The sequence below is a fragment of the Heptranchias perlo genome, chromosome 3 (genome assembly GCF_035084215.1).
Source record: "Heptranchias perlo isolate sHepPer1 chromosome 3, sHepPer1.hap1, whole genome shotgun sequence".
In the NCBI taxonomy this organism is placed as follows: Eukaryota; Metazoa; Chordata; class Chondrichthyes; order Hexanchiformes; family Hexanchidae; genus Heptranchias; species Heptranchias perlo.
Genome location: NC_090327.1, coordinates 63,616,873 through 63,905,230, shown reverse-complemented (window position 1 = coordinate 63,905,230; position 288,358 = coordinate 63,616,873). Strand labels below are relative to the sequence as shown.

Sequence of the window (288,358 nt, the reverse complement as noted above, 5' to 3'; positions counted from 1 at the left end):
TTGGTGAGAAGATTCAATCAGATTCGACCAGAAAGGGGTCATTATCCTGCTTGAAATCTATAAACTATGTTTTTACTGTTTGGAAATTGTCCGTCACATTTGGTTGTTAATAAGGAAAAGTAAGACAGGTTTTTTTTTAAATTGTTTTATTTTTAAATGATGAAATCACGCAGCGTGTATTTTCTGCACCAACTGTGTAAATATATCTAAATTTAGATTTCCTAAGGCAACTCTTGCATTAAAAGAATTCTGCTCAAATAGAGCTCTGTTCTTTTTTTGTTGTTTAGTTTAAGAAGTTGGAAGAGGTGAAACTTCGGAAAGTTTCTTTATTCTCCTCCCTGCGGTAGATTGCAGATACTGTTCACCAGGTGACTGGTTGTTAGTTCAGTTTTGTTTCCTCTCTTGTGTACAAAACTTTCCTCCAGTCACTGCCACCCTCAGCTTGTTCAGAACTGGACTGAGGCAGGATCTGGCTGCTCTCGATTAGCTGCATTTTAGACAGACAGGTTGGGAAATTTTGTAAACTCACTGCGAACTTAAAATAGCCCCTTTCCTCTCCCCCAAAACCAAGCGAGAGCAAGTTAAGAGATCATTTAGTAGAGGTTGTGCCTAAGCCGCGTAACCACAGGAGGGCGTGGTGTAGACAAGTTAGGTCTCAAAGCAGCAAGTAGACGACAATTCTAGTCATAAATCTGAAGAAACTTTAAAAAGCGTGGGTGAAGAAACTTTGTTTTGTTTTTGTATGTTTAAATGTTGGTTCCAAACGCTACATATGATCTATATTAAGCTGCCATCCACCGCTTCTGTTGAAGAGTAATACTACCAGATTATTCCAGTCTTCAGCAAAAAATAATGCCCTGGGCAAAAACATCACTGAAACTAGGATTTCGCTCTGCTTTGATGAAAAAAATATTGGTTGCTTATCGAGGTAAACATTTGTTTGGGATTTTAAATGGATGTACGGGTTAGAAGTAATAGATGCAATTTTTAAAGGAGGAAGTTAAAACTCTGTCAATCGGGGAAAGTTTGAAGAAAGGAAAATCCAAGAGTAGTGAAAAGATGCCACAGCCAATTTTTTTTTGTTGTGGGAAAATTAACATTTCATGGATTTTCCTTGCAAAGCTGTTAGTCAATGGCCATAAAATGAAGTTGCGTTCTTACACTGTCCCTTTAGTTTTCCAAAGGTTTTTTAAAGTCAGATATTAGGAAGTTCCACAGTGGGCTGCATTTTATATATTTAGCATTGACACAAACAAAGCATTTGTGCAAATTTTATGGTTTTCAATTAAAATTGATTTTTCATTAGGTGAAAAATGATGATTTCAATATTGATTCTGTCTTTCTGTCTTCACAAAGGAGGACACAAATAACCTGCCAGAAATGTTAAGGAACCAAGGGTCTAGTGAGGGGGAGGAACTGCAGGAAATCAGTATTAGTAAAAAAAAGTGCGAGAGAAATTAATGGGGCAGGGGGATGGGATACAGAGTGGAGCTACAATAGGGGGTGATGTGCAGCCAAATATCGAGAAAAAAACAAGTCAGCTTGGAAGACAAGGCAAATATGTAAGGGCAAGGCTGGATGGCATCTATTTTAATGCAAGGAGTCTTGTGAATAAGGTGGATGAACTGAAGGTGTTGATAAACACATGGGAGTATGATATTGTTGCTGTCACAGAGACATGGTTGAGGGAGGGGCAAGACTGGCAGCTCAATATTCCGGGGTACAGAATCTTCAGGCGAGACAGAGGGGGAGGTATAAGAGGAGGGGGGGTCACAATATTAATTAAAGAAGCAATTACTGCCATAAGGAGGGATGATATATTAGCAGGTTCCTCTAATGAGGCCATATGGGTGGAGCTTAAAAACAAAAAGGGGGCAAGCACTTTGATGGGAGTGTACTATAGGCCCCCAAACAGTCAGGGGGAGATAGAGGAACAGATATGTAGGCAAATCTCAGAAAATAGTGCAAATAATAGGGTAATAATAGTGGGGGATTTCAACTTCCCCAATATTAACTGGGATACTCAGAGTGTAAAAGGCTTAGAGGGTACAAAATTCTTAACGTGCATCCAGGAGAGCTTTTTGAGCCAGCATGTAGAAAGTCCTACAAGAGAGGGGGCGGTATTGGACCTAATTCTAGGGAATGTGGCCGGCCAAGTGGAAGAAGTGCTAGTAGGTGAGCACTTTGGTGACAGTGACCATAATTCGGTGAGATTTAAGTTGGTCATGGAAAAGGACAGGGAGGGGCCGGAAATAAAGGTTCTAAATTGAGGGAAGGCCGATTTTAATAGGATAAGGCAGGATCTGGCCAAAATGGACTGGGATCAGCTGCTTGTAGGAAAATCCGCATCGGAGCAATGGGAGTCTTTCAGAAGGGAGATTGAGACCATACAATGGCAACATGTTCCCGTAAAGGTCAAGGATGGTTCCAAGAACTCCAGGGAACCTTGGATGTCAGGGGATATACGAGAATGGATTAGGAAAAAAAGGAGGGCTTTTGGCAGATACAAAAGGCTAAAGACGGAGGAAGCCCAAGAGGAGTACAAAAAGTGCAGGGGGATACTTAAAAAAGAAATTAGGAGATCAAGGAGGGGCCATGAAATAACACTGGCGAGCAGAATAAAGGAAAATCCTAAGATGTTTTATAAGTATATTAAGGGTAAGAGGATGACTAGGGAAAAAATAGGGCCCATTAGGGACAAAAATGGCGATCTGTGTGTGGAGCCGGCAGATGTAGGAGGGGTTCTAAATGAATTTTTTGCAACTATTTTCACTATGGAGAAGGACGATGTAGACATAGAAATACGGCAGGGGGACTGTGATATACTCGAACATATTAACATCGAGCGGGAGGAGGTATTGGCGGTTTTAGCAGGCCTAAAAATGGATAAATCCCCAGGCCCGGACGAAATGTATCCCAGGCTACTGTGTGAGGCAAAGGAGGAGATTGCGGGGGCTCTGACACATATATTCAGAACCTCTCTGGCCACAGGGGATGCGCCAGAGGACTGGAGAACCGCTAATGTAGTACCATTATTCAAGAAGGGGAGTAGGGAAAAACCGGGGAACTACAGGCCAGTGAGCCTAACATCAGTGGTAGGAAAATTATTGGAAAAAATTCTGAAGGACAAAATTAGTCTCCACTTGGAGAAGCAAGGATTAATCAGGGATAGTCAACATGGCTTTGTCAAGGGAAGATCATGTCTGACTAATTTGATTGAATTTTTTGAGGGGGTGACTAGGCGTGTGGATGAGGGTAACGCAGTGGATGTGGTATACATGGATTTCAGTAAGGCCTTCGATAAAGTCCCGCACAGGAGACTGGTCAAGAAGGTACGAGCCCATGGAATCCAGGGTGCCTTGGCACTTTGGATACAAAACTGGCTTAGTGGCAGAAGGCAGAGGGTGATGGTCGAAGGTTGTTTTTGTGACTGGAAGCCTGTGGCCAGTGGGGTACCACAGGGATCGGTGCTGGGTCCCTTGCTGTTTGTGGTCTACATTAACGACTTGAATATGAATGTAAAAGGTATGATCAGTAAATTCGCTGATGATACAAAAATTGGTAGGGTGGTAAATAGCGAGGAGGATAGCCTCAGTCTGCAGGACGATATAGATGGGTTGGTCAGATGGGCGGAACAGTGGCAAATGGAATTTAACCCGGAAAAGTGCGAGGTGATGCACTTTGGAGGGACTAACAAGGCAAGGGAATACACAATGAATGGGAGGACCCTAGGCAAGACAGAGGGTCAGAGGGATCTTGGTGTGCAAGTTCACAGATCCCTGAAGGCGGCGGAACAGGTAGATAAGGTGGTAAAGAAGGCATATGGGATACTTGCCTTTATTAGCCGAGGCATAGAATATAAGAGCAAGGAGGTTATGATGGAGCTGTATAAAACACTGGTTAGGCCACAGCTGGAGTACTGTGTGCAGTTCTGGTCGCCACACTACAGGAAGGATGTGATCGCTTTGGAGAGGGTGCAGAGGAGATTCACCAGGATGTTACCAGGGCTGGAGCGCTTCAGCTATGATGAGAGACTGGGAAGATTGGGTTTGTTTTCCTTGGAGCAGAGGAGGCTGAGGGGGGACATGATTGAGGTGTACAAAATTATGAGGGGCACAGATAGGATGGATACTAAGGAGCTTTTTCCCTTCATTGAGGGTTGTATAACAAGGGGGCATAGATTCAAGGTAAAAGGCGGGAGGTTTAGAGGGGATTTGAGAAAGAACTTTTTCACCCAGAGGGTGGTTGGAGTCTGGAACTCACTGCCTGAAAGGGTTGTGGAGGCAGGAACCCTCACAACATTCAAGAAGCATTTGGATGAGCACTTGAAATGCCATAGCATACAAGGCTACGGACCAAATGCTGGAATATGGGATTAGATTAGACAGGGCTTGATGGCCGGCGCGGACACGATGGGCCGAAGGGCCTCTCTCCGTGCTGTATAACTCTATGACTCTATGACTAAAGGCTGAAAAATCCATAGGGCCTGATAATCTCCATCCCAGAGTACTAAAGGAAGTGGCCCTGGAAATAGTGGATGCATTGGTGATCATTTTCAAAAATTCTATAGACTCTGGAACAGTTCCTACAGATTGGAGGGTGGCAAATGTAACCCCACTATTTAAGAAAAGAGGGAGAGAAAAAACGGAATTACAGACCAGTTAGCATAACATCAGTAGTGGGGAAAATACTACAGTCTATTATAAAAGATGCGATAACAGAACACTTGGAGGGCATTAATAGGATTGGACAAAGTCAGCATGGGTTTATGAAAGAGAAATCATGCTTAACAAATGGAGTTTTTTGAGGATGTAACTCGTAGACTAGATGGGGGAGAACCAGTGGATGTGGTATACTTGGATTTTCAGAAGGCTTTTGATAAGGTCCCACGCAAGAGGTTAGTGTACAAAATTAAAGCACATGGGATTGGGGGGAATATACTGGCATGGATTGAGATTTGGTTGACAGACAGGAAACAGAGAGTAGGAATAAACGGGTCTTTTTCCGGGTGGCAGGCAGTGACTAGTGGGGTACCACAGGGATCAGTTCTTGGGCTCCAGCTATTCACAATATCTATCAATGATTTGGATGAGGGAACTAAATGTAACATTTCCAAGTTTGCAGACAACACAAAGCTGGGGTGGAATGTGAGCTGTGAGGAGGATGCAAAGAGGCTCCAATGTGATTTAGACAAGTTAGCTGAGAGGGCAAGAACATGGCAGATCCAGTATAACATGGATAAATGTGAGGTTATCCACTTTGGTTGTAAAAACAGTAAGGCAGATTATTATCTGAATGGTGATAGATTGGGAAAAGGGGAGGTGCAACGAGACCTGGGTGTCCTTGTACACCAGTCGCTGAAAGCGAGCATTCAGGTGCAGCAAGCAGTTAGGAAGCCGAATGGTATGTTGGCCTTCATTGCAAGAGGATTTGAGTACAGGAGCAGGGATGTCTTACTGAAGTTATACAGGGCCTTGGTGAGACCACATCTGGAATATTGTGTGCAGTTTTGGTCTCCTTATCTGAGGAAGGATGTCCTTGCCATGGAGGGAGTGCATTGAAGGTTTACGAGACTGATTCCTGGGATGGCAGGACTGACGTATGAGGGGAGGTTGGGTCGACTAGGCCTATACTCACTCGAGTTTAGAAGAATGAGAGGTGATCTCATCGAAACATATAAAATTCTAACAGGACTAGACAGACTGGATGCAGGGAGGATGTTCCTGATGGCTGGGGAGTCTCGAACTAGGGATCACGGTCTCAGGATACGGGGTATGCCATTTAGAACCGAGATGAGGAGAAATTTCTTCACTCAGAGGGTGGTGAACCTGTGGAATTCTGTGGAAGGCAGTGGAGGGCAATTCATTAGATGTATTCAAGAAGGAGATACATATATTTCTTAGTGCTAAAGGGATCAAGGGATATGGGGAAAAAGCTGGAACAGGGTACTGAGTTAGACGATTAGCCATGATCATTTTGAATGGCGGAGCAGGCCCGAAGGGCCGAATGGCCTATTCTTGCTCCTATTTTCTATGTTTCTATTTTTCTATGATTCTGAGCCAGGGTAAATATAATTAATGTTGGAAGATTGTTCCTGAATTTCTGATATGTGCAGCCAGTGGGCGAGGCGCCCGGCTGAGAGCACAAAATAAGAAAATGACTCTTATACAGAGGATAGTCATGGATAGCAGTGGAACATGATTTATATCCTGGAGTCAGATAACCTGACAAATTACAGAAGTAGCAATACAAGGGAAATATAAGTTGTATCCCTCTATTATTTATATATATATATATATATATATATATAGTATAAAAACTATGGCTCTTTTAGCCTTGAAAGAAGCCAACTGAGGTGAGACCTATTAGAAGTATATAAAACATTAAACAGTAAAGAAAAGATAAACTTAGAACTTCAACGTAAACCATGATAGTAAGACAAGGCGGGTAGATGGAGTTAAGATACAGATCAGTCATGATCTAATTAAATGGCATAACAGGCTTGAGGGGCTGAATGGCCTACTCCTGTTCTTAGGACAAAGGAGATAGGTTCAAAATGGTGATGGGCAAATTTAGGATCTTTGTGTGATTTGAGCCTGAGTTGGGGAAATGTAAGTTTGTCTTTTTGGATGAAGGAGTTAAGATGGACCAAATGGCCCCGTCATCCTCATTCATCTGGTGATCAAAATTAATTACATAAATATAATGAGTTAAAGACAATAAGAGATGTTGTGCGATATTCTCCTGCTGAATAGTTTCGGTGCACCTGCATGCCATGTCAGTACTACTGAGTCTGCTGCTGGGAGTGTGGGTTTATACTTTGAATATTCTCTTCAAACAACATTCCAAGGGAAAACCAGTTCCATGTTTAGCATATGAAAATCATTTCAAGGATAATATAATTGCATGCACACACCCATATAAGTTTGGCAATTCATATAATCAAGGGTACGGTAGCATAGTGGTTATATTACTGGGCTAGTAATCCAGAGGCCTGGACTAAAATCCAGAGTCATGAGTTCAAATCCCGCCACGGCAGCTGGTGAATTTAAATTCAATTAATTAAATAAAAATCTGGAATTAAAATACTAGTATCAGTAATGATGGCCATGAGACTACTGGATTGTCGTAAAAACCCATCTGGTTCACTAATGCCCTTTAGGGAAGGAAACCTGCCGTCCTTACCCGGTCTGGCCTACATGTGACTCCAGACCCACAGCAATGTGGTTGATTCTTAATTGCCCTCTGAAATGGCTCAGCAAGCCACTTAGTTCTAAAATCTCGTGACGAAAAGTCAGAATAAGAATAAAACCGGACGGACCACTAGGCACCGGACATGACAATGGCAAAACACCAAGCCCAGTCGACCCTGCAAGGCCCTCCTGACTAACATCTGGGGACTTGTGTCAAAATTGGGAGAGCTGTCCCACAGACTAGTCAAGCAACAGCCTGACATAGCCATACTTACAGAATCACATCTTTCAGCCAACGTCCCAGACTCTTCCATCACCATCCCTGGGTATGTCCTGTCCCACCGGCAGGACAGACCCACCAGAGGTGGCGTTACAGTGATATACAGTCAGGAGGGAGTGGCCCTGGGAATCCTCAACATTGACTCTGGACCCCATGAAATCTCATGGCATCAGGTCAAACATGGGCAAGGAAACCTCCTGCTGATTACCACCTACCGTCCTCCTCCATGTTGAGCACCACTTGGAGGAAGCACTGATGGTAGCAAGGGCACAGAATGTACTCTGGGTGGGGGACTTCAATGTCCATCACTAAGAGTGGCTCGGTAGCACCACTACTGACCGAGCTGGCCGAGTCCTGAAGGACATAGCTGCTAGACTGGGCCTGCGGCAGGTAAGCGAACCAACACGAGGGAAAAACTTACTTGACCTCGTCCTCACCAATCTACCTGTCGCAAATGCATCTGTCCATGAAAGTATTGGTAGGAGTGACTGCCGCACAGTGCTCATGGAGACGAAGTCCCATCTTCGCACCGAGGACACCATCCAACGTGTTGTGTGGCACTACCACTGTGCTAAATGGGATAAATTCAGAACGGATCTAGCAGCTCAAAATTGGGCATCCATGAGGCGCTGTGGGCCATCAGCAGCAGCAGAATTGTATTCCAGCACAATCTGTAACCTCATGGCCCGGCATATTCCTCACTCTACCATTACCAACAAGCCAGGGGATCAACCCTGGTTCAATGAGGAGTGTAGAAGAGCATGCCAGGAGCAGCACCAGGCGTACCTAAAAATGAGGTACCAACCTGGTGAAGCTACAACTCAGGACTACATGCATGCTAAACAGCGGAAGCAACATGCTTATAGACAGAGCTAAGCGATTCCACAACCAACGGATCAGATCAAGCTCTGCAGTCCTGCCACATCCAGTCGTGAATGGTGGTGGACAATTAAACAACTAACGGGAGGAGGAGGCTCTGCAAACATCCCCATTCTCAATGATGGCGGAGTCCAGCACGTGAGTGCAAAAGACAAGGCTGAAGCGTTTGCAACCATCTTCAGCCAGAAGTGCCGAGTGGATGATCCATCTCAGCCTCCTCCCGATATCCCCACCATCACGGAAGCCAGTCTTCGGCCAATTCGATTCACTCCACGTGATATCAAGAAACGGCTGAGTGCACTGGATACAGCAAAGGCTATGGGCCCCGACAACATCCCAGCTGTAGTGCTGAAGACTTGTGCTCCAGAAATAGCTGCGCCTCTAGCCAAGCTGTTCCAGTACAGCTACAACACTGGCATCTACCCGACAATGTGGAAAATTGCCCAGGTATGTCCTGTCCACAAAAAGCAGGACAAATCCAATCCGGCCAATTACCGCCCCATCAGTCTACTCTCAATCATCAGCAAAGTGATGGAAGGTGTCGTCGACAGTGCTATCAAGCGGCACTTACTCACCAATAACCTGCTCACCAATGCTCAGTTTGGGTTCCGCCAGGACCGCTCGGCTCCAGACCTCATTACAGCCTTGGTCCAAACATCGACAAAAGAGCTGAATTCCAGAGGTGAGGTGAGAGTGACTGCCCTTGACATCAAGGCAGCATTTGACCGAGTGTGGCACCAAGGAGCCCTAGTAAAATTGAAGTCCATGGGAATCAGGGGGAAAACTCTCCAGTGGCTGGAGTCATACCTAGCACAAAGGAAGATGGTAGTGGTTGTTGGAGGCCAATCATCTCAGCCCCAGGGCATTGCTGCAGGAGTTCCTCAGGGCAGTGTCCTAGGCCCAACCATCTTCAGCTGCTTCATCAATGACCTTCCCTCCATCATAAGGTCAGAAATGGGGATGTTCGCTGATGACTGCACAGTGTTCAGTTCCATTCGCAACCCCTCAGATATTGAAGCAGTCCGAGCCTGCATGCAGCAAGACCTGGACAACATCCAGGCTTGGGCTGATAAGTGGCAAGTAACATTTGCGCCAGACGAGTGTCACGCAATGACCATCTCCAACAAGAGAGAGTCTAACCACCTCCCCTTGACATTCAACGACATTACCATCGCCGAATCCCCCACCATCAACATCCTGGGGGTCACCATTGACCAGAAACTGAACTGGACCAGCCATATAAATACTGTGGCTGCAAGAGCAGGTCAGAGGCTGGGTATTCTGCGGCGAGTGACTCACCTCCTGACTCCCCAAAGCCTTTCCACCATCTACAAGGCACAAGTCAGGAGTGTGATGGAATACTCTCCACTTGCCTGGATGAGTGCAGCTCCAACAACACTCAAGAAGCTTGACACCATCCAAGATAAAGCAGCCCGCTTGATTGGCACCCCATCCACCACCCTAAACATTCACTCCCTTCACCACCGGCGCACTGTGGCTGCAGTGTGTACCCATCCACAAGATGTATACCCATATATACCCATTATTAAGCTGGATGTTTGTACAGTATGTTGGTTCTTCGACATGCAGTTCCACTGAATGGTGAGAGATGGGTTTCACAACCGCAATTCCCTATACCATCAAGTTTCTAAGTTTGGCTATTGTGTTAAGAAGAAATACAGAATGGAGGCTTGATATAGAGTAGGGTTAACAGAGGATCGGAGGAAGGTGCTTGCCATCTCTTCTAGCCAGAGAGTGATCCAGACTGCTAAGTGCTGAGAAACCTAAAAAGAAAGATAGAACAACTTCTTAATAGTGAAACATAAAGAAAAAGATTCAGGAACTTTCCAGAATCCTCCTACAATGGTCTTTTGAATTGAATTTTCTTTCTCTGAGGAAGTGCCTGACCCGATCACTTTACCAAGACTTGGAACTTGCAATATGAGGAATTATAGAAGTAACCCTATTGTGACAAATAGGGGAATTTCTGTTTTTACATTATATGTTGGATTAAAAAAAAGCTAAGGTCAAAATAGAGGCAGTTGTCTCTGCATTATATTTAAAAATGGAGGAAGGTAGACAAGCTGTCTGCAGAAACCAAGCAAGGTTAATTGATGTGGGAATAAGTCAAGGTGAAGGGGTTTTGTTCCAGGAGCAAATTCAATTTTATGCTGTTAGGGCATTAGTCAATGCCCAGAATCCATAAAATATGTGATTAATTTCTCATTAGCATTCCATACAATAATTCCTATGTATTGTGTCCTTAAATCACAACTGACTTCAGATGCCCTTGAATTGTATTTGACTATGGGATCCTCCAATAGGGCCCAAAATTGTTGGCTCCCTGCTCTGTCACTAGAAGCGCAGCTTCCGTCTGCTGCTTGCAAAAGCCCTTGTCCCAACTGAGGTCATTTTAATATTTGAGGTGAGCAGCATGTGTCTGGAGAAGCGCTAGAGAGGCACTCACCCTGAAGAGGTGCCGGAAAATCCATTGTGACTTTGATGGGGGGGAGGCCGAAGCCCTTATCAGGCTGAATATTAGGACAAATAATAACATACGTCCGTGTAGGGAATCCAGGGCCTCCATTCAGAAGATAGTTGATCTCTCCTCATTTTCTTTGGGACCTTCAAATTTATATAGTGGCTGGGTGCAGGGTGGGGGTATTGGGTTAAAAGAACATTATTGCCATTTTTGCAGATGGAGCCTTATTCTCCTCTGAACTGTGTCATACTTGTCCTGTGGGACTTAACTATGACCCTGGATGCCAGAGATAAAAAAATGGTCAATTCCCCAGCATTGACATTTCATCTTGATAAACATAACGGCCTGGAGCTTTGGCAAGTTTTCCGCCCAGATATCAGCGCAATCTGGGCAGAATCTGGGTGAAATAGCGCAAAAGAGTGCAGAAATTAAAACATAAGTGAGTTACACCTATAACCACTTACGCTCGAGTTTCCACTATCTTTTACGCTGGTTCAAAAGTTAGTTTGCCCGAAGCAATCCCTGCCCACAAAATTGACCATGTCCCTAGGTCGGCATGGTGAGTTTCCAACAATTGCACCCGTCCGAGGCTATTCATCACATCATGCCCAGAATTTCGGGCGCACAGGAATCCATGGTCACATTAATCCATTGTTAATGACCTGCAGCCGCAGTGACCAACATTCAACTGAAGCCTCTCAGGTCTGTTTATCATACTGATGCTACAATTACTTCAAATTGCTTTAAATTCAGTTTAAATTAGTTCAAATTCAGTCAATTGATCTGCTCTCGGTACATACGACCTGTGACCAGCAGTCAATTGAAACTACTGATTGGCCTGTTTCTTTAGCCGCAGCAAATATTTAAACAAATTTTCAGTTTAAATTAATTTAATTCAGTAATCTTGAGGCCCCATTGGCCATGTTCCAGTCAGTGATCGATTACGCTGCTTGATTGCGCTGATTCATGGGAGATTTTACGTTCGGGCTTATGCAAATGAGTTTGAGCAGAAACTTGGGTGTAAATTCATCTCTGCAAAACTGGTGCCGTGTCCAGTGCATCCTGGGCGCATTTTACTGATTGCGCCTCTAGCAGAAACTTTAGGCCAATAAATTTATTCCCAAAATAGAGTCAGATTGCTGAAGGGTATTGGGACTGATTTTCATCTTACTACTGGCAGGAACGGGGTGGTAGCGAGACAAATATCGACAAAAAAACCCATCCCTCCTATATCCTGCAACCTTCGCGCCTGCTGCAATTTTGGAGGGGGCCCGAAATGGGCAGGAGCCTCATCAATATATCAGCTGGCATAGACCATTTGGGCTGAATGGCCTGTTTCTGTGCTGTAGTTTCGATGTAACTCGATGTAAATCGGGGTCTCATGCTATATTTAGGACCTTGGTGCAATTCTGCTCTTCCACTGGGCGGAGCACATGCTGCTTAAGCCCCGTCTACTGGAACAGTAAATACAGTGGCCTAACCAACAGGCCTTCAATGGACTGCTGAAGGCCATTCCGAAAAGGGTAAGATTTTTGAATTATTTTTGTGGGGCCAGGAGGAGCGTGCTTCTCCTCATCCCACAAAAACCATCCCGCCAGCTGCCGGCTTAGCTCCTCAAAAGAACCATTGGATTTCATGGCTCCCCCCTTCCCTGATTGGCAAACTGCCTGTCAACATAGTACGTTGATTGATAGATTTTCGTTAGGCAAGGGTATTAAGAGATATGGAACCAAGGCAGGTAAATGGAGTTAAGGTACAGATCAGTCATGATCTAATTGAATGGTGTATCTGGCTCGAGGGGCTGCATGGCCTACTCCTGTCCTATGTTCCTAATGCTCATTTAGCACTGGCAGCTTGCCGATCTTATTATAATGAGGCCCGATCACCAAAATTGGTGAGGTTTCCTGGTGGTGCAATCGTGCCACCCACTGTCTGCTCAAATTGAAATTCACCCTCATTGTGTTGCTGAGTTATTAATTTATTATTTGTTATTGCAGGAAAAATGAGAAAGAGGAATTCTAAAAGGTTTGGATGTAAGGTCTCAAGGATGTTTAGAGGGACCAATCAGCCAGAGATCAAGACAGACATGACTTTTGTGGAACCTGAAAATGAGACTACCTGCAAGGTAAACTAATGTTTTTCAAATCCTGACTGTGTTCACATTTGAAATATGAATATTTATATTACTCTGTAGCCGAGCAAAATGAGAGGTTTAATAATACAAATACATGACTGAGTTGTCAGATGATACCATTTTGCTAAAACCATTATGAAATAAACGTTAACAGTGATAATGGCCTGGATTATCCTCAGATCCTGCTCTGCCGCCAGAAATGCAATACACTGGTACTTCCAACTGCTTGTCAGTTGGACCTGTGACCCAGGTCCATTTCCTGGGGTCAGGGTCACTAGCAAATTGAGGTGGGCACCAAGTTTGGGTTGCCTGTCTCAGGCTGGGGGGTGGGGGGGTGCACATGGGGGAGACATGCTTCAGTGACTTGCAAGTAGCATGGCTGGCAGTGTCAGCTGAAGAGGATAAAATTTCCAGACAATTTTAAAGATTTGCCCTTTAGTCAAAGTGGCACTTTAAATTTTAATTCCATGTTTCTTAGCAACACAGGATTCCAGGAATGTATCTAAGATGTAAATGATGGGAAACATGTTGTATGTTGTCATCCCATCACTTGTGACCTATTATAATAACACTGCCCACATTTGAGTAGACATATTACATGCTTGACATCAATTCTGCTGGAAAATCCCAGAAGTGGCATTGAAGGCAAGGAGCCAGCGGAATAGCTCCCCAACTGATTTTCCTTCCTCATCCATTTACCAGAATAACTTGAGAGAAAATTCAGGACTTGTAGAAGTAATTTGGGTGGTTTCCTGAATTTCCGTTCTAGATGGAAACCCCCCCTGTTGAGAGCAAATATCAGAAATTCGGCCACACACTGTGAATATTTATTCAATGGCTGGGACAATTTTAACTTTGGACGATGGAGTAAAACGGGTGATAATGGATCAGCCGACTGTTATACATCTCTCCTGATTTTCCTCTCCGTTGAAGTTGATGGAAATGAAAATTGAGAGAGATGTATAATGGGAGGCTGATCAGATATTGTCCATTTTACAATGTTACCCAAAGTCAAAATGAACCCCCAGTGATTTAAATAGTTAGAAAATCGTATGCAGGGCACACCATAATTTTCAATATAAGCTCCTGGTTGGCAAGATTCCTGGCTGGAAGTGCAAAGCTAGAAAATTACCCTAAATACTTTGCCTGACTTGAAGCACACCAAGTAAGGTAAACATTGTCATCCACACGTGTGTTTATTCAACAAAAGGGATGAATGTTCATAGTGTCAACAATAACTTGCATTTCTGTAGCAGTCCGAATGTGCAGGAAAACAAAGTCCTTTATCTTAAGGAGAAAAAACACAGTGGATGCAAGCAGGAGGGGAAAAAAGGAAACAGAGAAGATGGGGGTGGGGACAAAGTCATGGTAGAGTAGAAGGCTTTTAAGCATATTATTGCATGCATGGAGGGATGTGGCTAGGCAAGAACATAAGAACATAAGAAATGGGAGCAGGAGTAGGCCATACGGCTCCTCGAGCCTGCTCTGCCATTCAATAAGATCATGGTTGATCTTTAACCTCAACTCCACTTTCCTGCCCGATCCCCATATTCCTTGATTCCCTTAGAGTCCAAAAACCTATTGATCTCAGTCTTGAATATACTCAATGACTGAGCATCCACAGCCCTCTGGGTTAGAGAATTCCAAATATTCATGACCCTCCGAGTGAAGAAATTCCTCCTCATCTCGGTCCTAAATGTCCGACCCCTTATCCTGAGACTATGCCCCCTCGTTCAAGACTCTCCAGCCAGGGAAAACATCCTCTCAGCATCTACCCTGTCAAGCTCTCTTAGAATCTTATATGTTTCAATGAGATCACCTCTTATTCTTCTAAATTCCAGAGAATATAGGCCCAATCTACTCAATCTCTCCTCAAAGGACAACCCTCTCATCCCAGGAATCAATCTAGTGAATCTTCGTTGCACCGCCTCTAAGGCAAATCTATCCTTCCTTGGGTAAGGAGACCAAAACTGTACCCAGTACTCCAGGTATGATCTCACCAAAGCCCTGTACAATTGCAGCAAGACTTCCTCACTCGTGTACTCCAATCCCCTTGCAATAAAGTCCAACCATACCATTTGCCTTCCTAATTGTTTGCTGCACCTGTATGTTAACTTTCAGTGTTTCATGTAAATGGACATCTAAATCCCTCTGAACACCAACATTTAATAATATCTCACCATTTAAAAAATATTCTGTTTTTCTATTTTTCCTACCAAAGTGAATAACCTCACATTCCCCCACTTTATACTCCATCTGCCACCTTCTTGCCCACTCACTTAACCTGTCTATATCCCTTTGCATAATCTTTGTGTCCTCCTCACAGCTTACTTTCCAACCTAGCTTTGTATCGTCAGCAAACTTTGATACATTACACTCGGTCCGTTCATCTAGGTCATTAATATAGATCATAAATAGCTGAGGCCCAAGCACCGATCCCTGCGGCTCCCCAGTAGTTACAACCTGCTTACCGGAAAATGACCCGTTTTTCCCACGCTCTGTTTTCTGTCCGTTAACCAATCCTCAATCCATGCTAATATATTGCTCCCAATCCCATGAGCCCTAATCTTGTGTAACAACCTCTTATGTGGTACCTTATCGAATGTCTTTTGAAAATCCAAATATACTCATCCACTGGTTCTCCCTTATCTACCCTACAAGTTACACCCTTAAAAAAACTCTAATAGATTTGTCAAACATGATTTCCCTTTCATGAAACAGTGTTGAATCTGCCTAATCATATTATGATTTTCTATCTGCCCTGTTACTACGTCCTTAATAATAGATTGTAGCATTTTCCCTACCACTGATGTCAGGTTAACTGGCCTACAGTTCCCTGTTTTCTCTCTCCCTCCTTTCTTGAATAGCGGGGTTACATTTGCTGCGTTCCAATCCACTGGGACCATTCTAGAATCTAGGGAATTCTGGAAGATCCAAACCAATGCATCCACTATCACTGCAGCCACCTCTTTTAAAACCCTAGGATGTAGGCCATCAGCTTTTAGTCCCATTAATTTTTCTAAAACTTTTTCTTTAGTAATCTTAATTACTTTAAGTTCCTCGGTCTCATTAGACCCTTGCTTCCTCACTATTTCTGGTATGTTTTTTGTGTCTTCTACTATAATTGTTTAACATCTCTGCCATATCCTTATTCCCTATTATAATTTCTCCTGTCTCTGCCTCTAAGGGACCCATGTTTACTTTCACTAATCTCTTCCTTTTTATGTACTTGTAGAAGCTCTTACAATCTCTTTATTTCTTGCCTGTTTAATCTCGTATTCAATTTTTCCCTCTTTATCAATTTCTTGGTTATCCTTTGCTTATTTCTAAAACTCTCCCAATCCCCAGGCTTGCTACTCTTCTTGGCAACATTGTAAGCCTCTTCTTTTAATCTAATACTATCCTTAACTTTTCTAGTTAGCCACGGTTGGATCACATTTCCTGTGGAGATTTTATTGCTCAAGGTTATATATATTCGTTGGGAATTATGAATTATTTCTTTAAATGTTCGCCATCAAAACTAACCAAAGAGTTCCAGAGGATAGGAGCATAGTGCATCCACCACTGGTAGAGTAGAGGGAGCAGGGGACAAGCAGTTTTAAAGGAAGGGGGAGTGCATACAGGGATGTAAACCTGGAGGCGATCAGAAATGTATGGTGAGGCAACGATACGGAGGGATTTGAAAGCAAAGATAACAATTTTGAAATGAACTTCCTGGGAAACAGAAAGCCAGTGAGGTTTGGGGAGTTGGCCTCGGGTACTGTGGGACTTTGTGTGAGTGAGGATGCAAACTATGCCATTCTGAATGAGTCGTAATTTGTTGAAGGACGCCCACTAGGAGAGTGGTAAAGTTGAGTTTCAAGATGAACACTAAAGCTCTGCACTTCCTAAGTCAGCCTGAGGTAGCAGGTTTTTCCGTTATTAAACTGGACATGGTCCATTCAGATCTGGTAGTGGATTGCCTGGTCAATCAATGAGTAAGTGTTTTTAAGCTTATGGCCAGTAGACTTGAGATCATTAAGGTGGCTGTTTTACTGGGGCATTAGTAGGGGTGAAAGGATTAGAAGAGGGCAAGGGTGCTGAAGGAGGTGAGTTAATTGTAGAGGCGATTAGCAGAAGCATGAATATCATTGCATGTGGCAGACTAGAGAAGAGCCAGGTGAGAATTAGTGAAGGTGCTTGAGAGTGAGTTGGCAGTAGTTTTTTCCAGTGGAGGAAAGTGCCAGTGGAGGAGGTTGCGTGTGAGTAGAAGAATGGAGATGAGAAAGTGATCACAGAGAGCCCAGTCAATGATAGAAACCTGTGAGGCCAGATGTGATGACAAGCTGAGTGTGTGTGTAGAGTGGGGGTGGAGGGGAGGCGGTTGTTGATGTGGAGGGTGTTGATGAGCAGGGCAAGAAAGTCAGAAGAGGTTGTGATACGTTCGTTTAAATAGAGATTGAAATCACCAAGAAAGAGGAGTCGCTCAGACAAGAGTGAGCAGGTTTTGGTGATGAAGTTCCCTGGGAGCTTAGGGGAGCAGCAAACAAGAATAACCCTAAAGGAGGAATGGGAAGGGTGGTGGAGAGTAAGGCGTTCATTTATGGAGGAGTATCCAAAGGACTGCGGGTATGTCAGGAGCACTGCAGCAATTTGAATGAGGGATATGATGGAACTTAAACCAGATGAGATTGCCTTATGTAAGGGAAAGGGTCCAAAGTGATGAGGCAGGTTTCAGTCAGGCCCAGGATGTCAGTATGCACTTCCAAGGTGAGGTCATGGATTGGGATGGCATTGTTTGCAATAGAGTGAACATTTTGCAAGATGAGGTTGGGGAAAAATGGTTGGAAGTTAATTTGACAGGTCAGGAGGGATGAGGGGAGACTCTTGGGGGAGAAGGGATTGATAACATTGCAAGCAGAGAATGAAATGGGAAGGAAGTTTGAGAGATTAATCCCAGAGGAATGAGGCAGTTGAGAAATGCACCAGGAGCGGAATTGAGGCAGTTAAGGTGACTGTGGCAATACAGCTATAGGCAGGTGTTGTGAGGAATGTGGCAAATGATGCCCAGGTTGAGGCAGTGAGTTAATTCAGTAGGGACAACAATTTAGAGCAGCAGAGGGAGATCAGCTTGGCTTATGGGACAGGGTAATCATGGAACAGTTAGATGGGAAAGCTTGAGGGTGCAAGCAAGGCCAAAATAGGGCAAGATAGGGAGGAGGAGGAGAAAAAGAGGAGAGCAAGGCCAGGAAAAGAAGAGTAGAAAAATACATCTGTTTTGTTCTGGGCAGTAGCCATTATACTACAGACCACCGAATAATGGAAAGGAAGTGGAGGAAGAAATATAGGCAAATATGTGAAATGAGTAAAGGACATAGAATAATCATCATGGGAAATTTTAACTACCCCCAAATAAACTGGCAATTAGAGGTAGGTAAAGAGATACAGGGAATAGAGTTTCTACAATGTGTGCAGGACTCCTTTCTTACCCAGTATGTAAAAAGCCCAACAAGAGAGGAAGTAGTGCTGGAGCTAGTAATGATAAATGAACCAGAACAGATAAGAGAAGTAAGCGTAGGGGAACATCTAGGCAATAGCAATTACAACATAATAAGGTTTGAGATAAAGATTGAGAAGGACATAAGGAAGGCAAGACCAAAGTAATAAATTGGAAAAAAGCTGTTTTTAAAGGGATGAGAATGGAACTAGGGAAAATAAAATGGAAAAATTTACTGACAGACAAAGAAATAGAACAGCAGTGGGTAACATTTACACTGTCGGTCAATAGAGTGCAGGAGAAGTATATCCCACTAAAAAGCAAGAACAAACTAGCCAGTAATGACACAACATGGATGAATAAAGAGACAAGGGCAAAATTGAAACTAAAGAAAAAAGCATACACTAAGTACATAGAAAACAAAGGAGAGGATGAGAAAACAGGATACAAAAAGGTTAGGAAAGAAGTCAAAAAACAATTAGGAAAGCAAAGAGAAACTACAAAATTAAATTATCAAGGAAAATAAATACAAATAGTAAAGTATTCTACAGACACATAAACAATAAAAGAAAAATCAGGATAGGGATAGGGCCACTAAGGGATACACATGATAAACTCATAGGTAATGACAGCAAAATGGCAGAAATATTGAATAATTACTTTGCCTCAATATTTACCAGGGAGACTAACAAGGTGGATATGTCATGAAAAGACGAGATTAAAAAGGATATAGAGACATTTAAAATAGAAAACGGGTGATAATTCATCAATTAGTCAAACTTAGAGAGGATAAAACCTGTCTTCTGGATGGATTGTAGCCACACATTTTAAAAGAAGTTAGGGAAGAGATAGCCGAGACACTATTACATATATATAAAAATTCATTAAAAAAGTGAATGGTGCCAGAGGACTGGCGGACAGCTAATGTGATTCCTATATTTAAAAAGGGAGATGGAACTATAGACCAATTAGCATAATGTTAGTGGTAGGAAAGATAATGGAATTTTTACTCAAAGATGTAATAGAAAAACATCTAGAAAATGAAAATATAATCAAGAATAGTCAGCACGGATTGGGAACGTAATGCTTGCCCAACCCTATTGAATTCTTTGAAGAAGTAACAGAAAAAGTAGACAAAGGTAATGTAGTAGATGTTATATAGTTGGATTTTCAAAAGGTCTTCGATAAAGTACCGCATAGTAGACTCATGACTAAGGTCAGAGCATGTGGAGTCAGGGGACAAGTAGCAGAATGGATAGCAAGCTGGCTACAAAACAGAAAACAGAGAGTAGGGGTTAAAGGTAGTTACTCAGACTGGCAAAAGGTGGGAAGTGGTGTTCCACAAGGATCGGTACTGAGATCACTGTAGTTCACCAGTTACATAAATGACTTGGACTCGGGAATCAGAAGTACAATTTCAAAATTTGCGAATGACACCAAATTGGTGTATAGTTAATACTGTGGAGGACTGCGACAAAATATAGGAAGACTTGCAGAATGGACGTGTAATTGGCAAATGAATTTCAATATAGACAAGTGTGAGGTGGTACATTTTGGTAGGAAGAATAAGGAGGCCACATACTCCTTGGAAAATAAGAGTCTAAATGAGGTAAAGGAGCAGGAGGATCTGGAGGTGCAGATACACAAATCACTAAAAGTAGCGATGCAGGTTAATAAGGCCATAAAAAAAGCAAATCATTTCCAGAGGGACAGAATTGAAAAGCAGAGAAGTTATATGAAACTTGCATAGAACCTTGGTTAGACCACACCTGGAGTAATGTGAGCAGTTCTTGTCTCCATTTTATAAAAAGAATATTGAGGCATTAGAGAAGGTGCAAAAAAGATTCACAAGGATGATACCAGAACTGAGAGGTTATACCTATCAGGAAAAATTGAGCAGGCTTGGGCTTTTCTCTCTAAAAAAGAGAAGACTGAGGGGCGACCTGATAGAGATCTTTAAGATTATGAAAGGGTTTGATAGGGTAGAGAAGATGTTTCCACTTGCTGGGGAGAACAAAACTAGGTGCCATAAATATAAGATAATCACTAATAAATCCAATAGGGAATTCAGGAGAAACTTCTTTACCTAGAGAGTGGTTAGAATGTGGAATTCATTACCACAAGGAATAGCAGAGGCGACTAACATAGATGCATTTAAGGGGAAGCTACATAAACAGATGTGGGAGAAAGGAATAAAAGGATATGTTGATGGAGTTAGATGAAGTAGGGAGGGAGGAGGCTCGAGTGGAGTTTAAACACCGGCACGTACCTATTGAGCCGAATGGCCTGTTTCCGTGTTGTACATTCTATGTAATTCTATGCGCGTGCAGTCGAGCAGGAGCAATGAGGTTTCAACATTAGAGTGTTATAAATTGGATAGCCAGGTGGTGAAGGAGAGAATACGAGAGCCTAGACTTCAGTTGGCTGTAATCTTCCAAAATTCACTAGATTCTGGCAAGCTCCCAGCGGATTAGAAAACCGCAAACGTAATGCCCCTAATTCAAGAAAGGAGGGAGACAGAAAGTAGGTAACTATAGGCCAATTAGCCTAACATCTGTCATTGGGAAAATGCTAGAATCAATTATTAAGGAAGTAGTAGCAGAACATTTAGAGACTCAAAATAAAATCAAGGAGAGTCAACATGGTTTTATGAAAAGGAAATCATGTTTGACAAATTTATTAGAGTTCTTTGGGGAGCCAGTAGATGTAATGTATTTGGATTTCCAAAAGGCATTCGATAAGGTGCCACAATAAAGGTTATTGCACAAGGTAAGAGCTCATAGTGTTGGGGGTAATATATTAGCATGGATAGAGGATTGGCTAACTAACAGAAAACAGAGAGTTGGGATAAAGGGGTCATTTTCAGGATGGCAATCTGTAACTAGTGGGGTGCCATAGGGATCAGTGCTGGGGCCTCAACTATTTACAATCTATATCAATGACTTAGATGAAGGAAGCGAGTGTATTGTGGCCAAATTTGCTGATGATACAAAGATAGGTGGAAAAGTAAGTTGTGAGGAGGTCACAAAGGAGGTGATTTTAAACCCCAAGAACAGGTGGGTTGGGGGCAGGTGGGAGTTGAAAATAGTTGTTTTTTGGGTTGCGACTGCAACCCGACTTTATTTCCGGGTTTAACGTCGGCGCAAAAAAGTACAGGCTTCCCACTGGGAATGCCAAGTCCAAATATTTTGTGGTTGCGACCCAAAAAAACAACTATTTTCAACTCCCACCTGCCCCCAACCCACCCATTCTTGGGGCTTAAAATCACCCCCAAAGTATCTGCAAAGGGATATATAGATAGGTTAAGCGAGTGGGCAAAAATTTGGCAGATGGAGTATAATGTGGGAAATAGTGAAGTCATCCACTTTGGGAGGAAGAATAAAAAAGCAAAATATTATATAAGTTGGGAAAGACTACAGAATGCTGCAGTACAGAGGGATTTGGGTGTCCTTGTACATTAAACACAAGAAGTTAGCATACAGGTGCAGCAGGTAATTGGGAAGGCAAATGGAATATTGGCCTTTATTTCAAGGGGGATGGAGTATAAAAGCATGGAAGTCTTGATACAACTGTACAGGGTGCTGGTGAGACCACACCTAGAGTACTGTGTACAGTTTTGGTCCCCTTATTTAAGGAAGGATATACTTGCACTGGAGGCGGTTCAGAGAAGGTTCACTAGGTTGATTCCGGGTATGGAAGGGTTTTCTTATGAGGAAAGATTGAGCAGGTTGGGCCTACACTCACTGGAGTTTAGGAGAATGAGAGGAGATCTTACTGAAACATATAAGATTCTGAGGGGGCTTGACAGGGTAAATGCTGAGAGGATGGTTCCCCTCATAAGGGAATCTAGAACTAGGGGGCATAGTCTCAGAATAAGGGGTCACCCTTTTAAGACAGAGATGAGGAGAAATTTCTTCTCTGAGGGTTGTGAACCTTTGGAATTCTTTGCCCCAAAGAGCAGTGGAGGCTGAGACATTGAATATATTTAAGGCTGAGTTAGACAAATTTTTGATCAGTAAGGGAGGTATAGGATATGGGGAACAGGCAGGAAAGTGGAGTTGAGGCCAGAATCTGATCAGCCATGATCTCATTGAAGGTTGGCACAGGCTCAAAGGGCCAAATGGCCTATTCTTGCTCCTATCTCTTACATTCTTATGCTTCCATGCCTTTAGTCACAGAGCTCTACATTACAACCACATCACACCATGGATCATCTCTCTTATAAATGGACACAAGAGAGTTCCCAATTGATACACACCACCTGAATACAATTAACACTAATTGAGATAAATCACATGGATATAATTAACATAGAGTTCAAGTGCAAGAGGATGATGAAGGCTATAGGCATACTGGGAAAAATAGGAATGCCTATGAGGCTGCCACACCAGAGGGAACGGCAGCAGTAGCAGCAAGCATGGAAGCACAGACTGATGTAAGGTCAAAGAAGAGGGCTAAGGAGGCAAGGCCAAAGGAGACCTTAAAGCATGCAGATATATCGCAACGGGATGTCTTACCTCAATATGAAAGAGGAGCAGTCTATGAGATGGCTTCACTTCAGCAGGAAAGCAGTCACTGACCTATGCCACCTGCTGCAACAGTAATTACAGCCAAACACCAAAGCACACACAGCACTACCTGTGGCTGTGATGGTTAAGGTGGCCCTCAACTTCTACGCCAGAGGCTCATTCTAGGCTGGAGCAGGTGACATTAGCAACATCAGTCAGTTTGCTTTCTCTATGGCAATCAAACAATGTGTGACCACGGGCAGTGAATAAAACAGGTCTGTGCCTGGTTTCCCGGTAATAGTCACGATGCCTTCATACCGCGCTGGTCCTCAATCACTGTCATGGGGTTGCGCCTCTACACTCCTACTACTCTGTGTGAGAACAGAGTGAAGGAGTGTACTGATGCTCTGGAAGGCCCATTTAATGCTCTCCGCATTCCTAGCCGTGCTCTTCTTCATGGATTGAAAGCCTAAGGAGATGCTAGACCCCTGAGCCACGATAGCAGCAGTCTGAGCTCCCAGCAAAGCTATCAGAGTTGTCAATAAAGGCTCCATCATTGTCGGCCCCACTGAAGTATTTATAGAGCTGACCACTCGCCCCATGGTTGACTGCATGGTCTGAATGCCATGCTGGATGATCCCACACAAGCTGGAGATGGACTTCTCCATGCTCTCTGCTTATATGCAAGTTCACTCCTCCTGGTACGCGCTGTGAGCTTCTACAAGTATGTAAAAAGGAAGAGGTTAGCGAAAGTAAACGTGGGTCCCTTAGAGGCAGAGACAGGAGAAATTATAATGGGGAATAAGGAAATGGCAGAGATGTTAAACAAATATTTTGTATCTGTCTTCACAGTAGAAGACACAAAAGAAGTACCAGAAATGATGGGGAACCAAGGGCCTAATGAGAGCGAGGAACTTAAAGTAATTGAGATTAGTAAAGATAAAGTACTGAAGAAACTAATGGGAATAAAAGCCAACAAATCCCCTGGATCTGATGGCCTATCTCCTACAGTTTTAAAAGAGGTGGCTGCAGTGATAGTGGATGTATTGGTTTGGATCTTCCAAAATTCCTTAGATTCTAGAACGGCCCCCATGGATTGAAAGGTAGCAAATGTAACCCTGCTATTCAAGAAAGGACGGAGAGAAAAAACAGGGAACTGTAGACCTGATGTGGAGATGCCGGTGATGGACTGGGGTTGACAAATGTAAAGAATCTTACAACACCAGGTTATAGTCCAACAATTTTATTTGAAAATCACAAGCTTTCGGAGGCTTCCTCCTTCGTCAGGTGAATGTGGAAATCCTTGAACGTTTCGCATTTATATTCAGAGAACAATACCTGGTGAATACAGATAATCTTTCCAACTGCCCGTTGTCAAGGCAATCAAAGTGTTCAGACAGAGAGGTGTTACCTACAGGACCATCGAAAATACAAACGGCCAGAACACAAAACAGAGAGAGAGGGAGAAACATCCAAAAGGAAGAGAAAGACAGAAAATGACCCGTTGTATTAAAAACAGATAACTTTTATTCGCTGGTGGGGTTATGTGTAGCGTGATATGAACCCAAGATCCCGGTTGAGGCCGTCCTCATGGGTGCGGAACTTGACTTTCAATTTCTGCTCGACGATTTTGCGTTGTCGTGTGTCTCGAAGGCCGCCTTGGAGTACGCTTACCCGAAGATCGGTGGCTGAATGTCCTTGACTGCTGAAGTGTTCCCCGACTGGGAGGGAACCCTCCTGTCTGGCGATTGTTGCGCGGTATCCGTTCATCCGTTGTCGCAGTGTCTGCATGGTCTCGCCAATGTACCATGCTCCGGGGCATCTTTTCCTGCAACGTATGAGGTAGACAACGTTAGCTGAGTCACAGGAGTATGAACCATGTACCTGGTGGGTAGTGTCCTCTTGTGTGATGGTGGTATCTGTGTCGATGATCTGGCATGTCTTGCAGAGGTTGCCATGGCAGGGTTGTGTGGTGTCGTGGACGCTGTTCTCCTGAAAGCTGGGTAATTTGCTGCGATCGATGGTCTGTTTGAGGTTGGGTGGCTGTTTGAAGGCGAGTAGTGGAGGTGTGGGGATGGCCTTAGCGAGGTGTTCGTCGTCATCGATGACATGTTGAAGGCTGCGGAGAACATGGCGTAGTTTCTCCGCTACGGGGAAGTACTGGACGACGAAGGGTACTCTGTTGGTTGCGTCCCGTGTTAGTCTTCTGAGGAGGTCTATGCGATTTTTCGCTGTGGCCCGTCGGAACTGTCGATCGACGAGTCGAGCGTCATATCCCGTTCTTACGAGGGCGTCTTTCAGCGTCTGTAAGTGTCCATCGCGTTCCTCCTCATCTGAGCAGATCCTGTGTATTCGCAGGGCTTGTCCATAGGGGATGGCCTCTTTGACGTGGTTAGGGTCACCGCAAGCCCACGGACAACCTCACGATGCTTCACTTTTCCAGCTTCCACCCTAACCACGTCAAAGAACGGGATATGACGCTCAACTCATCGATCGACAGTTCCGATGGGCCAACGTTGTCTACCTCATACGTTGCACGAAAGGATGCCCCGTAGCATAGTACATTGGCGAGACCATGCAGACACTGCGACAACGGATGAAGGGACACTGCGCAACAATCGCCAGACAGGAGGGTTCCCTCCCAGTCGGGGAACACTTGAGCCGTTAAGGACATTCAGCCACCGATCTTTGGGTAAGCGTACTCCAAGGCGGCTTTCGAGACACACGACAACGCAAAATCGTCGAGCAGAAATTGAAAGTCAAGTTCCGCACCCATGAGGACGGCCTCAACCGGGATCTTGGGTTCATGTCACGCTACACGTAACCCCACCAGCGAATAAAAGTTATCTGTTTTTAATACAACGTGTCATTTTCTGTCTTTCTCTTCCTTTCGGATGTTTCTCCCTCTCTCTGTTTTGTGTTCTGGCCGTTTCTATATTCGATGGTCCTGTAGGTAACACCTCTCTGTCTGAACACTTTGATTGCCTTGACAACGGGCAGTTGGAAAGATTATCTGTAATCACCAGGTATTGTTCTCTGAATATAAATGCGAAACGTTCAAGGATTTCCACATTCACCTGACGAAGGAGTAAGCCTCCGAAAGCTTGTGATTTTCAAATAAAATTGTTGGACCATAACCTGGTGTTGTAAGATTCTTTACAACTGTAGACCTGTCAGTAGTAGGGAAAATGCTGGTATCTATTATTAAGGATGTAGTAACAGGGCACTTAGAAAATCATAATATGATTAGGCAGAGTCAACACAGTTTTATGAAAAGGAAATCATGTTTGACAAACCTATTAGAGTTTTCTCAGGGTTTAACTAGCAGGGTAGATAAGGGGAAACCAGTGGCTGTCGTGTATTTGGATTTTCAAAAGGCATTCGATAAGGTGCCACACAAGAGGTTGTGACACAAGATTAGGGCTCATGGGACAGGGAGCAATATATTAGCATGGATTGAGGATTGGTTAACGTACAGAAAACAGAGAGTAGGAATAAATGGGTCATTTTCGGTTTGGCAGATTGCAACTAGTGGGCTGCCGCAAGGATCAGTGCTCGGGCCTCAGCTGTTTGCAATATATATCAATGACTTAGATAAGGGGACCGAGTGTAATATATCCAAGTTTGCTGATGATACAAAGCTAGGTAGGAAAGTAAGCTGTGAGGAGGACACAAAGAGGCTGCAAAGGGAAATAGACAGGATAAGTGAGTGGGCAAGAAGATGGCAGATGGAATATAACGTGGGGAAATGGGAAATTACCCACTTTGGTAGGTGGAATAGAAAAGCAGAATATATTTTAAATGCTGGGATACTAAGAAATGTTGGTATTCAGAAGGATTTGGGTGTCCTTGTACACGAATCACAGAAAGTTAACATGCAAATATCGCAAGCAATTAGGAAGACAAATGGTATGTTAGTCTTTATTGCGAGGGATTTGGAGTAAAAGAAGAAGGAGGTCTTGCTGCAAGTATATAGGGCTCTGGTGAGGCCACTCCAGGAGTTCTGTGTACAGTTTTGGTCTCCTTACCTAAGGAAGGATATACTTGCTTTAGAGGGGGTGCAACAAAGTCTCACTAGATTGATTCCTGGGATGAGAGGGTTCTCCTGTGAGGAGAGATTGAGTAGAATGGGCCTATACTGTCTGGAGTTTAGGAGAATGAGAAGTGATCTCATTGAAACGTATAAAATTCTTAGAGAGCTTGACAGAGTTGATGCTGAGAGGCAGTTTCCCCTGGCTGGAGAGTCTAGAACTAGGGGTCATAGTCTCAAGATAAGGGGTCGGCCATTTAGGAGCGAGATGAGGAAAGCTTTCTTACTCAGCGGGTTGTGAAACTTTGGAATTCTCTACTCCAGAGGGCTGTGACAGCTTAGCCGTTGAGTATATACAAGACCGAGATCGATAGATTTTTGGACACTAAAGGATTCAAGGGATATGGGGATAGGGCGGGAAAGTGGAGTTGAGATCGAAGATCAGCCATGATCTTACTGAATGGCGGAGCAAGCTCCAGGGGCCAAGTGGCCTATTCCTGCTCCTATTTCTTATGTTCTTATGTGAATCCAAGTAGATTCACATCATATATGCCACACACATCACTAGCTTAGCAACTGCTATTATTGTATTTATACACACCAACGACTGCACTGCCTGCAAGTACTAATTATAGAGAAAAAGTATCTCACCAGTCCTGGCCTGTAGCTTGAGGCCAAATGCCCTTTCAGTGCTGAATCTAAATTGAGCCAGAACTCCCTCCCTTAAATGTCTTGCACTTGATTTTTTTAAAATCAGGTGATGCAAATGAGCTATTTGATTGTTAGGGTAAAATCCCAGCATTCGTTCACTCTTAACTCCAGTTCAACTCCTCTTGAGAAGAACCACAAGCCTGATCCCAAGTTTTGTAGGATTGAGCTTTGAGTAAAGATTAGAAAAACTTGGACCTCTGCTTTGAAAAGAGAAGACTGAGGGGTGACCTGGTAGAGGCCTTTAAGATTTTGAAAGGGTAGACGTAGAGAAGATGTTTCCACTTGCAGGGGAAACCAGAACTAGGGGCCATGTCGTAATAACCTTTTGTAAAAAAAAATCTCTTAACCTTCTCCCTTCTTTTGGTGATGATCTTTAATTTATGACCAGTAGAAATAGCAGGCTACAAATTCCATTTGCCATTGCACTGTCAGAAGTGCTGAGGGGGGAACTTTCACATGCCTCTTTTACCTGGCTGTGACCCTACTCCCAAATTCCAGGGATGAGATCATTTAAATAATATGGGCTGGCAGCAGTGCAATAGTGGTGCCCACCACACTGAGACATTGGAATCTTGGAGTGGCTCCCTGCTGCTCTGAGGGGGAGCCAGAGATTGGATTGACCTGGAGTTAAAAGTGTGCCAAACTTTTTCAGTTATATTAATAAAGGCAATTCACAACTCTGGTATCGATCACTGGATCACTGTTGTGTTTTTCACTTTTGGGGCCTTCACTCTGCCCAGAATGGAGCCTACACCTGTTCTCAGCAGATGTGTGTCCCGGTGGACTTATCAGGGGTTCACCTGACAGGATTTTCTGGGCAACCAAGGAAAGCCCTCAAACTGCTGGTAAGTTGGACAGCCAAAGGAACCATCCACCCAGACCCCTCCCCTGATTGAAGTTTTCAAGTTCTCTGTGAGTGGAGCGAATATCCAAGTTCCATTTTCCAATCTCCCCCACCCCCCCCCCCCCCCCAACCCATATGATTTACCCCGGAAATGGGCTCCCAAGATTGGGAAATTTCTGGGCTAGTTTTTCTCCATTTCATTTATCAGACCTGCTCATGCCTGTGAACACTTCCATCAGATCCCCTCTTGCCTCCTTTCTTCTAGAGAAACTGAGGCTCTTTTCATTAGTTTTTTGTTATAATTAAAGCCTCTTGTCCTCGGTATCATCGCCACTGCTTATAAAATCATTGGTACAACTTACATTGGAATTTATTATGCCTGGAACAGATCTAGGAGGAAGTATTTCATTGTCCTTTAATACATAGATCAGCATTACAAAGTTTTGAAAATGCTGAGAAACCTGACATTCCTGAAACATTATATCACTCTTCATGGTACATCATAGTTTCACTGCACTGTATCACTAGGAGCCTGAAATTGTACTCCTAGTGCAAGAAAGGTTTTTTGTGCTTCCTACCTCAAAGGCCCTGAAGACAATTGTAGCATCCAATCTGCTGACCTAGCTGAGGTCAACTAATTCAGCGTAGACCGGGGATTTCGGGTCTGTATAACTCAGCTCCATAGCAGACTGCACGTTTACCAACTGGGCCATCAGAGTGGCAAATAAGGTTTGTTTTATGCTTAAAATTAGTCAACAATAAACAAATAAGGCCAATTTTACATATGCGCCTTCTCGACAAGGAACCTTGTCCCCCGGGAGTGTACATTCATTCAAATCATGGAAATGCTCTCTGTCAGCAGCGTGATTTTGTAAAATTGACAGTCTAGTGCCACAGTACCCAATGACTACTGTGGGATCACCATATGGAATCGAGTTTCCCCTATGCCCTGCCAATGAGAATAAATCAAGTATCTGGAATTTCCACAGGAGTTCTCCCAATCTCCCATCGTAACTTTGGCCGAAGATCGGAGGAACAACTGGAGAACCGTTGTAAATAGCTAAAAATGGCCATTAACACTGTTTCTCCAAGGTTTCTGCCAAAGTGTGGTGGGAGGTAAAGAGAACCCCACAGAAATTGTCCCCCAGGGTGTTTTTTTCTGGTCGATAGTTATGATACAATATTTTGCAAGGCTGCACTCCTGTTGCAGAACCTAGATTGATGGGATTGCAGATTAGAGAATTGAATGTGAAGTTCAGGGCATCTGAATTGTGGAACTTCTGATTTTCCATTGTTCTATTATAATCACTATAAAATTGAGAGCGCTGCAAATTGGGAACGAGGAGCAGAGCTTTGCAAAACATCTATTATAATGAGTTATGGCCCGGCTATACAGCTGCACAGACCTCCTCTAGAACTCAAAACACACATACGTGTACACAACACAGCAAATATTGATGCAATAGTGCCTGAGTTTTGGAGAAATTCCTGAATTGTGTACAGTCAGTATAACCTGGCTGGTGTGACTGAGATGGCATACTTAATGGGCCGGATCTTGCTGGAGTGGGGCATCGCGTGGTGTGCCCCGTTAGTTAGACTTTTTTCTGCACCCTTCAGCTCAAACATTTTTTTGCGCCGTAACTTGCTGGAAGCGCGAACTGGTAACGGCGAGGGCTACGGGGCATCTGGTGAATGGCAGGATCAACAGTGTATCTCCTTAACCAATGAGATTTAAGGATTGAGAAAGAAAGAAAGGAAAGATGGACAAGGAAATAGGGCGAATTTGAATCAAATCACGTACAGAAAGAGAAATAAAGTGAGGGAAAGAAAGATTAGATTTGAGAGGGAGAAAAGACAGACAGAAAGGAAAAGTAAGCAAAAAATGTAAAATTTAAATTTTTTTATATTCTCAAGAAGAATTTACTACATGCAGGAATGAGATTAAACACTTTAAATTGTTTCCTTTCTTGGCCGGAGAGGTTGATTGGCGCTGCATTAACAATTATCACGTAGTTAAGAAGGTACTTAAGCTGTTAATTACCAGACTTAACTTTTTGTAGCGAGTTTAATGGGCAATTAATGCAAGTTCTTAAAAATAACAGGGAGGCTAAGGGCGAGATGCCGTTCGTATGAAGCAAACGGTGGAGCAGAGTAAATCGACCAGCAATTTCTGGAGATTCGCAACTCAAGGCATATCTCTTAATCCCCTGAATTTGCTGACCGATTTGCACATTAATAACGGCGTGCGTCGTTAACACTCCATTATTTTTCCAGCAAGATCCGGCCCATTGTGTTTCACTGAGGCAGGCAGATGAGTTATGGTGAGATCATGAATGTTGGCAAACTTCCACTGTAGCCCTAGAAAAGATTAACATTCTAGATTGTGAAAAATTAAACAAGAATATTGTCAGCATAGAACTATTCTGAAATTTTTGGATTTGCATATCAGGGACCGTGATATTGGGTGCACTAGTCTGTATTCGTAGAAAGTGTTCATGGCTTTGTCTGTTGCAGTGCAGAATTAGATGAATTACTTACTGCAGTAATTTTTTTTGGTGAAGAGGCAGCACACAGTACAGGCGAGCAAAGTGTGACAGCCAAGTATCCATCAGCGACAGCCTTGTTCAGTTTACTCCACTTAAGTGTCTACCCCTTTCAAATATATAGATTTTCAAAAGTCCAGCATTTCCCCAATTCATTTCAATTAAGCTTTTTCTGTGAAGTGTACAGTAATGAGGGTAATTTTCTTTAAAGTGTATAATTTTACATTCCATGCCTCCATTCTCCACCATTACAACTAGTAATTATTCAACTAGAGTTATAGCTAGTGTAAATACCATACCCCTAAGCTGGGAGTGTTAAAAGTTTAAATGAATGAAGAATATCTAAATGGATGGATGTAGTATTAAATGTTTAAATGAAGACAAGTGCCGTGGCGATCACATGGAGTAAGTTCCAATCCTTTGGGACCATCGGTTTCATCGGAACAATTCTCATGGCTGAAATTTTCATGGCTTTCTAGCTGAGCAGAGATAGGTACAACGCAAAAAAAGTAAAACAGGTAAAAAATACACATGGTACGATGAGTAATTTTGCAGACATGTGCATTATAAGCAGAACAAATTTCAAATCCCTATACAAAATTTTATATACCAAGGACAGCTGTCCATGAATCTCGAATTGACTGATCAGCTCAAGAGTGACATTGGCTGAGCTCAGGAATAGGGCTTTCTTGGTTGGGGAATAATGGGTGTCATGATGCCTAATGTACTCTTTAAGCTAGAGACCAGGAGGCTGCTGGAGCAGTCCAGGGCAAGTCTTCCTCTGAATTTCATTGTTTCCAGTGGGAAAACATTTAATTTCCGTGGCACTGCTAATACTCACGATTCACATGCGTGCCTCACAGCTTTATTTTAATGCTCACAAATTACACTGCAAATTGAATCAGTTTGGTAGAGGGAGACAGTTCTGTTTTGAGTGAGTTAGTGGCAGAATTGGTGAGCTGTGGAACACCCACCTGACCTGTAGTGCATGGCCATCCCTACCAGAACTTCTGGTATCTCCATAATTTAGTATTCATGGTGAACCTGTGGGAACTTCCTTGGTGTTAGTGAGGTCAGCACGGAGAGAAGCAGAATGCTTTTTCTTTTTCTCCAAGATTCCTGTGCCATTTGGCAACATGGACCTTGTCATACATGCCAAGCTAGAAAACTAGCAAACGCTAATCAACAACTTCACAAAAACTGATTCAGCCTTCTTAAAGTTGACCACTCAAGAACAGCCCTGAATATGGGCCTAATGACACGTGAAGATGAGAGATGCCATTGAGAGTGTAGTGGACAGGTTAGAACTTAAACTCAAACACACCCAAAATGTGATCACTTTTATTGTAGGGAAAAAAATCCGAGAGTACATAAAATCACAGCCAGTGGCAATGGTACGGAAGGGTGTTGAAGGTGTAAGAGTTATTTTCTGGGGAGATCTAGAGCCATGCAACCCCAAATCCCATGCCCCCCCACAAAAATTTGGATTTCTGACCCTTTATTGTGTGCATTTTCCAACATTTTGGAGCCTACTGCAATTCTGCCTTTCAAACCAAAAACAGTTTCTGTAAAGCTTAGAGATGTTTTAAATACAAAAATAAAAGTAATTGTACGCACTTTAAAACAACTTCTTGATGGTACATTCAAAGTTGGAAGTTCACCACGTGGGGAACTGTATATGCAAATTACATCAATGGGGCACAGCGTATTGGAGTACCACAGGTGGCTTTGTTTCTTCAGCGGATTCTGATGATGATTTTTATTCAACACCTTCATCAGAATTAGTGCAATTCGAGAGCTGAAATTGAAAGAACGTTTCTAAGTGGATTTGAACGTTTGGTTGGGTGAATAAGAAGGTCCCTCTTCTCTAATGGCTGAAAATTCCTCCAGGTGCCACATTTATCAACAGCAATAATTGCTTGCATTTATATAGCACCTTTGGGGTAGATTTTGGTTCGGAAGTATGCTGGTCACGCAGCACAGAGCCTGCGCCCATTGAGTGATGGAAACTGATCCTTGGGCCTCATCATTATACTTGGCTTGAGCTGGCCATGACTCCATCGGCAGCTCGCTCAACTGAAGACTGCTTTTGGGCTGCCTGTCTCACGAGGAGGCTGTGCTCACAGGAAGTGCACAGTGAGAAATCGTGGGCCTCAGCCTATGATATTATGCCTATTAAAATGAATGGTCGGAAAAACATGCAGCATATCCGTCATTTCCCACAATGCACCTTCTGTGGGTGCTGCTACTGACTGGCAGCACCAGATTGCAGAATCATCACTCATGTCCCTTAATTCTTTTTCTATCCTAACCATGTCCAATTGTCTCTTGACCTTTTTTATAACGGCCCGGAATTAGTTCTTAAAATAATGGCGAGGCTAACAGGGCTCACGTTATTTCAGGGCAAATGGAAGAGCAACTTCCGGCAAGCGCACATGCGCAGTCAAACGTGGAAATCTGGAAGTTGCTCTCTGAGATGCCCTGCTCCTCCGAAAGCTACGTGGTAAGGGCAGATCGCTGGCTAACTCACAGTTGGAATAAATGGACCGGCGCCAAGTTGCTCTCCTGCTTAGCTGGAAATGAACTAATCTCTTCAGAAAAAGGTACGTTCAGGTTTTCAGGTCTAAGCTAACTTTTAACAGTGAGGTAAGTCTTAATGACTGCCATACAACATGAATGGCACTGAAAATTAACTTTTAAAAATGCGGAGTTTCATTCCTTTTGATTTAATTTGTTGTTGGACATTTTTAAAGTTTTTTTTTACTTTTTCTTTCTGTCTCTTTTATCTCTGTCGTTTAATTCAATATTTTTTGCTCTCTCTTTATTTTGCTTTCTCTAACTGATTTTACATTGAATTTACTGCACTAGTTTGCACTTCCTGGTTCTCACTCTGTGCGGCTTGTTACGGATTCTTCAGTCTGATTGGTTGAGGGGATTGACAGTTCCTTGTCCCGCTCGCACGGCTCACAGATGCCCGAGAGAGAACGCTGCACTTTTTTCTGCTCCCCATTGCAGGAAGTTGGTGCCCAAAAGCCCGTGGATAGTTTGTGGGTAAGTTTAAATCTAATGAGCGGCAGGCGCTGTTCATTCGCCGCTCAGTGCAAAATCCAGACAGGCCGCTGTGGTAAATTATTTTATAATTCTATTACCACATGGGTAAAAAAAAAAGCTGTCCGACTTCATTCTTACTCCTAATTTCCCAATTTTTAGCTTGTTTCCTCATTGTGATGAACAATTTGCCTGAATAGATTTTGCCAATCGTCTTTATAAATTGAAAAATTCAATTAGGTCAATTCGAATTCTCCTCTTCCCTAAAAAAAAAGTAAACATTTCCTAAATTTACCTTTATAATTTAAATTGTGATAAATGGAATCATCTTTGTTGCTCAATTCTGTACTCCCTCAAAGACAGTAATATCCTTCCTATGATTAGGTGATCAGAACTTAGCATATTAGTATAGATGGAGTCTGACCATCACCTTATACAACAATAGGGCCAATTCTGCCCTCCTGTGCTCCCAACAGGGAGTGAAACTCACTGGGAGTACATCATGGATGCACAGCCTTTCATTTTTTACCCCCATTATCTCGAAAATCACAAGATGTGCTCTCATGATTTCCTGCAACGTGCTCCTTGCAAGCAAAGCTTCTTGCTTGGAATACCCGATCAGATTTGTATTCTAATCCTAGCCTAAAGCAGCCCAGTACCTTATTTTCTGTTTTGTTTATTGCACCTCAGCACATTCATAGATTTATCTGCTATTACCCCTAAATGAATGGATGGGAAATTATGGGTGATAAGCCTGCGATTTCCTAATATGTGCATCTGGCCTTCAAGGCTTCTCGCCAGTATTGCGAATTCAGAAAACCAGCCCTTAACTGCTTAACGCAGTATAATATGAAAAGGAGTTGATATACTTAATGAAATGCACCCTCAGCATCTCCTCCTCTGCCATGGACCTGTGTCTGGCTGACTGTTGGTGTTCCAGATAATTGAAGGTGTGCCCCATGTATGGACAAAGGATGAAGTGGCATCTGCCAAGCACAGAAAGTGACTGCAGTATGGTAGTGTTCACAGGCCTATCAGGTTTAACTGTACGCATATTTTGGGGGTTAATTAGAACATCTGTTCACATTTAACTCTAAAATTGGAGGGCTTAATTTATTGCATTTAATAAGTATATTCAATTAAGCATGGGGCATGTAGCAAGTTCTATTAATTGGTAAAATTCAGCCATTATAAAAATAAACTCAATAAAGAAGTTTAGTGACCTAAAGAGCCAACAATAAGCAAGATGGAGTGGTCAATACTATTGAATAATAACAAAACAAGTGCGTATGTTAGTTTAACTTTTATTTTATAACTGGTGGGGGGGTGACAGAGGAATGATAACCCTGTCAGTGTGAAAATATAATCATCTCTTCTCCCCAACACAGTACATTTTATGATGCATCTGTTTAAAGGAACTCACTGGATGTCTTGTCTAACTTTGTTAAATGTTTGATTGTAGGCAAAATTAAAGAACAAAGTGAATGCTGTGCAAAGAGTTCCTATCAGTGTCTGCTCCTGTTTATCACACTGTTCATTTGAAAACATTTGGCTGTTTGTATCTCTCCTTAAATTGAGCCAGCTGCAGTGAGCTAAATTTTACAGGAAATTATATTTTTAGAACAGATGTCTGTATCGGATTCAGGGGCGTGAGGCCAATAATAGTTAGTGGCTTATAATTGTGTTCTGTCTGCTGGTTTTTGGTCATACTGAGGAACTGTGGTTAAAACACAACTACAATTTTCTGTCAGACAAGGACTGCATTATGGAGAGTCTACTGTTTGTTTAGCAGAGCTCAAAGGAAAATAAATCATTTTGAATACCTTTATTTCCTCATGAATTTCAAAGTTTTATTTTATTGTTGTCATTGTTCATTGAGCAGCTTATGCAAAAATAGAAAGTTTGATGGAATACTGCATATTGTTGCTGAGAATAAACAATTTTACAACACCAAGTTATAGTCCAACAATTTTATTTTTAATCCCACAAGCTTTCGGGGGCTTTCCCCTTCCTCAGGCGGTGTGGAAAATACCGTTTCCACACCGCCTGAGGAAGGGGAAAGCCCCCGAAAGCTTGTGGGATTAAAAATAAAATTGTTGGACTATAACTTGGTGTTGTAAAATTGTTTACAATTGTTAACCCCAGTCCATCACCGGCATCTCCACATCGAGAATAAACAGGTTAGCTGTCTGTCAGTGTACCCATCTTCAACTACAGCTAACAGTATAATCATGTGTTCATTGGTGATATTCAATCACATCCTTAAAATCTTTATTTTCCTACTTTTTTTAGCCAAATATTTAGTCTACTTCTTCTGACACTGATTAAATCCAGTTTAACATTGCAGTGTGATATCCATAGATAAGATAAGTTCTTCATTGGAAGCTGAAACTAGTAACAGGTAAAGATTTCAAATCTGGACTAGTTCAAATTATCTTGTTTCAGATTACTTCAGATTAATTCAATTTTGTAGATGATCTGTCTTTTTTTTAATTAAATGGTGACACACAAATCATTTCACTGAATATGCACAATTTCATTTTCCACAATGAGTTACAGGCTGTGCCCCAGCTTTAGAACATTTTTACTACAGGAGTTTTCATTTTGGTTTACTCGTTTGACTATTTTTTATTTTTAATTGAGTGAGAGACACCTGTCTCTATCCCTGATGGTTTAGTGGCGATAAGCATTGTGAATTGTTACTGATTGAATGACAATGTGTTCTGAATCCCTACTGCCTTAATGAAAAATGTAAGGAACTGGAGGCTGCTTATTATATTTCTTTACCTGCAATTTCAATGGTGGATTCATGTTTGTTTTTACTTGAGCCTAATTCTGTTTCGTCCAACTATCTTACTTCCTGTTGCCATTTCACTTGCTGTAACCAAAGTGGGCAGGATGCGAATTCCTTTGGTGCTTCCAATGGTGCTCCTAGATTTGGAGGAGAAAGAGCAGTTCTTGCAGGAATAAGAAAGGCAGATGTCATACATTATATATGCACCTATCGTTAACCCAGGATCCACATTTACTGATCCAGACACTCCTTACAAGGCATGTCTGAAGAGACCTCTGCTTCACAAAGGAGATTGCCACATAGATATGCCATCTACTACTGGTGAACAAGTGTGCCACAGGAATGGCCGTTCCTTTATAGTTGAAATTCACATACCATTAAAATTATAAGCCATCAGGTCTTTCCAAGTCACCATCATTGACATATATCAGTTAACTGTCCTCAGTTGCATCAAATAAGTGACAGAGGCCTTGTTTGGAAGGGGCAATGCATTCATCACTTTCCTTGTGGAAATGGGCATATGATAGGACATGGCACATGATAATAGGGTTCACAAGGGTGTAGAGCATCATAGATGCCATGTTCCGTATGGTTTGTTGAACCTGGCTGCCAAATCCTAACAGAAATGGTGTACTGCTCTGGGGAGAGTGCCCTAAAGTATCAAACAGGCAACCCTCCTCATTTCCAACTCATGCAGCAACAGATCCTTGGGGTAGAATGCAGTGTTGTTCCATCACTTGCCCACCTTCTCAATTTCATGCTCCAAATTGGGCTTTCTCTCATTTTGTTCCTTCTCCTCCCTCCAGCAAAAGCTCACAAATATATAACATTCATTTTGAAACTTTTCAAAGACTGAAGCAATATTTGCTGCTATATGGAAACATTATCATTCATCTTTAAGTGGGCACACTCCTTGGGAGCTTACTCAAATGACTGAGCATGGTTTTTGCCAGGTGGTTGGGGTTAAAATTGCTCTTTTTTTTATTCGTCACAGGTGAGGCGGGAGAGTCCGAGAGGTGAGCACACTATAAAAGGAGAGACCGAGAGCGGGAGGAGAGTCTGAGAGGTGAATGCAGTGTAAATTTAAGGCAAGTCATGGCAGCACAGCTCGCACCCATTATATGCTCCTCCTGTACTATGTGGGAAGTCATGGACATTACCAATGTCCCTGGCGACCATGTGTGCAGGAAGTGTGTCCAGCTGCAGCTACTGGCTAACTGTATTTTGGAGCTGGAGCTGCGGGTGGATTCACTGTGGAGCATCCGCGATGCTGAGATTATCGTGGATAGCACGTTCAGTGAGGTGGTCACACCGCAGATAAAGATTATGCAAGCAGAAAGGAAATGGGTGACCGCCAGGCAGAGTAAAAGGACTAGGCAGGTAGATCAGGAGTCCCCTGGGGCCATCTCCCTCTCAAACAGATATACCGCTATGGATACTGTTGGGGGAGATGGCTTATCAGGGGAAAGCAGCAAGAGCCAAGTTCCTGGCACCACGGGTGGCTCTGCTGCACAGGAGGGGAGGAATAAGAGTGGCAGGGCTATAGTGATAGGGGATTCAATTGTAAGGGGAACAGATAGGCATTTCTGCGGCCAAAAACGTGACTCCAGGATGGTATGTTGCCTCCCTGGTGCTAGGGTCAAGGATGTCACGGAGCAGCTGCAGGGCATTCTGGAGGGGGAGGGTGAACAGCCAGTAGTCGTGGTCCATATTGGTACCAATGACATAGGTAAAAAAGGGGATGAGGTCCTGCAAGGTGAATTTAAGGAGTTAGGAGATAAATTAAAAAGCAGGACCTCAAAGGTAGTGATCTCAGGATTACTATCAGTGCCACGTGCTAGTGAGTATAGGAATGGGAGAATAGACCGGATGAATGCGTGGCTGCAGGGATGGTGTAGGAGGGAGGGATTTAGATTCCTGGGACATTAGGACTGGTTCTGAGGAAAGTGGGACCTGTACAAGCGGGACGGGTTACACCCGAGCAGGACCGGGACCAATGTCCTTGCGGGGGTGTTTGCTAGTGCTGTTGGGGAAGGTTTAAACTAGAATGGCAGGGGGATGGGAACCTAGCAGGGAGTCAGAGGAGGGGGAAACAAGGATAGAAACAAAAGACAGAAAGGGAAGAAGCAATAGTGGAAGGCAGAGAAAACAAGGGCAAAAAACAAATAGGGCCATAGTGCAAAATAACACTAAGATGACTAGCAATCTTAAAAAGACAAGTCTAAAGGCATTGTGTTTTAATGCGCGGAGCATTTGCAATAAGGTAGATGAATTAACAGCGCAGATAGATATTAACGGGTATGATATAGTTGCGATTACGGAGACATGGCTGCAGGGTGACCAAGGATGGGAACTGAACATCCAGGGGTATTCAATATTTAGGAAGGACAGGCAGAAAGGGAAAGGAGGTGGGGTAGCGTTGCTAGTAAAGGAGGAAATCAATGCAATAGTGAGGAAGGATATTGACTCGAAAATCACGATGTGGAGTCTGTATGGGTGGAGCTAAAACACCAAGGGGCAGAAAACGTTGGTGGGGGTTGTCTATAGGCCCCCAAACAGTAGTGGAGATGTAGGGGAGGGCATTAAACAGGAAATTAGAGATGCATGCAAGGAGGGTACAACTATAATCATGGGTGATTTTAATTTACATATAGATTGGTCAAACCAAATTAGCAATAATACTGTGGGGGAGGAATTCCTGGAGTGTGTGCGTGATGGTTTTCTAGACCAATATGTTGAGGAACCAATTAGAGAACAGGCGATTCTAGATTGGATATTGTGCAATGAGAAAGGATTAATTAACAATCTTGTTGTGCGGGGTCCCTTAGGGAAGAACGACCATAACATGACAGAATTCCTCATTAAGATGAAGAGTGAAGTAGTCGAATCTGAAACTAGGGTCCTGAATCTAAATAAAGGAAATTATGAAAGTATGAGGTGTGAGTTGGCTGTGGTAGATTGGGGAACTTCATTAAAAGGCATGACGGTGGATAGGCAATGGCTAATATTTAAAGAACGTGTGCAGGAATTACAACAATTATTCACTCCTGTCTGGCGCAAAAATAAAACAGGAAAGGTGGCTCAATCGTGGCTTACAAAAGAAATTAGGGATAGTATTAGTTCCAAAGAGGAGACATATAAAATTGCCAGAAAAAGCAGCAAGCCTGAGGATTGGGAGCAGTTTAGAATTCAGCAAAGGAGAACAAAGAGATTGATTAAGAGGGGAAAAATAGCGTATGAGAGTAAACTAGCAGGGAACATAAAAACTGACTGTAAAAGCTTCTATAAATATGTCAAGAGAAACAGAATAGTGAAGACAAATGTAGGTCCCTTACAGTCAGAAATGGGGGAAATTATAATGGGGAACAAAGAAATAGCAGAACAATTAAACAGATACTTTGGTTCTGTCTTCACAAAGGAAGACACAATTAACCTGCCAGAAATGTTAGGGAACCAAGGGTCTTAGTGAGAAGGAGGAACTGAAGTATTAGTAAAAAAATAGTGCTAGGGAAATTGATGGGGCTAAAGGCTGAAAAATCCCCAGGGCCTGATAATCTACATCCCAGAGTACTAAAGGAAGTGGCCCTGGAAATAGTGGATGCATTGGTGATCATCTTCCAAAATTCTATAGACTCTGAAACAGTTCCTACAGTTTGGAGGGTGGCAAATGTAACCCCACTATTTAAAAAAGGAGGGAGAGAAAAAACAGGGAATTACAGACCAGTTAGCCTAACATCAGTAGTGGGGAAAATACTAGAGTCTATTATAAAGGATGTGATAATAAAACACTTGGAAGGCATTAACGGGATTGGACAAAGTCAGCATGGGTTTATGAAAGGGAATTCATGCTTAACAAATCTACTGGAGTTTTTTGAGGAGATAACTAGAAGAATAGACAGGGGAGAACCAGTGGATGTGGTTTATTTGGATTTTTCAGAAGGCTTTTGATAAGATCCCACGCAAGAGGTTAATGTGCAAAATTAAAGCGCATGGGATTGGGGGGAATATACTGGCATAGATTGAGAATTGATTGACAGACAGGAAACAGAGAGTAGGAATAAACGAGTCTTTTTCCGGGTGGCAGGCAGTGACTAGTGGGGTACCTCAGGGATCAGTGCTTTGGCCCCAGCTATTCACAATATATATCAATGATTTGGATGAGGGAACGGAATGTAACATTTCCAAGTTTGCAGACAACACAAAGCTGGGGTGGAATGTGAGCTGTGAGGAGGATGCAAAGAGGCTCCAATGTGATTTAGACAAGTTGGATGAGTGGGCAAGAACATGGCAGATGCAGTATAATGTGGATAAATGTGAGGTTATCCACTTTGGTTGCAAAAACAGAGACAGATTATTATCTGAATGGTGATAGATTGGGAAAAGGGGAGTTGCAACGAGACCTGGGTGTCCTTGTACACCAGTTGCTGAAAGCGAGCATTCAGGTGCAGCAAGCAGTTAGGAAGGCGAATGGTATGTTGGCGTTCATTGCAAGAGGATTTGAGTACAGGAGCAAGGATGTCTTACTGCAGTTGTACAGGGCCTTGGTGAGACCACATCTGGAGTATTGTGTGCAGTTTTGGTTTCCTTATCTGAGGAAGGATGTCCTTGCCATGGAGGGAGTGCAACGAAGATTTACCAGCCTGATTACTGGGATGGCAGGACTGACGTAGGAGGAGAGTTTGGGTCGACTAGGCCTATATTCACTCGAGTTTAGAAGAATGAGAGGTGGTCTCATCGAAACATATAAAATTCTAACAGGACTCGACAGACTAGATGCAGGGAGGATGTTCCCGATGGCTGGGGAGTCCAGAACCAGTGGGTGGTGAACCTGTGGAATTCTCTACCACAGAAGGCAGTGGAGGCCAAGTCATTAAATATATTCAAGAAGGAGATAGATATATTTCTTAATGCTAAAGGGATCAAGGGATTTGGGGAAAAAGCGGGAACAGGGTACTGAGTTAGACGATCAGCCATGATCATTTTGAATGGCGGAGCAGGCCCGAAGGGCCGAATGGCGTACGCTTGCCTCTATTTTCTATGTTTCTATGTTCATGGGATGTAGGCGTCGATGGCGAGACCAGCATTTATTGCCCATCCCTAATTGTCCTTGAGAAGGTGGTGGTGAGCCGCCTTCTTGTACCGCTGCAGTCCGTGTGGTGACGGTTCTCCCACAGTGCTGTTAGGAAGGGAGATCCAGGATTTTGACCCAGCGACGATGAAGGTAAGACAATATATTTCCAAGTCGGGATGTTGTGTGACTTGGATGGGAACGTGCAGCTGGTGTTGTTCCCATGTGCCTGCTGCTCTTGTCCTTCTAGGTGGTAGAGGTCGTGGGTTTGGGAAGTGTTGTCGAAAAAGCCTTGGCAAGTTGCTGCAGTGCATCCTGTGGATGGTACACACTGCAGCCACAGTGCGCCAGTGGTGAAATGAGCGAATATTTAGGGTTGTGGATGGGTTGCCAATCAAGCGGGCTGCTTTGTCCTGGATGGTGTCGAGCTTCTTGAGTGATGGAGCTGCACTCATCCAGGCAAGTGGAGAGTATTCCATCACACTCCTGACAAAATACCCAGCCTCTGACCTGCTCTTGTAGCCACAGTATTTATATGGCTGGTCCAGTTAAGTTTCTGGTCAATGGTGACCCCCAGGATGTTGATGGTGGGGGATTCAGTGATGGTAATGCCGTTGAATGTCAAGGGGAGGTGGTTAGACTCTCTCTTGTTGGAGATGGTCATTGCCTGACACTTGTCTGGCGCGATTGGATGTTGTCCAGGTCTTGCTGCATGCAGGCACGGACTGCTTCATTATCTGAGGGGGTGCGAATGGAACTGAACACTGTGCAATCATCAGTGAACATCCCCATTTCTGACCTTATGATGGAGGGAATGTCATTGATGAAGCAGCTGATGATGGTTGGGCCTAGGACACTGCCCTGAGGAACTTCTGCAGCAATGTCCTGGGGCTGAGATGATTTGCTGAGATGATTGGCCTCCAGCAACCACTACCATCTTCCTTTGTGCGAGGTATGACTCCAGCCACTGGAGAGTTTTCCCCCTGATTCCCATTGACTTCAATTTTACTATGGCTCCTTGGTGCCACACTCGGTCAAATGCTGCCTTGATGTCAAGGGCAGTCACTCTCACCTCACCTGTGGAATTCAGCTCTTTTGTCCATGTTTGGACCAAGGCTCTAATGAGGTCTGGAGCCGGGTGGTCCTGGCGGAACCCAAACTGAGTATTGGTGAGTAAGTGCCACTTGATAGCACTGTCGACGACACCTTCCATCACTTTGCTGATGATTGAGAGTAGGCTGATGGGGCGGTAATTGGCCGGATTGGATTTATCCTATTTGTGGACAGGACATACCTGGGCAATTTTCTACATTGTCGGGTGGATGCCAGTGTTGTAGCTTTACTGGAACAGTTTGGCTGGAGGCGCAGCTAGTTCTGGACGACAAGTCTTCAGCACTACTGCCGGGGCCCATAGCCTTTACTGTATCCAGTGCACTCAGCCGTTTCTTGATATCACATGGAGTGAATCGAATTGGCTGAAGACTGGCTTCTGTGATGGTGGGGATATTGGGAGGAGGCCGAGATGGATCATCGACTCTGCACTCTGGCTGAAGGTGGTTGCAAACGCTTCAGCTTTGTCTTTTGCACTCACGTGCTGGACTCCGCCATCATTGAGGATGGGAATGTTTACAGAGCCTCCTCCTCCCGTTTGTTGTTTAATTGTCCACCACCATTCACGGTCCCGGAGGATTAACTTTGACATGGGGGCATTGTTACTAACTATCCACAATATGTTGCTGGTCTATCGATCTCTCACTGATGGTTTTAGACAATTACTTAATTTTACAAGACAGCCTAAGAAATCTTTCTAAAAAGGACCAGAGCATAGTAAATTTAAATATGTGTCCCTTAAACTCAAAAATCTCACTATGTGTCACAAAGAAGTAGAGATAGGGTTTGGAAGAATACAATAGGAATAAAATATTGTGCAACTGTTACAAATTTTGGGTCTTGCCTGTACTGCCCAATATCTAACTGTATATATCTCGCCTCTGAGTCAGATATTTGTGGGTTCAAGTCCCATTCCAGGGACTTGAACGCACAAAATCTAAGCTGACACTCCAGTGCAGTACTGAAGAAGTGCTGCACTCTCGGATATTAAACCGAAACCCCGTTTGCCCACTCAGATGGATGTAAAAGATCCCATGGCACTATTTCGAACGAGAGCAGAGGAGTTCTCCCTTTATTTTATCCATTGTGTTCACAGATAGAGGTTAGGGCCTATGCCAGATGACCCCTGCCAAGCATCCAGGACCAGGGACTTTCCAACACAATGGGGTTAATTTTGACAATTGACGATAGTGTCAAACAGGCAATATCTGCTTGGCCAACCATTAAACGTCAATCCCAATTTGGAAACGAAAATCAGGAGAAGTATTTCGCGGGTGGTCGTGTCGGTATCGCCCGTTTTACCCCCATTGCATGAGATGTGTTTATCAATTACCAATTGCTGATTGTTCCCAGTTTTTGAGGAAACAACTTCAATGCCTAACTCATTAACATTTTAACCATTTTTTGTCCCAGTGCTTTGTTTTTAAGTATCTGTGAATACACTTTGCTTTAAAAACCTGACATTTAAATGTACCTCTTTTCCAAATCCTTTCTGTGGGAAAGTGATCAAAAAAATCCGTTAATATGACTGTCTTTGCAGAGATCATAAAAAAAAAATCAGTAATCAGTCCTAATACCGAATAAGGTACTATTATATTTTTGATGAGATGTCTTTTTTTTCCCAGTGTCAATGTATATTTTCAGCTGTGAAATGGATGCAAATAAGAACACCATTAAGAAAACATTGCCAAGTAAAGGTGGGAGTGACTAACTACAGCAACCTTATGTGGCATGGAAGTTAAATTACCTTGCTTCTTTACCTTTGTCTCTTAGGAACATGGGAACATAGGAACAGGAGTAGGCCATTCAGCCCCTCGTGCCTGCTCCGCCATTTGATAAGATCATGGCTGATCTGTGATCTAGCTCCATATACCTGCCTTTGGCCCATATCCCTTAATACCTTTGGTTGCCAAAAAGCTATCTATCTCACATTTAAATCTAGTAGTTGAGCTAATCTCAACTGCCGTTTGTGGAAGAGAGTTCCAAACTTCTACCACCCTTTGTGTGTACACACCATTTTCCTCTTACAGTATTCCACATATCACATTACAAATTTAGCATTGGTGTATGAACCTATTTTGTTACATGCTTGTATTATCAAAAAGACTGTGAATAGCATTAATTAGGGGTGAACAAAAACCATAAGCCCGCTTTCATGTCGGCATGGGCAGTAGTGCACTGAAAATTGCGGTGCAGTGCTTACTGGCCCAGTCCAACCTGGCAACCAGACCGCCATCATTATGATGGGGTCCTTCAAATGGGTGGCCTTGGTGCCAGCTGAAAACAGGCGGGCACCTCATTAACCCATGCAAATCTGGGTCCTATGATGTACACAGAACCCTGATGCAATTTTGGACTTCTCCTGGGCAGAGCATGGATTGCACAAGATTCGCCCAGTGGAAGTATATGCAGATCAGCCTAATTAGCGGTTCTTAAAGGGACCGATGGTACTACTCCAAAAATAGAAAAGGTAGGTTTTTTTCAAATGATTTTTGTTGGGGCAGGAGGAGCGTGAATGAGCCTCCTAACCCCACAAAAATCGCTCAGCCTGCTGCTGGTCCCTTTTTGCACCCTCCCCCCACCCCCCCGGCCCAATCTGTCCCCGCAACAGAATTTAGCTGGTTTGGCTCCGCAGAGGAGCAGTCAGATTTCCTGTGCCCCCCATCATTGGCAAGCTGCCTGTCTGCACTTCAGATGTGCGTGCAACTCGCCGCGCCATGTTGTTGGGTCCTGACCATGAAATTCAGTCAGGCTAGCCCGCCAGTGTCGTCAGGCGGGTGGCTGGTGCACTTCACCCACCACTCACACGACCTGCACCCGAATCGAAAATCGATCCCTCTGATCAGTTCGGTGTTATCTAAAGCAGAGTTCATTACCTGATACTAGACAAAAATAATACCAGCATCTTCCCTGATGGCTCAGTCAAAAGAAAAATGAAAAAAAATGATTTCAGCAAACTAATCGCAAACTAATCATAATATTAAATGTGAGATTTCAACACCCTCAGGAGAGCTTAATTAACCTGTATTATGATTCACTTTTCAATCTCAACACATAATACATCTCTGTTGGGGTCTCAGGAGCCTGATGGTGACTTAATATATAAATCCAAGGAACTGAGTGAGCAAAGATAGAAGACATTACAAAACAGTCATTAAAGAAGCCTCTTGTCCATCTGGTTGAGGTGGAATAAGACTGAATGAGTGGCTGAGTATTTTTTAAATTACTGTATTATCCCAGTTTATATACTTGGGCTAAATTTTTGGTTTTAGCTCTCCCAGCACAGAACTTAATCATGGGAATTTGAGCATTTACCTGCTTCACAGGCCCATGTTTTTCCGATCTTTAAAATCGAGAGATGGAAAATTGTGGGCTCATGAATCGGGCACGTGCCCAAATTCCTGATATTCCCCCCTGAATTTCTGTACAGGAGTGCTACAGGTAAAAATGTACCTCATCTGTTTAGTTTATACTAACTGGTTTATACTAACGTCATTCAGTAGTGCTGCCTCCTCCGAGCCACCGTGAGAACTTCTTTCTTCAAACCATCAGGACAGTATTTCGTGAAACAAGTGCTCTGCCATATTCCATTATTTAACATGCTCATGTTAGAATTTTTTTGTAGAGTATTGAACTGCTTTATTCTTGTTAGTTTTTGCCAATTGACATGACTTTGCCATATACGCCATTTCATAACTGTTCATTACTTCTGCATTGTAAATCCACCAGAAATCAGCAAGAACACTGATAAATATTGATTTATTATGGAGTTATAAGCGTAAATTTTGAATACCTCTATTCCCATTACTAGATCCATTCCCATTCCATTACTAGATCCAGCAGTGATTCCTCTTTTGTCAGGCTTCTCACATACTGGTTAAGAAAGGAGTCCTGTACACACTGTAAAAACTCTATTCCCTTTTCCCCTTTCCCGTCCTCTTCTTGCCAGTTTATTTGGGGGTAGTTGAAATCTCCCATGATTATTATTCAATGTTTTTTACTCATTTTATAGATTTGCCTACATGTTTCTTCCTCCACTTCCCTCCCACTATTAGGTGGCCTGTAGAATATGCCTATTAATGAGATCGATCCCCTCTTATCCTTTGCCTCAATCCATATGGATTCTGTTTCTATCTTCATGTTATTTATGTCCCTTTTTCTATTGCCATTATGTTATCTCTAATTAGTACAGCTACTCCACAACTCCTCCCCCCTTCCTTTCCTATCCTTTGTAAATACATTATATCCTGCAATATTTAACTGCCAGTCCTGTTCTTTATGTAACCATGTTTCAGTTAACCCTACTACATTTAGCTCCTCACTGTTAATTATTGCCTCCAGTTCCCCCGTTTGTTTCGGATGCTGTGCACATTGCTGTACAGGCAATTTAATTTGTTTTTAATAATTGTTCCCCTCATTTTAAGTTATTTTGTACTAATGTTCTATATATCTGTTACCTGACTGTTTATGCTATCCTTGTTCCTTACCTTGGTCTGACCTTTACTTTCATCTCCTATTTTGTTTTCAGACTTATGTTATTTTCAACAGATCCCTCCCCCCGCCTTACTATATAAAGTCCTATTTATCCTTTCCGCTAGGACACTGGTCCCATTCCGATTCAAACATGGAATGTCCCAGCTGTACAGCTTCTTCCTGTCCCAGTACTGGTGCCAGTATCCCATGAAGTGGAACTCCTCCTTCCCACACCACTCTTTCAGCCGCACATTCACCTTCCTGATCTGCCTATCCCTATGCCAATTAGCACATGGCTCAGGTATTTATCCCGAGATTACCACCCGTGAGGTTCTGTTTTTTAATTTAGTTCCTAACTTCTGATATTCCCTTAGCAGGACCTCCTCCCTTTTCTTCCCTATGTCATTGGTCCCAACGTGAACCACCACAACTGGATCCTCCCCCAGTTGCTCTGAGATATCATTTACCTTTGCACCAGGTAGGCAACACCTCCTTCTGCACTCTCAGTCACGACTGCAGAGGACGCTATTGATCCCCCTAATTATCAAATCCCCTTTGACGACAACCTTTCTATTCCACTCTTCCCCTCTTGAGCCACCCCCTGCTCCACAGTGCTATGGTTAGCATCCTGGCTGACAACCCCACAGCCCGCATCCTTGTCCTCACAGGTAGCAAGTACGTTGTACCTATTAGACAGGACCAGTGTCTGCGGGACCTTCTTCTCTATCTCCCCTTGATTCCCTTTACCTTGCTAACTAATAGTCATACTCTCCCCTTCCTGTACCTGTGCTTTCCTCTGAGGTGTGACTGCATCCTGGTGAAAACAATCCAAAAATTCCTCCTCCCTCCTTTGTGTTTGAGTGTCTTTAACTCGCACTCCAGCTCAAAGACTCTGAGACGGAGTGTCTCAAGCCAGAGACATTTACTGCAGATGTAGCAATCTGGGACAGTCTCACTATCCACAAACTCCCACATATTATACTCCCGGCACATAGCCTGCACTGCCATTTCTAGTTTTTATTTATTTAATACTAGATATAATACTATTACTTGAGATCTAAATTATATTTAGTAGATGGATTTAGCTTGATTTCAGATTATTTTGTAGCTAATTAGCCTTGTTTTTTGTTTCTGCCTTCTCTCTGTTTCCTGTTAGCTAACCAATCCTTTATCCATTCTCATATGTTACCCCCTACATCATGAGCTCTTATTTTGTGTAGTAGCCTTTGATGTGGCACCTTGTCAAAAGACTTTTAATAGTTAATTATTTGAGAATATTTGGTTGAAAAGTGGCAGGGAATATTTGCACCACATAAGTGCTAGGTAATGATCATCTTGAAGAAGATGATGCCCAGTCATCTCCCTTTGATCTTCAGTGGTGCCACCATCACCCAGGCTTGGATATACGTCACCATTGCTTCATCGTAGCTGGGTCAGAATTTTGGAATTCCTTATCTCACACCATTGTGGGAGCACCATCAACACAAAGATTGCTGCAGTTCAAGGAGCAGGCCCACCATCACCTTCTCATGGCAACCAGGGATGGGTAATAGATGTGGCTGTGCCCACGTCACCCAGATCCAGAGAACAAATGAAATGATGCACTTTAATAGCGAGTCCAGCATTTATTGGCATTTGCCTATTCTGATTAGGCAACAGAATGAGTTGATGTGCTAAGACCTTGAGCTCTGGGATCTCCAAGCTTTGATAGCAGAAGGCCTACCTGCTGTATAGTGTGCTAGCACCAAAAGCTACTACAGTGTGGTGAGACATGGACTTGCACCTGGTGCTTACCACTATGCTGAGTTGCTAATCACAGCAGCAATGCAAGGGGAGGTGCAAGTCAGAGGCTGAGTATTTCCTGCCAGAGGAAAGAAAATTAGAGGGAAAGTCTCCTAGTAACGCAGGTGGAGGCTTTGGAGCCAAACATTTAGCTTTCGTACCTCCTCACACTCCCCTTATTCACAAGCCATTTGATACCCAGGCCAGGTAGTATATTGCCTGATAATATTAGGAGTGTGAAGATATTCTGGGGTCTGTTGCACCTGTAATCGTCTGTTGGGCCTGTGCACTCCAAAATATCTCTGATGGGCTAAAGAATTATCTATTTGTGGCTGGTATGGGGTGAGAGTCGCCACTGACCTTTTGTGTACTAGTGCTTATCTCGGTTAGATTAATGGTGCATATGTTATTAGTTCCAGAAATACTTCAGGATCTTCAGATATAATTGTTCTGACTATGCTGTAATGATTGTGTTACAATAAAAAGTCAGTGTTGGTTGCCAAGAATTACATATGCATCACCTGATCTCATATTCCATATTAAACCCTATCTCAACAACTGTAAGCGTGAGTAAATATAAAATAGGAAAGAAAGGGTACATTTAATAATACAAAATTCTAAAATGTAGCATACCTAATGACTAAGTGGGTAAATGTATGGTATGGTGAACTCAATACACACCAAAAGCCCCAGGTTCTATCCTGGTCTGTGGTGAATTAGCTAATCTCAGGTAGGACCTTGAATTTCCTCCATTTTTGCCCCCTGAGACACGCTTAAACTGGATGGAAACCAATTACATGGTTTAAAAGATTTGACGTAAGCGAGTTACACGTGTATCTACAAAATGCCCAAATCTCCTTGATCTTTTACACTATTGACCCTGTCTGAATGCATCTCCACCAATTAAACTGGCTGCACCCCAAGTTACAGAGCTTCATATACAAGTTTCCTGCAAGTTTCCTCTGCACTTGCTCAGAGGCCCTCTTAAAATTACGACCAGAATTTCAGGCGCAGCAGTAAACAAAGTCATTCTTCTGGTCAAGGACAGTCAGCGTGGATTTGTTAAGGGAAGGTTATGTCTGACTAATTTTATGCAAGTTTTGAGCTTTTTAAAAAATTAAAAATTTATCCTCTGAGACCTGCAATGTATTTTCTGTTTCTTTCAGTTTATTTTTATGGCATAAATATAAGTCATAAATTGAAAAGCTTCCCAGATTACAGGTTTTTAAACATGCTGAGCCTAATGTGCATGAATGATGGTTGAATAAGTTGAAAATCTAATTTCCATACTTAAAGAAAGAATCGCCAGGCCCGGATGAAATGTATTCCAGGCTGTTAAGAGAAGCAAGAGAGGAAATAACGGGGGCTCTGACCATCATTTTCCATGATGTGGAGATGCCGGTGATGGACTGGGGTTGACAAATGTAAGGAATCTTACAACACCAGGTTATAGTCCAACTGTTTTATTTGAAAGCTTGTGATTTTCAAATAAAACAGTTGGACTATAACTTGGTGTTGTAAGATTCCTTACTTTCATCATTTTCCAATCCTCCCTGGCTACAGGTGTGGTGCCGGAGGATTGGAGGATAGCTGATGTTGTACCATTGTTTAAAAAGTGAGAAAGGGATAGACCAAGTAATTACAGGCCAGTCAGTCTAACCTCAATGGTAGGCAAATTATTAGAATTGATTCTGAGGGACAGCATAAATCGTCATTTAGAAAGGCACGGGTTAATCAAGGACAGTCAGCATGGATTTGTTAAGGGAAGGTTATGTCTGACTAATTTTATTGAACTTTTTGAGGTGGTAACAAGGAGAGTCGATGAGGGTAGTGCATTTGATGTCGTCTACATGGATTTTAGCAAGGCTTTTGACAACGTCCCACAAGGCAGATTGGTCAAAAAAGTAAAAGCCCATGGAATTCAAGGGAAAGTGGCTAGTTGGATCCAAAATTGGCTCAGTGGCAGGAAGCAAAGGGTAATGGTCGACAGTTGTTTTTGTGACCGGAAGGCTGTTTTCAGTCGGGTTCCGCAGGTCTCAGTACTAGGTCCCTTGCTTTTTGTGATATATATTAATGATTTAGACTTAAATGTAGGGGTCATGATCAAGAAATTTGCAGATGATACAAAAATTGGCCGTGTGGTTGATAGGAGGAAAGCTGTAGACTGCAGGAAGATATCAATGGACTGGTCAGATGGGCAGAAAAGTGACAAATGGAATTCAATCCGGAGAAGTGTGAGGTGATGCAATTGGGGAGGGCAAACAAGGTAAAGGAGTACACAATAAATAGGAGGATACTGAGAGATGTAGATGAACGGAGGGACTTGGAGTGCATGTCCACAGATCCCTGAAGGTAGAGGGACAGGTAGTTAAGGTGTTTAAGAAGGCATATGGGATACTTTCCTTTATTAATCAAGGCATAGAATATAAGAGCAGAGAGGTTATGCTAGAATTGTATAAAACACTAGTTAGGCCACAGCTTGAGCTCTGCATACAGTTCTGGTCACCACATTACAGGAAAGGTGTGATTGCACTAGAGAGGGTATAGAGGTGATTTACGAGGATGTTGTCAGGGCTGGAGAATTTTAGCTACGAGAAAAGATTGGATATGTTGGGGTTGTTTTCTTTGGAACAAAGGAGGCAGAGGGGAGATTAATTGAGGTGTATAAAATTATGAGGGGCCGAGATAGATTGGATAGGGAGAACCTGGTTCCCTTAGCAGAGGGGTCAGTGTCCAGGGGGCATAGATTTAAAGTAATTGGTAGAAGGATTAGAGGGGAGCTGAGGAGAATTTGTTTCACCCAGAGGGTGGTGGGGGTCTGGAACTCACTGCCTGAAAGGGTGGTAGAGGCAGAAACCCTCAACTTATTTAAAAAGTACCTGGATGTGCACCTAAAGTGCTGTGACCTACAGGACTACGGACCAAGTGCTGGAAAGTGGTATTAAGTTGGATAGCTCTTTTCAACTGGCACAGACACAACAGGCTGAATGGCCTCCTTCTGTGCTGTAACTTTCTGTGTTTCTAATATATAGTGTGATTTCGGTGTTTTCCTCGGGCCCCCAATTGTTTACACTGATTTTTGCCCATTTTTACATTCAGGCATATTCTAATTAGATTGGCAGGGAATTCTTGAGAGCGGAAGAAGGGGCACAGGAATGGGGGCATTTTCGGGATGTACCCATGCAGGAAATTTATGGCCTACAATTGGCCAGATCACCACCGGACTAAAAAGGGAAAAACCCAGTTGGGCTTTCTGTTCCTTATTACTATCCAGTGACTGCTGCCGTAAAGCTAATGCTCACACGTAAATAATGTCCACGTGGGTGAGATACCGAATAGTGATCAGCACTCCTGGATCTTTACCCCAGCAAGAATTAGCATGTTCCCAGAGAAGATGGGAGATAGAGGGGGAGAATTTTTTTTAATTTTCAAAATGTGCAATGAAAAAGTGAATCAATAAAATATATAATGACAGTTGAAGAATGAAGCAGAACACTTTGAAAAGAAATGTGTGAAAAGATCACTGTCAAAGTTTGAAAAAAGTTTTCGAAAGAGGGCACAAAAAGCTCCCTGTAAAGATTACTGCCCGTGTCACTTGGTTCCATGCCCTGGAGCTATCACTGGGCCTCATCGGATGACTACAGCTCAGGGCATGAAATCATTTGTTCACTCAGTTTCTGTGAAAAGAGTTTAGAAATGTGTTTTGAATAGACAGCATTTTCTTTGTACAGCGAGTAAATAACAGAGCACAAAGTTGGTCAGCAAGTTCGTTTCAACATTCCCGGCAGAGGCTTTTATATTGGACTTAAGGCAAGTTTTACGAATATGTTCCACTTTTGACTTGAGTGAAATGTTAAAGGTAAGTTGAAATTACAACTTAGTGACTGGGGTGTTAATGCAGAAAAAAGTATTCTGTTTTGTTTGAAGAGGTATTTTGATTTGTATTATTTAACAGAATCTGTGATGTAAGGAAAGGTAACAACACCACATAGGGAAAGATTTCCTTCGGTTGCTATAAGCTAGCAACAATGTAAATATAGCAGAAAGATTGAGGGTAATTTTAAACTAGCCCTAGAAAATGAGGGGGTTCAGTCAGGCCGCCCATTTTACACCCTGCCCGATTTTACTCTCCACTGAAATCATTTCTCACCCATAGGTTAGGATAAAATTACCCCCGACTTCTGATCACTATTTTCTAAAAAAAACTTAGAATTAATTTTATTTAGAACGCTTTTATGATTTTGCTAGAAATAGTGAACATAGGAATTCTTCCCATCAGGTTTACGTCATCAACAACTAATGACCGAAGGAAATCTGTCCCTGTACACTCTTAAAAGTGAGGCTAATGTTAACTTTTTTGTGAGTTGTAAAGCTGTGTGACATTCATAACAGGGTGGTACCATGTTTGCATGAAGTTTATCTGCCCACTGGCATTAACCGATTAACACCTTTGGCAGAAGTTTTCATCATTGAATGTTGAATATTCTGACAAATTGTAATTATGCATAATCAAAATTGTGCATGTTGGTTACACTAAATATGGATTGATAATGCACATTGCTGCAGTCCAGGACTGTAAGAACTTGATTGTTTTGATACTGTTTGGTCAGCCATATGTCGGACATGCATGGAAACCCATCACCATCTTTAAGAGTCTCCGAATCAAGCCATTGAGAAATCTGCTACTGTAGAATCCATTTGCCCAACATGGAGTGCACTATGGTCTCATGGGGACACACCTCACTTATCTAACTCCAGAGAGTTTAAATGTAAGGAATCTTACAACACCAGGTTATAGTCCAACAATTTTATTTTAAAATCACAAGCTTTCGGAGATTATCCCCTTCGTCAGGTGAATGAGTGAATTCACTCACTCACCTGACGAAGGGGATAATCTCCGAAAGCTTGTGATTTTAAAATAAAATTGTTGGACCATAACCTGGTGTTGTAAGATTCCTTACATTTGTCAACCCCAGCCCATCACCGGCATCTCCACATCCAGAGAGTTTAGGTGCAGGTTGGTAGAGCCAAGGCTTAGGGACCCATAGTGTGTACAGGGATACTGCTGAAGTTAACTAGCTAAAACCATGCAGCATATCAGTAAAGTACATTGGTGAACTTCCTGCTGCTTGTCCAGCTAGCAACCACCTTACCCATTAGGACATTGGCTTGCATGGTTATCTAGAGCTGAAAGAAAGAATCCTAACCCTCTGTGACAGGCCTATCCCTCCACATTTCAATAGTGACCCAGACTGACTGATCAATCAGCAAAAGTAACATGGAGTAATGGAGACATGCTTGAAGCAAGTATCAGATTACCAATTCTCTCATAGAGTAGTTGGCTTAGTTCAAAACTTCCATCACTGATGTATCATCTTGGAGCCACCATTACCCCAAAGAGACCCGCTTGCCTCATTCCCCCAGAAGGATAGTTACTATCGAGTTAGACAACTAACATGGGTGGGTGGACAGTGGGTACCAGGGACTCCTCAAGAGCAGCACAGTGGGCAGCACAACTCATCATAAAATGTGTGACTGCATTGCCATCATCTAGCACAGGTGGACTGGAAAAAAAGATTGGCCAAGAAAACAGTAAATGAGCAACGGCAGGCCTTCATGGCGGAGATAGTTCAGGTACAAACCAAGCATTTTCCCGTAAGGAGGAAAGATAGGGCATCCAAAGCTAGAGGTCCCTGGACGACACAGGAAATAGAGGTTAAAATAAAACAGAAAAAGGAGGTTTATGACAAATGTCAGCTACAGAATTTGGTAGAAAACCAGGCAGGATACAGAGAATGCAGGGGGAAATTGAAAAGAATATAAGAACAGCAAAGAGATAGTATGAGAAATGATTAGCTGCTAACATAAAGATATAAGAAGTAAAAGGATAGTTAAAGGAATGGTGGGACCGATTAGTGACAAAAAAGGAAATCTTCTTGTGGAGACAGAAGGCATGACTAAGGTACTGAATGAGTACTTTTCATCTGTCTTCACAAAAGAAGAGGATGAAGTTAATGTCGCAGTACAGGAGGAGGAAGTAGAGATATTCGAAAAGATAAAAGTAGATAGAAAGGAGGTGCTAAATAGGTTGGTAAGTCTCTGAATACAGCATGGACACACACTATACCCCATTGAATGGTGGTTCCATTAGTTGAAGGTTGGAACTTCAGCAACCTCATCATGTTAGACACCAAACCCTGGATACCTGAGTATGTGTTGTCACACCTTCTTCCCAGGTAATGCCATCCAACATCTGCCATCCTAAGGCTTATATCTTGTAAGCAAAGCATAAATCAAAACTTCTGTTATTAAATATATGAGTTTCAGTTAATTTCTTCACAAAACTGTGTTTTAAAATATTTGTGTAATTTTGGTTTAAATTTAAATTTTAAAGAATAATTACAACAGAGTAGGAATGGAAGCTGGGATTTTGCTGTGTGCAGCAGTGTGGATTTATCATTGATGGAAATTAGCTGCCATACTTATAAAGCAGTTTTGGCCGGGAGAAGGCTGGGAATAGTCAAAGGAAGCAGTTGTGGTTAAAGTGGACTGGAAAAACATGCCAGCTCTGAATTAACCTCTGTTACCTGAGTATACACTATAATCTGTCCCCTAACACTACAGGCTGAGAGAGAGCACCCTAGATTTTTGCATCAGTGTTATTTTAACTTTGGTGTCAATCGATTCATTTTAAATTGCAATCAAAAAATCTAGATCTGGTCAGTTCAAAGACAGATCATACCTGTAGTGTTCACAAAATCATCAGAAAGGTTTGATTTAATTATTCCAGAATACCAGCCCGACCATCTTCCCATGACAGTGTTAGCTTTTTCATTAATGAGTTCAGTGTCCAGCCCTCAATCACCCTTTCTTGTAATCACTTCCAGCTGTCATTGTAAGAGTGAAACCCTCTGTACAAGTTCTAACCTACAAACTACCATTGGTGACACTAGCAGCCAAACATTAATGTATTCACATGACATTTTAAATAAATGGGCTAACAACTGCGCTAAAATAGCAGACAGAGGAATGACATACGAACGCGTTAGGCTTTCGTCTGGTAATATTGGCAACAATAATTATGCTATAGTGATTACTGGGCAGTCTTACTGTCATTAAGGAGTGAACTCCACCTTCATTATCATAGAACTATCATTCAATGCTGAGTACTTCCTCCTTTCAAATTCTACGTTAACCATTTGGAAGCAGTGACCTATTTTAAGGAGAGACAGGCATTGGTATCCTCTCCAGTCAGTTTGTGAAACTGCTTTAATATAAACAAAACAGTTTATAACTCGGCAGGAAAATGGATGTTGGAATCGTATGGGAACGCTAATCAATCTAGTATTTGGCTATGCAGAGTTATTGTGGTCAGTTTAGTAATAATTCTTACCCATCTTACTCAGATTTGATAAAACCATCCATACAGTAGGCAAACCTTACTATCATTACCATGTATGGCTGAAGTTTCAAGACCAAATTTGATTCTTTAATTGTCCCTTTCATGCTACAGAGTAAGAATACTGTAATGTAACGGAGCTAGCACTAGTGCTATAGAAGTATGGACACCCTCCCCAAGTGCGTTTTGCTGAGTGTTTCCAGTAGAAAGTACCTCAAGCAGCAAAACTAAATGGTCCCCGCTGGTGGCCTTCTCTGTAAAGTCCACCATCTTAGATGTGGTTGTAATTGAGAGCTGATCTTTCAACCTGCCGTATAGGCCAGATATTGACCATTGCCATTGCTGATCCGTACAAAACTTCCTGATATTGGGAAATGGTCCTGGCCAGACCAGCAAAATTGAAAACATAACGTTGCATTAACTATACTTGTAAGTTGTCCAGTTGTTGCTAAATCTATCCTGAAGTATAAACAGGGTGATTCAACTTCAACTGGAACCAGCATAATTACTGAACCTAATCAAAGGTGCTTTTATATTGCGCCAGATCCTTGCCAGCAGTGCCGGGTTCCCCAAGTGTGGTTCTTGTGCAGTTGCTTGCAAGCTTATTGTAAAACTGCTGTGACTGGCTAACACTGGCTGCCAGGAAGAGCTATTTTTAGCAGGTCTTCTGGGCCACTGGACTTAGGAACTCCCAGTTTTACATTTGGCTGTAGCCAGTTGCACGAGACCTATGCTTGGGGAACCTGGCAGCAGCAATGCAATGTAAAAGCTCCTTAAAGGACCAAATGTTAAATTGTTTGCATGTGACTTTGATGTTTGCAAATCCCAGCCATATTGCAGCTTTGAGAAGGAATTGTACAATAGACATTTGCATACAAGTGGTAACTTAAACCTGAGGGCAATGCAAAGTACCTGGACATGGGAAAACATACATGAGTTATATATAATTGTCTGAATTCAAGTATTTTTTGTAATTCTAATTGCTATTGTACTGGGGAACTCTAGGGCATCCCTACAATGTACCATGAGGAGAAAGAGTCAGACACTCACATGTATACAACTGGAGTTCAGAGCGACACCACCCCGTACAAGCCCATTAACACTGGCGAGGACAATTCGCACTGTCTCGACTGTACACTGTTAAGGAGAGAAAACTAAGGTGCCAGTCACTCCAGCCTGTTCCTTTGTAACTTCCTTGTAGGCAAATCAAAAGTACTGTTAACAGTAGTCATCTTCATCAGCACGCAGGAAAGAAGTACAATACCTTACAAATGCAAAGAAATAAAGCAAAAATATCAGTTTAGCAAAAAAGGGCTAGATTTTGGTCCCAGGAGGTAATTCTGCTGGAACTGCACTGCCACGGGTATTGCGTTGCCCATGGCCCCCGCGCTGACACAGATTGATGTTCTTGGGTCAGCTGATTTAAATACTGTTAGCCAGGCTCCTTGAAGGAATTTCCAGCTGCGCCTGTTCCAGGGCAGCCATTTTTAAATTTTAAAGTTGGCACACTGTCCAAGTACAATTGATTGCTGTATGATTGATTGCTTGTGGATCATTTAAAATATAATTCCCGCCTCCTTAGCAATGCTGGACCCTGGGATGCAGCGGCTTTCCTAATACCCAGTGTTGTGAAGGTGCTAATGAAGGAAACATGCTCAATTACATATTTCCTTAATTAACATCCAATTTAAATATACTATTGGCGGTTGTATTTAGTATCCACTGTCACTTTTAAAGAAAATTCTAGAAGCGATAGAGCTGGTGGAACAGCACCCCGTATGATTTGACTCCCTTGTCCTCCCTGATACGACCCAAAAGCAAGCAGTAAAGAGGAGGAAAAATCTAGCCCACATGGTCTTGAATGAGCTATCCTAAATTGAATATTGTGTGTCACGTTTACATGCATGATATGATTGCAGTTAATTTGTGTGTACTCTCCAGTTTATATATATGACCGTCTGTAATTGATGTAATTTTCAGGACAGTAACGATTCTTGGGCAAGTAAACGAGAACAAGTGCTTGCCACGCTAGATGATCAAATTTGAGGGAAATTAACCTACAGGGCTATGGACCAAGTGCTGGAAAGTGGGATTAAGCTGGATAGATCTTTATCGGGTGGCACAGACACGATGGGCCGAATGTCATCCTTCTGTGCTGTAACTTTCTATGATTCTATTATTAACCCTTCCACTACGCATGCACACCTGTATTTTGTCATACCAGCTGCAAAATGGCATATAGGTTTTTCACAGTGACTAAAATAAAAATCATTTTACAACCATACAGACCCATGAACCCCTCATAAATTCATAATATTTTTGACTGATTTTGACTAAGATATTGTAAGTTTATCATACTTTTTGTATGCAGAAATGTTGCTGGGGGCCTCAAAATAAAAATATGGGGCAGAAATTCCTTGGGGGTTTTGCTGGTCTCCTGCCATAAGTCCAGCGGAACTCCCAGAATACAGCGAAGACCCAGTTGCTCCAGGCATCTGTTTCTAGGCATTTCTGATTTCCATTGTAAGGGGTGAAACCTCCGCTGTCTCTTACAATGGAAATGATAGCAAGCGGGGCAGAGCCAGGGTGGAGAATCCCTACCCTTGAAATTCCTGCTCCAGTGGCTTAGTCGCGACTCAACAAAAACAACAACAAAGTGCATTTATATAGCACCTTCAACATGGTAAAATGTCCCAAGGTGCTTCACAAGAGCATTAGCAGACAAAATTTGACACCGAGCCATGTAAAGAGATATTAGGACAGGTGACCAAAAGCTTGGTCAAAGAGGTAGGTTTTAAGGAGCGACTTAAAGTCTGTGGAGGCCAGTATGCTGAGTGAGATGACACATATCAGCCTCCACATGGGTGGATGTGCACCGTTCCGGTAGACTTGTTCGCAAAATTAAAGCCGATGGGATTAACGGGACAGTGGCAGCGTGGATACAAAATTGGCTAAGAGACAGAAAGCAGAGATAGTGGTGAACAGTTGTTTATCGTACTGGAGGGAAGTATACAGTGGTGTCACCCTGGGGTTGGTATTAGGACCACTGCTCTTTGTGATATATATTAATGACCCAGGCATGGGTATACAGAGCATAATTTCAAAGTTTTCAGATGACACAATACTGAGAAATGTAGTAAACAGTGAGAAGGATAGCAACAGACTTCAGGAGGACATATACAGACTGGTGAAGTGGGCAGACACAATGCAGAAGCAATTTAACGCAGAGAAGTGTGAAGTGATGCATTTGGGTAGGAAGAATGAGGAGAATTAATGTAAACTAAATGGTACAATTTTAAAGGAGGTGCAGGAACAGAGAGAGACCTGGGGGTGCATGTACACAAATCTTTGAAGGTGACAGGACAAGTTGAGAAGGCTGTTAAAAAAGCATACGGTATCCATGGCTTTATAAATAGATTGTAAACAATTTTACAACACCAAGTTATAGTCCAACGATTTTATTTGAAATTTACAAGCTTTCGGAGGCTTCCTCCTTCCTCAGGTAAATGTCAGGAACTCCTCGAAGCCTACGCATTTATAAATCACAGAACAACACATGGTGATTACAGATAGTCTTTGCAACTGCCCGTTGCCAAGGCAATCACCGTGTTCAGACAGAGAGGTGTTACCTACAGAGCCCCCGAATATACAGTCAACAAAAAAAAAACAGAAAAAAAAACAGAGAGAGAGGCAGAAACATCCGGAAGGCAGAGAAAGCCAGCAAATGACCCGTTATATCAAAAACAGATAGCTTTTGTTCGCTGGTGGGCTTACGTGTAGCGTGACATGAACCCAAGATCCCGGTTGAGGCCGTCCTCATGGGTGCGGAACTTGGCTATCAATTTCTCCTCGATGATTTTGCGTTGTCGTGTGTCTCGAAGGCCGCCTTGGAGTATGCTTACCCGAAGGTCGGTGGCTGAATGTCCCTGACTGCTGAAGTGTTCCCCGACTGGGAGGGAACCCTCCTGTCTGGCGATTGTTGCGCGATGTCCGTTCATCCGTTGTCGCAGCGTCTGCATGGTCTCGCCAATGTACCATGCTCTGGGGCATCCTTTCCTGCAACGTATGAGGTAGGCAACGTATGAGGTAGACAACGTTGGCCGAGTCACAGGAGTATGAACCATGTACCTGGTGGGTGGTGTCCTCTCGTGTGATGGTGGTATCTGTGTCGATGATCTGGCATGTCTTGTAGAGGTTACCGTGGCAGGGTTGTGTGGTGTCGTGGACGCTGTTCTCCTGAAAGCTGGGTAATTTGCTGCGAACGATAGTCTGTTTGAGGTTGGGTGGCTGTTTAAAGGCGAGTAGTGGAGGTGTGGGGATGGCCATAGCGAGGTGTTCATCGTCATTGATGACATGTTGAAGGCTGCGGAGAACATGGCGTAGTTTCTCCGCTCCGGGGAAGTACTGGATGACGAAGGGTACTCTGTACCCTTATAGAGGCATAGAGTACAAAAGCAAGGTAGTTACGCTAGATCTTTATAAATCACTGGCTAGGCCACAGCTGGAGTATTGTGTCCAATTCTGGGCACCACACTTCAGGAAGGATGCTAAGACCTTAGAGAGGGTGCAGAGGAGATTTACTAGAATGATACCAGGGATGCAGGATTTCAGTTATGTGGAGAGACTGGAGAAGCTGGGGTTGTTCTCCTTAGAGCAGAGAAGGTTAAGGGGAGATTTAATAGAGGTGTTCAAAATCAGGAAAGGTTTTGATAGAATAAATAAGGAGGAACTGTTTCCAGTGACAGGAGGGTCGGTAACCAGAGGACACAGATTTAAGACAAAAGAACCAATAGCGAGATAAGAAGAAATTGTTTTACGCAGCGAGTTGTAATGATCTGGAATGCACTGCCTGAAAGGGTGGTGGAAGCAGATTCAATAATAATTTTCAAAAGGGAATTGGATAAATACTTGAAGGGGAAAATTTGCAGGGCTATGAGGAAAGCAGGGGAATGGGACCAATTGGATAGCTCTTTCAATGGGCCGGCACAGGCAAGATAGGCCGAATGGCCTCCTCCGGTGCTATATCATTCTATGATTCTATGATCCAGGCCAGGTAAACAGCTTGGACTCCCAAAGAAATCCCCATTTTTTTTGATAGAAAAAGCACATTGATCCCTTTTATGCAGAGGTCTAAGGAGGACACGGGCGAGGATGAGGGGTGGGGGTTACAGGGCAACTGTCCCATCCCACATGGAACAGGCAGGCAGCAGAGATGCACCAATATTCGTACTTGTGTCTCCCTCCCCCTCCCATTGACCCTGTAAATTCCAGGAGGGTCAGCTCTGGGAAGCACTGGCGGATGCAATCCTGGCCTCACCAGTGGGATCCTGTCGCGAAGAATTTCAGGGCCCTAGTTTTTCTCTTATTGACAGCCACAGTTGCTTTTGATGCTGCAACCATGCATTTCAGATATTTGTGTAGCTTGTGCACGTAATTATGAACTTGAAATGGAACTGTAATTGTGGCACAAGCAGTTAACAGAGCTGTCAACACTGGGCAGATCTTAGGTGTGAGATTTTCAGTTGCGAGGCATATGTTTGAGGTGGTGCTTCGCGCCAAAAACATAAACACGGTTAAAAACGACAATCTGCATCTGCCACATGAGCCGCAGGGGACATTTATGTACCTTTCCTTTCTTTTACCTTCTTTTCCATGTCTTTTTTCTCTTTCTCTGTCTCCCTTTTTCAGTATGCCTCCTCTCTTCATGGCCTACCTGGAATTGCAAGGGGATTGTGATCTTCAAGCAGCAGTGCGGGAGATCTTTTTTTCTTTCTCCCACAAGTTAGCCTTCTGTTCCTTTCAGAGTTTTGAACTCTTATCAGTACGGGGAGTAGGCGTTTGTTTTGGACACTGTGGGATGGGCTAGATACTCTGGAGGTCTGTGTAGTTCATGGTATCATTTTGGATACCTGGAGTTGTCAGGACTTATTGACTATTCTGAATCGGAATTCTTAGATGACTCTGGGAGCCCCCACCCCCATGCCCCTCTACTCCTGGTATTGACTGGTGTGTGATTTTCTCCTTGGGTTTGTGACAGCATTGTTAAAATGAGGGAAATTCCATGGTGTATTTGGTCTAAAAGCCCACCAATACCAGTTGTTTAAAATAAATTTTAGCTCACTTAGAAACGCTGACTGCTTAATTCATTTCAGTCTGATATTTAACTTTAATTTTTGTTCATAGTTCTTGTATTGCCTTTCTTTTTCGGAATCACTGCTGTTTCATTTTTGTTTGCTTTTCCTTCTCCCTTTAAAATTTCTATCAATCATGAGGCACTGCTGTCTGATGATGAGCTCAGAGTTGGCCAACGTCCAGTTCAGTTTGGACAAAACCCCATCTCTGAGCACCATGGGTCGGGTGGATGTGAAGAGGAAGTGTGGCAGAAATCCTTGTACGAGTCGTGTTTTTTGAGTTAATATAAAATAAAATGAAGGTGTAAAAAGAAATTGGACTGAAGGCAGCATTTGTGCTGGTTGTTTGTTTGAAGTTTGAAAGTAGGAGCATGGCACCTGCTGCCTTTCATACCATCTGCAGCTTCTCTCGTCTCATAGGCAATGACAAGGGAACAGTCCCTACATGCAGGAGATTGCAGTCTCCAGGTGGGAAGGCAGAAGATTATGATCTCCTGCGTGAGATTCTTAACAAATACAGGAGAGTTGGTAAACCTAACAATTACTGAGCCCATTGGTAAGTCTAACAATTAATAGCCTATGTAAGTTGTGTGGCTCAATGTCACTTAAATGTGCCTATCTCAGCAAACAGCAAGTGTCTTCTATATCAGAGGTGGGGAGATGAATTCACAATGTCCAGCTTGAATTGTGCCGTATGTTGGCTGATCAGTTAGCTGAATTAATGGCGATCGTGGACAGTCCACCATTTGCACTGACCCATATTTTAGTTCAAAAATAAAGTATGGTGACCAGTGACTTGCAAGGAAGAAGAGAAATTTTGAGGGAAATTTTTACTTGAGGGATAAAAAGCTGGGATGAACCAAACTTTATTGAACTTAAAATAGTGTTTTTGTTTTTTTGGAATTTTTGTCCCTACTGCCCACTAGTCAAGTTTGCTGCTCTTCAACCTATGATATATTCTTCAATCAGAAGGATTGGGTGATCAAGCTTAAGGAGAAAATTAATCTTGTTTCTTGATCAGTGTACCAGGAGACAAGCTTGAGCGGTGTGGGAAGGAATCCTGGCAGTCAGCTTTCTTTTCATGCCCCTGAGTAACCAGCTGAGAGTGTTAAAATGCTCTGTAGGAGAAGCAATGGTGAGAATGTTAGTTAATACTGGTACCTCATTTTTAGCTGAGCATTGGATCCATTATCCAGGCTCAGTTTTAAAACAAAAGTTGGTGCCATTTGATTTGTAAAACTTTTACCACAAAACATGAAACAAGAGGCACAAAACATCACTCTGCTCCTATTCTCCCATTGCCAGTTAACTCTCACTGACTATTAATGGAAGTTGATTTTCTACCGATTTACTGATTTTCTACAGATCTACTGCTCTGCTTTAGTCACTGAAAGCTGAAATATTTACCCTTGCTGTCACTAAATAACTATTACACAGGTATTGGGATTGCACTTGAATCATTCTTTTCTCCAAAAATGAATGCTGTGATAGAACATTATTGTATAACATTGATGCAGCTACTGATCATTATGCAGTCACTTTGAGGTAACCAGTTGTGTCATACGAAGTGCTGTCTATGACAAATTTAATGGAAAAGACATCTTGGGGTGAATTTATCGTGCAGAAACAGCGCAGGAAATCTTTTAGTGAGGAAATTTGGGTGGAAGCCGTTTTCACTGCTTATGTGCCTTTAAAACCCTTGCCCCAAGATTCCTTGTGATTTTCGAGCATTTCCATGATCTGCCCACTGAATCCCCACTGGCCTCATCTGCATATTTCAAGGTGAGAGCCAGTGGCATTGCAACTGGGAATTTCCTGGGTTTGCACTGTTAATGCACTCTGGGTAAGTTAGACTGAGGTGCAGCAGCTGTCAGAATCACCTGATCAGGGTGGTAGTGAGGAATTTGTGACGTTGAAGAGTCTGGAAACTTTGTACAGTGATTTCTGCAGCTCGGAAACAGTTTTTGAATCAGATTTTATTTGCTTTTTTTTCTGCCAAGAATTGGACTTGATTCTGACTGTCTCTCCCAGGATCTATCCACCGGAAGATTTTCAGATCCATACACCCGCAGTCAAGGCATCTCAGGAGCAATTATGGCTTTCCCCATGGGCAGACCACTGTACTCCATTAACATGGAAAAGGAGGAAGAGCAGCACAGGATAGAGGAACGTTGGGTCAGGCACCAGTCAAGGAGGATGCAGACCACAGATATTACTACCTACCCCCCTCCCCCCCCCCAAATATACAGGCAGCATAGGCCATACGAGGACCTCTCTGAGGAGCTCTGCATAAGAAGACTGCACTTTAGCAAAAATGCAATAGGGCATTTCAATGACCTGCTGCATGAAGACCTGAAGCCACATTCATCTCCCCGCACTGCTCTCTCAGTGGCTATGAAGGTGTCCACTGCCCTCAACTTTTATGGCACAGGACCGTTTCAGGCAGCCATGGGGATCTTTACAACACAGGCATGCATTCATCAGGTCACTAATGCTCTTTGGAGCAGAGCAGCCCAATTCACATCCTTTGAAATCTCAGCAAGGAAGCAGAGAGAAAGGGTCACACAGTTTTATGGGGTTGCTGGCTTTCCCAAAGTCCAGAGTGAAATCAGTAGCACCAACATTGAGTTGAGGGTGCCCACAGAACATCAAAGTAAGGGATTTAACTTCCTCAATGTCCAGATCGTGGGGTCAATTTTAACCCTGAGTGTGTTGCGGGCGGACAGAGCAAGTGTGAAACCCACTCGCTGGCCTAAGTTTGAGTGCTGGTTTTATTTTTTTCTGAAATGGGCGGAAAGGAGCAGCTGACTGCCGGATGGGAGAGGAAGTTCAAGAGGCCAGAGGCCATCGGCCGATACTGAGGGAAGGCTCACCAGCAAGCAAGTGCCACATGACAACATATCAGCCCTCTTTGTCCCTACATGACTGTGCCAGTAATCATCACCTGAGTGAATAAGTCAGTACCAGATGAGAGCACCTTTTGCTGAATGACTGTAATCTCCCTGAATAACAAAGCATTACATCATAATACAATAATTGCACTCCTGCTCCTCCTGGCCACACAAAGGAAAGTTTTACATTTACCTTGGAGGACCTCTTCTGTCTGCAGACCTGTCTGCCAGCCAGGCCCAGACCTTGGTAAAGGTACACCAGTTCAAGGTGCTGGTCATCGAAGACTCGACAGTGGGAAAATTCCTTGGGAAGGCTACACCAGTGACAGGTTCAGCAAAGACTACAAATGAGTACTTTGGGTGATTTTGTGGTGCTTTCTCACTGCTAATTGAAAGCTTTCCTATTGATCTGAACTAATTTGAAATTACTTCACATTTAGTCAATGAAGTATTTGAGCTAATCAACACAGTTAATTTAATAGAAAGTGGTTGTGACACTTGTGAAGTGTGATGCTTTTGATCTGTTATACTTCTGAGGTGTGATACTTCTGAGGTGTGATATCTTAGTGAAGTGTGACTTGACAGACATGCACTTGATGTAAGGTCTTTAATTATATGGATGTCCCCAACACCCTTAGAGGTCTTAGATTGTCTTCCTGCAACTGCAAAATACAACAGTAGAAGGGTACCAATGGACTTGTATTGTGAACTCAGGAGTGCTCCTTCCTGCTTCATGTTAAATCCACGGGCCACTGCCAGCCACTGCTCACCCTTCGTCCCCCAGGACTCTACTAATGACCTTGACTGGAGTCTGAGCCAGCCGATCTTGCTGCTCCCCAGGACCGATGAGCTGCCTCTGGGGCTACGACTGGGGCCTGCAGCTCTCCTGCAATAAGCAAATGTGGCCGGTGGACCAATTTTCCGTGGTCCTGCTGCCGAGCTCGGTTTTGATCCGAGCGCGATCCAATTTTTAGGCCATTCTTTCTGAATTAATAGTTTCTAAAGGTACTCGATTCTAGATTGCCACCAGATTGAATCCCATGGGGATAGTCGAGGTTACTTGCTTTCATTGTGTATGGAGGATTGTTTCAATGCTGCTATATATTGTCTTAGTTCAGCAGGTTTTCAAAAAAAGCACTTCATGGGTTACAAGCCAAATGGTGCTACTGAATGCCATCAATTATATATCCATGAGCACCAGCTGAACATGAGGAAAACTCAAGTTTTGCGCTGCTTATTATAGGTAATGCTGGGTTTAAGTCTAGTATAAGCAAATATCTATTGATTTATTTTCCCTTACCAATTTTCTCTCCTCTCCTACTGTGCTGAACATTCCATGAACACCATCCGGTACCTCATCCAAGTGAGCCTATGACAGTGTTAGCAGTTTATGCAAAATTAGCGGGTACCAAGGCTGAGCCCAATCCTGCCCTCACCCCATGTACACACATGATTCAGAAAGGAAATATTCCATAGTGGAAAGAGGAATGTCTCACGTACATATGTACTCAATGGTCATTGAGTTTTTGACAGCAATCCCAGTATTTCTTGCTGAAATACATAACGCATAATGATCGGTTCATTTACTGGAATTCAACAATTATGTTCAGCATCAAACGGAATTTCTGAATTTTGTTCCTGTTTATCTAAATGGTTTTGTTTGAAAATGGTATGCAATGGGATGAGGTACAGAGAGTTGTTTTGAACACTGGTGACTTTGATGCCATTTCAGAAGAAGGATTTTTTAAGCTGCAAGTGTTTCTTGTCCTCTTTTTGCAAAATTGCATTCACAGATGCTGAATTACTGCCCAGTGAATCACAATTGAGAGGATTCAGAACTGGTGTTCGTTATCCTGTTCAACCTTGAGCTAAGCTTCTGTCCCCATGTCCTCTCCCATCACAAAGACCATCTAAATTCACCCCGTACCATCACCAGCCTCCACCGCTACCTGAGCCTATCTGCTGCTGAAACCATCATCCATATCTTTGTCACCTCCAGACTCGACTATTCCAATGCTGTCCTGGACGGCTTCCTTTCTTCCACCCAAAACTCTGTTGCCCATATCGTATCCCATACCAAGTCCCGTTCACCCATCATCCACAGCATCACTGACTTACATTGGCTCCCGGTTCCCCCAATGCCTCCAATTAAAATTCTCATCCTTTTGTTTAAATCCATTCATGGCTTCACCCCTCCCTATTCCGGTAACCTTCGCCAGCCTTATAATCCTCCCAAAATCTCTGTTCCTCTGATCCAGCCTCTTGTGCTTCCCCCTCCCATCGCCCTGCAATCGGTGGCAATGCCTCCTTCCACCTAGGTGCCGCAATCTAGAATTCCCTCCTTAAGCCCCTCTGCCCGTCCACTTTCCTCTCCTCCTTTAAGACCTTCCTTAAAACCCATCTCTTTGGCCAGACTCTTGGTCACTTCTACTAATATATCCTTCTTTAGCTTGGTATCTATTTTTTTATCACGCCTCTGTGAAGTGCCTTGGGACATTTTTGTATAATAAAGACGCTATATAAATGCAAGTTGTTGTTGTTAATGAACTCATATATTTGTGATGAATTTGCAGATCTGGTTGATTGTACTTGCTCTGGTGCTTGAAAATAGATGCATCTCTTGAAAAGATTGATGATCCTGTTTATGAGAACAGGCCCAGAGTGAATTCTTATGTGTATCCAAGAATGTTACTTTAAGGCAGATTAATAGGGCTTCACTGTAACCAATAGCCTGTTCATCTGCCAGAAGTTACATAGGACAAAGTTGCCTTTAATATGTCACCTTTTGATTTTGCCCCATGTGGTGGAGATTATACAGTAACATTGGTGGGACACCTCGGTAAAACACAAAAAGCTTTTATTTATACAAGACTGAGAATCAAAATTCAGCATAAAAAATAAATTCAACTCTTGTTTTTTCTGCTATTGGTTCTGTTCCAGTGTATTCACACTGTGATGCTACTATATATCTTAGAAGGACTTCACTATTTTAGGGTAGGGTGATGACTTTGAACATCAGAGTTTTCTTGTCGCTAGTTTCTCAGGTTTGATTAAAACAGGCTTTCAAGCATACTGCATAATCCAGATTTTCTTGTACTGTATCTCCGATGCAATAGCATTAATGGGTCACAAGTTGATATGTTACATGCTATATTTGGATCAAGTGTGTGTTCATATAAATTTCAAGAAATATAATTTGATAAAAGGACTTTCAGGTATAAACGGTGGTTGGATTTTTAAAATTTATTGATACTCAAGAAAAGGGGTTGCGTGAGTTTCACTTTTAAGTTTTCAGATCTAGTGTACACAGCCCAATGAAGATACCAACATTGGGCCTGAAAATCCGTGGGGGTAGGTTCTGAGATGCACTTGCCTGGTACTGTGATACAAGTGTCCTGTAGCTCTTTTGTAATGGTGGAGAGGGTGCCATAAAAAAAAAACTTACATTTGCATTCTTTTCGGAGGCCACCATCATGGCCTGGACCCCCAGTGGGGTTCACTTACACAATGGTGTCCTGGTACACCTGGGAAGGAATTTTAACTCCAAAGAACGGGTGGATTGTGGGCAGGTGGAAGGTAAAAATAATAGATATTTGAAGTGGGACAGCATACCAGTGCCCACTTCCAGGTTTAACCCAGGTGAGTTAGGATGCTTGTGAGCAACCGAAACCGGAAGTCCCGTCCCCACTTATTGCCGGCGGCCAGCTTGTTAAAGGGGCAAAGTAGGTAATTTAAACAGTTGAGCTATTTAGTTTTTTGTGGCTTCTGCAACAAAAACGGATTTAAATTCTCCTGCACGGGTTTACTATGGCTTCTGAAAAATGCCATTGAAACGGAGGCGAGATGCAGCTGAAGTTCATTTGGCCCTTTAAACCTGTGATTGACACATCTCAATAAAAGGTCAGGTACTGCAGCTGGTCACTCAGTTCTCTCAGAAAAACGTTCGGCTGGGAGTTCTTTATGTTCAGACTGAGAGTTCTTTGTTGAGAATGAGAATTGTTGTGTTCAGACAAATTTACCACCGGTGACATTTTTAAAATTCGTTCATGGGATGTGGGCGTCGCTGGCATTGCCAGCATTTATTGCCCATCCCTAATTGCCCTTGAGAAGGTGTTGATGAGCTGCCTTCTTGAACCGCTGCAGTCCGTGTGGTGACGGTTCTCCCACAGTGCTGTTAGGAAGTGAGTTCCAGGATTTTGACCCAGCGACGATGAAGGAACAGCGATATAGTTCCAAGTCGGGATGGTGTGTGACTTGGAGGGGAACATGGTGTTGTTCCCATGTGCCTGCTGCTCTTGTCCTTCTAGGTGGTAGAGGTCGCGGGTTTGGGAGGTGCTGTCGAAGAAGCCTTGGCGAGTTGCTACAGTGCATCTTGTGGATGGTACACACTGCAGCCACAGTGCGCCGGTGGTGAAGGGAGTGAATGTTTCGGGTGGTGGATGGGTTGCCAATCAAGCGGGCTGCTTTGTCCTGGATGGTGTCGAGCTTCTTGAGTGTTGTTGGAGCTGCACTCATCCAGGCAAGTGGAGAGTATTCCATCGCACTCCTGACTTGTGCCTTGTAGATGGTGGAAAGGCTTTGGGGAGTCAGGAGGTGAGTCACTCACTGCAGAATACCCAGCCTCTGACCTGCTCTTGTAGCCACAGTATTTATGTGGCTGGTCCAGTTAAGTTTCTGGTCAATGGTGACCTCCAGGATGTTGATGGTGGGGGACTCAGCAATGATAATGCCATTGAATGTCAAGGGGAGGTGGTTAGACTCATGTTGGAGATGGTCATTGCCTGGCACTTGTCTGGCGCGAATTTTACCTGCCACTTATGAGCCCAAGCCTGGATGTTGTCCAGGTCTTGCTGCATGCAGGCATGGACTGCTTCATTATCTGAGGGGTTGCGAATGGAACTGAACACTGTGCAATCATCAGCGAACATCCCCATTTCTGACCTTATGATGGAGGGAAGGTCATTGATGAAGCAGCTGAAGATGGTTGGGCCTAGGACACTGCCCTGAGGAATTCCTGCAGCAATGTCATGGGGCTGAGATGATTGGCCTCCAACAACCACTACCACCTTCCTTTGTGCTAGGTATGACTTCAGCCATGGGAGAGTTTTCCCCCTGATTTCCATTGACTTCAGTTTTACTAGGGCTCCTTGGTGCCACACTCGGTCAAATGCTGCCTTGATGTCAAGGGCAGTCACTCTCATCTCACCTCTGGAATTCAGCTCTTTTGTCCATGTTTGGACCAAGGCTGTAATGAGGTCTGGAGCTGAGTGGTCCTGGTGGAACCCAAACTGAGCATCGGTGAGCAGGTTATTGGTGAGTATCTGCCGCTGGATAGCACTGTCGTTGAAACCTTCCATCACTTTGCTGATGAGAGTAGACTGATGGGGCAGTAATTGGCTGGATTGGATTTGTCCTGCTTTTTGTGAACAGGACATACTTGGGCAATTTTCCACATTGTCGGGTAGTTGCCAGTGTTGTAGCTGTACTGGAACAGTTTGGCTGGAGGTATGGCTAGTTCTGGAGCACAAGTTTTCAGCACTACAGTCGGGATGTTATCAGGGCCCATACCCTTTGCTGTATCCAGTGCACTCAGCCGTTTCTTGATATTACGTGGAGTGAATCGAATTAGCTGAAGACTGGCTTCTGTGATATCGGGAGGAGGCCGAGATGGATCATCCACTCGACACTTCTGGCTGAAGATGGTTGCAAATACTTCAGCCTTGTCTTTTGCACTCACGTGCTGGACTCCGCCATCATTGAGGATGGGGATGTTTACAGAGCCTCCTCCTTCCATTAGTTGTTTAATTGTCCACCACCATTCTTGACTGGATGTGGCAGGACTGCAGAGCTTTGATCTGATCCATTGGTTGTGGAATCGCTTAGCTCTGTCTATAGCATGTTGCTTCTGCTGTTTAGCATGCATGTAGTCCTGTGTTGTAGCTTCACCAGGTTGGCACCTCATTTTTAGGTACGCCTGGTGCTGCTCCTGGCATGCTCTTCTACACTCCTCATTGAAGCAGGGTTGATCACCTGGCTTGTTGGTAATGGTAGAGTGAAGAATATACTAGGCCATGAGGTTACAATTCTGCTGCTGCTGATGGCTAACAGCGCCTCATGGATGCCCTGTTTTGAGCTGCTAGATCTGTTCTGATTCTATCCCATTTAGCACAGTGGTAGTGCCACACAACATGTTGGATGGTGTCCTCAGTGTGAAGAGGGGACTTCGTCTCCACAAAGGTGGTCACTCCTACCAATGCTGTCATGGACAGATGCATCTATGACAGGTAAATTGGTGAGGATGAGGTCAATTAGGTTTTTCCCCCGTGTTGGTTCGCTCAACACCTGCCGCAGGCCTAGTCTGGCAGCTGTGTTCTTTTGGATTCGGCCAGCTCGGTCAGTGGTGGTGCTACCGAGCCTCTCTTGGTGATGGACATTGAAGTCCCCCACCCAGAGTATATTCTGTCCCCTTGCTACCCTCAGTGCTTCCTCCAAGTGGTGTTCAACATGGAGGAGGACTGATTCATCAGCTGAGGGAGGGTGGTTGGTGGTAATCAGCAGGCGGTTTCCTTGCCCATGTTTGACCTGATGCCATGAGATTTCATGGGGTCTTGAGTCAATGTTGAGGACTCCCAGAGCCACTCCCTCCTGACTGTATGTCACTGTACTGCCACCTCTGGTGGGTTTGCCCTGCCAGTGGAACAGGACATATCCAGGGATGGTGATGGAAGTGTCTGGGACTTTTTTAAAAATTCGTTCATGGGATGTGGGTGTCGCTGGCAAGGCCAGCATTTATTGCCCATCCATAATTGCCCTTGAGAAGGTGGTGATGAGCTGCCTTCTTGAACTTCAGAGGGCAATTAAGAATCAACCACATTGCTGTGGGTCTGGAGTCACATATAGGCCATACCGAGTGAGGATGGCAGGTTTCCTTCCCTAAAGGACATTAGGTGGCTGAAAGGTATGATTCTGTCAGTATGGTTATGTCAGGCTGTTGCTTGACTAGTCTGTGGGACAGCTCTCCCAATTTTGGCACAAGTCCGCAGATGTCAGTGAGGAGGACTTTGCAGGGTCGACTGGGCTTGGTTTGCCTTTGTCATGTCCGGTGCCTAGTGGTCTGATGCTGGGTGGTCCATCTGGTTTTATTTTTATTATGAGTTTCTGTAGCGAGATTGTACAACTGAGTGGCTTGCTCGGCCATTTCAGAGGGCGATTAAGAATCAACCACATTGCTGTGAGTCTGGAGTCACATATAGGCCAGACAGGGTGAAGGATATCTCAATCGTCTGCACATAAGGCAGGTGATGGATGGGTTGTTTGCCAGGGTGTCCAATTACGTTAACTTACCCCATGACGACATCAGCCAGAATGAGCGGGCAGTCGGTTTTGCCTCTCTGACTGGCTTCCCGTGGGTGCAGGGCGCAATCGATTGCGCACATGTGGCAATCTGAGGAACACCACGTGAGCCAGGAGTCTTCAAAAACTGAAAGGGCTATCACTCCAATAATGCACAGCTGGTGTGTGACCACAAGGGATTTCTGCAGGTGTGTGCCAGATTCCTGGCAGCTGTCATGATGCCTTCATTTTGCGTCAGTCAAACATTCCTGACCTCTTCCAGATAGGAAACAGACTTAAGGGCTGGCTCCTTGGAGACAGGGGATACACCTACAAACGTGGATCATGATACCTGTGAGGAACCCCACCAATGATGCACAAGAACGATACAACCAGAGCCACATGACCACCACGTGTGACTTTGACCAAGCCATCGGCATGTTAAAGATGTGCTTCAGATGCCTCGGCATGTCTGGGGGAGCCCTTCAGTACTCACCAGCGAGGGTCTCCATGATAATCAAGGTGTGCTGCGTCCTGCGTTACACAGCGTTGCAGAGAGGTTTAGAGGTGGTCGCGGAAGAAAGCGCTCTTCAATCATCCTCTGTTGGTGACAATATTGAGGCAGAGGATGAGGAGGAGGAGGATGAAGAGGAGGAATATGGCAATGGTACACCCGTCGCCTCACCTCATCTCTCACAGGTTCTCATATTGACAGTCCAAAAATAAAGATATTTGACGTACTCATGCCGCCTGGCACAATCGCCACCATAACCACCAACCCCCCCCGCCCTGTCTCCACACCCTTTGCACAAAACAGTCCTTCGACGACACTTACACCATTTGCACAGCCATCCAATGGGTGTCGTCATGTATTGGCAGTCATCATGAATCAAATGAAAGGTCCACTTGAAAGTCTGGAAGCAATAATGGCCAAGATTTGGAAGTGTTGATAATAAATAAATTTTATGTGCCAACGTAAAAAGAAATGGAAATCACAACATAACATTTGTTCTAACACCCTTGTGCCTACCCTTGGTGAACTACAAGTGCATAAACTTATGCTTTCCACCGCTTCTATGTGGTGCATTACCTGTGGCTTCTGCTGAAGTAGAGGCAGGTTGCTCAGATCCCTGCCTTGACTGCTGAGATGTTTTTGGCTTACAACTTCTGGGTTTTGGAGCCCGTGAGGGGTCAAAGCCTGCTCCATGTGCATCTCTCCAGGGGCAGACTCGGCCATCGGGATAGGAGGCACTATTTCGGGTATTGGTTGGGGGGGGGGGGGGTGGGTGTGGTAACGGGTGAGATGTGGTAGCGCTCAGAGTGGAATTCCCACTTCCATGTCCCTTTCGCTATCATCCCTCTCCTGGGCCAGCGCCACATCACTCCCATAACTCTGATGGAGAGCAGCTTGGTGAAGATTAGTAATGTATTGAAAGGCCACTGATAAACTGTCATCCTGTTTAAGGGGGCAGACATGTTGGCTTCCAATGTCTGCACAGCCATGCTAATGCTGTGCATAGACTCATTTGTGAGTCGTGTTTGAAGTTCAATGGAGTTGGACTCCTCTAGCCTCTCAGCTATTATGGAGAATGTGCGTGGCACATCTTCCAGTACCTCGCAAAGGTGCTCCTGTACCTCAATCATTCTCCTTCTCAACAATTGCCCCCGGGGTTCAGCATCTGTGTCTAGCTGAGCAGAGCTTAGAGATGAGTGAGCCCCCTGACGCGGACTTTCCACAGCTGCCCCTGCCACCAATGTCTGCGTGTGCTCACTTGTGACTTGTGAATCACCAGGTGACAAACCAACTATCTGTCTAACAGGACCCATCGAAGTACAAATATCTGCACTAGTCCATGGCTGGATGTTCTGTGACAGTGTATCCTCAGGAGAAATGAGGTCCTCTGAGGAATCGATGTTATGCATTTCCACACATTCTTCTTGTAGGTTTGAAGGCCCTGGAAGACATAAGAAAGTGAAATGACTTAGTCTCGGCACAATAACGATCTTGCCAATCTCCAAACTCAGGCTTCTCATACTTCAGGCATTGATTATATAGAGTCATCATCTTTGTAAAAGATGTTTTAAATTGTGTCACCAGCCATCTGTGAGATCATAGTCTCTCCATCTCCGATTGAGAGGACCGCAGATATCCCATTTATTTCCATTGAGTCCTCCTCCGCATCAGGCAGTTTCACAATTTGTGGAGCTCCACTGCCAGTCCTCGCCCTCTCTCTTGCGTTTTGCGCATAAGGGGTGACAGAACAGACCTGTGAGTGACTGAGGGTGTCGCCTTCACCCAATGGAGCAGTGCATTGGGTGAGGATGACTATCATACAAATGCATCATAGGGTCACTGTCACACAAACGCATCATAGGGTCACTGTCACACAAACGCATCATAGGGTCACTGTCACACAAACGCATCAGAGGGTCACTGTCACACAAACGCATCAGAGGGTCACTCACACAAATGCATCAGAGGGTCACTGTCACGCAGATGCATCGGAGGGTCACTGTCACGCAGATGCATCACATTGCATAAGGTTTGGGGTGAGTGATAGTTTTGGTTGCATAAATAGGCAGATGAGCAAGTGGATGGAAAATGAAGAATGGTTGTTGGTGACCTTAAGTGGGTGAGAGGAGTATTGTGATGGAGTAGGCTTGCCAAGACAGAGTGATGAAGTGTGGGGGGCAGGGTTGTTGTACGCAAAAGAATGTGGGTGAATCAGCAGGTGCTCACTTTTCCAGACCTGGTCAGGTCATTGAAGCACTGGCTGCACTGCAGCCAAGACCTGGGCACCGTGCTTCTGCTTGTCACTCATGTGCTACCTCCAGCCAAGCCTTTTTGGTGACAGAATCAGGTGTCTTCCTGCTGTCCCCTGGATAAAGAACCTCCCTCCTGGCTCTCACTGCATCCAATAGAACATCTATGGAGGCATCAGTGAATCTAGGCGCTGCCTTTGCTCTTCTGCCTTTCCTTTCTTCTCCAAAATCCATGTTTGAACTAGCCTTTTAAATACTGTAATTCCGATTGTGTCATTTGGCTGCGCTGTATGCCCGCTGCGCAGCTTGGAGATGTGAAACCCAGAAGCAAAGATGATTGCCTGCAATCGAGTTGCGATTGCAGTTTTAAACACACTTGACTTCTGGGTTCCCCATGCGCAAATCCACACACCTGCCGAATTCAATGCTCCAAGTTAAAATCCAGGCCGTAGCCTCACCAGGCATTCGAGCTGCCCATCCTGCCCCCACCAACTGAGAGACCGGGCTCAAGGGAACCCTGATGTTCAAAGTCACCACCTCCAGCCCTGCCCCTCTTCTACCACTGGCCTTGTAAAGGGTGGGCAAAGGCTCTGACCCTTAGAGGTCAAGTGGGAATTCTACTGCAAGGCCGGGACCCATCATATTGGAAGCCCAGTTTAATTTCTAGCCCCTACAGCATATTCCCACCAAGGTTACAAGGCCCTTATGTTGTCTATAATTGTCAGCTTGGCTCAGTGGTCACACTCTCTTGCCTCTAAATCAGAAGGTTGTGGATTCAAGCCCCACTTTAAGACCTGGGTACATAATCTGAGCTGACATTTCAGTGCAGTACTGAGGGAGTGCCACATTCTTGCAGGTGCTGTCTTTCAGATGGGATGTTCAGGTGGACTTAAAAAGAAACTCAGGCACTATTCGTAGAAAAGCAGTTTGTTCTTCTTTCTTCCATTGTCCCGACCAACATTTATCTTTGAACTACCCCCAAAAAAAGGGTTAAACCGGTCATTTACCTCACTGCTGTTTGTTGGACCTTGCTGTGTACAAATTGGCTACTGCCTTTGTGTACGTAACAACAGTGACTGCACTTTAAAAGTAATCCATCCATTCTGAAGTGCTTTGGGATATCTTGAGGATATGAAATGCCCTGTATAAATGCAATTTCTTTCTTCTTTCTTTCTTTCTAACAATAACTACCTGAAATTACACAAAGCTGCTTAAATTAGTGGAACGTATGTGTTCTGTTTTAAAGATTTACCCTTTAAACTTAAACGGCAGTACTTTCCGTGGGGGTTCCCCCGAACACCTGCCGTTACTTTGGCGGAAGATCAGTGGAAACCCCAGGCAAACGGCGTAAATCACCATTTTTGACAATTCTCCTGGGTTTCCACTGATCTTCTGCCAAAGTTACAGTGGGAAATTGGGAAACCCAAGGGAGATTCTACCCCAAGATTTCTGTTCTTGATTTTAAATTTTAATAATTATATTCCTTCCCTGTAGGTTTTCCTCTCCTCCCCAATCTTTAACCTCAGTTTCATGTCTTCCATTTGGGGCCCATTCAGCCTCTCATCTCCTGTTTTACCTGACTAGCAGCTCTGCTCGGGACTTTACTGCATCTCCTACTTCCAAACTCCTTCACACAACTTCCACTGTCTGCCCTACTCTGCCTGCTCCCCAACTCCCACTCATTGCGTGCTCCTGCTCCCCACCAGTTGGCCGCTGCTACTCCCATCCCCCTTGGGTCGGAGCTTTCTGGCTTGTTCTCAACCAGTGTTGCTTTCTACCCCTATTGGTCACCCATCCATGACCTATTTTCCTTTATCTTTAATAGTTTAAAAAAATTTCACAACCTGTTCTTGGCCACTGCTGGTCTCCAACTCTGCTGGTCAGCTGCACCGTGGCCTATTTCCTGTTATTTTTTATGAAATGAAATTTCTGCGATTCAGTGAAATGTAGTAAATAGTTTGCTAGGCTACTATGAGTCAATGCAGTGAAGGTGAAGAATGCTAGATTTAAATTTCTCCCCTCCCTTCCTTCCTTTCCCCCTTCTGTGCTCCCTCCCCATCCCATACCCTGCCCTCCCCTTCCTTTCTGCCCCACCTGCCTTCTTCCTCCTTCTCCCTACCCGCCCCCACCCCCCAACACTGTGAGATCATAAAATTATTAGTAAGTCTTTTGTCATCAGATTCAAGACTATGGAGCAGCAAAAAAAGCTGTAAGCTCATTTGCTTCAGTCTGTCTTTTGTGAATGTCATGGATAATTTTACCAAATTTATGGTGAAGGAGGTAGCTTACTCAGTATGTCAATTTTATCATATCTAGAAAGTAATTACTCACTTCTTATCATCTCCATAGCCTCCAAATGTTGGGTTGACTATATGGTGAATCAGTGAATAAAAGTGTATTACGAGCAGATCTCTGCGGCATTGTACACACTGAGTCAGAGGATACACTTGTAGCGACAGGTTGTGATTGCACCTGTGGGATCATGCCTCAGTGTAAAGGAAAAAACAATGAAGCAATCAATCCACAATACAATTATTCAGCCAACATTAAATGTGTGAGGGTCAAAAATCCATGGTCTTTCAGTTGCTCTCCTGCTTCGAATCATAGAATCATAGAAGTTTACAACATGGAAACAGGCCCTTCGGCCCAACATGTCCATGTCACCCAGTTTATACCACTAAGCTAGTCCCAATTGCCTGCACTTGGCCCATATCCCTCTATACCCATCTCACCCATGTAACTGTCCAAATGCTTTTTAAAAGACAAAATTGTACCCGCCTGTAACCCTGTTGGTACGTGGGAAAGGACAGAAATTAGGCTGCGACCTGGAAATTCCTGGTTCTGGCCTTACACTGATTCTGTGGGCCTTGGAAGAGTTGGAGCCTTTACCTGCTCCTTACAAGGTCAGTGGTGTAGTAATGGGCAGTAACCCCCAACATCGAGAACTCCCATGTCCCTTACCTCACAGAGAACCAGCATACCATTGGCCACCGTGTACCTGGTGAGACCAGGCATACCAGACCAACTGGCAGTTGTGGGGCCCACCTGGGAGTCCAGGTTGGGATCATGGGCCTAGAAATTGGATCGCATCCGAATATCAGACCCTCTAGTGCTCATTTTTCACCCCAAAATATGGGTGCTGCGCAATCGAGTTTCTAGGCCATGGTCTGCAACCCCAAATAGGAAACAGATATTTTTAACACTTTGTCCCCATAACAAAGGGGGAATGAGTGGGCACCACTTCACCTTTCTGGGGAGCTGCAGCATTCCCCCATCAATTTTCAGGAATATTAAAGCTGGCGGTTGCCCTATATCTGCCCCTAGATGTGAATCGAGGGACCCACACCTGACTTCGGGAACTTTGCAAGGTCAGCTGAGAAGGTGCTTGGCAGGTGCACCCAGGGCCCCCTCGCTCCTCCTTCCCCAGAGATTTTCAGCCCTGCAATTTATTGCCTATTTGCGAATAATATATTTGTGCTGTTCAAGAATTTTGGGCCTATTAAGACTTTGCAAATATGATCACAATGAATATGTGCCTTTTTTAAGTCTGAAGGACAATTCTCCCACACCTTATGGAAGCAAGATTTGTAATTATATAAACTTATTTAATTTACATAATTTAATTCTTTTGCAGTACCATTTTTTGATTCTCAAAACAATCCTGTCAGCACTGACATTTTTCAAGACCTACTTTAATTATGTAAAAATATTGGCCCCAAAAAATAAGCAACCTTTTTGACGTACTCCTGCCGTAACTTTGGGGGACTCTGCCGAAAGAGCACCAAATAAACTGGGACCCAGATACACCTGGTCCCAGCCTAAGGAGATCTACTCAGGGAGGCAAAGCGGATGGTTGAGATACTAAATGAGTACTTTGCATCTGTCTTTACCAGGGAAGAAGATGCTGCAAGAGTCTCAGTAAAGGAAGATGTAGTTGAGATACTGGATGGGCTAAAAATTGATAAAGAAGAGGTACTTGAAAGGCTAGCTATACTTAAAGTAGATAAGTTACCCGGTCTGGATGGGATGCATCCTAAGTTGCTGAGGGAAGTAAGGGAGGAAATTGCGGAGGTACTGGCCGAAATCTTCCAAACATCCGTAGACATGGGGGTGGTGCCAGAGGACTGGAGAATTGCAAATGTTACACTCTTATTCAAAAAAGGGTGTAAGGATAAACCCAGCAACTATAGGTCAGTCAGTTTAACCTCAGTTGTGGGGAAACTTTTAGAAACGATAATCTGGGACAGAATTAACAGTCACTTGGACAAGTGTGGATTGATTAGGGAAAGCCAGTGTGGATTTGTTAAAGGCAAACCGTGTTTAAATAACCTGATAGAGTTTTTTGATGAGGTAACAGAGAGGGTAGATGAGGACAATGCAGTTGATGTGGTTTATATGGACTTTCAAAAGACGTTTAATAAAGTGCCATACGGTAGGCTTATCATCAAGATTGCGGCCCATGGAATAAAGGGGGCAGTAGCAACATGGATACAGAATTGGCTAAGGGCCAGAAAACAGAGAGTAGTGGTGAACGGTTGTTTTTTGGACTGGAGGGAGGTGTACAGTGGTGTTCCCCAGGGTTCAGTTCTGGGACCACTGCTTTTCTTAATAAATATAAACCCGGTATGGTAGCACAGTGGTTATGTTACTGGACTAGTAATCCCGAGGCCTGGACTAATATTCCGGAGTCATAAATTCAAATCCTGCCACAGCAGCTGGGGAATTCAAATTCAATTAATTAATAAAATCTGCAATTAAAAAAAACTGGTATCAGTAATGGTGGCCATGAAACTACTGGATTGTTGTAAAAACCCATCTGGTTCTTTAATGCCCTTTATGGGAAGGAAACCTGCTGTCCTCACTCAGTCTGGCCTATATGTGACTCCAGACCCACAGCAATGTGGTTGATTCTTAATTGCCCTCTGAAATGGCCTAGCAAGCCATTCAGTTGTTCATAGAAGGTGCCTCACCACCACCTTCTCAAGGGCAATTAGGGATGGGCAATAAATGCTGGCCTTGCCAGCGACACCCACATCCCATGAATGAATAAAGAAAAATTAATGATTTGGACTTGGTTGTGCAGGGCACAATTTCAAAATTTGCAGCTGACACAAAACTTGGAAGAGTAGTAAACAGTGAGGTGGATGGTGATAGACTTCAAGTGGATGTAGATAGGCTGGTGCCATGGGCGGACATGTGGCAGATGAAATTTAATGCAGAAAAATGCGAAGTGATACATTTTGGTAGGACAAATGAGGAGAGGCAATATAAACTAGAGGGCACAACTCTAAAAGGGGTACAGGAACAGAGAGATCTGGGGGTTTATGTGCACAAATCGTTGCAGGTTGCAGGGCAGGTTGATGGAAGCGGTTAAAAAAGCATACAGAATCCTGGGCTTTATAAATAAAGGCATAAAGTATGGAAGTCATGATGAACCTTTATAAAACATTGGCTCGTCCACAACTGGAGTATTGTGTCCAGTTCTGGGCACCACACTTTAGGAACGATGCCTTAGAGAGAGTGCAGAATTGATTTACTAGAATGATTCCAGGGATGAGGGACTTTAGTTACATGGATAGACTGGAGAAGCTGGGGTTGTTCTCCTTGGAACAGAGACGGTTGTGAGGAGATTTAATAGAGGTATTCAAAATCATGAAGGGTCTAGACAGAATAGATAGAGAGAAACTGTTCGCATTGGCGGAAGGGTCAAGAACCAGAGGGCATAGATTAAGGTGACAGGCAAAAGAACCAAAGGTGACATGAGGAAAAGCTTTTTTACGCAGCGAGTGTTTAGGATCTGGAATGCACTTCCTGAGGGGATGGTGGAGTCAGATTCAATTGTGGCTTTCAAAAGGGAACTGGATAAGTACTTGAAAGGAAAAAAATTGTAGGGCTACGGGGATAGGACGGGGGAGTGGGACTAGCTGTATTGCTCTTGCATAGAGCCGGCGTGGACTCGATGGGCCAAATGGCCTCCTTCCGTGCTGTAACCATTCTATGATTCTATGTGGGAGTTCCCAATTGGTCTTGAGGGAATGGGGTCTCAACCTGTTCCAAACAAGGCCATCAGCAGAAAGGGAATGGCAATGGGGTAGGGAGTCGGAATGTCGCAAGTTCCCACTTTCCAGGCATTCAGAGGAACCCATCGTTGCATCAATAAAGTATGCCCAGTGAGAGCAGGTGTACCTAGCCACTGAGCGATGGAAATAGGGCCTAATGTGGGGATCCAAGCAGGCTACAGGCAAAACAAGGGACCTCACCATGATCTCACGAACTTTGGCCGGGTCAACAGCAAAGGTCTTGGATGGGCACATCTCGGCACCTCCATCCTCACACATTTTCGGGGCTATCATGTTTGATTCACCTGGTTAAACATCAATACTCAGTAACATTGGTTTCATAGGACAGGAATTTCCTCTGAGCTGTTCCTGTTTTGCCGCTGTAACTCTGCCGGAATTGCGGCGGATTCGGGCAAAGGAACAACGGTGGAGTGGGTGCAGCTGCGAGGAAATGCCTGGCTTAATATTTTACTTGTATTTGTGCCGGGGTTGATGCTGCTATTGTAGTCTGTGTCATGATCTCAGGATTACTTGCTTGCAAAAACACAAGCTGGAGCAATGATTCAGCATTCAGCCCAAAATAGGAGAAAATGAAAAACCTCTTCCTGGGGAGTTTCATGGTTTTAGTGAATTCAGTTAAATCTCCATTTACAAAGGGTTCACATGGGTTCAAAACCAGATGTTATATTTAGAGGCTGTTTATGCAATTGGTACTAATCAGCTCTTATTTGCATATCACTCTCCAGACTTATGCTCTGCCCCAAGCCACCCTCGCACAACTCGGTCACAGAAAACAACTGCTAAATGCCTGAGAGGAGACTGACTACCCACCAACGCTGCCGGGGAATGGCATGTGGCCTGGGAGAATCAAACTGCAAAATGCGGTTTAAAGTAACATTTGCTTTAAGCTGCTTTTACCATACTACAAAACAGAGTCCCAACCAAGTCCCAGTGCCCGATTGTAAAAGGTGGAGAGTCGCACAGGAGGCCACGCTCCCAAAACAGGATCTAAACTCAAATGAAGCAATGGATTTTAAACTTTTCTGTGTGGAGGGCCCCTGCATTTGTTGACACACTCTTGCAGATCCTCATAGCCCATCACAAATGTAATGATGCTCGAAACACAGGATCAAATTAGCAAACATAGGAACATGAATAGACCATTCCGCCCCTCGTGCTCACTCCGCCATTCATGGTTGATCTGTACCTCAACCCAGTTTACCCACCTTTGATCTGTATCCCTTGATACCCTTACCTAACAAAAATCTGTCGAACTCAACCTTGAAAATTTCAATTTCAACTAAGCTCTATACTGCAGGCAGCCTGAATGGCATTGCTGACACCTCCAAAAACATTTTCTGTACGTACACCTCTAGCTGGTGGCATCCTCAAGTGACTTAAGAAGGTGTCTTTCTTGGCTCAGTAGTAGCAATCTCACATCTGAGTCAGAAGTTTGTGGGTTCAAGTCCCACTGCAAAGGCTAGAGCACAAAATCTAGGTTGGCAATTCAGTGTAGTACTGAGGGAGTGCTGCACTGTCGGACATGCCGTCTTTCAGATGATGTGCAAACCGAGGCCCCGTCTGCCCTCTCAGGTGGGCGTAAAAGATCTTACGGCACGATTCAAAGAAGAGCAGGGGAGTGTCCTAGCCAATATTTCTCCCTCAACCAACACCTAAAAACAGATCATCTGATCGTTTATTTTGTTGTTTTTTGTGGGAGCTTGCTGTGCACAAATTGGCTATTGCATTTCCTACATTACAACAGTGTCTACTCTTCAAATCGTACTTCATTGGCTGTAAAGCAGTTTGGGACATCGCAAAGTCATGAGAGGCGCGATATAAATGCAAGGGCTTTCTTTCTTTAACTGTGGAAACTTGAGTTTGCGGGCAGCCTATTACAAACAATGCCTTTACTGTCCTACACTGATTTAAAAAAATGGGCTCTACATAGGTGGGACATTGTAATTCTGAGACAGGAGAGCATAGATCACAATCTAGAGAAATGTAGCTTTGAAAAACATTGTTGCATAGTACATTAGGGTGAAAAGAAAATCTAAATAAATACATGCCCTACTAATCAATAATAACCATGTGTAAAAGTGGGCTCAGATTGGGAGTGTGCAGCAATGATTGGCAAATTGAAAGGCCGAGGGACAAAAGCACACTGTGATATAGCAGCCAATGAGACTATGAGCTGGCTTACATGTCAGCATGCACTGTCAATATGCCAGTCATGTTTTTACTTCAAGTTCATCTTGAGCCCTTTGTTGCCATCCTATCGGGCAGAAAAGGGGGAGAAATTCGACTTATGCCCATAATGGGCCAAGTTGCTGTTGCAGCCTCTCTGCCAACCCGTTCATGCCGGCATGAGGTTCAAACCAAATTCGAGTCCAGGCTTCATTGCCATGCCGCCTGATAGCTGTAGGCACCAAAGAGGTGTTTCCATGCAGCTCGCTGGCACATTATTAGGCGGCCTGGAAGCCAACAGTAAAGTATCTCCAGGAGGGACTGATCACTGAGTTGGGTGGGGGGGCGGGGATTGGCAGCGGTCCACATTATTCTTGTGCAACTCCTGTTCCTCCTGGCTCCATAAAAATAATTTATCACTTACCTTTTTGGGGCCTCATCCATTTCACTGCCTGTACAACTAGGCAGAGTGTACATGGTGCTCATTTATACCTGAATTTTACAACCAGCGTAGGATCCCAATTTGCATATTTAAGCAGCCTTATGTCTGTTTTTGGGCTGGCGGGTTGCATGAATATTGTATCAGGTGCACCTTGGGCATCAATGGGGCAGTTCAGGTGCCCCTCCCACCATTCCGATTTTCACCTGTTGGCTGCCCGCTTTTCAGGCTCAAAATGGGTGGCCGTGAGTTGAATTTCTCCCTTATAGGGGTAGGTTAAGTGTGCTCAGCATTTGTGCAATGCCTTAATTTTAAAATTCTCTTCCTTGTTTTCAAATCCCTCCATGGCCTGGCCCCTCCCTATCTCTGTAACCTCCTCCAGCCTAACATCCCTCCGAGATCACTATCCTCCTCCAATTCTGGCCTCTTGCGCATCCCCAATTTTAATCGCTGAACCATTGGCGGCTGTGCCTTCAGCTGCCTAGGCTCTAAGCTCTGGAATTCCTTCCCTAAACCCCTCCGTCTTTCTACCTTTCTCTCCTCCCTTAAGACGCTCCTTAAAACGCTCCATGCTTTTGGTCACCAGTCCTAATGTCTCCTTATGTCGCTCGGTGTCAAATTTTGTTGGATAATCGCTCCTGTGAAGCGCCTTGGGACGTTTTACTATATTAAAGGCGCTATATAAATGCAAGTTATTGTTGTTGTATGTGTGTTGCTTGTTTCTTTCACAGTCACTAGTCAGTCATCATCATGGATTAATAACCTATAAAATTGAAACTCTTAGAATTGTTTGATATTAGAGAACTATTGCTTAGCTGACGTATATTTCCAAGAAATTGTCACTTCCTGTTTACAAGTATTCAATCATTTTCATATGTGGTTAAAAGCTATGGGAATCCAAATTCACTTCAAGTTTGAAAAGTTTGATTGCGTGAAATCTCCTGATCATAGTTTTGAAAGTATTAAAAAAGTAAAAATCAATAACATTTTCACTTTTTAGTATCACTGAGTGAATGCTTTTACCATGTGTTCGGTTTAGGCTGTTCAAAGTGATGAGGAGCATTGAGCCACTTCCCCTCCTCTTCATATCAAATTCTCCCATCTGAATTTTTAGGAATTTCCATTATTTTCAGTTTCAAGATTCACAGCTATTCGTGATCTCATTGGGTAAAAAATACCTCAAATTATAGCTGTGACCATAAAGAAACTTCGCAAAAGTTTATAACTTAAGAAAAAACATTAATTACAATTTGGATACCCTTTAGGCAGCTATGAGGACTGTGGAACAGAGCGTTGTGGTGGTGAGAGCAGTTAAAAATCACAAGACCAGCATGAGAAAACAAAGGAGCACTGAGAAACCATTGGGCACAGAGGAGGAAGACAAATCCTCTGGTAAAGGTAATTTAAAACATCTTTAAGCCCTTTTAAATAAAGAGGAGGAACACTTAGCATGCTTGCTTCCCTGTTGCCTCTCTCCTCTGTCTTTCTTTTGCCCATTTTCAGTCTATAGGCTGGTGTCCAGATTCCCTTTTGCAAGTATTGCACGATAGTGCTCACTTACACAATGTAGAGGTTCTATTGTACAAACCTTGTTATAGATTGCTGAATTTCCCATAATATACTTTAAAGACTGTTCCAGAGAGGGGCATTTTTAAGTTGAGCAAAACTAAAAATCAGAAGGAAAACTAACAAATTAATCGATGCCAAGTTGGATAGTTTGGAGTAAAAACAACTCACATGATTCTGAGTATGTATTTACTGACTATCATGATCACCATTTGAAACACTTTGTCATACTTCACAATTTACAATTACTTTTTAGCAGATAATAATATCGATATGGTTAAACAAACAATCATATCCAGTCTGACTTAGATGTGAGCAATTCATGTAACGGTATGTTTGGACAGAGAGTTTACCAATAATAGTGCAACAACAAGTAAGGTCAAAGCAGGAAAAAATGATAAAAAGTCAAAATTAAAGGCTCTTTATCTGAATGCACAGAGTATTCGTAACAAGATAGATGAATTAATTGCACATATAGAGAGATATATGGGTTTGACCTAATAGCCATTACAGAGACATGGTTGCAAAATGACAAAGGTTGGGAACTAAATATTTCAGGGTACAAGACATTTAGAAAAAACAGGCAGAATGGAAAAGGAGGGGGTGTAGCCCTAATAATAAAGGATAACATAAGGACAGTGGTGAGAAAGGATCTTGGCTCGGAAGATCAGGAAGGAGAATCAGTATGGGTGGAAATTAGAAATAACAAGGGACAGAAAACACTGGTGGGAGTAGTTTGTAGGCCCCCTAATAGTAGCAATACTGTTGGACAGATTATTAATCATGAAATAATGGGAGCTTGTAACAAAGGAAATGCAGTCATCATGGGGGACTTTAATCTGCTTATAGACTGGGCAAATCAAAATGGCAAAGGTAGTTTGGAAGACAAGTTCATGGCATGTATTTGAGACAATTTCCTAGAGCAATACATCATGGAACCAACCAGGGAACAAATATTTTAGATCTTGTATTATGTAATGAGATAGGGTTAATTAGTAATCTCGCAATAAAAGAACCTCTGGGGAAGAGTGATCATAATATGATAGAATTTCACATTCAGTTTGAAAGTAATATACTTAAGTCAGAAACTAGAGTCTTAAACTTAAATAAAGCCAATTACATGAGGGGAGAGTTGTCAAAGGTAGATTGGGAAATTAAATTAAAGGGTTTGACGGTTGAAAAGCAATGGCAAACATTTAAAGAAATATTTCAACATTCTCAACTAGTATACATTCCATTGAGAAATAAAAACTCTACGGGAAAAGTGATCCACCCGTGGCTAACTAAAGAAGAGCCCTGCAATGGTGCCAAGAAGAGTAATAAGCCTGGGGATTGGGAGAGTTTCAGAAACCAACAAAGGACGACCAAAAAGTTGATAAAAAGGTAGAAAGTAGAATATGAAAGTAAACTAGCAAAAAATATAAAAATGGATTTTAAGAGCTACTACAAGTATGTAAAAAGGAAGAGAGTAGCACAAATAAATGTTGGTCCCTTAGAGGCTGAGACAGGAGAAATTACAATGGGGAATCAGGAAATGGCAGATGTGTTAAACAAATATTTTGTATCTGCCTTCACAGTAGAAGACACAAAAAGCATAGCATAAATAATGGGGAACCAAGGGTCTAATGAGAATGAGGAACTTAAAACAATTAATACCACTAAAGAAAAAGTACTGAACAAACCAATGGGACTAAAAGCTGACAAATGACCTGGACCTGATGGCCTACACCCTAGGGTTCTAAAAAAGGTGGCTGCAAAGATAGTGGATGCATTGATTATGATCTTCCAAAATTCTCTAGATTCTAGAATGGTCCCACTGGACTGGAAGGTAGCAAATGTTACCCCGCTATTCTTTTTTTTATTCATTCATGGGATGTGGGCGTCGCTGGTGAGGCCGGCATTTATTGCCCATCCCTAATTGTCCTTGAGAAGGTGGTGGTGAGCCGCCTTCTTGAACCACTGCAGTCCGTGTGGTGAAGGTTCTCCCACAGTGCTGTTAGGAAGGGAGTTCCAGGATTTTGACCCAGCGACGATGAAGGAACGGACACGATGGGCCGAAGGGCCTCTATCCGTGCTGTATATTTCCAAGTCATATATTCAAGAAGGGAGGGAGAGTGAAAACACGGAACTACAGGCCAGTTAACCTGACGTCGGTCGTCGGGAAAATGCTGGAATCTATTATTAAGGAAGTGGTAACAGGGCACTTAGAAAATTATAATATGATTAGGCAGAGTCAACATGGTTTTAGGAAAGGGAAATTATGTTTGACAAATTTATTAGAGTTTTTTGAAGATATAACTAGCAGGGTAGATAAAGGGGAACCAATGGATGTAGTATATTTGGATTTTCAAAAGGCATTCAATAAGGTGCCACATAAAAGGTTGTTACACAAGGTAAGGGCTCATGGGGTTGGGAGCAATATAGTAGCATGAATAGAGGATTGGTCAAAGGACAGAAAACAGAGAGTAGTGATAAATGGGTCATTCTCAGGTTGGCAGGCTGTAACTAGTGGAGTGCCGCAAGGATCAGTGCTTGGGCCTCAGCTATTTACAATCTATATTAATGACTTAGATGAAGGGACCGAGTGTAATGTATCCAGGTTTGTTGATGATACAAAGCTAGGTGGGAAAGTAAGCTGTGAGGAAGACACAAAGAGCCTGCAAAGAGATATAGACAGATTAAGTGAGTGGGCAAGAAGGTGGCAGAGGGAATATAATATAGGGAAATGTGAGGTATTCACTTTGGTAGGAAGAATAGAGAAACAGAATATTTTTTAAATGGTGAGAAAATATTAAATGTTGGTGTTCAGAGAGACTTGGGTGTCCTCGTACAAGAAACACAAAAAGTTAGTATGCAGGTACAGCAGGCAATTAGGAAAGCAAATGGCATGTTGGCCTTTATTGCAAGGGGGTTGGAGTACAAGAGTAAGGAAGTCTTACTACAGTTGTAAAGAATCTTACAACACCAGGTTATAGTCCAACAGTATTATTTGAAAATCACAAGCTTTCGGAGATTATCTCCTTCGTCAGGTGAGTGAGTGGGATTCCTTGAACGTTTCGCATTTATAGTCAGAGAACATACTCTTACTATAAATGCGAAACGTTCAAGGAATCCCACTCACTCACCTGACAAAGGAGATAATCTCCGAAAGCTTGTGATTTTCAAATAAAACTGTTGGACTATAACCTGGTGTTGTAAGATTCTTTACATTTGTCAACCCCATTCCATCACCGGCATCGCCACATCATGGTTACTACAGTTGTACAGGGCTTTAGTGAGACCTCACCTGGAGTACTGTGTACAGTTTTGGTCTCCTTATCTAAGGAAGGATATATTTGCCTAGGAGGCGGTGCAACGATGGATCACTAGATTAATTCTTGGGATGAGAGGGTTGTCTTATGAGGAGAGGTTGAGTAGAATGGGCGTATTCTCTCTGGAGTTTAGAAGAATGAGAGGTGATCTCATTGAAACATATAAGATTATTAGGGGCTTGACAGGGTAGATGCTGAGAGATTGTTTCCCCTGGCTAGAGAGTCTGGAAATAGGGGGCATAGTCCCAGGATAAGGAGTCGGCCATTCAAGGCTGAGATGAGGAGGAATTTCTTCACGCAGGTGGTTGTGAATCTTTGGAATTCTGTACCCCAAAGGGCCGTGGATGCTGAGTCATTGAATATATTCAAGGCTAAGATGGATAGATTTTTGGACTCTAGGGGAATCAAGGGATATGGGGATCGGGTGGGAAAATGGAGTTGAGGTTGAAAATCAGCCATGATCTGACTGGATGGCGGAGCAGGCTCGAGGGGCCGTATGGCCTACTTCTGCTCCTATTTCTAATATCCTTATGTTTTTGTTCAGCAAGGTTCATGTACAAACATTTAAGGTGCTTTCACTACACTCCTCCGTGTGCTATTTTTGAATGGGTTAATGCCTGACTAAAAATAGCACACGGAGGAATGTATTAAAGCACCTTTAACATTCATACCTGCACTTTGCTGTTTGGAAAATATACCCTACGATCAGAGCAAGTGATTTAGTGCAACATCACTGTGATGGGCCTTAGACTCCATCTTGTTTCAGAGCATAGGGCTGATAATAGGAACATAGGAACAAAGGAACATAGGAACAGGAGTCGGCCATTCAGCCCCTTGTGCCTGCTCCGCCATTTGATAAAATCATGACTGATCTGTGATCTAACTCCATATACCTGCCTTTGGCCCATATCCCTTAATACCTTTGGTTGCCAAAAAGCTATCTGTCTCAGATTTAAATTTAGCAATTGAGCTAGTATCAATTGCCATTTGCGGAAGAGAGTTCCAAACTTCTACCACCCTTTGTGTGTAGAAATGTTTTCTAATGAACTGCTTGTTGTCCATGGTAATGCACATTGGGTACAGTGGACAGGCATCATTGAGCATTGATGCCTGCTGACCACCTGTTGTGCATAGCTTAGGAGAATGTTGTGGCACCTGTGACACTGACAGCCGGCTCTCCCGGCACATGCTAGGCTTATTAAATTCTCAAAAAATGTTAATGAGGTCCTTGCCTCACAATTTGGTATCTGAATAACACGCTTGAACAGCACTGCTAAAGATTAGCGCTCATACGAAATGGGCATTAACGCTTGGCCCATTCAGCCATGATGGTTCCTTTTCCTTAAAACGGGCAACCTCCTTGATAATTAAATCAAGTACCTGCATCTTGACCCAACAATGACATTGTTTATTTCATGGTGTTCTTGAGATTCACTACTGCACCTATTCACATCTTCATAAAGCTGCACGCAATCTATCATCTGTGGATGTTAGCCGATTCAACTGTAGTTGAGCTATTAAACATAAATGAGAAAGGGAGCTGCCTTGACCATTTAGAATATATCACAAAATATAAAGTCCCGCTCTGAGTCATTCCAACTTGATGGCTTGCTCTTCAGTTGTGAGTATTCATCTGTCTTACTGTATTTGCTGACTGGATTTGTAAGAGGTCAGCTAATATAAAGCATACACATTTTTGCTTTCATGCTAACTCAGAACAAAAAGTTGAAGCGTTTTATAAAAAAAACTTCCAGTTATTCCTAGTTTTCATTCTCAGTAATTTTGCATTGGAGGGGTGGGGCTTACAAACAGTGAGGGTGTAATTGATCATCGACGGTAGCACAAAATGTGAGATAACGAACTTGGTAGCCCGTTTTACACCCTGCCCATTTTATTTTCCATTATGGCGATTCATTATTGTTTTGTGCTGCCGCCAAAGAGCCAGTTTCACCCCAGCAAGTCCTGACATGCTATGTGAATGGCCAGTCTTGCTGTCAATCATAAAAATGTCTAGAAACTATGGGCACAAGTACATGCTGTAAGCTGTAGCCCGCTGGTTTGAGTCTCTTTAGCTGGCAGTGATAGGCCATGGAATCTGCATGAGCTCAAAGCTCAGGCTTATGATGGAAAATATTGTTCTAAGGGGGAAATACTATTGTACAGGTACTTTTAACCATTTTCTTGTAAATATTTGTAATTTCTCATGTATTATGTTATAAATCTGGTTTCCAGTATTAAGTACTCAAATTAGTTAAGAGTCAAGGTGGCGTGTAAAATGATTTTCAAAAAATATATTCTGCAATTCGATTGGATCACCATTTTTTTATTGGCAACTGTTGCTGATTGTCCATTTTTGAGTTGTAATTTTTAAATTTGATGATTAGTGGTTTCATTCCCACTTGCTATTTGCTGACTAGTATGTTCCCTACCTGTTCCATTGTGAAGAGAGAATTGCAACAGGAAAATGAGTAATGAGAGGTAGCTAGTAAACACATGTATGGTAACGTTCCTAACATTACAAACTTCCTGTGTGCGCTGTGTATGATAACATTTCAGTTGTGCAAACAGTCCCAATTTTAAGGAAGGTGCACGTTGCTCAACCTGGTACTGGTGCCCTTGGGAATTACCCAATGATATTTTGGAACTATTGTGTTTGTACTGCCGATGAATTATAGGGAGACAAATGTGTCTATATGTTTTCTGTGAAGTGATGGACTGGCTGATGTTAAGAAAATCATTAGACAGAAATGAGAAGCTGTTAACACAGAAGTCGAGTGCTATAGTTTCCTTCATTGTTACAAGTAGAGCTGTATTAACTAGATTGTGAATCTAAATCCCCCTTCAGTAGTTGACATGTGTCGAGTGACAGTTTATCTGTCAATTCAAAAGCACCTGAAGAGCTGTGTCCCTTTGAGTCAAAATTCACAAGACCAGTCTTTTTCCATTCTGTCTGTCTGTCTCTCTATTGCTAAATGGGTAAGAATTTCAGCTGCACTTGCAACAATATTTGCTCGTGTCTGCTGTTATACAGTGCTTTATATTTAAAACCAGGTGAAGTATTAATCTTGATAAACAAGCAATAGTGCTGAGATTGGTTGGGAAAATTTCACAGGAAAAGACTTATAAAAACACTTTGTACATCAATTAATATCTCAATTGTGACTGATGTGATTACCACTTATGCCTGAAACCTTGCAGAAAATTCAATTGGGCATTAAGTTCAGTGTTAATGACAATAACAGCAAAAAGATAAGTAAAAAATACATTATTGCTAGTGTTAATACCACTTGACCAGTAATGCCAAGTAGAACATCTAGTCCCTATTGGAGAACACACGTAGAGATTTAATAGTACAATAATAAGGCAAATAATTGATATTGTATTGGAGATTGTCATTTGCTGTTGAGCCTGTCACAGAGGTTTCAACACAGGTCCTGTCCTAAAACGTAAATTAATACTACTAGGGAAAGTAGTTTGTTTACTATAAGCTATTCTCGCATTTTACGATAATTTTGTTATTTGTTGTATTGCAATACACTGTACACCATGAAGTTGAAGTTCTTCCATTTGCTATTTTAGTGCACTGATCAGAACATTTGCATCAGATTTCTGTATAAATTTAAATTTTGAGGAATTTGACCCAAATGTGGTAAAAAGCACACAGAGGAATTTCAACCTTTATATTGCTAATACAAAAAATTGTGGGGTTAGCTTTGTAGGTAATACTCCTACCGTAATGGGAGGGCAGATTGTACAGTTGGACATGGAGGTCAATAGCCTGATTCGCGGCCCTGCCAACTTTTTGGCTATTAATTGTAATGACTGGGAAACTGGGAGAGCTGTGAACTGTGTGCATTGACTTGTGTACCCAAGTGTCTAATCTGCCAGAAGAACTAACTTGTAAAATTTACCCCATGACTTACTGATGATAACATGTGGTAAAATTAAAATTCACAAGTCCAGACATGCCTGATATCCTGTTTCTCAAAGGCGCAGATATGCTACTTCCTACTCTTTTAGCCATAATCATTGAACTCCTGTTTGATCTCCTCACACCTACAAATATCTCCATCCTCTGATCATTTGGCAACGATAAACAGAACTGTCTTTTCCTGGTTTGCAATTGCTCCTCATAAATTGTGCAATATGTTGGATTGTAAACAACCTTGGTTTACCACATTAAGGGATTAGACATGGATTAAAAATAAGGAAATAAGAAGTTGTGATGATCAAAAATTCATTGCCACTTAAAATATGCAATTTTAGAATATGTATTTAAGAACCGAAGTAAAATGCAGATTGCGAACAGTTTGTTCAGCCAATCTAGTGCTCGCCATCCAGATTCCATGTATGATTATTTCAGCATGGACTTCCCTCCCATACCATCTGCTGATCTCCTACTATAGGCAACACTAAGCTGTCAACTAGCACTAAGAATCAAACAGTGTCGTTAATTATCTTTATAACCTTCAATCCCACATGTTAACTGATATTGAATTTTGTACTTGTGTCCTGTAGTGATACGTTCTCAACCAAGAAAAATGGCTTCTTTTCTTCCATGTCGCAAATATCTTTCATCATTAAAACATCTTTTCATTTCTCCACCAGAAGTAAATTTAGTTGCTTGAGACTTTCTTTACAATTTAGTCCTCTAAGGCTGGAATCAACTTGGTCACTGTTGTCTAAAGCCTTTCTAATGCATCTGTATCTTTTTTGAGGTAGGGTGACAAAAATTGCATACCATACTTCAAATTGGCCTCACCATTAGTTTGTACAATGTCAGCATAACTTGTTCTGACTTGTGATCCAATACCCTCCAAATGGAATTAGTACCTGATTTGCCTTATTTATAACTGCATCACACTAACCAGATGCTTTCAAACTATGAACAATGGACTCTCCCAAAGCCTTTTCCTTTTCAGCTTCTGCCAATAGCAACCCTTTCACATTATCTGGGATTGGGCAGCACCCTTTCATGTTTGGGACAAGGATTCAAATCCAACTGAAACTGATGAGCCTCCCTACATACTTACCAATGGGAGGCATAACAACAAGAAGCATAACAGACATAACTTCTAGAGAACCCAAGAACTTGCTCGGTACTCCCCCACAAGTGACATTGGGATGGGGAGGGGCCATCCCCTGATAAACATCTGGGGGGTAAAATTCAACTTCAACGGAAAGTAAAATCAGGCGGGGTATATAACGAGCAGCCGATCCACTACCTTTTGCTCCCACTAAAGTTGAATTTTAAACCCCACCACCACCCGCCGTCGCTTAATTCCTTTAAATCATGGAAAAGACTAAGTATGAAAAATCTTGATTTTTATATTTGGGTGAATATTGTATTCATCAAAGCGAAGGTTGTCAGTGCTGGAAGGTGGAGCACTTTTGGCAATTTTGCCACCTACTGTTAGCATCAAGCACGCTCAAGTCACTTTTGACACACCGAGCTATACTTCAACAATGTGAATTTTCAGCTTTAACCATCCTTATAGCCTCTCTGGGTGAAGTTGGCAACTTTGTGCTAAATTTAGCTCAGTTTTTTGTTGTCGCCTTATATCCCCTAGGAAATGAGCAGGGACGGCACAAATTAATTTCACTAGGAACCTAGCAGCCAGCAGAGAGGGAAGGTTTTCAACCCAACAGTTTGGTTTGCATTCAAATCCAGGTCACAGAGTTGAAATAATATAAAAGTTTGATAGTAATAGGAAAAACCTGCCTGGATTATTTAACCAACAAAGTTTGTGCTTAACTCTTTAATAGCTTATTGGCTATACCCCTATTGTTTCAGATCCCCAGATATAACCCTTCCACAAATAGTTGCCTGTTTCAGTGACATTGTTTTTTGCTTAACATTACAAAACACTGCATTGAATCAAAAACATCATTATATATAGCAGAATTAAAGTATTGAATTTGTCGGAATGATTGCTTGTCGATTTATGGTTATCACTTTGCACTAAGAGCATTGGGGTTGAATTTCTGTTTTTTGGGGAGTTTCCGGGCTCTTCCGCTGAAGTTACTATGGATAACAAGAGAACCCTGCAAAAATTAACCCCAAGTGTCTCTTTTGGTACTGCCGCAGCTTCTGGGCTGTCCTGGGGGAATAAACTCATATGGAATACTAATACCTCAATATAGTGTTAATTGCTTTGTTGAAAGTATTATGCTGAATGGAGTATTAAACTAAGATCCCACCTGAGATTAAAAAAAACCTGACTGCTGGAAATTTGAAATAAAAACAGAAATTACTGGAAAACTATCAGCATCCGGAATGCAAACCTGGCTTTTATCTTTTCAAATGGTGCTGAATCTTTCATTGTATTTTCAGTATTTTCTGTTTCAATTTCAAGATCCCATCTGGCTGTCCTGATAAAGGAGATCGCGCAGCACTGATTGCAAAGAGAAGGGCCCAAACTAAGTATCCCAGCCATAATTTCCCTCAGGGAAAACCCTCCCAGACTTTGATTTCCCCCAAGGTCCTGGGTAAACAAGATTTGTAGCCTTATTACATTGTCCTGCTTAAATGTTGAAATGAAAAAATGAACTCACACAGTATAATTTCATGAGTATTTTATGTATAGTGTTCGGATTGGAGTAGAAGAAATTAATTGACCGTCAGAATTGTAATGTAATAAGATTGTGTTTTGTTTATTCATGCTCTTTAGCATTAGAAAATTTGAAAACCACTGACTAAGCAATAATCGTACATAAAATGGAAATCAAGTAACCAGCAGAGGTCATCCTACTCTTAAGGCAGGGGACAAACAATCTATTTTTCATAGTAAACATCTGCATTAAATTACTTAAAAAAACAGTTGATTTATGCAAAATTAGATCCCGGATACCCCAAAAGCACAAAGACAATTTCTTTCTAATCTATTTTTAATACCAATTATAAATTAAAATGATGGGGGGAGTTTTAATACAGGGCCTTCAGCCTTACTGCACCGTTCCCGCTGGTCACCCTCCCGTGAACCCCTGCCGAAACCCCGTTCTTGCAACTTACCTGCTTGCTGCTGAGCCTTCCTTTGCAGCTGGCCGGCAGCGTTTGGCCGCCTGAATGTCCGCTGCCGCCCACCGGCCAGCTGCCACTTTCCGCCCGTTTCAAGCGTGTTGCTGACTGGCGGCATGCAGATGAGGACCAGGAATTACAATACCTCAGGCCTGAAATCTCGGCCAGCGAGTTTGTTTTGCCGCCACCTACTTGCTGGAAGTTAAAATTGACCCCAATATCTAGTTACGGTTCTATTTAAAATAGTGTTTATAGTTTACTATTGACAACGATATTATTTTATAACAATATCACATTGGCTGGGAAATTCCTGGGAGCTGCTCCTGCTCTGCTGGATTACTTCGCTGGAAGCACGGTGGAAACTCTGTTCACACGTGTAAATGGGGTTTCTGCCACACTTCTGTGAAGTTTCAGCTAATTAAAGCATTTCAGTTCAGGATGAGGCCATTCAGCACACCATGCCTGCACTGGTGCTAGCTCCGCACTAGAAATGTGTATTCTAATTCCATTTCCCTCTCCTTTCCCTGTACTCCTTAGTATTTTTCCTCTTTCAGTGGTTATCTAATTCCCCCTTAAATGCTGTGATTGACTGAGCTTCAATAGCCACGTGTAAATGTATTCCATATTTTAATAACTCTTTTTGTGAAAAAAAATCTAGCCTCCTCCTATTCTTTTAATATTAATCATAAGTTTATGCTTCCTTATTAGCATAAGAAATAATCTTTTACTATTTACTCTGTCAGACACTTTCAAAACTTTGAGCACTTCCATTAAGTCCCTTTAACCTTTCTGCTCAAGTGAATGCAGTCCTATTTTTTTCAAGTTTCTCATCATAACTATACCCATTTATCTCTATTTCATCTTAATGAACCTATGTTGCTTTTTCCATGGTTCCAACATTCTTTCTTTAATGGGGTGCCCAAAACTGTACACAGCACTGTGACTGAGGCCTAACCAATGCCTTGCACAAATTCACCATCACTTCTATGCTTTTATAATCAATGCCCCTATATATAAAATCCAGAATCTCATTTGCCCTTTTTGTGGCTTCTTCCACCTGCAATTCTGCTTTTAAAGTTCTGTAGTACTTGTACCCTATATCTCTCTGTTCCTCTATTGCATTGAGAATTTTACAACTTAGATTATTGGGATAATTTTCCAACTTTGCATTTCTCACCGTATGCCTCTCCCGCCTGGAGCACACATTGGAAATTGGCCCACGCACTGATTCCCTGCCTGGAACAAAATTATCCCTCATATTTCCATTCTCAATTTTTTTTCCCTGAAGTGTGCTATTTCACATATATCCTCATTGATCCGAATTTTGCACACTACTACTACTACTACTACGACTACTACAACTACTACTACTACTACTACTACTACTTGCATTTATATAGCGCCTTTATCATCGTAAAATGTTCCAAGGCGCTTCACAGGCAGCGTCATCAAACATTCTTCCTTACAGTTTCCATGCCTCCAATTTGGCATTGCTGCAAATGTCTCTGTTAATCCCTGTGTACCCTTGTCCAAATCATTTCTGTACATTGGGTTAAATTTTCCAAGTTAGTACTCCTGGCACAGAGCTTCATGCAAAAACAGCACTGATCAGGAATTCAGGTAAGGAAATCAGTGCACCCTGTAATGAGTGCCTGTCCATTTAATGAATGGAATATTGTGCAGGTGCATTGACCTCCATGCCTGAATTCCTGATATGTCTCCCATCAAGTAAAGCTGTGCGCCGGCAGCATTAAATTGTAAAATCTACCCCATGGAAAACAAGAGAGATCCCAACACAGATTACTGTTGGATTACCTAATGTTACATCATCCAGCTGATGTGTCTGTTGATTTCATTGAATGTCTTGTTTTCATTACTGAGGTAACTAACCTTGGGTTTTAAAGACGGACTCAAATTTCAGCTAAAACAAAATAGGGAAAAAAATGTTCCCCAGACTGCACAGGTTTTGGGATTGCAGCCCCCCCCCCACAACAATCCACTTGCCTGCTCCAACCCCCCTTCCAGGACTCAACTGAGGGCTGCTGCTGGTGAGGCAGTTGGCCCTCAATTGGATTCTCTCGTCAGGCGAGCTGCCTTGGAGGTGTGGCCAGTGCAGGCAGCTCACCTTAAGTATGAAGATAATGCCCAAGGACCAATTTCTAGCGGTCCTCGGGCCTCTTGCTTCAGGCACACGCTAATTGCAAAGTGCTGAGTCTGGGCCTGAAAATGGGCCCAGACAAGTTTTTATCCCAATCTGTTTTAGTGATATTGGTTGAGGGATAAACATTAGCCAGGACATTGGGAGAACTCCCCTGCTTTTCTTTGAATAGTGCTATGGGATCTTTTATGTCCACTTGAGAGAGTTTCGGTTTAATGTTTCATCCGAAAGACGGCACCTCTGACAGTGCAGCAGTCCCTCAGTAATGCACCGAAATATCAGCCTAGATTATATGCTCAAGTCTTGAGAGTGGGGTGACATATATACAAATTAAATGATTTTTGGTGAAGCACACTTACCATTTAAATGCAATTGGGTTTCTCTCATAAAATAACAGAATCATTGAATTTTACAGCACAGAAGGAAGCTCTTTGGCCCATCGTGCCTGCGTTGGCACTCTGAATATCTTTGTCTCATTAGAGACTTAATCCCATTCCCCTGTCTTTTCCCCATACCCTTTAAAATTTTTCTTTTTCAAGTATTTATCCAGCTCCGTTTTAAAAGCTATTATGGATTCTGCTTCTACTATTATTTCTGGTACGGCATTCCATGTCCTGACAATCATCTACATAATTTTTTTAAAGTTCTGCAGACCTCTCCATTCTTTTAGTGATGATCTTAAATTTACGACCTCTAGTTACCGACTCACTAACCAGTAGAAATAGCTTTCCCTAATTTATTTTAGCAAAACCCCTTATAATTTTGAACACCTCTATTAAATCTCATTTTAACTTCTTTGATGTAATGAAAAGAGTCCCGGTTTCCTTAATCTCTCTTCATAACTGATGTCTTTGATCCCTGATGTTATCTTTTTTGGAATATCCTCTGCACCCCCTCCATGGCCTTAACATACTTCCTAAAATAAGGCACCTAAAACTGTCCCCCTACACATTGTAAACAATTTTACAACACCAAGTTATAGTCCAGCAATTTTATTTTAAATTCACAAGCTTTCGGAGGCTACCTCCTTCGTCAGGTGAACGATCTGAAAATTGTTTCTTCCATTTTCAGTATGATACATACCAGTCATCAATACTGTCAGTAGCTGCCTATCTAAAACAGGTTGGTTCAACCCAACTTTGCAAGACACTAAATGGTCAGGTTTTTAAAATTTGTATATAAATGAATAATAAGAGGTAAATTTTTCAAGGTTCAACTCTTAGTGCCAGTCCTACACATTGGCTGAGCTTTCAAAATATATGTGTGTTTTTTTCACCTTCAAGACCATACACATTTTTTGAATTGTTGGATTTGTAAGGATGAATTTTGCAAGGCAAGACTCCCGTTGTGGAACATAGCTTGACACGGCCGTGAGTGGGAGAATCATGTATGGAGAGCAGTATGTCTGATTCGACGCATTGCAATTATCTGGTTGATAATCGTGAGACTCTACTCCCAACATGAAATGCTGTTAAATCGGGAATTCTGACCTCCGTGTCAGATTCTCCAATCACCGCTTCTGTCAAGTGAAGCAGTAGGACTGGCACTAAGAGTTGAACCTTGAAAAATTTACCTCTTATTATTCATTTATATACAAATTTTAAAAACCTGACCATTTAGTGTCTTGCAAAGTTGGGTTGAACCAACCTGTTTTAGATAGGCAGCTACTGACAGTATTGATGACTGGTATGTATCATACTGAAAATGGAAGAAACAATTTTCAGAAAGCTTGACCAGTATGTTGGGACACTATGGTGAGAGAAACCCATCTATATTTAAATTACAGAAGTTTGCATCAATTTAGGAAGGGAAAGAAAAGGTTAACTGACTACTAAAGAGACTGAGAGCCACCGAATTTTATAATTACTGTTAGCACTGACACTAATAGAGTTTGTGTGCTTGTCCAGCACAAAGACTGCATTCTATCTGGCAGTGACACATGGCAACCAGCATTTGAATATGTAAACGTTATTTTAAATCAATTTCTGGCACACTTGCCATCTCCACTGTGGTTGGTTATGAACATTGATTCAATTTGCCTTTGGGCTTGCAGACTGAGCAAATCCACTGACAGCAGGACTGAAAAGTTTGGGTTGCAGTGTGATGAATAATGAGAGTGTAGGGGAGAGACCAGCTACTCGTCATGGAATATGCACAGGATTTGGACCACACCAGTCTACTGATCATGAGAACCAACACACTGCCCAAAACATATCAGGCGTTCTGTTGCAGTGTGTTCAAAAAACTGCATGACTCAGTCTAACAGATCAGCATTCACTTGGAGTCCTGCATCACAAGTAAATAACATCAGGACAAGAGCAAAATTGCTGGCAAGAAACTGAAATGAGAGCAGTCACCAAGTCACCATTAATGAGAAAGCACAGAGCACAAGAGGACAATATTCAGCAAGAAAGCATAAAAGCACGTAGATCAATGAATGGGCATCCAAGAAAAACTTTAAGTGATCATCGTGGGAACATTTGGAAAGAAATTGAAGGACAAAAGCAATCAGTATTGGTCTGATATGAAGAAGAAATAGAACTGTAGAAAATTAAGAACAGTGAAATAAATTACCAAAACAATGAAACTTCATGGATGAGCACATTATTTAGACACTGGAGATACCAGGAGCACTAAAAGACTTGTTTATATCACTTCCAGTCTTGGTAGCAATTTTTTTGAAACATAAGTGAGTATTTTTCTATGCACCATTTTTCCTATATTGAACTTGATCAATTCTGATGTGTTTTATTCAGTCTAATGTTTAAAGGAGTTCTGTTCCATATTCTACGTTAAAATTAACATTTAAGGTCCTTTAGTGTGTTCAGTCTTCTCAACTAATTAGTGACCAAGACATTGGGAGAATTACCCCTCCCTTCTTTAAACGGTGCTACGGGGATCTTTTATGTTGACCTGAAAGGGTAGACGGGGCCTCGGTTTAATGCCTCATCCAAAAAACAGCACCTCCAACAGACCAGCACTGAAATGTCAACCATAGATTACGTACTCAAGTCCCTGGAGTGGGGCTTGAGCCTACAACTTCTGACCCAGAGGCAAGAGTGCTACCACTGAGCTAATGAATTAATGATAGTTATTTACCCCATTTCATTTCCTGGAACTAAATTGAGTAATGCTTCTTTACTTGTTGGACTAGAAACATTCTGGTCTAGGAAGCAGTCCTGAATGCATTCCAAAAAGTGTTCCCCACTTGACCACATGCATTATCTTTATTCTAGTCTACCTTGGGATAATCACAATCACCCAGTATTATTGCCCTGTTGTTCTGGCATTTCTCTGAACTGCCTGCAGATCTCCAACTCTATTTCATTTCCACTGTTTGTTGGTCTGTAATACACACCAAAAATTGTATCCTTTCCCTTCCTATTTTTTAATTCTGTCCATATGGATTCTATCTTAACACAACTCGCTTGATGATGTGCTTTCAATTGTAAAAATGTAATTAGTGGTACGTTCGGCTATCATTTTTATTTTAGAGTCGCACTTTCTGATTTCATACTCTTCTAGATGATGTCACTAATACCTCATTGTGTACATTTGTCTGTTTTAAACTGCACTTTTAGCACTAAATATGCGACCAAAATGATGCCAAACTGACATCTTGCCACATAAAAGCAGCATAATCAATGAGAATGAGATCTCTTAGAATCATAGAAGTTACAACATGGAAACAGGCCCTTCGGCCCAACATGTCCATGTCGCCCAGTTTATACCACTAAGCTAGTCCCAATTGCCTGCACTTGGCCCATATCCCTCTATACCCATCTTACCCATGTAACTGTCCAAATGCTTTTTAAAAGACAAAATTGTACCCGCCTCTACTACTGCCTCTGGCAGCTCGTTCCAGACACTCACCACCCTTTGAGTGAAAAAATTGCCCCTCTGGACCCTTTTGTATCTCTCCCCTCTCACCTTAAATCTATGCCCCCTCGTTATAGACTCCCCTACCTTTGGGAAAAGATTTTGACTATCGACCTTATCTATGCCCCTCATTATTTTATAGACTTCTATAAGATCACCCCTTAACCTCCTACTCTCCAGGGAAAAAAGTCCCAGTCTGTCTAACCTCTCCCTGTAAGTCAAACCATCAAGTCCCGGTAGCATCCTAGTAAATCTTTTCTGCACTCTTTCTAGTTTAATAATATCCTTTCTATAATAGGGTGACCAGAACTGTACACAGTACTCCAAGTGTGGCCTCACCAATGCCCTGTACAACTTCAACAAGACATCCCAACTCCTGCATTCAATGTTCTGACCAATGAAACCAAGCATGCCGAATGCCTTCTTCACCACCCTATCCACCTGTGACTCCACTTTCAAGGAGCTATGAATCTGTACTCCCAGATCTCTTTGTTCTATAACTCTCCCCAACGCCCTACCATTAACGGAGTAGGTCCTGGCCCGATTCGATCTACCAAAATGCATCACCTCACATTTATCTAAATTAAACTCCATCTGCCATTCATCGGCCCACTGGCCCAATTTATCAAGATCCCGTTGCAATCCTAGATAACCTTCTTCACTGTCCACAATGCCACCAATCTTGGTGTCATCTGCAAACTTACTAACCATGCCTCCTAAATTCTCATCCAAATCATTAATATAAATAACAAATAACAGCGGACCCAGCACCGATCCCTGAGGCACACCGCTGGACACAGGCATCCAGTTTGAAAAACAATCCTCTACAACCACCCTCTGTCTTCTGTCGTCAAGCCAATTTTGTATCCAATTGGCTACCTCACCTTGGATCCCATGAGATTTAACCTTATGTAACAACCTACCATGCGGTACCTTGTCAAAGGCTTTGCTAAAGTCCATGTAGACCACGTCTACTGCACAGCCCTCATCTATCTTCTTGGTTAGCCCTTCAAAAAACTCAATCAAATTCGTGAGACATGATTTTCCTCTCACAAAACCATGCTGACTGTTCCTAATTAGTCCCTGCCTCTCCAAATGCCTGTAGATCCTGTTCCTCAGAATACCCTCTAACAACTTACCCACTACAGATGTCAGGCTCACCGGTCTGTAGTTCCCAGGCTTTTCCCTGCCGCCCTTCTTAAACAAAGGCACAACATTTGCTACCCTCCAATCTTCAGGCACCTCACCTGTAGCGGTGGATGATTCAAATATCTCTGCTAGGGGACCCGCAATTTCCTCCCTAACCTCCCATAACGTCCTGGGATACATTTCATCAGGTCCCGGAGATTTATCTACCTTGATGCGCGTTAAGACGTCCAGCACCTCCCTCTCTGTAATATGTACACTCCTCAAGACATCACTATTTATTTCCCCAAGTTCCCTAACATCCATGCCTTTCTCAACCGTAAATACCGATGTGAAATATTCATTCAGGATCTTGCAGAAACTATCAGAATAATTTAATTAATTTCCAGATTCATAAAATGAGACCTTATGAGTTTAAGAAGCTTGCTGCACTACACACAGATATGCAAATTAATTTGCTGAAACAACATCCATCACCTCCTTCACAACCAAGGAAACGGCCTGGTTGTCCATGACCAGATGTCCTGACGAAATATTGTTGCTCTCTGTATCTAGCCAAATAATCCTTGAGGGAAAGGGAAGCCCCAACCTCCTTTTCTCCACCACAGGTTGCCTCCTTTTAGCTCCCTACTTGATCCTCACCACCCTCATATCTGATGCTAGCTGCAAGGACTTCATAGATTTCTTTGTTTCCAAAACTGAGGCTATCAGCTCAGTCAACTCAGAGTCCTCCAGTCTCTCTGCTCTCCTCGACCACCACCAGCCCAACCTCCATTTCAATTCCAATCACACAACACTCTATACTTTCCTCCATACCTCCATCCCAACTATTCCAGATTTATGTTTTCCATGAGATCATCTTCTGCCCCCATGATCCCCTCCTATCTCAGCTACCCCTCTTCTGGCATTATCAATGGCTCCTTCCCCTCAGACATTGCTCCCTCCCCCTTTCAAAACTGCTAGAATCACTTTACTATTTAAAAAGCCTACCAACAATCCCTCTGTCCTGTTCAATTACTGCCCCGTGTCCATCCTCCCTTTCCTTGCCAAGGTTCTTGAATGTGTGAGTGCCACCCAACTCCCTGCCCATCGCTCTGAATTTCTTTGGTGTGGCTTACATTCTGAGAATGCCCAGGGCAAAGCCATCAGTGACACTGATCATGAGGCGTTATCCCTCTTTGTCCTCCTCAGCGTCTCTGCAATATGATCAATCACACCATCATCCTCCACCAACTCTCCTCCCTGGTCAACTTCCATGACACTGCCCTCTCATGTTTCCAGTCCTACCATCGCAACTTAGGCATTTCATCTCCTACAATGGTTTCTCCTTCTGTACAGGCGTAGTCACCTCTCGTGTGTCCTAAGGCTCCATCCTCAGCTGCCTCCTATTCCTCATCACCATTTTACTGCTCTCTCCTCTGCTCTGGTCCTGGACAGGTGCAGAGCACCCAAAGTGCAGGATTTCCTGTCCTGGGCCATTAACATGGTTCAGGGCCATTCCTGGTGCAGGGCTGTAATGTGGCAGGGTTTAGTGCCAGCAGAAGTGGCAGCAAATATAAGGGAAGTTCTGAAGGTAGGTCTTAGCACTGCAGCAGAGAAATTTGGCAGAAGGCCAGGAGAACCTCTCCCTCCTCATAAGCATGTGATTGATGGGCCTGCACCTATTGTATTTAAACCTCTGGCTTCCACATCTGTATCTTCTGTAGCTGATTCTTCCATTGAAAAATTAGTACTGCTCTTTCATCAGACCAACTATGATAGTTGTATCTATTAACCCTTGCTAGTTATTCCATGAAATTTCTCCATCATAACTGATCTCTTATAATGTGGTGTAGTCTTTATGTCTTGGAGATTATTATGATACATCCCTGTGCTATTCTCTGAAGACCATTCCAATTTTTTTGCCTACTGCTTTACTGTTGATGAGGAAAAATCATTCTTTCATTCTGCTCTTGGCTGGCTTAGGACGTCTGTAAGTATCTTCTTCCAAACTCCCATTCAGAAAAGATTTCTATAAGACCTGTCTGTTCTGTAGTGTTTACAGACATCACATTGTAGCTCTAAATGCAGCTGACAAGAAATGATGCTGTAAATAAACTTATATAATCCAGTTAAAAGGGCCTTTTTGTTCTCATAGGAGAGGGGCTAGTAATAAAAATTGATTATCTGGTTGTGAATAGTCAGTTTGCTCTAGTAGCTGGTTTATTAATTTAAAAAAAGGTCCGAACTAAGATTCTACTTTGAAATCTCAGTTTTGATCTTTGAAAGTAAGGGTTATCCTGTTTTTAATATAGTGGTTTGCAGTATATTCTGTAGGCCCAAGACCATTTACTGTAGAAGAGCCAGGGGCATGTCAAATTGTTCTGGAAATATGTTCAGTGTGGTGGATGCCACTCACGGGGAATCTCATTTACATCCAAGATGGGTCAGAACTTTTGTCAGGGTTTAGTTTCTCCAAGTGCATCAAGCAGCATCACTTTCTGCTATTCAGTATTCTACACATGTACACGACTATAGTCTCAAGGATGTGGGAACCTGTTACTGAAACAGGGAGGAGCAATTTTAACCTCCAAGAATAGGTGGGTTGGGGGCAGGTGGGTAGTGAAAATCATTGCTTTTTGTAGCGCGACTGCAACATGGCTTCAACTTCCGCGTTTAATGTGGGCGCGTTTGAATGCGCGTGCACAGCCGAAACTCAGAAGTCACGTCCCCAATTACTGCTGGCGGACGGGTACTTAGATCGTCAATTAAGATAATTTAGGTAGTTCAAGTAGGTGTTTTTTAATTGATTCCTAAACTGAAACAAATTTAACGTCTCCTGCACGGGTTTCCCAGGCCTTCTGAATCTCGCCAGTGAAATGGAGGCGAGATTCAGCCAAAGTTGATTTGGGCTTTTAAACTTGTGATTGACACATCTCAATAAAAGCTCAGGTATTGCAGCTGGTCTCTCAGTTCTCTCAGGCAAACATTTGGCTGAATATTCTTGTGTTCAGACATCTTTAGCAGAACTTTGAGAGCTCAAACCGACAAGATTAGGGTGGGGGGGCACAATGGATGTATTCCAGAGGACATCTGAGGAGGAGGAAAATGACCATCCATGGCAGCCACATCGTGCTGTGTTGGGATCTGCAAGTGCACAAGACAGAGGTGCACATCAAGGATCTGGAGAACAGCAGAGAGTGGAGCAACAGAAGGGCCAAGATCGCAGACCTCTCTGAGGAGCAGTGCCTGCGTAGGCTCAGATTGAGTCGGCAGGTGGTCGCAGAGGTCTGCAGCTTCCTCGAGGAAGAACTGCTCCCTGCTGGACTTGGTAGCCACGCATTGTCTGTCGCAGTAAAAGTAACCACTGCCCTCAATTTCTTTCCTCTGGGTCCTTCCAGGGTGCCATCAATGACATATCCAAGGTGGTGTCAATCGTTTGCACAGTAAGTGTATAAGGCAGGTGACGGATGGGTTGTTTGCCAGGGCGTCCGATTACACGAACTTCAACTGCGACGACAACAGCCAGAATGAGCAGGCAGTGGGTTTCGCCTCTCTGGCTGGCTTCCACGGGTGCAGGGCACAATCGATTGCGCACATATGGCAATCCGAGGACCACCACATGAGCCAGGAGTCTTCACAAACTGAAAGGGGGATCACTCATCAATGCACAGCTGGTGTGCGACTACAAGAAGAGATTTATGCAGGTGTGCGCCAGATTCCCTGGCAACTGTCATGATGTGTTCATTTTGCACCAATCCAACATTACAGACCTCTTCCACCCAGGAGCCAGACTTAAATGCTGGCTCGTTGGAGACAAGGGATACCCCCTGCAAGCATGGCTCATGACACCTGTGAGGAACCCCACCAATGAGGCACAAGATTGATACAACCAGAGCCACATGACCACCAGGCGTGTCATTGAGCAAGCCATCAGCATGTTGATGATGCCCTTCAGGTGCTTGGACAGGTCTGGAGGAACCCTTCAGTACTCGCCAGTGAGGGTGTTCAGAATAATCGTGGTGTGTTGCGTCCTGCACAACATTTACGCATCAGAGAGGTTTGCAGATGGAGGAGGATGAAGGCACACGTCAATCATCCTCTGTTGGCGACAACATTGATCAAGAGGAAGAGGCTGAGAAGGGGGACGAGGATAAGCAATATTGCCTGACCAGCCGCGCACATTGCTGCCAGGGATGCCCTCATCTCTCACAGGTTCTCTTAATAACAGTGGCAAAAGAGATACATTGAGATACTCAGGCTACCTGCCACAACCACCACCACCACCCACGCCCCCCACCCCCCACCTCACCAAACCGCCCTTTGCACAAAACAGTCCTTCAACTACGCAAACACCCATTTCATGGCCAATGGGTACCATCAAGTATTGACATTCATCATGAAGCAAATGAAAGGGTGACTTAACACTCAGGACGCAATATGGCCAAGACTGGAAGTGGTGCCAATCAATACTATCAAGGTGCCAATATAAAAAAAAGCAGCCTTAACAGCATAACATTTCTTCATACACCCTTGTGCATAGCCTTGGTGAATTACAATTGCTTGAACTTGCGCTTCTGACCGCTTCTATGTGGTGCATCCCCTGTGGCTTCAGCAGAGGTGGTGGCAGGCTGCTCAGGTTCCTGCCCTGACTGCTGAGATGCTTTTGGCCTATGACTTCCAGATTTTGGAGCCATGAGGGCTCAACCAAAGAATGCTCCACCTGCAACTGTGCGGGGGCAAACTCAGCCATCAGGGGAGGAGGCAGAATTTCGGGTACTGGTTCGGGGGTGGGCAATGGGTGAGATGTGGGAGCGCTTTGAGTGGAGTTCCCAATTCCATGTCCCCTTTCACCATCATTCCTCTCCCGGGCTAATGCTATATCACTCCCACCACTCTGCTGGACAGCAGCTTGGTGAACATATATGCCACGTTGTAAGGCTACGGATAAGGGATCTGTCATCCTGTTTAAGATGGCAGACATGCTGCATGTCTGCATGGCCATGGTCATGGCCTGCATAGACTCATTTGAGAGCTGTGCTTGAAGCTCCATGGAGGTGGCCACTCTCTCCATGGTAGACATTCTCGCAATTATCTACGACATCAATCCACTACTCTTGGAGTTGGAATCCTCCATTATCTCCGCTAATGTGGAGAGTGTGCATGGTACATTTTCTGGTACTTCGCAAAGATGCAGCTGTACCTCAATCATTCTCATTCTCAAATATGGCCCCTGGAGATCAGCATCTGTGTCCAGTTGAGCAGAGCTTGGAGAGGAGTGCGCTCTCCGACGCAGACTCTCTACAGTTGCCCCTGCCACCAGTATTCATGCTTACTTGTGAGTTGTGAATCACCAGGTGACAACAAAATTAACTGACTTACAGGACTCACCGATGTGACAGTATCTGTGCTGGTGCATGGCTGGATGCCCTGTGACAGTGCACCCTCAGAAGAAATTAGGTCCTCTGAGGAATCAATGTCATCCATCTCGCCACATTCTTCTTCTATGCATGAAGGCGAAAGACAACAGAAAGCAATATGAATTAATCATGACACGATTCATAATCATAACAATTTTGCCAATCACCATTCTCAGGTTTCTCATAGTTCAGTCATTGATGGAATAAAGTCGTCATGTGTGTGAAAGATGTTACAGGTTCCCAGACTCTCTCTCTCCGATGGATAGAGATGCAGCTGTCCTACTTATCTCTATGGCCTCCTCCTCCACATGTGTGAGCTGGACTATTTGTGGAGGTCCACCTCCAGTCCTCACCCTCTCCGTTGCATTTTGCACTCTCTTCTACATCGGGCGAAAGAGCAGACCACGAGTAACAGACCACAAGTGACATATTTACCCAATGCATTGGGTGAGGTTAATTATCATACAGATGCATCAGAGGGTGACTATCAGACAGATGCATCACATTGCATAAGGATTGGGGTGAGTGACAGTGTGGGAGGAGAGGAAGTGCATAAAAAGTGAAAGATGTTTGCTGCTGAAACTTAAGTGGGTGTTAAGAGCAATGTGATGGAGTAGGCTTACCAAGGCAGAGTGAGAGGGGGTTGTTGTACACCACAGGATGTGGGTGAATCAGCAACAGTATTCACCTTTCCTGACCTGGTTAGGTCATTAAACCACTTCCTGCACTGCAACCAAGACCTGGACACCATGCTCCTGATGCACAGCTCTTTTACCTACTCCAACCACGCCTTCTTGGTGGCAGAACATAGAAACATAGAAACTAGGAGCAGGAGTAGGCCGTTCGGCCCCTCGAGCCTGCTCCGCCATTCAATATGATCATGGCTGATCCTCTATCTCTATACCGTATTCCCGCTCTCTGCCCATGTCCCTTGATGCCTTTTGTGTCTAGAAATCTATCTAGCTTCTTCTTAAATATATTCAGTACTTGGCCTCCACAGACTTCTGTGGTAGAGAATTCCACAGGTTCACCACCCTCTGAGTGAAGAAATTTCTCCTCATCTCAGTCCTAAATGTCCTACCCTGTATCCTGACATTGTGACCCCTCGTTCTGGACCTCTCAGCCAGGAGAAACATCCTCCCTGCACCCAGTCTGTCCAGCCCTATCAGAATTTTATATGTTTCAATGAGATCCCCTCTCATTCTTCTAAACTCTAGTGAATACAGGCTGAGTTGACCCAATCTCTCCTCATTTGACAGTCCCGCCATCTCAGGAATCAGTCTAGTGAACCTTCACTGCACTCCCTCCATGGCAAGTATATCCTTTCTGAGGTAAGGAGACCAATACTCCAGGTGTGGTCTCACCAAGGCCATGTATAACTGCAGTAAGACATCCTTGCTCCTCTACTCAAATCCTCTTGCAATGAAGGCCAACATACCATTTGCCTTCCTAACTGCTTGCTGCACCTGCATGTTTGCTTTCATGCTGGTGTACAAGGACTCCCAGGTCCCTTTGTACATCAACATTTCCCAATCTTCACCATTTAAATAATACTCTGCCTTTCTGTTTTTCCTTCCAAAGTGAATAACTCACAATTATCCACATTATACTGCATCTGCCACGTATTTGCCCACTCACTCAACTTGTTTAAATTGCCTTGAAAACTCTTTGCATCCTCCTTACAACTCACAATCCCACCTAGTTTTGTGTCATCAGCAAACTTGGAAATATTGCGTTTGTTTCCCTCATCCAAATCATTGATACATATTGCGAATAGCTGGGGTCCAAGCACTGAACCCTGCGGTGCCCCACTAGTCACCGCCTGCCACCCTGAAAAGGACCCATTTATTCCTACTCTCTGTTTCCTGTCTGTTAACCAATTTTCAATCCATGCCAGGATATTTTTACCAATCCCATGTGCTTTAATTTTGCACACTAACCTCTTATGTAGGACCTTATCAAAGGCCTTTTGAAATTCCAAATAAACCACATCCACTGGTTCTCCCTTATCTATTCTACCAGTTACATCCTCAAAAACCTCCAGTTGTCAAACATGATTTCCCTTTCATAAATCCATGTTGACTTTGTCTAATCCCATTGATATTTTTTAAGTGCCCTGTGATCACATCCTTCATAATAGACTCTAGCATTTTCCCAACTACTGATGTTAGGCTAACCGGTCTGTAGTTTTCTGTTTTCTTTCTCCCTCCTTTTTTAAATAGTGGGGTTATATTTGCCACCCTCCAATCTGCAGGAACTGTTCCAGAATCTATAGAATTTTGGAAGATGACAACTAATGCATCCACTATTTCCGTGGCTACCTCTTTTAGTACTCTGGGTTGCAGATTATCAGGCCCTGGGGATTTATCGGCTTTCAGTCCCATTAATTTCTCCAGCACTATTTTTTTTACTAATACTAATTTCCTTTAATTCCTCCTGCTCACTAGTCTGTTGGTTTCCTAGCATCTCTGGGAAGTTATTTGTGTCATCTTCCATGAAGACAGAACCAAAGTATTTGTTTAATTGCTCTGCCATTTCCTTGTTCCCCATTATAAATTCTCCCGTTTCTGACTGTAAGGGACCTACATTTGTCTTCACTAAACTTTTTCTTTTTACATATTTGTAGAAGCTTTTACAGACTACTTTTATGTTCTTTGCAAGTTTACCCTCATACTCTATTTTTCCCCTCTTAATTAATCTCGTAATCTCTTAACCAGGTTTCTTCCTCCCATTGCTGGTGTAAATTACTTCCCTTCTGGTTCTCACTGCACGCAGCAGTACTTCAAGTGAAGCATCCGTCAACCTGGGTGCTGCCTTTGCTGTCTTGGAATCCAAGGCTTCACTTCTTCCTTTCTCCTCCAAAATCCATTTTTGCATTGGCCCTTTAAATAGTGGACTTCAGATCACATGATATTGGTGCGCAGTACACCTGTTGAACAGCTTGGAGAAACCCGGAAGCAAAAATAATTGCCTTCAATTGAGTTGCGATTGCAGATTCCAACACACTCACTCGCTTTCCCACGCAAAAATCTACCAACTTTCTTCCCAGCTTTCTTCCCAACTCCAAGTAAAAATCATGCCCATTGACTTTATTTTGTATTCTCAGCAATGCTACCAATTAATGTTCTCCGTGAAAGTTAACAAGACTCCACTTGATCCACTAGAATGGGAAAGCAATGCCATTTTAAGTATTAGGTGATTATTAAAGGTTGAAATAGAGTGATTCTAGTAGAAGACAGATTCCAGTGCTAGCTCTTTAGGTTTATCATCGTAACTGCTATAATGGTACGCAAAACTGCACACAGTGTCAGCCTATCAGTTGTGTTTAGAACAATGACAAATAACTGTACACAACATTCCATCAATGTACTTAAAGCTTTTAGATTTTTTTTTTACACCTCTAAGTAATTTTTCTGGTCGTGAAGATGAGTTTCACTTAAACTATAAATTTAAAAGCCATCGGATTTTAATCAGCCTTTAGTCCTTCTCCAGTCATGTTTCACTAATAACAAGTGTTAAAAGGTAATACAATGACACTTAAGCCTATCAGTCCAACTATGATAAATTTTGTAAGATCTTAGCCAAAAGCAAGTGGGCATGGCATTGACCTTGGAGAGCTCTTGTGATCCAAAATTACTAATCCTAATACGTTGAAGCTGAATGACGCGGAAGACTGTTAAACTTTATATCTAGGATTGAGGTAGGAGGTATAGTCCATTGGGAGATATCAGCATTAGACACCTCCCCTCTCCACAATAAATTAAATGCTCCAAAGCTTTCGGAACATCGTAGCATAGAATGGAGCTTCTGGGAGAGCAAGTAAAACCAGTGGAGTGAATGAACTAAGCTAAAGAAAAGAGCTTGAAACTTAGGATAAGCACAAAATAGTAAATATTCCAAATAACTACTAATCTCCAAGTATTCACAAGGGAAGTTGTTAGTTACATGCCCTCCCCAAACAAAGATATCCCAAGTAACATCAATAACTTTGTTATAAATGCAATTATATGATCTTGGAATAAATGTTGTTTGTTTCAAATGCTGAGAAAGAACTAGAGAGCAGATTTGTGAAGCCCTGTCAATCAATTTGAGAGCGTTGGTGGACACTGGGGGGCTGCTAGTAGGTTAGAAACAGGCCCACCTCTGCCCCTGCCTTAGCCTTAGCCCTCGGCCATTTGCTGCTGAAACTCTCATCCACACCTTTGGCACATCCAGACTTGATTATTACAATGCTCTCCTGGCCGGCCTCCCATCCTCCACACTCTATAATCTTTAGCTTATCCGAAACTCTGCTGTTCATAGCCTATCCCACAACAAGTCCCGTTCAACATCACTCCTGATCTTCAAGACTTACATTAGCTCCTGGTTCCCCAACATCTCTAATTTACAATTTCATATTCTCATCGTGTGTTTAAATCCCTGCATAGCCTCACCCCTCCCTATCTTTGTAACCTCCTCCAGTCCAACAACCCCTCTGGAACTTTCTGTTCCTCTGACTGGCTTATTGTGCATCCCCCCTTGGCCCCACCTTTGGCAGCCGTGCCTTCACCATCTAGGCCCCCTCCTGTGGAATTCCTTCCCTAAACCTCTCTGTTTCTCCATCTCCCTCTCCTCCTTTAAGAACCTCCTTAAAAGCCACCTCTTTGATCAAACTTTTGGTCTCTCCTCCTAATATCTCCTTTGGCTTGCTGTTGTTTTTGTCTGATTATGTCTCTGTGATACCAAATGTAGAGCCCCCTGGATGACAAGGAGCATACAAGTCAGACACCAAGAGCTCAATACTGCAGAAAGCCTAGAGGAGTATAGAAAGTGCAGGGGTAAAATTAAAAAGGAAATTAGGAAAGCAAAGAGAGGGCATGAAAAAATACTGGCAAGTAAAATCACAAAAGAGGGGGACAAAGCAGAGATTGTAGTTAAGGAGGAGGAGTGTGAAATATTGGATGGGATAAACATAGTGAAAGAGGAAGTATTAAGGGGTTTAGCATCTTTGAAAGTAGATAAATCACCAGGCCTGGATGAAATGTATCCCAGGCTGATAAGAGAAGCAAGGGAGGAAATAATGGAGGCTCTGACCATCATTTTCCAATCCTCCCTGGCTACAGGTGTGGTGCTGGAGGATTGGAGGACTACTAACGTTGTACTGTTGTTTAAAAAGGGAGAAAGCGATAGACCGAGTAATTATAGACCAGTCAGTCTAACCTTGGTAGTGGGCAAATTATTGGAATCGATTCTGAGCGAGAGTATAAATCATCATTTAGAAAGGCATGGGTTAATCAAGGACAGTCAGCATGGATTTGTTCAGGGAAGGTCGTGTCTGACTAACTTGATTGAATTTTTTGAGGAGGTAACAAGGAGGGTCGATGAGGGTAACGTGTTTGATGTAGTGTACATGGATTTTAGCAAGGCTTTTAACAAGGTCCCATATGGCAGACTGGTCAAAAAAGTAAAAGCCCATGGGATCCAAGGGAAAGTGGCTAGTTGGATCCAAAATTGGCTCGGTGGCAGGAAGCAAAGGATAATGGTTATTGGGTGTTTTTGCGACTGGAAGGCTGTTTCAAGTGGGGTCCCGCAAGACTCAATACTAGGTCCCTTGCTTTTTGTGGTATATATTAATGATTTGCTCTTGAATGTCGGAGGCTTGATGAAGAAGTTTGCAGATGATACAAAAATTGGCCATGTGGTTGATGGTGAGGAGGAAAGCTGTAGACTGCAGGAAGATATCAATGGCCTGGTCAGGTGGGCAGAAAATTGGCAAATGGAATTCAATCCAGAGAAATGTGAGGTAATGCATTTGGGGAGGGCAAACAAGGCAAGGGAATACACAATAAATGAGAGGATACTGAGAGGTGTAGAATAACTATGAGACCTTGGAGCGCATGTCCACAGATCCCTGAAGGTAGCAGGACAGGTAGATAAGGTGGTTAAAAAGGCATACTTTCCTTTATTAGCCAAGGCATAGAATATAAGAGCAGGGAGGTTATGCTAGAATATTGGTTAGGCCACAGCTTGAGTACTGGTACAGTTCTGGTCACCACATTACAGGAAAGATGTGATTGCACTAGAGAAGGTACAGAGGAGATTTACGAGGATGATGCCAGGGCTGGAGAATTTTAGCTATGAGAAAAGATTGGATAGGCTGGGTTGTTTTCTTTGGAACAAAGGAGGCTGAGGGGAGATTTAATTGAGGTATATAAAATTATGGCGTGTCTAGATAGAGTAGATAGGGAGGACCTATTTCCCTTAGCAGAGGGGTCAGTGACCAGGGGGCATAGATTTAAAGTAATTGGTAGAAGGATTAGAGGGGAGCTGAGGAGAAATTTTTTCACCCAAAGGGTGGTGGGAGTCTGGAACTCACTGCCTGAAAGGGTGGTAGAGGCAGAAACCCTCAACTCATTTAAGAAGTACTTGGATGGAGCACTTGAAGTGCCTTAACCTACAGAGCTATGGACCAAGTGCTAGAAAGTGGGATTAAGCTAGGTAGCTCTTTTTCGGCCGGCACGGACTCAATGGGCCAAATGGCCTCCTTCTGTGCCATAACTTTCTATGATTCTATGATATGCCTTTTCACATTTTTCTATGTTAAAGGCTATATATAAATGCACGTTGTTGTTGTCGTCATCATCGTTGCCGATGATGATGATGATGATGATGATAGGAGGCATAGAATCACCTGAGAGGTGGTTTTTTAGAGGTATACAAGATTGTTAAGGGTGTACTAAATGTTGACCCTGAGTATTACTTTAAATTTACGTGTGGAGGTAGAACAATATGACACAGGTTAATACTCTTAAAAGGTAATTTTAGAACTGATATCAGGAAATTCTGCTTCACACAAAGTTAAGCTAAAAGAAAATAGTGCAGGATGTAAAACGGGTGGTCAAGTTGCTATTGCTCTTTTTTTGCCGATGATGAAAGTTAAAATTACCCCCAAAATGTGATGAACATGTGAAATAGACTTCCCAGATAGAGTACTTGAGGCAAATTCTTTGGAATTATTTAAGAAACAATTGGATGCTGCAATGGTAGGGCATTAGGGTCTCTCTGGAAGGATGAATTATCCTCTGATCTTGTGATTGTGTGTTAGAAAAATCAAAAAATGAGGATAAAATGTCAGGTCACACTTGACACCAGTCAACTCAAACAACAAGAAGATCTGAAATACACCACAATAGTCACAAAAATATTCAGTACAAAGGAGTTTTCTGACCCACAGGATGAGCTTCGTGGCCATTGCTGGTTTGTTTTTAGTGGAAGATCAGAAGAAAGAGACAGCAGTCTAGACATTCAGAGGGCTTGTTTAAGTCAAAAGCAAAATACTGCGGATGCTGGAAATCTGAAAGAAAAACAGAAAATGCTGGAGATACTCAGCAAGTCAGGCAGATCCGTGGAGAAAGAAACAGATTTAACAGTTCAGGTCGATGACCTTTCGTCAGAACTGGAAGAAGTTGAAGATCTAACAGATTTTAAGCAAGTACTGAGCCAGACAAAGTGGGGGGGGGGGGAGGAAGGGGAGGGGAGGAAAGAACAAAAGGGAAGGTCGCTGATAGGGTGGAGGGCAGGAGTGGTTAAATAACAAAAGGGATGATGGTGCAAGGCAAGGAGGGTGGTAATGGGACAAAAAAAGAAACAAAAGATGGGTCCAGAGGAGATGTAAATGGCAACAGCAGAACCATTGCCAGCACCCACTATCCGAAAAAATGGGAGCAGTGGTTATGATCTGAAGTTATTGAAATCAATGTTGAGTCCAGAAGGTTGTAAAGTGCCTAATGGAAGGATGAGGTGCTGTTCCTTGAGCTTGTTTAAGTGACAGTTTTAACCAGCAGCCCAGAACTACAAAAGTTTACATCTTTTTAAACAAAATTTCAGAAAACCAACTTTGTGTTTAATGGGACAGTAGACCTACAGTGATGTTTTAAATTATTTGGGTGCTAGTTTAGGCAAAGACTACTGTGGAATTGCACTTTGCTCCTTGCGTAGAGGCACAAAAAGCATTTGTACCTAATTTAACAAAAGTTTCATTGTCACTCTGTGCTGATAAAATGGAAGTAGTAGTTTTGTGCTCAAGCAAAGTATGTGTAAACTTTCATGATTATAATTGGCTCCCACGCGTTTATTTTTATAGGCATTCAGTGCGCATGGATAAAAGTAATAATATCTCTTATGACCCTTTTAAGTATGAAGTGCTTTTTCTACTATATAGTTTTATTACTATTATCTATGATATAACAGCTACAAAACCATTTAAAAATCCAGTCTGTACTATAATTTTTAAGTAAAATCGTAACCCCAGGGAGGTCTTGATTTTGTCCAGGTTAACAGGAAAGAAGCTAAGTGGAATCTAAGGGGTAATTTTAGCCTAGCCCACCCGCCAAGAAAGGGACGGGTTCGGGTTAAATGCTCATTTTACACCCCGCCTGCTTTTACACTCCATTGAAGTCAATGGAACGTATAACCAGGTAGGATGTAAAACAAGCATCCGACCCGAACCATCCCCATTCACTCCTGGCAGGTTAAGTTAAAATTCCCCTCTAGGTGATTCGGTCATACTGTTCCTGCATCTCTCCAGAATAAACAGCAGGTTTGGGGGTGGACATTTATCTGGGCCTGTTTGACTCAGTGCTGCGCCAGCAGTGTGCGCCCCAAATAGGAGGCACGAGGCCGGCCCAAAATTGGGCCTCGGACCTCATTAACATTTTGAAAATGATGAATGTCGGGCGGCTTGCCTTGCCCGGGAGGGGGTTTGGAGTGGGTAACGGTGCAAGGGTGGGGGGAGGTAAGGGCGGGGGTGATCATGATGACTGTGGAGGCGGGGTGCACACCTGTTCATCCTGGCTTCACAGGAAGTTTTTTTATTTTAATTTTTTTTAAAACTTATCTATTGATGACGACTGCAGCAGTCCTGAGTGGTACAGGCCCATCACCTGCTCCGCTCATTGGAAACAAGTTTCCCAGAGGGGTCCTTATACAGTTGTTAAACCCCTAATTACCATATGCAAGGAGCCTGTTTTAGGCAGTTACCCAGGACACCGGAAAAATGACCTGACCCAATATTAGGTCGGGCCGTCCCACTGCTAAATTTGTCCACGTAGTGCCCCTTTTATGCCTGGAAAACAGGTTCAGCTTATGCCAATTTCTACACTTTACAGTCTGTTACCAGCTCATCATCTCAGCAAGACCATGGTCCAATTTTGTGGTAGGTCAGTAGCCCAATCCTGCAGTAAATACATCAAGTGCCTTCCCTCAGAGGGAGGCCACAGCTTCCTTTATAGCACCCATGAATACTGTAAAAAAGGGGAACTCAGAATACACGGCAACTTCATTGGAGCAGATTTTAACTGTCGGTGGATGGTGGGTGGAATGATTGCACTGCCTGCCCGACGACCACGGTGAGAGGTTTGAACCATTTTAATGGTCAGACCTCATTTACTTGGGATTAGCGAGCTGCGAGTTCTGAACCAGCGACCTGAAGCAGCTCGCCAATTGGGTGAGGGGAGGGGTTACGGAATATAGTGCATCTTCTCTGTGGAACAGAGCCGGAAAATGTAGGTTAAGGGGAGGGGGGCAGATAATTGTGGGGTAGGCATGAAAGGACCAGCAGCATGTAAAACTCCTTCTGGCCCCACAAAAAACGGTGGCACAGCTTCTATTCTGGGCATTTGTGAGTGGACTGCAGTGTTTCCGTTAAGGGCCATTGGTTAGGCCGCTGTACGCCTAGTATCAATGGATGGAGAGTGCGTGGCCCACTGGGACCAGAAAAGTGCATCGGGGTCCTACATATGTCATAGGACCCCGATTAACATACCTTAATGAAGTACCCACCTGAAATAGGTGCGTGGCTGTCCACTCTTCTCAAAGCTCCCAACAAAATGGCGGCAGATCGATCGGGAATAGGAACAGGGTGCTAAATTGAATGCTGCGATGTTAGGAGCACTACCGCACTGTTCCCACCCAGCAGGGGCAATGAAAATTGGCCCCATTGTTTTAAAATAGCTTTAGTGCACTGTGATAGGAAAAAATTATTCAATTTTGTTATGCTGGTCATTGTGTCAATTGGGAGGGACAGTCTAACAAGAATGAAGTATTGAAATTATATATTTATATTGGCAAATGTATCTGTAGAGCAATAAGATAGTAAATGTCTGCAAAGTATTAAATGGACGATTACCATTCAAACAATTATATTAGAATGAATGTAAAAGTATTTTGCTTTTATGAATTCCTATTAAGTACATTGGTACTAGAGTAAATGCAGCAAGAATAGAAATATGCCAAAATGGATCACTTCTTAACAAATGAGTTTCTGACAGAAATAAAACAGATGTTATACTTCAAAACAATGGGCCACAGATATCAAAATATAATAAATATTAAGGCCTGTTTGTGCAATCAATGGCTTAAGAGATATGGCATTGCAAGGGAAGGAAGGAAGGACAGACAAAATAGTTTTTAAATATAATTAAATTAAAAACAGTTGAAATTGAGAAAAAAAGGGTAAATTTTACAATTTAGTGCACCTAGTGTACTTCACACAACGGGAAATGTATCAAGAATTCAGGGCAGTGAGCAGCCCAGCCCTGCCCAATTTGCAATCTGCATGATTTTCTGTCTATTGAAACGAATGCATGTAAAGTCATGTACCCCACAAATCGGGTGTGCTGACCTCCACATCTGAATTTCCAATCTGCACTCTCACTGTGTGAAACTCTGCACTGGGAGCACGAGGTCATATCATTTACTACAGTATCTTAATCGGATTTTTTGTGAAGCAAGAAACACTTTTATTTGTGTACTGACTTCTAACTAGTTGCACTGTTATTTCTTTCTAATTTATGAGATTGGCAAAAGCATGTTGATTAAAAGGTAATTAACCACCTATTTACTTCTACACAAAATACTTATATACCAGGTAGCAATAAGGTCTCGAAGCAAATAAAAAGTGGGTTGTCCATTAGTTAGAAGTAATAGAATCTTGGTGTTCCCTGTTTTTTCACATGTTTCACTAATGGGCATTAACAGATTCAATAAAAAGGCTTGCATTTCTTTGCACTCCGTTGGATTTAGAGCCGAAAAAAATTGTATTTTGGCTGCTATATTCAAAATTGTTTTATAGTAATCACCATAATCATGTAAAGTGCAAGAGCTCCTAATACTGCACGTCCATTTACATAGCTTCAGTATAATTAGCAACCACAGGTACACTTAGAATTAACTGTCCTTGAAAGTAGTGCAAGATTTATCATCTGTAAACTTATAAAACCAAGCATCAGTGGAATACTGAAATTTTGTTTTATATTGTGACATACGAAAACATTCTACTTATAAATATATATAATTGCCGCAAACTTACTCACCACTTTTGGTTAGTTTATGGTTTAAAAAGTTTTGAAGGTGAATTCTGGAGCGAGACTCATTTCTGCTGGGTTTCCACCTTGTGATAGCTGTGCTGTATTTTCCATTGTGATCGAGAGCTCTCCATGTGTGTGCTTACCAATGCTGCTGGGAGCTCATTTGCATTTATTAAAATGTGGAGGAACAACAGTGGAATCCCCAAATCCCGTGACTTGTGCTCCCATTGCACAAAGGTAACCTGGAATAAAATAAATGCGGTGTACCTGTTGCTAGTATCAGCTGAAACTGGCAGAAGTGCTTTACTTTGGAGCCTGGAGCCTGAAAAAATGTTCATAGGAGATTGCTGGAGTTACAGAAGACCTTTTATAGTGGCTCTTCCCCCCGCCCCCCCCCCCCCCGTACCCAGATTGAGCTGAATTAGTCTCTGACCAACTTCTATGTGTTTAATGGCATTGTGACGTCCTTTAGGCATCGGTTGCTGAGGCATCATGTTGGCACACGTCAATCTGATAAATAAATTAATAACCTAAAGGCCTAATAACCTTGGTGCCTACAATTCGCATGCCATTTTGAGGGACACACAAATGGTGCATGGTGACAAACATTTTTAAAAGTAAAATACATTCAGGTTTTTTTCAAAATAATAGAGAGTAATGTACTATTAGATCTATAGACTAGTGGAGTGAAGCTCACTGTGGGATATTAGTTACAAATGAATTGACACAGTCATGTGAAATTCTGCTGTATGCAATTTTAACAAAATATTGTTTGATGCCTTTGTTAAAATAGTGGATAAAGGGATTACCAATATTATACAGCACAACTTTAATCCAGAATTGTTAATTTTACTGCATTGTGAAACAATTTCCTCTCCATTACCTGATGAAATCCTGGTGTGCCAATATGAAAGCACACAGGTAGGACAGGTCATTAGATCATCCCACACATGTTTGTTTGTGATTTTTTGTGGTGCCAAATAAAATACTACTCTGAGGAATGTGGCACATCATGAATCAGCGTGGGCACTAATGCACTAAAATACAACTGAGTTCTGTCTCTGGTATCTTGCCTTGGCTTGAGTTACCTAAGCTGCAAGAATAAAACCTACTGTTTGGTTGATTGGGCATGGTGGATTACCACACTGGTCTTTCACCTGTGGGACAGAAGTTTAAAACCAACCCACATGAATAGGATAGAAATCTCTTGCTGACAGCAGGAGGCAATAGTGAAACGAAATGGAAATATTGCAAATGCTGGAATGAAAACATAATACACAAGAGATGAGTCAGCAAAGAGAAAAAACAGGTTATTATAATTCATTAGTCTCTGGAGTTCGGGTAGTTTCAATCTAGTTTCTACTTCATGTGGATTCACAAAGTAAAACAACCCAAAAGAGATGCTTTCTCAATGATTTGGTGTGAGAAAATCACACTGATGCTCTTCTAAGATTGCAGTTAAGTCATGAAGAGAGCTTTACTTAACAAATGCTTAGTGCTTTCCTTGACCTGATGTCTTTCTGAAGTTTACCTTCAAGAAGAATGTAAGGTGCTTACAGGCCAAAGTGACAAAGCGTTTTAACTCACTGACAGTAATCCCAGCTGTTCCTGCCAGCACAGCTAACACTCGAGTTTAGAAGAATGAGAGGGGATCTCATTGAAACATTAAAAATTCTGACAGGGCTAGACAGACTGGATGCAGGGAAGATGTTTCTCCTGGTTGGGGGGTCCAGAACGAGGGGTCACAGTCTCAGGATGCGGGGTAGGAAATTTAGGACTGAGATGAGGAGAAATTTCTTCACTCTGAGGGTGGTGAACCTGTGGAATTCTCTACCACAGAAGACTGTGGAGGCCAAGTCACTGAATATATTTAAGAAGGAGACAGATAGATTTCTAGACACAAAAGGCATCAAGGGGTATGGGGAGGGAGCAGGAATATGGTATTGAGATAGAGGATCAGCCATGATCATATTGAATGGTGGAGCAAGCTCGAAGGGCCGAATGGCCTACTCCTGCTCCAATTTTAAATGTTTCTATGTTTAACTTGCAGCAGCTCAGTTGGCAGGAACATTGGGCATCATGGAGTAGCAGGCCCAGAATAGCCGAAAAGCTAAGTACATTTTATTTTCCTTGTGCTCCAGGAGGAGCTAGGGTGCGACCATGGCCTCCTGCCACACAGGTCGGAATCCCGCCCATCGGCCTCGAACCATTGACGTCGGGTTCGGGTGGTGCTCAGGCTTGGTGTATTTAAATGAGCCCTGTGAATTAAAATGGTCCAGGTGACACATCAGCAAGCCAGGGCGACCTTGATGCTCTTGATTCTGGCCCCATACATGTCCTGAGTTAAAATTGAGGCTACATCTTGTTGTAATTTATATACCAAAAATGTTGTAGGATAAAAGTACATTCAATCAATTCTAGTCTAACCAGAGTTGGGACTGTTCAATAAGAATTTTAATTAACAAACTACCAAGTATTATTGCCATTTAGAGGTAACAAAATATTTCAGAAAATTTCAAATAATAGTAAATGTATTTCTGTGGCAAAAACAAATTAATTGTAGAATATTCCATTTAATTAATAGACACTACCTGAATCACAGTTGATTTAGGATTCACATGGTATCAACATACATATTAATAATTGATAAGGAGCTTTTTTTAACGTTAATGTTTGCTTTCTTTCCATTTTTTATATCTTGGTCTCTTACCAGTGCACATGAATTTCTGGTCCAGGAAGGGTAAAGTTTGGGCTACTACGTCTGCTGTCAGTGCTGCTTTGTGACTGGCTAGTAATATAGTCAGTTAATGTGAGAAACCAAACTGAGTTAAAGCTCAATGGATGCAGCTGGCTCTGAGACTGCATCAAGAAATGAAAAAAATAAAAGTATGCCCAATATATGAAAAATGCAACACACATGTAGAGGTAGATTTTCTCAGGCCTCACGTGTGACAAGGTACCTCGTACAATGCGAGCGCATATTGGAACACCGTGGGCCCACTGCCATAGCATATACACATAGCCACTGATAAGAGGAAAGGGACAGTCCAAAGTAAAATCAATATGAGGTAGTTCAAAAGAAAATGAGCAAATTCAGATTGCTATTACAGTCAAAACCCATTGGTCACTGAAAACTTACAGGAAACTAGGTGGACACTGCAGTCATACTCCATGGTAACCTGGGCACATACACCAGGTTCAAATTTAGGTATTCAACAACTTAACTCAAACTGGCCCAATCAAGTCACATGAGGTTTAACATTTGATTGGGTGTTGCTTTACTGTTAGTCGTTCATCTTGTTTCGAATCAGCCCATTTTAGATGGCACTCTGAGATGTGCCTCAGACTCATTTAAAAATAAAGGTTCCATTTCTGTGCTTCTACTTAACCCATGATGCATACTAACTAAATTGTATGCAATAATTATAAAATGGAATCTTTTCTTTGAAAGTTTAGGTGGAAATTTACAAATAATGATGATAATTGACTTCACAGGACAAGTTCATCTAACTGAACATGGTTTTGTGTGAAATGTTACACGGTTTGTGCCAAATATAAAGCAATGATGTATAAATTTGATTTCTTAAATTTGACCATATTGTCTTTGGCCAGAAATAATTTTGAATTGAAAATGCACGCCTTGTTCTTTTTTACATTTATATCAAGCCCAACAATGTCACATATGTCCTGACAGACACAGTCATGCATGATTGCACATGATATTAATGTGTTGAGAGCTGTCTGTGCAGTTCAGAGGTGCATAATATTAATTCTGAATAAATTGACACAAAATGGGGTTTCTGTTAGTATGTGGAGTTTTGTAGCCTGTAGGCTAATATTGACAGCATTCATTTACAAACACAATGAGAACTGTCCATGTTGACAGGTGCATGCATATTAACTAGTTAGAGGCAAAATACTGTGTGCACACCAGAAGATAAAATATTGTTATAGACAAAAATGTATAAAGAAGTTCATTCATGCAGATTAGGCTTTCCCACTTTCCAAGTACACAATTTGGTCAGTTTTCCCTGGCAAATAAAGTGATTAATTTGTACTTTGCTACCATTCAATGGCCCTTTGGTCACTTTAAAGTATTTCTTCCAGCACCTTGATTTCACCTCAATATAAAAAGAGATCTGCTGTGATTTGTAAAATAGGAAATGACAAATCAGTGGTTTTCAACGTTTCTGCTTAGCTTGTTGTAATTCTTTGCAAAATACATTGGGCCCATTTTATAACAAAAACTCATTTGGTATCTAAATTCAGATATTGACATTTTTTTTCACTGTACACCAAGTTTCCGACATTTCAACAGTGACTATACTGAATAAAATGTACTTAATTGGCTGTAAAGTGCTTTGGGACTTCCTGAGGTTGTGAAAGGTATATAGATGCAAGTCTTTCTTCTTTCTTTCATGCTTTTGTAATTTCTGAATGCATTGCCAACAGGATTCACTGTATGAGTAACATATATTATTGTTGTAATATTATTAGAGACTCCTTAACTCTAATCAGACCCCACTCCCCCACAATTTTTTCCACCAAACAACCATTCGACTGCATTTCCAACCAATCCTGAACACCAGGCTCTCCAGCTTCTCTACATTCACTTGCTCACTATCTCCATCTCAGCTAGCCTCTCCATATAGCCTCAGTTTTCAACAATTCCACAGTGGGGAATAGAGTTGCCAACCACCCAGGATTGTCCTGCGTCTCCAGGAATTAAATATTTATCTCCTGGACACTGCTGAATGGAAAGCTGACTTTTATATCTAGAGGACTAGAATGCAGGGGGTAGAAGTTATGCTGCAGCTATACAAAGCCCTGGTTACACAACACCTGGAGTAGAATCATATAATCATGGAAAATTTACGGCACAGAAGAAGGCCATTCGGCCCATCGTGTCGCGCCGGTTGAGAAATTCAGCAAAAATGGACCAAGAGATTGATTAAGAGGGGAAGAATAGAATATGAGAGTAAACTTGCAAGGAACATAAAAGTGGACTGTAAAAGCTTCTACAAGTATGTAAAAAGAGAAAGATGAGTGAAGACAAATGTAGGTACCTTACAGTCAGAAACAGGAGAATTTATAATGGGGAACAGGGAAATGGCAGAGCAATTAAACAAATACTTTGGTCTGTCTTCACGGAAGAGGACACAAATAACTTCCCAGAAATGCTAGGGAGCCAAGGGACTAGTGAGAAGGAGGAATTAAAGGAAATTAGTATTAGTAAAAAAATAGTGCTGGAGGAATTAATTGGACTGAAAGCCGATAAATCCCCAGGGCCTGAAAATCTTCATCCCAGAGTACTAAAAGAGGTAGCCATGGACATAGTGGATGCATTGGTTGTCATCTTCCAAAATTCTACAGATTATGGAACAGTTCCTGGAGATTGGAGGGTGGTAAATGTAACCCCACTATTTAAAAAAGGAGGGAGAGAGAAAACAGGGAACGACAGTGAGCCTAACTACAGTTAGCTTATCATTGCAGGGAAAATACTAGAGTTTATTATAAAGGATGTGATAACAGGATACTTAGAAAATATCAACGAGATTAGACAAAGTCAACATGGATTTATAAAAGGGAAATCATGTTTGACAAACCTACTGGAGTTTTTTGAGGATGTAACTGGTAGAATAGAAAAGGAGAACCAGTGGATGTGGTTTATTTGGATTTTCAAAAGGCCTTTGATAAAGTCCCACATAAGGGGCTTCATTTTAGCACCCGCTATCGGGTGCATTCCTGGCGGGGGGGCTCCGAAAATCAGGGAATCCCGGAGCGGGTCCAGAGCCTGGCTCCAACCCGCCCACTTCCGGGTTCCCCACAGATGCGCCGGCGTGCGCGCGCAGCCCCCGCAGGTGAGAATCCCGCAGGCAATAAAAGCCAGCGGGATGCCACTTAAAAGTATTTACTGAGGTATTTCAGGTTATTAACTGACCTGATTAAGAGATTATGTGCAGAGGGGTGGGATTTTATAGACAACTGGGACTGTTTCCCATACTGGGGGAAACATTCCCAGTTCAAATGGAGGTGTTGCAGCTGTCAGCCTGTGGCAGCTGCAAAGGTCCATTTGGCAGGTGAGGGGGGGAGACCCTCACTCATTGCAGGAGGCCACTCTGTCATTTGGGACAAAGTTTAGCATCCACCACCCTCCTACTGACAAGAAAATTCACCAACTTGCACACTTACCCCGGGGTCCAGAGACAGGTACCGACCTTGCGGACCCCCTCAGATGTATATCTTCCAGATGGGGGCCGCCGTAGCTGCAGTCATGACCTCCTCGGAGGGCGAACAGCATCACCAGCCTCACCAGCCTCGCCGGGCTCACCGTCCACCTCTGACACGTGGAGCTCCACAACAGAGTGCTGTGACACATCCACCTGCACAGCAGGAGGGAGGGCAATCGCAGAGAGAGATGCATCGCAGAGGGCACTACCCTCGCCACAGGGTCCACAGACCGAGGCTCAGCTTCCTGGACCTCTCTGAGCAGCAGTGCACACAGAGGCTCAGAATCACTCGACATGTAGTCGTGGACATCTGCAGCCTCCTTCATGCCGAGCTGCTCCCGGTTAGCCCGAGCTCCATCTTCTTACCTGTCGCTGTCAAAGTCACCACTGCCCTCAACAACTTCTCCTCCGCATCCTTCCAGGGTGCCACCGGGGACATCTCCGACGTCTCTCAGTCGTCTGCACAAAAGAGCCCTGCAGATACACCTACACCCACTCTGCAGTGACACAATGGGTGGCATCAATTGTGGGTCTTCATTGTGATCCTCAGGAAAGGGCATTATTGCACAAACCAGACAAGATTCGCAAAGACGTGGCAGTAGTGGTGCCAATATAATATGTGATGTGAGTTGGTCAGAAATTCAATATAAGTAAAAACCATGACAAACCCTCAAACACCCTTGTGCATCACCTTCATGCTCACGACACGTTTGCCTTACGCTGTCTACTGCACATATGTGATGCATGCCCTGTGGCTGCAGCACAGGTAGTGGCAGGTTGAGTGAGGCTGACTGTGAAAGAGATGCACGAGAGGGTGAGTATGAGATAGAGCCGTGAGATTGTATGAGGATTGGGTTGAGTGGTAGTGGCGGGATGAGTACTGGTGAGGTGAGTAAGTGCAGGTAAGATGAGGATGAGGTTTGAGTGGGTATGAGGGGTGATGTGACAGAGTAGTGTTGGCAGTGCAGAAGGAGATGTGGGGTGGGGGCGGTGATGTGGCAGATGGAATGTAGGGGAATGAGTAAGTGTACCCACTCTGGCTGACCTACTTAGGTCATTGCAGCGCCTCCTGCACTGTATGCAGGTGGGCGATATGTTGGTGGTGCAGGTGACCTCCTCTGCCACCTCGAGCCAGGCCTTCCTGGTGGCAGAGGCAGGCCGCTTCCTCCCGCCCGCAGGAGGGAAGATCTCTGTTCTCCCTCTCCTCCTCACCCCATCTAATGATACCTGGAGTGAGGCATCATTAAACTGGGAGCAGCCTTCCCCCAGGGCTGCTCCATGCTGTAATTTTTTCTATTTGTTGCAGCATCTGTCAGTGGAGGACTTCCCCTTTAAATAGAGCTCCTCCAGCTGATAGATCTTACTGCGCATGCGCAGTCCGCCCGACGCGCAGATCAGTAGTGGGGAAACCGGAAGACCAGGTGAGTGGATGCAATTAGGCTGTGATCACGTGGGGGCAGACTGATTTCACTGGGCGTGTTATCCACGCGCCCAATAGCCCCCCCACCGCGAACCCACAGCCCTGGTAACATCGAGCCCAAGACGTTAGTGTGCAAAATTAAAGCAAATGGGATTGGTGGTAATATACTGGCATGGATTGAAAATTGGTTAACAGAGAGGAAACAGAGAGTAGGGGTGGCAGGCAGTGACTATTGGGGTACCTCAGGGATCAGTGCTTGGGCCGGGGCTATTCACAATATATATCAATGATTTGGATGAGGGAACCAAATGTAATATTTCCAAGTTTGCTGATGACACAAAACTAGGTGGGATCGTGAGTTGTGAGGAGGATGAAGAGGCTTCAAGGCGATTTAGACAAGTTGAGTGAGTGGGCAAATACATGGCAGATGCAGTACAATGTGGATAAATGTGAAGTTATCCATTTCGGAAGAAAAAACAGAAAGGCAGAGTATTATTTAAATGGTGATAGATTGGGAATGTTGATGTACAAATGGACCTGAGTGTCCTTGTACACCAGTCACTGAAAGCAAACATGCAGGTGCAGCAAGCAGTTAGGAAGGCAAATGGTATGTTGGCCTTCATTGCAAGAGGATTTGAGTATAGGAGCAAGGATGTCTTACTGCAGTTATACAGGGCCTTAGTGAGAACACACCTGGAGTATTGTGTACAGTTTTGGTCTCCTTACCTAAGAAAGGATATACTTGCCACAGAGGGAGTGCAGTGAAGGTTCACCAGACTGATTCCTGGGATGGCAGGACTGTCGTATGAGGAGAGATTGGGTCGACTCGGCCTGTATTCACTTGAGTTTAGAAGAATGAGAGGTGATCTCATTGAAATATATAAATTTCTGGCAGGGCTAGACAGACTGGATGCAGGGAGGATGTTTCCCCTGGCTGGGGGAACCAGAACAAGGGGTCACAGTCTCAGGATATGGGGTTGGACATTTAGGACTGAGATGAGGAGAAATTTCTTCACTCAGAGGGTGGTGAACCTGTGGAATTCTCTACCACAGAAGGCTGTGGAGGCCAAGTCACTGAATATATTTAAGGAGGAGCACAGTCCTCATGGAGACGAAGTCCGGTCTTCGCACTGACGACACCATCCAACGTGTTGTGTGGCACTATCACCGTGCTAAATGGGATAGATTCAGAACAGATCTAGCAGCTCAAAACTGGGCATCCATGAGGCGCTGTGGGTCATCATCAGCAGCAGAATTGTATTCCAGCACAATCTGTAACCTCATGGCCCGGCATATTCCTCACTCTACCATTACCAACAAGCCAGGGGATCAACCCTGGTTCAATGAGGAGTGTAGAAGAGCATGCCAGGAGCAGCACCAGGCGTACCTAAAAATGAGGTGCCAACTTGGTGAAGCCACAATTCAGGACTGCATGCATGCTAAACAGTAGAAGCAACATGCTATAGATAGAGCTAAGTGATTCCACAACCAACGGATCAGATCAAAGCTCTACAGTCCTGCCACATACAGTCGTGAATGGTGGTGGAAAATTAAACAACTAACGGGAGGAGGAGGCTCTGTAAACATCCCTATCCTCAATGATGGCGGAGTCCAGCACGTGAGTGCAAAAGACAAGGCTGAAGTATTTGCAACCATCTTCAGCCAGAAGTGCCAAGTCGATGATCCATCCCGGCCTCCTCCCGATATCCCCACCATCACAGCAGCCAGTCTTCGGCCAATTCGATTCACTCCACGTGATATTAAGAAATGGCTGAGTGCACTGGATACAGCAAAGGCTATGGGCCCCAACAACATCCCGACTGTAGTGCTGAAGATTTGTGCTCCAGAACTAGCTGCGCCTCTGGCCAAGCTGTTACAGTACAGTTACAACACTGGCATATACCCGACAATGTGGAAAATTGCCCAGGTATGTCCTGTCCACAAAAAGCAGGACAAAAAACAATCCGACCAATTACCGCTCCATCAGTCTACTCTCAATCATCAGCAATGTGATGGAAGGTTTCATCGACAGTGCTATCAAGCGGCACTTACCAATAATCTGCTCACTGATGCTCAGTTTGGGTTCCGCCAGGACCACTCGGCTCCAGACCTCATTACAGCCTTGGTCCAAACATGGACAAAAGAGCTGAATTCCAGAGGTGAGGTGAGAGTGACTGCACTTGACATCAAGGCAGCATTTGACCGAGTGTGGCACCAAGTAAAATTGAAGTCTAATGGGAATCGGGGAAAACTCTCCAGTGGCTGGAGTCATACCTAGCACAAAGGAAGATGGTCGTGGTTGTTGGAGGCCAATCATCTCAGCCCCAGGACATTGCTGCAGGAGTTCCTCAGGGCAGTGTCCTAGGCCCAATCATCTTCAGCTGCTTCATCAATGACCTTCCCTCCATCATAAGGTCAGAAATGGGGATGTTCGCTGATGATTGCACAGTGTTCAGTTCCATTCGCAACCCCTCAGATAATGAAGCAATCCGTGCCCGCATGCAGCAAGACCTGGACAATATCCAGGCTTTGGCTGATAAGTGGCAAGTAACATTCGCGCCAGATAAGTGCCAGGCAATGACCATCTCCAACAAGAGAGAGTCTAACCACCTCCCCTTGACATTCAACGGCATTACCATCGCTGAATCCGCCACCATCAACATCCGGGAGGGTCACTATTGACCAGAAACTTAACTAGACCAGCCATATAAATACTGTGGCTACAAGAGCAGGTCAGAGGCTGGGTATTCTGCAGTGAGTGACTCACTTCCTGACTCCCCAAAGCCTTTCCACCATCTGCAAGGCACAAGTCAGGAGTGTGATGGAATACTCTCCACTTGCTTGGATGAGTGCAGCTCCAACAACACTCAAGAAGCTCGACACCATCCAGGACAAAGCAGCCCGCTTGATTGGCACCCCGTCCCCCACCCTATACACTCACGCCCTTCACCACCGGCGCACTGTGGCTGCAGTGTGCACCATCCACAGGACGCACTGCAGCAACTCGCCAAGGCTTCTTCGACAGCACCTCCCAAACCCGCGACCTCTACCACCTTGAAGGACAAGAGCAGCAGGCACATGGGAATAACACCACCTGCACGTTCCTCTCCAAGTCACACACCATCCCGACTTGGAAATATATCGCCGTTCCTTCATCGTCGCTGGGTCAAAATCCTGGAACTCCCTTCCTAACAGCACTGTGGGAGAACCTTCACCACACGGACTGCAGCGGTTCAAGAAGGCGGCTCACCACCACCTTCTCGAGGGCAATTAGGGATGGGCATTAAATGCTGGCCTCGCCAGCGATGCCCACATCCCTTGAATGAATTTTTAAAAAATAGATTTCTGGACACAAAGGGCATCAAGGGGTATGGGGAGAGAGCAGAAATATATTATTGAGATCGAGGATTAGCCATGATTATATTGAATGGTGGATCAGGCTCGAAAGGCCAAATGTCCTACTCCTGCTCCTATTTTCAATTTCTCGCTGTTTCTATGAAACGAGCCACCCTGCCTAATCCCACTTTCCCGCATTTGGTCCGTAGCCCTGCAGGTCAAGGCTCTCCAGGTTCACATCCAGGTATTATTTCAATGAGTTGAAGGTTTCTGCCTCTACCACCCTCTCAGGCAGTCCGTTCCAGACCCTCTGGGTGAAGAAGTTTTTCCTAATTTCCGCTCTAATCCTTCTACCAATCACTTTAAATCTATGCCCCCTTGTTATTGGCCCCTCCGCTAAAGGAAATAGGTCCTTCCTATCCACTCTATCCAGGGCCCTCATAATTTTGTACACCTCAATCTGTTCCAAGGAAAACAACCCCAGCCTATCCAATCTGTCGTCATAGTTAAAATTCTCCAGTCCTGGCAACATCCTCATAAATCTTCTCTGCACCCTCTCTAGTGTAATTACATCCTTCCTGTAATGTGGTGACCTGGACAGTACACAGTTCTCAAGCTGTGGCCTAAATAGTCTTTTATACAGTTCCAGCATAATATCCCTGCTTTTATATTCTATGCCTCTGCTAATAAAGGAAAGCATTCCATATGCCTTCTTAACCACCTTACTTACCTGTCCTGCTACCTTCAGGGATCAGAGGACATACACTCCAAGGTCCCTCACTTCCTCTACACCTTTCCAAATCCTCCCATTTATTGTGTATTCCCTTGCCTTTTTTGCTCTCCCGAAATGCATTACCTCACACTCCTCCGCTTTGAACTCCATTTGCCACTTTTCTGGCCATCTGACCAGTCCATTGATATCTTCCTGCAGTCTACAGCTTTCCTCCTCACTATCAACCACACAGCCTGCCTTTGTGTCATCCGCAATTTTTTTAATCATGCCCCCTACATTTAAGTCCAAATCGTTAATGTATCCCACAAAAAGCAAAGGACCTAATACCGAGCCCTGCGGCACCCCACTAGAAACAGCCTTCCAATTGCAAAAACACCTGTCGACCATTACCCTTTGCTTCCCGCCACTGAGCCAATTTTGGATCCAATTTGCCACATTCCCTTGGATCCCATGGACCTTTACTTTTTTGACCAATCTGCCATGTGGGACCTTGTCAAAAACCTTGCTAAAATCCATGTAGACTATATCAATTGCACTACCCTCATCGATCCTCCTTGTCACCTCCTCGAAAAATTCAATCAAGTGAGTCAGACACGACCTCCCCTTAACAAACCTGTGCTGACTGTCCTTGATTAGTCTCTGCCTTTCTAAGTGACAGTTTATCCCGTCCCTCAGAATTGATTCCAATAATTTGCCCACCACCGAGGTTAGGCTGACTGGCCTGTAATTACTCGGTCTATCCTTCGTTCCCTTTTCAAACAACGGTACAATGTTAGCAGTCCTCCAATCCTCTGGCACTATGCCTGTATCCAGTGAAGTTTGGAAAATGATTGTTAAAGCCTCCACTATTTCCTCTCTGGTTTCTTTTAACAGCCTGAGATACATTTCATCCGGCCCTGGTAATTTATCCACTTTCAAAGATGCTAATCCCCTTAATACTTCCTCTCTCACTATGTTTATCCCATCCAATATCACACTCCTCCTCCTTAACTTCAATCCCTGTATCACCCCTCTCCTTTGTGAAGACAGATGCAAAGTATCTCCACACATAATTTACCTTTTTGGTCTCTGATAGGCCCTACTCTTTCCTTCGTTATCCTCTTGCTCTTAATGTATTTGTAAAACATCTTTGGTTTTTCTTTGATTTTACCTGCTAATATCTTTCCATGTCCTCTCTTTGCTTTCCTAATTTCCTTTTTAATTTCAACCCTGCACTTTGTATACGCCTCTAAGCTTTCCATAGTATTGAGTTCCTGGTGTCTATCATAGGCTTTCTTTTTCTGCCTTATCTTATTCTGAATGCTTCTTGACATCCAGGGGGCTCTAGATTTGGCAGCCCCTCCCTTTTTCTTTGTGGGAACATGTTTACCCTGAAACCCTTGAATCACCCCTTTGAATGTCTCCCACTGCTCTGACACTGATTTACCTTCAAGTAGCTGTTTCCAGTTTACTTCTGCTAAATCACTTCTCAGTTTAGTAAAATTGGCCTTTCCCCAATTCAAAACTTTAACTCAGTTCTGGGCACCGCACCTTAGGAAGGATATATTGGCTTTGGAGGAAGTGCAGCGTAGATTTACCAGAATGATACCTGGATTCCAAGGGTTAAATTACAAGGAGAGATTACACAAACTAAGGTTGTAGTCCCTGGAATTTAGAAGATTAATGAGTGATTTGATAGAAGTTTTCAGGGTATTTAGGGGAATTGATCGGGTGGATAGAAACTATTTCCGCTGGTTGCGGAGTCTTGGACTAGGGGACATAGCCTAAAAATTAGAGCCAGGACTTTCAAGAGTGAAGTTAGGAAACACTTCTACACGCAAAGGGTGGTAGAAGTTTGGAACTCTCTTCCGCAATCGGCAGTTGATGCTAGCTCAATTGTTAATTTTAAATCTGAGATTGATAGATTTTTGTTAACCAAAGTTATTAAGGGATATGGGGCTAAGGCGGGTATATGGAGTTAGGTCACAGATCAGTCATGATCTCATTAAATGGTGGAACTGGCTCGAGGGGCTATATGGCCTATTCCTGTTCCTACGTTCCTATGCTGTGAGCAACCCGGGATAAAAATCATTGGGGCATTATAAATTTGTGATTTTTTCATAGTCTTTGAACACTTTTGTTTATTAGTTATAAAAATATTGGAGATGGGGAAACAAAGCTGTTTGACCGACAGTCGAGAATCATTTAATCAGGTAATGAAGAGTCTTTTCGATTTCCAACTGGGGTAGGGAGACTGTGCGCCGCGAGGGTGGATGCGTTGGGAGCGTAGGGGCAGGGCGGTTGGAGGTGGAAGGTCATGTGATGAAACTTCCAGGAATACGTCCAACCAGAGTTGGTAACTCTAGTGGGGAATGGAAGAGACAAACAGCAGGTATTCAAGAAAATCATAGGCTTCAAGGGAGCACCAAGTTTCATCATTGGAAACTCAAGTGGCTGAAAGATTTTCAAGGGAAAAACTTACAATAAGAAATGTCTGAAACCAGCACAAAACAAATCAATAGTCTGTGGCTTCCTCTCCAGTCACAGAACTGTCCAAATCCACAAACAAGTTCATTGACTCTGCTGCACGCTCATCAAACATCCCATAAGCCGATTGGTCAACATGGCACAACAAGAGTTAAGACCACAGCTCTGTCCATTTAATAGTTTCCCATTAATTTATTTTTATTGGGAAAAATACTTAATAAATGAATATTGAAGTGAAGTGGAACAAAGAACTGAAACATTAAATGCAGGAGGCTTCGATTTTTACAGGTTATTCATGCATAAAATTGATTTTTTTTTAATGTTAGACAGGAATTTTAAAAAACTTGAAGAAGCTGCAAGATAAAATGGGCAACTATATTTTACTGAACAACTTGGAGTCTCTGTATTTAAAAAAATTACATTTATATAACGCCTTAACACATCCTCACGAGATTCCGAAGCACTTTACCATAGATAGTTTTACTTTTGATGTGCAGTTACTGTTGTTATGTAGGCAAAGATAGTAAAAAATTTGTATGCAGCAAAGTTCCACAAACAGCAAATATATAAATGAAACACTGCACATTGGCTTCTCTGTTATAGGTATGCCTCTCCCTCATTTTTGCACTTCTCATATGGGGTGAAATTGCTCTGTGTGATAGCAGCATACTACATTTATTTTAAATGGCTGAACATCTTTGTTAAAATATAGGGCAAAGGGATTTCATACAAATGTGCTAACATATTTGTATGCTACTATTGCATAGTGCAGTTATACCCCAATAAAGTATACATGTTTGTCAATTTTAGGTCCACTCTATATGAGGTTAGACAGACTGTTTAATCCAACAGAAACAATATAAATCACATGTGAAAAATTGGTCCTTATATAAACTGAACAGTGATTTGGTCAGTATGCATTGTAATCTTTCTTAAAAGGCTCAAAGGTTGAAGGATAATTGCTGTGGCATTTAGAGACTATTTCTATGAAGCTGCATTCTTCAAGACATTTATAATTTTAACTATGAACACTCTTGTGTTTCTGAGTTCATTTGGAATATAAAGGAAATAGCCCCTAGCATTTTCTGAATTTGTACTGGTGATGACAGCCAGTTTACCACCAGCATGGAGTCATGAGCAATGTCAAAAGCAGAGATCATTGATTTTAAACTTCCACATGTGACTAGGACTAGGAATGCAACGTAACTGTGTTTATTAATCTTTAGGACAAAATGGATGTATATAAAGACTGGTGGAACAACACAAGAAAGTCCCAATATATCATTGGTTTAACATGGCTTTTATCGTTCTTGTCCCTCAACAAAACTAAAAGTAAACACCCATTATCTTTGAGGTATTGCTGGAGCGAGAAAGGGCCAGTTGTTGTCTTAATCTATCAGAAATGTCACCTAATGAACAATATATATTAGTGTAAGGAATCTTACAACACCAGGTTATAGTCCAACAGTTTTATTTGAAAATCACAAGCTTTCGGAGCTTACCTCCTTCGTCAGGTGAGTGAGAGGTTCTAAAAACGCATAGCATATATTAGGCTGGGAGACGATCACAGCAATCAAAGGTGTCGTTGGTGTTCAGACAGGTTAGCCACGGAAAACATTACATCCCAGTATACCGAATAGACAATGGGTCAGATTACAAAGACAGAGAGAGAAAGAGACCCGAAAGGCAGAGAGAGCGAGAGAATGTCCAGTTGTATTAAAAACAGATAACTTTTTTTTCCCGCTGGTGGAGTTACGTGTAGCGTGACATGAACCCAAGATCCCGGTTGAGGCCGTCCTCATGGGTGCGGCCTCAACCGGGATCTTGGGTTCATGTCACGCTACATGTAACTCCACCAGCGGGAAAAAAAAGTTATCTGTTTTTAATACAACTGGACATTCTCTCTCTCTCTCTGCCTTTCGGGTCTCTTTCTCTCTCTGTCTTTGTAATCTGACCCATTGTCTATTCGGTATACTGGGATGTAATGTTTTCCGTGGCTAACCTGTCTGAACACCAACGACACCTTTGATTGCTGTGATCGTCTCCCAGCCTAATATATGCTATGCGTTTTTAGAACCTCTCACTCACCTGACGAAGGAGGTAAGCTCCGAAAGCTTGTGATTTTCAAATAAAACTGTTGGACTATAACCTGGTGTTGTAAGATTCCTTACATTTGTCCACCCCAGTCCATCACCGGCATCTCCACAATATATATTAGGATATGGAGAGACACACATATAAATGAAAAAAAAACTTGATTTATGTTTCTTATGTTTCTTATGTTTAAATCTCTCAAAGTGCTTCACACAATGGACTACTTTTGAATGCAGTTACTGTTGCAACATAAGCCAATGAAGCAGCCATTCTGTGACAGCAATGTCTCACAAACTCCAGGGTAATGAATGAGCAGTTCTGTTTTTCAGTAGCAGTGTGAGGAAGGACTGTTGGCCATGACACCTGGAGAACTGCTTCCTTTTCTTTGAATAGTGCCATGAGATCTTTAATATTCACCGGAACCACTGGAGCAGGCAAAAAGGACCTTGGTTTAATGAATTGCCTGAAGGCACTCTTGACAATCCAGCACGGCCTCAGTATTGCATTGGAGGATCAGCCTAGATTGTAAGCATAAACCTTGATATGGGGCTTGAACCCACAATTGACTCACATGCCAGAGTGCTACCAACTGAGCTGAACTGATACCCAGCTGAGCAGGTGGGACAGTTCGGCACTGCTGGTTGTATCAGAAGAAACTTTGTTCATGTGTATAAGTTGCTTTGATAAAAGCACATGGTATAAAAATAACTGTGACTTATGCACTAGATTTTACAATAGGAACAGTTTCAAAGACTGAAAGCAGTTTTCTCTACAACACACTCATTCCTTTTGTAGATAAACCAATATTTTTTTACCAGAACTCTCTTGCCTGAACAGCTATTGCACCAGCATGTAAATTTTTAAATCTCCTGCTGAAAGCCAGGAGGTTTAGTGTGACTAGCATACTGTGATTTTTATCATTGTCCAAATTTTAAGCTTTTTTAATTTGCGGGTGGCAATTTGGAACATTAAATGTTTGGAATCGAAAATTAACTGATACAAATTTGAAAAAGAAAGAAATTATTCACTTTGAAAAAATTCAAGTTTTTAAGGCTTTCCAAGAAAGAGGGATTGCCTACCTTCATCTTTCTTCTAAGGGAGCATCCTCCACACACCACGGAGTGAGCCGATACTTTTTATGCTCCTGGGGAAAATGATGGCACTGTGAGATCAGTGATGTACCCAATGCGATTTCTTCCTGCTCTCAAACTCAATATGGGACAATATGAAAGATGTCTGAGAACCAATGAAAGGTTACCAGAATCACCTTCACCACTTCTATCCAGGTCTTTTGAAAGACCCTGAGGATATGCAAAGAGAAATCAGTGTTTCCAATTGAAAGACAGGCAACCCAGCCTGATCTGAAGTAGAAATCATAACAAGAGGGGAAAGAGAACTAGAAATCAGAATAAAATGGTAGATGATTCAGTGCCTGATCATCCAAGCAATGTGTGCAGGATGAACACTGAAGAATAATTCTCCTTTCCCTCTTGTTCTGATTTTTAATTAATTGGTTAGTTCTCTTTTCCATTGCATTGTGATTTCTCATTCGTTTCAACTGTTATTCTGATTTCTGGTTTGCTTTCCCCTCTAGTTCTAATTAATGTTTTTTTTTTCCTTTCATTCTGATTCCAGTCCTTTTCTTCCTTCGTACTGATACGTAGTTCTAATTTCTGGTTCGCTTTACACTCTTATTTTGATTTCACGTTCTCTTTTCCCCCTTGTTCTGATTTGTGGTTCATTTTCCACTTCATTTTGATTTCTAGCTCTCTTTCCCCTCTTGTACTGGTTTTTGGTTTTCTTTCCCTTCCCTTCTTATTCTGATTTCCAGTTCTCATTTCCCTCTTATTTTGATTTCACTTTCTCTTTCTCCTCTCATTCTTTTACTCCTCTCACTTTGAATTCTCTTCCTCTTTAACCCCTTGTTCTAATTTCTAGTTCTCGTACCCTCTTGTTCTCATTTCTGTTACACTTTTCCCTTGTGTTCTGGCTTATTTTTCTCTTTTCCTTTTGATTTTGCTTCCTGTTTCTCTTTCCACTTTCATTCTCTTTCTACTCTCATTCTGGATTCATTGAATCATAGAATCATGGAATGGTTACAGCACCGAAGGAGGCCATTCGGCCCATCAAGGCCATGCCAGCTCTCTGCAAGAGCAATCCAGCTAGTCCCACTCCTCCGCCCTATCCCCATAGCCCTGCAAATATTTTCCCTTCAAGTGCTTATCCAGTTCCCTTTTGAAAGCCACGATTGAATCTGCCTCCACCACCCCCTCAGGCAGTGCATTCCAGATCCTAACCACTCGCTGTGTAAAGAAGTTTTTTCTCATGTCGCCTTTGGTTCTTTTGTCAATAACCTTAAATCTATGTCCTCTGGTTCTTGATTCTTCCACCAATGGGAACAGTCTCCCTCTATCTACTCTGTCTAAACCCTTTGTGATTTTGAATACCTCTGTCAAATCTCCTTGCAACCGTCTCTGCTCTAAGGAGAACAACCGCAGCTTCTCCATGCTATCCATGTGGCTGAAGTCTCTTATCCCTGGAATCATTCTAGTAAATCTCTTCTGCACCCTCTCTAAGGCCTTCACATCCTTCCAAAAGTGCAGTGCCCAGAACTGGACACAACACTTCAATTGTGGCCGAACCAGTGTTTTATAAAGGTTCATCATAACCTTCTTGCTTTTGTACTCTATGCCTCTATTTATAAAGCCCAGGGTCCCGTATGCTTTCTTAACCGCTTTTTCAACCTGTCCTGCCAGCTTCAACGATTTGTGCACATATACCCCCAGGTCTCCCTGTTCCTGCACCCCTTTTAGAATTGTACCCTTTAGTTTATATTGCCTCTCCTCGTTCTTCATACTGAAATGTATCACTTCACACTTTTCTGCGTTGAATTTCATCTGCCACGTATCTGCTCATGCCACCAGCCTGTCTATGACCTCTTGAAGTCTATCACTATCCTCCTCACTATTCACTACACTTCCAAGTTTTGTTTCATCTGCAAATTTTGAAATTGTGCCCTGTACACCCAAGTCCAAGTCATTAATATATATAAAAAAAGCAGTGGTCCTGGGGAACACCACTGTATACCTTCCTCCAGTCCGAAAAACAACCGTTCACCATTACTCTCTTTTTCCTATTACTTTGCCAATTTCATATCCATGCTGCCACTGCCCCCTTTATTCCATGGGCTTCAACTTTGCTGACAAGCCTATTATGTGGCACTTTATCAAAAGCCTTTTGGAAGTCCATATACACAACATCAACCGCATTGCCCCTATCAACCTTCTCTGTTACCTCATCAAAAAACTCAATTAAGTTAGTTAAACACGATTTGCCTTTAACAAATCCGTGCTGGCTTTCCTTTATTAATCCACACTTGTCTAAATGACTGTTAATTTTGTCCCGGATTCTGTTTCTGTTTCTCCTCTCATTTTTGTTTTTAGTTAATTTTCTCCTCTCATTCTTATATCTGATTTTCTTTCCCCTCTTGTTCCAATTTCTGCTTCTATTTCTCCTCTCTTTCTATTTCCTGGTTCTCTTTCCCTCTGTTCTTGTTTCTAGCTCTTTTTCCCTTCTCTTTCTGGTTTCTGGTTTAAGTGCTCTTTCCCCAATAATTTTGATTGGTGTTTCTTTTTTTCTTCTTGATCTTACATCTAGTTCTCTTTTCTATTGACCTGTTTGGTGGTGCATTTTCCCTCCTGTTTCTTTGTTTCTCCTAATTTCTTTAGGTTTAATAAGCAATAATATCGTAATATAGTAGATTAGAATAGTACAATCAATAATGGAATTATTCATTTTAAAAATCATTTACTTGATTTTATGTGTGTTAATGATACTGTTTATTCTGGAATTTGGTAACTATTTGGACTGCACTGTGTGATACACCCTAGGACCTTCTTCAACGTATATCACGATGTGGAGATGCCGGTGATGGACTGGGGTTGACAATTGTAAACAATTTTACAACACCAAGTTATAGTCCAGCAATTTTATTTTAAATTCACAAGCTTTCGGAGATTTTCTCCTTCCTCAGGCAAATGTTTCAAGATCTCCTTGAAGCCTACGCATTTATACATATTGAACAATAATAAATGGTGTTTACAGACTGCCTCTGCAACTGCCCGTTGCCAAGGCAATCACCGTGTTCAGACAGAGAGGTGTTACCTGCAGAACCTCCGAATACACATTCAATAAAAAAACAAACAGGGAAAAAAAAACAGAGAAAAAAAAAACACAGAGAGAGGCAGAAACATCCGGAAGGCAGAGAGAGCCAGCAAATGACCCATTATATTAAAATTGATTACATGTCATCAATGAGGACAAACACCTCGCTATGGCCATCCCCACACCTCCACTACTCGCCTTTAAACAGCCACCCAACCTCAAACAGACCATCGTTCGCAGCAAACTACCTAGCTTTCAAGAGAACAGCGTCCACGACGCCACACAACCCTGCCACGGTAACCTCTGCAAGACATGCCAGATCATCGACACAGATACCACCATCACACGAGATGACACCACCCACCAGGTGCATGGTTCATACTCCTGTGACTCAGCCAACGTTGTCTACCTCATACGTTGCAGGAAAGGATGCCCCAGAGCATGGTACATTGGCGAGACCATGCAGACGCTGCGACAACGGATGAACGGACACCGCGCAACAATCGCCAAACAGGAGGGTTCCCTCCCAGTCGGGGAACACTTCAGCAGTCATGGACATTCATCCACCGACCTTCGGGTAAGCGTACTCCAAGGCGGCCTTCGAGACACACGACAACGCAAAATCGTCGAGCAGAAATTGATAGCCAAGTTCCGCACCCATGAGGACGGCCTCAACCGGGATCTTGGGTTCATGTCACGCTACACGTTACCCCACCAGCGAACAAATGTTATCTGTTTTTAATATAATGGGTCATTTGCTGGCTCTCTCTGCCTTCCGGATGTTTCTGCCTCTCTCTGTGTTTTTTTTTCTCTGTTTTTTTTTCCCTGTTTGTTTTTTTATTGAATGTGTATTCGGAGGTTCTGCAGGTAACACCTCTCTGTCTGAACACGGTGATTGCCTTGGCAACGGGCAGTTGCAGAGGCAGTCTGTAAACACCATTTATTATTGTTCAATATGTATAAATGCGTAGGCTTCAAGGAGATCTTGAAACATTTGCCTGAGGAAGGAGAAAATCTCCGAAAGCTTGTGAATTTAAAATAAAATTGCTGGACTATAACTTGGTGTTGTAAAATTGTTTACAAACGTATATCACATTACTGCTCGTGAACTTCCAAGACTCTTTTAGTTGCACAAGAGACCATTTTTAGTCGTTCCTTTTTTTGGATGCTCTCCACTAAGTGATGTTGCCAGTGTCAGTGAATGAAATCAGTGAAGTACTCTAGGACTTCAGTAATTTAACTGAACCTACCTGTGCATGGAAATAGTACTGTACGATTTTGTACCCCGATAAGCTAGCCCCATTTCTGTAGAAGGATAGGCAACAGCACAAACTCGTATCCATTGTATTATGGTGCTGTACTTTGTTTTATGTATTGCCCCAAATTGTTTTATAATTATATTTGTCCTACTTGCAATTAAAAGCTAAAGAACCCTACTTTTGAAACATTATTCCAAGTGTTATCCATTATATAGATAATAAAGACAGCAGAGGAATTTGTGGGTTATATATTCAACCAGAACCCCAGGGAGAGGAATGGAGTGCAGTGGCACATGAGAATGACATATTCCTGTACTTGACTTGCAGTGCGATAAATAGAATATTTCTCTTCTTTATAATGGCAGTTGCTGAGTGTTCTTTAACAAGCAAGTTTATATTGTTCCTACCTGTATGCCAGAACACATTCTGACTGAATAATTGTGCATTTTTGTAGCTTTAAGCTTTTTCTCCAAATGCTTCCAATATTGCTAATAAACACAATCAGTAGGGATAATGAGAAAATATAAAACTTCTTACATCTTGGAATTCCAAAATTCCCAGGCAAATGAAGCAAATTTTGTTAAGATTTACGACACTAAGCAAACAAAATCTGTATTACTCATCAGTTTGTAATTTTTATTTCAGGAGGTTTAATTGACACAGTGACTTCTTGAAAAAATATCAGTTTAGTTTTGAAGATGGAAGTATTATAAACAATGAGTTATAACCACAGTTCATTTGGATTGACTGATCAGTGGTGTCTGTCTTGACATCAGTGGTGGAAGGCAAATTTTATATCAAATATATGGATAAGAGAGGTTCGTTGAGAGGAGAGGAAATATATTTATGGTAAAAGTGTTTACATCAACTCAACTTACAGCACATAAGTACTTTGCCTCCTCAGTAAGCCCCAAATCCCTAATTCACTGTAAAATTAGGCTTTGTGGCATTCAGCCAAGACAGCTACAATCAATCAATAAATATTTTTGTCACAGTGTGATACTAGAAGGTCCTGATTTACTGAATGCTGTTATGTTCAAAGCTGGTGGAATTCAGTCAGGCTTGTTTGGGGATACCCTCACAAGATGCTCTACCATGTTGACAGGGTGTCAATCAAACAGTCTTTTTAGCATTTGAGCACCAACTGAGACATCTCTGCCATTCTCTGTAGTCTTACACTGCAGATCTAGCAGATGATTGTCCATCAATACCCAATTCAGTAGATATTTAAAAATCTATAATTTTCATTAGAAATATACAAAAAAAAAACTTTTTTTTCACCAGTTCCCTTGAAGGTTTCATTATTTTGCTGTTTGTTCATGTAAAACTTCCCCTTGTTTTCCCACTCACTGTTTTTCCCTCCCTCCTTGTAGAGAAATACCTGGCCTGCACTCATAGCTGCTCTGACAGCTCAGTTGAGATCAGGAACTCGCCATGTGGGAAATCACAGGCGTGAAGCCACATCCCACTATTCAGCTGTGCAGGCAATAGTAAGCCAATGTGATGTGGCACTGGTCCACCCTGAAACTGTATATACATTTTAATTTAGCATAATCACAGTACAACAAAGAGTCCTACTGTAATCCAAAGGCTAAATGGCCTTTTATGTACTTGTGTCACTTATTTTGTTTACTTCTGTAAATTAGTTTGTATTTTTCCCCACCCCTTCCTTCAAGTCCCACATTGTCACACAACATACCCTGGGGGCATGTAACATGCCTGCTCCCAGGCTGCCAGCAACATCACTGCAAGGAAGTGCTTGAGAGTGGTCCAAAGTGACTAGTTCTCTGATTTTCAGCTCCTTCCTGGCACTCACTCGCTGTCACAATCTCATGGCTGAGATTAGCAGCTCACCCCAAGGAGAGTCAGTGTCATAGCTTTCTCCAGCATGTTGAAGCTTCAGTGAAGTGTTCCATTGCAGGCATATATAGGTATTTAATATCCCATTCACTACACCCACAATTACTGCAAAATTTGCATTCATGACTTTACCATTTTGTCACTGGACTTTCACTAATGTTGGGGGAAGATCAGCAGAGGACAGTAATGTCAAAGATGTGTTTCTGGTCTGAACGAGTGGGTTCAGAGCTCATCCTATGTATGATCAGAATAAAAGCTTACATTTGCTGATGATGGAACTTTCCTCGAGAAGTGGAGGAGAGTTTCTGTGCCTTATTGTGGATTATTTACAGGACCAGAGTGCCTGCAATGATGTGCTTGCTACTGAAGGTAACCTTCTAAGGTAAATGGAGAAATGAAAGCTTTAAATGGATCCAAATCAGTCAAACTTATATTGACATATCATTTGATTTGATGCTTACCTTCAGTTGAAACACTGGTCATGTGATGGCTGATCATTCTTGAGGTGTTAGGATTGTTTACCCAAACAAATATTGACTTATTTTATCACTTCAGAGATTAATTAAAGCTCCATATTTATATACTATTTCAGATACAATAAAAGTTTAAATAATGTCTGCTTTTCAAACTGTATGGGTAGTGCTTTATTCCCTTTTTAAAATGAGAAGGAAACACTCACAAAAAACAATTACAGCAGCTTACATTTATATAGCTCATTTAATTTATATATATGATCGTGAAATGTCCCATGGCACTTCACAGGAAGAATGCTAAACATTGAGTGAAAATAGTAGAAAAATTAGAGGAGGTGACCAAAGACAAGTTCCAAGGGATCCATTTGTTCCAAAGTGAATAAATTCCAGAGAGCATGGGATAGTGGCTGAAGGCTGTGCCATCAATGATGGAGCAAAGGAAGAGGGAATGCACAGTAGTCCAGCATTAGAAGAGCAGAGGGTGCAAGTCAATGTGCTAGGGGACAAGGAATCAGTAGAGTTCAGTGAGGATGTGGTAGAAGGTGTGCAGGACCTTGTGAAGGATAAGGTATAAGCTGCAGAATTCCTGATTATTTGGAGCTTCTGCAGCTTGGAGCTGCAGAGACCAGCAAGGACTGTATTAGAGACGTCAAGCCTTTAGGTGACAAAGGCATGAGTTAGGGTTTCAGCAGTAGTGGGGTGAGGTCGGGACATAGGCAGGTGATGAGCCAGGCGTGAAAGTAAGCGTTGTTTGTAATGGACTAGGTGTGAGATTTGAATTTGGCCAGCATGCTAGTCAATTGTCTATCTGTGATGTCTATCTAACATTTACCTGAGGAAGGAGGAAGTCTCCGAAAGCTTGTGAATTTAAAATAAAATTGCTGGACTATAACTTGGTGTTGTAAAATTGTTTACAATTGTCTATCTGACATCAAGACCTGCCTGTCTAATATCAAGAACTTTCTTCAGGTTAACAGTGGCAATATTGGGGACTGAGATTGTACACTGAGGTTTCTGGTGGGAGCCAAAGAAAAGGCTTCAGTATTGCCGTTATTAAGCTGAAGAAAATTTGTGATGTCAGACATCAGGGCTTAATGTCAGATTGGCAGTCAGACAGTATGGTGATAGTTGAGGAATCAAGGATGATAGTAAGTCGGTCGAGCTGGGTGATGTCATCTTACCATGTGATGTCACAGAATGTAACATTCAAATATGGAAAATGAGTGACATGCAGTTGGGTAGAGATGGAGCTTAGAAAGGAAGAGGAGGTTAGAGATAGGATGGTAGTTTGACAAGACAGGGTGGTCAAGGCTGGCTTTTTAAGAAAATGAGTTAAGAACATTTTTTTAAGAGCGGGAATGATGTTTGAGGAAAGGGAGAGATTAACAAATAGATCAAGCATTAAGTAACGGTAATGTAGTGATAAGGAGCTGGGTCAGTGGGTGAGGATCGAGGGAGCAGATTGGGGATCTCATAAAGGAAATAACATGAGGTCAGTTCATTTATACAATATACTGCCACTTTATCGATGCCAGCAATCAGTGAGAGACTGCTGGCTGCCTGCTGTATACTGGGCAATTTCCTGGCATGTTGGAGTTGTGCATTGGGCACCAGATAGGAGAAAGGGGTAAAGGAGCATGGGAGTACCAGGAATGGGGGACACAGGTACCGGGGAGCAAAGGGCAGAGATGCACATATGTTATTAATTTAAAGATGACCTTCAGCACCGATACGAAATGGGTGCTACATGTAGTCCAGCTACATTATAGGGCAGGGGCCTAACTAAAATGAAAGTTGGGAACCTATTGATCCCAGTGCACAACTTGTGGACTGGCTCCTCGTCCGTTTTTAACTTGCTGTCTACATTGGGGTACGCTGAGAACCTTGAGTGCATTGTAGGTCTCAGGCCTCTGCACCCAATTTTCAAAGAGCAGGCACCTAATGTACTTCAATGCATCCAGTGACCACCGTCATATTAGTAGCTCAGCCATACAGATAAGGAAGGTCCCAGGTTCAATTCCCAAACTGCGCTGAAGTAGCTGATCTTGTCTACAGTGGCCTCAGTACCTCTAGGTATAGGAGTGGGAAATTAGCCAGGCTTTTAGCTACCACTGCCGGATGTGTACATATGTGGCGATGATAGGATTGTGCTTGGGTGTGATATCCCCTATGGTCACACAGCCTGTGGGGAGACACAAACAATGGATACTTGGGTGAGGTAATGCAAGGGAATTGTGGAACTGTCCCTCAGCAAGGAGTCAGCAAAAGAAAAGGGACAAAATTAGCAAGAGAAAAAAAAACTGCCACTGGCATTCAGTGGCCAGTTAGCAGAGCTCTCTGCGCATATTTAAGTATTTGGCCACAGAGGTTGGCTTTCCTTAGACCACAAGAGAGGATTATTCAGTGCTGTTGGCTCACACCATTTTCGAAGCTGACATCATTATCGGACAGTATCTGCAGGATAACTGCAGCAATAATAAACCAGCCTACTGGAGCAATGTCCATTCTGAAGCTGTTTATTTCAATGACTGGACAGTCACAACTTGACAATAGGAGAACTTAAACAAAATATACAGACAACTGGATCAACGTAAAGTTCTGGGGTAAGGATGAAGAAAAGAATTCAAGTTCTGGAAACCAAAATAGTTACAGAGCATGGAGCAATCCGTAAGATAGTACGAAACTGTCACTGGAGGTTGGAAATACACTTTTCAGACGATAGAAAATTGAAAAGGTTCCTGGCAGGCCTGAATCTTCAAAATAGCTTCAAAGAAAAATCTTTCTAGATTATTTGTGATGCAAACAATGCAGCTTTCAAATGACCTCATGGAGTCGTAAGCCTTTTGGAAATCTGACTCTCCCAACAGGGTGCAGAGACGATTGAAGCTCATAGCAGGGCAGTCTTTATTGCCCAATGGTTGGAAACAGGTTCCTGAATTCCTTTTGCTGCTAATACACATCTGAAATGGGCCTAATTTGTGTAAACGTTTAAATTATTACTTTAAAATGTGAATAGACTATTCCTCCATTCAGTGTTGGAATCTAGGAAATGCAGATTGTTTTAAGTCATGGGAGGAATGACCCCTTGAACTTATAGAGGGGCCTGTACGCATTCAGTCATGGCCAGTAAGGGTAGGACATTTACAGATAAATTTGAATAATCTTATTTTGCTCTCCACTCCTGAAGGAAAATAGTCACACTGCACATAGATATAAATCAGGAAAATTGGACCCGATTCTGTCCTTGTTTCAGTGCTTGCCACCATGTGGCGAAAATTGAGCCCTAAATCATATCAGCCGCCTGAATCTAAAATGAATAAGGTCTCTGGTTTTGCGCTGAAGCTAATGGAGAGCTCTACTTAGTATTCTGCATCTGCTTAGTCTGCTCAATTAAAATGAATCGTACAAGCAGTTAGAAAGGTCTGTACCTCACTCGCTTGTTGTTCATTTCTAGTGGCCACTAAATAAAAATGAATCAGTCAGTTTTTAAATCTTTCAGCCAGACTTATATGCAGTCATTTCTGAATCAGGCAGGTGGGCACAAGTGAGTCCCTGTGGTGACCACTATTCAGGCAAATGACTCTTGAGGGTTTTAATGTGCTGCCCTGCTGTTCATTATCCCCAAACACTCAGATTTAGCCATTTCTAACTCCAGTGTTAAAATCTGTGCAGCTTTTCTATCTTTTACCCACCCAACATTCTTGTTCCTAAGAATAAAAAGGAACCATGCCAGGAATTAGATAGTAGTGTTTACTGAGTTCAGTGTTGGATGTGATTCCATGTTGTAAAAATCACGCTGAGAAAATGACTTTTTTACCACATGGAGTTTATGGACTAAATTGCATCCAGTTTTAATAACCAGTAACATTCCTGACCATCTTCCAACATTGTTTCTCTCTTTTCTTTTCCAAACGGGACAAAAATATAGAGTGAGGGGAAAGAACATTTTCTATCTTACTGGTCTTTCTTTTGTTTTTTTTGCAGTTTGCTGTATCCTTCATTTTGCTGCCTTACTGTCTCCAGCCTGTCCTTCAGCCAAGAAAACAGGATAGTCTGGCGCATAGACTTGTCCATTAATACTGCTCAACATTGGCTAACAGGAGGTCTGCTTACACCAAGTTCATTCATTAAAGTCATTTTGCAGAACATTTTTTAATAAAGATATTTAGCACTGAAAAGGTTAAAAACTTGCCATGGACTTGGTGCACGCATTAATCTCTAGGGAGGAAGCTTGTAACCCGGAGACAAGCTTGTACTGGTGTCCCACAGTGACAGCTGGTAATGGAAATACTTGCTGCTCCAGAAAGGCCATTAAGTGTGCCACTCATACAAAGCCCTTTGCTTCAAAAGCTTCAGCTCCACCCAGAAGTGTGGCAGGCTTTGTCATTCTAATTGACCCGTGTATGTGGAGTGCTGCCATTATTTACTTTTGGCTGGGGGCTTATGTTTACACAGCATGTTGGATTCCTGATGCCATATCACAAGGGTGTAGTGTGTGCAAGTTCTGCAGCAATATCTTTAGGCACTTTTCTTTTCAATCTAGGTCTGTCAAATACATGTGCTTCTAGACTCAGAGCACAGAAGGGATATAAGGCCTACAGGGAGGAATTACTCCTAATTTCTCAAATAATTGCTAGGCTGTTGCCTTGTTAGTCACTGGAAATAATATCCTAGTCCCTGGCTTTTATAGATAGTCTTCTAGGGACATTAGCTGGCAGCACCTTTTTAACTGAGCCCATTCACTCACAAAATCAGAATACTAGAGCCTACAAAATTAATCAACACAGCTTCCATTATATATATTTTAGATTGTTGTTGCCGTGGCAATAAAGTCAGGGACATTGAATCTCCCCTCTTCAGCCATTGTTATCTTCCCCGGCCATCTGCTGTAGAGGAGTAATATTCTATCTCATTTGCATGATGACTGATATATGGGAAGCTTGGAAGGACATATGCTGCAGCAATCATGTGATGAAAATTAAAGTGAAAGTTTTGGGCCCAGAGCCGAAATCTGTGTGTGAGGCTGTTGATGTGCAAATGTAGAATATTGAGGGCTATGAATAGGGATGTATGACGTAGAAATGCACACAAATCCAGGTGCTTATCTCTATGCAGTCAAAGGCACTGGATATCGCATCTTGGGGACTGCTACAGCTCCAGTACAAGCAGATGAAAAAGTAAGAGGTGTGAAGCATGTGCTGGGTTTAGATTAAACTTTCTTCTTGTGTTTGTTTGGAATGTAAATATTAACATATATACTTTGAAGATTAATCTTGTGAGGAGTGAACAGAATTTTTATAAGATTTGATAGCATGGATGTGATTGTAAAGTAGACGATTCAATTTAGTAAAATTTAATTTTCTGTAATCAGTTCTAGCACCAGTGAGTAGTAATTCACTGGATCTAATTAGAATGAAAGCTTTGTGATAGAAAACTCTTAATACAGTATTAATACCATTACTTTAATCGTGCATTAAAAAGGTACTGTGTTCATCTAGAAATTATTAAAACTTTTTTAAAAATAGCTTTTCTTTATGTACTTAAGTACAAGCTTTTGGAGTTTTTTGATGGATCTTTCACAATTAGGTATAAGCATTGAGAAAGCTTCTGTTTTTAAAGTCAGACTCTGTCTATGTTGTTGAAAGAAGGGAATTCATGTCACACAATGTTTTTGACCAAGTACTGTATCAATGCATGACCTATTTAGTACATTTCTGAATAGCCTTCTATAGCTTATCACAGTACAACAATAATGTGAATACACTAGCCTTAGGTCAAAAGAAAAAGGAAAAAAAATATATATTCTGAGAACAGCCAGCCTGTTTGTCAGCAGAAATGCCTGATTATTTTCTGGTGAGTGGGGCATCGATAATTATCATTATTATACAGGAAGTTTGTTCAGTTAACGAAGCTGCATTTCCATCTGTTCAGCTCTGTAATGTACTATGATTTTCACTGAGTTTCAAAGTATTATTCATATTTATTTTATGCTTGTTGTAAATGCAGTCACTTCAAACTTAATATTCTGTTACACATTTGTTCTTTCAAAAGATATATCCTGTAAAACGTTTTAGATCTGTTACCAAAGCGCACATAAGTTTTAACTTTGAAATTCAAACTAATTGGCATTGTTTTCAGTTAATGGTATGGTCATTTTCAAATTCAGTGTTTCACTTCTAGTACAAACATAACTTCCATTTGACTAAGTTGAAGAAGGACAAAGTAAAAACCAGCTTGTCGTACATGAAGCGTACATGCTTAATGACTTCTACTAAAAAAAATGTCGCCTTAAATTTATTTATCAACTTGATGAACTCTTTTTATAGATGGCATTCTGTAACCCACTGTAGCCAGGCAACTAGGATTTTCTTCTGTGTTCCCTCTAGGGCTGAATTCTACACTCGTACCTCTTGAAGTATTTGTGTAAAGGGCTATTCATGTAATCTTCCATGCAAATGCTGACATTACTGCATGTGCTTCTTTATATGGATGTACTAAATGTCGGCAACCACTTCTTCCTTCAACATCTGAATTAATAACATTAGAAGTCCAGGACTTTATCATATTTATATATCTAGTAAAACAATGTTAAAAAAGAGTGACGCTGAAGCCTCAGATTAAGTAAATATTCGGTTAATGTCTTTTTAACCTGTAGAAACTCTTAATTATCTTAGCATTATACAATGAACTCATAGTAACATAAATTTATTTATTACAGCGAAAATACATTTGGTTGTGATGGTAGGCAGGTGGCTATGCAGATTTGTGCTGAAGTAGTTTGAGGAGCTGTCCTTGGTGCCTGTTTTCAATTTACTGACAGGAGAGCTACTGTTTTTTGTGGTGCCTGTAAGTTCTTCTTATCTGTCTCTTTACATCCTCCCTGTGAGTGAGACCAGTAATTGTCATAACCTTACCTAAAGTAGATGAAATGCGGTGAAGTATTAAAACATTTTGTTTTTGAAGAGTTCAGTTTGAATTTCAAACAATCTGATTTCAGGAACTGCCAATTTTTTTCTGAATTTGTACCTTAAAGTCCCATTCTCACATCAGTTAAATTAATGTGGCAATTTATTGGCTACTCGTAAAATAATTATCAATCTAAATATAAAACCTATCAAAGAGTTGAGCAGAAAAATTAATTCGCTTCACATGGTAAAAACAAAACTGCCTCAAAATCTTGCTGTAATTTCATTTTGGCTCAAAATACAAATCTTCTGTTTAAATGAATCAGATATTATTCCCAACTTTACTCAACAGTAAAGCTTCTCAAATTTGTTGTTGCAAGTGTATTGGATTGTTAATTTGTATTGGCTCATATTGTATTACAAAGCTATTGATATATTAGTCAAACCAAAAAAAAGTGACCTGGGTTAAGTTCATTCTGTACTCAATTACCTGGTACAGTACACTGAGAGCTTCTTTACTGCTAATTAATCACAGATGAAAAATAATAATAATACATTTTTATAAGAGTTAATTTCGGTCTTGCACTTTGTTAGTTGTCATGAACAACGTCAGGTTACCAGAAAGATAAAGGACAGGCTGTTGCTAGGAGCGACAGTATATTACAAACTTATTAGTAACCTATTTCTTGAAGTAAGATGTCTCCATTGAAGTAAATTATTTCCACAGAGTGAAGGACTCTTGACAGGTCTCAGTTTCTTTCACTTGCCATTGCACCATTAGCCATTTGCCCATTAGCCTTTGCACCACCTAGCCAGTAGTGGGGGAAGCTTCATTGCCTCTGCTGCCCTGCAGAAAAGGCTGATTGGCTAACACCCCATAACATGGCGTGAGAGAATGCTCCATTGGGATTGGCTGCCCTCAACTGAGTTTGAAAGTGCAGCATTCGGCCAAGCAGAACATTGTATGATTAAAACCTCCAATTGACACAGCAACACAAAGTAATATTGTGACACCACTGAATTAGAGAATATACAAACCTCACGATGAATTGGAACTGGAGTAACCTGTTTTCTATGATTATACCTCCCTTGCGGCCCTCCGATTGTAGTGTCACACAAGCCATGTGTGTGGAATATTGCAGGTGTACTCCACAGTGTTATTGCAATTTCTGTTCTCTGATCAGGGGAGAGGTGTGAACATTATAAAGAGGTAGATCTTTTTGAAGGGAAGTCCAGGTGCTGAGGAAGTTGTTTTGTCTGTATAGAACTTACAAACATTTATTTCAAGTGAAAAGTATTATATATTATCATTTTAAGGAAGGGGTTCTCTGGCTATGCCTTGTCCTTCTCCAGTAGTAGTAGTGGTTTCTTTATTCCTCTGACAGTGTTAGCGGGCTCAGTGAGTGTAATCAAAGATTGCCAACTGTCTAGCACATTAGAAGGTATCTTGTGACTGAAAATGGAACCCTTCATGTGGCAGATGGCGATGTGATCTTTTAGAATGTATTTTGTAATATGTGCATTAATGTTTCCACTTAAATTAATTTAAATTCTGAAGGTAATGTGAGAGAAGGGTACATTTGTGACATGATCTTGTCCTACTAAAAATTGTAAATCAGGTAATGCTAAATATAACAAATATGAGCTGTCCTTATTATAGGCATGGAAACTGAACAGTCTGTTAACCTTGATATCTAAGTGCTTTAATTTGTTTTTGTATATCAAGTTGTGATCAACAGCACTCTTTTACATGATGTCAGGTCTATTTTCTATAGAGTGCATCCTATATGTGTCTAAAAGGTGCATTAGCTTTCTAAATAGAATCAAAAGCCAGAGAAGAGTTTTATGATAGAAGCTGGCGTAAAAAAAAGCTGATGTCACCCTGAGGGACTCAAGTAGATGGTTAAAATAAAATTTCCCCATCGGTGCCCTATAATTAAACTTTCCTTTTTGTAAAATCGTGCCCTGTAATCCATTGCTTACATGGCTTTTCCAACAATTCTAAATATCCATGTTTCACACTTATGGGAATCGGAAAAAGAATTTAATAGGAATCAAAGAATTGCAAGGTGCCCCAGAGTATATTTCTCCTGAAAGATAGGAGCTGGAAATGTTATAAGTTGGATTATAACGGATACATTGGAAAGTTAATAAACATTACTTATATATATGTTAATTATATATATAATATACTTGTGTGTGTACATAGAATAACAGTGAAAGTATATTTGACATTTTCATAGCTGTTGAAAGAAAATACTGATGATTTGTAGCGTATGATCAGATAGGTCACATATTGATATGTTACAGAAACCCCATCCACAGTGTAATGTCATGTCATTTTAAATCCAATGCTGTCCCTTAACAGTAAATGAAACTTTGGATGGATAATCCTACAAAATGAGTTTTATGGATTGAATTCAACAAGGCTTCAAAATGGATCCATCTGCTGCACAACAGCTGGTGTAGGGATAAATTTAATTCATTAAAGCATTTTAAGGAAATAGCCTTTCAAAGAATTCATTGTTTAAAAATTCTAATTTTCTAAAATCTGTTAAAATTGTAACAATGACAGAATGAAATGTACTTTACCAATACAATTTTTAGCTTCTCATTCCCTCATTTCATCAAGTTAATAATAGTAATAAGTAAAAATCCTTTCATCTGTATAATTTCAATAAATATTGTCAAATAATGAATATAAAATATGGAAGTTGTGGGTTTGTGACTTGTTACTAGGACTTGTAAAACTTGAACTATTGAAATAATTTTGTGCGCATAAAAAATTAATTCATTTTTCCCCCTTTTTTGGCAGTACCGAACTTGGTAATGAAAGTGACTGCTTTTGGCTCATTTTATGGATAGCAGAATACATTTTCCACTAGTATGTTTCTTTCTAATGAGTTGGCCTAAAAAAAAATCAGGGTTTATGAATTAACCTGTTCTGTTTCATTGTTTGCACAGCTTGGGCTTTTTATCCCTTTTTTTTGCCTTTGAGGTTGTGGCACGGTGTCAGCTGTTGGCTGATTGTAAAAGAAAGCCATAGTTGTGTGGAAGAAAGAGAAATGGTGGTTGGTAAACAGAGATAAGGCCTGAATGGAGTCCGGGCAAGAGGAGATAGTTCTGCAAGAGCCTAGATTGTGCACAGTCTGTTAAAGTGATTCAAGCAAAGCCTGCACTTTCACACACCATAGTTGTCAGAGAAATCTCCAGTGACCCAACTGAACAAACCCCCACCCAACAACGAGGATCGATTAGAACAATAGTATCTGCGTTGACATATATATATATATATATATATATATATATATAGGGACTACTGTTTAATTTGGAGTTGCTAACAGCATTTTATTTTACTGGCAGTTACAGGGCTCTGACATTAGCTATATTGGGATGGGGTGCACAATTCTCTATCACTTATAATCTTGTTAAATTTAATTTCTTCTACCAGATCTAATTTTAAAACTTACCCCATCTTCTATGTTTGTTAAGGGGATCAAGTCCAAAACTTAAGGGAACTATTGTCTTAACCAAATTTGTTTATATTACAATCTTTAGAGGGAGAATTTTTAACATTATCACGCACTAGTAGAATTATTATTTAAATCTTTTCTTGGTCATTTGCTCCAATTTTTCTCCTATTGCATGGTACACAACATAAGTCTTCCTCAAGGAGAGTGAATAGGAATGGTGGCTAACTCCCAGAGGAATCCACAACTGCTATTGATTCCATTTTGTGATTGATCAGCAGAAGGTGCAATGAGGAAGAGACCAAAAGTGTATTTTTCTTCTTTCTTCCCACAACTTTGACAGAGCATTTTATTTTACAACTAGAATAAATTGATAAAACTGTGGCTGGGGATTTCCAGTAATAGGTAGCTATGGAACTTGAATCAAACACTCAGTTGCGTGAGCTGTTAAAAGCTGTTTAAAGTTGTGATGAATTTCTATAGCTGTAAGCAGCTGCCAGTGGAAAAAAAATACAATTTCATAAATGCGCAAGACAGGGAACCATAATTAAATGTTGTTCCCAAAATTAAAGGGTTGATTTTAACCCTGCTCGCCTAACGGGAATGAGGCAGACAGGTGGTTAAAATGGCAGTCACGCCCTTCGCTCTCAGTTCCCGATGTACTCCTACCCGCTGGCATTTTAACTGCTGGGTTTTCGGCAGCATCAAGGGCATCTGCCGCAGACTGGCGGGTGCCTGGTTAATATTTAAATGTTGGGGTCTAATGAGGCAATTAAGGCACTGACGGGACTTATAGTCCAGCCACTGCTGGACTCGCCAGTGAAATCTGCGGCAAGCAGGAGCTGAGCCGGAAGAGGCCCAGGAACGGCAGCTTCTTTATTGTTTTAAGATTTCCTTGTGGGCCAGGAGGAGCAGGAGTGCCCCACCACCACTTACCTAATGCTGGGGACTGTTCTCTTGGATCTTTGGCAACGGCCTCCTGTTGCTCGAAATCCCAGTACCAACCAGCCGGCCAAGTCGCGATTCCCAACAGGTTCGTGCGGGAGGCTAATTTACCACATTGAAATGAGGCCTGGGAGTTAAAATCTCTCCAGGTCTCACACGGTGCCATCACGCGAGCTTACCATTCAGCCCACTCCCCTTGCCGCACTTAAAATTGGGGGCTTAAGGTACTTGAATTTAGAGACTGACGCTCAGTTGACATTTGCAGTCAGGCTTCCGAAAGTTGCTGACTTGCCAATTTTGAGGTCATCTGGTACAACACTGAGCAGAGTTGGAAAAGAGGGAAAATCAGCAGGGGTTTAGCCTCTGGTGACATTTTAGGTCTCCCTCCCAGCTGGTCACAGAATGGCATTGGTGGAGACCACAGAGATACCTACAAATAACCCTGCTACACCCTCTGTCAAAGTTCACATTAGAGAAAGAAAATGAATTTATATTAAACAGGATTATTTACTCAGGTTGAATCAATTACAGAAAAAAATAAACTTGTTACGCTTAAGTTGCTGCAATGAGTAAATTGCTAAAAAAAATGTGAATCATGACCAAATCCCAGTTTATTTCTGAGTTCAGAAATATGGGTAAAGCCATTCTTATAATGCATAATATGGAAACATCGCATAAGGAACATGTTATTAATAATGATTCTTTTTGCATATAATGAGATTCCATTATAGTTTGCAATATAAAAAATGTTATTGAAGAATGAAGTGAAACTGTTTTCCAAGTATTTTTCTCAGGACGTTCCACATAAATTCATCTTTTATCAATGTAATTCAAAATCTCTTAAAACCGAATTTCTGACTTAGCTTTTGGAGTAGGAAAGATTACTGAGTAATTGTTGAAAGCATTTCACTGCTTTATTGATTAAAGGGATTTACGCACTGTCACTTTGATGTGTATATGGAGTTGATATCATCAAATGCTGTGCACATTCATAGCCCAGAAAAGCCATGAAATTGAAGTCACCTATTGTAAATTAAGTATTACTTTTCTTTTCACCTCTCCTCTGTGCTGGATCAGCACAAGTGAGATGTAAATGCATACTTTCAATAATAACTTTTAACGCTTCTGGTACAAACCATTTGATTTTAATTAGACAGTCTATTTTGTTAAAGAAGTTGATCCATGTATTTTTAATTATTTTGTCAGTTTGAGTAGATAGCTAATATATTTCCATAGTTTAGATGATTTACAGTAAATGTTCATCTTTGAGCAGACCAAGTACGACCTCAAAGGCCACTGGGTACTGTACTTACACAGAAAATGCATCAGCCCATTGTACTAGGCAGCTAATGAGATTGGTCGTTAAGTAAATGACACAAAGCCTACAAAAAGCTTAGCAGCTCATTGGAGTATCACAGAGAGTCCCCATACGTTGCACGCGACACATTGGAGTAACCTGGCCCACCCCTGTTTGTACTTCATCATTGGTTCCCTGGTGTCAGTTTTAGAAGCAGAACAAAGACTAAAAGGGAAATGGTAAGTCAGTCTAACAATTGTACCCTGGAGAACAGAAGAGAAAATCCGCTTTCCCTTTAACTGCAGCTGTTAGAAGAGTTTAGAGGAAAAGTAATAATTTATCACATGAAGGCAAAGTTACTTCATTCTACAAAAGAGCCTAGAGTTCCAAAAGAAAGACAATTTCTAATTTTCTATGTTGTTTTATCTGTTGCTGAAGTAAATACTTTCTCAGGATTTTGATTTTTAACTGATTTATTTTACACATTTATTGGTCTAAATTTATATTTTTTATGACTGGCTACTGTTGTTTGTACTTTTCACATTATATGTTGAAAATGTGAATAAATAATCAGTGCACATTAACAGGATTGCAATTTTATTTTTGAAAGGCATTTTCATTTAAATATTACTGAATAACACCAAAAAAAGTTTCCACTAAAGATCCAGTCTTTATTTGGACCTTGCCAGTTCTGGGTTCCATACTAAGCCAGTCATACTGATTTATTTTACAGATGCTTGCTTTAATAGTTTCTCCTTTTAAACTAACCTCCTTTCACATCTTCAGATCTGCATAAGCTAACTTTTTATTCAATATAGAACATAATTAAATTGTTGAAATGTGTGATATGGTAATTATGGGCAAGAAGTAATATTTTTGGTCCTCCCTCTGTGCTTGTTGTTAAAATCATAACTTGTTAACATCAATAAAACACCTATGGTTCTAACAGTGAATGAACAAAGTGATGTGTTGACAGGACATTGCACAGATGGTTCTGTTTGCATTACTATGAGTATGTTTCTTTCTCTATGCTGTGGTTCCACGCACTAGGATGTTATTTAAAGATTAGTTAGGATGGTCTGAGAGGTGAAAAAAACTATTGTTTATTGCTTACAATAAACATTAACTAGCTGTAATATATTGCTTAACAGAAGAGGGAAAATATCTCAAAATTATTGTTTATGATGGCTTAGAATTTTAGTTAATCTTTAATATGCCAATAGTATAAACTAGATATGTGTTTAGTCATTAGTTTTGAACTAAGGGTTCGATAGTTTGATAGTACACCTTTGTGTACTAGCTGAGCATAGTCAGATAGCACTTCTGACAATAATTTGATTCACATTTTTAATGAACTTGTTTTGCTAATTGCAACACAGAAGCACATTTGTTTTATTTATCACTTAGCAAAATGCTCATGATGAATTCTCTGATACACTACCGCACCATATTTTCATAACGATAGCACTGTTGTCGTAACAAATATGGTCATCAAAGTAACTACCACAAGTCTTTCTAACATTTAAAACATTAGTCTTCAATAAGCTGAGGTTTTACGTTACACACTTTCCCGCTGAATCACTTGTCCTTATCGATTCAGTACAAATTCACATTTTGTACAGCTTATGCATTAGAGTGTTGTTTTTTTATGCACATAATTATAATCATGAGCCATCTGGTGATTTGGCAGGCTTCTCTAAATTGCAATGGAAAAAAAAATCCCAAACTAACCCTTACTGGCATAATATCAATATTTCGTCCTAATACTGATGTAGAAATTACTGTCTGCTGCTCGGTAATTTATTTTTCTGGGTTACGTTGTCCAAAAAGCATTACTTGTTGCCCTTGGTTTGAAAGTCTACACTTTCTTAGTCCCCATTTCTACATTTGCAACGCACAATCTCTATTACTTTTCTTGTGGTTATGTCCAATACATGTACAGACTATTGCAACTCTGAAATAAAAACAGAAAATGTTGGAAATACACAGCAGATCCATCAGCACCTGAAAAGAGAAGAAAGGTTAGTGTTTCAGGTGCAAACCCTATTGTATACCTATGATTTCTAGAAACAGGTGTCTGTTCTTTTTTAAGGGTTCCTAAGCCTGGTATTTAATTGAATGGGATTTTTGGCTCCATTCAATAACTATTGATGTATGGAATGTTTGAAATTAAAACAGACAGCCATCAAAGTTTTGTTTATTGTTCTATTAATTTGCTTACAAGGAATTTGTAATATATCATTTGAAGAAAATCATACAGTCCTTTAACAAAAAATCTTTGGTTGAAGTTGAAATAAATTTAAAATTCTTATTTAGTTCATGAAAATTATTTTTTCACTTTTCTGTTACAAAAAATATTGCCTTGGCTGGAAATCTGGAGTTTGTTATTTAAACCCTGGCACTGCTAAAGTCAGTTGCAAAGTGGTAACATAAAATCTAATGAATCTTGCAGCTGAGATAGTGGCATTATAGCACTGAGGCATGGAGTCTCCTCCCCCAAATCATTTGGATTGTAAAACCCAGTTGCAATTGGAAAACAACTTAGAGCAGAAAAAAACAGATTAACCATTTTTAAATACTTCATCGAGAAATATCGGGATTGAAAGTTACCTAAATTTTTACACTACTGATTAGTGAAAATGTTTTATATATGAGTAATGCTTTTACTACATTATATATATATAATATTTTCAAAGAGCATTACACTACTAAATGTGCCTTTGGACTACAACAGTAGTTGCCTTTGTTCATGGCTAATATCAGTGAGCAGTAGCCAGAGCCACAGATGAACAAAGTGAAGTTGTGTAATGACTGGAACAGCTGACTCATTAGGAGAGAGCAGCAAAAGGTAATTAACCCTGGGAAAAGTACAGCTGCCATGCGAGCTCCCCGTTTTTTGTGAGACCTGATTAGGAATTAGTGTTAAATCAGTGATTCTTCTCCAAAATGGCATTGATAATTCAGTATCACCATCAGGTGCAGGCAGAAAAAAAGCAGTGGGTTGGTAGCATTTACATACAGATCTCTAGTACAGTACTAGTGGGAATTTAGCACTTAGAACAAACCTGTTTCATGTTTCTTTCCATCCAAATCTATTTAGGTATTATCAGTGGTCTACGATATTCAACTGTAATATCTGAATTCTACACAAATGCTATTTTCATTATATCAGGCTGCAATACATTTCTAAAAAATGGCATACAATATGTCATAGGTGAAAAAAATTGCTTTTTAGCATCTTGTGTATTCTAAAGAAGTGTAGTTGTTGAAGGATTTTTGCTGAATGGTTAGTGTACTGTTTACCAGTATCCTTTTGTTGACTAGAAGATTCTAACACATACATATATATAGTTGAGAAGTTCTCTATGAGTTGATGCTGCTACAGCACTAATGTACAGCATGATGCACTGTGTAAAATGCTAGATGACTGATCAAATCTGAACTGTTAAATTCACTAATCCCATCTCTAACTCAATAGCAAAGGAAAAACTTGGTACAGCTCCAGGTTTCCATTTTGAAAAAAGAAATGAATCCACGCAGATTTTGATTTTACCTCGATTCTGCCAAACTGCCCAAGTTTTCATGAATGTAGATTTTGGGCCCAGATTTGAGCTCATTCCTAGGAGATGTTTTTGTTTTGCTTTGATTGGATAGTGACCAGATATTTAAGATTGAATCTTATTTTTCATGTGTGAGTTGGCAGGAGCACTGACACACTACTACACAGTGCATCAAGTAACCCTCCTTTGTATTCAATTTGTGTCACCGTATGCACATTAACATTAGCATCAATTTCCGGGGCACTTTCTCATAAGCAACCGAGAATGTTGGGAAGGAAATGGATTTGCACAACACAGTATAACTATTGCAGCCATTTCCACCCTGCAATGACAGACTGTAGGGGGTGGCAGGTCAAACATTTGTGAGTATGAAAGGACGCTGTGTGATGTCAGTAATGAAACTGTTAATGTATTCATATCGATTTGTTTTGTTCACCATTTTCTTTTCTTAATTTTTGAAACAGATTAATGCCACTGTTAAAGTAGCAGACGGAGGAATTTTATACGAATGCGTTACAAGTTTGTTGCTAATATCACACAATGCAATTTTAACCAATTTCTGTTAAATAAAATTGAGTTGACAGTACCTGTACACTACATTAATCCCATTTTCATTTCTCTGTCCCCCCGCACCCATCATGGTAAAGTGCAAAATAAATATGCCATGGGAAATAGCAAATGGAGTACAAGATATGGGAACTTATTAGTGACCTTATAACATGTATTTTTGCCATGACTCAAAAGCAACAGACTTCAGTAAAAAAAAAGACATGAAAAGTTTGAAGGTAGATGGTGAAAGCTGAGAGAGGGATTGTGTATTCTCTGACACACTTTTTCTTCTATACTCTCAGGAGTGCGAGAGAAGTGTCAGAAAACCCTCTCCAGTTATGAGGGCAGTGTTCAGGTCTTAGACAGACTTAAACTTTTTTTCTTGGTCAGCCAGGTGTCTAACACATGCTGAAGCCTAACACTATGGCCCAGAATTTCCTGGAACTTCTCAGCATAACTACGGTGTAAAAGTGGCGTTGCGCTGTTTTTTTCTGAGGAAATTCAAGCATAACTGATTTATGCCGGTTTTACGCCGAAACATCGGTTTGTGTCACTTCCGAGATATTTCCAATGAAACCCTCTGCTGCTCATTTACGTAGCTCCACCCCATGCAGAAGAATAGCTCTGGCGAATTTCTGCATTTACACCAGTAATGTGCTGGTGTAGATTTACGCCCAAAAAGTAAGGCACAGCATGGCCAACATCACCTGGTATCAGCATAACTGAGATTTCTGGAGTTGGATAGCAATTTTCTTTGCGCTTTTTTGCTTTGAATTTTTCCGACTGAACCAAAGTGTTGTGAGTCTCAGTGTACCCAAACGTTTTCAGACCCCGACACGTTCAGAAGGACTAAGCAGCTGGGCCGGCCTTCCCACTGGGGATACCTCAATTCTGCATAATAATAGAAGAGAAAGAGGAGCAGCAGGAGCAAGAGGCTCTGAGAGTGAGGCACCATGGCAGAAGACAGCAACCCTCTCAGTATTACTCCTATTGGTGGCATTGCATTTGCATTTGTATTTATGTTCCGGTGTAGGCAAATGAGCTCCGCAGGAAATTTTGCTGAAAAATTCCCATCAGCAAGATTGGCATTGTAACTGCCATAAGTGCGATCCAGGAAATTTCAGGCCTATATTTAAAAGATTCCAACTAAACTATTCAGGAAGCCACATAAGTAGAATTACCATTTGCCTGTGAAGAGAACTTAGGCATAGGCTAAAAGGTATTTTTTGAGTTTAATCAGCTAAAACCGTGCAGTTTACCAGCACAGAGCACTGGTAAACTTCCTGCTTGTCAGCTAGAACAATCCTATCCATTAGGACATTGGCATTACAACACATGTCATTCTTTCAAGAGTTGTTGTCCCAAGGCCTAGAATTTCATTGTCAGTTATGTGAAAAACAACAACTTATGTTTATATAACACTTTTAACTTGGAAAAGCATTCTAAGTGGCTTCATAGTTTGATTTCAGCACTGAGCCAGAGTAGGAGGGAAATTAGGGGATGTGGCCGAAGACATGGTCACAAATGTAGGTTTTAAGGAGGCTTTTGAAAATGATAATGGTGCAGCAAAATTAAGTGATTTAGGGAGAGAGTTTCAAAGTATGCAGAAAGATGGCAAATGTTCTGCTACTGATTATAGGGTGGAGGGAGCAGGCAGCACTTAATAAAGCAGAAATGGAAGAGCAGGGGGTTTGAGCAAGGAGGTTGGAAGGTGCAGGTCAGGATCCTGGCAAGAAGGACATTAGAAGCATCAAGGCTGGAGTGACACGACATAAAAAATGGTTGCAGTAGCACTGGAAGTGAGGTAGAGATGGATAAATCTTGGAGGTGGAAGTAAGTGGTCTTAGTTATCGGCTGGACTTGACACTCGATTCAAGGTCGAGTAGGACTCTGAGCTTATGTACCGTCGGGTCGAACTTAAGCAGACATCTAGGAAGGAGGCTGTGTCCAGAGCCAAGGCATGATAATGGTCATACAGGATAATTTCAGTCTTGGCATTGTTAAGCTTCAGAAAGATCTGGCTCAACCACAACTTAAAAGGTTAAGAGGAGGGCCATTTGATTGATATCTAATTTATGAACTCATAGATACTTGGACAGACTTAGAGAGCATTTTACTTTGGAAAAGTGTAGACTTTGAGGAGATATGATTAATGTCTTTACAATACTGAAAAGATTAGACTTAGTCCAAGTGGATATGGTATTTGAGCTAGATAGGTTAGGGAAGATCAAGGGACATAAGTGTAAGTTACAAAAGCACAGAAGTAGGTTAGATGCTAGGAGGTACATTTTTCGTAGAGTGTCCATCTCTGAAATAAGTTGGCAACATGCGCAGTGAGTGTGGATTTGCTGCAAGCGTTCAAAAAGGAGCTGGATGAGCTCTTGAAGTGACAAACATATCTAGGAAGTAGGTGGCTCGTTGGGAGCTGTATCATCCAGTCATCGTGGGCTTCTGGAGCTTGCTTGATTGTCTTCAGGGATGGGAGAGGAATTTTTAAAGTTTTTTCCTAAATTGTTTTTTTTCCTGGTATTTTGCTTCTCCCAGGAGAATATGTGACTGTGTGGGGAGGGGGAGGAGGGATATGGATGATGGTGTTTGGAAATTGCACCATTCTGCGATGGGATAAGCTCGTTAGGCCAGCTGGACTTTTCCTGTCCTTCTTTGTAAGTTTGTGTGATGTGGTCACACAGATGTGTTTCTGTGAGGAGGATGCAAAGAGGCTCCAATGTGATTTAGACAAGTTGGGTGAGTGGGCAAGAACATGGCAGATGCAGTATAACGTGGATAAATGTGAGGTTATCTACTTTGGTTGTAAAAACAGAAAGGCAGGTTATTATCTGAATGGTGATAGATTGGGAAAAGGGGAGGTGCAACGAGACCTGGGTGTCCTTGTACACCAGTTGCTGAAAGCGAGCATTCAGGTGCAGCAAGCAGTTAGGAAGGCGAATGGTATGTTGGCCTTCATTGCAAAAGGATTTGAGTACAGGAGCAGGGATGTCTTACTGCAGTTAGGGCCTTGGTGAGACCACACCTGGAGTATTGTGTGCAGTTTTGGTCTCCTTATCTGAGGAAGGATGTCCTTGTCATGGAGAGACTGCAACGCAGGCTTACCAGACTGATTCCTGGGATGGCAGGACTGACATATGAGGAGAGATTGGGTCGACTAGGCCTATATTCACGAGAGTTTAGAAGAATGAGAGATGACCTCATCGAAACATATAAAATTCAAACAGGACTAGACAGACTAGATGCAGGGAGGATGTTCCCGATGGCTGGGGAGTCCAGAACCAGGGGTCACAGTCTCAGGATACGGGGTATGCCATTGAGAACCGAGATGAAGAGAAATTTCTTCACTCAGAGGGTGGTGAACCTGTGGAATTCTCTACCACAGAAGGTAGTGGAGGCCAAGTCATTAGATGTATTCAAGAAGGAGATAGATATATTTCTTAATGCTAAAGGGATCAAGGGATATGGGGAAAAAGCGGGAATAGGGTACTGAGTTAGATGATCAGCCATGATCATTTTGAATGGCGGAGCAGGCCCAAAGGGCCGAATGGCCTACTCTTGCTCCTATTTTCTATGTTTCTATGTTAACTTGATATGTTGGACATCCAATCAGACAGCACAGCAACAGTCATGGAATCAAGAGTGGTAGTGGAGAGGTAAAGTTGAGTATAGTCAGCATATAGTCAGTGCTGACTCCATGATTACAGATTATCTTGTTAAAGGAAGGCAATTTATAGATGATGGTGCCAAGGATGGAACTTTGGAGTACATTGAAAGTGTATCCCGTTGCAACGCGATAGATAGGAATGGAACCATGCAAGGGCAGTGATATGGGGATAGGTCTCAGAGGACAGACGATGGAATTGGATGATGTCCTGACTGCTGAGGAATGGTAATGCACTACAGTCGCAGTCACACATCATGTCACTAGTGAGTTTGACGAGGACAGTCTCAATGTTTTGGGCAGGAAGAAAGCCAGATTGAACAAATACAAGCAGGGAATGATAGGAGAGGTGAGCATAGAGTTAGATGGCGATAACACATTCCACAATGTTAGAGAGGTAGGGGATGTTGGAGATTGGGTAGTAGTTGGAGATGGTACTGGCATCTACCAAAGAAAGATGGTTTTTCAGAATTGGGTGATTATTGCAGTTTTGAAAAGGGGGATCAGTACCCGATGAGAGGGGGCAGTTACGATGTCATAAAATATTGTGCTGTGGAAGGTGCTTAAGTGCTCAGGAGCTGAGTTGGGAGGGGATCAATAGAGCATGAGGTGGGTCTCATAGAGGAGAATAGCCTGGTGAGGGCTGAGGTGGAAATGGGGTGAAGCTGTAGAGTGTTGTAGGGTCGTAATTGTGGTAAGGGAAAGCTGAATGGATAGCCTCAATTTTGGAGACAAAGAAATCCATCAGCGCCTTGTAGCTGACATCAGATATGAGAATGTAGAGGCATATGGTAATAGAGAAAAGAACTTTGAAATTTCCTTAGACCTCCACTATGGTTGGTAATAGAGTGATTTGAACATAAAAGCCCCAATTTTAACCTAAACCGCCCAGCGAGAACATTCTGTAAGCACCAGACAATCCCGCCATCACTTTGATGCATGTAAAAAAGGGGAGCAGTACTACAAAAATCAATTAATATTTGTTTATTGAGTTAAAAAAAGAAGAAACAGTAGGAATTAAAAGAAAATCCCAGCACAGGAAACATAGTTTTGTGCACCTTCCTTCACTAAAAGTACAGGAGAACCCAACAGCTAAGATTTTACATGACTGCTCTGTAATTATTTATATCAACATTGATCTACTTACCTTTACGAGAGACATGCAGTTAAAAGATGAGAAGACTTCGCATACTATTAACTCATCAATCTGTATCATTCTTTCTTTACTGAGTTATTAGATATCAGAATTTAAATGGAAAAGGAAAGGACTTGCATTTATACAGTAACTTTCACTACCAAAGTGCTTCACAGCCAATTAAGTACATTTGAAATTAGTCAGTGTTGTATTGTAGGGAAATTTAACCTGTAAAACACTTGCTAACAATATTTTTGGTGCTTACTGTAAAGTATTCCTATACATTTTAATACGCTACTTCCAATTAGTGATGCTATATACCTTCAGGCCCTACATCACTGTCATCGATATTAACCTTTCAACTATATCATGCCACTTTTACCTCACTCAGTGCATTAGCTGCACAACAACAAAGATCCAAAAGAAATATATTTTTTCAAACAGAACATGCACCATATATTTTTCAGAATGATAACAAGCTATCAGTAGTTTTAAGTCTGTAACTTAAACTTGGGGTTTAGTTGATGGCAAACTGCTTGAGCTTTATTCTTTTGGTTTAGATCATGAGAACCACTGAACTGAGTTATCACCTTACCTATTTGTTCAACAGGTTACAGGAGAATTTTTGTAACAGTACTTACAGAAATGTTAATGAATTAGAAAATAATGAGACACAATATGAACAATCCTCCCCTTTTAATAAGGCTCACACCACTTTATTTTTGACATTTAAAGCAAAGTACTTTTTGAGCAATTTTTTCATTGACCGTAACAGAAAGCTAAGGGTCAGTCATTGAAATACTTACGTTATTGTTATTTTGTGTAATTACATTTTATGCAAACTGCTCTCCGTCCTTTGTAAGAAGGCACTGGGGTGGTCTGTAGATATCATTTTCTGATTCATATGTAGTCTTTGTAGCTCAAGCACGAAATCGTCACTGAATACACTTAATGCAAAATATTAAATCCACAAACTAGTTTCATACAATGAAGAGATATTTACAACAAACATATAGTGAGATTTTACTCCTCTGATTCATACCATGAAATGTGGTGCTAATTCTATTTACCGGAACACAAATACAATGGTGTATTTTCATATCCTCTTTCCCGCAACGTCCCCAATTATTGGCAGGACAGGATTTTGCCACAGTTCCTCTGTGGAGAAGCAGGATAGGTAATCCCTCCTTTAATGGAGTGTATCAAATAGCTGTTTTTTTTCTATGAGCCTTGCAACACCAATAGAGTAACCTTGGAAGCTGTGGCACAAAGCTGTATTTTCTCTGTTTTTACTGCCCAATTTATTTTTTTTCCAAACTTTGCCAGGACCCCTATCCTTCACCAGGCAGGGGTCCTGAATGGCATTCATGCCTCTTTAACTTCCATTACCATATGTGACTGCTCATTCAGCACAGTAATGCCAGTGGTGGCACAGAAATGTATGTAGCAGAAGTTCATTTAAATTAGGATTTAAATATTAATTCTATGCCTCATAATTCTGCAATGCATCACCAAATGAAATACTTTTGTTTGGCACCATGGGACTAAAAACCATTAGTAGAGTCACCAATAATATCCATAAGGATGAAATTTTGCCAATAGAATTATGAGTCATTGTAAATTTAATCTTTCTTTAATTCAGAAGCGATAACCACAACTCAAACTTTCCTCATTTTCCCTTTCTATTTTTTTCTTGTATTTGCACAGATAAAATAAATAGAGTCCAAGGTTGCTTTATTAGCATTGTTGGGGTCACAAAGAAAATCCACTATTTGATACACTCCATTACAGAGTTAATAGGCATATGCTACATTTCTGAGTATTTTATATTATAATATTCCTTCTGGTAGGGCTTCATCTAACAATTTCATTGGAAAAATAATTACTTTTTGTTTGTATTTATGCCACAATACAGAGCTTTGTCATTGTTTAAAAGCACCTTAGAATATTGTTGTAATCAGGAATAATTTATTTTTCTCTTAACCCTTTACAGTTTCACAGCATTGATTGCGCTAAGATAAAGAGTATCTATTTGTTTGATAGACCGAGGGTTAACAACTACAACTTATACTGCAATATATCATTGAGCGGTTTTACTACACTACTGATATTAGTGATATTAGTTGTATTGTTTTATTCTTTCAATAACCATTATTCACACCAAAACAATAATGTTACGTGATTTTCTTTGGTCAGTAGAAAAACAACGTACTCCACACAGTGTTGGACTCCTATAACTTTTAGTAGATTCTAACCTATAGCAAAATGAGCAAATAAAGTAAGGTCAGCATTTGTTTTTTTTTGTTTGTTGGATTGTACTTTAGCAAATGGTTTAAAATGCTTGCCGTGCTGTAGTTGTTGCATTGCATTCAACTTACAGATGGTCACTGATGCATTCATTACAATGCAGTGTTGAGGTAAATTGTGCCATCCACCGCTGTTTACAGTTTATTATGTTTGTGTTGAAAACATGCAGTATGTGAAATGAATGTAGAAATTATGCCTGGGTATAAACATGTGGAGATTTCCCACTCTTTTGCCTACTTTTTCTTACCCCATGGATCAGAGTGTAATTGTCAGTAATCAGGCCTGTTTGCTGCTGATAAAAACCACTCTGAATGCTAGCAGGCTTCTTTGTGTGATGACTCAATTATGCCAGAAGTGCCTCATCAAATCTCTTCTATCAGCTGGGCTAATAAATGAGGGGACAACTGGCCTGAAGCTTATCATAAATCCATTTGCATTAACCATTGGAGTTCTGAATATCCTTTGGAGCTTGCAGTATGCAAGACATTGTCCATCAAATCAAAAAAATGGTATCCTTTAAAACAAACAGATTGTCAAACAGATAAATGACAGCCTGCAAATGGACGTCTTTGTTAGAACTGGTATACGATGCCTGGAAAATTGCATTGTGACTCCTGTTGCCATGAGCTTTGGAGGATTACATAAAAGTTTAGCCTTTTATCATTTAACATATTTGTTCTTAAAGTGTTATAAAATATTAAATCAAGAGTCATTAAGTGTAGCAAACTTCTCTCATTGCACAAATAGCCACTGGGTTCATTTAAGATCAAGCAGTGCATTGCTGTTAATTATATGCTCTATATTGTTCTTGAAGAAGTGTAAGAAGATAGTGACCGTGCAGGGAAATATACAAGCAATGGTACGTATTATTAAACAAAAGTACAGGTTGAAAAACTAGTTTTCCCTAAAGTGTTTTCCTAGAGTACTTGTGCAGTTGTCACTAAACAGAAGAAGTAGGACTGAAGTAGGTAATATACAGAAACCCTATTTCTGGTATGGTCCAGTAGACATTACAAGACCATGTTGCCTCAGTAATACAACTGTATTTGCATATAAACTGATTAATAGTGAAAGCCATTTTCATTGAGACACTATACTCTTTCTCTGCTTATTGAGGATTTGAACTGGGGGTTACAATGGAACTAACTTTAACAGTATTAAGTGCCTTTGATATTTTGAAATAGATGTGTATATTTAGTTATGGAATATTTTAGGAATTTGGTATCCATTTAACAGTTCTCTTTTCAGAACCTGACATTAGCATAATAGATTTTTAAAAATAATCTCAACTGAAGTATACAAAACAGCTGAAAATGTTTAAGTTAGAAACAGTTGTGCAGTTATAATTTGGATAGGGAAGAGAATGCGATGTTTGCATGCTGTGTTATATTAATATACATTTTATTGTTTAATCTTTGTTTCTATAATGACATCTGATACAATTATCCAGAATTCACGCACCAACAAACTGGATCCCCTAAATGTAATTTGAACCGACTACAAAATCTTTAGAATATTGTGCTTTCATTATTGCCACTCTGTCATACTGTTAAGTAGTACAAATAAATCATTGAATGGAAGTTAGATAACACTTCTCGGCACTCAATTTCTTTCTAACTTCTAAAATAAAAACTTGTCATTCTTCATAATGTCATCTGATTTTTGGTAAATTTCCAATATATGAAGTAGACATTTCCAATATATGAAGTAGACATTTTGTGATTCAAAGTATCCTTTCAAAAAAATTGCAATCTACAACTTGTGTAATTTTATGATTGACTTCTACTGTAGTCCTCCGATTGTCCCTTTCTAGACACTAATTGTGTCAATAGTTAAGTTGTTTCATCTACTTGATTTGTGATTTTCCTTAAAGCACTGCATGGGGGTCATTTTGACTTTGTGCGACAGTCAAATGAAGTCAATGGAAATAAAAATTGGGAAAGATGTAAAACAGGCTGCTGATTTGCTATCACCTGTTTTACAATATCGCACAAATGCAAAATTACCCCCATGCCTCAAATTTTTAGCTACAATTGGAGTGAAATATTATGACACTGTCATTTTGTGATGTATTGTTGGAAAGCATTATTGCAGCTGGCACTGAGAAAGGTATGTGACCTTTCTGTAATATTTTGCTTTTGAAGGGAAGGGGAGATGGGGAGTTCCATCAAGAACAGGAGTTCAATGCTCTACATATATAAAAGAATAGTCGTATTTTAGGGTCAGATTTCAATTTGCGCATGGACAATACAATACATGGTTTTGTTGAACTTATCTGCACTGATGTTTTTGTTTGGTTTCCTGGTGAACAAGAGGGAAAAATCAGATGTTAGAGCACACAGCCTGTCCCACCTTCTGGATAACTGCAGTACCAGCATAGATCCTACTTGAATATATTTTATGATGTGGAGATGCCGGTGATGGACTGGGGTTGACAATTGTAAACAATTTTACAACACCAAGTTATAGTCCAGCAATTTTATTTTAAATTCACAAGCTTTCGGAGGCTACCTCCTTCCTCAGGTGAACGATGTGGAAATATATTTTAGATATTGTTCCCAGTGCAAGTTCTCCATTTGCATGGTCAGTGACTGGCAGGAGTGTGTGTATATCACTTTCATTTTGGTCAGAGTTGACAGAAATACCATACTCATTATTTCAGCAATGATAACTCAGTAATAATTCTACAATAGGCTAGAAATTACTGTCAGGATGTTAATGCACAAATGCTTAAAGCAAATTTGTCAGATTCTTCTCTCCACTATTTTAATAGAGGTGTTAACGTGCTTAACATAAAAGAGCTAATGGCACCATTAAAATAGCAGAAAGAGGAATTTTATACAAGCACATTGAGTGTTCGTATAAATTCACTGATAGTAACTTTTGCAATCAGCCTTGGCTGGTAATATTCTCGCTTCTGAGTCAAAAGGTTCAGGTTTCAAGCCCATCCAGAGACTTGAGCACGTAACCTTGGCTGGCACTTCAGTGCAAAACTATGGGAGTGCTGCACTGTTGGAGCTGCCGTCTTTCAGATGAGACATTAAACCAAGGCCCCTCTCCAGTGGACGTAAAAGATCCCATAGCACGATTCAAAGAAAAGCAGGGGAGTTTTCCCGATGTCCTGGCCAACATTTATTTCTCAACCAACATCACTAATAAACAGATTATCTGGTTATGTATCTCATTGCTGCTTGTGCGAGCTTGCCATGCGCAAATTGGCTGCCATGTTTCCAACATTACAACAATGACTATACTTCAAAAGTACTTCATTGACTGTAAAGCGCTTTGGGACGTCCTGAGGTTGTGAAAGGCACTATATAAATGTGAGTTCTTTCTTTCTTACATGTTTATTTGACTTCAACACATACTTGAACAAGTAATTTGCCATTGTACATTTGAATGATGGTTCTAGTCATAAGATGTGTTTCATGTCATTCTTTAATTACAAAATCCAAAGAGGAAAGATGAGAGTTTAGAGGGTTTTAAATGGTGAATATAATTATACATAAACTTAAATTGACACCAAAGGAAATATTTCTTCCAAAGTACAACTTAAATAAAAGCAGCTTTCATGAAAATGACAATATTTGTTGTTTTTTTTCTCTCACTAATATCATGTCAGTGAATCTCAGGATTGTACTATGAACTTTCCATCCCCAGGGATGGGAAAAGCAGCAGATGGGGTTAAGGCAGAGGGCTGATGCTTTTGACAACAAACGCTCTGGTTGCTGTGAAGAAACTATGAGCATCAGGATGACACTTTCCCTTGAGAACTAGTCAAGTACTGAATAAATTGAAAACAACTCCTCTGAGAAATATGGTTATGAAAAAAGTACCCAAAATTGCACTTTAGCAGATGACGTCTCTTATGTTGTTATCTTTATGCTAATTTGTCATTATGGGGAATTTGAGTATTAATTACATAGACACTACTGCATTATCTGTTGACTTTCTTTATAACTAAATTCCATGGACTACATGTAATGTATATGTTAGTGTACGTAGCCTCCATTCTGCACTTCCTGACAGCAGTGGCTGAGATGGGGCTGGAGCTGGCATCTCCTACTGCTATGTGCTGTGCATTGGTACTCTGATGCCTTGAGCTATCATACTACCTGGAAGTTGGTATTTCTCACAATGAAATAATATATTACTGGTGTATATTTAATGAATAACTAGGGAATGTATGAAGGTGGTCTATAGTTAGGCATCCTTAAAGTTCTGGATTTTTTCGAGTTGGTGAATCAGTAAAAAACAATTCTCACCTTAAAAATTGTACTTGGTCTTTGTGCTTAATTTTGCACTGAAAATCAAGTCCCAAGATGCATACGCATCACATTAATGACATGATCGTGCATGTCTCATGGCTTGGGTGCATCATAGATAGCACATATATCACATGGTGACATCACTAACGTGATGTGTGGACATCTAGGAACCCGATTTTCAGTGAAAAATTCTTTCAAGGGTATTCACGAGATTGGAGACGTGAGATTAGCTCAGCTGTGAGAGTAGCCTATGCTAATAGGTTTAAGTGGTCAGCAAATTCTGGGCCAATATTGCTTTCTTCAGTTTTAACGATATTCCAAATAAAAAGATTTTTTTCCCCTGAATTTCTCTCAGTTTTTTACACTGAAAATAGAACCTGAAAAATATCCAAAAAGACCAGGGTTTTTAATTTGGCAACAAAAACTGATGTTAATGATCCTTAGCTTTAGCTTCTGAAGCCTGGCCTCATTTATCCTCTGCAGTCCAGCCCGTGTGTCCAACAATACTGCCCCGCATAGGCTTTGCCAAGCCTGATACGGTAATGTATTAGAAAAATTGCATGTGATAAAAGGATTTAACACTACTATAATTAAGTTTAGAAAGCCTTTCTTTGGACAGTGTTGTCATGCTGCAAAAGCCAACATATTTGTAGCTCCTATGGAAAACCATGCAACCAATGCATTTGCTAATGTGATCCAAATATTAATTAAAGATATTAATTAAGCATTATATGTGAAGTAAAAGTGGTGCTGTTACACAGATAACAATCAACATTCTTAATGAACATTCTTACTATTTACAATATTGTACTTGTTGGGTACTGTTTTGTAACAAAGTACAGCATGGAAGGAAATAAGCATCTTCACCATTTCTGGTGCCCAGAATTTCCTGGAGACTTGTGCCATTGGAATGGCGTATCTGCAAGGTTGGTTTCGTCTCACGCTGTAAAGGTCCAAGGAAATGATGGCATATGTGAATTACACCATTGTTCATGCTACAACATAATTTCCTGGGACTTTTATCTTGCTTCGTCAATACTCTTGCTGAAAACATGAAAATGTAGCTCCACCCCCATCCCCAGTCACGTCAATGGCAATTACGAATTTGATGGATTTAAGCTAGTTTCCTCATTGCAGCCGCTTAGACTGAAGAATAATGAATGTATTTAAATTCATGAGTTCAAATTAATTGATTAAAGGAAAATAATATCTCTGTTCTTTCTTGATATATCTAATTCTTAGCTCAAACCCATAAAAATAATAGGTGTTAGGCCCCATATTAGCATATACAAGGGGCCTAACACCTGTTTAAGATGGCCGCCAATGACACCAGATTATCACCTAAGTCAGTATGGCGTTCAATGTATTTCAGGCGCCCTTAGGACATAGCCCCATGAAATTGTACCTTTTGCTCCTATTTTGTGCCCGAGAATCAGGCGAAACGAGGTCCAATTTCGCCTCGAGTTTGTTTAATTTGAGACTTTTTAGGTAGTGTAAATTACTAATGTCGTTTTCTAAATAAATGGGAAAAAATTGTAACTAGGAATGTTTCTGAAATCTGAATATAGCACCTAAATATGCCTATAACTCAAACAATTTTCTGGAAGTGATCAAGTTCAGCATGGTGAAAGGATTTGAAATTCAGAATTCTTTAACTCAGGACATTCCAAATATTGATCTGTTTAACTGATACAGATGGTTGTAAGCCACTGATCGCGTTACTTCTGAGGTCCCTCATTTGCCATTATGCTCACTGTGGTGTACTCAAATTACTTTTCCGGGAAATTTCAGAGTACGTTTACAACAGAAAGATCGGGGTGCAAAATGACATAATTAATGGCTTACATCGCCATTCATGCGGTTCCAAGGAATCCTGGGCTAAGTTTGTAGATTTACTGAACAAATATAAAGAAATTCCTGACATGAACACATTTTTAATATGTCAAGATGTCATTACTAGCATTTATATACACATACAATGTCAGGATGAAACAGGAAATGTCAAGAATAAAGGTTTTGAAAGTCGGCCTAGGCTTTGTGTGACACTGTGGCCCAATACAAGCCTATTTTACAGGTTGTTTCTCATTGTGCAGGTGCTATGACTTTGTAAACCATTCAAGCAGTATGTGAGAAGCCCAACAAGAGAGGAATCACTGCTGGATCTAGTAATGGGAAATGAACCAGAACAGATAAGAGAAGTAAGCCTCAGGGAACATCTAGGCAATAGTGATCATAACATAACAAGGTTTAAAATAATGATTGAGCAAGACAAATAAGACAAAGACCAAAGTAATAGATTGAAAAAAAAGCTTATTTTGAGTGTAAGAGAACAGAACTAGAGAAGGTAAACTGGAAAAAAAAATTGACAGACAAAGAGATAGAATAGCAGTAAGAAATATTTAAAACTGTGATCAATAGAGTTTAGGAGAAATATATTCCTCTAAAAAGCAAGAACAAACTAGCCAATAATGAAACATCATGAACGAATGAAGAGTTTAGAATAAAATTGAAACTAAAGAAAAAGGCATACACTAAGTATATAGACATTAAAAGAAAGGATGACAAAAGGGAATATGAAGAGGTTAGGAAAGAAGTCAAAAAAAACAATTAGGAAAGCAAACAGGAACTATGAGATTAAATTATCAAGGAATATAAAAAGAAGTAGTAAAGTATTCTACAGACACATAAATAACAAAAGAAAAATCAGGGTGGGGATACGGCCACTAAGGGATGCACAAAATAAACTCACAGGTAATGACAGTGAAATGGGCAGGAATATTGAATAGATACTTTGCCTCAGTATTTAGCAGGGAGACTAACAAGGTGGGCACGACATTACAAGAGGAGATCAAAAAAGATATAAAGAGATTTAAGATAGAAAGGGGGGAGATAATTGATAAACTAATCAAACTTAGAGAGGATAAAACCCCTGGTCCAGATGGATTGCATCCGTGCATCTTAAAAGAAGTTAGGAAAGAGATAGCAGAGGCACTATTACATAAATATATATATAAATTCATTAGAAAAGGGAATAGTGCCAGAGGTCTGGCGAACAGCTAATGTTATTACTATATTTAAAAAGGGAGATAGAACAAGTCCAGTGAACTATAGACCAATTAGACAATGTCGGTGGTAGGAAAGATAATGGAATCTTTACTCAAAGATGTTTTAGAAAAACATGTAGAAGACAAAGATATAATAAAGTGTAGCACAGATTTCAGAAGGGAAAGTCATGCTTGACCAAACTTATTGAATTCTTTGAAGAAGCAACAATAAAAATTAGACAAGGGTTATGCAGTAGATGTAATTTCTAGAGGGAATAAATTGAAAAGCAGTGAAGTTATGTTAAACTTGTATAGAACCTTGGTTAGACCACTCTTGGAGTACTGTGAACAATTCTGGTCTCCATATTATAAAAAGGATATAGAAGCACTGGAGAAGGTGCAAAAAAGATTTTAGGATGATACCAGAACTGAGAGGTTATACCTATCAGGAAAGACTGAATAGGCTGGGGCTCTTTTCTCTAGAAAAGAGAAGACTGAGAGGTGACCTGATAGAGGGCTTTAAGATTATGAAAGGGTTTGATGTGATAGACGTAGAGAAGAAATTTCAACTTGCAGGGGAGGCCAGAACTAGGGGCCATAACTATAAGATAGTCACTAATAAATCCAATAGGGAATTCAGGAGAAACTTCTTTACCCAGAGAGTGGTTAGAATGTGGAACTTGCTACCACAAGGAGTAGTTGAGGCGACTAGCATAGATGCATTTAAGGGAAAGCTAGATAAACACATGAGGGAGAAAGGAATAGAAGGATATGCTGATAGGGTTAGATGAAGTAGGGAGGGAGGAGGCTTGTGTGCAGCATAAACATCAGCATGGACCTGTTGGGCCAAATGGCCTGTAATTCTATGTAATATATTTGGATTTTCAAAAAGCCTTTGATGATAAAGTACTGGATTGTAGACTCATGAGTAAGGTCAGAGCATATAGAGTCTCATGTCATCTTTGCTGCTTTTGCCAATCACCTTAAATCTATGTCCTCTGGTTTTTGACCTCTCCGCCAATGAGAACAGTTTCTCTCTATCTACTCTGTCCAGACCCTTCATGATTCTGAATACCTCTATCAAATTTCCTCTCAATCTGCTCTGCTCTAAGGAGAACAACCCCAGCTTCTCCAGTCTATGCACGTAATTGAAATCCCTCATCCCTGGAATCATTCTAGTAAATCTCTTCTACACCCACTCTAAGGCCTTCACATCCTTCCTAAAGTGCAGTGCCCAGAACTGGACACAGTACTCCAGCTGTGGCTGAACCAGTGTTTTATAAAGGTTCATCATAACCCCCTTGCTTTTCTACTCGATGCCACTATTTATAAAGCCCAGGATCCCGTATGCTTTCTTGACCACTTTCTCGACCTGCCCTGCCACCTTCAACAATTTGTGCACATATACCCCCAGAGCTCTCTGCACCCCTTTTAGAATTGTACCCTTTAGTTCATATTGCCTCTCCTCATTCTTCCTACTGAAATGTATCACTTCACACTTTTCTGCATTGAATTTCACCTGCCACGTGTCCGCACATTCCACCAGCCTGTCAGTGTCCTCTTGAAGTCTATCACTATCCTCCTTACTGTTCAATACCCTTCCAAGTTTTGTGTCATCAGCAAATTTTGAAATTGTGCCCTGTACACCAAAGTCCAAGTCATTAATATATGTCAAAAAAAGCAATGGTCCTAGTACCAACCCCTGAGGAACATCACTGTATACCTCGTACCAGTCTGAAAAACAACCATTAACCACTACTCTCTGTTTCCTATTACTTAGCCAATTTCGTATTCATGCTGCCACTGCCCCCTTTATTCCATGGGCTTCAACTTTGATGGCAAGCTTATTATGTGGCACTTTATCAAACGCCTTTTGGAAGTCCATATACACCACATCAACCATATTGTCCTCATCGAACTTCTCTGTTACCTCATCAAAAAACTCAATCAATTCGGTTAAACATGATTTGCCTTTAACACATCCACGCTGGCTTTCCTTTATTAATCCATGCTTGTCCAAGTTACTGTTAATTTTGTCCCAGATTATCGTTTCCAGAAGTTTCCCCACTACCAAGGTTAAACTGACCAGCCTGTAGTTGCTGGGTTTATTCTTACACCCTTGTTCAAAAAAGGCTGTAACATTTGTGATTCTCCAGTCCTCTGGCACCTCCCCCCGTACCTAAGGATGATTGAAAGATTCAGGCCAGTACCTCCGCAATTTCCACCCTTGCTTCCCTCAGCAACCTCGGATGCATCCCATCCGGACCGAGCGACTTATCTACTTTAAGTACAGCTAGTCTTTCTAGTACCTCCTCTTTTATCAATTTTTAGCCCATCCAGTATTTCAACTACCTCTTCACTAACTGTGAACAGTTCTGGTCTCCATATTATAAAAAGGATATCGAGGCACTAGAGAAGGTGCAAAAAAGATTTACTAGGATGATACCAGAACTGAGAGGATATACCTATCAGGAAAGATTGAACAGGCTGGGGCTCTTTTCTCTAGAAAAGAGATGGCTGATGGGTGACCTGATAGAGCTCTTTAAGATTATGAAAGGGTTTGATAGGGTAGACGTAGAGAAGATGTTTCCACTCGTGGGTGAGACTAGAACTAGGGATATAAGATAGTCACTAATAAATCCAATAGGGAATTCAGGAGAAACACCTTTACCCAGAGAATGGTTAGAATGTGGAACTTGTTACCACAAGGAGTAGTTGAGGCGACTAGCATAGATGCATTTAAGAGGAAGCTAGATAAACACATGAGGGAGAAGGGAATAGAAGAATATGTTGATGAAGTTAGATGAAGTAGGGAGGGAGAAGGCTCGTGTGCAGCATAAACAGCGGCATGGACCTGTGTGGCTGAATAGTCTGTTTCTGCGCTGTATGTTCGATGTAATTCTATGTAATATATTTGGATTTTCAAAAATCCTTTGATGATAATGTACTGGATTGTAGACTCATGAGTAAGGTCAGAGCATGTAGAGTGAGGGGACAGGTAGCAAAATGAATAGCAAGCTGGCAACAAAACAGAAAGCAGAGAGTAGGTGTTAAGGGTAACTACTCAGACTGGCAAAGGGTGGGAAGTGGTGTTCCAAAGGGATCAGTGCTGGGGCCACTGTTGTTCACAATTTACATTAAGGATTTGGACTCGGGAATCAGAAGTACAATTTCAAAATTTGCAGACATCACCAAATTGGGTGGTATAGTTAATACAAATGAAGAATGTGTCAAAATGCAAGAGGACGTTAATAAATTTGGAGAATAGGCATGTAATTGGCAAATGAATTTCAATATAGATAAGTGTGAGGTTAGTGCATTTTGATAGGGAGATTAAAGAAGGCCACATATTGCTTGGATAATAAGAGTCTAAATGGAGTAGAGGAGTAAAGGGATCTGGGGGTACAGATACACAAATCACCAGAAGTAGCAACGCAGGTTAATAAGACCATAAAAAAGGCAAACCAAGCACTGGGGTTCATTTCCAGAGGGATAGAATTGAAAAGTAGAGAAGTTTTGTTAAACTTGAATAGAACCTTGGTTAGACCACACTTGGAGAATTGTGCTCGGTTCTGGTCTCCATATTATAAAAAGGAAGAAGGTGCAAAGAAGATTCATAAGGATGATACCAGGACTGAGAGGATGTGCTTGTCAGCAAAGGCTCTTTCTTCTAGAAAAAAAGGAGGCTGAGGGATGTACTGATAGAGGTCTTTAAAATTATGAAAGGGTTTGATAGGGTAGACGTAGAGAAAACGTTCCCACTTGTGAGAATTCCAAAACTAGCGGTCATCAATGTAAGATAGTCAGTAATAAATCCAATAGAGAATTCAGGAGAAACTTCTTTACCCAAAGAGTGGTAAGAATTTGGAACGCCCTACCACAAGGAGTAGTTGAGGCGAATAGCATAGATGCATTTAAGGGGAGGCTAGATAAGCACGAGGGAGAAAGGAATAGAAGGGTGTACTGATAGGGTTCGATGAAGTAGGGAGGGAGGAGGCTCGTGTGGAACAAAAATGTCAGCATAGACCAGTTGGACCTAATGGCCTGTTTTTGTACTGTACACTTGATGTAATTCGATGAAGCTTTGCTGTTGTGATATATGCTCTTATCAAAACCTTTTGACTGTGCTGCAATGTACCATGCTTTGGAGCAGCTGTTATCCTATATGTCCTTAAATCTACAAGTTTCACTTACCAAATAACAATGTTAATATGTATTTATTCCGTAGCCAATGTCCATATGTTATTAATGTTTGTGCCAATAGAAACCATCTTTTGCAGCAGTTACCTATGTGTTATCATTTTGTTCAGTCCCTTAATCTTCTTATCACCCCAAAAAAGTGATGCTGCAGATTGCCTTGGCAATAAATGGTATCACAATACATTTGAGAGAGCATGCTGGCAAGATTTGATGCAGATTCCTGCTGAAATCTTTTATTCTGTAATTTATTGCCATGCATATTTATTTAGACTAAGGTTTTAGTGATATCAACATGGTACAAAGCCACAAATATTAATTTTCTAAAAGAATATATATACTGTGCACATGCAATAGCACCATATAATAACTCACTTATATGGGAAGCAGATTTTATTCCACATATATATGTGGGATGACATTCCAGCCAGAAATATTTTCCCATAAGCCACTAGCAGCTGAAAAAAAGACCAAACAGATTTGCATTCCCTTTCAGCACCAGTGAGCCTCAGCCATAATCAAGGAGCTCGCACCCAGTAACTGCACAATGTCATAGTAACTGCTGCACTGAAGAAAAGCACTACCACACCAGCCTAATACTCCACAACTGAAAGGTAGCTCGAAACTGGAACACTTATAATAAGAAATAGAATGCAAAGGAATTTGTTAAAAATGATCTTTATTCCACTCATAAGAGAGACCCATAAGACTTGCAACTTTGTGTTTATGAGTTTTGCAGTCTCATTCACTGGTACAATTAACTTCATTACCAGCTATTTGTCCGTATATCAAACTTTTGAAAATAAACAAGATCACATTCATTGTATATTGTTCGTCCAACAAGGTGATGGGATGGATCCTTTACTGAATGATGCTCACCATAGCCATTAGTCGATTTTTTAAAAAATTGACTAATTTTCTAACCATTATTAAAGTAACAGGCACACAGAACTTCATTTCAGCAATTCATTGGTAAACTTTCTCTTTAGATTCAACCTATAGTATTGTTAAACATTGTAATGCTAAATGCTTTGATTGGGATGAATGTTCGTTGAAGAGAATGTCAAGAATAGATGTACTAACATGGACCCAGGAGCATTTATCTGTAAGGTTGAGGGACATCCCAGTTAATCTCCCTAGAATTTAGGTAGCAACTTTGCACCAAAATCAAAACAAAAATGGCTTTATATATTGTATATAAACTTCTTAATTTCTACTCTTTAATCAATATCAACATACAGAAATGTATTTTGTAGGTGCCATAGGAATGGAAAGAGTGTGCACTTTGAAGACTGACTAAGTCAAATCTGAAAAGCTTGGTTGCAATGGGTTCCTGAATAAAAAGGGAACAGAAATCCATCCCTCTCCAAAATGGATTTGCTACAATGCAAATAAATAGTCTTATTGGTACTTTTTCACAGCACAATCTATTTGGCAGCGTGCTGCAGTAGAAGGGGTGGACATGGTTATTAATGTGGCACCAAACTTAATTCTGTCCTTTCATTAAGTTGGTGCATCTGCCACAACTATCACATCACACAATACCCCGCTTCTCAGGGGAGTGTGGTCGTGCAAATGTCCAATTTCCTTTGCTTTGTTAATATTTTTTTTAATGTTCCTATTGAATCAAATGTTCAATTATGCCACTCCTTCTTTTGTTTTTACATTTTTTTTATTTTTAATTCTCTGGTGTTATAACTGGAAATTACACATTGATGTAGACACAAGAGCTATGAAAAACTCATAACTGATAGAAAATAGATCCCTCCCATTACAAGTGCAAGGTGCATTTTTGTAAGGGGAGTCCCCAGTGCTCTTGCAGCTACAAGGATGAATGAATAATATTTAATGAGGAGAGGTTAAGAAAAAGAAAGGGAAAAATATAATAGAGGAGACTGGATCCAGGCATTCATCCCATGTATATCTAAATCCTCTAGAGTGCCATAGCTTTCCTCCATGCCCCACCAAAGGTTCTGCAGGGGGTTGCACCACAGTGAAAGAAAGAAAGACTTGCACTTATATAGCTCCTTTAATAACCTCAGAATGTCCCACTTTACAGCCAATGAAGTACTTTTGAAATGTAGTTACTGTTGTAATGTAGGAAAGGAAAACTATCAGTCCCTGTGTACAGTATTCCAAAGAGGAAGGCCATGTTCAAATAACCTTGACCAGTTTCACCCAGAGAGTCCTCTGAAATTCAACATGTTCCCATATGTAAGCAGGTAGACCATAATGATAGCACTGCCTGCAGCCACTTGAATAGGATACAGCGATGTACAGTGCAGATGAAATGATTAATAAGACAAGTCATGTCCCCATGTCTCCCACTGTAGTCACTTATTTTTACTTTGAATAAAATTCCCTGTATTTTTGAGCACTGGGAGGAAAGAGCTGAGGTATTTGTACAGTGCTGAGGAAGGCTGTGTCCTCCCTGGCTCTCCTCCACAATTCCAAAGCTTCAATGTGAAATTGCATTGGAATTTATGTAGATCAACTCATTAATATTTGGTGATTTGAATAACTAAAGACTGTTCAGAGGAACTGTGAAACCAGGTGTATTAATATCAATGCCAATTTACCAAAATAAAACAGAGCTTAACCCTGCAATAAGTGCATTACAACACACTAAGACTGAAGGCACCATTCAAATTTGACATTTGCTTTCTAAGAGCAAGTCCATTGATGTTAATCCTTTCTTCCATTGCTTTTTATTCATATTTTTGAAATCTGACAAGTAATGCTATATTCAGCAGCCTGGTGTTGCTTTGTGGCATTGTATTTTATTCAGAATTTTGGCTTTGTCACATTTTGTAATTCAAATAACAGTACTCTAAATATTGAACTAAACATGAACAGCACGAAAAGTGTTTGGAGGCTATATGTTATTGTTCTAGCACCACCAGTAATTAGCATTAGCACTGAACAGAGTTTTGCCTGTTAAAGCTACTCCTGAAATCCGAATGATTTGGGCACATTTTTCTAAGACCTACAATACAAATCAGGTGACACGTGTGGATTATATCTCATTATTAACAGTCTGATGTGGGGAGGTTCAGTGTTGGGATCTCTTCCATGCTAGGAGTGCTTGTATAGTATTATGTCGGAACATGACATTCAAAAAATAAATTACTACTCTAGCGTTGTGATTCTTCACTTTAATAGTCCATTTTAGTGGTCCTAAAATGACACCATAGTCCCTAGCTTTATGCAATAATGAATATGTGGACTAATTTAAAGTATTGATTCATGTTGATCAGGCTGTTAAAACGGTATACAGGATCTGTGGCTTTATAAATAGAGACATAGAGTACAAAAGTAAAGAAGTTATGTTAAATCTTTTTAAATCACTAGTTAGGCCTCAGCTAGAGTATTGTGTCCAATTCTGGGCACTGCACTTTAGGAAGGATGTCAAGGCCTTGGAGAGGGTGCAGAGAAGATTTACCAGAATGGTACCATGGATGAGGGAATAAACATAATTAAGAGACACTGGATTAAAGCCCCAGTATACCACGCACTAGATCAAAAAGCACAGTTAGTGTGATAGTTTTGAAGTAACATCCCCTTCCCACCAGGGCTGGTTATAACAAGATGAATGCTTACTTACAGAGTGACCTTGCAAGTTCAGATCAAGGCATGCAGTGCTTTGAATGCCACACTTATTTCTGACATTGAAAACCAAACACATGCCAATGATGAGATTAAAATCTTACTACATAGCGAATAAAGTTTCCCAATGAAGGGAATCAACATGTGTGGCACTGCCACTGTGCTAAATGGGATAGATTCAGAACAGATCTAGCAGCTCAAAACTGGGCATCCATGACGCACTGTGGGCCATCAGCAGCAGCAGAATTATATTCCAGCACAATCTGTAACCTCATGGCCCGGCATATCCCTCACTCTACCATTACCAACAAGCCAGGGGATCAACCCTGGTGCAATGAGGAGTGTAGAAGAGCATGCCAGGAGCAGCACCAGGCGCACCTAAAAATGAGGTGCCAACCTGGTGAAGCTACAACACAGGACTACATGCATGCTAAACAGTGGAAGCAACATGCTATAGACAGAGCTAAGCGATTCCACAACCAACGGATCAGATCAAAGCTCTGCAGTCCTGCCACATCCAGTCGTGAATGGTGGTGGACAGTTGAACAACTAACGGGAGGAGGAGGCTCTGTAAACATCCCCATCCTCAATGATGGCAGAGTCCAGCACGTGAGTGCAAAAGACAAGGCTGAAGCGTTTGCAACCATCTTCAGCCAGAAGTGCCGAGTGGATGATCCATCTCGGCCTCCTCCCGATATCCCCACCATCACAGAAGCCAGTCTTCAGCCAATTCAATTCACTCCACGTGTTATCAAGAAACGGCTGAGTGCACTGGATACAACAAAGGCTATGGGCCCCGACAACATCCCGGCTGTAGTGCTGAAGACTTGTGCTTCAGAACTAGCTGCGCCTCTAGCCAAACTGTTCCAGTATGGCTACAACACTGGCATCTACCCGACAATGTGGAAAATTGCCCAGGTATGTCCTGTCCACAAAAAGCAGGACAAATCCAATCCGGCCAATTACCGCTCCATCAGTCTACTCTCAATCATCAGCAAATTGATGGAAGGTGTCGTCGACAGTGCTATCAAGCGGCACTTACTCACCAATAACCTACTCACCGATGCTCAGTTTGAGTTCCACAGGACCACTTGGCTCCAGACCTCATTACAGCCTTGGTCCAAACATGGACAAAAGAGCTGAATTCCAGAGGTAAGATGAGAGTAACTGCCCTTGACATCAGGGCAGCATTTAACCAAAGGAGCCCTAGTAAAATTGAAGTCAATGGGAATCAGGGGGAAAACTCTCCAGTGGCTGGAGTCATACCTAGCACAAAGGAAGATGGTAGTGGTTGTTGGAGGCCAATCACCTCAGCCCCAGGACTTTGCTGCAGGAATTCCTCAGGGCAGTGTCCTAGGCCCAACCATCTTCAGCTGCTTCATCAGTGACCTTCCCTCCATCATAAGGTCAGAAATGGGGATGTTCGCTGATGATTGCACAGTGTTCAGTTCCATTCGCAACCCCTCAGATAATGAAGCAGTCCGTGCCCGCATGCAGCAAGACCTGGACAACATCCAGGCTTGGGCTGATAAGTGGCAAATAACATTCGCACCAGACAAGTGCCAGGCAATGACCATGTCCAACAAGAGAGAATCTAACCACCTCCCTTTGACATTCAATGGCATTACCATCAACATCCTGGGGGTCACCATTGACCAGAAACTTAACTGGACCAGCCATATAAATACTGTGGCTACAAGAGCAGGTCAGAGGCTGGGTATTCTGCAGTGAGTGACTCACCTCCTGACTCCCCAAAGCCTTTCCACCATCCACAAGGCATAAGTCAGGAGTGTGATGGAATACTCTCCACTTGCCTGGATGAGTGCAGCTCCAACAACACTCAAGAAGCTTGACACCACCCAGGACAAAGCAGCCTGCTTGATTGGCACCCCATCCACCACCCTAAACATTCACTCCCTTCACCACCGGCACACTGTGGCTGCATTGTGTACCATCCACAGGATACACTACAGCAACTCGTCAAGGCTTTTTCAACAGCACCTCCCAAACCCGCAACCTTTGCCACCTCGAAGGACAAGGGCAGCAGACACATGGGAACTCCACCACCTGCACGTTACCCTCCAAGTCACTCACCATCCCGACTTGGAAATAAATTGCTGCTCCTTCATCGTCGCTGGGTCAAAATCCTGGAATTCCCTTCCTATCAGCACTGTGGGAGAACCTTCACCACACGGACTGCAGCGGTTCAAGAAGGCGGCTCACCACCACCTTCTCAAGGGCAATTAGGGATGGGCAATAAATGCTGGCTTTGCTAGCGACACCCACATCCCATGAACGAATTTAAAAAAAGGCAACTCTGCTACAACACCTTCAGTTTCAAGGGATTTTGGGTTAAATGTAATCCAATGCAATGGAGAGTACTCCTTTTAGATTAAGAAATTAAAATTGGTGGTGATAGTAAGTATAACTGGTGCTGATCTGATGCAATATAACCTGGCAGCATTTAAAGTGGTTATGGAGAGCTAACATTTAAAAAGACTCGCCAAAAACAGTCAAGTTAGCATTTAAAGAAAATTGTGAAAAGACATTCAGGCGTTTTTTTATTATGCATTTTGTTTTTCTTTCAAAATACAGGAGTTTACTGTTAATGTTTTTAATCTTGCAGAGAATGAATTTCAGGATTACCTGTTAAAGCAGACATTGATACGTAGATACAGTGAAAAGCTTGGACACCGTGAAGCACCAGAGAACTGTAACAGTAAACCGACAAAGGTGAGCCGTAGTGTCTTCATTAGGTATTTCTGTCGCAGATATGTTCTGTGGTGCAGTGATACCCTCACATCTCTAAGGTCCTAAAAAAAGTTTTTATTTAACTAGGATTACTTTACAATTTGCTGTACAACACAATTAGAGGCTGTTAATTGGCTTTCATAGAATCATAGAATGATACAGCACAGAAGGAGGCCATTCGGCCCATCGTGTCTGTGCCGGCTCTTTGGTAGAGCTATCCAATTAGTCCACTCCCCTGCTCTTCCCCATAGCCCTGTAAATTTTTTCCCTTCAAACATTGATACAATTCCATTTCGAATCTGTTTCCACCACCCTTTCAGGCAGAGCATTCCGGATCACAACAACTCGCTGCGTAAAAAAAATGTTTTCCTTATGTCGCCTCTGGTTCTTTTGCCAATCCCCTTAAATCTTTGTCCACTGGTTACTGGCCCTTCTGCCACTGGAAATATTTTCTCCTTATTTACTGTATTAAAACCGTTCATGATTTTGAACACCTCTATCAAATCTCCTCTTAACCTTCCCTGATCTAAGGAGAACAACCCCAACTTCTCCAGTATCTCCACATAACTGAAGTCCCGTATCCCTGGTACCATTCTAGTAAATCTCTTCTGCACCCTCTCTAAGGCCTTGACATCCTTCCTGAAGTGAGGTGCCCAGAATTGAACAAAATACTCCAGCTGAGGCGAACCAGTGTTTTATAAAGGTTTAGCATAACTTCCTTGCTTTTGTACTCTATGCCTCTATTTATAAAGCCCAGGATCCCATATGCTTTTTTAACAGCCTTCTCAACTTGTCCTGCCATCGTCAAAGATTTGCGTATGTGCACCCCCAAGTCTCTCTATTCCTGCACCCCCTTTAAAATTGTACCATTTAGTTTGTATTGTCTCTCCTCATTCTTCCTACCAAATTGCATCACTTCACACTTCTCTGCATTAAATTTCATCTGCTATGTGTCTGCCCATTTCACCAGTCTGTCTGTCCTCCTGAAGTCTGTTACTATCCTTCACATTGTTTACTACATTTCTGAGTTTCATGTCATCTGCAAACTTTGAAATTATGCCCTCTATACCTAAGTCCAGGTCATTAATATATATCAAAAAGAGCAGTGGTCCTAATACTGACCTTAAGGGAATGCCACTTCCTTCCAGTCTGAAAAACAACCTTTCACCACTATACTCTGCTTTCTGTCCCCTAGCCAATGTTGTACCCACGCTGCCACTGTCCCTTTAATCCCACTGGCTTTAATTTTGCTAACACATCTATTATGTTGTACTTTGTCACATGCCTTTTGAAAGTCCATATACACATCAACCGCAGTACCCTCATCAACCATCTCCGTTACTTCATCAAAGAACTCAATCAAGTTAGTTAAACACGATTTGCCTTTAACAAATCTGTGCTGACCTTCATTTATTAGCTCATTCTTTTCCAAGTGCTAATTAATTTTGTCCCAGATCATTGTCTATCAACGTTTCCCCACCACCGACGTTAGGCTGAATGGCCTATAATTTCCGGGTATATCCCTGTCCCCTTTTTTGAATAGGGGTGTAACATTTGCAATCCACCAGTCCTCTGGCACCACCCCCATTTCTAAGGAGGATTGGAAGATTGTGGGCAGAGCCTCCGCAATTTCTATCTTTATTTCCCTCAGTAACCCAGGTTGTATCCCATCCGGACCGGTAACTTTTCTACTTTGAGTACTGCCAAACTTTTCAATATCTCCTTTTTATCTATTTTTATCTTATCCAATATTGCTACTAACTCCTCTTTTACTGTTACATTGGCAACATCCTCTTCTCTAGTGAAGACAGATGCAAAGTATTCATTTAGTACCTCAGCCAAGCCCTCTGCCTCCACAAGAAGATCTAATTTTTGGACCCTAATCGGCCCTACTGTTCCTTTGACTACCGTTTCACTATTTATATGTTTATAAAGGACTTTTGGGTTCCCTTTTATGTTAGCCACTAATCTATTTTCATACTCTCACTTTGCCCCTCTTATTTCCTTTTTCAGATCTCCTCTGTACTTTCTGTATTCAGTTTTGTGATCTACTGTATTATGAACCTTACATTTGTCATAAGCCTCCTTTTTCTGTTTCAAATCTCTATATCTTTAGTCATCCAGGGAGTTCTAGCTTTGGATGCCCTTCCTTTCTCCCTCACGGGAATGTGTCTACTCTATACCTGAACCATCTCCTCTCAGAAGGCATCCCATTGTTCAATTACTGTTTTGCCTACCAATTTTTGATTCCAATCTACATGGGCCAGCTCCCTTTTCAACTCACTAAAATTAACCCTCCTCCAGTTAAGTATTTTTACTCTTGATTGTCCCTTGTGCTTTCCCATAACTATTCCCCAAATGCTCCCCCACTGAAACATGCTCCTCGTGCCCCATTTCATTCACCAGAACTAGATCCAGCATGGCTTCCTTCCTCATTGGGCAGGAAACACACTGTTCAAGAAATTTCTCTAGTACACATTTCAGGAATACCTCCCCCTCTTTGCCCTTTACATTGTTGCTATCCCAGTCTATATTGGGATAATTGAAGTCCCCCATTATCACTACTGTATAGTTCTTGCATATTTCTGTAATTTGCCTGCAAATTTTCTCCTGTAACTCCTTCCCACTATTTGGTGGCCTATAGTACACACCCAGTAATGTAATAGCTCCTCTATTGTTCCTTAATTCTAACCAAATAGATTCTGTCTTTGACCCCTCGACTACATCATCCATTTCCAGTGCTATAATAGCTTCTTTGATCATTACTGCCAACCCTCCCGCCTTTCTTTCCTTGCCTAACTTTCCTGAATACCTTGTAGCCAGGAATATTAAGTACCCAATCCTCCCCTTCTTTGATCCAGGTCTCTGTTATTGCCATTATATTATAGTCACATTAGAAACATAGAAAATAGGAGCTGGAGTAGGCCATTCGGCCCTTCAAGCCTGCTCCACTATTCAATATGATCATGGCTGAACCTCTATCTCAATACCATATTCCTGCTCTCTCCCTATACCACTTGATGCCTTTTGTGTATAGAAATCTATCCTTCGTAAATATATTCAGTGACTTGGCATCCACAGCCTTCCACAGAATTCCACAGGTTCACCACCCTCTGAGTGAAGAAATTTCTCCTCATCTCAGTCTTAAATGTCCTACCCCGTATCCTGAGACTGTGACCCCCTCGTTCTGGACCCCCCAGCCAGGGGAAACATCCTCCCTGCATCCAGTCTGTCTAGCCATGTCAGAATTTTATATGTTTCAATGAGATCCCCTCTCATTCTTCTAAACTCTAGTGAATACAGGCCAAGTCGACCCAATCTCTCCTCATACGACAGTCCTGCCATCCCAGGAATCAGTCTGGTGAACCTTCGCTGCACTCCCTCTATGGCAAGTATATCCTTTCTTAGGTAAGGAGACCAAAACTAACCCTAACCCTAACCCTAATGCACACAATACTCCAGGTGTGGTCTTACCAAGGCCCCGCATAACTGCAGTAAGACATCCTTGCTCCTGTACTCAAATCCTCTTGCTATGAAGGCCAACATACTATTTGCCTTCCTAACTGCTTGCTGCACCTGCACGTTTGCTTTCAGTGACTGGTGTACAAGGACACCCAGGTCCCTTTCTACATCAACATTTCCCAATCTATCACCATTTAAATAATACTCTGCCTTTCTGTTTTTCCTTCCGAAGTGGATAACTTCACATTTATTCACGTTATACTGCATCTGCCATGTATTTGCCCACTCACTCAACTTGTCTAAATTGCCTTGAAGCCTCTTTGCATCCTCCTCACAACTCACGATCGCACCTAATTTTGTGTCATCAGCAAACTTGGAAATATTACATTTGGTTCCCTTATCCAAATCATTGATATATATTGTGAATAGCTGGGGCCCAAGCACTGATCCCTGTGGTACCCCACTAGTCACTGCCTGCCAGCCCGAAATAGACCCATTTATTCCTACTCTCTGATTCCTGTCTGTTAACCAATTTTCAATCCATGCCAGTATATTACCACCAATCCCATGTGCTTTAATTTTGAACACTATCCTCTTATGTGGGACTTTATCAAAGACCTTCTGAAAATCCAAATAAACCACATCTACTGGTTCTCCCTTATCTATTCTACCAGTTACATCCTCAAAAAACTCCAGTAGATTTGTCAAACATGATTTCCCTTTCATTAATCCATATTGACTTTGTCTAATCCCATTGATATTTTCTAAGTGTCCTGTTATCACATCCTTTATAATAGACTAGCATTTTCCCAACTACTGATGTTAGGCTGACCGGTCTATAGTTCCCTGTTTTCTCTCTCCCTCCTTTTTTTAAATAGTGGGGTTATATTTGCCACTCTCCAATTTGGCGACTTGAGCCTGCAGCTCACAAACCTTATTTACCATTCTACGTGCATTTACTCACATGCGCTCCAAACCTATCTTAGATTGCCTCGCATTTGGCCCCTGTCTGATCCCTCCTATTTCTGAACTATTCTTTACTCTAGTGCTATTTGTCTCTCCCAGTCCTCTGTGCATCTTGTTTCTCCTCTCTAATGTTTCATCCTGGTGCCCATCCCCCTGCCAAATGAATTTAAACCCTCCCCCTCAGCACTCGTTAACCTCCCCGTGAGTACATTGGTTCCAGCTCTGTTTAGGTCCCACCCGTCCATCTTAAACAGTTCCCTCCTTCCCCAGAACTGGTCTCAATACCCCAGGGATCTGAAGCCCTCCCTCCTGTACCATTTTTCCAGAATTAACCTGTCTTATCCAACTATTCCTATACTCACTAGTGTGTGGCACTTGGATTAATCCAGAGATTACTACCTTTGAGGTCCTGCTTTTCAACTTCCTCCCTAGCTCCTAAAACTCTGATTGCAGAACCGCAACCCTTTTCCTTCCTATGTCATTGGTTCCTACTTGGACCACAACGTCTGATGGTTCCCCTCCCCTCCTCAAAATATTCTGCCCCTCTCAGTGATGTCCTTTACCCTGGCACCAGAGAGGTAACACACCATGTGTGACTCACGTCGGTGGTTACAGAAATGCCTGTCTGTCCCCTTTATTTACAGTTTGTTCATTTTCTATTTTTAGAGATGCACAAATGTGATTGTAGCAATTCTCTTTCTGCTATTTTAAGAGGTGTTAACCTATTTGAAATAAATGAGTTTGTTCCTCTGTTAAAATAGTGGACAGGCCAGTGTTATACGAAAGTGTTATAGGTTTCTCTACTAATATCATCAAACAGTAAATTCTAGGTTATAAATTCTTGCCATATTGAGGATAGGCTTGATGTTAAAGAGCAAGATTGATAATCCAACTTTCAGGTTATCCTACCCTTAATTTGACAGAACTGCACTGATCAAGTGCGTTATTTTCAGTTAATTGCATTATGTGTGAGAACTTACCCCTTTCTCCCTTTGCCTACTTTTTAAGTTTTTATCAGATTTCCTATGCATTTGCTGTCTGTATAAGGCTTGCTCCTCTTGTATTTTCCAGTGTTACTTCTGCAAAATTCTGATTATTGGCTGTTGCAAAGAAAATCAAAATTTAAAAAAAATGGAGTTGGTCTTCCACCACAAACTTGCACTCAGTTGTTAGGGAGGGAACCTGCCAAAGAGAGCAGGAAAAGCACTGGAAGTTGCAGCAAGAATTGTTTATATGTATTTTCCGATGACAGATATACCAATGACCTGCTTTTCTATTTTTTAATAACTACAGCTGGCCAGGATTGCATTTTTTTTAAATAAAGCCCATAAATCGTTCATTTTATTGCCGCATATTGCAAAGCAATTTTATCCTTTAGCGGCTGCATCCAAATTGTACACATTTTCAATGTGCCGCAGAAATTAGTTTAGTTCGGAGGATCTTCATGTTTGTGTGTCAGAGTCTTCATTCATTTAGAACAGAAGAGATTTTCATTCTCAGAAAAGCTACTAAAATAGAAAGCTTAGTCGGGTCAATCTGACCTGATTTATCTTTCCCCCAGATATTATAAATCCACTCTTTCGTCTATTCACCACAATGCAATGTTTTGTGAGATTAAAGATTTATTATTGTTATACACAGCCAAATCAAATTTAGAATAACTTGTGAGATGGATGCAGCAAGAAAACAGATCACACTGATGCTAATTCTACCCACTATAAAATACAACAGTTGTGTCTTTTGATAATTTAATTTATGAAGGCCAGTTGTTAAAATCACTGTAAGTGCCACACGTGAACTACTGAAAGAAAATGAATAAATGGTATATATATTGGTTTAACAGCACATAATATAGTGTGTTGGGGAGTTCTTTCTCTCAATAGACCATAGTAATCAAAAGTAATGAACCTATTATGCGTAGGGCCTCAGAGAGCATCATATTGCCATATGAGTGCAGCACACAAAAGGTTTATTAAAGGAAATTAAGGTCCATCATAGCCACACCTGCTCCCCTATTATAAATCTAATACAGGTCACTGCTTTCAATCACAACACAACATTAGATAAAAGAGTCATGTTTCCCATTTAAACTAAGGTAACAGCACATCCTGTTCACTCAGTTCCTTTCTGAGAAGGCAAAAATTAGAGATGACCTTCATCCAGCAATGACTCAGACAGGTTTGGTGAAAACAATACATAACAGTACAAAACTATTATGCAAAAGTCTTTGTTTTATTTATTATTATTAATTTATGGTAAGATGAGAGCCAGAAATCATGGATGATAGTTGCCACTAACATCTCTCACCATGTTACAGATGGATACAGACAGTGAGGAAAAAAGACTGCGCACACGCTCTAAAGGATCTAGAGGTGAGTTGTTGAATAGGTCTTAAATCACTTTGCTCCATACAAAAGAAAACAGATCAGTTCCTGTGGCGAACTCCTGATGGGTTGGCACTGCATTAATATTGGCTTTTCCAAATGTGATACATTCATCAGAAAGTCTACTCAACAGAAGTGAGGTAGTGGGGTGATTTTACCATATACTGTACTGTCAAGTTTAATAAGGACAAATAATGGGCCACATAAAAGCTTTTTTTTTGTAGATGCTCTTTAAAAATGTATGTAAAAGTTTATTTTATTTTTGAACCTTAGCTATAAATAATTTTACTCGCTATGAGTGCAATTGCTGGCATATTGACCATAATATTGAAAGAAATTACTTTTGATGATGATGAGTGTACCACTTGATTTTTGAATAATGTTCAAACTGCTGGCAATGACTACCAGCAGGTAAAGTAGTTCCTGCTGGGATTAACACTGGATAATGATTTAGCATTGAAGAGCTAAAAGAAGGCAATTGACAGAGTGGGATGGTGAAATTATCAACCTGTCTCCTGGATTTACAATTTTCCAGTATAAGCAGTATATGCAGTATATGCACTTTGTTAGTGCATCGCTGAATTTAGAAATAAATGATCATTGCTTCTCTGACTCAACTGCAGCCCTGTCCCCAGTGAGACAGCTGTACAATGTGAGGGGTGAATGGGGGTGGGGGGCTGGTGGAATCTGTCACAAAAACATTTAATTTGTTGCAACCTGCACTTACTGTTTGGGTGAAGTTTCTGTTATCTCTTTACTGCCAATGGTAGCTCCATAAAATGTCCCTCACACTGTCAGACATAGCCCTGCAGTTGATACAAATGTAGAATTCTATCAGTTACTCTCAGCAGGTCAAAGTGCTGCAGGTCAGTTGATCTACTGCAGGCCCAGATAAATACGCAGGTCAGTCGGGTTCACAGAAGGGATTTCTAAATCCATCTAAAGCCAGTTTTACTCACAGTCACACAGAGTCCAGCAATGAATAGAGTGCTGGAGTGTCATTCATGGGGTTCTGGATTGACTGAGATTTGAACTCAATTTTGGGCCCTACTTAGCCAAGGTGCCAGATGGAATATGAATCGGGAATGTACCACTACCACAGCTGGAATTAGAAAAGTGTGGAATTACAATGATAAAGAAAGGGGACAATAAAATGGTGATCATTTTTCAACTGGTCAAAAATTTTGATCCAATTTTTTTGCTTCATCATGCTTATGTATGAGCATTTTAATTGAACCCCAAAGTATCCATATGGCTCTTTTGGCTTTTATGTACAAATTTCAGACTCCATTTACACTACAAAGCTGTTTTGCTTTGCATCAATGCTAATAGGTTGTAGTCTAATTCTGGAATCAAGTTAGGCCTCATATTTCAGCATCAATCTGAAATGAGAACCGCTTTGCACCATATTGTACAGTTGTATTTCATGCTCCTTGCAGAGACGTGGTTGCAATGTGACCAAGGTTGGGAACTGAATATTCAGGGGTAACTGACATTTTGGAAGGATAGGAAGAAAGGAAAAGGTGGTAGGGTAGCTCTGTTAATAAAGGATGAAATTAGTACAGTAGTGAGAAATTATCTTGGCTCAGAAGATCAAGATGTAGAATCAATTTGGGTGGAGGTAAGAAATAGCATGGGTAAGAAATCACTGGTGGGAGTAGTCTATCGGCCCCCTAACAGTAGCTACACTGTAGGGCAACATATAAATCAAGAAATAATGTGGGCTTGTAAAAAAGGTAATGCAATAATCTTGGGTGATTTTAACTTTCATACAGATTGGACAAATCAAATTGGCAAAAGTAGCCCTGAGGATGAGTTCATAGAGTGTATTCGGGACTGTTTCTTAGAACAATACATTGTGAAACCAACCAGGGAACAGGCCATTTTAGATCTGGTAATGGATAATGACACAGAATTAATTAATGACCTCAAAGTAAAGGATCCCTTAGGAAACAGTGATCATAATATGATAGAATTTCACATCCAGTTTGAGAGCAAGGATCTTGGATCTGAAACTACTGTATTAAACCTAAATAAGGGCAATTACAATGGCATGAGGACAGAGGTGGCTAAAGTGGACTGAGAAAACAGATTAGAAGGTATGACAGTGGATAAGCATTGGCAGACATTTAAAAAGATATTTTATGACTCTCAACAAAAATATATCCCAGTAAGGAGGAAAGACTCTACGAGAAGGGTATACCAACCATGGCTAACTAAGGAAGTTAAGGATGGTATCTAGTTAAAAGAAAACGCATACAACGTGGCAAAGGTTAGTGGTAAGCCCGAAGATTGGGAAAACTTTAAAAACCAGCAAAGGAGGACTAAAAAAATGATAAAGAGGAAGAAAATAGATTATGAGAGTAAACTAGCAAGAAATATAAAAACTGACAGTAAGAGCTTTTACAAGTATTTAAAAAGGAAGAGAGTAACTAAAGTAATTGTAGGTCCCTTAGAGGATGAGACTGGGGAAATAATAATGGAAAACAAGGAAATGGCAGAGGCATTGAACAGATATTTTGTATCTGTCTTCACAGTAGAAGACACTAAAAGCATACCAATAATAGTAGATAATCAAGGGGCAAACGGGAGGGAGGATCTAAAAACAATCACTATCACTAGAGAAAAAGTACTAGGCAAACTAATGGGTCTGCAGGCTGACAAGTCCCCTGGACCCAATGGCTTTCATCCGAAAGTCTTAAAAGAAATGGCTACAGAGATAGTGGATGCATTGGTTGTAATCTTCCAAAATTCACTCGTTTCTGGAAAGGTCCCAGCGGATTGGAAAACCGCAAATGTAACGCCCCTATTCAAGAAAGGAGGGAGACAGAAAGCAGGTGACTGTAGGACAATTAGTCTAACATCTGTCATTGGGAAAATGCTAGAATCAATTATTAAGGAAGTAGTAACAGAGCAGGACATTTAGAGACTCAAAATAAAATCAAGGAGAGTCAACATAGTTTTTTGAAAGGGAAATCATGTTTGACAAATTTATTGGAGTTCTTTGAGGAAGTAATGGGCAGGGTGGATAAAGGGGAACCAGTAGATGTAGTGTATTTGGATTTCCAAATGGTATTCGATAAGGTGCCACATAAAAGATTACTGCACAAGGTAAGAGCTCATAGTGTTGGGGGTGATATATTAGCATGGATGGAAAAGAGAGTCGGGATAAAGGGGTCATTTTCAGGATGGCAATCTGTAACTAGCGGGGCGCCGCATGGATCAGTGCTGGGGCCTCAACTATTTACAATCTATATCAATGACTAGGATGAAGGAAACGAGTGTACTGTGGCCAAATTTTCTGATGATACAAAGATAGGTGGAAAAGTAAGTTGTGAGGAGGACACAAAGAGGTCAATTTTAGGATGGCCGAGCGGTTGCGTTCGTGATGGGGGAGTTCCTAAAATTGGGGAATCCTGGAGCGGGTCCGGATCGCTGGCTGGATAGATAGGGGGGACCGTGGAGTGATCGGTCGGAGGCCAGAGAGATCGGTGGGGGGGGGAGTGCCTGGATAGATGGGGGGGGCGGATGGAGGGATCGGGAGGGGTGCAGTGAGATCGGTTGGGGGCCAGACAGATTTGGGGGAGTGGCCCTAGATACAGCGGGGAAATGATCGCTGCGGGGGGTGTCTGATCACGGGGGTGGGCCAATCGTGGGGGTCTGAATGCGGGGGGTGGTCCGAACGTGGGGAGGGGTGTCCGATCGCGGGGGGAGTTCTGATCGCGGGTGGTGGTCCAGTTGTGGAGAGGGGTCCGATCGTGGGGGGAGTTCTGATCATGGGGTGTACTCCAATCGCAGGGGGTGGGAAACAGATTTGCTTGGGGGACTGGGGTGAAACACTCCTGCTCCTCCCGGCCCACAAACAGTGCTGGAAAGGAACATACCTGTTGAACCCGGGTTTCCCGAGCCCTGGGGAACCCGGCCCGCAGGCGTTAAATTTAAAACACATCTAAAATTTGAGGCTTGCAGCATCATTAAATATTTAAATTAAGGAGCTGCCTGTAGAGAGCAGGTTAGTCACCCACCCCCCAAACTGCCTCTGATAAAACCGGTAGTGGGTGTGTTAGAGGCGGGTTGAGGTCGAATTTCCCATTTTTAAATTTTTAACCCTACCCCGCCCCTCTCCCGCCTGTCCTGGGGAGGGGGTTTAAAATTCCCCCCAATGTGTGTGATTTCTGTGGACTAGTTGGTGTTTTTGGTAATGTTTGCATCTGACCTCTGTTATCCAGTAGTGCAGTTAACATCTAGCTGCTCATTGTATGATGTGATTTCTGTTCTCCATTGGTGACGTACATATCTAGTCTCTGTTGTCTCGTGGTGGAGTATGTCTATAATCTCTGTTATTTGGTGATGGAAAATCTATCTGATCTCTGACAGTCTACAGCTTGGGTATGGATCTGGGAAAGAATTAGGGGAACATGGTATAACCTTCATTCCTGGTGACTTCCCCATTGGTCCAGCAGTGGGACATCTATTCAGCGGTTCAAGAAGGCGGCTCACCACCACCTTCTCGAGGGCAATTAGGGATGGGCAATAAATGCCGGCCTTGCCAGCGACGCCCACATCCCGTGAACGAATAAAAAAAAAAATTTTTAAATGTAATTTTCTACTCATCGATAGAGACATTTGGGGAAATTTTGCGAGGAATGGCTCTGAAGATAAATTCTTGCTCAATGGGAGTGTGGATCAGAGAATCAAGTGCAGTGATCACAGACCCAATTCAGAACATGCCTGATTTTCAAGTCCTTAAAATTAATCACAGAAAATTGGGAGCACCGCGAATCACGTGTGCTGACCACTGTGCCTCCTTCTTCCATCCATGCTACAATGGGGCAAGTCTCCTTGCCACAAGTAAAACCTTGCAAAATGTATATATTTAATGCCTGCTAGGATACTGGGAAGGGGGACTGTGCTTCTCTTTCCTTTTAGACTAGTGGCAAGTGTTTTAGATCACTTGGAAATATGGCCCTGGTTTCAGGTTACTCCCCAAATATGTAGATTGTGAAGTTGCTTGTTACCAATATCTTCCTGTGAGGATAACATGTAGGGCCAGAATTTGCAGTGAGCAACGAATGAACAGTGCCAGCTGTTCGTTAGACTTGCTCTTGCCCATAGACTTTCTACGAGTTTTTGCACAGCAAGTTACTGTCAATGGGACAGCCAAACAATGTGGCGCTCTCTACAGGGCAAGCAACTGTATATCTCCTTAACCCAACAGACTGAAGAATCGTTAATAAGCCACGCAGAGTCTGAACCAGGAAGTGTAAGTTAGAATAGTGAATTCAATGTCAAATTAGGTACAAAAAGAGAAATAAAGAGAGGGTAAGAGAGATTGAATTAAGAGACAGAGATAAAGGAGAGGGCAAGAAAAAGTAAAAAAAAAGTGTTTAAATTTTTCTTCTTAACTGTCCAATAATAATTAAAATGTGAAGGAATGAAACTCCACACTTATTAAAGTTAATTTTCAGTGTCAGAGAGATTGTTTGGCAGTAATTGAGACTTACCATGCCGTTAAAAGGGCACTTAGACTTGAAATGATTTGACTTAACTTTTTGTGGCGAGTTCAGTTGATATCTATGAGATAAGTACAGGAACTTCACACCATTCAATATATTTGACTGGTGAGTCAGCTGAGGAATCCCGAACGGAGCAGGAGTAGTTCCTGCTCTACTCTGTGATCTCCAATTTGGTAGAGGGAGCCTAAAACAAGTGTTAGGCCCCTCATTTACGTGTGTAAGGAACCTAACACCTATTTTAGATGTCTGCCAGGGATGCCTGAAAAATGGCACGACCTAATATAAAATCAAACGTCTTTCAGCAGTTCCCTGCGCGGGACGTTGAGCCCCAAAATTGGCCCTCATTCGCCTATCAGGCACGACGAGGTCCAATTTCTACCCCAAAATATTTTCAACAATGATGACTAATTGGACTGCTTTTGTCCATTCCACAACTCCAGAGCGCTAAATCCCAGGGGCAATGAACAAATGTATAAAGATAATAGGGTGAACTTTCTGAGCTCAGATTGCCAGTGGGAGCTTTCTTATCAGCAATGCATGTGACCCATGATTTTCCATTGATCGATTTTAATGGAATGTAAACTGTAGGCAGCAATTTCCCGATACATACAGCCAGCAGGCGAGAGTCTGCCAGCAGCTGTTGGGAATATATATACGGTCTTAGGGAGCCCCTGCTCCGTTACTCACTTCCCAATTCCAAAAGATTCGAGCCGACCCCAATTGGTTACTGTGGCCTGTACTTTATTACGAAGAACAGTTTAATACAGTAATATTTAAGCAGCAGTTTACAGAATGGAAACAGGAGATATATTACCCACTTCCACTCTGGGCAGAGGTTGCGTCTTGGCCTCTCGCTTCTCACGGACCTCACGGCCCCACCCTCTTGGATCACGCGGATCCTGCCTTCTGCAGACTTCTTTCCTTTCTGCGACACGGGCGTGGGCTCCTGCCAGCACATCCGCCTTAACAAACCTAGCCTGCTGTTCCCGGAGGGATCCTCTACCCTGAACCTTAGTTGAGCTGTGTCTTTATACACTGTTTAGCAGGAAGTCCTGCGGTGAGCTGACTGAACACGATCAGCACAGTTGATGATGCCAGAATTAGTCCATCAGCTTGACAAAAGGGACCCCGACAGTTCGGCACCTGACCTGACATCATCAACTTGCTGAGACAATGGCAAGACATTTAACCTCATCAAGAGGAGATGGCTAGTGATGCTAACGACATGGGACAATGGCCAGGTACTTAACCTCATCAAGAGGAGATGGCTAGCGATGCTAACTTGCTGAGCACTTAACCTCTCTGGGAGCTGAGACAATGGCAAAGACCTTACCCAGTCGTCTCAAACCAAGTTATAGTCCAACAAATTTATTTTAAATTTCACAAGCTTTCGGAGGCTTCCTCCTTCGTCAGGTGAATGTGGAAATTTCCACAACATTCACCTGAGGAAGGAGGAAGCCTCCGAAAGCTTGTGAAATTTAAAATAAATTTGTTGGACTATAACTTGGTGTTGTAAAATTGTTTACAATTGTCAACCCCAGTCCATCACCGGCATCTCCACATCATGTCTCAAACCAAGGGTGAGCTGTGTCTCTGGAATATGCATCTCTCTGCTGATCACCTTAAGATGCTGGGTGTCTGTGGCTGTCCCCAGTAAAAATCCCTGATACAGGCTCATAATTTGTGCAAGATGTGGGGTTACACACTAAATGTATTTCATGTTACATACATTGAGTAAAAACAATTCTTTGGTATTTGTTACACTTCTAGCACACACCTGCATAATCGAACGATACAGCCAGCAGGCGAGAGTCTGCCAGCAGCGTGAACTCTGAACATTACCCCCTCTTTGATTCGCATTATTTTTCCTTGTTGAATAATACAAAACCAGCATTACAAGAAGGGTGATAAAACATTTTCAAATATTATTAATATTCTAAAGTAAGCAAAAAAATTAACATTTATGTTAATTCTTTTCAATACTTGAAGCAGTGGAAACTACATTATTTACATCGGTGCAAGGCAAGTATGAAATAGACTGTCTCGTAGACCATCATGAAACGAAACATGAGGTAGAATTTTGTAATCTCTGCTGGTGTGATACTAATAGCTGAGTGCACCAGAGCAGAAAAGTGTAATTTTATTCAATGGTGTGCCATGCGGATCAGCTGTGCCATCTGAATACGTAGATAGATGCCAGTTTGCCTGGTTCTCTATTGGGCTTACTTACTGGTGAGCCCAAAGTCATTGCCTCCAGTGTTTCAAATTTATACAAATCGGTTTCTTTTAAAAGCAAAGAATAAAGTCACTAATACCTTTTGGATATATTTTTCTGATATTTTTGTTTTCGTTCTTTTTTTGTTTGTTTTACAGAAGTTATCTGTGCCATAGATTGAAGCCAGTTTTTTCTTTTAAATTAAGAAATACTGATGCCCTGTGATGCACAGAAAACAAATCAATGTTATTCTCTTTGGCCCTTCCACAGCTCCATATTTCATAATTGCAGTCATGGCACATAAAATGTATTAAAATGCTATATATCATTTGGCAATGCTGGAGTAATCTCAATTCATAGCTTGACTGTTCAGTATTCAGCCTATCTACCTTTATTTGCCTCACACATACTGTATGGGTATGGGTATAAATACGTCCCTACTTTTCTTACTGTTTACAGTAACTTTTTTCACATTTTTGTAATTAGAGCATAACTACCAAAATATTAAAAGTAATTTTTTGGGCACAAAATATTTCTTAATCTCAAGATTACTAGCTAGTTTCTCCATGAATATGAAAAAATGATAGCACCAATTATGGAACGTCCCCCTTTCGGAGCAGCAGGAATTTGGAGTAGCACTCAAAAAGAAGATGGGGTGCCGGAGTCTTTATCGGAGTGGGTCAGCATTTCAAATTACCTGCTTCCCAACGTTACCCGTTTTGCAATGGTAGAAATACTGGAACAACTCAGATCATAGAATAGCTGGTCTCAGTTAATAGAAAAAATCAGCTTGGCTCAGTGCTAGTATCACTTTTATTTCTGGGTCAGAAGGTTGTAGGTTTAAGCCCCGTTACAAGATTTAAGCAAATAACTTAGGCTGATATCTCAGTGCAGTACTGAGGGAGTGTATTGTCAGAAGTACTGCCTTTCAGGTAAGACTTGTCTGCCCATTTAGGTGGATGTAAAAGATCCCATGGTGTTTTTTGAAGAAGAGTAGAGAGTTCTTCTGATGTCCTGGCCAACATTCCTCCCTCAACTAACACTACCAAAAACAGATCAACTGGTCATTCATTCATGTGCTGTTTGTGGGACCTTGCCATGCACAAAATGGTTGCCATGACTGAACCTCAAGAATAATCTATTGGTTGTGAGGCACTTTGGGCCTATATAATTGTAAAGTTATTTATTTAATTATTTAAGACAAAAACAGTTTTCAGATGGATCACTGCCATAGCCTAAAGTTCATATCCATTTCTTTTTTCTTTCTTATTTTCTTTAAATGTCAAAAATTAAATAAAACAACTAGCCCTGGAGATTGGACTCTGTGATGATACTGTGCAGATACTTAAAACATTCTTCTGAAAATGGGCTAATGGCTCACTTAAAATAGCAAATACATTGAGCATTTTGATGCTATTATTGCACAGTGTAATTTCCAGGTCTAAGGCTCTTGGGTAGATATAAACTCTCACACCAATGGACATATTGTGCTAAAATGGCTAAAGAGCCAGGGAAAGGTGTCCAGAAGTTGTTGAAAATGAGCTGTAAATATTAATTTGGACCAGCACTGCACTAGCAGGGTAAGTGGTACTTTGTACATTACAGCCTGTAAGGTGCATTAGTTTCTTACTGCCAGGATACAGGCTGGCTTCAGAGACAAGAAAACTGGAGCCACTGTCTGTTATATCAGTCGGGTTTAAATGTGTACAATGAATGCATTGTTCATAGTGAAAATAAACTTGTACTGACTTTACCATTGACATTGCTGTGAACTTAAGCTCACCTGTGGTTTCGACACTACAGCTGGAGTCATCACAGGGAGACAGGTGCAAACAGCAGAAGCTCTTGTAGTGGAAATGTAAACTTACCTGTTTTTATTCTCATATTCCCTCTGTTGACAGTTCCAGTGGAGCCTGTGGCACAGGAGCTGAGGTAAGGAAGCTATGGGTCATATATCCTCCGTTGCCATTTGACATAATCGGAGTTATTGATTGATTGCCAGGATGCATTGTGGGATTTTAATAGTTTGATCACAAGGCTTCCTAACTATGGCTCCTATGATTTAACTGATTGATAGATTACAGGCAAGAAAGACAATGTACAGGTAAACAGTGGAGCACAATTAGAAGTGACAGCAGCATTTTCATCATGATCATTACTATTCCAAGTCAAGAAAGGTTTGAATAATTAGTAGAGCTCCTCTATAACTGAATACAGAGATTAATACTAAAGAATAGATAATAAATTATGGCAGTGTCTTTTAAAGATTTAGTAGCTTTAAGTCACAAAAAACACATTGTTAGGGTTTCTGTTCACAAGATAGAAAATCTGGATTACAAATAATTAGACAATACATCTGCACCAATGATGGCGGACAGGAAGTCTACTGCCATAGATTTACTATTGGTAGAGTTCAAGGTTTTAAACAGTGCAGCCTTTAAATGTCCATTTCTGTCTGAAGATCATAATAAGTACTCTTCAGCTATACTGCTTCTGAAAAGATTGTGGTGGAAGGACGGCAGTTCATTAGCAAAATATAGATCAGCAGGTTTTCACCATTCATCTACAGTTGGAAGTTCAACAGAAACCTTGAGGAAAAAGCTGCCCCACTGGCTCAGCTGGTGAATGCTATGCCCAAAATGGTCCTGAGCTCTACAGACCAAGGTTTGACACCCAGGCTGAGTTGAGCTAACTGAATGCAGGGGAGGCTCGAAAATTTGCCTTAATGTCCCTGAACAAAGGAGTAAAAATCAACCAGGGTTCTCTCTCTTAGCCGCTGTCCAGTGGCTGTGGCTGGAATGCGTGGGTGTGGTGGTGGAGAATGCCCTCACAGTCAAACAGCCATCTGACATTCACTGTCCAGGCTCAAATAACCACTAGGGCAAGGTACCAGAGGAAGGCTGGCATCTGTGGAACTGTACCTCAGCAAGGAGTCAATGGAAAGCAAAAATGGGCAGGCTGTATAATGAGCAGCCGATCAGATACCGACAGTTTGACACCCCTGTCGAAATTAAAAGTTCCAACCATAGATTTTTAAATTTCAGGATTTTTTTTAAAGCTAATGTGTGATCTATTTGTTAAATGTGCATTAAACTAACACTTTCCATTAGATTGTTGTGGGCACTATGAAATATTACAAGTATTGTATCAATATTATTTTCAAAACAATGTCAACTGTATTCCATTTATAGCATGAATAACTGACAGTATAATTGTCTGAAGTAGTTTTGTCCATACTAATACCTGAACAGTGGCACTAGGGAGAAAAGTCAGAGGAATAAACACTTAGAGGAGCGGCTAAGCGAGTTTATCCCTAATTTTCAATGATAGACAATAAATAGTGACATCATCTGTGCATGTTTAAACATAGTTAAATGGAATTTATTTGGTGACATTTTACCCTGTAATTTTTCCCTCCATTTCTCTGTTCCTCTAGGGGAAGATGTTCCCTCCATGCAGTTTTTTTGGGCGGCTGGCTGGCAGAGCCTAACCACCCCCCCCGCCCGCCGCCACACGCACGCATGCACGCACACATGCACACACTTGCAAGCACACGCACGCGCACACATGCACACACACACGGGCACATGATTTTTTACATTGATTTTTCCTCCTTAGCTCAGGGACATTAAGGCCAATTGAAGAGGCTCCCCTCCCTTCCTGGATGAGACCAATGTAAGGAATCTTACAACACTAGGTTATAGTCCAACAGTTTTATTTGAAAATCACAAGCTTTCGGAGCTTTCCTCCTTCGTCAGGTGTGTGAAGGTTTCCATCAAAGCACCGCATATATAGTCACAGAACAATGCCTGGTGATTACAGATAATTTTTCCAACTGCCTGTTATCACACCTCTGCATGGATGGTGTTCAGACAGGGGAACATTACACCTAAGACCACTGAATACGCAAGCGGTCAGATTACAAAGACAGACAGAGAGAGAGAGACAAAGAATGGCCAGTTGTATTAAAAACAGATAACTTATTTCCCCCCCGCCTGGTGGGGTTACATGTAGCATGACATGAACCCAAGATCCCAGTTGAGGCCGTCCTCATGGGTGCGGAACTTGGCTATCAATTTCTGCTCGACGATTTTGCGTTGTCGTATGTCTCGAAGGCCGCCTTGGAGAACGCTTACCCGAAGATCGGAGGCTGAGTGTCCTTGACTGCTGAAGTGTTCCCCGACTGGGAGGGAACCAGTCGGGGAACACTTCAGCAGTCAAAGGCACTCAGCCTCCGATCTTCGGGTAAGCGTTCTCCAAGGCGGCCTTCGAGACACACGACAACGCAAAATCGTCGAGCAGAAATTGATAGCCAAGTTCCGCACCCATGAGGACGGCCTCAACCGGGATCTTGGGTTCATGTCATGCAACATGTAACCCACCAGGGGGGGGGAAATAAGTTATCTGTTTTTAATACAACTGGCCATTCTTTGTCTCTCTCTCTCTCTCTCTCTCTCTCTCTGTCTTTGTAATCTGACCGCTTGCGTATTCAGTGGTCTTAGGTGTAATGTTCCCCTGTCTGAACACCATCCATACAGAGGTGTGATAACAGGCAGTTGGAAAGATTATCTGTAATCACCAGGCATTGTTCTGTGACTATATATGCGGTGCCTTGATGGAAACCTTCACACACCTGACGAAGGAGGAAAGCTCCGAAAGCTTGTGATTTTCAAATAAAACTGTTGGACTATAACCTGGTGTTGTAAGATTCCTTACATTTGTCCACCCCAGTCCATCACCGGCATCTCCACATCATGGATGAGACCAGTTAGCTCAGCATGGACTAAATATCTGGCAGCCCAACCGACCTTCAGACTAGAAAAAGGTAGATTGTGTGGTGGAGTTGTGGGGGGAGGGAAGGGGCTAACCCAGTGCGGCAGCAGCCCAGGTTATTTTTATGGACCTCGGAGGAATACTGCTGCTCCTCCTGGCTGCATATAAATAAATGAACATTGAGCTCTGCTTCAGCTGGATCGCTAGCTGATACCGGATCGAGCGTGCAGTGCATGCTCTGCCCAGTTGAGTCCTAAAATGGTATCGGGTCCTATTCACATAATAGGACTCCAATTTAAATACCTAAATTAGCTGTGCACTTGCTTTTGGGCGGCCTGTTCAGAGGACCCTGCCAAAATGGCGACAGCCGCAGTGATGGCGGGAATGGGGTAGTAAGTTCTTCTCCACAATTTTAGGACGCTACCAACCCATTTCTGCCAAATCCCCCTGTGAAACAAACCTGCTGCACTGAGAGGGTGGGGTGGTGCCCTGCTTGTAGAACTATGTGAGTGTATTGGGTTAGTCACCATGAGATGTGTGAGAGCAGCCTGTAGATGGCTGTCCCTCTGATTTCTCCTAGCTCTCTATTGAAAAGAGATTGGCCTCTGTTCATTGCTGTCTCACACCAATGTGCCTAAGACTGGGAACTTGTTAGGATGGAAATGTGTTCTTGCTGTCCCAAGAGTTCACAACTTAATGTTCTGGTGCTCCAACACGTAGTGTCAGGGCATTGCATTCAGTTCATCATTTCATTTAATGGACAATACCTTTTGTGCATTGCTTTTCACTCAAGACATTTACAGTGTGCTTTCTGAATGTGAGCATCTGATGATGAGAAGAGCAGCGATTTAAAGAAATGACTGTAGTAAATTTGCAAAGTACTACTGGGGAAGGGCTAGCGAAGGCAGGAATGCAGCTGTTTAAAAACTCAGACAATATTCAGTGGAGTAATAATGAACAGTGCTACTGAGTGATGGGTGAGAATTGATACCCCAGGTTCCCTCACACTGTTCAGTTCATTATACCAACCATATCAATTTAGGGAAGTACTGAGTGGAGGCCAGGAATTCTCTACACAAAGAGATGGAAAATCAGATAACGAGTATTTGCAGTCAGCTCTTGCACATCTCCTCATTACTAGTAGTAACAGAGTGGTGTTGAAGGACAACAGGTTGCAGATTATCCCTCACTGCCCTATCAATTGTGGATGGTGTGTAGCTGAAGAGACTCAAAGGAAAAGAAGAGATTGTAACTTAAAAAGATAGAGTTTTACCCTCGAGACAGGGACTCTAAGTTGACAATTTGGAGTATAGTGCTTAACTTCAAAGTTACTGGCAGAATAATCAAAATTCACCATAGCAAGATAGCAGAAGTTGTTTAAATCAGGTCGCAAGTTACACTTATTATTTGGAGCCAGCATCACATCTAACTTTTAAATGGGGTCCTGATTATGCCATCTGTTCTTTATAAAGCAGTATTTGGCTGACTCTCAAATAGTGAGCGAGATTTTCACTGGCTCCACTGGGTGGAAACAGGGCTGTCGAACCCCAAAAATCACAGGGAAAAACTTATTGTCCCATTCCCGCTCTCAATGCGGCCAACACCATCCTGAAAGGGGCCTACAACTGGGCGGCCAGAGCGCCCGCTTCCTTCAGGTGGTATGCCATTTTAATATGCAAATTGGAGCACTATGACGTACATAGAACTCTGATAGTTATTTGAGAGACAACTGGACAGAGTGTGGAGGCTCCGCTCAGTTTTACCGGGCAGCTTTATGTTTCCATGATTCTTATTTACCTGCTGCTTGCAACTTGTAGAACTTGCCTCTTTGTTAAAAACCTTTAACATTGTGCAGGTTCAAGCCTATAGAAAATGTAGGTGCAAGGAATTCCTTGAGGCTTCTCCCGCTCTGCTGCCGTAACTTCGGTGAAACCCCGTTCATGCAAGTAATCTTCTTTTGGGTCTTCAATTGTCAGCTTGGCTCGGTTGTTAGCACTTTTACTTCTGAGTTGGAAATTTTTGGGTTCAAGCACTAATTCAGAATTTGAACACCAAGAGGTGCCATCCCTCTGAAGAAACACTAAACTGGGGATCCCAAGGGACAAAAAAACACCATAAATTTGTCGGGAATGCAGAGGAAAGCCTGCGAATTAGGCCAGAACCCAGATCTGATGAGAATATCCAGTGGTCCCTCTGTAGGGCAGAACCTCTGTCAGTTCCAAACATGGTTCCCTGTGTCAGAGGGGCCGTGGCTTGGAGGAAGGAGACTTCCAGGCCCGCCTTCAGCCACTGGACAGCTGATACACCTTAGTTTCCCCTGTAATACCAGCCTTGCTTTGGTGGATGTGGTGCCCAGGATGCCCCCAAGAAATTTCTTTAATTACCTTACTTTTTTGGGCACCTGTGGAACAGCTTTCCTGCACTGATTTCTTTCTGGCCCACTGCACTGGTGAGTGCCCAAGATGTGCCTATAGTGATGTGGACATCAGCCAGAAAAATGCAGATTAGGGACTCACCCGTTGATCCCGGAGGTCCGGCAGGGGTAGCGACCGAGGCTCCCGGCAGGCATGTCCTAATACTTATGCCAGGGTTGTGGATCTGCAGATGTTCAGGTCCATTCTGCATGGTGGCATAAGTGGACATTAAAGATCTTATGGCATGATTCGAAGAAGAGCAAGGAGTTCTCCTCTTGTCCAGGCCAACGTTCCTTCTTCAATGAACACCAGCAAAAAACAGATTAACTGCTGATTCTTGTCAGTGCTGTTTATGTGCAAAATGGCTGCTGTAATCCCCTACAGTCACTGCACTTCAAAATAATTCATTGTATGTGAAGTACTTCAAGATGTTTCAGCGGATGTGACAAAGTGCCTCATAACTGTTGGTCTCTTTTTCTGCTCACTGTTTCACCATCTTTTGTTTATCCTGAGATTTGTTCTGATATGTATTTGGACTGCTGATTTTCCTGGTTCATTTCTCTGTTCTGGTGTGTCTTCTGTCAATGCTTTTGCAGAAAGTTATGCCACTAAATAAATTGTTCCCTTTATATTTTCAAAAAGTTACATAAAGAATCAACTTATATACAAGATTTTATAGTGGTTCAGTTGGTAACCTTCGACCTTTATAGGATATGAGTCAGTAGGTGCCATGCTGTGCATTTGCTGTTTGTTTGGCATGTATCTCCTGCACAGGTTGGAGTAATCTGTACATTTTAAAGGTTAGAACTAATTTATGTTACTGTGTCTCTGAGCTTTCTGTGCAAAGTTAAGCCCCATTTCTTCTTCCTGCTCTTCAACAGTGAAAATGCAAACAAGCTTACTGACTGAGTCTGGCAATATTCCATGCTGTATCTGCTTCAGAGGACAAACTGTGATCCAGAACTGGAGTCAGAAGCGACAACATTTCTGCTGGGCACTAAATTGGAGCAAATTGATAACTCAGTGATGCCTATGGACCAGATGGAAATAATGATATAGGGGGACAATTTTACGAGTCCAGTCGGAAAATCGAGGGCAGTGCAAGCCCCGAGTTTTTGATATGCACTCCCAGCAGGCAAGGCTCCCTTTTAACTTGAAAATAATGTTAATCAGAATTCTCAATGTCAGCAAACTCTGACACAACAGAAACCTTTAGACCTGTAAGCATGCAAGTTCTTGCAAGTGTCAAGTAGTTTATTTATGAGTTTTTTTTTTCCTATTTGTCTATTTCCCTTTCATAACTGCTTAGATTTATATCATCAACCTCTGACTGAAAGGCAATTATATCTATGGATCTCATCTTGTTTAATCGCTTGGACTAGGCCCACACTCTAGTGCATAGTATCGTGGGCCTTTCTGTATCTACAGTACAGTGGAGCATTGAACACTGCACAACAGACAGACATGGAGAGCAATGGCCTTAGAGACATGTGACTGGAATTTTCACGGGGGGTTCTCCCGATTTTCTGCCGTATGTTCAGTGGAAGATTGGCAGCACCCTCAGGGAAATTATGTGAGCAGCCAAAAACAGCCATTTGTCCAGGGTTTCTGCTTTCCTTCCGCCGAAGGTAATGTTAGGAGATCGGGAGAACCTCAACAGAAATTCTCCCCCACAAGGGTATTTAGCTGCATGCTTCAGCCTGGTGTTTATTAATTTTAAATCTGAGAGCGATAGATTTTTGCTAGCCAAGGGTATTAAGGGATATGGAGCCAAGGCGGGTGAATGGAATTAGGGTACAGATCAGCCATGATCTCATTGAACAGGCTCGAGGGGCTAAATGGCCTCTTCTTGTTCCTATGTTCCTATAAAATGTTCCTATGTTCCTATAAAATGATGAACTTTACTGATATCTCTTCTTTGTCTATTAACTTAAAAGAAACCATGGACGGATTTGCTAAATCAACAAGAGAAAGGGAAAAAAGGAAATGGGAACAGCTGTCTCTGTAAAACTTCTGTGGCTGAAATCAAATGAGATCCCCTTCCCGTGCATTCTATAAGGCTCCTCATTCCTTTTCTCCCATCATTTGTATCAGCCACATTCACACTACCCCTGTGAGTGAGAGAGATTATTTCTCTTGTAGTTTTAGCTTGATATTTTAGTTTAGCTGTCTGATCTGTGCCAAGTCCTTTCATCAACAAATGCATCATTGCAAAATAGTCTTTTGTTTGACTGCCAGTCACTTCCCATGTCTCTGCTGCCTTTCCACTAACAATGACTATGCATCATATGAATTCTGCTAACATTTCTGAGGAAAATAAAGGAAAATATTCCAGCAGCTTTAAGAACTGATTAGGTCCTGGAATGGTAAATCTCTTTGTTGTTAAGCATAAGAAACGTAAGCTGAGCCATAATTCTCCATCTTCTAACTCTCATAATGGAAAGCTCACCAAGAAACACCAGAAAGGAGAAGCTCTGGATTTAATGTGTCAAACAGGAGCTTTTTTCTCTGAAGTCAAGACTGCAGAAATATCAATATTCTCTTCATTGGCAAAGACGACATTGCAAAAGTATTTTGAAAATCCAAGCAGCATGGGGCAGGAACTGATTAAGGGCCCTTACTGATTAATTGGTACAGTATGAGGGAGGGAACCAGATTGAGTCATCATGGAGCTAACTCTTATGGGGCAGATCTCCTTCGATACATTCAAAGTTGCTGATGTGATTGTAATTTACTTTTTTTTGAACAATTTCACAAATGTAAATCAGATCACAAAAGAAGTCATTAAGATGAAAATTATGGTGGAATCCATCACTGGCATTTTGCTTTGTCCGGCCTCCTCCTAGAGTAGTCCTGTGTTTAATTAGGAATTTTTTGATATGGCCAGAAACTCTTACAGCATAGCACTATTAATTCTGCAGCAAAAACAGGTTGGTTAGATTACAAATGACCCAACTAACTGCGCAATGTTTCAGTTTCAGGCAGTCTGTATTTGGTGTCTGATTTCCAAAATATTTGCAACAGTGTAAATACTATTGTGACATGTATTTCAGGTGCATCAGTAAAAAGTAGCAGATTTGCAATGTGTTCTCAATCCTGAAATTCATTTTCCCCAAGCTGTATGACACAAATCTGTCTCCATGTAAAGCTGAGGAATCTTCAAATTCGCGTACTATTTTCAAATAAATCATCGATTAAATGAAATGGGTTATCCCTGGTCTTTAGTGTCCTGAAATTAAGTGTAAATCAAAATTGGAACTTCACGGTTTTAATGTTCCCAAGTCATGAAATCTCTTGCAATATTGTATTGTAATTTACACTGTTCCTGTCATTTTGAGTGAGATCAGTGATTTCCCACTGTCTTCTAGGACTGGCATCTGCTGATATGTGAGTAGTGAGATTGCCAGTGGGAAGTGTTATCATTCCTGTGCCCTCTGTTGCTTGCATGACTCAGAGATACTGTTGATGTGGTGTCTCTTAAAATGGTATACAGCACGCATACTATGGATCTCAAAGATGAGGTTTGTTATGTGCTTGTGCACAACAGCAGCACTGACATTATATGGTAAAAAGAGACTCACATGATGTTTGTTGTAACAATTTTTTATACAATACAATAAACTAATAATGGCATTAAGGGCGCTATCTCTGCAGCCACCTCTTTTAGAACCCTCGCATGTAGGCCATCAGGTCCAGGGGATTTATCAGCTTTTAGTCCCATTAGTTTCTCAAGTACTTTTTCTCCACTGATATTAATTACTTTAAGTTCCTCAATCTCATTAGCCCCTTGGATCCCCCCTCTACTCTGAAGACAGATACAAATATTTGTTTAATGCATCTGCCATTTCCTGATTCCCCATTATAATTTCTCCTGTCTCCAAGCGACCAATGTTTACTTTTGCTACTCTCTTCCTTTTTACATACTTGTAGGTCTTACAATTCGTTTTTATATTTCTTGCTAGTTTACTTTCATATTCTATTTTCTCTTTTGTTTAATCATTTTTTTGGTTGCCCTTTGCTAGTTTTTAAAATCTCCCAATCCTCAGGCTTACTCATCTTCTCAGCAACATTATAGGCCTCTTCTTTTAATCTAATGCTATCCTTAACTTCTTTCGTTAACCATGGATGGATCACTTTTCCCGTGAAGTTTTTATTTCTCAATGGAATGTGTGTTTGTTAAGAATATTGAAATATTTCTTTAAATGTTTGCCATTGTTTATCAACCGTCATACCCTTTAATCTAATTTCCCAATCTACCTTAGCCAACTCGTCTCTCATACGTATGTAATTGGCTTTATTTAAGTTTAAGACTCTGGTTTCTGACTTCAGTACGTCACTCTCAAACTCAATGCGAAAGTCTACCATATTATGATCACTCTTCCCAAGAGGATCCTTTACTGTGAGATTACTAATTAACCCTGTCTCATTACACAATACAAGATAGAGTCATAGAGTTATACAGCACGGATAGAGGCCCTTCGGCCCATCGTGTCCGCACCGGCCATCAAGCCCAGTCTAATCTAAGCCCATATTCCAGCATTTGGTCCGTAGCCTTGTATGCTATGGCATTTCAAGTGCTCATCCAAATGCTTCTTGAATGTTGTGAGGGTTCCTGCCTCCACAACCCTCTCAGGCAGTGAGTTCCAGACTCCAACCACCCTCTGGGTGAAAAAGTTCTTTCTCAAATCCCCTCTAAACCTCCCGCCTTTTACCTTGAATCTATGCCCCCTTGTTATACAACCCTCAACGAAGGGAAAAAGCTCCTTAGTATCCATCCTATCTATGCCCCTCATAATTTTGTACACCTCAATCAAGTCCCCCCTCAGCCTCCTCTGCTCCAAGGAAAACAAACCCAATCTTCCCAGTCTCTCTTCATAGCTGAAGCGCTCCAGCCCTGGTAACATCCTGGTGAATCTCCTCTGCACCCTCTCCAAAGCGATCACATCCTTCCTGTAGTGCGGCGACCAGAACTGCACACAGTACTCCAGCTGTGGCCTAACCAGTGTTTTATACCGCTCCATCATAACCTCCTTGCTCTTATATTCTATGCCTCGGCTAATAAAGGCAAGTATCCCATATGCCTTCTTTACCACCTTATCTACCTGTTCCGCCGCCTTCAGGGATCTGTGAACTTGCACACCAAGATCCCTCTGACCCTCTGTCTTGCCTAGGGTCTTCCCATTCATTGTGTATTCCCTTGCCTTGTTAGTCCCTCCAAAGTGCATCACCTCGCACTTTTCCAGGTTAAATTCCATTTGCCACTGTTCCGCCCATCTGACCAACCCATCTATATCGTCCTGCAGACTGAGGCTATCCTCCTCGCTATTTACCACCCTACCAATTTTTGTATCATCAGATCTAAAATAGCCTGTTCCCTGGTTGGTTCCATGATGTATTGTTCTTGGGAATTGTCTTAAATGCATTCATGAACTCATCCTCCAGACTACCTTTGCCAATTTGATTTGCCCAGTCTATATGAAGATTAAAGTCCTCCATGATTACTGCATTGCCATTGTTACAAGCTCCCATTATTTCATGATTAATAACTCTGTCCAATGGTATTGCTGCTATTAGGGGGCCTATAAACTACTCCCACCAGTGTTTTCTGCCCCTTGTTATTTCTTATTTCCACCCATACTGATTCTACTTCCTGATCCTCCAAGCCAAGATCCTTTCTCAACACTGTCCTTATGTCATCCTTTATTATTGGAGCTACACCCCCTCCTTTTCCATTCTGCCTGTCTTTTCCAAACATCAAGTACCCTGGAATATTTAATTCCCAACCTTGGTCACTTTGCAACCATGTCTCTATAATGGCTTTTTGCCATTTTTTCCTGCTTTGATCTTACTTGCTGATGCTCTATTATTAGTAAACTCTCTGTCCCTTCCTGCCACACTCTGCTTATCATTACACTGCTCTTTTGCCTTGACTTTTCTCATTAGATTTCTAAATTTCCCCTCAACTGACCCCTCCCCTACCCTTTTTAGTTTAAAGCCCTAGCTACAGTCCTAGTTATTCAATTTGCCAGGACTCTGGTCCCAGCCCAGTTTAAGTGGAGCCCGTCCCAATGGAACAGCTCCCTCTTTCCCCGGTACTGGTGCCAGTGTCCCGTGAATCAAAACCCCTGTCTCCCACACCACTCTTTGAGCCACACATTTAACTCTCTGGTCTGTTTGTCCCTATGCCAATTTGCACGTGGGTTAGGTAGTAATCCAGAGATTATTACCTTTGAGGTTGTGCTTATTAATTTAACCCTAGCTCCTCAAGCTGTCTCAGCAGAACCTCATTCTTAGTTCTACTTATGTCGTTGGTTCCTATGTGGTCCACGACAACTGGATCCACCCCTTCATGCTCCAAGTTCTTCTCCAGCCGCGAGGAGATATCCTTAACCCTGGCACCGGGCAGGCAACACAGCCTTCGGAACTCCCCTACCACTATCACATTCCTTTTTACTCCCCCCACTTGAATGGCCTTCTGTACTACAGTGCCATTGTCAGTTTGCCCATCCTCCTTGCAGTCTTTTGCTCTCATCCATACAGATAGCAAACTCGTACCTGTTGGATAAGGTGAAAGGCTGAGGCTCTTCCATCACTACATCCTGGGTCCCCATACCTGCCTGACTCACAGTCATACCCTCCTCTCCCTGAACACTGAACAAATCTAAACTACTACCTCACCTAAGGGGTGTGACTGCCTTCTGGATCAAAGTGTCCAGATAACTCTCCCCCTCCCTGATGCATCACAATGTCTGCAGCTCGGACTCCAGCCCAACAACTCTGAGCCGAAGTTCCTCGAATTGCAGACACTTACTGCAGATGTGGTTGCTCGGGATCTTGCTGGTCTCCACAAACTCCCACATGCTGCAGTTACGACACAAGTTTGAGAAGCAGAACTGTGTGCATGCAACACTGCAGCTCTGATCAACTCATTTGGTAACTTGCTAACCACTATTTCCCAAGTAATACGTAAAATAGGAAAACAACGGGATCTGATGTTTTTAAGAATGTTTCCATTAAGAAAAGAAAATCCTTGTTTTTTAAAAATAGCTCATAAAGTCAAAACTGCAGCACAGAATATTGATGCTATCTTAAAAGTAATCCCAACATATTAATAATGATAAAATATTCATGCCACCACATTCAGAAAAAATGTTGACCTGTTCTTTGCTCTGCATTGATAACATAGAAACATAGAAAATAGGAGCAGGAGTAGGCCATTCGGCCCTTCAAGCCTGCTTCACCATTCAATAAGATCATGGCTGATCCTCTATCTCAATACCATATTCCCATTCTCTCCCCATACCCCTTGATGCCCTTTGTGTCTAGAAATCTATCTAGCTTCTTCTTAAATATGTTCAGTGACTTAGCCTCCACAGCCTTCTGTGGTAGAGAATTCCACAGGTTCACCACCCTCTGAATGAAGAAATTTCTCCTCATCTCAGTCCTAAATGATTGAGATGAGGAGAAACCATCCTGAGACTGTGATCCCTCGTTCTGGACGCCCCAGCCAAGAGAAACATCCTCCCTGCATCCAGTCTGTCCAGCCCTGTCAGAATTTTATATGTTTCAATGAGATCCCCTCTCATTTTTCCAAACTCTAGTGAATACAGGCCAAGTCGACCCAATCTCTCCTCATAAGACAGTCCTGCCATCCCAGGAATTAGTCTGGTGAACCTTCACTGCACTCCCTCTATGGCAAGTATATCCTTTCTTAGGTAAGGAGACCAAAACTGCACACAATACTCCAGGTGTGGTTTCACCAAGGCCCTGTATAACTGTAGTAAAACATCCTTGCTCCTCTACTCAAATCCTCTTGCAATGAAGGCCAACATACCATTTGCCTTCCTAACTGCTTGCTGCACCTGCATGTTTGCTTTCAGTGACTGGTGTACAAGGACACCCAAGTCCCTTTGTACATCAACATTTCCCAATCTATCACCATTTAAATAATACTCTGCCTTTCTGTTTTTCCTTCTGAAGTGGATAACTTCACATTTATCCATATTATACTGCATCTGCCATGTATTTGCCCATTCACTCAACTGGTCTAAATTGCCTTGAAGCCTCTTTGCATCCTCCTCACAACTCACGATCTCACCTAGTTTTGTGTCGTCAGCAAACTTGGAAATATTACATTTGGTTCCCTCATCCAAATCATTGATATATATTGTGAATAGCTGGGGCCCAAGCACTGATCCCTGCGGTACCCCACTAGTCACTGCCTGCCACCCCGAAATAGACTCTTTTATTCCTACTCTCTGTCACATGCACCAGCGCAGATACTGGCACTTCAGTGGATCCTGTTAGGTAACTTCACATTTATCCACATTATACTGCATCTGCCACGTATTTGCACACTCACTCAACTTGTTTAAATCGCCTTGAAGCTTCTTTGCATCCTCCTCACAACTCACGATCCCACCTAGTTTTGTGAAATGTCTTGATTACCCATTATTTATTTATTGTTATGTATTTGATGCAATAATGAAAAAGAAATGCATGTTTTAAATGTTATCATCTGTTCTGTGGAAAATTATTTTAATTCAAGTGTATTTGAAGATATCATTCTTAGAAAAATACAATGTGTAACTATGTAAAATGCATACTTAATAGTCTGCAACTTTTTACATTCAGAAATGAAAGTAATCTGTGTAATTAAAAATCTTGCATCGCTACATGAGAAAATGTACATCACATTTCAAAGTGCCATACCTATAAAATGTTCCTTACACTTCAAAGTATCACGCTGCCAAAACATCACACGGGTAAAGTTTTCTAATTAACTCAAATGAGCACTGTCTGTGTTTTGCTCAAAAAAAGGCAGTTAGAAATAGCTACCAATCATGAAGTAACAATTCACACAAAAGCATCCAATCAAAATGTTCACCTATTTTTTAAAGCTACCAATCAGCAGCCAGCAGCTGCCACAAACCAAACCAATCAAATCATTCAAACAATTTGTTCTTTTTTTTTCTGGGAGACAACTATATACATCTAAAAATGTAGTTTATAAAAAAGAAAAGACATCAAATTTAAATAAATCACCACGAAAATATATACTGACCTATTTAAACATATTAAAATGCACAAATTGTGTTAGAAATCCATCGTACGTCTTGGCTTCACAAGTTTACCCACTCCCAGAGACTTAAGGCTTTAGTTTGGAGTTTCCTTTATAGAGTGTCATCCAATTTACCATGAACAATATCACTGGAGATCCCTTAACATATTAAAATCATTGATTTTCCTTTCTGATCAATATTTCCCCATTCTGGTAGAATTACACTGCAATTTGATTTTTGTGCAAAGTCGTTGTTACACACTTAGGTGCCGTCGCAATATTACAAATAAGATTGATCCTGAGTGAAGGGAGTGTGCCTGACCCACACACGACACTGGCTCTGGAAATGGAGAATCACCTATGTAAAGGCGCAGTGGTCACGACACAGCAAAAGACAATTAACTCTCAATATGGGTGTTGGGAAGCCTCCATTATAAGGTGTCAGCCTCGGCTCAGTGGTAGCACTCTCGCCTCTGGGTTCTATTCCAGAATTTAAGCACATTATCCAGACTGACACTTCAGTGCAGTACCGAGGGAGTGCTGCACTGTCAGAGGTGCTGTCTTTCGGATGAGGAGTTACATCGAGTTACATTGAAACTATAGTACAGAAAACAGGCCATTTGGCCCAACTGATCTATGCCAGCGTTTATGCTGCACATGAGCCCCCTCCCCCCTTCCTTATTACCTCTAGGATATCCTTCTGTTCCTTTCTCCCTCATGTGCTTATCTAGCTTCCCCTTAAATGCACCTATGCTACTTGCCTTAACTATTCCTTGTGATAGCGCATTCCACATTCTTACCACTCTTTGGGTAAAGAAGTTTCTCCTGAATTCCATATTGGATTTATTAGTGACTATTTTATATTTATGACCTCTAGTTTTGGACTCCCCCACAAGTGGAAACATTTTCTCTACGTCTACCCTATCAAACTCTATCTTTATCTTAAAGACCTCTATCAGGTCTCCCCTCAGCCTTCTCTTTTCTAGAGAAAAAAGCCCCACCCTGTTCAGCTTTTCCTGATAAGTATTTCATCTCAGTTCTGGTATCATCCTTGTGAATCTTCTTTGCACCGTCTCCAATGCCTTTATATCTTTTCTATAATATAGAGACCAAAACTGTGCACAATACTCCAAGTGTGGTCTAACCAATGTTCTATTCAAGTTTAACATAACTTCTCTGCTTTTCAATTCTTTCCTTCTAGAAATAAACCCCAGTGCTTGATTTGCCTTTTTTATGGCCTTATTAACCTGCTTCGCTACTTTTAGTGATTTGTGTATCTGTACCCCTGGACCCCTTTGCTCCTCTATCCCGTTTAGACTTTTATTATCTAAAAGCAGTATGTGGCCTCCTTATTATTCCTACCCAAATGCACCACCTCACACTTATGTATATTGAAATTCATTTGCCAATTACACACCCATTCTGCAAATTTATTAATTTCCATTTTGATGCATTCTTCCTTTGAATTAACTATACCTCCCCAATTTGGTGTTGTCTGCAAATTTTGAAATTGTACTTCCGATTCCCGAGTCCAAATAGTTACTGTAAATTGTGAACAACAGCGGTCCCTGCACCGATCCCTTTGGAACACCACTTCCAGTCTGAGTAGCTACCCTTAATCCCTACTCTCTGTTTTCTGTTTTGTATCCAACTTGCTATCCATTCTGCTACCTGTCCCCTGATTCCACATGCTCTGACATTAGCCATGAGTCTACAATGCAGTACCTTATCGAAGGCCTTTTGAAAATCCAAAAACATTATATCAACTACATTACCCTTGTCTACTCTTTCTTTAACTTCTTCAAAGAATTCAGTAAGGTTGGTCAAACATGACTTTCCCTTCTGAAATCCATGCTGACTATTCTTTATTATATTTTCATTCTCTAGATGTTTTTCTATTACATCTATGAGTAAAGATTCCATTATCTTTCCTACCACCGCTATTGATCTAACTGGTCTGTAGTTCCCTGGACGTGTTCTATTTCCCTTTTTAAATATAGGCATAACATTAGCTGCCCGCCAGTCCTCTGGCAACATTCTCTTTTTCTAGTGATTTTTTATATATAGGTAATAGTGCCTCTGCTATCTCCTCCCTAACTTTTTTAATATTCACAAATGCAATCCATCTGGATCAGGGATCTTATCCTCCCTAAGTTTGATTAGTTTATCAATTATCTCCCCCCTTTCTGTCTTAAATGTTTTAATATCTTTTTCAATCTCTTCTTCTAGTGTCTTGCCCACCTTGTTAGTCTCCTTGGTAAATACAGAGGCAAAGTAACAATTCAATATTTCTGCCATTTTGCTGTCGTTACCTGTGAGTTTATCGTGTGCATCTCTTAATGGCCCTATCCCTGTTCTGATTGTTCTTTTGTTACTTATGTGTTTGTAGAATACTTTACTATTTCTTTTTATATTCCTTGATGATTTAATTTCGTCGTTCCTCTTTGCCTTCCTAATTGTTTTTTGACTTCTTTCCTAACCTCTTCGTATTCCTTCTTGTCATCCTTTCCTTTATTGTCTATGTACTAAGACTATGCCTTTTTCTTTAGTTTTAATTTTACCCTTGTCTCTTTATTCATCCATGGTGTTTCATTATTGGCTAGTTTGCTCATGATTTTTAGAGGCACATATTTTTCCTGAACTCTATTGTTCACCGTTTTAAATATTATCCACTGCTGTTCTGTTTCTTTGTCTATCAAAATTTTTTTCCAGTTTACTATTCTCATCCCCTCAAAATTAGCTTTTGTCCAATCTATTACTCTGGTCTTTGTCTTACTTATGTTTTTCTCAATCATTATTTTAAACCTTATTATGTTATGATCACTTTTGCCTCGATGTTCCCCCAGACTTACTTCTGTTATCTGTTCTGGTTCATTTCCCATTACTAGATCCAGCAGTGATTCCTCACGTACTGGGTAAGAAAGGAATTGTACACACTAAAAACTCCATTCCTTTTTCTCCTTTCCCTATCTTTACTTGCCGGTTGATTTGGGGGTAGTTGAAATCTCTCATGATTATTATTCGATGTTTTTTACTCACTTAATAGATTTGTCTACATATTTCATCCTCCACTTCCCTTCCACTATTAGGTGGTCTGTAGAATATACGTATTAACGTGATCGATCTCTTCTTATCCTTTGTCTCAATCCATATGGATTTTGTTTCTATCTCAATGTTACTTATGTCCCTTTTTTCTATTGCCATTTTGGTGTCTCTAATTAGTTAAACCTAGGCCCCGTCTGCCCTTTCAGGTGGACCTAAAAGATCCCATGGCACTATTCGAAAAAGCGCTGGGGAGTTCTCCCTGGTGTCCTAGCCAATACTTGACCCTGAATCAACATCACTAAAACTGATTTATCTGGTCAATATCACATTGCTGTGAGACCTTGCTTTGTATAAATTGGCTTCTGCTTTTCCTTAATCACAACACTGACTACACTTCAAAAAAGTACTTAATTGGCTGTAAAGCACACTGGGTCATCCTGAGGTATTGAAAGGTGCTATATAAATGTAAGTTCTTTCTTTCTGTCATCTTGCATAGAGATTGACCCTGTGGGACAAAATGGTTTCTTTTTGGAGTTACATTTTATGTGACCGTATCTCACTGGACAATGAATTTTTGACATCAGACAGTTGTCCAATTGCACTAAAGCTAGTTACAAGTTTGAAATCACTGTTGACAATATTAGCAGACAAATGCTTAATGCATTTGTATGAAATTCTTCTCTCTGTTAAGTCCCAATTTTAACTCGGGGCGGGATTGTTTCAGGTATGACTCCACCCACTCGAGAGTTTTCCCTTTGATCCCCATTGACGTCAATTTTGCTAAGATTCCTTGATGCCATACTTGGTTGAGTCTTGCCCTGATGTTGAGAGCAGCTACTCTCACTGCCATTCAGTTCTTGTGTCCATGTCTGGATTAAGGTTGCAATGAGGTCTGGAACTGAGTGGTTCTGGTGGATCCCAAACTGAACATTGATGAGCAGGCTATTGGTAAGTAGGTGTCGCTTGATGATGCTATTGATGACTCCTTCCATCACTTTACTGATGATGGGGAGGAGCTAATAGGGCAGTATTTATCCAGGTTAGATTTATCCTGTATTTTGTGGCTAGGACATACCTGGGCAATCTTCCATATTGAAGGGTAGATGCAAGTGTCATAGTTCTACTGGAACATCTTGGCTAAGGGGGATGGCTAGTTCTGGGCCACAGGTCTTCAGCACAACCGCCGAGATATTTTCAGGGCCCGTAGTCTTTGCTGTGTCCAGTGCACTCAGCCATTTCCTGATATAACCTGGAGTGAACCAAATTGGCTTCACCCCTTCCAATTCCCACGAGTTCCCCAATGTAAACCCAAGATATGGTGTATCTGGATCCTGGTCTATTTTCTGTCTTTTCTGCCGCTGTCCCTCTGGTGTTGTGATGGGAGTGCTCTAGAAGATCTGAGAATTTTTGGCGACCTAACTCCCAGTCTTGACCCGACTGAAGACAAGTTTCCATCAGGCCTACAATTATATTCCTCCATTTTAATTAGTGTCCCTAGTTTCTTGAATTTATTTCCAATGCAAAGGTCAACACATTTTGATGTATAGGACATTGTAGAGCATGGAGTTGATTGCAAAGTCTATCATAAAAAGGCACATTTCTAATCTTACACCCCTAAGGTACTAGAAAAAAATAGATCTTTGACAAATAATAACCCTATTAAATTATGCTAGCCTATAAGATTGACTGTAACACCAGCTATATTTTTAACCAGCTGTTATTTCCAACATTTATTTACTTTTATTTTCTAAATTTATTGCTAATATAAGAAACCACTTCAGAGCAAAATTAAAAAAGAATAAATTGACAGTATGCTAGCAATGATTAAATGTTTTGGCAGTCAGTTTAAAGGCATCTACCTTAATGAGTAGAATGTAGCAACATATGTTTTAATAAGAAGACTAGCATTGCCAGCCAATGGAATGGTAGCTTCAGGAGTTGGAGCATGCTTCCTAATACCAGTGCAGACCAGCATACTAAACGGATAATTATTCAGTTGTTCTATCATACAGGTCACTTTTAACCTGAAAATTGTATCTTCTGGATTGTTTTATCCATTTACTGTTCTCCAGAAGGTTATTTCCTGTACCTACCAATAAACACATTTTGGGCATGGTTTTCATCTAGAAAGCAATGTATCACTGTTATTAGCACGTAGTCAAATACACTTTTGCAGTATGCATGTATACAAATGCAAGTTTGGACACAATTGTACATTATTCAGTTTCTCTCTTTCCTGTTGCCCATGGGAAAAAGCCATTTAGTACATGGGCATCAATAAGGATTCTTGCACTGGCCTATCCCCACCAGAGAACTAGTTTCACTAGTTGCAGTGAGAACCAATTAGGTACACAGTTTGACCAGTTCAGACCACAGTCAGATGCATAAACTTGCATTTATGTAGCACCTTATCTCTCAAAAACATTCCAAAGGATTTCAGATACAATAAATTACTTTGAGGGACAACAATTGTTCATATGTAGACAATGATTTATGTGGATTCACAGCTTAACCGAAGGCACATAGCATGTAAGACTTCTTTGTAAAGTGCAAACCATTTAAGCAATTCAAAATGGCTGAAGAAGACAATGGGCCTGATTTTAGCAGGCCTGCGGGTTTCCGGCGGGTTGGGTTTCGGGAGCGTGGTCAACACGCTCGGTGAAATTAGTGGGTTGCCCGCGCGATCGTAGCAGGCAATCCACTAATTGGATTCACTTACCTGCTCCTCCGAGGTCCGCGCTGCTGGTCTGCGCGTCGGGCGGGCTGCGCATGCTCAGTACGATCCGTCAGCTGGAGGCTCTCTAGTTAAAGGGGCAGTCCTCCACTGACAGATGCTGCAACCAATGGAACAAATTACAGCATGGAGCAGCCCAGGGGGAAGGCTGCTCCCAGTTTAATGATGCCTCACCCCAGGTATCATCAGATGGGGTGAGGAGGAGTGGGGGGACAGAGATCTTCCACCCGGTGGGCGGGAGGAAGCGGCCTGCCTCTGCCACCAAGAAGGCCTGGCTCGAGGTGGCAGAGGGGGTCACCTGCGCCACCAACATATCGCCCACCTGCATGCAGTGCAGGAGGCGCTCCAATGACCGCAGTAGTTCAGCCACAGTGAGAACACGGAGTCTTTCCCCTACACTCCGTCTGCCACAACACTGCCCCTACCCCACATCTCCTTCGGCACCGCCAACACTACTCTGTCACATCACCCCTCATACCCACTCAAACCCCATCCTCATCTTACCTGCACCAACTCACCTCGCCAGTACTCACCCCGCCACTAACACACAACCCAATCCTCATACAATCTCATGGCTCTATCCCATACTCACCCTCTCGTGCATCTCCCTCACGGCCAGCCTCACTCAACCTGCCACCACCTGTGCTGCAGCCACAGGGCATGCATCACATATGTGCAGTATGCAGCGTAAGGCAAACGTGTCGTGAGCATGAAGGGGATGCACAAGGGTGTCTGAGGGTTTGCCATGGGTGTTACCTATATTGAATTTCAGAGCAACAAACATCACACATTATATTGGCACCACCACTGCCATGTCTCCGCGAATCCTGTCTGTTGTGTCCAATAATGCCCGCTCCTGGGTATCACTATGAGGACCCACCACTGATGCCAACCATTGTGTTACTGCAGAGTAGGTGCAGGTGTATTTGCAGGGCTCTTCCACGCAGACGACTGAGAGACATCGGCGGTGTACCCGGCTGCACCCTGGAAGGATGCGGAGGAGAAGTTGTGGAGGGCAGTGGTGACTTTGGCAGCAACAGGTAAGCAGATGGTGCTGGGGCCAGCCAGGAGCAGCTCGGCATGAAAGAGCCTGCAGATCTCCACGACTACATGTCGAGTGAATCTGCGCCTCCGTGTGCCCTGCTGCTCAGAGAGGTCCGGGGAGCTGCACCTCGGTCTGTGGACCCTGTGGCGAGGGTGGTGCCCTCTGCGACGCGTCTCTCTCTGCGGCAGCCCTCCCCCCTGCTGTACAGGTGGATGTGTCACAGCACTCTGTTGTGGAGCTCCACGTGTCAGAAGTGGACGGCGTGGATGGCGAGGCTGGTGATGCTGTTCGCCCTCCGAGGGGGTCATGACTGCAGCTACGGCGGCCCCCATCTGCAATATGCACATCTGAGGGGGTCCGCAAGGTAGGTACATGTCTCCGGACCCCGGGGTGAGTGTGCAGGTTGGTGACTTTGACCGTCAGGAGGGGGGTGGTGGAGGCCACACTTTGTCCCAAGTGACAGAGCGGCCTCCTGCAATGGGTGAGGGTCTCCCCCCACCACCTGTCAAATGGACCTTTGCAGCTGCCACAGGCTGACGGCTGCAACACGTCCAGTTCAACTAGGACTGTTTCCCCCAGTGTGTGAAACAGTCCCATGTTTCCCCAAAATCAAACACAGTTCCTTAATCAGGTCAGTTAATGACCTGAACAAGCAAAATAAATAACCTCAAGTGGCATCCCGCTGGCTTTAATTGCCTGCGGGATTCCCACTAGTGGGGGCCACGCACGCACCCCCGCACGTCATTGGGGAACCCGGAAGTGAGCGGGATCGTGGCGCGATCCGGTCACGTGCCTGGATATCGGGATTTTCGGGGCCCCCCCGCTGGAAACCCACAGGAAACCCGACGGTAAAATCGAGCCCAATGTATTAGTACAGGCAGAGAGAGAGGAAGGAAGGTACCAGAAGGTTGCACGTGTAGCTGAGCTAAAAAAAGTTATTGGGGTAGAAATTGGTCCTTGCTGTACCCATTTTCCAAGCCCATTTTTTGGGGGGCTACACCCAAAAGATGCCTGAAATAAGTCTGTCCCCATATAGGGGTGGGCGATTTTTTAGGCGTGCCTGGTAGCTGCCTAAAACAAGTGTTATGTTAATGAGAGGTTGAACTCCTCCTTTAGAACCCCTCAGCCAAAATGGACTGCCCTGATCGGAGGTGGCGCCGGGCTATCTCCGCTTAAGGTTTTCTGTCATGGATGCGGCCGAGCAAGCGGCCACCACCAAAATGGAAAGTAAAAACATTTTTTAACATCTTGATCAGAGCCAGGTCCTCCCAGCTCCACAGCATTCCCGAGGGCCACTGCCAGCCCGTGATCAACTGTCCTCCTGTTATCCTTCCCTCTCCCGGATGTACCTAAGGGCCGCTGCAGGCAAGGCAAGTGGCCCGAAATTAATCCCTTGGAATTGATCGAGCTGCCACTGGAGGCACGACTGGAGGCAGCTTGCTCAAATTATTGAAATGAGGCCCAAGGCCCAATTTAGGAAGAGCCTTGGGCCTCATGATTTGGGCATCCTGTTACGCCGTTGCGCCATTGGTTAAGCACCCAAAAACAGACCATGACCAATTTCTACTGAAGTTAAGAAACAGATCAATAAACCTTGTATGCTGTTCACCATTCAATGATTTCATGATTTTAGATCAAAATGAATATAGTGGCCCCGAAAATCCATGTACTCTGACCCCAGAGGTTGAACTAGCATTGTACTTACCAGTCACCTCCAGCACTGACCCTGTTGGAGTTTGCAGGATCAATGGGAGGTTATCTTATTTACATGGGGCCAGTGCGTGCTGGTGCACTATGGATGCATCACTCATGCCTGCCTATCCCATGTGGCCAGAAAATCCAGCGTACATTAACTATTGGGATGAGAAATGCCCAGGCCTTCATCTGTGAGATGTCATCCATCTTTCAGTCAGCTGCCTGCATAAAGGGGCCAAACCAATTTTTAAAAATTTTATTTACCTTTCTTCGAGGGTCCAGGTTGTGTCCCTCACCTGGACTCACCCTGTTGGGCCTATTTGCACCCATCCAGTACCTTTCAGTGTACCAGCATCCAGTATTACGCTGGGTCCCTTCTGAGCCAGAGAAATGGAAAGTCTCAGTGTAGGGAGGAGTCTCTGTCCTCAGTCCTGGCCCTTCATGTCACTGGCCTTGTAAGGGGCAAACAGAGCTGCTTCCTGTTGGGCTTAATTTAAATAATGCTGGCACGCACCGGGCACACACAAGGGCGCAGACAGGTTGGGAACAGGAATTATGGGCACTCCTGGGCCTTAAAAGCAGCAGACACCTTAAAGGGCTGGCACAATGGAGGTCCAATAGAAAAAAAATGTTTCTTGTGGCTTTGAAGCGTTTTGATGTGATATGGAATAGTGATTTTTAGAACTGTCAGCTACTGACAAATATTGGAAGAGTGTTGAGACTAATTTTAGCCAGCCAGAAGCTGAAATTTGCTTATCAGTGGTGTTGTAGTTTATTTAAATATGCCATCCCCTCTGAATGTATGTGTGCTGCTGTGACATGTTTGGGATGGCAGCAGTACCCCAAGCAAAAGTGTGGGCACCCTACAGTTTACCTTGGAGGGAGTTGGTAAAAGGGTAGCATCACAGTGACAAGAAACAGGTAAAGGAACAGAGAAAACAAGTGTGGGTATGAAGAATGATGGTGCAGCAATAGAAAAGTGTTGGTTTGACTGTGAGACTTCTCTTATTATTCATGATGGAATGGAATAGTTGCTTGGTCAGGGGATGGAGGATTCTTGCTCTGTGGCAGGGCAACCATTGTTTTTGGCTCAGGACAGGGCCAGGCAAATTTTTTCACGAGCCGTCAGGGTAGCTTGTAGTTGTTTCCTCTTGTCTGCTTTGAAATAAGCCATTTCGCAAAAGTTTTTTAAAAAAATTACTTCAAAGTATACTTTATTTCATAAAATTTAACCTTACACACTGTTCATTGTAAATATCACAATTCCAAACCAGTACAATTCAAACCAATACAGATCGTACACAAAGTGATCCCAATATTACAATTCAAGCACAGCACAATTTTATGATTCATGGTCTACAATACAAGGTGGGGTGGCCTCATACGGTGGCCTTTCCCCATGGAGCTTTTGCGTACGTCGCACCTCGCGTCATTGAGTCCCGCAGCACGTACTCCTGAACCTTAGAGTGTGCCAGTCGGCAACACTCGGTCGTGGACAGCTCCTTCAGCTGGAAGATCAGCAGGTTTCGGGTGGACCAAAGGGCCTCCTTCACGGAGTTGATGGTCTTCCAGCAGCAGGTGATATCTATCTCGGTGTGCGTCCTGGGGAACAGCCCGTAGAGCACAGTATCCTGTGTTACTGAACTGTTGGGGATGAACCCGGACAGATACCAACACATCTCTCTCCACACCTTATGCACAAAGGGGCAGCCCATCAGGAGGTGGGAGACGGTCTCCTCCCCGCCACAGCCTCGAGCGCAGCTCGTGGTGGCGCTGAGATTCCATGCGTGTTGGAAGGACTGCACTGGGAGGGCCTTTCTCACCACCATCCAGGCTACATTCTAGTGCCTGTGGGTTGGCACAGTACTGAGCACTGCTTCTGTCACTAAGTGAATAAGACTAACAGTATGCAGCAGTGAGTTCTGATGCAGCAAAATCATTTTTATTCAAAAAGCAAAAGATAAAGTTCTTTCTAAATAATACCAGCCTGTCACTTTAAGCCCGTAAAGACCTAATTGACAGCTCAAGAAGTGGCAGTAGATATGCCCGAGATCTGCATCCAACGCCATTAGAGGAAATCTGTGTGCAGAGCTATCGGATATCAATTTGCATGTACTTTAAATTGCTGCAACCGCTTCAAACTCAGTCAGGGGCTGACACCAGAAAAGCATAGAGGAAGTTAGGCCACCCATTTTTCATCTATTGTGCACTCATTTTTTGGATGCTATTTGGGAGCAGGGCAGAAGAAAATCTACCCTAATAACTCCACACTATTTCTGTTGATTGCACTTAGATGAACTTACTAGGGGGGTGAAGTATTGGATCTTGATCCAGATAGAGTGAGAACTGATGATTTAGAATTCCACATTAGTGTGTCCTGGATCTGAGGAGTGCTTGCAGAGACACCATCCTATAATTTTCCCTTTGCTCTATGCGCATCGCTTTGGTTTTGTGTCTTGTCAGAAATAACAAGTAACCTAAAAGTGTGTACTGATGATCATTGTACAGTCTGGCTTGAATATATAAGCTAAAGTTAAAAATAACACTAGAGGTATGCAGTAAGTGAGAACAAATATTGATCTGTAACAAGAGTTCTCAGGAAGCACAACCACCGACAATACCACAAAATGGATTTTTAAAGGTTATTAAAAGAAAATAACCATTAGAAAAACAATCAAGACCAAAACCACATAAATAGGAAAATCAAAACCAAGCAGTGGCGGTAAGCAGTTACCTTTCTCCTGTTCTGCCTTCTTTTGTAACAGTGACTCGTACTATGTTGTTGGTTGCACAGGTGCTGGCAGCCCTCCACTTCCTCACATAAACTGCCATCTTCACATGTGAATATGGAGACTTAGTGTTGCTGAGTTAGTCAACAGTGGAAGTTATCCGCTTTGTACTCATGCTATTTTTTTTGTTAAAATCATCAAGGAGATGAATTTCACCCCAAATAGGGGCGGTTTTCTTTTCCCTATTGTCCTGCTTAAATCTGGTTGTCCATGTGTTCCAATTTTCAGGCGGACCTTGATTTATGCAAAAGTAACTTACCTCTGCCTGCCACTCAGCCTGTGGGATAACGCAACTTCCTAAATAGTCCATATTATTATTATGATCAGCTCAATTGCTAAATTTAAATCTGAGATAGATAGCTTTTTTGGCAACCAAAGGTAGTAAGGGATATAGGCCAAAGGCTGGTATATGGAATTAGATCACAGATCAGCCACGATCTTATCAAATGGCGGAGCAGGCACGAGGGGCTGAATGGCCTACTCCTGTTCCCATGTTCCTATATTATGTCCATATACTGCACTGTACAAAATGTCTACTACTATTTACAAAATGGCAGTCAGAGGCGTCTGGATCACTGCAACATTGCTACATCATGGAACTCAGTTATAGGATGAATAAAAGGGGTGGTTTCAACTTGTCTGAATTAATTAGTGTGCATAAGTATGATGGTTCATGAAGTTGTTGCTTGATTACTAAATTAGTCATTGAATTTAAGGTTTCATTGAATATCTCTGAAGTTCCCACAGATTTCATTAAAAATAAAGTGTCTGAAGAATTTGTCAAGATTCCCTTCAGATTTTCACAACCATGATGTAGTCAAATAATGAGAAAATGAAACAGCAAGAAATAAGATTTTTTTTTTACATTAAATAGACTTGTTCATTGCAGAGAAAAAGTAACATACAGAAAGTGATCTAACCCTGGCCTGGTACTAATCCAGTTCATTCATTTACAAAGTTTTTTTTAAGTAGAGTTAGCATATTCCACACATTCCTGCCTTTACAAATTCAGAGTCAATTATCTTTATGCTTGAGCTTCAATCTGAGTCAAATGCCAGAATATTATTTGCTCCATATATAAATTTAGTAAAATTTGTAAAATTATCATAAAGAGATACTCTTCACTATACTACAGTTTAACTAAAATAATTTCCAACAGTGCTCTACAATAATATTGATTCACATGTGGCATATAAACTGGACAATTTATACATCGTTATGAATTATAAATGAATTCTAAAGAGGCAAATCTTAAAACTATGTTAATTTTTTAAAAATGAGATTAAATTTACCAAGGGGGATTTTGATTGTGTGAGAATTATGCCAAAGCCCTTCATCCCAACCCATCCTCAGAATTTGTGATTACATCGAAGCTTCTCTTGCGAGGTGAATAAATACCAGACACCATGAAGGAACATAAATCTACCATGTCTTAGTACTCATGAACATGTATGTATATATTTTTAGCCTTCACAGACAATTACTTGCAATTAAGAACAATATAACTTAGAATTAAGTAAGGTGGTTATATGCACCACCAATATGGGCCTACTGATAATTCTTACTGCCACCGTTTAATATGTCTCTGCTGTCACTTAGCTAGTCTACATGGGCAGGGAGAGATTGTCTCCATTTTGACAACCCAGCAATGCTCTGCAGTATTATTCAAAAGTCATATTATTTGTGCACCTTGTTAATTTGCAAACAAAAATATTTTTCATTGTTCCTTTTTTTTCTCCCTTTAAAGTTCACATAGCTGTTCTGTGGCAAAAAAAAGAAAAATGCAGGAACAGGAATTTGGAGCATCGGTAAACAAGAGAAAATCCCTCCTGATGAAACCCCGCCACTACAGTCCCAGCAGGGACTGTGAAGAGGAAAGCAAAGAGAGTAAAGAATCGGATGAGATTCTGACACAGACGGATGAAGTGGAAAACAATGGACACTTGTTAGGTATTACAACAAAAATATCCCATACCATAATACAGGCCTAGAGCTATTTTAGAAATAAGTTCTTTTTATATATAGCAAGTCTAAACAGTCTGATCAATATATAATCTAACAATATTCTAGTGACATATGCCCCTTTTCAGTGGTGTTTTTCAGTAGGGTAGTAAAAAAAGACATCATAATGTAAACATGCATTTTCACCACTTCCAGTAATTTGTGGCTAATGGGGATATATCAGAGCTGGGTAACTTAGCAACAGTAGTAATTGTTGCTTTCTAGTGCTTTTACTAGGTAAAATCATTCCATTAGTAATGTACAGATGTGGCCAATGTAGTAGATTGAAAAACAATTCAATGAATCATGCACAATCAATTATAATTCTGTTTCTTTCATTTTTGTACTGATTTTTATCACTGATATTTTTGCACAGTATTTGCTAATTCCACATAAGAATTACAGTTGCATTTGTTTTTCTCAGCCTACTAGTATGTTAAAATGTTTAAATTGTTTTTCTGAGGATGAAACAACAATGATTGTTTTCTATTCAGATGTTACATCTCCGTATATGTATCACAACACATAAAATGTATCATTACATGCTACTGACCCATAATTCACTTATGCATTTTAATACAATATATGACAGAAAATGATAAGCTATAAAAAGGACATTACACTCACCTTTATTAGCGATAATGCTAGTTTGATACAAAGTAGCTGTGATAATAGTAACAGAGTCCTCGAATTTTACAGCACAGAGGGAGGCCATCTGACCCATCACACCTAGTTCTCCGTAAGAGCTGTCCACATAGTCCAATTTGCCTGCCCTTTCCCCATCGATATAATATATTAAAAATCTTACATCTGTGCACATTTCCTGTCTACAAAACCTTACATTCTGTTGTCATGTTTTTGTCACACTTTTATATCAACTTTTTCCATTACAAATTCCTATTTCCACATTTATAACAGAAACTGCCGATGTAGATTTATCATGCTCTAATTATACCCTCCCACCTGGGGAGGTGCTGTAGTGCCTCAGTTTGGCATCTTTCAGCTACCAAGCCTGTACTGAAGAGAAACTATGATGCTCCAACTCTCAGCTTCCCAAATTACCATAAGTTTTGCTATTGTATTTTAAATAATAGCAAAAAGAAGTATTATATAAATAAAGATCGAATGTATGATTTTAAAATGGGGACTGAATTATGCCTGCATATCCTGCTCCAAATATTCCCCGCCCTCTAAGCCTACTTCACCTGAAGATGACACTTGGTCTTCACTTCCCACTTGCAAAGCCACATGATATCAACTCAATTTTTCTTTTAAATTTCTCTTTTTCAAATATTTATCCACTTATCTTTTAAAAGCTAGTATTGATTCTGCTTCCACACTATTTTTGGTGGGTCATTCCATCTCCTAACAATCCCCTGTGTAAATAAATTCTCCTAAACTCTCTCTTTGTTTATTCGGTGATCTTAAATTTATGCCCTCTAGTTACCAACTCACTGACCAGTGGAAATAGCTTATTCCTTATTTATCTTAACAAAGCCCCTCAGAATTTTGAATACCTCCATCAGATCTCCTCTTAGTCTTCTTTGTTCTAATGAATTGTCAATCATTTAAAAATGGAGCTCCTCCAATGAATGATAAATGTGCTATCCTGTGTGGGTACTGAGCCATACAGATCAGGTAGGCCTGCTTTCAAGCCCCAGTCTATGCCTAGTTTGCTGACCACAGCCACAATGGTGGTTGGAGTGCTACAATTAGTCTCAGTGCCCTGAGCCTAAGTTTGGAAAAAAATAATCAGCCTTGGTCCTTGTTCTTGATCACTATCCGTGTGTGGGTGCTGGGTGAAGACAGGATGAGGCTTGGCAGTGGTGCCCATGGTGGTAGAACGGCGTGATGATGCTCACTGACAAGGCTAATGGATGAAGAATAGCCACTTGCGCAAGGTACCAGCAGACTGTAGAGCCACTTCCCATCAAGAATTAGCACCTTCAGGAGATGAAGGAACAAAATTCAAAGAAAAACATCACAGTTTAGTTTACTGTATTAAAAAAAACTTTCTGACAATTTGCTTGTTTCCTAGAAAGCAGACTTCTGCATTCAACACATGAAAATCCTCAAATGGACCTTCCAGAGAAAGATACCAACAATAATATTGATGATTTTAACAGCTATCAGGAGCTGGTGGCTAAATCACTTCAAGATCTGGGTAAAATAGCAGAAGATGCAGCAATACAGAGATCCACTGAAAGCAATTTAAATGACAGTGGGGTACAGTCTTTGGAGGGAGAAAGTGATGCAGATGAAAGTCATGCATCTGAAATCTTAACTAAAGATAAGACAACTATATGTGAGAAAGAAATGGTGCCACACTATTCCTGTGGAGAAAATAATGAAATGCTTTCTGAAAATATTTATGGTAACTGTGACCAGCCCCAAGATTTATCAAAACCCTCTAACATGAGTGAGCTCAAACCCATTGCAGTCCAAGGTTATAACTTGGACTGTAAACCTAGAGACATTTTAGAAGCAAGAGGGAAGGACATTGAGATGACAGAGGTTGTCCCACAAGAGACTGCCTACCAGAACAGAGTTAGCAACATTGGAGAAGCACAAAATTCAAAGCCAGACATTTCTGTCCATAAGATGGAGTCTCCAAAGATTGATGACGACTGCACTTCTCAGATATCCACAACCACAGAAGATTCAGAAGATTTTGACACAGCAAAAGGGAACCTAAGTCTCCTGGAACAGGCTATTGCTCTGCAGGCAGAGCAGGGATATGTCATAAAGGGAACACACAAAGAAAATGAAAGGATCTTACTAGAGAAGCTAACTGCAGAAAGGCAACATTGCAAAATCATTGACATTGGCATCCGAAAGAATTACTCCAGCAGAGGTAAACTGCCTTTTTTGTTGCAGGAACAATTTTCATTTCACTCTTTAAAATTAATTTCTTCTTTTTGGGCTACTCTGCATCCATATTGCCTCTTTCAACCAGAACAGCCATGGCCTGGATTTCTTGTGGTGAAAGTCAGTGCTGCTGTATGATAGGATGTGGATAGGGTTGGTCCTGCTGTATCTTTTCTCCTCAGAGATAGAGTGCTTCACTGCCACATAGTGCTCCATTTAGTGGCTAGCAATTGATGAAACTAGCTCAGTTAGGACAGGTGAGTTTTAGTATCAGTCACAACTGTGGTTCAAATCCACAGGTTGGAAATTGAATACCCTACTGCAAAAGCTGCTATATGGAGACGTGGGGGTAAATTTCTGCAGGGGCTCCACCATCATTTTGGTGAAAGAGCCATGGAAAGCCCAGGATAACAACATAAACGTCAATCACACGCCATTTTCCCAGGGTTTCTGTGGCTCTTCTGCCAAAGTTACGGTAGATGATTGGGAAAACCCCTGCAGAAATTCACCCCCTTGAACTTCTGTGCATATTTAATCTCTTCTTGCCAACAAATGTTACTATCTCAGTCGCAAGGTCGTATAAAGCCCATCGTATAATTCATTCTTACCAACAGTTACTGCATAATTTGTCCATATTTAAGCAATTCCTTACTGTTTTTTTTAAAATTTATTCTGGTGAATTATCCTTTGCCTTTGGTCCACTTGATCTGCCCCGCCACATCTGCTCCCAGAGAGCCCCAGTGCTTTCTCCAGCTGGCCGCAATTAAGTACTGGGGACTGTTCGGGCATTTCCCTCACTCCCTGTGAGGAAAAACCACAGCCTTCGTTAGACATCTCAGGACTTAGTAGAGTTCAAATTGAAAATTAAGTGGAATGGCGATGGAATTTGTATTCTTGCCCAATTCTGAGAGTCTGTGTTAATGGTCTGAATTTTAAAAAGGCATAAGTAAGGGTGAGCTAAATGAATGGATAGAAATATAGTCAAACATAGATGCCTGGAGTTCCTGTAGGGATTCGCTCAATCTTCCACCATTAGTTGGGCAGAAGATGAGCGCATACTCCGGATAAATGGAAAATCTACCCCAGAGTATGTAATGAATAGAGACAAGGTGCCTTCCTTGGCGGCAAGATTCCTGTGCCATTAACCCAGGGAGTATGTTATAGAATCGTCAAATAAATTATTTTAGTTATAAGGAAGCATTTAGAAAAACCATGTAAGAGTCACTATGAATGTGTCTGCACTGTGAATACTGTGGTTAATCATCCCATGTTAATTCCACTGAGTCCATCCCTTGCTCCAAGACTAGGTACTGGTTCCCTTACACTTGCCCTTGCAGGTGGAAGGTTGAATTCCGAGTTTTGCACAAATCCTGTTTGTGTTTAGTGTAGCACTTAAGAGCGATGGAGAACTGGGTGCTACTGTTTTTTTTTATCCCTGAAAATTATTTCTTGCAAACTATTGTTTCTTCCATTTCTTTTTCTAAGGGCTACTAATTCCTGGCTGTACATCTGTTCTCAACCCTCCATTAATGCTACTCCAGAAGGTGCACAAGTGCAGCTGGAGTGACTGATCCATCAATCTTCTTTCCCTCCATTTATTAAATAGCTTCTCTCCACTCTGTGATTCCCAAAATAGTACAATTAAAATCAGAAGCCACAATATATAAGGGGAATTGTGGATGTAAACCGCATCCTGTCATTCTTGTGACAGAATATATTGAAGCTTCAGCATCTTGTACCATTGTATTATCATGGGACTGGACCCTGAGACTGCATTAAACTACACTGTCGTGTCACTGCAAAGAGGTTTTGCCTTGCATTGACACTAAGAAGTCGTGGAGTCAGCACACAGGCTGACTCTACAGTGAATCAGAGTGAGACTCTCTTCCAGAAGCAAATCTACTTTGCACTGATACTACAGTTGCAGTGTAAATGCAGCCTTAGTGTTTCGTATGGACTAAATTGTTATTAACTACTTTTTTCTAAGAACTGGTTTATTTTTACATTTTTATTAAAATTCCTTAGTACTTTATTCATAAGTAGTTTGATTGTGTCTATCCCTTTCTATGCAATAAAATATAACTTTATATTGGATGCATGGATACTACCTGACGTAAGTAAGTGCTCTTGGGTGGAATAGTCGCCAAGAGTTACAGAATTTTTGAAGCACAAATACTGTATAAATCGTTTCAGAATTGCAGTTTGAGTTTACAGTTTAGAAAGTGTTTTAGATGTAATGAGGTAAAGCATAGAGTCAGTATGCAAACAACACTAAAACTAACAGCCAATGTTTGATTGAGGGATATTTACTAGCAGTTGCCCTTACCCTTATACCTGCATGGTTTTGACTGTTGAATATTCCCAATCCTCATAGCAACGGTTAAATGTTCAAGATTGTTGACGTAAGAAAGGGCTGACCAGGTGGATGTATTTCAGTTAGTTAATTCACTCCTAATGCTCTGCTGATTTTTACAGATTCTATTAGATCTGACAAAAAAGAATCTAAGTGTCCAACTCCAGGCTGTGATGGCAGTGGTCATATTACTGGGCTGTATCCTCACCACCGGAGTTTTTCAGGCTGTCCTCACAAAATGAGAGTGCCACCAGACAGTGAGTAGTCAGCAGTGCAACACACTTTTCCTTCCTTAAACAAACCTTTGCACACACATATATAATTCAAAAAGCTTTTCTGTTGTGCACAGATGGGATATTACAAATATTCAAAATTGCTGAAGTTATAATAAAAAAGTGTATGTACAATATTTAAATTAAAGGAGTGAAGCAATTTAGATCTGAGAACTGGCTACACTTCAGTTGAACATATGCGTTTTAAACAGACCAAATGTTCTGCTTGGCAAATCCAGTGTATTGATATGATTATAGCACATGGCTCCACCCTGTTACTTGATGATTCCAAAGTCAGCACATGGTAAAAAAAAGGAGGACAGCTGAGTCCTTAAATCTACAACTCACCTGCTGGCTCTGAACTCAGTGACAGCTCATTTCATAGGCTCACTAGACAATGTGGGTCATTCTCCCACATTTGATTTATAATTTGAAGTAAAGTTATTGTGAAACAGTTGAATTGGTAGTTGATTAGATTTAAGCTGCCCTAACTGTTTATATATGTTTATAATGAAGAACACAGCTTAGAGTCTATATCAAATGTTATTGTGGCAACAGTAAGGGCAGCAACAAGTGTTATGAAGTCACAATAGCAGCAACAATGTGCAGGTGTCTGTTTCATTGAGCTGGCAAAGGTACTAGAAATACTTGCAGACAATGCAATGCCAGATTTAAGATAATCTGACCATCTAACCCTGTAACTTTACTCCTCTGCTCCTCAGTCCCAAAAGAGAGACTGGAAAAGGTGTAAGTGAGAGCACCTGAGTGAACAGAAAGACTGGGCATGGAAGGAAGAATAAGAATAAAAGAAAAAGATATTATATTTAAATAATGCTTTTTAAAATTAAAATCATAGAATCATACAGCATAGAAGGAGGCTATTCAGCCCATCGTGTCTATGCCAGCTCTTTGAAAGAGCTATCCAATTAGTCCCAATCCCCTGTTCTTTTCCCAAAGCCCTGCAAATTTTACCATTATAGACAGATGGTAAATAGGACCCTCAGATCTTAAAATCATAAACTGCAATGCTGAAAATAATATTAATATTACAATAATAAATCTATTCAAACATCATATGACTGAAATAAAGACTACAAATGCAATTTTACCTAAAAAGACTGACTGATTTTCACCTCCCAAATTTAGGGGCACTGAAGCCAATTATACCACTACCCTGGAAGAGATCAACTAAACTAGCACAGGCCTAGGAACCTGGGGCCTTTCTGGTCTGTATAGCTCAGCTATTCACTAGATAAACTCACTGAGTCATCAGTGGAGCTTCTATTTTTAATTCCTATAATATTTTTTTCTGCGTGATTTAACCTATTTTATCTTTCCTGACCATTTTTCTGTTAAAAAAAAATGTTAAACTTTTTAATACATTGGCAAGTTTGTTTAAAAAAAGGCCTCCAGCTTTAAATATTGATTTTCCTGCCAATCAAAAGCTCAGAATCATCATAGATGTGTCAAACCCAAAGGACTGACGCCAACAAGTACATTTTCCTATGACACCCAGAAGGTTAAAAGCATTTAGCTCATTAGTAGATTATTTATAGGCCCTAAGCCTGCAGGCTGGTGATCAGACAACAACTCCTAGAATGCATGGCATTGTCTTTACCCAGTCAGAGGAAAGCAGGAGTAAGTCTGTCACAAGCCAACTACTCTCACTCTTAACTTGCTGCTGGACTGTTGCTGAAGCCCTTACCACAGGAAGAACAAAAACAATGAATTTCCATCATTTAAAATTCCCACCTTAAAATTTAGAGGGATTATTTAAACCTTTGTAATATCAGTTTCTGTAACATTTCACCACCGCAGGACCCTCTATTCAAATGGTACCCTGGTATCCTGACACATGCACATACAGACCAGCTAAACAGATTGGCATTCTCCAAAGGGTCCATCGAGGTACTCATCACTGCCTCTTTATGAGCAGCAACCCCAACTACCTCATGTTTCTCTCTCAACGACCTACCCACTCAGCGCCAACTGGGAGCTAAACTCATCAACCTCCTTCCAGTTCTGCTCACCTCACCAACCACTGCCCCCTTGGACTCTGGTAGCGGATCAACAGTGAGTGCCCCTCTTTGCATTTCCCTCCAGAATATCTATTCACTTGCGAACAAGGCCCTTGTCATCCAGAGCCTTATTAAAGATGGGTACATTGACATTCTGACTTTGACTGAAACTTGACTCATGGGTGGTGACATCTTTCCCCATACTAACACCTTTCTGCCTGGCCATACTTTACACCACCTGCCCTGGCCAAACCACCACAGTGTGACCCTCATCACCAAATCACACCTTTGTCTCACCCCCTATTCCTCTGGTACCTTCTTCTTCTTCAAGCACCTCACCTTGTTTCACCCATCTTGCCACTCCTTTAAAATCCTTATTGTCTACTGTTCCCTCAAGCCCCATGTTTTTCACCAATATATCCTTCTTCCTTTTCTCCCACAGCCTCTGTACTGAGTGACTCCTTATCCTCAGTTATTTGAATCTCCATCTCAACTCTCCTTGCCCTCTGTCCTGTGTTCTCTGTCCTCCCTTAACTTCTCCCTTCATATAAACTCTTGCACCATAGTCACAATCACCCCTTCGACCTTGCCATCTTATGTGGCCTCTCTACTCCCATAGTCTTTATCACAGACAAGGCCATTTCCGAACACTTCCCTATATCCCTCATCACCCACATCTCCCTACTCCCTTCCAACCCAAGTTCCTTCTGCATCCGCTCCGGAAAAACAGTCTCAACCAAGTCACTTACAACTGCACTTTCAAACTGCCAACTGTCTAGCCTTTTGCCCTCCATTTGCCATGAAACTTATGCAGTCACTGATCTGCTCAACCACTCCCTCACCTTCACCTTCGATGCCCTTATCCCCAGCAAAACCTTTACTCTTTTCCACCCTGGTCATTCCCCCTGGAATGGCCCCCATCTTCATGCCATCAATCTGAGGGGAGCAGATTTAAGGGTATCGAGCACACAGCTCGCTTAGACATCCATCACCAGACAACATAAAGCACTATTTGGCTTTACTCTCCTCTGCCAAAACCATCCACCACTCTAGCATCATCCACGAGAGCAAAGATAACTTCACAACCAACTGTCTCTTTAAACCCCTCGCCCCTGCTCCCTCCACCTCACCTCCAACAACAAGTGTGAGGAGCTCATGGATTTCTTCCTCACTAAGATTGAGACCATTCATTCAGCTGCCTCTGTACCAAGCTAAACCTCCCTCCGGATCCTCCATGTCCTAGACCTGAACCTGTGTCTTTCTCTAATTTCTCCCCTATACCTCCTCCATGCCCTCTCTGAGCTCATCTTGTCCCTGAGATCCACCTACTACTTACCTTAATCCCATTCCCACTAAACAGCTGACTACCCAACTTCCCTTCCTGGCCTCCATGCTAGCTGATACTGTAAATGGTTCCCTCCTCAGGTACTGTCCTCCTCCCTTTTAAAAGTGCCGTCATCATCCTCCTCCTCAAAAAACCCATCCTCAACCTTTTTGTCCTTGCTAACATTTCTAACCTCCCTTTCCTCACAATGTGTTGTTACCTCTCAAATACATGCCCATCTTTCTTGCAACTCCATGTTTGAATCTCTCCAATCAGGTTTCTTTCCCTGCCACAGCACTGAAATGGCCTTAACCAAAGTCACAAATGATACCTCCTTTGACCGTGGTCATGCTGCATTATTCCTCCTCATTGAAGTCAATAGAGTGTTAAAATCTGGCGGGGTGTAGACCGGGCATCCAATCTGAACCCGCCCAATTTTTGCCAGGTGGGTTAGGTTAAAATCGGGGTTATCATTTTTTTTAAGTCTTTAAATGGCTTTGCAGTTTATGTCCCTCTTGCTGATCAGGTCTCATTTGTAACAATTCTGTTGTTTAGAGGAGTCTTACTGGAAAGTAAATAGAGGCTATTTCTGTCTGCCCACCGCCCATTCACGCTGAAAAACTACCTCGAAATGGGCAGCCTGGTGAAACAGGTGGGGGCCTTATTAAATCAGGGCCCTATGCCAGCTCTAAGACCCCGGCCCAATTTTTGCTTTCCTCTGGGCAAAGCTCATGTTCCGTTGAATGGAACTGAGTGGCCTAACCAGTGGTCCTTAAGACTGAAAACTAAAGAGAGAGCTGTGGCAATGACTTTCGTGGGATCAGGAAGAACATAAACCCTCCTCCCGGCTCCACAAAAATCAACTGGCCTGCTGCCGTGTATCCACCCACCCCCAGGATTACCTCCCGCCCCCCAACCACATACCAAGTAATGACTTCTACCTCGGCTCCTTCAAGGAGCTGCCGGATTTCCCGCCTCCCCCACGGTTAGCGATCTACCAGTCAGTGCTCATTTAGTGCTGGTAGCTCTCTGAGCACATTCAATTGAGGCCCGGTCTTAAAACTGGTTCAGGTCTCTCTCTAGTGCCATCAGGTGGCCGGTGCAAATGGTCAGCCCACTGCCTGGCCGACGTGCGCTGTATCTGAAAATTAGCCTCAATGTGTTCTCTTTAACAGGTTACTATCAATTTTATTAGAATGGTGGTGGAGAATAGTATTCTTTTTCTGTGACTTCTGTGTTACTTTTCCATAGTGTTAAAAATTAAAAGGATACATATTCTTGAAACATTAAAGTGACACTGCTTGTTGGTTTAATAAACATTCCAGGCCACAGAATGGAAGAATGGAGAATGGAGGCTAACCATATGAGCTACCGTGGATGAGGAGGTGTTGGGCAGGACCTGTGGAGCCTCCCTGCAGGAAAAGCACCTTGTCCTGTCAGAAAATTACTCAAGTCCTTCTGTGCTCCCAGTAACCAACAGAACCAATTTCCTAAATCACTGGTCCTTCTTACAGCTGCCCTTGGGGCACCCTGTAGCATTGTCCTGTGACTTCTGCAATAGTGTAGATGTCTGGTGAGGACAGGATCAGGCTCAGCTTTGATACCCCATAGTGGACTAGCTGGCTAACAGCCATTGCCGAAGCGTATACATGGAGAATGGTTCATTGGGCAAGTTTTGGACTTTCAGCGCACATGGAACAAATACCAGCAGAAGGCAGGACTTTCAGGACATGAAGGAGCAAATTGAATAATTTTTTTTACATGGAATTACTATAGTACAACAGAATTCTATGGCTCCATTTGAACCTTTGCCTTCCTACATTAAGCAGATTTTCTTATACGCAATATATTCTATGTAAATTTCTTATTTACATATATTATTAGTGGTGTACGTATTTGTATATTATATATGTGCATAGATAGATAGATAGATAGATAGATATATACTGAGGGAAAAAAACTGTGAAATCAATTAGCATCATCCCTGACACAGAGTTGTTTTGTTGCATCTTTTCCTCCCTGCAGTCCTTGCCATGCATGAGAATGTGCTCAGGTGTCCAACCCCAGGCTGCACAGGAAGAGGGCATGTGAATAGCAACCGCAATTCACACCGAAGGTAAGTTGTATTACTTAGTGTATGTACTTTATAGTGATAATGTCAGTCAATCAGGAGAATGGCTAAATTAATGGGTTAGACCACTTCTTTCATTCCAGAGTTCAATCCACCTGAGAGAGGTAGGATTAAAAGCTGTATCTTTTTTGGCTAAGAGCTTTAAGTGGGTTTAGGCAGTTAAAATTCAGTTAATGACACAAAATTGTGCTATATATTAGTTCAGCTGATACCAACTTTTCAGAAATGGCCATGAAGATAATTGATAAAAGGAAAAAAATCACAGCAGTACAATCAGTGTGCTTTTTGTGAGGTTGGACCTTTAGCTTGTTGTCAGGGCAATATAAGAGGAGATTTATAATGCATCTGATTTACCACTAAGTGAAAAAATGGGAAAATGGTTACATTGTAGAAAAGTATAGAGGGAATACTTTCTCTTCAGAGTACTCCCTTCAAGCATTGTCTTAAAAAAATACCTTCCGATAAATAACTTTGAGTTGGATGCCTCATAGTGACCCACCATTTTGGATCTCCATCTCTTCTCAGTCATTCTAGTGACATGAGAGGAATTACTTGCGTCCCAAATGAGATGCTACAGGGTAGCTACATTCGGCAATAATTTCTTTGAGGGTTCTCCTGATCGGCCGCCATAATTTCATGAAAGAAGACACGCCAGAGTGATCAGGGGCAGGAATTGTCTGTTTGGCCACACCTGCCAAGATGCTACCAAATATTTCTGCAGGCCCCGGAAAACCTACTTGGCAATGACCATGGGAACCTGCCTTCTCAGGGTCTGGGTCAGCAGAGAGGCAGATGCAGTAAAGACCATCGCTGGGAATTTTCTTGGGGTTTCTCCCAATTGACCACCGTAACTTCAGCTGAAGGTGGCCGAAAATGGCAGATACGATACATAAACTGGGTTTCCACCAATTTTTCAACCGAAGTTACGTCGGCCGATTGGAAGAATCCTCGAGGAAATTCCCAGCAAATGCGACTCCCATGCAGCATAGTACATGTACAGGATTAGTAGCGGTCAGCTGTGGCCTGAAACTTGGTTACACCTTCTTGCAGGTACGATGCAGTGCTATCGTGTGGGATTGTGGGATGGTGCTAATGAATGGTGCAGAGGGCACCCCACCTTGCAAGCATCTCATGCAGCAGCCAAAAAGGAGACCCAGATGCTGTGCTAGCCTGTGACAACTCATATCTGCACCTAGGGCACCTTTTTCTTTCATCTTGGCCTGCCACACCTTAATTCCCTGCCCCTTCAACCTTAGAAAAGGCAGCTTTTGGTGAATAAAAATTAAAACATCTCCAAAGTCCAGCTTTCAAAGCTATTTTTCGTAAACCACTGTATTTACAAATTATTTTCTTTGCTTTCCCAGAACTTGCTGATTTTTATCCCCCTTCTTGTGTCAGTCCCTTTCCCTTTAAATTTGGCTCCCCACCAGCAAATTCATGTTTACAGCCACAAGACGTTGCACCTGGAGTTATAAATAATTATGCAAATGAGCTTTGATCAGAAAATTAAATGTTATTGGTTCTTGAGATTCAGGTAGGTGTTAAAGCAATGCACACCAAATTAATTAATAATGATGATCAAGATATAATGATGTAATTTCCTTATTCAATGGGCTGGATAATCTTTAATCTGCCCTACAGGATTGTGGTGGCACTTCCTCCCACTGCTCGGACCCTGCATAATTCCATCCTAGTTTCCTGGGTCAGGGGTCATTACTTATTCATAGCAGGCTCCCGGTGAGGTACCTACCAACGGAGATAAGAAGGGTGGAGAAGAGGGAAATGGGCCAGGAACCTGGGCCTCACCTGCTGCCAGCATTTGCGTGTGACCTGTGGGGAAGGGGTAAGCAGAGGTGGTCCCATCAGGGACTAGAGGAGGGAAATTAACGTTGGGATGGGAAGGCATGGATAAGCCTTTCCACCCAATTTTCCCTGCTATTTCCACAGCATTCCCACCTAGAAGGATAGTTCAGGCCAATGGGGATGAATTTCCACTGAGTTTCTCCTGTTTGTCCACTGTAACCTTGGCAGAAAAGCTGCAGAACCCTGGGAAAATGCAGTTTATGCTGTTTCTCTTTGGCTCTTCTGCCAAAGTTATGGCAGATAAGTGGGAGAACTCCCATGGAAATATACCCCAACGTGACTATTTTGGTTCCTTTGTACTGATCAATGCAAGTTGGTTGTACTGATCAGTTTAGCACTGCTCTATCCATTGTTCAGACACCAGAAATATTTTCACACCTCCTTTGCATTTCATTAACTAAGTAACTGATTTAGTGCAGCTGGCTATTCACCCGTGAATCCTGCTTTTGTGGTCTTGCAACTCTGCTGATCAACTTGACAAGTAAAAACCATTGTGCAGGCAGGTTTCCGTTTTCTTCATTGACAGCAAAGTTCTGATGCAGGTTAAGCTTATGTCTTATTAGATTTATGTCCAAAAAATTCTCCTTTAAAGCTTTGGGCTTTTAGATGTGCAACAGAAGGGGTTCCCTTCGCCAATATGCGGAGTCCAGGGCCAGGCTGTGAGAAAAATTTGTGATAAAAAAAGAGCAAATTGTGAGAGGGCTCCATGTGTTGTTCAGAACCCTGGAGAGGGAGACAGCCTCACAGTGGGCAAGTGCCATTGGTAAGATCCCTTACATGAGAACATGGATTAAACAGTTGGTGATGAGTAATCATGATATACAACATTCAAATTGGATGTCTACAACATCAGTATGGTTAGCACAATCAAGAAGGGTGTGTACTCCATGCCAGGCAACAGAAACTGTACTTACGTGGATTTTTGACTAGTTTTGTTCATAGAAAATGAAGCATGATGATGGGTATAACATTAGCTCCACTGCATAGTTGGCTTGTCAGCTGGTAGGCACCAGTCTAATTCCACATGCCTGACCCACTAAGTCATTTTAAAGGACTATATAAACTATTTGACTTTAAGATTTCTTGATTTATGTTAACCACGAGTGCCCAGGCTACAGACGTGAGTGCCAAAAACAGCATGTCCTCACTTATAGCAATGCAATTTGCACTTGGGATCAGCCTTAGGGAGTCCATAATGATTTAAATCACAACAAATCTTAAAATCAAATATTTATACATTCATATATATGAACATACTAACAATGACGGACAAGAAAAGACCCACTGTCCCACACAACTGCAATGCCTTGTGCATCACAATATATACACTCCCCACCCACTCAAAAGCCCTATGTGATCTCTTGAGAGAGGCAAAAAACCAAATAAAGAGAATGTCTTTAAAATTGTCTTCTGCAATGTCCATCTTGTATCTTTGGTGGGTCGGGCAGCTGCTTGGCAGACGCTCTCAACCACCACAATATCTGACAGAGAGCCTGTGCGGCACAGCTGATCTTGCCAGTAGATTTCCTACTGATCTAGTGATCATCCTCTTATAGTGCTCAAATTAGGAACATAGGAACAGGTGTAGGCCATTTAGCTCCTCGAGCCTGTTCCACCATTCAATGAGATCATGGCTGATCTGTGACCTAACTCCATATACCCGCCTTAGCCCCATATCCCTTAATACCTTTGGTTAACAAAAATCTATCAATCTCAGATTTAAAATTAACAATTGAGCTAACGTCAACTGCCATTTGCTCACTTTAAGCAGATGCCACTATATGGCCCTGAGTTTCCAAGGGGTTCTCCCGATCTCCTGTGTAACTTGCCGGAAACCCTGGAGAAACGGTGTGAAAGGCCGTTTACACTATTTCTCTATGGGTTCTGTGGATCCCTGACTGGAGAAACCACATTCAAATTCCAGACATATGTTTTTATAGAACAGAACTGGGGGTGGGGCCGTAGACTTACATTCTGCATTAATTTCCTTATGGTATGTAATTTTCATAAATATTAAAAGAAAAGTACAAATGAGGGAGGCCTTTAGGCCCATCTAGATACTCCTTCACTTATTGTATGTTGAGTTGTATATAGAGGATCCACTGAATTGATATAAGTGAATGAAGCATCTAGCATGTCAAAATAGAGTGGCACTGAATGGTGTCGCACTTGCACGCAACACTGAGGAATGGCATGGACTGAGTTCTCTCATGTGGTTTCTCACACAATGATGGACTCAACCAGTTTAGCTGAAACCAAAGGGAGCAAATAAGTACAAGGGAAAATTGGATCATGAATCAAACCAGCACAGTTCCTAGCTGCTTGTTCAGAAGCAGAATTGGCAGAGGTTGATGGTTGCCAAATAGAAATGTAACAAGGTGGCAGAAAATAATTTAAAGTGGGGGAGGAATATAAATAAAACAAACAAAGCTGACAAATTTTTGTTTAATAGTCCTGGAATCGTGCTGAACATCAATTGAAATGGAGATAAATGAAAGAGACAAGGAAATAAGGGGTACACACGTAACTCAAAGCAAAAAGGGGATGAATGAGCAAAGTAAGATTTAACGGGGAACAAAAGAGATAAGTGAAATTAAGATGGAAGCCATTAGGTATGTTTGCTGTGGCATGTTTACAAAGGAAAAAGCTAGGTATAATAGATGGACTAAAAGATGCAAAAGCTGCCCATTGATCAACAAGCTTAAAGAAAAGGCTATGGCTTTAGAGAGGAAGGTGTAGGAACTTACAAGAATAGGCATAAATGAGCAGCTATTTAAGGGCAAATGGATATTATTAGACTCAGTAAATGAGTAACCATGGGTCAGTGAAAATTGAGGATATTATTGAATGGCTGGCAACATAGTGTGAAAGTAACTACACTTTCTTCATAAATAATGGGAAATTTTCAGAACACAAAGGACTGTTATAGGAGAAATGGCTACACTTAAACCAAATGGGAACAAAGAGACATGTGAAAGTTAAGGTAGCAATTGAGAATCACTTAAATTCCTATGTTCCTAAATTAGATAGGTGGGGAGGTAGGAGGAAGGAATTGGGATCCCAGATGAGATAGATCATAGGGAAGAAGGTAGTCAACAGGTGGGTATGACCACAGATACCCAGAGAGACACACATGAACCAGAGACCAGGAATAGGCAAACACTGGGAGGCTTGAAAGAAGGTAAATCTATAATGAGGCCTATATATATGAATGATAGAAGCATTAAGAATAAGATGCCAGAACTAGCACCTGTTGTGACAGTAGAGAACTATGATGAGGTGGGAATATCAGAAACATTGCTGAACAGTGAGGATGGAAGGGAATATAATATTCAGGGGTATAGACTGTTCCTAAAATACAGGTAGACAAAAAGGTCAATTTAGGCATTTTCTTATATTTATCCCAGTGAACCTTTTCCATTTTCTTTCTGCAAGATTTATATAGGTCATTTTTCCTCTTTATATCACTTCTAATTTGTTTGTTAATCCATTTTGGGTCACATTTGTTCAGTCTCAGCTTGATGGTTTTCAGTATGTATTTATCCTGCATGTTTAGCATTCTAACTTTAAAGATGTTCACTTGTCCTCTACTGAAATCTTGTTGAACATCCTTTGCCTATTTATTTGCTTCAGTTGTCCCCTTATTTTATTGAACTTAACCCTTTTAAAGTTTTATACCTGACTCCTGGGAGTAAATTTTAACCCCCAGAAGCGGGTAGGTTGGGGGCAGGTGGGCAGTAGAAATACTCTTTACTTCGGAGCAGGACTGTATCCCGGCTCCAACACATCCACTTCCGGGTTTGACCCAGACATTTCTGGATGCGCGCGCTTCTGACACTTGGAAGTCCCGCCAGCACCTAAAGCGGATGGGCCGATGTTAAAAGGGCCAATTTAGGTCTTCAAAGTCTTAATCCTATTAACTTTTTGTGTATTGAGTTACACAAACTATTTTAACTTCTCTTGAACGTGTATCCCGCGGCCCCTGAAACATGCCATGGATAATGGAGGTGAGTTACAGCCGGCCCTCATTTGGACCTTTAAAACGGTGATTGACACATGTGAAGAAAAGGTGAGCTTTTGCAGCAGGACAATCAGTTCTCTCAGACAAACCTTTGGCTGGGAGTTCTTTTTGTTTAGACTGAGATTTCTTTGATCACACTCAGAATTCTTGTGTTCAGACATATTTACCTACATTTTGGACCCCCTCAAACGGACAACATCAGGATGGAGGTACCTGTGATTCATTCTACAGTACGTTTGAGGAGGAAGAGGCACATCACCATCCACGGCAGGCACGACGTGCAGTTCTGGGAGTTGCACGTCCACAAGACTGAGGTGCGCCACAAGGACCTGCAGAAGAGCAGAAATGGGACCAACGGAGGGGCCGAGGTCGCAGGAGGCGCTACCCACATGAGAGGGTCTATAGGCAGAGGCTGAGCTTCCTGGTACTCTCTAAGGAGCAGTGTCTAACGCAGGCTCAGATTGAGTCACCAGGTGGTCATAGAGTTATAGAGTCATAGAGTCATACAGCACGGATAGAGGCCCTTCGGCCCATCGTGTCCGCGCCGGCCATCAGCCCTGTCTACTCTAATCCCATATTCCAGCATTTGGTCCGTAGCCTTGTATGCTATGGCATTTCAAGTGCTCATCCAAATGCTTCTTGAATGTTGTGAGGGTTCCTGCCTCCACAACCCTTTCAGGCAGTGAGTTCCAGACTCCAACCACCCTCTGGGTGAAAAAGTTCTTTCTCAAATCCCCTCTAAACCTCCCGCCTTTTACCTTGAATCTATGCCCCCTTGTTATACAACCCTCAACGAAGGGAAAAAGCTCCTTAGTATCAATCCTATCTGTGCCCCTCATAATTTTGTACACCTCAATCATGTCCCCCCTCAGCCTCCTCTGCTCCAAGGAAAACAAACCCAATCTTCCCAGTCTCTCATCATAGCTGAAGCGCTCCAGCCCTGGTAACATCCTGGTGAATCTCCTCTGCACCCTCTCCAAAGCGATCACATCCTTCCTGTAGTGTGGCGACCAGAACTGCACACAGTACTCCAGCTGTGGCCTAACCAGTGTTTTATACAGCTCCATCATAACCTCCTTGCTCTTATATTCTATGCCTCGGCTAATAAAGGCAAGTATCCCATATGCCTTCTTTACCACCTTATCTACCTGTTCCACCGCCTTCAGGGATCTGTGAACTTGCACACCAAGATCCCTCTGACCCTCTGTCTTGCCTAGGGTCCTCCCATTCATTGTGTATTCCCTTGCCTTGTTAGTCCCTCCAAAGTGCATCACCTCGCACTTTTCCGGGTTAAATTCCATTTGCCACTGTTCCGCCCATCTGACCAACCCATCTATATCGTCCTGCTGACATCTGCAGGCTCCTTCATCTTGAGCTGCTCCTGGCTGGGTCTGGAGGCCACACATTACCCGTTGCACTCAAAGTAACCACTGTGCTCAATATCTTCACCTCCGGATCCTTCCAGGGCGTCACCGGTGACATCACCAGGATCTCTCAGTCGTCTGCATATAAGTGTATACAGATGGCTTGTTTACCAGGGCATCCGACTATGTCAACTTTCTCATTGGTGATATCAGCCAGACTGAGAGGGCAGTGGGTTTCAACTCTCTGGCTGGCTTCCGAAGGGTGTAGGGCGCAATTGATTGCACACACGTAGCAATCCGAGTATCTCCACATGAGCCAGGAATGTTCATCAACCAAAAGGGATATCATTCTATCAACTCGCAGCTGGTTTGTGACTACCGGAAGAGGTTTCTGCAGGTGTGTGCCAAATTCCCTGGCAGCTGCCATAATTCCTTCATTTTCTGCAAGTCCAATGTTCCAGCCCTCTTCCATGCACAAGACAGACTTAAGGGGTTGGAGGCAAGGGATACCCTCTGCAGACCTGGCTCATGATATCTGTGAGAAACCCCACCAGTGAGGCACAGCACCGGTACAACGACAGTCATATCATCACCAGGAATGCTGATGATGCACTTCAGGTGCCTGGATCAATCTGAGGGAGCCCTTCAGTACTCATCAGGTGTGTAGAATAATAGTTCTGCGTTGCGTCCTACACAACATCGCTCAACAGAGAGGGCTCCAATGCGCTCATGAAGCATCCGCATCTGCCCGCAGCATTGAAGAAGACGATAAGGAGGAGGAGGAGGACGAAGATGGGGAACCCATCGCCAGAGCAGCAGCACACCTGGCTGCTCGTGATGCCAGGGAGTCACTCATATCTGACAAATTCTCATAAGCAGATCTGCAAAATGAAGATAGTGAACTACTCAGACCACCTGGAACAACCAACACCACCACCAACACCACTCCGTTTGCACAAAACACTCCTTCAACCACACGTACACCCATTGGACATGTGTCCAATGGGTGGCATCAAGTCTTGGTGTTCATGATGAAGCACATGCAAGGGCGCTTTCACTAAAGGGGCTCAATAATGGATGGTGGTAGTGGTGGTGACAATTATAACATTTAATGTGCATCTAAGAAGAAACAAATATAAATGAAAAACATAACATTGCATCAGATACCCTTGTACATACCCCTGGTGATCACAAAACCTTAGCCTTCTTCCTCCTACCGCTTCCACGTGGTGCATCCCCTGTGGCTTCAGCAGAGGTAGTGGCAGATTGCTCAGGTCCCGACCCTGACAGCTGAGATACTCTCGGCCTACGCCCTCTGGGTTTTGGAGCCCGTGAGGGCCCCGCCAAAGACAGCTCCACCTGCACCTGTGCAGGGGTAGACTCGGCCATCGGGAGAGGAGGCAGCATTGTGGGTACTGTTTGAGGGGGAGGCAACGGGTAAGACGTGGGAGCGCTTTGAGTGGAGTCACCACTTCCATGCCCCCTTTTGCCATCATCCCTGTCCTGAGCCAGGGTCACATCACTCCTACCACTCTGCTGGACTACAGCTTGGAGCACATCTGTGACAGGTTCTAAGACCACGGCAAAAGTATCTGCCTGCCTGTTTAAGACGGCAGAAAAGTTGGCATCCTGAGTCCGCATGGCCGTTGTCATGGCCTGAATGGACTCATTTCTGAGCCGTGCTTGAAGCTCAATGGAGGCTGTCATTCTCTCCATTGCAGACATTCCCACACTTACCTGTGTCACCATTCCACTAATACTGGAGGTGCACTCCTCCATCCTCTCCGCTATCATGGAGAGTGTGCGTGGCACGTTTTCCAGTACCTTGCAAAGGTGCAGCTGTAACTCGATCTTTCTCATTCTTAACGATGGTCCCCACGTTCAGCATGTGTGTCCAGCTGAGCATAGTTCGGAGAGGAGTGTGCCTCCCGATGCAGACTCTCCACAGCTGCCCCTACCATCAGTGTCTGCTCATGTTCACTTGAGAGTGGTGAATCACCAGGTGACAACCCAACCATCTGCCTAACAGGATCCACCGAAGTGCCAGTATCTGCGCTGGTGCATGAGACAGAGAGTAGGAATAAATGGGGTTTTTTCGGGGTGGCAGGCAGTGACCAGTGGGGTACCGCTGGGATCAGTGTTTGGGCCCCAGTTATTCACAATATATATCAATGATTTGGATGAGGGAATCAAATGTAATATTTCCAAGTTTGCTGATGACACAAAACTAGGTGGGATTGTGAGTTGTGAGGAGGATGCAAAGAGGCTTCATGGCGATTTAGACAAGTTGAGTGAGTGGGCAAATACATGGCAGATGCAGTATAATGTGGATAAATGTGAAATTATCCACTTCGGAAGGAAAAACAGAAAGGCAGAGTATTATTTAAATGGTGATAGATTGGGAAATGTTGATCTACAAAGGGACCTGGGTGTCCTTGTACACCAGTCACTGAAAGCAAACATGCAGGTGCAGCAAGCAGTTAGGAAGGCAAATGGTATGTTGGCCTTCATTGCAAGAGGATTTGAGTATAGGAGCAAGGATGTCTTACTGCAGTTATACAGGGCCTTGGTGAGACCACACCTGGAATATTGCATGCAGTTTTGGCCTCCTTACCTAAGAAAGGAGATACTTGCCATAGAGGGAGTGCAGCGAAGGTTCACCAGACTGATTCCTGGGATGGCAGGACTGTCGTATGAGGAGAGATTGGGTCGACTCGGCCTGTATTCACTTGAGTTTAGAAGAATGAGAGGGGATCTCATTGAAACATATAAAATTCTGACAGGACTAGACAGATTGGATGCAGGGTGGATGATTCCCCTGGGTGGGGGGGGGGTCTAGAATGAGGGGATCACAGACTCAGGATACGGAATAGGACATTTAGGACTGAGATGAGGAGAAATTTCTTCACTCAGAGGGTGGTGAACCTGTGGAATTCTCTACCACAGAAAGTTGTGGAGGCCAAGTCACTGAATATATTTAAGAAGGAGCTAGATAGATTTCTAGACACAAAAGACATCAAAGGGTATGGGGAGAGAGCGGGAATATAGTATTGAGATAAAGGATCAGCCATGATCATATTGAATGGCGGAGCAGTCTCGAAGGGTCAAATGGCCTACTCCTGCTCCTATTTTCTATGTATGCCCGCTGCAGAGTTTGGAAACACGAAACCCAACAGTTACATTACGGGCCTTCAAATGAGTCACAATTGCTCAAACCAAACCCATGCATAATTTTTCCGGGTTTCCCACGCGATTATTCACCCCCCCAAGTTCCCACCGCCATGTTAAAATTATACCTTTGGTCTCAGCTATTTCTGACTTCCAGATCATCTTAAACTTCATCAATCAGTGGCCGCTGTTCCTCAGGATGCTACAGCTTCCATTTCCTGTATATTATCTTCTTAGACATTACCCTTCCTATTTCTTCATAAAGCAATTTGTCTTCCTTGCTATGCTACCTGACTATATAGCATCTATATATAGCATCAGCTTGGATTTTTTTCACCTTAGGTATATCTGAGTAGTTCATTCTGTAGCTTTAGATATATATTAAGAGAAAGATAGTGGTAAAATGGAATGTAAGCCCATTAAGGACAGATGCAGGCTAAACTATAATGGACAACAAGGAAACGTCAGAATTGTTAAATAAAAATTTTGTATCCGAAATCCAAAAGAGGTCAAATTAGCAGTGGTGTAAAAGAACCTAAAAATAAGTCAAGGGGAGGAACTTTGTGGATTTAACATAAGTAAAAAATGACAATCAAGAAAATAATGCAAGATAAGAGAGACAAATCTCCAGGACCTGATGGTTTCCACCCCAGAGTATTACAAGGAATAGGTGAGGAAATTGCAGATGTGTATTTTCTCTAGATTCAGGAATTCTGCCTTTGGACTGGAAAAGTCACTCCATTATTTAAAAGGGTGTGAGAGAGAAAGCAGACCTGTGAGTTTAACATCAGTTATGGGGAAGTTACAGGAATCTATCATCAGAGACAGAGTGACAAGTGTGACAAGTAGGTCAAGTCTGACTAATAAGTTAGATTTTTTTGAGGCAGTCAATAGCATGGATTGTGAACGGTCTATGGATATTTTCTATATGAACAGAATCCATTTGATAACGTTCCACACAAGATAATATTAGCAAAAATGAGAACGCACAGAATTGGAGGTAACTTTGTGACATGGGTTTGTAATTGGTTGGGAGGTAGGAGACAGGAAGTAAGGATAAAGGGAATGTTCTCTGATTGGCAGGATGTGATGTGGTGTTCCCCAAGGGTCTGTACTGGGGCCTCAGCTTTTCATCATACATAGTAATAATTTGGATGATGGAACAGAGATGTATATCCAAGTTTGCAGATGACATTAAGTTAGGAGGCATAGAAAGTTGTGCAGAAGGGAGTAGGAGGTTACAAAGGTACATAGACAGATTAAGTGAGTGGGCAAAACTATGGCAAACAGAGTTCAATGTAGGCAAGTGTGAGGTCATCCACTTTGGACCCAAGAAAGATAAATCGGAATATTTTCTTAATGGCGAGAGACTAAAAACTGTGGAGGTGCAAAGAGATTTGGGAGTCCAAGTACACAAATCATTAAAAGCCAATAGATAGCTGCAAAAATCAATCAGAAAGGCTAATGGAATGTTGGCCTTTATCTTGAGTACTGGATACAAAGGGGAGGAAGTTATGCTTCAGCTGGATAGAGCCTTGTTCAGACCCCATCTGGAGTTCTGCATTCAGTTTTGGACACTGCACCTCAGGAAGGATAAATTGGCTTTGGAAGTGGGTGCAGCGCAGATTCACCAGAATCTTAACGGGGCTTAGAGGATTAAATTATGAGGACAGGTTGCATAAACTTGGCTTGTATTCCCTTGAGTACAGAAGATCGAAGGGTGATCTGATTGAAGTGTTTAAAATGGTAAAAGGATTTGATTGGGTAGATACAGAGAAACTATTTCCTCTGGTAGGAGAATCAAGAACAAGGGGACATAATCCTAAAATTACAGCTAGGCCATTCAGGAGTGAAATCATGAAGCACTTTTTTACACAAAGGGTAGTAGAAATCTGTAACTCAAAAGGCTGTGGATGCTAGGTCAACTGGAGCTTTCAAAACTGCGATAGATTTTTGTTAGGTAAGGGTATCAAGGGAAATGGAGCAAAGGCGGGTAAATGGAGTCGAGGTACAGATCAGCCATGATCTAATTGAATGGTGGGGCAGGCTTGAGGAGCTGAATGGCCAACTGTTCCTAATGTTCCTATGTTCCTATAAATCATAATTAGCCCATGTTATTCAGGAAAGTTGTTTGATACTAAATTGAAATATCGTAAAAATTGTATATACCTCCTTAACTAATGTAACTCCCCAATTAACTTATATTTATTGATTTTCTTTGTTTAATAGTCTTTCTGGTTGCCCAATTGCTGCAGCAGAGAAGCTGGCTAAATCCCAGGACAAACAGAATGATATCACAAGGGTTGGACAAAGCTCAGACCAAATGCTCAGGTATATTCTCACTGTATGTTCCCTTCTTCCATTTTCTCAGTGTAAACAATTCTGACAGAGGTTATGGTACGTTGCCAGTAATACAGACATTGGGCGTCATGTTCACCTTCACCGCCTGGGCAATACTCGGATGGAGCGGATTGCCAGCCCAGTGTAGAACCTGCCTGATTTACCTTATTGAAGTCAAACATAGTGGATGCAAAAAAACTAAATATAGGTTATGTGTCTCAAAATAATAGTATTTTAAAAAAATTTTTAACTGTTTAATACAGAAGTCTTATGTGTGTTATGTTTAGGATAACACACAGCTAGAACTGTAGTACAAGACAGTAACACAACATGATGCAGATAATGTTGGAAATGCTGAAGAGAAACTTGAACGATTTATCAATATCATCTGAATGTGTAATTACATACATTTTTGGCCAATTCCACAATCGGCACATCAAGCCCCTTCTCAGATCATCTAATCTGAGGAGGCTGGGTCCAATCTGGAAGGCCCACTTGCAATGGGAACCTATGCATTTGGACTTCCTCCATGTGGAGACCCAGGAAAATGAGGTGGGTGATGTGCTGACATCACTTATGCCTCACTAGCCTCTGGATTTCATACTGAGAGGTGTGATTAAGAATTCCAGCCTTGACCAATATTCGCATTTAGGCTTTTCCTAATGATTATTCCCAGTCTGTGGGAAGCAGTGACAGAGGGAAAACAGGGATTGAAAGGGTATCATTCTCATTGCTTAAGTGTGCCACCTGGTGGGGCAATCAAGGAGTGACATTGACAGGAGCTGAGAAGGGCTGGAATGCTTTTCTGAAGAATGTGCTATTTGTATAGCAGGGGAACTTGGGGGAGGAAATAAGGTAATAAAAGAATAAACAGACAATGTAGTTCATAGCTTTCTGTCCTTCCTGTAGGCCAATGTGTCTGGTGAAACAAATGGAGATTGCTCAATTCAGCTATGGATCCACACAGCCAATCAGCACATCCCATACCAACCTACCAAAAGAACTGGACAAATATACGAAGGCTCCCTTTGATTATGCCAGCTTTGATGCACAAGTATTTGGAAAGCACACAGTAACATCAAAACTTCAAGAATGGGAAACTGTTCAATTTTGTGAATGTAAGTATTGAAGAACAAAATGAATACAGTAGAAGATAATATTGAAACATTAGAAAACATAAATCACAGATGTATAGTAAAGCTGAAATTATTTCCCTTGGTCTCTGTAACTCCATCAGGATATGGGCAGAAATCCCAGGAAAACCACAGAGGCCTGTTAATACTGTTACTTGGAGATTCCTCAGTGCCTTGTAAGGGCAGATCTTCCACCTCCCCCCACCCCTTCCCCTCCGCCTCCCCTTAAAAGGCAAGTGAAGGCCCGGAGGTGGAGCCAGGGGCCAGAACTCCCTAATCCTCCCACCAGTGGGGTCCAGGCCAGGCAAGTATCCTGGTCACCCGAAGAGTCTTACAACTCTGTACAAGTCTAGTGCCTCTGTACAAAGCCCATGCCATTGCTCAGGTGCCAATAGGACTATTGCCTTGTCGGGTTCAGGGGCGATATGGGGGTGGCCACCTGGCTCATGCTAATGAGGTGCTCTCTCACTGACCCCACAAAATCCGATGGGGTCAGTGCTGGAGGTTAAATTGGGGTTGTAACCTGAGGAATATTTGGACCTTTAACTTCTTTCCAGGTATAACTTAACACTAAAACTGTAGCTTTGAACTGGACTATTAATTTGTGTATCCTTGTTAACATTTAGGCTGCCAGCAGGTCCAGAGAAGTTGCAGCCTCCCTCAGTTAACTACTTTTTAACATATCAGCTTGCACAGAGAGGTGCTTAAACAAAACTATTACAGCAGTGAAGCTACTGATATGTTATGATTAGCTTAATTACTGTCATATTAACTCTGTATCAGATAAAAGTGCCTTTTAAATAAAAATTTTAAAATGTAGATGTTTTACTTCTGTTTACCCTTTCTTTTCTCCCCATTTTCTTTCTTCTATTTTTACTATCCTAATTTTACTTTTGCTTGACTTCTAATTAATGTAGCCTATTATTACATATTTTTTGAAATTTAAAATACTTTTATTCATCTGTTTTTTTTCTGCCTTCTAGATTCCACTGTCCATTTTAGAGGTGGAATTCACATATGTTTCTGATTGGCTAAAAACCAGTATCAAATTGTAGACTATATATTTTCTTAATTCATTCTCAGGATGTGGAATTTTAATTAAACTGAATTCAAATTCTCATACTGCCATGGTGGGATTTGAACTTGCGTCCTGTGGATTATTAGTCCAGGTCTCTAGATTACTAGTTCAGTAACATAAACACTATGTTACCATACCCAGTATACAACTGTATCAAATCCATAGATATGACCAGGTCAATTATTGATGCATTTTAAAACTTCAACCAGTGGACACTATTAAAGGGCAAGTTATCTCATTTGCAGCAATGATAGCTGCTAACAATCTGATAACTCACCCATGACACTTGAAGGGTTAAATGATCAATTTAATTTTCCTTTCCTTTTCATAGTATGTTGTACTTTAATATTATATAAATTGAGATATCATCAAGACTTTAGGAACAGTCCCATATCTTTACTACACTGGTGTCAAATGCTTGATTCAATATTAGTACCCCACTGCAGTACTTTTTCAGTTACTGATAGATTTTATGTTTGCAGTACAAATCAAATAGTGTGCTACTCTTAAATTTCTGTTTAACAGCTATTTGGTTTCTGTTGATATCTTTGTACCTGTTATGTCAGTTAAACTAGAAAAATAATTTAAAGGATAGGAAATAGGTTGAACTATAAATGCAGTAAAGTTATTACACAAACTTTAATGTACATTTCACCTGCATCTGTTGCCAGCCAAACACTTTTCAAGTCCAGTGACTTCCTCCAGCCGACTGTCTAGTGCCTCTGTACAAAGCCCATGCCATTCCAGTGTCTACAGTTACAGTCATGATACTGAAGCCACTCACATAGCAGCTGCAGCTATCCTCAACCTATCCACACGCTGTAGAGAGATGCCACAGAACCTCTCCACAAAGCCGCAAGATTTGTCAACTAAGGTGAGATAGTACAAAACAGTGGGTTGCACTCAAACTATCACTGAAAAGTTTAAAACTAAAAGGTTTCTGAGGTAGGGAATGGAAATCTAGATACCACAATCACCTTCAGAGTACCCAGTGCTTCATTCATACAAATGGTACTGATATTAATCAACTTCATTTGAGCTGTTGGATTGCAAATGATTGGCTTTGTACCCAATGAATTAACCAGCAAGCAAACCAAGTCCAAGGACTAAGATGAAAAAACAGACTGGAATGTTTAAAGTGGCACCGTATTAATGAAAATGCATTTGTAAAACTTTTTTTTATTTCTCAATAAACCTATGGACCAAGTTTTTAGTTCATTGGCTATGAATGTACAGGAAATCTATCCCATATGCAATGAGGTAAATAGACATGAGACATGGTGGTTCATGTTCTGTTGGGGCTGAGGAGAGGTTGAATAGTGGAAAGGTGGGGATGGATGCAATATTTGAACCTGGAAATTCCTGTTGGTAGTGGTATAGGATGAATGCTTAACACATTTATATGACATATCTCTTGTCTGCCATTTTTATCTTAGATGGGTTAGCACCTCCATTAAAATACCAAACAGAGGCATGTCATATGAACATTTTAAGTGTTTGTTTGCTAATAACACCACACTTATCTCCAGGTTCATGAGTTTTATTTCATTATCTTTAAGGATGATTGGAAAGGACAGGGTTTGATGGGTTTTACTCATTCTGTGTTTTCTGATGTTCGAAACATGTGTTCAAATCATATCAAAATGCATTATTGTGTCATTTGCATGACATTATTGTGACAAAAATGTGCACAGCTTTTCCAACTCTTCTCCCCCTCCCATAAAAAAAGTTATTAAGAATTGTTCCATGAGGGCAGTGCTCCTTTAATGAAGCCCATCAGCTGCATTTAGTTAGGACTACAATAGAGAAAAAATATCAGAGCTGCACAAAATATAAGTCTTATGTAGCTCTCGTTCAATTTTTTTTCAATCTCGGTAACTTGCTAAATGCTCAACACTGAGCTTTCTGGAGGCCTGGGGTTGAAATTGATCTTCGGCGATAGCAGAAAACGTGCAACAGCAAATCAGCAGCCCGTTTCACATTCCCACCCCCCCCCCCCCAGTTTTATTTTCTATTGACAGTAATAGCAACGGAAATCGGGCGTGGTGTAAAACGGGCTGCTGATTCACTGTCACGTGTTTTACTCTACCGACGAAGACCAATCTCACCACCTAAGTGTCTCACACAGTACACTGATTGGGCCGTGGGGTTGGGAGAGGTAACTCAATGTCTCTAAAAATGATCACACCAATTTAAGCCATTCTACGACAAAAGTTATAAGGACATAAGCTAAGCTGTCTTGGTTCTTTTTGTGCCAACAAAAATTGATGTGATTCATTTTTGTTCTGAACAGAATATGAATTGGTAACATGTTACGGGCTCTATCTGTCACTTCAGATGCAGATGTAATCCAGTCGCTGTGGTTGATGATCAACTCTTGCTGGAGGCTATTTCTTGTTTATAATCAAATAAATTATTGCTATTTTGAGGATACATTTAAACTATTGCTTTAACTGATTCCTGGAAAAAAAATTGTGTTTTGCAATATCAGTAAAGATTTTAGATAGTTTTTATTTAAATGACACATCAATAAGATGTAGAAAGTAAGAAGCTTATTGTTATAGTGCACTGTGAGAGCACAGTATAGAATTCATCAAAGGGATGATTCACTGATGTAGTGCTAGGAGTGGGCGAGACCTGCAGATTTGGGAATGTATGCCTCAGCTTAATCAGCACTGATCTCCCGATTCCATGGGAGACGTTTTTGAAGCCACATTACATGTGTGCATAAGTCTCATTACATGCTACAAAATGACATAAATGAATGGGGAAAACAGTTTCATGATGAATGCCCCATGCTACTCTGCAGTGTAACTCATCATTTGCTATATAAAATAGGCGCTGGGGGATATCTAAGCAATTTGATCTGGAATTCCACCACATGAAGCTAGGTTGCCATATTGGTGAGACTTGCATTTTGATTGCTGTTTTTGATTTGCCAAACAGAACTTTGTACATTATAGCTGGTGCACCTTTTTTCTGCTTCTTGCTGCTGTTTCTCTGTAATTCAGCTTTCATTTCAAGTGCACCTTCAGCAGTACCATTCTTGCTACCGCAGTTGCCACCTGCAGCTGTAAGGATAATGCTCACTAGACATATGAATGGCTTTTCTGAATGTGAAGGAGGAAGAGGAATTCCTAAGGAGGGAGGGAAGGCAGGTGGGATTGAACTTCAGACATCTGGTGCCCAGCTGTAGGTGATGCAGGACTTCCACGATAAGATCTAGAGATCTGGCTTCACCATCTATGATTGAGCAGGGAGGCAGTCACTGAGTTGTGCCATCTACAGGAGCATAACCTGAAGGCAACATTCACTACAAGGAGAGCCCTGTCTGTTGCAGTCATAGGTGTCACCACACTGAATCATTATGCTAACATGTCATTTGAAGCCATCACTGGTGATATTTGTCCGATCATTGTCCAGACATTTGTATGCTGCAGCATCAAACAAATCAGTGAAGCCTTGTTTACCAGAAGCAACATGTTTGTTACTTTCCCCATGGAAAGGAGGGAACAACTCAAGAGGCCCAGGTGGCTGGGTTCCCAAAAATGCTCATTGATGGCAACCGTATAGCCAATGAGGGTGCCAAACAAACTCTCCATCCATGTATGAACTGTAAAGGATTTAATTTGATCCAGATGGTCTTGGACTACCACAATAAATTAATGCAGGTGACTGCAAGATAACCCAACAGCAGCCATAACACTTTCACCTTGTAGAAGTCTAGGTGCCACAACTATTTGAGGGAGCGCACAGAATCGACGAATGGCTGTTGGGGATCCAGGGCTACCCCTTGCTGCTCTGGCTATCAACACCAGGTTGGAACCCTCACATTGATACAGAACAAAAATACAGTGAGGCTCATTCTGCTACTCGAATTTGGTGGAGCGCACATACATTTCAATGTCTGGACAGACCAGGTGGGGTTCTACTCTAAATCCCCAAGGAAGTATTGAAGATCATTGGCATATGCTGTGTGCTGCACAGACTCCCCCCTTTGTCGAGAGGGGAATCTGTGCAGCCAGAGGACAGGAAGGCATTCAGTCCAAAAAGATTATCCTCAAACAGTCCAAAGAAAATGCAAGCAGCTTATTTCTCAACCCCACCTGTGCCTCTGCCCCAATTTTTGCTTCCCTTGTACTTGCCCTTACTGATAGAATAGGGAGTGTGTTGTCTACTTCCTAATTGCCTGCTGCTTCCTTCAGTGGAAGGAGCAAGTGTGGTGACACGCTAAGTGGGGGGCCTCTTGACTCGACTGTGGTGAATGCTCTCTTCATCCTGAGTTTTGAGATGTCCCTGCAACTGCTGCTAGCACCTCAGCATCTGCATTGGTTGGTTGGTTGTTTCTGTTCCTACTAACCAATTCTGCACTCCTAGGAGGAGGCTGGATGGAAGAGACGGATGGGCCCTCACCTTAAAAGGTGGACTCCTCATCTGTCTCTCCTCCTCCAGTTCCTGGCTGCCACTTGCGGATGCCTTTGTGTGGGGATACCACTACAGGCTGTGATACCTGCCATCAAGATTTTCTCAAGCTGATCCCCTAGTCTAAGTAAGGGCTTCCATTAAATTGGAGCCAATTTCTCAAAATTGCATTGCCACTTGAGCCCAGCAGGATGACTGAGAGTTGTCATTCACTCTATGGTGCTCTGCAGGTTCTTCAAACCCTCTTGCAAGTCTACATAGATTTTAGAGCAGCACTGTTGCATATTCTCCACCATTCCTCTCAGTGAGCTATGAAGATTATCAAAAGACTGCATGAAGAGCTTCTCCTGATTAATAAGTGCAACTTAGTATGCAGCCCCTGTAAGGTAAGAATCTGTGGGTAGCTCAGCAGCTGCCCCCTGGCCCTAACTCCTGTTGTTCTTATCTGTTTCCAACTTCATTTGCTGCTCCTCACAGGTGCTTATGGCTTCATCAGGCATTTCCTCCTGATTCTCCTGAAGTGGGTGCTTCTATGCTGGTGCTCTTGGGGTATGGAATGCTTGAAAGGTGTTTGTGTGATAGGGCTATTTCTCCCTGATGCCAGCATCTTCATATTGAGAGATCACTACACAAAGAAGAGGGAACATGTTAGCAAAGGGTGTGCGGCTAATAGCTGTGTAAAGAGTAGCATAGCATATGTGGTAGCTGCTTAGTCACTGATCAAATGTAAGTTGCTAGTAAGAGGAGATGAAGCCTTATCTTGTTGGACTGGCACAAAACTACCAAGCTGTTCCTCACCCACTCCCTCAGTGGTTCTCACACCAATTATTTGGAGGGCCTGTTGCTCATGTAGGTTGAGGTGGCACATGTTAAATGGTCCACCCCCAGTGCACATCCTCTCACAGAGGTTGTGTGTAACCCACTCCTACCAGAATAGAGCAGAGAATTTATGCAATGTCATTGCCCTATGGCCGACCTACATTTTACCTGTTGTGAAAGAGGGAATGGAGAGCATGAAAGTAGTTTGAGGAGCCATAAAGTGGAGGAAGAAATATGCAACAGTTCTGTAGGTGAAAGCGTTGGCCTTCATATACCAAGGCCTAAAGTTGCACCTTCACTAAGAAGATGTGAAGTTTGGGGTCAGTGCTTTGCAAGCTGAATTTCTGTCATGGCACCATAGAATCATAGAAAGTTACAGCATAGAAGGAGGCTATTTGGCCCATCATGTCCGTGCCAACCGAAAAAGAGCTATCCAGCTTAATCCCACTTTCCAGCACTTGGTCCGTAGCCCTATAGGTTGCGGTACTTCAAGTACACATGCAAGAACTTTTTCAAATGAGTTGAGGATTTCTGCCACTACCGCCCTTTCAGGAAGTGAGTTCCAGGCCCCCACCACCTTGTGGGTGAAAAGATTTCTCCTCAGCTCCCATCTAATCCTTCTACCAATTACTTTAAATCTATGCCCCTGGTCACTGACCCCTCTGCTAAGGGAAATAGGTCCTACCTATCTGCTCTATCTAGTCCCGTCATAATTTTATACACCTCAATTAAATCTCCCCCCAGCCTCCTTTGTTCCAAAGAAAACAACCCCAGCCTATCCAATGTTTTCTCATAACTAAAATTCTCCAGCCCTGGCAACACCCTCGTAAATCTCCTCTGCAATCACATCTTTCCTGTAATGTGGTGACCAGAACTGTACTCAAGCTGTGGCCTGACCAATGTTCTAGCATAACCTTCCTGATCCTATATTCTATGCGTCAGCTAATAAAGAAAAGTATGCCTTTTTAACCACCTTATCTATCTGTCCTGCTACCTTCAGGGATCTGTGGACATGCGCTCCAAGGTCCCTTTGTTACTCTACACCTCTCAGTAACCTCCCATTATTGTGTACTCCCTTGCCTTGTTTGCCTTCCCCAAATGCATCATCTCACACTTCTCTGGATTGAATTCCATTTGCCATTTTTCTGCCCACCTGACCAGTCCATTGATAACTTCCTGCAGTCTACAGCTTTCCTCCTCACTATCAACCACACAGCCAATTTTTTTATCATCTGCAAACTTCTTGATCAAGTTCCCCACATTCAAGTCCAAATCATTAATATATACTACAAAAAGCAAGGGACCTAGTACTGAGCCTTGCAGGACCCCACTGGAAACAGGCTTAGAGTCGCAAAAACACCTGTCAACCATTACCCTTTGCTTCCTGCCACTGAGCCAATTTTGGATCCAACTAGCCACTTTCCCTTGGATCCCATGGGCTTTTACTTTTTTGACCAGTCTGCCATATGGGACCTTGTTAAAAGCCTTGCTAAAATCCATGTACACTACATCAAACACGTTACCCTCATCGACCCTCCTTGTTACCTGCTCAAAAAATTCAATCAAGTTAGTCAAACACGACCTTCCCTTAACAAATCCATGCTGACTGTCCTTGATTCACCCATGTCTTTCTAAATGACGATTTATGCTGTCCCTCAGAATTGATTCCAATAATTTGCCCACCACCGAGATTAGACAGACTGGCCTATAATTACTCGGTCCATCTCTTTCTCCCTTTTTAAACAATGGTACAACGTCAGCAGTCCTCCAATCCTCCAGCGCCACTGTTGTAGCCAGGGAGGATTGGAAAATGTTCTCTATGTTCTTGATGCATGCATAGTAGTAAGGACCATAAGACCATAAAAGATAGGAGCAGGAGTAGGCCATTTGGCCCTTTGAGCCTGCTCCGCCATTTAATGAGATCATGGCTGATCTGATTTTTACCTCAACTTAACTTTCCCGCTTTTTACCCATATCCTCTTACGCCCTTGCTGATCAAAAATTTGTCTAACTCAGCCTTGAATATATTCAGTGACTCAGCCTCCACAACTTTTTGGGGTAAAGAATTCCAAAGATTCACGACCCTCTGGGAGAAGAAATTCCTCCTCATTACCATCTTAAACAGGTGACCCCTTATTCTGAGACTATGCCCCCTCGTTTTAGATTCCCCCATGAGGGGTAACATCCTCTCAGCATCTACTCTATCGAGTCCCCTCAGAATCTTATATATTTCAATAAGATCTCCTCTCATTCTTCTAAACTCCAATGAGTATAGACCCAACCTGCTCAATCTTTCCTCATAAGACAACACTTCCAGAACCGGAATCAACCTAGTGAACCTTCTCTGAACTGCCTCCAGTGCAAGTATATCCTTCCTTAAATAAGGGCACCAGAACTATATGCAGTACTCCAGGTGTAGTCTCACCAGCACCCTATACAGTTGTAGCATGACTTCCCTGCTTTTATACTCCATCCCCCTAGAAATAAAGGCCAATATTCCATTTGCCTTCCCAATTACCTGCTGCACCTGTTAGTTGACTTTTTTGTTTCATGTACGAGGACACCTAGATCCCTCTGTACCGTAGCATTTTGTAGTATTTCTCCATTCAAATAATATTTTTTACCTTTTTATTTTTCCTCCCAAAGTGGATGACTTCACATTCATAGTACAGGCATTCCTCCCCTTTCAGTGGGCAGCATTGGTAGAAGCAAACATTGGAACTATCCCTCAGTCTTGAAAACTGTTTTGTGCATTTGCTCCTCCAACATGGACATAGTAGACTGCATTGTCTCTGCTCATCTCCTCTTGCCGTGCCTGCTGCACAGTAGCTATGTTAGGAGAGTTTCCTTCTACTCCAGAAATAGCCACTATACTGAGCTGCACCTCCTCTAGAGGACCTCAGGTTCTCCTCAGCCTTCTTGCAGCTCTTCCAGCTCTTCTGTACACAAGAGGCAGCCTTCATCAAACACAATGCCGCATCTCTTAAGAGCGCTAGCACTTTAGATTTCCCTATTCCCTGGCATCTCTGCAGGTCCTACACAAGTTAAAAATATGCAGGCCATTTTTTTACACAATCTTGGCCCTCAAGTGACTACTTAAATAGACACGGTGAGAAAAAGAATAATTATGAAGGAGTGGGGAAATGCTGCCAAAGGCCCTAGTATTAAAGGGATGGCATCATCTAGGTATTCAATATGATGCATGATCAACAAGTCCATTGTAATTTCCATAAATATGTTTTTGAAAAATTTACTAGAATCTGGAAATTATGTTATTTTAAATGAGTTAATGTTTCTGCTAAAACACGGCAGAGGGAAGTTTGATAGGAGCCTGGTAAATGTTTCATGCAATAACATCACACACAGAAACTTCCAGATTTAGATATCATCCAGAGAAAAACAAAGTGCAAACCATATGGAACAAGTATCTGTTCAAATCATGTTTTGAAAACTAAAAGCAAATGTTATGGCTTTTTTTTCTCAATATGTGAAATTATGTTTACAAAAAAACTACTAACATCATAATTGTGAAAATTAAGCAGACTCCATGACTGCCAATTGCCCTCAATCTGACCTGATGAAGTTTTCTCTTGCAAAAATGCCCCAATTACTTATTGGGATTTGCCAGAACCTGCTACAAAACTAGTTATTATTAGAGCCTTATTAAAGGATTAAAGATTTTCTCCAATCTTTTAGATTTGACAGAGTTGGTCATCAGTGGAGTTACATTTGCATCTTAAGCAACAGACAAAACCTACAATACCACACTGCCAATTGATCTTCAAAGTAATGCAGCCCCTTTAATACAGTACAGTAGATCACATATATATATAATCAAATAATAACAGTTGTGGGCATCTTTTAACACAGAACACAGACATAGAAGTGGATGAAAATGGAACCCTTGACTTAAGCATGAACAAGAATAGAAACCGGGACAAAGTCGCCGCTGTCAGTTCTGCAGTAACTACACCAGAATCTTCTCCCTCGTACCTAAACAGTATCTTGATAACTCCTCAGTACTACCAAGCCCTGTGTGAACAAGAAGGATGGGATGCACCTGTCAACTACACTAAAGCACAGATACACAAGGAAGAGGAGAAAGAGGTAACTCAGAAGGATCGTTTTTTGATCATTTATGTAGGCTGTTTATAAATGTGAGTTGTGGTTGTCAGCCACTTTATGTCAATTACATTTTAACTGTTAACAGAATTAACTTTTGCTATGAAAGCCTGGGTTGGGAAAGCAAAGGATTTTTGGGGTGATTCTGTGATTTGTTGCCCCCATCAGGGAATGATGCTTGTAGGGATTCAACTCCGGAAATTGTGGATGCAGTCCATTACTTTCCATCTATTGATTTTCTCAATTTCCCCGTGACTACTATTCCCCACTGGAAGTGCTGGATTGCAGAATTACCCTTTTTTTCCGCCAATTTTATTTACACTTTTATGGGAAACATGTGCCATGGATGAAGTACAATATGTTAACACATTTTGCCGATTAAATTGTAGTATGTTGTGTTTCTATGGTAGTTACAAGATCAACACCACCATCATACATCAGTGTATAGAATTTGATACCAGAATGACATTCTGGGATGTATTTTCCTTTGTTTACTGAGCAAGAGAGTAGAAATGGGTATAAAGCAGAGTTGTACATTTTATGCTAAAATCTACTTTTTGTTAAAATTAGATAAGGGAGGAAAATTTTCACTTTTCTTATTTTGATATGTCACAGTGAATTGCCAAATTCTATCAGGTTTGGATCAGTAATTTGGGTTGGATTGATTTCCAGTGATAATTGGACCTGGATCGTCTTTCGGATGAGACGTTAAATCAAGGCCCCGTCTGCCCCCTCAGGTGGATGTAAAAGATCCCATGGCACTATTCGAAGGAGAGCAAGGGAATTCCCCCAGTGTCCTGGCCATCATTGAACCCTCAACCAGCACCTAAAACAGATGATCTGGTTATTTATTTCATTACTGTTTGTGGGATCTTGCTCTGCGCAAATTGGCTGCTGTGTTTCCTACATTGTGCCAAAGACTACACTTCAAAAATACTTAATTGGCTGCAAAGTGCTTTTTGGGACATGCTGAGGTTGTGAAATTCATTATATAAATTTCCTTTTTTTCTTTTTAGACCACCAGAATGTGCTCCACATACAGTGGAGGACAAAGCTGTTGCCACTTTATAGGAAACATGTGCCATGGATGAAGTACAATATGTTAACACACTTTGCCGATTTGTCCATTTACTGCTACCCTCATCCTTTCAAGGACATTGGAATTCTACTGTAGGACATGATAATAGATGTGGTTTTAAGCATGTACTATGCATTACCTTCTTGTGTGAAACCTTTTGAATGTTGCTACAATATGTTTATTTATTATTTTGTTTCTTATGATCACAGAAAGAAGAGGTTGGCCCAGAGGAAGATATGGAAGAGAGGAGATATCCTGGTGAGGTTACTATTCCAAGTCCTCAGCCCAAAATTCCAAGCAAGGACTCAAAGAAGGAGCTCATAACGTAAGATACAGTCCACCATCCACGACTTATCTCAAGCATTCAACAACAACTTGCATTTATCATTTAATTAATACATGAACAAAGCAGGTTATAAAACTCAATGGGGGTAACTTTGACTTTGTGAGAAGGTGTAAAATGGGTGAAAGCAAATCGGCAGCCCATTTGCTTCCATTGAAGTCAATGGAAATAAAATTCCGGAGGATGTAAAATGGGCTGCCGATTTGCTATCACCCATTTTACACTATCACACAAAGTCAAGATGTATCACCACTGAGTGATTTGGCGAAGCAAGAGAACTGGGGAGAAAGTGGAAGGATTTCAAATCTTAAGTCAAAAAAAGATACTACATACGAATAACTTCCATTTATGTTATGGCATTTCTATTCTAAACTGCCATTTACCTATTTACCTACAGTGCCTTCTAGCTGGGGAGGAAAGTGATACATTTGTGTCTTCATTAATTTTATAATGATATGTGAATGGAATGAAAATCGCTTGAGTGCACTTTTTACATCATTCTATGCACCATCGAGTTTTGTTTTAATGTTCCATACACTAAAGATGTTGCAGTATGCTTACTCAAGTATTTATATTTTAATAGGAAAAATACAAAATTGTGAACCAAGAATCATCCAGGTTAATTTTAGTTTTTTTTCTGTCAATTTGCACTCTGTTTTAGAGGCATATTCTATCATTATACTGAATACTTTTCAATTACCATTCAAACCTATCTCCTCTATGTTCATCAACTTCCTACAGATTGTATTCCCTCGATGCTCACAATTTGCATTTCTCCCATTGTACTGCGGTTTGATGCCCTTTGATGAGGCAGTGAAAATCTTGTTTCTTTTGGTTATTCAAAGGCAGTTTCGTCATGCCTTTCACAAGTTTAACTGCTGGATATAACCTCTTAGCTTTAATTAATGACTCTGCCATTAGCTCTTTGTCTATTAATTCTTCACTCATGATCTTAAATGGAACTCCACACCTCCATTGCGAAAGCTACCTCCAAGAAAATCAGTTTTTACCGATGTGACAAACACTTCTTTTCCCCTCAACAGTTCTTAACTCTCGATAAAGCCTAGTTCTGTCCAAAGCTTGAATGCTACTCCTATAATTGGCAAGGCTCTTCTAATGCTTCTCTTGCACTCCTGGACAGTATACAAGAAAAAGCTTGTAATCTGATAAAGGACCCATCTTTCATCTCTAACCTCCAACTTTGCTGTCTGTCACAACTTTTCTTGTCTTTCTGTACTTTATCAATACTATTTTGGCTGGTGCTTATTTGACCTTTCTTCTTTTGTCTCTCATAAGGTGCAAAGACGCCACACTACACATTGTTCCTTCTCTCTATGATTGTACTGTTGGTCTCATGATTCATTTCACAGTCTCCTACTCTAAATCATTTTCTCCCAGGATCTCGGTACTGCAGAATTCCTTGCCTCCTTCAGCTATTATTGCTTTGTACTACCATCTTCAGCTGCTTCATCAATGACCTTCCCTCCACCATAAGGTCAGAAATGGGGATGTTCGCTGATGATTGCACAGTGTTCAGTTCCATTCGCAACCCCTCAGATAATGAAGCAGTCCGAGCCCGCATGCAGCAAGACCTGGACAACATCCAGACTTGGGCTGATAAGTGGCAAGTAACATTCGCACCAGACAAGTGCCAGGCAATGACCATCTCCAACAAGAGAGGGTCTAACCACCTCCCCTTGACATTCAACAGCATTACCATCGCCGAATCCCCCACCATCAACAGCCATATAAATACTGTGGCTACAACAGCATGTCAGAGGCTAGGTATTCTGCAGCGAGTGACTCACCTCCTGACTCCCCAAAGCCTTTCCACCATCTACAAGGCACAAGTCAGGAGTGTGATGGAATACTCTCCACTTGCCTGGATGAGTGCAGCTCCAACAACACTCAAGAAGCTCAACACCATCCAGGACAAAGCAGCCCGCTTGATTGGCACCCCATCCACCACCTAAACATTCACTCCCTTCACCATCGGCGCACTGTGGCTGCAGTGTGTACCGTTCACAGGATGCACTGCAGTAACTCGCCAAGGCTTCTTCGACAGAACCTCCCAAACCCACAAACTCTACCACCTAGAAGGACAAGAGCAGCAGGCACATGGGAACAACACCACCTGCACCTCCAAGTCACACACCATTCCGACTTGGGAATATATTGCCGTTCCTTCATCGTCGCTGGGTCAAAATCCTGGAACTCCCTTCCTAACAGCACTGTGGGAGAACCTTCACCACACAGACTGCAGTGGTTCAAGAAGGCGGCTCACCACCACCTTCTCAAGGGCAATTAGGGATGGGCAATAAATGCCGGCCTTGCCAGCGACGCCCACATCCCATGAATGAATAAGAAAAAAACATCTACAGACTTTTAAAACCCAAGCTTGATATCACCAAATTAGCACTTCTTCATTTACCTCTCCTTTTCTACTCTTTCCAGCATTGGTTGATGTCTTGCACTATGAAACTCGATCCTTCACTTTGGGTTTGCCAACAAAACAAAAATGCTGCTGACTGTGCATCACACTTTCCTTTTTCCATCTCTGTGCCCCATACTTGGAATTGGCAGAGTGTTTGAGGGATTTTCAAAAAAAATGACAAATAACATACATGGAATCATACCAAACTTATATACTCACAAAAAAAGTGTTTGTAATAGTTTCTAGCTTAGCTCTGCATCACTGCCATGTCCATAAATCATGCTGTATAGTGAAATTATGGGTATTCCTGTGGTTACACAAGGCTGAATTGAAGGGAAACTCTGGGCTCCAAGCAACATGTGTTTAATATACAGAATATTTGACTTATTTTCTGACTGCTAATTTGTGTTCATCATTTCACTGGCGCAGAAGAAACAAGCCTCAAGGCTGCCACTTCAGTGCAGTGCTGAGGGAGTGCTGTGCTGTCGGAGGTGCCATCTTTCAGATGAAATGTTAAACTGAGGACCTGTCTGCCCTCTCAGGTGGATGTAAAAGATCCCATGGCACTATTCAAAGATGAGCAGGAGAGTTCTCACGAAGTCCCGACTAATATTTATTCCTCCACCAATGTCACTAGATGAAAAGATTATATGGTGATTATTTATAGCTGTTTGTGGGGCTTTGCTGTGTGCAAATTGGCTGCAGTATTTCACTACAACAGTAACTACATTTCAAAAGTACTTTATTGGCTGTAAAGCATTTTGGGACATCTTGAGATCATGAAAGGCACTATATAAATGCAAGTTCTTTCTTTGTTTCTTTATTTATTTCTATTTTTTTCAAAATGATCACCATTACTAAGAACGCCATTAATTATTGTGAAGATATCACTAGAAACCTTTGCCATAATCCCGTGCTGCTTGTTTACATAGGAACCCTCCTGATTTACATTTTTTTTCCCTTTGCCAGAGTGTAAGATAACCATTAACGGATAGCAAACGCTTCTGTGTAATAACTGGTTGCAAAGGTTTTCCTGAAGAATCTTAATAAAATATTAGTTGTGGAGAGCTTGGGGTTTCCCTTTAAACACAATAATCAAATATGTCAAATTACAATTCAAGAGGTGACTCTTAGTAGCGAATCTGAATCTTAACCACCTCCCCAGAACACATAAGCATGAGTATTCTTGACTTAACTGATTATCTACTTGAATGCCTAGAGCTACTCTTGTTGTTGTTAGAGCTGTTGATATGACCATCTTTTTGTGCTTATGCTCTTTCATAGTTGCCCAACCCCAGGATGTGATGGTAGTGGCCATGTGACTGGAAATTACGCATCACACCGCAGGTATGTGAAAGCAGTTTTCCTTATTACCACCACCCATGAGAAGCTGTGATTTAATAGAGTATAAACGGATGATACTTTAGCAGGTTTTATTGCAATGTGCAGTTACATTGTTATGTGTTGATTTTTTTCTCTTCACTTTCATTGTGTGTGAGCGAGCAGTATTTATGTTTGAACCACAGTATATCCTCTTACGTGGGAGAGTTAGGCTTTCAAAACGGGATGAATTTTTGTACACCCAAGGTACAATTGTACAGTCAGGTTTACATCATTACAAAGCAGATTCCATCTACAGTGATACAAAAATAACAGTATAATTGCAGAGTCAGGTCCTGTCAAATTTTGTTTGATAACGCTCCTGTGAAGTGCCTTGGGGCATTTTACCACATTAAAGGCGCTATATAAATTCAAGTTGTTGTTGTTGATCTGACTAAAGTGCAGCGATGTGACATCCCCTTGGGAAGGTCATCGCTCAAGTGCCCATGGGGCCTGTTGTACCTCTTGCACCTTTTATAAATTTACTGTAGAGTTTTTTTTTAATGTTTTGAGTAAGAGAACACTCCCATTTGTGTGCTGAAAACATTCAACATTTACAGGCCGGGAGTACAGCTCTGCATATGTGTGTAAGCACATGGGTACAAGGTGATGGACAAGGTGCAAGTTACATCTTGGACAGTGATTTAACTCCTGTCTTGCTAACAGCACTTTGTGCTCTGCAGCTACAGCTCTCAGACCCCAGTGTGGATAACTGCAGCCTGAATCACAAGTTATAAAAAAGATTTGCACAAAATATGCATCATTTCTGCATTATGTGTTCTGCCAGCAACTGTATCTTCTAAAAACAGAAAATTGGCCTGCGGTTTGTGGCTAAATTAAAAACTGCTCTCTAGTAAGCTGCATATTTGTTTTCAAAATGTCTCAAGTGACTGTTGTGCTTATCTAACTGGACACACTGCAATAATATAGCATGTTTGTGGTTTTAAAGGAACTACATCTGAATCTTGTGATTTAAATTGAGTTTTCTCTTGGAGTTTATCCAATGAAGGAAAAGTCACAAATACGGGTTTTTCCCAGTACTTGGAAACCTCCTCACTCTGTTTCTATAAGCAATAAAAAACTGTGCTATTTGTGAACATCATTATTAAAACACATATAATGTCAACATATATAAAAGACTAGCCCAAGTTAATATTCATTTGCATGGTAAAAATGAGTTTTTGTTATGTTGTGTTGGGCCCAAGTTTGTGCTAGCATGTGATTTTATACAGACCTTTGTGCCAGTTTAAAAAAAAATGTGTCCAGGTTTAATAAAAAATCTTAGTGCTCAGCTGAAACACTGGTACCTCCAATAATAACAGCAAAAAGTGAGCATGAGACACAAGTCTCATATCTATGTTATTTTGTCATTTCTCACACTGCAATAATTTATTAAAGTAGATCAAACTAGGAGATGCATTCTTCTAAATATTCATTACCTGATTCTTCTTAAAATATATTTGGCCAGTCTTCATGGTAACTGTGTCATTTACGTAAGATTGACAAACACCAATGATTGTTCTGATGAAAAGTTGAAACCTGAACAATTTAGCTTCTAATGCACTTTAAATTGCAAATTTACATTGCCGAGTAATGCAAAGTTACATGCTGCCAATCAGAAATTTCAGAACATATCTCTTGTCTTTATCTTAATACAAGCTACTATTAAAATTTAAAGCCAAATATATAAATTATGCCCCAAATTTAAATAGTACTGTATAATCTCCTAATACATTTCTGAAAGGAAGTTAGTGGTGACAGGAGGATATACATTAAGTCACTCACTCAGCAGCTCGGCACTAATTAAATGTTTTGAATCATTCTGAAATGCCAGTAATAAAGTCAACAATAACCTTCAACAAATTAACCTGTCAACAAGTGTGTCAAAATCTGGTATTCTGATTGGATTTTTAAAAATTTGCATATCCTATGAAATAGTTAGAACCAAATATCCAGTTATCTGATTGGATAGTTTGAATCTAAAAGGGCAATTCTCTGTTGGCAGGTTAAAGTGTTATAAGGTTTCTCCATCAGATTACATTTTTTTCTTGCTTAGAAATTCTATATTATCAGAAAGGTAATGGAAAATAAATATTTGCTTTCTTTTTGCAGTGTGTCTGGTTGTCCTTTGGCTGACAAGAGCCTTAAGAGTCTTATGGCAGCCAGCTCCCAGGAACTGAAGTATGCTTTAAACTCTCTTTTATATCATTTTCCGGCTTCTTTCTATGGCTGTTGTCAATGTCAGGCTTGAGTGACTGACAGGAGGCATGCTGATCAGAGGGAGACAGATAATGTCATTATTTTTGTTGTTGGCATGCTTAAGATTATATTCAAAACTTTTAGTAACCAAGAATGTCTTTTTAAAAAAATCATTAAGAAATCCTCTGCTCTGAGCTTCGCTAATTGCTCTGTTCGTACTTGCTGAGTCAGTTAATCACATCTGGAGCAGCAAGCAATGCTGCCATTGGCCTCAGTGTCCCTGATCTATGGAGGGGAAAAATCAGCCAGGATTTGCACTCCTGTTTACTCTCCAGTGACGCTTGCTGTATCTTGTATATGGAGGGAGGATAGGATTAGATTCAGATTCAATAATCTCCATTGTCAAATTGCCTGCATACACTCACTTTGGCGGCTCACAAATGAAGAATTGTACTAGAGGGTATTGTATTCCAATGTGAGTCACTCCCTTCAGGAAAACAGTAAAAGAAATAATCTGCTCTTTTAAGAATGGATTTCTGTTGTACAGAACATTGGTATAGAAATGTGCTGCATTATGGAGTGGCACAATGTGCAGATCCTTACATCTGTCATTCCTGACCTTGGCCATGCTTTTTGGGGAGGTACAGAGTGAAGATTAGCTGCTTCACTACGGTAAGGGAGGGCAAACAGGATAATGATTCGTCTGAGGCCATTCTATCATATCTCAAAACAGTCAGCTCAAATAACAAAAATAAAAACAGAAAGTGCTGGAAACATTCAGCAGGTCTGGCAGCATCTGTGGAGAAGGGAAGGTAGGGTTAACACTTCAGGTTTATGACCTATTGTCAGAACCTCCTCTTATCCACAGGTGCTGCCTGCATTGATGCCTCTACTGCTGATAGATCAGGCAGGGACATATTCCCAGACTGTCATAAATCTCAATGACAATGGATCAAGCAGGGATCGAACCTACATTCATCCCACTCCATGGCACTGAGTGATAGTACTCAAATGCTCTCTGTTGTGGGCCATCTCACAAACTAAGCTTTTTTTTTAAAAGGATTCTTGTTTCCAGAGGAACAAAAGCCCTACATTACATCAAAATATAAATTGATTTTTTTTTAACAATTAACACCAAAGGAAGCATCTTTCAAATTATGTGTTTAGATATTAGTAGCTTCCTTTGTACGGCATCAAAGTTGCAAATTCTGTTAACATAGCTGAAAATAATCGGATTTTAAGGCACAAATATTATCTGTGTATGATGGGGTTGCCAACTCTGGTTAGATGTATTCCTGGAGGTTTCATCACATGACTTCCCATCTCTAATTGCCCCAACCAGTCAAACAGCCTTATTTTTCATCGCCAGTATTGTTATAACTAATGAATAAAATTGTTGTAAGAAAATTTTAAAAAGCACCATTTTTTTTAATGCCCCTATGATTTTTCTCCTGGGTTGCTCGCAGCAATAGCCAGGAGATTATTCTTTAATTCCTGGAGTCTCCAGAACAGTCCTGGAAGTTTCCCAACCCGAGAGTTTAGCATCGAGCCGGTAGCTCCACAAAAATATAACAAAGCCCCATGTTTCTTTAAGGCTGGCTGAAATAAAGATATGCAGCACTTCACATTAATTTCATGAGCTCCTTTTTGTCAAATGGAGGGTGTAAAGTCCACGTGATTTGTGAGTAATATGCGTTGATCAGCACTGACAAGGATCCTGTTCTTAGTAATCTGCTAGAAAGGGATTTATTGTTGGATCATAGTCCAACAAGTGCAATCAAAATCACGTCAGCTTTAGTACACAGTACAATTTTGTTCAACATATTTTTCTCTTATTATGTTAGGTGTCCAACACCTGGCTGTGATGGCTCTGGTCATGTGACTGGAAACTATGCTTCACACAGAAGGTAAGTATGGTAACATACTGAAAGACTTAAGGGCAGTGTTGATAAACACCAGATGTTCCTTATGTGAGTGTACGATCAATTTTATTTTCCAGCCTCTCTGGATGCCCACGTGCAAAAAAAGGTGGAATTAAACTGACACCAAGTAAGGATGATAAAGAAGACTCAGAGTTTGTCAGGTAGGACGGAGAGCAGCAGCCCATTATTTAGAAATTCTGCCACTTGGTAATGACTTTGACATCAATTTTTCTAATAAAGATATCTTTGTTCATTAGTGGGGCAGTAAATTAAGAGATTTACTTCTGGGAACTAATCTACAGCTGATGTGTCAGCGTGTGTTGCAGGTAAATGATGCAAAATCTTTGTGGGTGCTTTCGGTCCACCGTGACTTAATATTTGGTATAACCTCAAGGCACCCTGAGCTTCTTAGAGCTTAGGCCAACAACGATACTTCAAAATTAAACCTAAAATAGCTCCTGCTGTCTGTAATGCTTAACTAACACCAAGTAGATACTGTAAAAAATGCACCATGATAAAATGATCAGTTATGAGAAAAACAAGGTGATATGTTGAAATCATTTTCCCAAAATAGGATTCGTCACGTCATTAAATATTAAATATTGGGCCAGATTTTGCTGTGAAAATAATCGTGAGGCTAACAATGCTCACCATTATTTCTGTGTAAATTGTACAGCAAATTCTGGCAATTGCACACGTGCAGTTAAATGTGGAAATCTGGAACTTGCTGTACCAGATGCACTGTTCGTCCATAAACTCCACGGTGGTGGCATCCCGCCGGCTGGTTCCCCATTCAAATGAATGGAACAGCATGAAGTTCCTGCACTGACGTCGTAGATATGGACTAATCTCGCCAGAAAACGTTAGGGCTTGTCCATTCTGATATAAATGTATCAAGTTACATTGAGTTACATCAAAACTACAGCACGGAAACAGGTCATTCGGTCCAACTGGTCTATGCCAGCGTTTATGCTCCACACGAGCCTCCTGCCTCCCTACTTCATCTAACTCTATCAGGATACCCTTCTATTACTTTCTCCCTCATGTGCTTATCTAGCTTCCTCTTAAATGCATCTATGCTATTTGCCTCAACTATTCCTTGTGCTGGCGTGTTCCACATTCTTACCACTCTTTGGTAAAGAGGGTTCCCCTATTGGATTTATTAATGACTATTTTATATTTATGACCTCTAGTTTTGGACTCCCCTCACAAGTGAAAACATTTTCTCTACCTCTACCCTATCAAACCCTGTCATTATCTTAAAGACCTCTATCAGGTCAACCATCACCCTTTTTTCTAGAGAAATGAGCCCGAGTCTGTTCAGCCTTTCCTGATACAGATATCCTCTCAGTTCTGGTATCATCCTTGTGAATCTTTTTTGCACCCTCTCCAATCCTTTCTATAATATGGAGACTAGAACTAGAACTGCGCACAATACTCCAAGTGTGGTCTAACCAAGGTTCTATACAGGTTTAACATAACTTCTTTGCTTTTCAATTCTATCCCACTAGAAATTAACCCTAGTGCTTGATTTGCCTGTTTCATGGCGTTATTAACCTACGTCACTAATTTTAATGATTTGTGTATCTGTACCCCTATACCCCTTTGCTCCTCTATCCCATTTATACTCTTATTATCCAAGCAGTATGTGGCCTCCTTAATCTTCCTATCAAGTACATAGCCTCTTTATCACCTCACACTTATCTATACTGAAATTCATTTGCCAATTACATGCCCATTCTGCAAGTTTATTAACGTCCTCTTGCATTTTGACGCATTCTTCGTTTGTATTAACTACATCCCCCAATTTGTTGTCATCCGCAAATTTTGAAATTCTACTCTGATTCTCAAATCCAAATCGATAATGTAAATTATGAACAATGGTCCCAGCAAAAGTACCCTTTTAATAATGGCATGGTAAATCTTAATGACCGCCAAACAACTGCTCTGTCACTGAAAATTATCTTTAACAAGTGTGGAGTCTCATTCCTTCAGATTTTAATTATTGTTGGGCATTTTTTAAAAAATTAAATTTTTTTTTGCTTTTTCATTCTTTCTCTTTTATCTCGGTGTCTTAATTCAATCTTTTTAACCCACTCTTCATTTTTCTTTCTGTGCCTGATTTGACATTGAATTCACTATTCCAACTTGCACTTCCTGGTTCAGTCTCTGCATGGCTTATTAACATGCTTCAATCTGATTGGTTAAAGGGATAGACTGTCGCTTGGCCTGTTCACACAGGTCTCAGATGTCCTGTGGAGGGCGCCATTCTTTTTGGCTCTCTAATTTAGAGGAAGTTGCCATAAAAAAGCTCATAGAAAGTATATGGGCAAGTGCAAGTCCAACGAATGTCAGGTGCCATTCATTTGCTGCTCACAGCAAAATCTGGCCCAATAACAACTTGCATTTATATGGTTCCTTTAATGTAAAAAATATCCCAAAACACATCACCAGAGAAGTAGATGGAGGAACAGATGCCCAGCTACGGAGAGAGAGGTTGGGAGGGGTGACTGAAAGCTTGATCAAAATTATGGGTTTTGAGTAGATTTTTAAAGCTAAAGATAGACGTGAATAAGTGAAAGAGTTTAGTGAGGAAGTTCCAAAATGTAGGGCCCATGTGGCTGAAAGTTCTGCTACCAGTGATGGGTGAAGGCAGGACAGGATGCACAAAGGGCCATAGGCATAAAACCAAAAGATGATGGAGTAGATAGAAGAGGAGGTTACAGAGCTAATGTGGGGCAAGGCCATGGAGGAATTTGAAGATGAGGTAGAGGATTTTAAATTAATTTATATGGGGCACAGAGGGCCAATGCAAATTAGCAAGAATGGAGTGATAGGCAAATCTAGAAGTGAAAAAACATAGATAAGAGTCTCAGTGGTGAAGGGACTGAGGTAAAGGGTGCAGGCAATGCTGTGGAGGGGGAAGTAAACGGTCTTGATGATGGATAGGATGTGGACTCTGAAGCTCAGCTCCAGTTCTAAAAGGACACCAAGACTTTGCCTGGCCTAGTTCAGTTTGAACATTTGGCTGGGAAGGTGGATGGAGTTGATAGAAAAGAAGTAGAGTTTATAATGGACACCAAAATGGATAGCATCAATCTTCCCGTTGTTGAATTGAAGGAAGCTGTGACTCATTCATGACATTATATCAGGCAGGTGGTCAGACAGCATGAAGGTAGCAATGAGGTCAAGAGAGGTGGTGGAGAGGTAGAGCTGCATGTTATCGCCATTGAAATGGAAGTTGACTCTGTGCCTATGGATGATGTCATTGACTGCAGCATGTTTTTTTTATTCATTCATGGGATGTGGACGTCGCTGACAAGGCCAGCATTTATTGTCCATCCCTAATTGCCCTTGAGAAGGTGGTGGTGAGCCGCCTTCTTGAACCGCTGCAGTCCGTGCGGTGAAGGTTCTCCCACAGGGCTGTTAGGTAGGAAGTTCCAGGATTTTGACCCAGCGGTGATGAAGGAACGGCGATATATTTCCAAGTCAGGATGGTGTGTGACTTGGAGGGGAACCTGCAGGTGGTGGTGTTCCCATGTACCTGCTGCTCTTGTCCTTCTAGGTGGTAGAAGTCGCGGGTTTGGGAGGTGCTGCCGAAGAAGCCTTGGTGAGCTGCTGCAGTGCATCCTGTGGATGGTACACACTGCAGCCACAGTGTGCCAGTGGTGGAGGGAGTGAATGTTTAAGGTGGTGGATGGGGTGCTAATCAAGTGGGGTGCTTTGTCCTGGATGGTGTTGAGCTTCTTGAGTGTTGTTGGAGCTGCACTCATCCAAGCAAGTGGAGAGTATTCCATCACACTCCTGACTTGTGCCTTGTAGATGGTGGAAAGGCTCTGGGGAGTCAGGAAGTGAGTCACTCGCCACAGAATACCCAGCCTCTGACCTGCTGTTGTAGCCACTGTATTTATGTGGCTGGTCCAGTTAAGTTTCTGGTCAATGGTGACCCCCAGGATGTTGATAGCGGGGGATTCGGCGATAGTAATGTTGTTGAATGTCAAGGGGATGTGGTTGGACTCTCTCTTGTTGGAGATGGTCATTGCCTGGCATTTGCCTGGCGCAAATGTTACTTGCCACTTATCAGCCCAAGCCTGAATGTTGTCCAGATCTTGCTGCATGTGGGCACGAGCTGCTTCATTATCTGAGGGGTTGTGAATGGAGCTGAACACAGTGCAATCGTCAGCGAACATTCCCATTTCTGACCTTACGTTGAAGGGAAGGTAGTACGTATGTAGAAGAGGAAGAGTTGGACTGAAGCTTATAGGGTGGAAATTGGTTATGGCTCACTGCCTGCTGCATTCAGGGCAAACCAATTTCCGGTTTGGGTCCTAAAACAGGCATTATGCCCCTCATTAGCATATTCAAGGAGCCTAACACCTGTTTTAGGTGGCCGCCAGGGACATCTATGCAGCGCCTGAACCAATATGGCGTATGACATGTTTCTAATGCTATTCAGGCGCCAGAGATGGCCCCATAAATTGGACCTCTTTGCACCCGTTCCCCACCCAGAAAAAAGGGCACAGCGAAATCCAATTTCACCACCAAAGAATTCTAGAGGCTCTTCACGCTTGGTATTGAAAGTGAAGGTGGAGGGTGAAGGGGAAAGGGATTTGAGGAGGCAGTACATCATGAGAAGAGGAGCGTAGGGTTTTTCCTGCCCCTCAGGATGATCCTGGAGTTGCAGAAGGTTTTGGCTGCAGAGAGCGTGGCATGGTAATTCTGGACATGCTCCAGACAGATTTGGAGATGAATGTAAAGATCAGTTGTGTGCCACGTTTTCTCGACATTTGAATAGACCAGTCCTAAAATCAATTATGAGGTATTGTTTCTGCTGTACTTATTTACCATGTGTCCAAAATTTGTTGTGGCAACTTAACATTTAAAACAATGTTAATTAAATCACTTATACATCATAAAAAGAAAAATGACAGAATTAATAACACTAGTTTCTTCATGTGACCTGATAACATGGTTGATCTATTCATAGATAGTGTGATTTATAGTGCAATGTTTCTGTCCTTCTAAGGTGCCCAGTGATAGGTTGTGATGGGCAGGGTCACATATCTGGCAAGTATTCGTCACATCGCAGTGCATCAGGTTGCCCTCTAGCCGCCAAAAGACAAAAGGAGGCTTCTCTGAATGGATCCCAGTTCCCATGGAAATCTGGCAAAGCTGAAGGTGCAACTTGCCCTACACCAGGCTGTGATGGATCTGGTCACATTAATGGCAGTTTTGTCACCCACAGAAGGTAAGTATCAAAGTATTCTCCTTCTTACGTCTATAGCAGAAATGCACCTACTTTGTAGAAATATCTGTAATGACTGGACTCAGGCTGGAGGACTTGCCCTACACTGTACTATATACTTCACTACAATTTATTTTGGTCCATTTGCATTAACCTTTAAAAGATGCTTTTCACTTGTAATATTGTCACACATAACCAAATTAAAATTGTTGAAGAAATGCATTTTTTATGTAGTATTATATTTGTTTCATATTTAAGAGATGAGTCAGAATACAGCACAAATTAAAAGGTGTAATAATGACAGAGATAACAAGAGGCGTTGTTATGATCTGAGACAGGGTATATTTTCCGACTGGAACTGTTTCCCTGTGAACACTTAACACGTTCGTACTAAACCCCTCTGTGTACTTTTTTAAATCCATGCATTAACCCGTTAACTTTAAATGGGTTAGTTGGAAAATATAGCCTGTTTCAGATGAATCTAATGTGAGTGCATTAAGTGTTCTTAGGGACAGCATTAGTTTGAAAATATACCCCATAACAACCAGAGAAAATGTTATAATCAGAGAGATAACTCAACTGAAGTACTATTTATGTATAAAGTCAGCCCATGAACAGGACAACAAAATCCAATTTTAAAAATGTCTAATCTGGTTATATATAGTTCAAAAGTACCCTTACTTTATTTTTCATCGTCCTAGGATTAAAGGCTAGAAATTATTGCTGGCAATAATAGCAGATGAATCTTTAATGTATTTCTATGTCATTCTTCTGTCCATTATTTTAAAATAAATGGTTTAATGCCTCTATCAAAGCAGCAGAGAGAGGAATGTTGTACGAATGTGTCAACCAATCGCCCTTTGTTTTTGCCAATAGTAATTTCTAGCTTTAAGTGACTCTAAATTGGTTTGTAGTTGGGATCATTGACGCCCACAGATGAAAGGCATGCATCCCTTAATTGAAACTACTGCTTGATTCAAAGGTACTTATGTATCTGCACCACAGTTCTCAGCATTTCAATATACATTTGTACAGCTTCTTAAGTAGCTGTACTTAACTGAATTTGTTTCTTTAAAATGGACAGAAAATTATCTTTCTCATCACATTTTTGTGTTTCCAGTTTGTCAGGTTGTCCACGAGCTTCCCTAGCACTGAAGAAAGGCAAACTGTCAGATGATGAAATGATGACCATCAAGCTCAGGGCAAGCAGCGGTAAGAACAAGTATTAATGCTAAACACGATCAGAAGGCATAACACATCCAATTAATATCACTTTGTTTAGGTTAAGGGGAAACACCTCATCATCTCTGGTACATACACTAACTAGGTGCCATTCCTATCTAGTCCTCCACTATACCAACAGCTCTCTAAATAAATGATCTCTCTCTTCCTATGCAAGAACTTCCTAGTTGTTCTTTTATAATATAACTTCTTTATTTAAATTCATGATATTCCTTTACTGGTCAAATATCTACAATTCTTACTCCAGTGCTTAATTATTTTAGTTCTGAGGGTTGTACCTATCTTCTCCTCCTCTGCTTCTCCCTCTTATGTCAATGGAGGGATGGGTAGTAATGAAGGGAATGCAGTAGTACTACAACAACAACAACTTGCATTTATATAGCACTTTAAAGTAGAGCCAATGAAATAGATACTAGGAGGGTGACTAAAAGCTTGTCACTGAGGTGGGTTCTAAGGAAGGTATTAAAGTAGGGGAGGGAGGTGAAGAGGCAGAGGGGTTTATGGGGTTCAATCAAAATCCAAGGGGCAATTTTGAAGCCTCCCATCTGTCAGAAATGGGGCACTTCCCACCTCAACAAAAGGCCTATGGTAGGTGCATCATTGATGAGACTAGAAGTACCAGGTTGCCAAACAGTGGTAGTGGGGAGCACTTGGAGATCCAGATCCAGATTTCAGCCTGGACCCTGAAGAAGGAACATAATTTTAGTTAGTACTTTGGCTCCCTTACAATGGGGGCTCTTTGGCATTCTTTTCGGGGGGCCCAAGCACCTCCTCCCAGACGCAGCAGAGGACAGATGTTCCTCTGACTGGTGGGGGAAAACCAGATGTAGATTAAGGGACCGCCCCCTGACTACGCAAACTTCAGTGGGGTCAGTGCTGAACATACAGTCTACAATACCTAAAATAAACATATAAGTGACCTTCAGATAACATTTGCTTTCCATAGACAGTGCGCGCCATCTATAGGTATATTCCATATTAGTAAATTTCATACCTTTATTTTCTATAGGAGCTGAAAACGATGAGGAGATCAATCATTTGGATGATGAGATTAAAGAGTTGAATGAATCAAATTTAAAAATGGAAGCAGATATGATAAAACTCCAGACACAGGTAAACATTAGTCAGGACTGGAGCTGAATATAACACCAGAAACCATTTAATGCATTTTTGCAGGGACTATGGAAATGCTGTATATGAAGAAATGGGTTTGCTACACTAGAATACAACATTTTCCTGCTACCCACAGCAATGCTATAAAATTGGTTCCCTTCTTTAAATGTTTAAAATTTTTATTTCTCCATTTATTGTTCCACAGAGTTGAATAAATACTACACCTTTATGATTCAGCTGATACCCACATCAATAAACTCAACTTGGTATACATCCTAATTCTGTAGATTAAGAACTGCAAGCATCTTAGCGCTACATTGTCAGTAATAAATCAAAGCTGTATTTCTGTGAAATCTGTTAAACGCCCATTATGTAATTAAAGGAAAATTATTTCTAAATTTTTAGATTACTTCCATGGAGAGCAATTTGAAAACAATTGAGGAGGAGAATAAACTAATTGAGCAGCACAATGAGAGTTTGTTAAAGGAATTAGCTGGTCTGAGTCAGGCCCTTATTAACAGCCTCGCTGACATCCAACTCCCACAAATGGTAAGATATCAAATAAGTAACTGAAACTAAAACATTTTTGAACAGCATAATGACTATGAAAATGTGAGTATTTTTGACCCCTTAAATCAATTTTTATAAGTGATATGCTTTGTGATGTCATTGGGGCAGTTCAGAATTCAATTCTTAACGTATATATCTGCCGCTCATTTTTTCCTGTAAAGTTTAAAAAATATATAAAATCAATATTAAATAAATGATAGATCCTTTCTTAAGAGAAAGAAAAGATAAGGTCAGAATAATCTGGTATCACATACTGCTATCTCAACCATGTTAATTATTGGGTGCTGCTGATAGAATAGAATTAAACAACAATTATATTTTATGTTGCTATTTTTTTGGGGGGTGCTTTTGAATTATATTCTCTCCTCCATTTAAGTCTCCCTGTGCCTCACCCTATTGAGGCAGTGGCCAGGGCTCCTCCACCCAGGCCTCTGCCAGTAATGCTTTTGAGGTATTTGCTTGGAGCTGTGTGAGAGCGTTTTAGGAATGGGGGAGACCATGCCTCTTATTCATTATACGGGCAGTTTCAGGACCTACATTACGTAGGAAAGTGGGAATGCAAAGCTGCATCCAGAACCACGATGGAACAGAGCACTAGGACACTGCACCACTGGGCCATTTTCACGCATAATGGTGGAATTCCTTCTGAGGATAATTATAGTGTAAAAGGGAAGTAAGTCAAACTTTGTACTCATGCTGGTATTTTCACTAAAACGACCTGAAGAAAGAAATTTACCCCCCCCCCCTCCCTCACGATGTTTAATCTTCATAGATACACGGAGGTTTGTCGGTCTCCAGTTAAGTGCAGGTCTCCGAAAGTCCCAGGAAGCTCTTAACGAACATTACAGGGGTTTTGAAGTCAATGGAGAGTAAAATTGTGTGGTGTAAAGTAAGTGGTGAAACCATCCCACTGGGCGTTAGAAGTAACCTGACTTGTAAACAACCAATTGAGAAATCGATAGGCGTATGCTGCGTACAGAATCGTATTATTTTACTTTGTGTAATGTAAAATGGTCAGAGCACAATCAACAAAAGTGTGGTTTGCATCACATTTTACTGTCTAAACTTACAGTGCCACCTACTGGTAAATTAGAATGCAGAACTACTTGAAATGGAGTCAAAAAATTAAAATAACAAACAATGACTATAAAAAAGAATAATGCAAACCTATTTAATAGTGATTGGTGTTGTCTAAAGATTTTACTGCGTCGATACTTGCAATCTCTGTGTTTTATAATTAGGTGTTAAGGGAGATAAATGGGTGTTCAGTATTGATTATTTCATACAGCACTGTTACTTAAGGCAACATGAAATATGGGGACTGATTTTAAGTTTTGGCCGTAGCAGAAAATGGGTGGTAATATATCGGCAGCCCCTTATACACTTTGGCCGATTTTCCTTTCCATTGACTTTCAAGGCTGCGATGGATAGATTTTTGTTAGGTAAGGGTATCAAAGGATATGGAGCAAAAGCGACTAAAATGGAATTGAAGTACAGATCAGCCATGATCTATGGATGGTGCTATAAGCTCATGGAGCCGAATGGCCTATCCTTTTCCTACATTCAACGGAAAGGAAAATCGGGCTGTGTGTATGCCGGGCATTTGATCCGCTACCACCTGTTTTTTGCCACCGCCAAAAGTTAAAATCAGCTCCGTGGTGTTTGAGACCTGAATGGAGATTAGTGATTTTCACATCATTAATACTATTAGTTGGACTCTAGTCAAACTTCTGTTTGGTCTTCTCACTCCGGTCATGCAGAATCATTGGGCCAAATTTTGCTGTAGCAGGACATCTAATGGTGTCTGCCGTTAGTTAGACTTGCCCTTGCACGTTTAGGTTTTTCAATTTTTTGCGTGTTCAGTTGCTGAAAGTGTGAGCTGGTAACAGATTTTGGATATCCAAAAGTTGCTGTCCGAAATACACCGCTTCGCTGTTAGCTTCACGAAAATGGCATCTCAATAAACTTGCGCGTCTGCCCCTCACCTGTATTTGCGCATAAATGACGACGAGCATCATTAGCATCACCGTTATTTTGACAAGAAAATCTGGGTCATTAACTTACAACCACCTGTAACATGGGGAGGAGGGGCAACATGATAGGAGACAAATCCAGGCCTTTTATCCCGCTATTCCTGGCACTTTTGTTAAGAATTAGTCCATTTTATTAACACACTTAGTAGACTGGCTTCCAATCTGAATCAGAAGTGAGCATAATTGTTTTTGACTACTTACCAGGGCAATGATCGCGCTTTGGAATTAGCTGAGGAAACAAGCATCAATTCACGACATCATAAAAAAAGCTCATGCCGAGATGCCTTGGTTATCCTAATGGCAGTTGGAGCACTGCTTGTGATGAGGAGGTTCAGACATCCTTCCTTAACAAGCCATGGTTGATACTTGAAAGGAAGAAATAACTCACTAGAGAAGCTCAAATACTTCCCATAGATATAGTAGGTGGTTAGCTAGGGGAGGTTTAAGCCTTCTTATACTGATAATATGTCATTGGTGGCCGGAGTACAGTATTCCTGCCGTTGACAACTCACTATAATATAAACAAAGTGAATCCCATGCCTCCAATGGCACCCAGTGGCTGACTCTTCATGAATGCCAAGAAAAGGGATCAGATGCATTGAAAACAAGCACCTCTTTCTATTGGTCCACTAACTGAGACTAATAGCACATAGATAGAATAATAAGGGGAGAATAATGCAGTAAGGTTGTGGGTTTCCATTTAACCAGTACCACCCTGAAACTCCAGCAACAATATAAAAATGCTCATGGTCATATTAGATGGGAAGTCATTTAGGGGAAAATATTTATTTTATGCACCAGGTGTAGCAAGGTCATAAAAGAACCTGGTTTCCTGCCATAACTTTGGCAGGAAATTGGCAAAACCTCCGAGAAATGGCATACACGGTTTATAAAGAACAGGTTTATGATTTTGATACAACTAGAACGCAAGGGAAATCTTCAGACTTTGTTAGTTAGCTGTTCTTTGAAATTGGAAAAGTGTCTCTCAATCAATGTAGCTTAAGGTTAGGTGCTAAATTCTGTTGAGGGTGCAATCTCAGTATCTATTTGTCTCTATATTATAAACTAAAGGTTTTTAAATTTCCTGCTGGGTCCCCTGCAGATATTAACACGTTCCTGGGGACTCCCTGTACTAACTTCCAAAAGACAATGCTTGGCAACTTCCTTCAAGCTGCTCCCATTCCGCCCTGATACCTTCGCCACTGCACCTCCGGCCAAATTTTGGCTGCAGAACGGGAGCAGCTCGGTGGAACTTCCTGCTAATGTCAGCTACCCAAACGAAAATAGCACTATCGTTACAGAAAATGGCCCTGAATTTCCATTGGAGCACTCCTGGTTTCCTGCCATAACTTTGGCAGGAAATTGGCAAAACCTCAGAGAAATGGCATACACGGTTGAAAATGGCCGTGTTGCTATTTCTCGGTGGGGGGGGGGGGGGGGGTTCCTCCGATCTCCCACTGAAGTTACAATGGGAGATCAGGATGACCTGTATGGAAATTCAGGCCAATGTATTTTATTAGTATATAGCAACAGAAATAACATACTACCAATTCAGCAAATACAGAAATCTGGTGACCTCACAGAGCCCCTGGTGTCTGTCCTTGGACCTCTGAGGATTCAGGAAACCCAGTTTGATACCCTGTGTTATAAACAGGTGAGACTCAGCTCCAACAACATCCTGGTGCTGGGTGAGCTGTCAATGGAGGCCCAGTGGTACCTGGAGCAGCACATCTGCTCAGGGCTAGACATGACTAGAGATGGCCACAAATGGTCCCTGTTTCTATTTATATGAGTTCTCCTGGTTCAATTAGTGGCCGGAACAATTTTTTCCCCAGGATCTTTGCAACTCAAAAGCAGGTAGACAAAGAACTTGGGATCAGTCAAATGAAAAATCGCTATGGTTAGCACCCACTGTGAGGATTGACTCAGCGCTGTTTACTGGAGAGATATGCCAGAAATTAAGAAAAGAACAAAAAGCATGCCACAAATGGCAGCTATTTCTGAGAAGAATGCTTTATTTTTGTTCTGTGAGCTGCAGAAAAGTGGCTGCAGCAATGAGCAATCTTCTTCTACACTCAGAGTTTCCATAACCCCAGGTTAGATTATACATCTTCATATGAGCAAGCAGCAATCAAAATGCTTCCCAAATTAGTCAAACTTTAATGTCCATTCAAACATTACTTTTTATTTTGAAAGAAATGTTGACTTTTTTTAAAAATTTGAGCACGATGCCCTTAAACATGAATTGTAAATTAATAACATTAACTGTGAATTTTTGTGTTAGGAGCCAATCAGCGAACAGAATTTTGATGCGTATGTGAACACTCTGACTGACATGTACAGCAGTTTGGAGAGGAATTACACCCCCGAAAGCAAGGCCCTTCTGGAAAGCATAAAACAAGCAGTAAAGGGTATCCAGGTGTGAAACTTGTCCGTGCCAGGTTCCTGGTGCCGCTTCTGTAAATGCTAATGACATTTTTTTATTCATAGGCAGTACACTTCAGCTTCAGGTGTTTGTCGCACATGTATTAGTGGCATGTCTTAGGAAATGCAAAATCATATTCACAACAGCCACATCACAAGACAAAACAGTATCCCTTCTTTATGGGCTGCAACTCGAAGGTATCATAAACAAAAGCTAGATAATATACATTGAAGCATCATAAAACACTGCTGTTTGTCAGTGCTCTGAGATGATGTTACAGAGTTACAAACCCCTTATGAAATCAAATTCGAGGCTGATTTCTGTAGAAACTGTCATGTTACTTACAAAAACGCAGCCTTGAAGTTATGCAGTGATAGCATATGAACACTTAACATGTTCACCTGAAATGCACCTCTCCTCTATTTCAGCAGAGGTGCTAACCCATTGAAAATAAATAGATTTCACGCCTCTACTAAAATAGCGGAGGGAGGAATTTCAGACAAACATATTAGGTGTTCATACGTTAGTATCCAACTGCGTGATTTCAGGGCTAGTATGTTCAAAATATCTTCAACTGTGTGCATCATGTGCGATAAGTAAAGGAGAATGCTGTGTAGTGCTGATTATTAATAGTTTTCATATTCAGCCCATGTAGGTTTACCATGGGACATTGACTCTTTAAAAGCAAATTGGAAGGGATGACAGCATCTAGAACACTGCACTTATTTAAGATACTTTCCTTTTGCACCAGTTTTTTTTTCTTTTTTATAATTTGATGTAAAAAGTGTGTGATTAGGTTATTTTTATAATGCATTATTATTTATTGTTTTTAATTTAAGAGATTTTTTAGTTATTTTAATT

The 288,358-nt window shown here is 41.8% G+C and overlaps 1 protein-coding gene across 1 annotated transcript; it reads left to right on the top strand.

Moving 5' to 3' along the window:
- Nucleotides 1-85,828: 85,828 nt before the first annotated feature.
- st18 (ST18 C2H2C-type zinc finger transcription factor) lies at nucleotides 85,829-287,860 on the top strand. Its single transcript, XM_067975540.1, has 22 exons — nucleotides 85,829-85,954; nucleotides 185,993-186,099; nucleotides 192,863-192,917; nucleotides 202,562-202,592; nucleotides 229,964-230,166; nucleotides 232,256-233,071; nucleotides 235,561-235,695; nucleotides 241,078-241,168; nucleotides 253,829-253,930; nucleotides 254,849-255,057; nucleotides 256,822-257,024; nucleotides 265,262-265,498; nucleotides 266,801-266,916; nucleotides 270,653-270,715; nucleotides 272,861-272,929; nucleotides 274,792-274,854; nucleotides 274,947-275,030; nucleotides 279,896-280,117; nucleotides 281,235-281,326; nucleotides 282,366-282,469; nucleotides 282,875-283,018; nucleotides 287,357-287,860. Exons 1-22 carry the CDS (start codon nucleotides 85,888-85,890, stop codon nucleotides 287,495-287,497), a joined length of 3,354 nt encoding a protein of 1,117 aa, XP_067831641.1. The 5' UTR covers nucleotides 85,829-85,887; the 3' UTR covers nucleotides 287,498-287,860.
- The last annotated feature ends 498 nt before the right edge of the window (nucleotides 287,861-288,358 follow it).

Coding starts and splice junctions, on each gene's coding strand:
- st18 (XM_067975540.1), top strand. CDS start 85,888: ATGAGAAAACAAAGGAGCACTGAGAAACCATTGGGCACAGAGGAGGAA. Junction 186,100..192,862: donor GTAACAGTAAACCGACAAAG/GTGAGCCGTAGT, acceptor ACCATGTTACAG/ATGGATACAGACAGTGAGGA. Junction 233,072..235,560: donor AAAGAATTACTCCAGCAGAG/GTAAACTGCCTT, acceptor TGATTTTTACAG/ATTCTATTAGATCTGACAAA.